Below are 241370 nucleotides of genomic sequence, written 5' to 3' on the forward strand. Positions count from 1 at the left end.
AGATGAGGAGAAATTTCTTCACCCAAGAGTAGTGAGCCTGTAGAATTCTCTGTTACAGAAAGCAGTTGAAGCCAAAGCATTGAATGTTTACAAGAAGGAATTAGAAATAGTGCCTGGAGCTAAAGAGATTAAAAATTATGGGGAGAAAGCAAGAATAGGGTACTGAGTTGGATGATCAGCCATGGTCCTTTGAACAGCAGAGTAGATGTGAAGGATCAAATGGTGTATTCCTGTTATTTTCTATGTTTCTGTACCCATTAGAGTTTAGAGAAATGAAAAGTAAACTTATTGAAACATGTAAGATTTAATAAGGTGGAAACCAAGGGACATTTCTGCTTGTTGTGGAGACTGGAACTAGAAGATGCAATTTAAGAATAACATATTTCTCTTTTAAGATGGAAATGAGAATGAGAACTTTCCTCTTCAAAGTTTCTGGCTATTTGGAATTCTCTTCCCCAGAAAGCAGTGTCACTGAGTTTATTCAAAGTTGAGTTTGACACATCTTTGAAAGACACCAAGTGGAGGGTCCTAAGGACAGACAGGAAAGTGGAATTATGATTTCAATCAAATTGGCCATGATCTTGAATGATGAAGCAAACTCAAAGGGATAAATGGAACACAATCCCACAGTTAATTAAGAGGCGTATGTGCCATCAATTGGCTAATCTATGCTTTTACATTACTGTTTGTACTATTTAAAGATGCATTGAGTTACATTGGAAAGCAATCAGTAATGCCTCATTTTCCACACAATGATATGCATAAGCAATGTAATACATTAACTTACATTATCACATTGACACATTGTATGCTTACTACCCACATTTGCAGTGGCAACATTTAAAATAATTGATTGTGAGGAGTTGTATAGTATGATTTGAATTAAAGAAGGTAATGCGGTTTGCATAGATCAGGTTATATCAATGATGATAATTACTCTAATGATTTTTTTCCATAGTAAAACTGCACTATGATGTTGTCATTACCCATGCCTCTTTCAATTTACATCATCTGCCAACATAGGTGAATGTATTTATAAGATGTCATAAAATCAACTCTTCCCAGCAGGGAGAAAGGATTAAATTACAACCCCGCAGACACAGAAATGTGTGGTAAGGTCCTTATCTTTTCAGGATTCCTGCTGTAAAGATTGAGACACCAGGCAGGGATTGTACTGAAATGGAACTGAATTAACTATTTTAAGCAGCTTCCAGGCAGGATATTCATTTACACATTGTTTGTTACAAAAACTGCATGACATGATCTGCTGGTATAGTCTATTATTCTATTACTAAATGTGTTGCTGTTAAATGAGCAATGATTTTTCATCCATTTTCTTTTTAGTGACATGAAACTGTTTGAATGACTTTTTCTTAAAGAAATTTGTATCATCCCATCTATCAGCAATATTTTGGGTTAATCAGAATGGTCAAGACATCCCATAAGTTTATGATACTGATCAACACTTTGTACTTATACACTGCTTTTAATGTCTGAAAACATTCCAAGGTTTTTCACAAGCGATTACCAAACAAAATTTGACACTATTAAGGAGACTTGCTAAATTGTAAATTTTTTAACCTTTATTATTATTAGTACAGGAATTAACTAAGAGTATTCAAACTCAAGCTGAGTAGGCTGTTTTTAATATCACATTTATGATTTACAATATATTAGGAAAAAATCAAGACAACCTAATCTGGGAAATAGCGGACAACAAATCCCAAACATACTTCAGTGAGGCTAAGTTCATAATTTTGATGTCAAAATCATCTATCTTTGTAAAAATTAGAGCCTACTACACTCTGCAACACATCCATCTTTCAGTCAGAAAAGACACTAGTTTGCCTGAGTCTATTAATGCTGTGCAGATAAATAAAATCCAAATTTGTTCCACTTTTTGGAGGAGAGTAAGAATTTGATTGGTTAGTTGGAGAATAAATGGGCAGAATAACCCCTAAGTTTTGTTTTGATATTACAACTTATTAAGAATAGATTTGCTTAATTTGTTGCAAGAGTTGAACGCCCTTGAGGTTTTTCTCAAGAGTCTTGGGATCTGAGGCCCGCAAGCTGTTTTCTGGCAGAGAGCTAAATTACAGAACACAATCATCAACCCTGTCACTTTGTATTTGGGCCCATGGATTGCTTGAGTCTACAAGACTGTTCTGTCTGTCAGAAATCTGATAAAATATTTTTGAAAAGAAAACTGTTTGACTGGTTGAAATTTGTTACCTCAAGTGTGCTATTTTCACTAAAATGTGCACTGCAAATCAAGTGAACATCAGTGACATTGTAGACACCTTCAGATTTCTCCTTAAATCTGTCAAATCAGTGAAACTTTTATAAACTGTTGCATTGGAACTCATAGTTTAGGAAACTTGAAATGCAAGCAATTGCTTTCCAATACATTTGAGAGATTACTTTTTTGAAAAGAATCTGCCACTTATTGCTGCAGAATAATCAAAATTTGCAAAACACATTTATTTACAGAATATTATGTGAAAACAGCAGGGAGAAGGGACAAGTTGGATTACACTTACTTAGAGATGGAATAAGGATGGGCCAAATGGCGCTCTCCTGTGCTATAACATTCACCTGTGATTCTGGTTGTACTTGTGTATCAGATTGACAGCTTATATTGCTCCTTCGTATTGTATCTTGGTATAGTGTATGTGTTAACAAGGCTGAATGGCATTTTCATTATGAGAACTGGAACAAAGTTTGGTTGCAATGTAGTGCAAGACTTCTTGTGGCCGCATTTATAATGGGAAATCCTTAATGTCAATATTTTGTCGCACTAATTGTAGACTTCTCCACTAAATACTGTTATAAATGTTTTATTTAGCATAAATTTGCCCATTACTTTATATATTTTCTTAGTCAATCGTCAGTTACTTTTATCTAGGTTTTCTGTTTTTGGTATATATGTTTGTTTAGTTCAAATGGCTGGATAGCTGGCTTATAATGCAGAATAATGCCAGAAGTGTGGGTTCAGTTTCTATATGGGCTTTGTCAATCTCTCCCCTCATCTTAGGCATGGTGAACCTCAGGATATATTACCACCAGTCATCTTTAACGACAGAGTAGTCATATGATTTGGTAAGACTATGGTGACTTTACCATCTCTTTATGTCATTATAGTCCTTCAAGTATGTATTTGTCTATTGCGTTTAAATGTTGTACTTTGTTTAAGCAAAATATATGAAAAACAAATACATTTGCTTGAAATAGAGAAACTCGAGCACATATCACCAGAGGCAGCAGGGAAATGCAAAACAAACACAAGAGAATGCTGGAAAAAAACTTCACTCCACAGATGCTGCTAAAATGAAGAACAGTTATTGCTTCAGAGTTAATATATTAACAGTTATAGTCCTGTATAGCTCTTGTTCAGAACTTTATATAAGCATAAAAATGTATTACTGTTACTTGCTGGTCCTTTTGTGACCTCTTCTACACTAACTACTGCTGCTTTCCATTCTGCTCCCCACCCCCACCCCCCCCCCCCCCACCCCACCCCCCAACTGCCACCTGCTGAATAATTCTGAATGTGCGAGGAATTCTGCTAACAACCAAGTTAGGACTGTCAATTGTGCTCAGTGTGGCACACTTGCTTATACTGGACATATATAATGAGCTATTCTTTGCAGTCATAAAGAACATATGCATGTTCTAACTCAACAAAATGGGTCACAGATATTCACTGGTTCATTTCTCACAATAATGCCCTGACCAAACAGTCAAGCTGGCTGGTTTAAAATCTAACAAACTCTGGCTGTTAACAGCCAATCAGCATTAATGGGTACATGCTCCATGGCAACAACTCTAGCAATCTGAGTCCAACCAATCAGCACCTTCCTCTTGTGTAATACAAATGTTGATTTCCCCTTGAATCTGTATTCTTGCAAAATGTCCTGAAGAATGCAAGGTGAAAATCTTCAACAAAATGTGTCAATTTTTTCAGTAACTTTAAAGAATAATGAATTATTTCTCACTTTTCTCATGTTGTGTAAAACACATTACTTTCCACTTCAGTCAAATTCTAGGCTAGCAGCTTGTAGTTTTAGGGGAATCAGTTGGGTATAACATTAAGAATTCTTCAGTCTTAGTATGGTAACATCTTAATTTTAATGTTCAGGAAATCTGCTGAAGATTTAGGGTTGATAACCCTGCCATGACCTGAAGTTTCCAAGTATGAAAGATTACTCACTAAGACATTACTGCAAGTTGGATAAAAACAAGTAATAGGGACATTACAAATAAGTGTTTTATGTTGAAGATTTTCATTTATTACAATATTGTTGGAGATTGAACTAAGAGGTGGTTTGACAACAGCTGAATTATCCAGTTCATACTGAAGAATTTGTTTGCTTTCTAACTGACATCCTCTCCTGTCAATCAGCAAGAGTGGAAATTTTAGGGTCTTAACTCAGAAGTACATCTAAGCAGAGTTTGCATTCCTGTTGCAGACTGGTGTGATTATGTTAAGCTGATCATTATTGGTTGTTGCAGTGCAGTGTGTTCTTCTTAGAATACTCAATCATTTTTGGCAGTTACGGTTAGCAGAATGAAATGGTAGCCTGGTTAGACCTGCAATGTCAGTGAGCATTTCAGTGACCTGATGCATTGATTTGTCACTTTTTTAGTGGTGAATCATGAGGATGTTTAAAAAGGTTATCTTTATGCTTGAACTAATGCAGAGAAGTGAAACTTTTGTGTGAGAGCTATAGATGGCTTAATGCCATGCCAGTTAGGTAGAAATTGAAGGTGCTGAGTCTCTTTTAGAGAAGAGCTATGAATAAAGGAGTTCTTAACACCACTTTTATGTTCACTCCGCTAAGTAACAATGCTTGTTCTGCAAGTAAATATGTCTAATCCTAACCACTCTCTGTAACTGCATTTACATCTGGCATCCATGCTCAGTGATTACATAATCAGGGGTGCCAGAAGACATGCATTTACAAGAATTGGCAAAAGAACAAGGGGAAGATCATTTTGTGCTGTACTTGAATGCATTTACTGAAAAATGTCTTGGAAACAGATCCAATAGTAATGCTGGAAGGGGGACTGTACACATTTTATAATCGTAAAGGAAACAGTCACAGGTCTATGGGGAAAGGGCAGATGTTGGGATTCATTCAACAGCTGTTTGGAAGAGCCATAAAAACTCAAATGAACTAATAGGCCTCCTGAAGAACTATGCTGGAGAACAATGACATATTGGACAATATCTAGAGACGACAACAACTCATTTAAACTCTGACCATATTATATGTGAAAAAGTAGTGACAAACATTGGCTTGAAGGGAAAATTGCCCATGGTACAGTCAACTCACAGCGGAATTATAATTCTCAAATAGGAAACCTGGAAATGGGGGGGGGGGGTGGAATATGATTATGGGTCAAATAAGGAGTTTGTAATGGATTATAGATTTGCCAAATGATTGGTTAAGAAAGGGGCTGATGGGGAATAAATGTGATCTAGTTGAATTATGCAGTAGGCTCAAGGGTCAGTATGGATACGCTTTTTTTCTTATGTGCTTATGCAATTTTGTTTGTTTGGATACACAGTCCAAGGTGACTTAGTGGCTCATGAGAACTGCAACATGTGTTGAGTTCCTGATTTCAAATTACTAAAATGAAGAAATATTAAGTAAAGCCCAAGTACTTCCCCTAGACGAAAATTTTTTTTTTAAAAATTGCAAGACCAGTCACTCTGGGTTGTCTCCTCACATTCCCAATGGCTAGCTATAAAACAATATTGGCTGCTAAATATAACTCCAAACTATCTTTAGTGAATGTTGCTATGTTCTGGATGTGAGTTTGCTCGCTGAGCTGGAATGTTAGTTTTCAGACGTTTCGTCACCATTCTAGGTAACATCATCAGTGAGCCTCCGATGAAGCGCTGGTGTTATATCCCGCTTTCTATTTATCTGTTTAGGTTTCCTTGGGTTGGTGATGTCATTTCCTGTTCTTTTTCTCAGAGGATGGTAGATTGATTTGGAGCCAATGTGTTTGTTGATGGAGTTCCGGTTGGAATGCCATGCCTCTAGGAAATCTCGTGCGTGTCTCTGTTTGGCTTGTCCTAGGATGGATGTGTTGTCCCAATCAAAGTGGTGTCCTTCCTCATCTGTATGTAAGGATACTAGTGATAGTGGGTCATTTCTTTTTGTGGCTAGTTGATGTTCATGTATCCTGGTGGCTAGCTTTCTGCCTGTTTGTCCAACGTGGTGTTTGTCACAGTTCTTGCAAGGTATTTTGTACATGACGTTCGTTTTGCTTGTTGTCTGTATAGGGTCTTTTAAGTTCATTAGCTGCTATTTTCGTGTGTTGGTGGGTTTGTGGGCTCCCCTGATGCCAAGAGGTCCGAGTAGTCTGGCAGTCATTTCTGAAATGTCTTTGATGTAGGGGAGAGTGGTTATGGTTTCTGGGCCCGTTTTGTCTGTTTGTTTGGGTTTGTTGCTGAGAAATCAGCAGACTGTGCTCATTATAATAAATAGAAAGCAGGACGTAACACCAGCACTTCATCAGAGGCTCACTGATGATGTTACCTAGAATGGTGACGAAATGTCTGAAAACTAATGAACACAGTCTGCTGATTTCTCAGCAACAAACCCAAACAAACAGACAAAACGGGCCCAGAAACCATAACCACTCTCCCCTACATCAAAGACATTTCAGAAATGACTGCCAGACTACTCGGACCTCTTGGCATCAGGGTAGCCCACAAACCCACCAACACACGAAAATAGCAGCTAATGAACTTAAAAGACCCAATACAGACAACAAGCAAAACGAACGTCATCTACAAAATACCTTGCAAGAACTGTGACAAACACCACGTTGGACAAACAGGCAGAAAGCTAGCCACCAGGATACATGAACATCAACTAGCCACAAAAAGACATGACCCACTATCACTAGTATCCTTACATACAGATGAGGAAGGACAACACATCCATCCTAGGACAAGCCAAACAGAGACATGCATGAGATTTCCTAGAGGCATGGCATTCCAACCGGAACTCCATCAACAAACACATTGGCTCCAAATCAATCTACCATCCTCTGAGAAAAAGAACAGGAAATGACATCACCAACCCAAGGAAACCTAAACATATAAATAGAAAGTGGGACATAACACCAGCGCTTCGTCGGAGGCTCACTGATGTTACCTAGAATGGTGACGAAACGTCTGAAAACTAACCTTCCAGCTCAGTGAGCAAACTCACGTTCAGAACCTCAACCTGAGCTACAAATCTTCTCAAAACTTGCTATGTTGGTATGTGATATGAATGCAAGGAGACAATAACTTTTTTTAACGGTGTAATACATTACCAGATGCATTTCCTCTGTATGCTAAAGCTATGTCAACTTATTTTCAACTGCCCTTCATTCCTGTGTTCCACAAAAATTGGTGATCATTGACAAATCAGCATTTCCAAAGCACAAAATTTTGACCTTTTTTAATGTGGATATCTGGGACGATAAGGCCATTTAATGAACAATGAAAATTGAATCATATTCTGTAAAGTGCACATGAGCAAACGCACCCTCAATAAATAGGGTTAACTTAATCATATTAGGAATATCCCCAGTGTGCCAGACATGATAAGTAAGAGTTGTGATCCTTTTTTTTCATGCACTGCTTGTGACTAGCACGTGTGAAGAGGGCAAAAGGCTGACCAGAGTTCCTGTGGCAGATCTGAACAAAATGATCCATGGTAGGTCAAGGACCAGGTTGTAACAGGCTGCGGTAGGTGTACAGCAGCACAAAGGTGGTACTCCTGTCTCTGAGCCAGAAGGTCCAGATTCAACTCCTATCTGTGTTTCCTCACATATCTGAACAGGTCGAGTAAAATAATTAGATTATCATTCTATCAGCATTCAATAAAGGTGGAACGTCACATAAGTACACAAGTACCTTTTACAGAAATGTAAAGATCAACATTTAGTGACTAGAATACTAGGTATAGATACTAAATCAAGAAAAATATAGATTTTTGTTTTGCGATGGAATGTGCGGTTCTGACACAGTTACAGCTATCACAAGCAAATTTTACACAGTTAAAATTCTTTTGTGAAATGGCATCATTCAGTACATGACCCAGTGTTAGTTTTTTTTTCCAACTGACTGAGGCACAGATTTCATATTGGACAGCATTGGAGGCATTCTAATGAGCGTCTTGACTCATTCAATACATCAACAATGCTTCATCACTTTGTTGCTTTCGGGAGCTTGCTGCGCACATATTGACTCTGCATTTCCTAAGTTAGTACAGTGCCTGTGCTTCTAAACTACTTTATTGGCTCTAAGTGCTTTGGGAGAACAGAGATGATTGCAATATCAATACAATTTTTTTTAACTTTGTTAGCAAGCTTCACTTTGAACATACAGGAACTAATATGAATTGAGTGAATGACTATATCACACAGTATGTTATAGACAGCAGCACAGCTTTGCAATATTAAATTAATTAAATATAAATTAGCTCACCTAGAAATTATTTGGGAGCAAATTGAACGTACAGGAATTGTCAGCTTTACATGAGAATAATGACAGTCTTCAATCTTTTTAGCCTGCCCTGGCTCTCCAGAACTTCTTTTTCTTTTCTTTCTGTTCCTAATGTTACTGATTCCCAGGCCAATTTAGATTAAGTGTACCTATCATCAAATGCATCTGACATCGTTCAAATTGATATCTCAGCTTGGGTGTGGCAACATTCAATTCCCACAAACCCGCTGCACATTCTGGTTACCAGTGTGTTTGGCCAACTGGGCCACGCAGAGCATCTTTCACTGCATGCCTACTGTGCTAAGGGAGAAGAGAATATTGACAAGGAAAGACAATATAATCTATTTGAAAGACAAATGCTATCTCACTGTTGGGGTAAGCAGAACAGGCTATTTTGTTAGATCCAATCTTGCTTTTTCAATGTACCTTTAAATCAGCAGTTGAACCAGCCATCATAGCATTCATTATGTTCAGCATATTCTATGAATCAGACCTACTTTATAAAAAGTTCAATAATCTGTCACATGTAAAATTAGCAGGGCTAATAATATTTTAAGCTTTTCATTGTCGTAAATTTCCAACATGCAGTCATGTATAATCTACATGTAATCTCATCAGTAACTGTTAAGAGTGGGGTACTCAGCTCCACATCAACAATTGCGAAATATAAAATTGAATTTAATTTTCACTTGGCATTGCCACTGTCTTTCATTTTATGTTTCCTATTGGAAGATTCCCTTCAATAACTGTTTGAAAACCCTGCCTTTACTGAGCATGAAAATCACTTCAGCCTCCCCAGTCTGGTGTGTTAATTTGACATTGAATTGACAATGTTGAGTCCAGTTGTAGCAGGCAGGAGCCCCAAAGGCAAACCAGCTGTAATACAAAATCTGTACATTCTGTTTGCCGCTCCTGCTGGGTGTCATCTGTCTCCACCATCTCACAGTGGATAATTCCTGTTCTCTGACATCATTTGCTTGAACAGCTTCTGCCTGAGGCCTTGTCTGTCCAAGTTTGCCATCGAACGTTGGAGCCCCATACTTAACTCGACTCGGCACGCCTCCAAATGCTGCTGCCTCGGGTCGTCTTTCTACCAGAATCAAGATCGGACCCCACCATTGCATAACCGTCATGACTGCGGCCTTGGCTTTCCATGGTAAATACTGCCCATGGACTTACTTTGCTCAAGCAAAGTATGCCCATGTTCTAAAGCTGTCATTCGCATTACGTATATCATTGATGAAGTCTGCCTCAACAGGTTTGGATTTCCCTGCCTGTTGCAAGCAGCTGACCTGGACACAGCCATTTGGATGACAAAATCCTGCCGCAGATGATCATCATTACATCGCCTGTGGGTAAACATGACAAGACTCCGCAAATGAGTATAGAGAGATTTCTAAATAAAATGTCCTGCACACTAATCCTAAATGACACCATGGCTTCTGGAGGACAAGACGGTATATGTTGGAAGGAGGAGAAAAGTGACAGAGTTTGCTGTGGATATCTTTTGTTCTTTAAAAAATGATGATGACCACATATGCTGATATGCACGCTCTAAGCAATTGAGATTACCATAATTCTTTATGCTGGGATGACTGCTTAATACCATTTGACCAGTAGGGCTCCAAGAACATTTTGTTTTGAATTTATCTGGTTTGTTTTATTGGGTTTGTTGAAAATAACCTGCAATACTGTAAGATTTACACAGTTATTTTCTCATTAACTTTTGACTATTGCAATAGCATTTGATTTACAGCATTAAGTATGTGATTCAATTTGGAACTAGCATCCTTTCCTTCTTGGCATAAAAATTGATCACCTGCAAGTCAAATCCCATAATTATTGCAACCAAGTGCAAAGATGCAGACCAGTGTTATCAGAAGTGTACGTGCAATCTGTTTACATTCACTTACAAAAGATAACTCTGCTATTCTGTAAACAGCAGTGAAGATAATGCAGGGTACCAACTGCAGATAATGTCACCACAGCACTAAAATTGGACCACAAGCTTGTGTAAACATTTTATTAGAGTATTGGGGAAATCTACTGTCATTTCTCGCCAGTAAATTGTAATTTTAGTTCCTTGCCCAGTTGTTGAAGAAGACAAAAGATGAAATAGCAGGGGCACCTACAAAAATGTTCAAATCCTCTCTAACCACAGAACAGGTGCCAGATGACCAGAGGCCTGCTGATTATAGTACCATTATTCAAGAAGGGAGCAAAGGGAAACCAGGAAAAATACATGCCAATTCATCTCATCTTGATGGTAGGGAAACAGTTGGAAGTAATTCTGAAAGACAGAATTAATCTGAATTTGGAGAGGCAGGGATTAATCAAGAACAGTCATAATAGTTTTGTTAAGGGAGATCATGTCCGATCAATTTGAATTCTTTGAAAAGATGACCAGGGGAGATGAGGGCAATGCTTTTCATGTGTTCTACTTGAATTTCAGCAAGGCTTTTGATAAGGTCCAGTATGGGAAACTGTTAACAAAGGTAAGATCCCATTGGACCAAAGTAATTTGGCAAATTGGATCCAGCATTGGCTGAATGACTGGAAGCAGAGAGTGGTGTTTGAAGGATTTTTTTTCGACTGAAAATCTGTGACCATTGGGATCTCTCAAGGATCAGAACTGGGGCCCTTGCTGTTTGTAGTTTATTTAAATGATTTAGAATTGAATGTAGGAGAGTTGGATCAGTAAGTTTGCAGATGGTATAAAAATTGTTGGGGTGGTAAATCGTGAGAGGGATAGTCTTAGATTACAGAAAGATATAGACAGGCTGGGCAGGTGGACTGATCAATGGAAAATGGAATTCAATCTGAATAAATGTGATGTGACGCACTTGGGCAGGACACACAAGGCTAGGGAATGCTTGATGAATGATACAACCCTGAGAAACACCAACGACCAGAGGGATATGGTGTGCATGTACGCTGGTTGCGTAACGTTTGGGGTCAGGTGGGTAAAGTTTTTAAGCAGGTATACTTGCCTTTATTAGCTGAGGCATTGAGTTTAAGAACAGAGAGGTTATGCTTGAACTACAGTAGATATTTATCAGGCCACAGGTAGAGTGTTGTGTGCAGTTCTTGAATCCACATTATGGGAGAAATATGATTACACTGGATGTCGCCTGGGATGGACAGTTTTAGTTATGATGAGAAATTGGAAAGACGGGGATTGTCTCCTTTAGAGCAGTGGAGATTGAGATGGGATATTATTGAGATGTATAAAATGATGGGGGACATGATAAGGTAGACAGGAAGAAACATTTTCCTTTGGTGGATGGAACAATGACTAGAGGCATAGATTTATGGTTGGCTGCACAAGGTTTAGAGGGGATGTGAGGAAAAACATTTTCACCCACAGCATGTTAAGAATCTGGAACTCACCAAGCAGAAACTCTTATAACATTTAGGAAGTATTTAGATGTGAACTTGGTAATGCCAAGTGATGGGCTGAAGTGCCATATTTCTGTGCTGTAGATCTATATATCTCTATAATGTCTCCTGAAAATAGCCCCACCGGTTTCTGCAAACAGTTATGTTTACATTCCCATTAGTTAACGGCCAATGCTTTACAACTCAAAACTGGAGTGCCATTGATTTATTCAAGTGCTGTGAGACATTTCACAAGAGTTTGGTCAGGCATGGCGCCATGCAGATATCATGGCAGAAACTAAAGATCTGGTCATTAAGACCATAAGAACTAGGAGCAGGAATAGGTCATTCAGCCCCTCGAGCCTGCTCTGCCGTTTGATACAATCATGGCTGACCACATCTTGGCCTAGCCTCCACTTTCCTGCCCATTTTCAAAACTGTTCAACCCACTATTAATTAAAAATCTGTGTATCTCTTCCTTGGAGATAAGCAGGGTTTTTAGGACTGTCTTATTGGAGGAGAGAAAAGGCAGAAATTCCAAAGGTGCAGCGACTTAAAAATAAGGGACGTTGCAGAGATCAGAGGGGGAGTACCTCTGGGGATGGTGAGGCTGTGTTTGGATCCTGAAATAGAAAGAAAAGCTGAAGCTGTAATGGCACTTTTAAAACATTGCTCAGATTGAGGGAGAGTGTGGCAGCGTGATTCAGGATATGGGCAGTGGAGTGCTGGAGAGGCTGAAGCTTAAAGGGGGTCATACATGAGAGGCCAACCAAGAACACACAGCAGTAGACAAGGAACAAGAGCATGGACAAAGTGATTGCTGAACCAGTCTTTAAGAAAGTTTGCTCTGGACTCCAACCCTTAAATTTGCGCAAGAGCTTGTCCACACTGAGAACCTATACCAGAAACCTTTGCAGATTAAAGGTACAACTTCGGTTCCGGTTTTGTATGAGAAGTGGCTGGTTCAGTTACCACTAGCTGTAGTAAAAGGCTCGAGCCCTAGCTTATTGGGCTGAAGTTGGTTGAGAAAGATTCACCTTGATTGGCTCAACATTTTTCAATTGGAAAATGGCTGTGCAAGTGAAGTTCCAGTTAAATACCCAAATGTTTTTTCAGGAAGGTCTAGGGACTATCAAAGAAGCCAAAGCTACCTTGCATGTTGACTAGGAAGCAACTCCACAATTCTGCAAGGTCCACCCAGTGCCATTTGCCTTACATGCAAAAGTAGAGGCAGAAATCAGGAGGCTAGAAAGCACAGGAATCATCAAACCAGTGCAGTTTGTGGAATGAACAGTACCAGTCGTGCTGCTTATGAAGCCCAATGGGTGGGTTCACCTTTATGGGGATTATATACAAACAGTAAACTGCTTCGCGCAGCTGGATAAATAACACCCAATCTCTTGCATGGAGGACTTATACACACCATAGGCAAGGTCTGTGCTTCACAAAACTGGACCTGAGTCAAGCATACCCGCAACTGTGGTTAGATGTGAGGATTCCCAGAAGTACACTACAATTAGTACCCATTAAGGTTCATAGCAATATACAAGGCTGCCATTTGAGGTATTGTCAGCCTGTGCCATGTTTCAGTGGATAATGGAGAACATTTTACAAATCTATCCCAGGTGCCATTTATCTAGATGACATGGTAATAACAAGGAAAGCCAATAAAGAGCTCCTGGAGAACTTGGACATAGATTTTAGACATTTCCCAAAGATGGGTGTTATGCCTTAGAGGGGAAACATGTTCCAGGCACTCCAAGTGGGCCACAGAGTCAAAACGACTTGAGTTACTGAAAGATAAAGTGAGGGCGATCAAAGATGTTCTGGCCCCAACTTATGCCTCGGAGATTAGGTCTTTTCTTGGATTGGTGAATTTAATACAAATAATTGATGATCCAACCAAGGTTTGGTGCTTATATGTGATACATCCCCATATGGTATTGGGACAGTGTTGACTCACATGGTCCAATGGAGATGAACACCCTATAGCATATGCTTCCCGGACTTTGGCTGATGTAGAGTGCAAATACGCCCAGACAGAGAAGGAAGGTTTGGAGGTCATATTTGGCATAAGAAAGTTCCATCAATACCTTAACAGACATAAATTTGTAATAGTAACAAAACACAAACCCCTGCTGGAGCTACTAAAAGAGGACATGGCCATGCTGCAGGTTGAATTCAATGGTGGACTCTCATTTTAAGTACATACAATCACAAGTTGGAACACCATCTGGGAGGCCAAATAGCAAACGTGGGTGCCTTGAGCCACCTCCTGCTGGTAGATATACCACCGGTGGTGCCACTTCTGGAAGAATCTGTTCTGGTTTTAAACTTTCTAGTCACTCTTCCAGTCACTGATGACAATATCAGACTGTGGATGCAAAAAGATCTGGTCCTGGCAAAGCTAAAACATTTGGTATTAATGGGGGAAACAAAAGAGCCATCACAACCAGAACTGAAACCTTTCTGGACCAAGCGAGAGCAGATCACCACACAGGACAGTGTATTATTATGGGGAGCAAGAGTGACTGTATCAAGTAAAGTTTACAGGCGGATACTGGTTGGACTCCACCAGAGTCATCTGGGGTGTCCAAAATGAAGATGTTGGTGAGAATGTATATCTGGTGGCCAGGGCTGGATGCAGATATAGCCACATGGTAGGGCCCGGAGTGCCAACAAGGACAAAAATTATCACTAGCAGCTCCCCCACATTCATGGGTTTGGCCAAGTGAACCCTGGACTTGGTTACAAGTCAATCATGCCGGCCCTTTGATGGGCTCAAGGTTCTTAGTCATTGTGAACACTCACTCAAAGTGATTCGACGTGCATAGAGTTAATCCGTTAAACAAGTGGACGAAACAGAAACAGCTGCATCTTTTGCAATGTGTGGAAATACTAGTCACAGATAATGGGCTACCAATTTACCAGCAGGGAGTAGGTGTATTTCTTAAAGTTGACTGGCATTTGGTATATAAACACAGGTCCATGCCACCTGTCGTCTAGTGTTCTGGTGGGAGGAGCAGTCCAAACTTTGAAGAAAAGCTTAAAGGAACAGCCTACAGCTTCACTCGATTTTAAGCTGTCCCAGTTTCGATTTGACTGTCAGTTCACCTCTCTTGCAACTACAGGGATAGCTCCAGCAGTTGTTAATGGGAAGAAGACTCTGCAGCAGATTAAATCTGATCTTCCCAGACTTAGCCAGGTACAGGGTGGTGAAACGGTATCAGGAATTCCAGTGCTGGACACAAGAGTACTCAAAGTGACAGATACAGACTACATCAGGGGACAAAGTTTGGTGATGAAACCACAGAAATGGCCTTGTATGGCTCAGAGGCGTGGTCAATGCGAGCTCAGGTCCTGTCACAATGTGGCTAGGCGAGGCAGTCCTGAGCAAACGCATGGACCACATGAAAGCTGCAACCTCGCAAACAGGGCAGGAGCAAACCCTGTCTGGTCCCTCAGAATAGCCAAAAAGGCTAAAGAAAAAGCACAGCGCTTCTCTCCCTCTGCCTAGCATCAAAGAAAACGGAGTCGGAAATGAATGCAGCAGATGTCACAGCATCAACACCCTACTACCTGAAGCAGAGGAAGCATCCATTCCCTCCAGCATTGACACTCAGTAACAGCTATATGTACTATCTACAAGGTGCACTGCAGAAATTCACCAGAGATTCTCAACCAGCACCTTCCAAACACATGACCACTTCCATCTGAAAGGACAAGAGTAGCAGACATATAAGAACACCATCACCTTCAAGTTCCCCGTTAAGACACTCACCATCCTGATGTGGAAATATATGACCATTCCTTCACTGCTGCTGGGTCAAAATCCTGGAACTCCCTCTCTAATGGTATTATGGGGTCAACCCACAGTAGGTAGACTGCTGCAATTCAAGAAGGCAGCTCACCACCACCTTCTCCAGGGCAACTAGGAATGGGCTAGGAATGCTGGCCAGCCAGCAATGCCCGCATCCCACAAATGAATAGAAAAACATTTCTTCTAAGATGGTCCGGGCACAAGAGACAGGCTACATTCCAATACATACTGTCCATATCTGAGGGTGAGTTGGAGGAACTGGACCCAGTGCGAAAATGTTCTAGGGGAGGCTACAAGAAAAACAACTGGTCTGTGTCTCCAGTCTTAGATGGGGAGGGGTGTAGTGATTGTAATGAAATCAACCAGATGGACCTCATAGAATATGAGTTCCCTGATTTGGGCTGTTAACCTGGCATTTACCAAAGTGGAAATAAAGGGTGAATTGTTGATGGAATACCAGCTTCTGTGAAGTTACTTCAATGTCCATGTGCCAGAAAAAAATCATTTGACTGCCAGTTCTAAACTGTTAGTGCCTGAGTGTTGAATTGCCACCTCTGATTGCATACATTCCTGTTGATTTCACTAAATGATAACTCACCCTGTCTGCTGGATGAACACAGCAAGCCAAGCAGCTTCAGATCAGCAGGAAAGTTTGATGTTTCGGGTCGAAACCCTTCTTCATTTTTCTGAAGAAGGGTCTGGGCCCGAAACGTCAAACTTTCCTGCTCCTCTGATGCTGCTTAGCCTGCTGTGTTCGTCCAGCTTCACACTGTGTTATCTCAGATTCTCCAGCACCGGCAGTTCCTACTAACCCTCACCCTGTCCGCCTGTATTTCCACACAGGCAGGGTTTTTTGCAATTAATTAGTGGAAGAATTCAAGGAAAATTTTGATAGGCATGGTTTTTGACATGACAGCCATGTCCTGGAATTGAATCGTGAAATTCTGCAAACTTTAGGTGAAACCTAGACAATCAGTGCCTGTAATCAGGGCAGTGATCACATCTAAGGATAAATTGTCGTAGCTGTTGTGGGGAGAGGCAGGAATTTATTACTCAACATGAGCAGCCGTGGCTGAGTTGGTTGCGCTGGGCCAATTCTGAGGATGATTGAGCCACAAACCCGGTTACATGGGCCAGTCTGGTTGAGGATGCCAGATTTCCTTCCTTGAAGGACATTATGACCAGCTTTGTGGCACTTTATCTAATTCCAGTTGTTTATATCTAACTTTCAAATCCTCAAACATGCTGTGATCCGAACTCAGATCCACAGGTTTACCGGACTGGGCCTGTGCCTTTGAAAGAAAGACAGAAGAATAGTCACTTCAAGTTCCGACGTGCCACAGTGAAAAACCGTAACGAGCTCCTCAGAAGACAGGCATGAGACATGACTGTTAGCGTAACTTTTGTCATCCAAGACTTCCCCAGAGCAGAGAAACTATGCCACATTCTTTGCAGTCTTCAACATGTCATCAATGACGATGAACATCTTGCCAGGGCCATCACTATGCCTCCAGTTCTTGCCTTCAAACCACCAAACCTCAAACAGACCATCACTCGCAGCAAACTACCCAGCCTTCAAGAGAACAGTGACCACAAGACCATACAACACTGGCACATCAACCTCTGCAAGATATGCCAGATCATTGACATGGATTCTACTATCATATGCAGGATCACCTTCCACCACATATATGGTAGGTACTCATGTGACTCAGCCAATGTCGTCTACCACATATGCTGCAGGAAAGAATGCCCAAAGGCATGGCATATTGGCTAGTCCATGCAGATGCTATAGTAATGAATGAATACCACACAACAATTGCTAGACAAGAATATTCCCTTCCAGCTGGGGAACACTTCAGCAGTCAAGGACATTCAGCCTCCAATCTTCAAGTAAGCGTCCTCCGAGGCAGCCCGCAGGATACATAACAATGCATAACTGCCCAGCAGAAACTGACAACTAAGTTGCATACCCTCGAAGAAGCCTCCACCATGATCTTGGGTAACAAAGTGTGGAGCTGGATGAGCACAGCAGGCCAAGCAGCATCTTAGGAGCACAAAAGCTGACGTTTCGGGCTTAGACCCTCCATCAGAGAGGGGGATGGGGAGAGGATTCTGAAATAAACAGGGAGAGAGGGGCAAGCAGATAGAAGATGGATAGAGGAGAAGATAGGTGGAGAGGAGAGTATAGGTGGGGAGGTGATAGGTCAGTCCGGGGAGGATGGACAGGTCAAGGGGGCGGGATGAGGTTAGTGGGTAGGAAATGGAGGTGCGGCTTGAGGTGGGAGGAGGGGAAAGGTGAGAGGCAGAACAGGTAAGGGAGGCAGGGAGGAGCTGAGCTGGTTTTGGGATGGAGTACGGGGAGGGGAGATTTTGAAGCTTGTGAAACCCACATTGATACCATTGGGCTGCAGGGTTCCCAAGCGGAATATGAGTTGCTGTTCCTGCAACCTTCGGGTGGCATCATTGTGGCACTGTAGGAGGCCCAGGATGGATATGTCATCTAAGGAATGGGAGGAGGAGTTGAAATGGTTCGCGACTGGGAGGTGCAGTTGTTTATTGCGAATCAAGCGTAGATGTTCTGCAATGTGGTCCCCAAGGCTTCACTTGGTTTCCCCCAATGTGGAGGAGGCCACAACAGGTACTGCGGATGCAGTATTTCAGATTGGCAAATGTGCATTTGCAGAACAACTATGCTCCTAAGATGCTGCTTGGCCTGCTGTGTTCATCGCTCCACGCTTTGTTATCTCAGATTCTCCAGCATCTGCAGTTCCCGTTGTCTCTGATACAATTTTAACCGTGATCTTGGGTTCATGTCATGTTACTTGTGATCCCACCACACTGTTATGTCTTTGTAAAATCTTCCTTACTGTTCTGTTTTGACAAAAATGCCCTGATAAATTGTTATGGCCTCTCTTCTTTAATTAGTTTGTACAGTTTTGGATTACTTATTACTTTTGGTATGAAGCTTGTCATGTGACTCTGACAGCTATCATGTTATTCCAGCCATTTGGTTTGTCTCCAGCACGACCTTGTTTTTTTCATTTTTTGTAATAGTCTATCTGTGTTAATTAAGCGGATTGTAGGTCATCCCTTCACTTGCTATTCAGCTACTGACACTTTACTGGCACCATTTGACACTTCTGATCACCTGCAAGAACTTTCTGTGAAGCTGCTCACAGCATTTGTACAATTGTTTGACACCCTTAATTACCTCGAAATTTCTTGCAATGGTCTCTCTGCCTATAAACACACTTCTGTCCACTTCACATGGCAAAGGAGCAGTGCCTTGAGAGCTTGTGACTTCAAACAAACCTGTCGGACTGTAACCTGGTGTCTGATGGTTTCTGACCTTGTCCAATACAACACCAGCACCGCCACATCATCGCCCCCTGTCGGCAGCTCCCAGTTACTGCAGGACGGGCATCTACCATCTGCCAATCACAAAGCTCCTATTTGCAACTGGCGAGCTACCAATCGACAATCGTCTTCTGACCACGTTCTCCACCAGTCAACATTGGAGGAAACTATTGCTGCACGTGTCCGGAGGGGGGCGGTGGGAATTGATGTGTAGTGGACCGTTTGAAATGTTTCAGTGAACGGGAGCTCGGTTCACTTGTTCTGATTTTTGAGCCTGTTTTTGTTTTGCTTTGTTTCACTTGTACTCAAGAGTGTATTAGCGTTGAGCGAGGTTCCGCCGGTGACGGCGTTGAACGCTCTCCCGCGGCTGTGCTGGTGGTTCCGGCCAGAGGAGCAGCGGGGCCGGAGGAGGCGGCCATGGAACGCGCGAGGAGAGGTCAGAGTTCAGTTGGGGGTTAAGGGGCTAAATCGGCGAGAAGGGGGGGCACATAAGGGAGGGGGGTAAATCGGTGAAGGGGGGGACACTGGGGAGGGGGGTAAATCGGTGAGGAGGGGAGACACTGGGGAGGGGGTTAAATCGGTGAGGAGGGGGAGACAGTGGGGAGGGGGGTAAATCGGTGAGGAGGGGGAGACAGTGGGGAGGGGGGTAAATCGGTGAGGAGGGGGGTAAATCGGTGAGGAGGGGGAGACAGTGGGGAGGGGTGTAAATCGGTGGGGAGGGGGGTAAATCGGTGAGGAGGGGGGTAAATCGGTGAGGAGGGGGGACACTGGGGAGGGGGGTAAATCGGTGAGGAGGGGAGACAATGGGGAGGGGGTAAATCGGTGAGGAGGGGAGACGATGGGGAGGGGGTAAATCGGTGAGGAGGGGGGACAATGGGGAGGGGGTAAATCGGTGAGGAGGGGGGGACACTGGGGAGGGGGGTAAATCGGTGAGGAGGGGGGTAAATTGGTGAGGAGGGGAGACGGTGGGGAGGGGGGTAAATCGGTGAGGATTCATGGAGGGACGAAGGGTGGAGTGGAAGTTGTCTGTCCCAACAGCAGAGGACAAGTGCCGTTCGTGAAGGTCCAGGGGAGTATGAGATAATGCGTCTGTGAGGAAATGGAGTGGAGGGATGGCCTGAGGGAAGTGATGCTCAATAAGTGCCCAGAGAGAGGAGGATCCATAAGGGACTGGGGACATAGGGGATAGGTCGTTGATGGTCTAGTGAGAATGTCTTTGTTATTGAGTGTATCAGGTGCAGGATTTAGGGAAGTTAGTTCTGAGCCATCTGACACAACAACATCAATCATGTCTTCGGAGAATCTGAGATGACAAGGTGTAAAGCTGGATGAACACAGCAGGCCAAGCAGCATCAGAGGAGCAGGAAAGCTGACATTTCAGGCTTTGACCCATGTCTTTGACTATTTTCCACTTTCTTTTTCCCACCTATTGCTTTTCTTCTGTCTCTCACCCTCACTTCTTCCCTCATCTTGTTTCGTTATGAGTGACTAGTCTAAATTTACACAAATTTTCATTGCTCTTGCAGATTTGAGTGAGATTCACTCCAGGCTATTTGATCATAGACCCATCATCCAGGCAGACATTCGCTATTTCATCAAAGAGTTTGAGGTCAGTATACCCATTGAATATTAAGTGAACAATGTGCACAAACTAGAATGAACTTCTCTGGCACTATTTCCTCACCCTACAGGTAATTTTTCTTTTGCTGTGTTTATGCTCTTCTGTCTTTGTTACTTCTAAAAAAAATTCACTTGATGTTAACCTGCAGACAGTACGTAAAAGAAAAATGCTGTTGTTGAAGTTAAAGAAAGTAAAATGTTGGAAAAACTCAGTAGAGCTGGAGGGAGAAACAGTCACTGTTTCATGGCAAATAAGACTGTCTGGTTTGGAACTGGAGAGGTGGCAATACGTTGCATGCTATGCTGTCGAAACAAGGTTTGAGAGGCAAGTGGAAGGAAAATTGAAGATCAAAGGTGCTATAGAACAAAAGGCAAAGCATGTGGCATTTGACATGCATTCAAATACTACTGTTGCCCCAATGAGGTATTCTGGTTTGGGTGGTTCACCTCCACCATCCTCCTTTTCAGTGCTGAGTCTCTGCTGTATCACTGCTGAGAGGTCCTATGGCATGGTGCCTGTCTTCTGATTAATTTGGAATCCCTTAACATAGGCAGTGAGTTTTGGAATTTGCTCTTAGATACTGCTGTCCCTTATGGAAAGCATCTTTGGTTTTAAGGATGTTATCTATTTCTGGAGTAATGCATTGCAGGGTAAGCCACTTGGGTTCATAATTGTTTAGAGAAGTGAATTTCTGTAGCATTTTAACCTTTGCGTAATGGCGCAAAATTGATTCGAGCTGGTTCTCTCTTGCGTTTTGTATTATTTGGGGCATGAATGTAGAAGGGTTAATTAAGGAATTTTTGCACTAAGGCAGCTTTTTGTTTTCTTTATTCTGTCATGTGATGAGGGCATGCTGGAAGGGCTAACACTTGTTGTCCATCCCTAATTATCCTTGAACCAAGTAGCTCCCAAGACAATTTCAGATGACAAATCATCCACATTACAGAGAGTCTAGAATTGTATTTTTGCCAAACCAGGTAAGGGCAGCAGATATCCTCTCTAAAAGCCATTAGTGAAATAGATGAGTTTTTCCAATAATTGAGATTCTTACAGTCTCCAAGACTGAATTTGCTTTATATTTCTTAATTGATATTACATTCTACCAGCTGGGATTTCAACCCATGCCCCAAAAGTATTAGGCTGATGCCTCTGGATGACTAATCATGTGTAAAAACAGTTTGAACACCGTGATCAGCATAAAACAGGGAGCACTGTCTTGGTTCCTTATAATTAGTAACCACTTAAATTTAAAGAGTTGGGACTGTATCACAGAAACTTCTCTGCTCCAATCCACTACCCATTGTATTATTTAATGTACTCAACCCTACAGACTGCATGTACCAGGTTCCAATTCAGGGCCTGTGGTGATTTCAAATGGATAGTTGGAAGGATATCAACCCTGCTGAGATAGGGAAGTGCAAAGGCAGTTGTGGTTTGTGTTCCCAAATTATTCTCATGCTTTCCTTTGGGAATTGTGTCAACGATGATATCTTTTGGATAGTTTGTCATATTTGCAATGCTGTCAGTGGTGGAACAGCCTTCCAGCAGTGGCCATTTGCACATATTCCTCCATTTCAAAAAAAAACAACTTTGACATGGTACCAGTGAGTTATTTGGTGACCATGGTAGGAATGTTTTTTGGAAGCAATGGCATGGTATTTGGAGGAAAAGGAACAATAACAAAAATTTTTTTTTGTCATCTTAATACAAAATTAATTTTGTATTTATCATGGGTAAGAGCCTAAAACTGAGAGCGCTTAATCCTGGAATAGATTTGTTTTTCTAAATGAAAGCATGGGAACAAATATTAAACATAGAATTGCAAAGCATACTGGGAGGCCATAAAATACTTATACCAGCCTTTTGAAACAGTTAATTAATTAATTAAACTTACACCCCCCCCCCCCACCTTTTCAGAATTCCTGTGTAATTTTTTTGCTTTCAAGTATTTATCAAATGCTCTTACATGTACTACTATTGAATTGATATCACTGCCCATTCAGCATGTGTAGTATAAATTCCTATCTGCATTTTTAAGAAGGATCAATTCCATTATGTTACTTCAGACTCAAGCCAGCCAACTTCTATCTGTGTTCTCAGGTTGCCCACCCTTCTGTCACTGGAATAACATTCACTGTTATTCGAGAAGAATGGCCACAATCTGTTTGATCATTTGTAAATGTGACATTGCTGTACCTTTCTTTTCATTTGTGAAACCTCTTTTTTTTAAACCTAATGGTTTTACTCGATATTCCTTTCTGATAGTGCTGTGAATTCCAATATCGTTGTAGCTTATCTATATAATATTAACATCATGCAGAATATTGCTTGCTGTTTAGAACTGATAAAAATATGAAATGTCAATGGCTGACATCTTTTTTTTTATTTACCTTGAAAGGAGAAGCGTGGATTTCGAGAACAAAGAGGATTGGCAGGTGTGAACAATCTGATCATCGAGCTCAATGACCGGGTCCTTCCTCAAACTTGTGAATCAATGAACAGCAATCTTCCAAGTGTTCTTGCTAAATGTGAGTTTACTATGTATTTTATAACTTCAACATTGTTTCTAGAAAAACTAAGAACAGTTTCCAGAGACATAAGAGCAAATGTTTGACTTAATTGGGCAAAGAACTGTAGGTGGATGGAGGTATGCTTGCTGATGAAGGGAATTTTTTTTCTAATGCAGTAAGTTTTAATAGCCTGGAATGCTTTACGTGGTGGTGTGGTGGAAGCAGATGGTACAATTAGCTTCACAAGGCAACTGGATACGTTCTTATAAAAGAATTTTAAGGACTATGGAGAAAGAACACAAGGCATGGGATTATGAGGGGAAAGTATTTACTATGGGACTGATTTGACAGCTTTTAGAGAGCCGGTGTGAGCTCACTGTGCTGATTTGGTTTTTCTTTTCTAGTTTATGAATTACAGCTTCAGCAGTGTTTTCGTAGGGGGAGGAAGGGTCACCGGACCCAAAACATTAACTCTGTATTTTCCTTTACAGATGCTGCCAGACCTGCTGGGCTTTTCCAGCAACTTTGTTTTTGTTCCTGATTTACAGCATCCACAGTTCTTTCTGTTTTTGTGTTTGTAGGGGGAGTGAATGTAATGGAGAAATTGTTGAACTTTGTGTTAGCTTCAATAATGAAAGTGTAATTCTAACATGGAAATTTCAGTGTTGATGTCATGCCAGGTACATAGGCAGTGCATCCCAATGATGGCAGATCATGACAAACAGCATGTTCCCTTAGCTTTTTGGAGTACTGACCATACTCAACTGTCGTGTGCCTGCAAAACTCGGAATGTAATGGCAATTATTAGATGTTACTCTGCAATTAGATACTTGCTGAATAATCTTTAATGTGGCTCACTTGCACTTGCTCAAAGCTACATATGGTCATATTCAGGCACCTGTACTCTGTAGGCAAAAAGAACATGTCCAGGCATTATGCTTTTCTAAAAATTTTCTTAAATGCTCAGAAAGAATATACATTTTCCAAGAAACAACTCAACCAATCACCAGTTTTTCCTGAGCAGTAAATTGGTGCTCCCTTTAAAATTTGACATTGTTGTGTCAGTCAATATAAGTGCAAGATGAAAAGCTTCAACTGCTTGTTTCATCTTGTTTCAATCGTGACTTTTTTCCTTTTCTTTGTGGCTGATATTTAGCGTGAATTCTTTGCAAAACTTCAGGTCTAGGCGAGAGTCTGGAACACATTCTTCTTAGCAACAATGTGCATTTAGACACTGTTTCATAGTTCCCATCTGTGCTAGCGTTTTTCAAACAGCCTACAACTTAAAAAAAAATCCTCCTTTACTGGCAAAGGCTAGTAGCCTCTGAATACGTGGACATGCAGTGATCCAGAACAAACCATAGTGTAGCAAATGTTACTGTTAATATGTGTGGCTACTTTACAATCTTAAAGGGAACATTTGTTTTTCTTTGTTGAGAATTACATGAGAACATTGCTCAGAAATATGCAGAATGTTACCGGAGAATTTGTTTCGTGGACATTTTTCGAGTACTTCCATTCTACTGACAGACTGCAGTAAATTGGATCTGCAAATTTACACTTTTAGCTGTGCTGAATGGCTGCACAGAATCGAATAGCTCCACCGAATCTCCCTTGTGTTCGATAAGAATTGCCCCCTTCTTTCCTTATCCCCTCATCTCTACTTGAACATCTCTGTTGATGATGTGAATTGAAGAGAAGTATATTCCACATTGGCTGACTGTTTGGAATGGGCGACTCAGTGCTGTTATTGCAGTCTCCAATCTGTAATTGGTTAATAGGTTATGCCACCTGTCAAGGTGGAGTCTCTGAGTTTGGGTGTTTTCCTAGGAGCAATCTGGACAGGGATGGGGATGTGTTGGTATGGATAGCTTGATACTGCCAAAGAAGTAAAAATGGAGAGCAGATTTGATGGAGGTGGTCAGTCAAAGTGCGAAAAATAAATATTCTCAGCAATCTTCAATCAGAAGTGCTGTGTGGGTGATCCATCTTGGTCTCTTCACCATTTTCAGTGATCCCCGGCATCACGGAAACCAGTATTTAGCCAATTTGAGTCACTTCCCATGATATTAAGAAACTCTTGGAGGCACCGATGGTGCAAAGGCTATGGCCCTGACAACATGCCAGCTATTAGTACTGAAGACTTCTGTTCCCCTAGGCCAAGCTGTAGTTACAACACTGGCATCTACCTGACAATGTGGAAAATTGCCTAGCTATGTCCTGTGTACAAAAAGCAGGACAGATTCAACATGGCCAATTACTGCCCCATTTGTTTGCTCTGATTCATCAGTAAAGTGATGGAAGTGGTCGTCAACAGCGCTATCAAGCAGCGCCTGCTCGGTGTTGTCCAGTTTGGATTCCAGCAAGGCCACCCAGCTGCTGCCCTCATTACAGCCTTGGTCTAAACATGGACAAAAGAGCTGAATTCTGGAGGTGAGGTGAGAGTGACAGCCCTTGACATCAAGGCCACATTTGATTTGAATGCGATGTTAAGAAGCCTTAACAAAACTGGAATCATCGGATATCAGGGGCCACACCATTTAGTTGGAGTCATACCCGATGTAGAGAGATGGTTCTGGTTGTTGGAGGTGAGTCATCTCAGCTCCAGGATATCTCTGCAGGAGTTCCTCCAGCAGTTGAGTTCTTAGGCTTGACCATCTTCAGCTGCTTCATCAGTGACTTTCCCTCCAATAAAAATGTCAGAAGCGGGATGTTTGCTGATGATTGATCAATATTCAGCACCATTTGTGAACCCTCAGATACAGAATCAATCCATGTTCAAATTCAAAAAGATCTGGGTGATAACCAGGCTAGAGCTGACAAGTGGCAAGTAACAGTCACTCCACACAAATGCCGGACAATGACTATCTCCAATTAGTGACCATCAAAACATTGCCCCTTGATATTCAATGGTGTTACCATCACTGAATCCCTCCCTATCAATATCCTGGGGGTTACTATTGACCAGAAACTCAACTGGATTTGTCACGTGAACAGAGTGACTACGCAAGTAGTTCAGAGCTTAAGAATAATGTGGCGAGTAACTCATCTCCTGAATCCCCAAAGCCTGTCCATCATCTACAAAGCACAAGTCAGCAGTGTGATGGAATACTCCACACTTGCCTGGATATGTGCAGTTCCAACAATACTCAAGAATTGATTATCAAAGATTATCAAGAATACACCATCCAGGACAAAGCAGCCTGCTTGATTGGCACTACATCCACTCTCTCCACTACTGATGCTCAGTAGCAGCAGTGTGTATTATCTACAAGATGCACTGCAGAAATTGACCAAAGATCCTTAGTCAATACCTTCCAAACCCACATTTCCATTTAGAAGGACGAGAGCAGCAGATACATGGGAACACCATCACCTGCAATTTTCTCTCCAAACCACTCAGCATCCTGATTTAGAAATTGACCATCGTTCCTTCATTGTCACTGGGTCAGCCTCCTAGAACTCCCTCCCTAATAGCACTGTGGGTCAACCTATAGCGCAGGGATGTTTCATGAAGGCAGCTCAGCACGACTTTCACAAGGGCATCTAGGGGCAGGCAATAAATGCTAGCCAGCCAGCATTGAGGAATCTAAATAGAGTCGATGGGAACAGTTTCTTCCCAATGATGGAAGGTCAGGAGCAAGAAGACATAGGTTTAAGATGAGCAGCAATAAAAATATATAGTAATATGCATAGTGTATGATTAAGGTCTGGAATGTACTGCCTGAGAGTGTGGTGAAGACAGGTTTGATCAGGGCTTTTGGAAGGGAATTAAATAAACTGACGAGAAATGGTTTGCAGGCCTGCTGAACAAAGGTGGAGGAATCAGACCAGTTGGATTACTTTATGATGAGGCATGAGCTGATATGCTACTGTCTGTTATGAATGGATCACAACTGATACAACTTTTCTTTCCATTTCAAGACTGGAGGGAGGGCAAATGCAATAGACATTTGTATTCACGTGTTTGTAGCCCAGGGCTCCATTTCTAAACAATGTGTAAATGTCAGAAGAATGGGCTGTGATTAAGTGGCATATAAATATTTCAATCTTTTTTATAAATTATACTTTATTCATAAAATTTGTAAATGTGAATTGTATGACAGCTCACGTTTTACATAATTTACCATACTGATCCATTTATTTCAATGGTATGTGCCACCTTTCAGTGCCTCCTGCATGTATGATTGCAAGTTATATTTACAATATACATTCACATTTATTGGGAATGGGCAATAAATGCTGATCCTGCCAACAATATCTGCATTCCATAAACAAAGTTTTAAGAATTAGTCGATTTGAACCTTAAAAACCAAAAGAACTATAGATGCTGTAAATCAGAAACAAAAACTGAAGTTGCTGGGAAAGGTCAGCACGTCTGGCAGCATGTGAAAAGGAATCAGTTAACATTTCTGGTCCAGTGAGGGAGGGCCACCTGTCCCGAAATGTTAACATTCATAGATGCTGCTTGACCTGCCCTATCTGGTACATGCAATCTAAGGAATTTCGTATTGCAGGCCCTTAAGTTTGAGGGCAGTGAGACAGAGAAACTGCACTTGCTAGAATCCAAGGTAGACAAACAGGAGACTGGAAGAACACAGCAGGCCATGCAGCATCAGTCAACATTTCGGGTATTACCCTTCTTCAGGACTGGATGTGGGGATCAGAAGAGCTGCCAGTAACGTGAAGCCGGTGGGGAAGGGGTGGAAGTGGCTTGGTGATAGATGGACACTGAGTGGTGGTGATTAGCGGATGTTGGTAGTAGGTAGGACCTGGTTGGCCGATAGCAGGGATGAATTCAGTTGGTGGCTGGAAAAGAGGGTCAGAAGGTGGAAGGGAAGGGAGGAGATAGGGCTGGGAAGGGACCAAGGGAATGGGTGAGAAAGTTATTTGAAATTGGAGAACTCAAATGTTGAGTTCTCCAGGCTATAGGGTGCACAGGTGGAAAATAAGGTGTCGTTCAGATTTGTGTTCTGCATTGTTGTGAAACTGGAGGAGGCTAAGGATGGACGTGTTGGAGGGGGAGGGGATGGGGAGTGGGTGGTGACCTGGAGGTTAGGTTGGCCATTACAAGCCAGGCGGAAATGTTTGGTTTTGTAGCAACTGCTGCAAGCTTTATTGCATCCCTCAGGACATAGTCCTGGACTTTGGAATGTGTCACTCTGTCATGGAAAGCTCTTTACAGTGAATGAGCAAAGAGTTTTCTGCCAGACAAATACCCTGATTTTAGAAAAGGGCAGCTTTCACTCCTGAACAATTGCAGCAACTGTTATAGAGCATGTATTGATGCACATCAGTGTACAAAATAATCACAATTATTACAATGCAGAAAAAGGCCCATTCAGCCTATAATGCCTGCATTAGCTCTTTAATCTAGTGCCAATTTCTTGCCTTTTCCCCATATCCCTGCATATCATTACTGTCGAAACGAAAAACCCCATGTCCTCTTGACTGCTGCAATAAAACCTGCATCACCGCATTCCCAAGAGTGTATTCTAACAAACAACTTGCTCTGTGAAAAAATTTTTTCTCACCTAATTCTTGCTATGTTTGCGCATCACTTTAAATCTATGCCCTCTCACTCTTTTCTATTATAAGCAGAAACAGCTTCATCCTATCTGCCCAGCCTAGCCTGCTCATGATTTGAAATCCTCATTAAGACCTTCTCTCTCCAGGGAGAACAGTCTCAATTTATTAAATCAGTCCTTGTAGCTGAAGTTTTTCATACCTAGAATTATTCTAGTAAAATGGCTCTGCACACACTCTTCAACAGATTCCCATCTTTCCTATAATGTGGTGTCCACAATTGTATGCAGTATTCCAGCAGAAATGTAACAGGTGTCTTGTACAAGTTAAGCTGTGTGCTTATGAGTAAAGCTGAGTACACTGATTTATTTACTGCTGTCTCCACCTGTCCTGCCAAGTTCCATGATCTGTTCACACAATCTTAAATTGTGTAGTTTTCAGTGACTGATTTAGTTTTCTAATACAGATCTCACTCCTATTATTATCTTGAGTGCTCACTGTTCACAGTTTGGGATTTCTTTCCAGTGGAAGCGGCAAAGCAAATTACCAACAGGATCCAGCAGAGGGAGCAGGAAGCAGATCAGGTTAGTTGTATTGTTTATGTATTCAAAAGTAAATCCTTTCCACATCCAAATGTTTTTTCAGAATTAGGATGTTGAACTCCATATATAGTTCGCAAGATGGCTGTGCTTAATTTTCACAGTTATGTACTCTTCTTTTCCTGACTTATCGTAATTATATCTGCATTCTGAATAAAGCCCAGTGATTGTCTTCGTGATGGTGACCTGCCTGAATGTAGGTCTTAGGCTAATTTCTCCAGGGTTGCAGCCTGTGCTTTTCTATTTGGTTACTTGTAAGAGTTTCCCATTTTCAATTTCAGGAAGCAGTATGACAATGAATACAAAAAATGTTGAGCTTCTTACGACCAGCTGATGAAGTAAGATACCCAAAGTCAATGTTTAGTCTGTTTTTGACTTATACACACAAAGTAAGAATTACAAATAACCCTTTAACCCATGACCACCGTCAATAAGAGACTGGTAATACTCTTTTGAAAGTACAATTATTTACTAGACAAATAAAATAAAGAACAATCACTTAAAAAAATACTGTAATACAAATACAAATACTAGGGCGACACAGTGGCTCAGTGGTTACCTCATGGCATCAGGGACTGAGGTTCAATTCCAGCCTCAGGCATTGTCTGTGTGGAGTTTGCACGTTCTCCCCATGTCTGCATGGGTTTCCTCCCGCAGGTTAGGTGAATTGGCCACGCTGAATTGCCCATTGGGATGTGTAGATTAGGTGGGTTGACGGGGGATGAGCCTGGGTGGGATGCTTTGAGGTTCGACATGGGCTTGTTGGGCCGAAGGGCCCGTTTCCACACTGTAGGGATTTTATGATGATGTAACAAAAGCTTTAATGGAGCATAGCCAATTAAATTTAATGGAGTACGTGTTCCCAGTGGCTGCCTTGATCCATGTGCAGTTGCACCTATGACATCACATCAGTAAGACTTTTTTTTTAAGCAGTTCCTACGTCTGCGGAACAGACACTATGACCAGCTGAGAACTACAGCTCAGCCCTTGAGGATGCATTGGATTAGACACTGTACTGACAACAAATTCCCTACTGCAGCACTACGTTTTGCACATGCGCACTCAGTGCTCCATCTAACCAGTGATGTTGGCATTAAATGCAGCTTACATTATAAAATCATTTCCAGATTAAGGTTGAGCTACAGACCATGTAGCACCCAACAGTTGTGGAAGTCCCTGAATGTACTGGCGGACAAGGCATTGACTGGAATGTAGCTGCAAAAGAAAGTCAGGCAGTCTGACTCTTCAATACTATTTTGAAAACCTACAAAAAAATTCATTTGAAATAACTCATGAGCAACTCTTTTTAAAAGGAATACTTTACAAACCTACAGTGGAAGCTTTTCAAATTAATATGGCATGTTGATGGTAGATGATACATTACCTCCAGTTATTCTAGATGGGCAAGGTATCTCATGTTCTAAAAAGAGCCATTTAGGACTTGAAACAGTAACTGCTTCTCTCTCCACTGATGCTGCCAGACGTACTGAGCTTTCGAGCGTTTTCTATTTTTGTTTAAAGTATCTCAGAAGTTTGAATACCAAGTGAAGCTATTTCGCTACTTCGCAGTAACAGCACAAATGAAACTCAACACGAGCAAAAAGACATCCTGCCTGTCCCTCAAACTACTGATGTGGTATATGAATTTCGGTGTTAGTGTGATGCCAGGTTACTGATGATCAAATCAAACAACATTTCCTTTCTGCCATTTGCAATAATCAAGACATTGCCTGTACCCAACCAGTGTGGCTTGGACACTGTGCTGAAGTTTTATCAACATTGGACGTAATTCTCCAGTTGGGCTGTATAATCTGATTGTGTGAGGACTTACAGTATCAACCAACTTAAGATTCTCCATTGGGCTCACGTGTGCAGTTGCATCTACTGAATGCTGTATATACTTGTACACACGGCATAACAAAACCTGGCAGCCAACTGTCAGTCAGCTTAGTCAATTAAACAAACTAATGCCGTTAAAGGCAGATAAATTCCCTCGTCCTGACGTCTTGCATCCTAGGATCCTAAAAAAAAAATAGCTGCAGAGGTAGTGGATGCATTTCTAAAAATCTCAGGATTCTGGAGAAGTATCCGAGGATTGGAAAATTGCTAATGTGACCTTCTGATGCAAAAATGGAAGGAGGCAAAAATCAGGCAACTACAGACCAATTAGCATGACATCTATTATTGAAAAAGTATTGGAATCAATTATTAAAGAATTGATAACAGAATATTTGGAAAATCATAATCTAATCAAGCAGCATCAGCATGACCTCATGATTGGGAAATCACACCTGACTAATTTATTATTTTGAGGAAGTCTCAACCAGAGTGGTTAGAGGGGTACCAGTAGATGTGTTGAATTTGTATTTCCAGAAGGCATTCAATAAGGTGCCACTGAAAAGGTTAAATCATAGGCTAGGAGCCTGTAGGTTGGAGGTAGCATATTAGTGTGGGTAGAGAATTGGCTAATGGACAGAAAACAGCAACTTGGAGTTAAATGGTTCTTTTTTAGCATGGCGACTGCAACCAGTAAGGGGTTCCACAGAAATCAGTGCTGGGACCGCAGTGGTTTAGAATTTACATTAAAGATTTGGAGGAGGGAAGTTCATGTACTGTAGCCAAATTTGCAGAGATGTCATTGAAATGGGTAGAAAGGCAGGCTGTGAGAGGGATTCACGAGTTAAGAGATGGTGATATGTTAAATAAGTAGGAGATAAGTTGGCAAATGGAGTATGATGTGAGAAAATGTGAAATTGTACATTTTGGAAGTAAGGACAAAAGAATAGAGTATTATTTAAATTCAGAAAAACTGCAGAAAGCCACGGCTCAAAACAATTTGGTGCTGCATGTGCATTAAACACAAAGTTGGCACACAGGTGCAGCATGTAGTCAGGAGAGCTAATGAAATGTTAATCCTTATTTCAGTAGGGTTGAAGGATAAGAGTAGGGAATTCTTGCAGCAACTACAAGGTGCTGGTGAGACCACATCTGGAGTACCATGAGCAGTTTTGGTCCCCTTATTTAAGGAAATATATCACTTCATTGGGGAAAGTTCAGAAAGGATGATTCCCAGCATGGAGAGATTGTCTTATAAGCAAAGGCTAAACCATTTGGAATTGTACTCACTAGAATTTAGAAGAATGCAACCTGATTTTATTGAAACATGTAGGATTCTTAAGGGGCTTTACAGGGTTAATGGTGTGAGGATGATTTCCTTCATGGAAGTGTCTAGGACCAGAAGGTCGGGTCTCAGAATAAAGGAGTGCCAATTTAAGAGGTGAGGAGGAATTTCTTCTCTAAGTTGAATCTTTTGTGCCCCGAAACTCATGTCTCACAAACTTGATTGAATTTTTTGAGGAAGTTACCAAAAGGATTGGTGGTAGAGCAGTAGACTTCGTTTATTTGGATTTTAGTGAAGCCTTTGACAAGGTTCTGCAAAGTAGACTAATTAGTAAAGTTGGGTCACGTGGAATTCAGAGTGACAACCGGATACATAATTGGCTTAACAGCAGCAGACGGAGAGATGGCAAAGTGTTCTTTTTGGACAGAAGGCATGTGACCAGCTGTGTTCCAAAGGGATCAGTTCTGGGACCTCTTTTGTTTGTTATTTATACAAATGATTTTGATGAGAATATAGAAGGCATGATTAATAAGTTTGTGAATGACATCAAAATTGGTACTGTAGTAGAACGTGAAGAATGTTTTCTAAAATTACAGTGGGATCTTGATCAAATGGGTCAATGGGTTGAAAAATGGCAGATGGAGTTCAATTTGGATAAATGCAAGAAATACAATTAATATACAGGGCTCATACAGTTAAGGGTAGGGCCTGGGTGGTATTGTAGAACAAAGGGACCTGGGATGCTGGTACATAATTCTTCGACATTTGTGTCACCTACAGATTGGGTGGTTAAAAAAAGAGTTTGGTATGCTTACCTTCATTGCTCAGTCCTTTTGAGTATAGGCATTGGGAAGTCATGATGAGGTTGTACAGGACATGGGTGAGTCCTGTTCTAAAATATTGTGTCCAGTTCTGGTTGCCCAGTTATAGTTATAGGAAGGATATTATCAAGCTGGAGAGTGTTCATATGGTATGGAAGGTTTCAGTTAGAACAAAGGCTGGATAGGCTGGGACTTTTTCCTACTGGAGTGTGGGAGGTTGAGAGGCAATCTGATGGAAAGTTATAAAATAATGAGAGGTATAGATAGAGTTAATGGTAGGTGTCTTTTCCTTGGGGTGGAGGATTTCAAGACTGGATGCACATTTTTAAGGTGAGAAAATAGATAAAAAAGACATGAGGCAAATTTTTAACATAGGGTGGTTCACGTGTGGAGTGAACTTCCGGACGAAATAGTGGATGCATGTACAATTACAATGTTTAAAAGACATTTGGATAAGTACATGATTGGGAGAGGTGTGCGAGGAGCAGGTGGGAATAATTTAGTTTGGAATTATGTTCGGCATGGACTGGTCGGACCGAAGGGTCTGTTTCCATGTTGTATGACTTTGATCTCTATAACTGCTTGCCGATCAAGCAGTACTCTCGGCTCAGATAGTATGGTTTTCTGTTTTCTTGCGAATTATCCTAATCGGTGAAAACTGAGAAGCTTTGAGCAAATGTCTTTATTTTTACAGCAGGAAAGTCAATGTATACAATTAACATGAGGCGGATTCCCCATTGCCATCCACGTGTACTTTTTAAAAAGTCATGAGTCCCCTTCCTAATGGATTCTCAACCTGTAAATAGCCGTTATCTCTTGAGGCTCTAATTCTTCTGCTCTTGCCACCAAAATCTCTCATTTCACCTTTGGCCATGGCTCACGGATCTGACCACAGCACATTTTTCAGGGCCTCTGGTGACTTACGAGCAGGAGCCATTCTTGGCTGAAGTCTTGACTGAAGCTGAGATAACAAGATGTGGAGCTGGATGAACACAGCAGACCAAGCAGCATCTTAGGAGCAGGAAAGCTGACGTTTCGGCCTAGACCCAAAACGTCAGCTTTCCTGCTCCTAAGATGCTGCTTGGCCTGCTGTGTTCATCCAGCTCCCCACCTTGTTATCTCTGATTCTCCAGCATCTGCAGTTCCTATTATCTCTTCACTGAAGCCAGCAGGTTTTCTGTATACTGGAATAGATTCTAGAACAGTTATTGAATGCAGTGTTAGTATTTCTGGGAGTGAATCTCCCCTGCTGCTCCAGAAAGGCCCCTGTAGGCTCACAGTGGACAAAGTGAATTACTGGGCAGCTGAGCACTCAGCCGAGTGATAAAAATTGCAAGCTTGCTCTAAAGACCACATTTCCCATTTTCTATTGGTTATATGGAAGAAACCTGGAAGGAATGAACCAGTACTGAGGTCTCCTGAGCCGCCACCATCTTTTTATTATCCAGTTTGAACAGCATTAGTGCGGTACAAATGGAGCATCATCCTCTGAAGAAATTGTTCACACACCAAGAATCACATTGCTATAATGGAATTTTGATATATGGGCAAACCAGTTTCCATTCCAAGAAGACTTGGTTTGTTTACTCATGTGGAACAATCTCACAGCAAGAATGATTTTAAGCACTCAGCTTGACTGAGGCAAATCAAAATTTATCATTCCTCCTGCTCCAAAGAGCATATACTGGGAATCCAATCAATCTGAAGGAATAGCCAAGGAAAGTCCACATTCCATTAAAAAATCAAACAAATTACTGAGAATGTCACTAACACTTTGTATTGTCAGTATCACTAGCTTGATTTTGTTCAATGCCCTCTCTAATTAGGCCAAATCCTTTTCCCTAATGGACATGTGGTGAAAAGATTAATGAACTGGGTATCTCATGCACACCATTAGCAAGTGATTTTCAAACTTGAGCATTTGCTGATTATTTTTAAAAGTAAATCAGTGTTTGCTAAGTTTGAAGTTTTATTTTGTATGTAAAACTTATGCACTTGCTTTGAAAGTGGTTTAAATATATCATGGAGAAAGGTTTCAGGTGGGGAGAGGCTTTTGAGGAAGAGAGGTCTTTAAGTTGAAAGCAGTTCACAGCATGTGCAAGATATTCAGAATACAAGACAGTACAATGGATCAGGAGATATTTGTATTTTGATTTGGCACATTGCTGGTAGTGCCAGTGTCCAATTTTATTTGTATTCTGCTCTGCTATATATACTGCCTAACACAACCTTTTTTATGTATATTACTAAATGCACTTGAGGGACAAAGGCATTGTTGCCTGGTCTAGCATTTATTGCCCGTCCCTACTTGCCATTGAAAAGGTAATGGTGATCTGCCTTCTTGAACTGCTACAGCCAAGTCCTGTAGGTAAACCCACAATGTCATTAGGGAGGGAATACCAGGATTTTGACCCAAATGGTATCAAAATACAGGTAGGGCACTAACTTTGTCTTCCATTTATATGGAGAAGACATAGACCCATAAGTATGATTAAAACATTACAGTTTATTAGTGAAATATTTAGAGTAACAGTAAACTTGGTAAAAATTTTTTTGATGTCTGCAATAATCATATCATGAAGGAATAAACTCATTGCTCATCAAAGAGCAGAGAGGATTTAGGGGGAAACAGGTTTTGACACAGTAAATATGGGAAAACTGTTCCTTGCCAGTTTTCACCAGTTTTTCTCTGTTTTTGTAACATTTTGAGTGGATTTCCTAAGTTCTGGCCTATGGCTTGTGAAAAGAGTTTCTTGTTGGTGGGCTTTGTTATGCAAATGAGAGACGCAAGTACCTTAGTATTGTTAGTTTTATGCACAAGTCCAGTTAAATTTTCAACTTTTTTAGAATCCTGATCTTTGCTGTTGAAGATTTTAGTTATGATACATTATTTATAGAGGTTTTTCCCAATTTTACATGATTGGCAACTTGCATTAAGTACACAGATCTCACTTTCACCAAACACTTAGCATTAGCAGCAAGTTTGGGTGACCCTGCTATTTTGCCTTGACTCTTGATTCATTGGAGCCTGAGTGACTGCCCGTGTTTAACTTGATTGCATTGGCTTCTGGAAAATTGCATTGACAGATGGCAAATAAAAAAAGAACTGCAGAAGCCAAAAATTTGAAACGAAAACAGAACACTTAAACCAGTCAGCTTCTGTGGAGAATACAAGAGTTAATATTTCAACACGGTAATTACTAGAAATCAGAAATTGCTGAAAATGACATAGCAAGTCTATCAGCTTCTACAAGAAGTAAAGATATGTTACAATTTAGATATACTCAGTAACCAGGCCAGCCATATCTTTTGGATGCAAATGGTGAGTGGCCTATGCAATCACACAAATTTCTGTTTTTGTACAGTCAATAGTCCACTCCTGAGATGGCAGAAACTGACCTAAATGAATGTGGTTTACTGTGGAAACTTGAAACTAATAATTCACCATTAGAATGCCTTATTGTGAGGAAGGAAGACGTTCCTTGTACATTTTCTCCACTGTGCCTGAGGGGTGTGCATCAACTTTTCCAGGCATATTGTGTCCTTATTTTAGTTGAAGAAAATTGATTGACTCATCTACCACTGAAATCAAAGATAACATTAAGTCCAGTTCATAATGGGCATAGCTTTATCTGACAAAATGTGCCTCAAAGTATGCCTCGCTTTGCATAACCTATCTAGAAAATAAACTTTCTCAGTCTGGCTTGGTCCATTTAGCTATGCAAGTACCATGTATGATTTTTGTCTTATATATAAAATTTCCATTCTTATTTTCAAGTCCCTCAGGCTGGCTGTGTTTTCAGTTGCCTGGACTCTGAACTCTGGAATTGCCTCCCTAAACCTCTCAGCCTTACTAGTTTGCTTTCCTCTTTAAGATATCACTTACCCTTTTGACCAAGTTTTTGGTCATCTAACCTAATACTTGTGTGTCTCAGTGTCATATTTTGTTTCATTTCTTCCATGCAGCGTCTTGAAATGTTCCTTTCCTTTCAAGATGTTTTATAAATGTAAGTTGTTTTGTTGGTTTTGAATGAGTTACTAATCACGTACACCACATCACAGTGGAATTTTAACCCTCAGTGCTTCTGACAAACAGTTGTGCAGCAGATGGAAACTAGAACATTTACAGAGAATTAGTACAGAAAAATAAGCACAGTGAGAAATAGAAAAGACAAGTATAGGAAAGAGGAAAACTGAATTACAGAGGCAATCCTTACAGATCAGTTAAAACAGGGTCTTTGTGAAAAGTAGCATTAACAATTCAGGTTATGTTTCACTGTTCCTGTAGATTTTAAGTTGAACTTACTTAACCTTTTGAAGCAACGTTGCTTTTAACAGCTGTGTTTCTGAATTGACAGGAAGGCAGACAGAAGGAAAGAGTTGCATATACTTACATGCCTTTTACATCCTGAGGATGTCCCTAAGCATTTCACAGCCAATGAATTAGTTTGAAGTGTTATGACTGTTGTCAAAATAGCACACTTAACTGCATTTTCAGAAAATTAATATGACGGTGTATTTTACAGAGTTTTCTTGATCCAATACTGTAATTTCCCACAAAGTTACAGCAGTACAAGAAACTGCTAGAAAATTGACTTTAATTTTCTGTGGTTCTGTCATTGACATTTGTTAACTTCTGAGCTAAAATCATGGGTACTTGTTGAGTTGCAGAGAATGAACTAAGTTGCAGAGGCCAGTTTAAAATCTGACCTGTCACTATTTTTGCAAAGTGCAGATAAAATAATTGTTTTCAATGAGATTAGATTTCATTGAGCTCTCAGGCTTTTTGAGTGAGATTTATTTCGTAGAAGACTCTTAAACTGACTGCTGTGTTAATGATTGCTACAAAGTAGGTTTTACATAAACAATTCAAGGGCCAATATTAAGGGGCTAATTTTGTTCCCTGAATGAAGAATGGTAAAAAGAATGTGTTTGTAAAAGTTGCTGGCCTGTATCTTTAGAAGGGCTGAGATGTTTACATCTGGTCAAAAACACATTTTCTTCTTGCTGTTTACAGAAAGATCGGCTGCAAGCCATCAGAGAAAGGCGCAAGGCTGAATGGGAAGCCTTTGTAATTGAACAGCGCCGCAAAAGTGCAGAGGTGGAGGAGGAACATGTGAAAACGGTGGAATGGGTGAAAGAACAATATGTGAGAATGGAAGAGGACTTGGCAAAATTCAGGACTTTCTGACTTCACTACACAGTTACTGACCTGTGCACTATGCTGACCAAGGCTGTTGAGTGTGATCATGGCAGTCAATATCTTTTAAACCTACCTGTATATCAGGGTGTGTAAAGAAATATAACGCTTAAAATAATGTCGTCCTCCAGATAGTCTGGATTTTGTCTGCATTGCTGATTCAAAAATGTTCTTTGATTCTGCCAACAGAAGAGATTATATATAATTTTCCATCAAGATACATCTGATTTCAAATATTTACAAATTATCTGAGTCAGAACTGATAGCATTTCTGTAAAATCCTTATCACCAACATCCTGAAGGGCTTTGTAATTATTTTTAAAATGCAGTCACTGTTAACGTGTACATAGCTTGGGATTAAAATTTAACTTCTAATTGCAATAAGATTTTTCAATACTTTAGAGTCTGTTGAATGTCTAAATGTTCTGTTGAATTAAAAATTGAAACTTTACATGATCCTTATTTCCAAGGCATGAGAATGTAAGTGAAATAAAGTGCTTACAAAAGGAATTGCCTGTGTGAATTTATGGTTTATTGTCAAGCCGCATTCTTGGCAGCGTGATGAAATTGTGATTAAAGTGTCGGAGCAGATGGAATAAATATTTTAGATTAGTTTTGATAGCACTGAGCCAAAGCCAAGTTTTTCATCTACCACAGTGTTTTGACAGCCTCATCAATCACCTGCTGGTACCCAGAATAAAAACACTACCAGCACACAGTCACTTGGAGTGTTAGAAGCCCACTGTTATGTAACTTGAGATAAAAGCAAAAGGTTTGGGGTTATTTCACTTTATTGTAGTGCCAGTGTGGGGTGGAGGGAAATGAGAATCCTTATTCTCTCGTTGAGCTTAAAGAGCTCCGCTAGAAATTTTAACATCAAGTTTCACTTTCCTATCTATGTCAAAGTACATGACTAAGATAATTAGGTCATGTTTTCACATGAAAGTTTTAAAAAAAAATCTGAATACAGCAAGGCTGAAATGCTGAAACCCTGACAGTAGGCAAGTTCTACGTAATTTCTTTCAGACTTTCTTTTCAACTTACTCCGTACTTCTAAAATATTATGAAAAATATCTAGTGGTAGCCCTTTTGAGTGTAATTCTTTCAGTCACACACCCATCGAACTGGTTGGGAAGATTCCTGGGGTGATATTTCTTCATTGCTGCAGAGGGTTTCAACAAAAGAGAGTTAATATTGTGTTACTTATTTCCCAAGTGTGGAAATTGAGCTACTGTAACCTAGATTTGGAGATGGCCTTGAATAATCAACAACTCTGACCCAGATGTGATATTTGTATCTGATGGGACCAAGTCCAGGATTTTGTGTCCAATCAAAAAGATGCCAACATTGAATCTATAAGCTTAGGTGATTTCCAGACATTCCTCACTCAATTGGTTTGTGTCTCTGTTTGTAAAAACTAAGATCCTTTGAAATAACTTTTAAAGGATGTGCTTGAAATCTAAACACAACTAGAACTGTTACTTTGACATTTTTTCACTTGTGATGAAGTATCACATGCTCGGAGCAAATCAATGTGTGTTAATCAACTATTAGAATAAACTGCTTAATTTGTGTTTTGAGTTCTGGAGCTTGTAAATAAAATATAAAGTATATAGACATTCACAATGTAATATTCTACTCCTGTCAGTGTTTTGTGAAACCTTGAAGCATTTATACGTGTTCAATCATTTTCTCTTTCCACAAGGCTTATGCCATTAGCCCATTTTGCACCAGAGTTTTTCTGTTTTTTTTTTGCTTAAACTAGTATTTCCATTACATGAAAATTAGTGCTGATATTGCCTGGGTTTGTAATCTTTCAAATTGCAGCATCACACGTATCAAAATACTCTGCTTGTTTCAAAAACCTGTCTAAGTTGACATGTGATGCAATTGTGTTGGATTGATTGGCAGAACTACTTTCTTGATGTTAAGCTACTTTCCTAATAAGATCTAGTTCCGTAGTACTAAGTGCAAATTCCTACAGTAGCGTTAAGTTTGATTTATTTTTCCAGAATAGAACTCTACATTGGTATTATAACATTTACAATAGTTTTCACTTTCAGCTATCAATTAATATTTAACACTTTACCAACAAAGAAGTTGTATCAGAGTTCTTATTGTATAAATTAATGTAATCTAGTTAATAGCAGCCCACATTGATTTATTTTAATTGGAAATTAAGGGCTGCAAGACTTGACTGCTGCCCTTTGGTGAAGGAAAATTCTTTTAATCTCACTCGACCATAATTATTCTCTCTTGTTAGAGAAAGAGAGACATGACCGTCACCGCACCTCAAGCAAGGGAAAAGATTGAGGAGAGTCCCCTTCATGGAAACCCCAGCCAGTGCTGGAGTTGAACCCATACCATTAGTACCACTCTGCTGTCTAGCTAACAAAGCCCTATTTTATTTTTGTAATGTCCCTGCTGCAAACTGTGTTTCTTTTCTGTGAGACTGGGTTTTATTCAGGGTGGGGTGACCACATCCTACATGTTATTTCAGGTCCATGCATTTTTGAATGCAGTGGAAGATAAAGGAAAGGGACCTGAGTGGAGAGCAACTGCAATTTAGGATAGTGAAACATAGAAGTTGATTTGTCTCCAGTTACTGAAGCCGAGGATATCCAGCAGCTTAGATTGTGAACCAAATAAATTATGCAGCTTTCCATGTAGTGACAGCAGTCTTATAAACCAGTTGTGGATTACATGGGCTTATTTTCGAGCTTTACATATGCCTTGTGTTTTCTCTGGCAGTGTTGTCGGTCACAATTAGTGGTCTGATTAGCAAACTAGACACTATTTGTAACATTACAGCACAGCAGAATTGTTACACTGCAGATATCCCATCACCAAGTCACCCCTTATTTACACATTCATGTTACATGATGCAGAGCCAGCTCTGGAATAAACAGAACCTCTGACACTCCTGTTTATATCGGTCAGCCTGGATTCCTTGATTGGACCGGGTTAACAGCCCCAAACAGGGAGCTCATATCCTATGGACCCACCTTAGCTGACCTTATTCTAATCATTACAGAGTCCACTCAGCTTATTGTGTCAGCAGCAACAGTCTGAATGAGTATCTCACCTAATGACATCCCTACACCTTCCCTGGGCTCATTACTGCACTCCCCATCTCCACCACCCAACAACCTGACAAATAACAGTCCGTAATTCCATTTCGAATACTCTGAGGCAGTGTGCTCCGTCCCTTAACCATTCGTTGTGTGAATGTATTGCTTTTGTATGAGAGGATATGAAAGTGCGAAAAGTGTGAATAAACATTAGGTAGTTTTTAAAGCAAATGAAGCTGTGAGCAATCCCGAATCTTGAAACGTTTGTCCGAATTGGGAAGTATGGGGCAATTGGGTTACATTCCCATCAGGATTTAGCTGTGAGAAAGGCCAGGAAAGATGGAGAAAATCAAAGCAGGTTATCCAGCTGGTCATTGGGATCTGGACATAACTGCATCAGTTGGAGATAGCTGTGCAAGTCTGGCACCTATGCTTGGTAGGTGATGTGACCTAAATGATGGGATAAGTCATCATTTAGGAAAAAGATAAAAGATTAGAAAGGAGTATAAATTGCCAATAACAGCAACTTTGTACATTCAGTGGAAACTGAAAGAACAACAAATGAGACAAGGAAGTCATGCGTAATTGACAAAAACTGACAGAGGAAAGAAAGATGCCTAACTTTGATAATAGAATTGTAACAGTAAAAGGGACATTAGCATTCCTGATGATATGTTAATTAACCCTCCCAGTTTTCCTCTTCTTGGCGTTTTGGCATATGCATAAATGTTAATCAGATAGCTCAATATTGTTCAACTGGAAGTATGGTGGGGTAGGGAATGGCCTAATGGAATTATTGCTGGGTTGTTAATCCAGAAACCCAGGTAATATTCTGGGAAAATAAAATGTGAGGCTGGATGAACACAGCAGGCCAAGCTGCTGTGTTCATCCAGCCTCACATTTTATTATCTTGGAATCTCCAGCATCTGCAGTTCCCATTATCTCTGATAATATTCTGGGAACCCAGGTTTGAAGCCTACCATAGTAGATGGTGGAATTTGAACTCAATAAATGTCTGGAATTAAGAGTCTACTGATAACCATGAATCCATTGCTGATTTTTGGGGAAAAAACTATCTGTTTCATAAATGTCTTTTAGGCGAGAAAACTGTCACCCTTACCTGGTCTGGCCGACGCAAGATTCTAGACTTTCAGCAATGTGGTTGAGTCTTAGCTGCCCTCTGGGCAATTAGGGATGGGCAAAAAACATTGTCCGAACCAGAGACACACACGTCCCATTAATAAACAAAGAAAAATGATTGAAGTTTTGCTTGTCATTGTTGGACCACAGAAAGATCGGAAGATGTTTTATTATAATTGCAATGTGCCTTTATTCGGAACTGTTAACTGAGTAAAATCGGGCTTCATAAGGGTGTTAGGCAAACAAACTCTTACACTGAGCCACCTGAGGAAATGTCAGGACAGGTTACCAAAAACCTGGTCAAAGAAATAGGTAGAGGATTTATCTTGATGAATGAAAGAAGGAGAAAACTCCAGAATCTATTCAGGAGTTAAAATGGGGATATGAAAGAGCAGAAATGTCGATAAAACAGAAACCATGGAGAGTGGTAGGGCTATGGTAGTTTCCAGAAACAGTCAGGACTAAGCCCGTTGAATGATTTAAAAGCAAGGATGAAATGTTTAAATTATGGTGCCGACAGACTAAGGGCTTACAAACATAGAAAATAAGAGCAGGAGTAGGCCATTCAACCCTTTGATTGCCTGCTCCACCATTCATTATGATTGTAACTGCTCATTGGTCTGCGAGTTAATGGTTAAACAGAACTTGGCGAGGTTTAGGGAATGAGCAGCAGAATATTGAATGAGCTGAAAGTTTATATTGAGTGAAAGATGGAAAATTAACCAAGAGAACCATGGAAGAGCTGAACCTGGAAGTACCAACAACATGAACATTTCAGCAGCAGATATGCTGATGCGATCACTTGTTGATGAATGTATACATTAATATTGGCAATTGTAATTGGACTTGGGTCAATGTCAAGTCTAGGGTGCATTTTTTAAGATGACAGGAGATGGATTTTAAAAGGACAAGGGGGTAAATTTTCTACACAGAGTGGTTCACGCGAAGTGAAGTTTCTAAGGAATTGATGGATGTGGACATAGTTACAACACATAAAAGACATTTGGATGAGTACATGAACAGGAATGGTTTGGACAGATATGTGCCGGGAGCAGGCAGCTGGGATTATGTTTTGACTGTTTGGACTGAAGGGTCTGTTTCCATGCTGTGTGACTCTTTATTACTGGATCCAGTAAACTGGACTAATGGCTACTGACACAAGTGCATATCCCACCGTGGCAGCTTAATTCAATTAATTGAATAAAAAAATTGTATCAATACCTCTAATCCTGAACTTACTGAGTTCTCATAAAAACCAATAAGGTTCGGCAGTGCCTTGAAAGAAGGGATATAAAGTGTCCCTAACTGTGCTGCACTACATGTGACTCTGGGCCCAAAACAATGGAATCCCCAACCCCCACCACACACCCACCCTCCACCAACCCACCCCAACACACACACACACACAGACACAGACACACACACACTCTCTCTCTCACACACACACACACACACACACACACACACACACACAGACACACACACTCTCACACACACACACAGACACACACACACTCTCACACACACAGACACAAACATACCAAGCAGCATGGCAAGCCACTCAGTTGTAACCAAGAAAGTGGATATCCGTCATTTTCTCAAGGTGAATGAGGGATAGGCAATAAATTTTGGTGCACTAGTGATCCCCCAAAAAAATCAATTAACACTATATGAAGGTTCAACAAGGTATTATTAGCTGCAAACTCCCACCAGTGCACTACTTGCTCCCTCATAATCTATTGTGTTAATTCACCCAGTTCTCTCTCTCTGTGAATTCATCCACTTGCTCTCTCCTTTCTATCTAGCTTCCTTCACCATTTAACTTCTTTGCCCTGCAGTTGCCCTTAGTATAATGGGACTTTGATCAGATGGGCAAATGGGCCAAGGAGTGGCAGATGGGGTTTAATTTAGATAAATGTGAGGCGATGCATTTTGGAAAGGCAAATCAGGACTTATACACTTAATGCAAAGTCCTGGGGAGTGTTGCTGAACAAAGAGACTTTGGGATGCAGGTTCATAGCTCCTTGAAAGTGCAGTTACAGGTAGCCTTGGTGGTGAAGAAGTCTTCAGTATGCTTGCATGGTGCGGTCGTTGCGTTGAGTATAGGAGCTAGGAGATCATGTGGCACCTTTGCAGGACATTGGTTAGGCCACTTTTGGAATACTGCAGGTCTCCCTGTTATAGGAAAGATGTTGTGAAACTTGAAAGGGTGCAGAAAAGATTTTCAAGGATGTTACCAGGATTGAAGGGTTTGAGCTATAGGGAGAAGCTGAATAGGCTGGGGCTATTTTCCCTGGAGCATCAGAGGATGGGGAGTGACCTTATACAAGTTGAAAAATCATGAGAGACAGGGATAGCGTGATTAGCCAAGGGTAGGGGAGTCCAAAACTAAAGGGCATAGGTTTGAAGTGAAAGGGAAAAGATTTAAAATGGAACTGAGGAGCAATTGTTTTCACGTAGGATGGTGCATATATGGAATGAGCTGCTTGAGGAGATGGTGGTGGCTGGTAAAATTGCAACATTGAAAAGACATTTGGATGGGTACATGAATAGGAAATGTTCAGAGGGATACGGGCCAAATGCTGGCAACTGGGGATAGATTCATTTAGGATATTGGGTTGGACCAAAGGGTCTGTTTCCGTGCTATACATCTCTATAATTCTACGACTCTTTGAGCTGTGACTCCGTCACTATATTCCCAAGACCATTCTTCCATCCTGCCCAATGTCTGACTGATGTCCCATTAAATGCCTCAGTCAGTGGGGAGCACATTTCTGGTCACCCTCTCAAGCTATGCTAGCACATTAAAGGCAGGGCCATCAATCAGAACCCTTGCCGTCTCAATTTACAGCTCAGGTGGATCATCAGAGATACCAAAAACACAATAAGCTGAAATTTATTTCATTAAGCTCTTTATGTGACAAATACTCTGCAAGGAGAATTTATGAGGCAATAGCATCTGGTTGCTGGTAAATGACTTAGCACTGATCGCAATGCAGATGTTTTTGTCTCATGAACCACCCTCAGAGTAGTTTTCTTCCCAATTAATTAAAGCAGCACCAGACAGAGCAGTTTATTCAATGACCCTTTAATAACTTAGTGTGGGCTGAGATAGGAGTTATTAAAGTTTCTATGGGACTGTATTAATTTTTTTAAAAATGCTGTCTGACAATATCATTGTTGCCACACATAACCTACTAACTGCAGTCTGGTGTAATGCCCTGCTAATACGAGGCAGGTTAAAACTCTGCATTTTCTAGGCAGGCTTATTGTTTTGTTTCTCCGTCTTTGCTGTTGGAACCATAGCAAAGTAACAACAAAGTGCAAGGGGCCTGATAATAATTCTTTCTCAGTTCTGTGATTTAGTTTTGGTATTTATTTAAGAATTATGCTCCTAATTTTATGTTTCACCCCTTAAAGTACACCTAATTCTATGAATATTTGATCTCTGTGCAGATTAAATAATTTTGGGGACAAAACGTGGCCTCATCATATTCATCTCTTCACCTGAGGCATGTCCGAATGACCCTCTTCTAGCCTAATGTTTCTTATTCGATCCCAAAGTGAGCTCAGGGTAAGTCACATCTTTGTTATCAATATCAAACGTCAGTGGCAACATGCCATTAAATTCTGGTAAAAACACTATGAAACTTATTTTCAAAGGCTATGAAGCCTTGGTAAATATTGTTGTTGACTGAAATGTTACTGATCAAGAATTATTGATCATCAGATTTTCAGTTCCACATCCCTGTAAATTCTTGGTGGGCACTGTTCACATTGTCACAAGGAACAGAAGATATCCACATAATATTTCCTTTATAAGAGATAATGGCAGAAAAAGTTACTGAACGTGAAGCCTGTAGACTTTGTAAGTCAGTATGTCTTCATTTGTTTCGATCCACCCTTCGTGAGCGAGAGGCAGTGTAATATTATTCTCCAAAGCAATGCTAGAAGCATCATGATTCCATTCTTAAGAAGAGTCATTTGATTCAAAATATTAACTTTGTTTCCCTCCCCACAGGCACTGGAAAACCTGCAGAGTTTTTCCAGCACTTTCTGTTTACATTTATTCATTCCAGCATCTGCAGGGTTTTGCTTTCCTGGTTTTATTGAAGATTAAGTGGTGCCTTTACTCCAGACACTAACCACGTGATGTGGGCAATACAAGCGTCTTTATTAACTAAAGGTTAAATTGCACAATAAGTTTTAAAAGGCTCAGTTTTCTCTGGGTTGTCTCTAATATCTTAAAGAGTGAATTGCATTTGCACCTTTCACAATATCAGAATATCCGAAAGTCAATTTTTGCAGCCTATTGAATGTTGTAATGTGTGAAATGTGGCAGCCCAATCTGTAAACAGCAAGCTCCTACGAATACCAATGTGATAATGAGTGGATAATTGGAATTTTGGAATGTTGTTTGGGGCATGAATATTGATAAGGATATTGGGGAGAGGTCACCTGCTTTTCATCAAAAAGCATGCCATGAGATCGTTTAGCTCCACTGGCAGAACTTCAGTTTAATATCTAATCCAAAAGAAAGCAATTCCAGCACCGCTATACTTCCTCAATAGTGGACTGAAGTCACAATTTATAATTTATGCTTAAATCTCTGGAGTGGGATAGTGAGCCCACAACCTTCTTTTGATTCAAAGGCTTGTGTCCAACCAAGTGACACATGGCTAAAGGAGAATGTTCCATAGAAGTGAATGCATCCAAACCTCATGATACAGTCCATATGTGCTGTCCTTGCTGGATTACACCGAGTTTTTTTTAAAGTTATGATGAATTTTGGATGCATTTGGAATATCATCCTTAACAGCCACCTCACATCAATATTTTTATTGACTGGTCAATAACAAAAATGCATTTATTGTTTAATTTTTACCAAATCTGTTGGGATCCGAAGAAGAAACAAGAGCAGAAACCATCTTCTGATGTTCGCCAGCTCAGATTGCAGTAGTAGGATTGAGTGACTGCCTGTATAATGTGCGAATAATGCACAGTATAGATCATTACCAGAGGTAATGGAAATAATCATATAATCTTGTTCTCTTGTTGTCTTATGGCAAGATGAAACCCCAGTAGGATGTTTCTTAAATAAGAAATATTTTCCTTACTGCTGCAGATTCTGTAAACATTCTTTAGCCACACAGCGAAACCAGGAATACAACAAAGGCCACTGCAACAACCCCCTTGCCTGGCAGAACTGTGAGCTACAGCTCCACACAGGCTAAGGATTAAATCCTGGGATGTAGCTGAACTGCATGGGAAGAGTAATTGATGCTAAGTGTGAGGAAGCCCTGATCAGGCGGTACCATGCTCTGGAGAGAACAGAGCTTGAGTGCTGCGTTCAAGTCAGGTTGTGTGAGATAGACGCTTGGGCACTGGAAACAATGCAAACCGAAAACGTCAGCTTTCCTGCTCCTCTAATGCTGCATGGCCTGCTGTGTTCATCCAGCTCTACACCTTGTTATCTCAGATTCTCCAGCCTCGGCAGTTCCCGCTATCTATGAAAAAGATTTGCTTTTCATCTCGGGAGTCGGGGAGAAATATGTGCCCTTATAATTAATGGAATGAAAAAGGAAAAGCTAGGCATCTAAAAAATGTTCAGGAATCCGGGGTGGTCAGTAATGTTGTAATGATAATAATATGTCTTTCTTAATCCATAAGTACCTTGTCATGAATGTGCAGATTAGTGATGTTAGTCGCCATCACCCCTTTTCAATCAATACAAAGCTCAGCAGATTACAAGATGCTTTTTCCACCCTCTACTTCATTGAAATAGGAGCAGAAAATGTCCATTATTGCTCCACCATTAACCAACAGAGTTCCACTGTTCACAAAGTCCTTGAGAGAATAACGCAGCTCCCTAAGTTGCAGTGTGAGGGCATTGCCACTAGAGGTCAGACTTATACAAATAGAGACAATGTCACTGCAAGAGGCAATAATATACAAATTCAGCAAAAGCTGTTATAATCATACCATACAAATCGTTGTAAGTTATATTTTTAAGCGAATTCAACATTCTGAAAGCACAGTAGTTTTTTTTATTTAATAACATCAGAAAATATTTCATTTAAATACTTTTTCACCACTGAATGAGCAATAGGTTTGACCATAAGCAGGATAAGCCGATACTCCCAGTGTTAAAAAAACAGAAGCTTTATGCCGACTGAAGAAATATGATGGTTACAATGATGGATGGGGTGAATTATTGAATTGAATCATGTGCTAGAGTGCAGCTGACCATTTACAAAAGTTTGAATAGTTCTGAGTAAAGACTTCTTGTAAAACATTGATTCCTTCAGATACACGATTCCAGTGATAGTAAGAACTGCAGATACTGGAGTCAAAGATAACACAGTGTGGAGCTGGAGAAACGCAGCAGGCCAGGCAGCATCAGAGGAGCAGGAAAGTTGACATTTCGGGTCAGGACTCTTCTTCAGAAATGGGGTGGGGGGATTCTGAAGAAGGGTCCGGACCTGAAGCCAAGATGATTGATCTGAAGGGTACCTCAAATGAGGCTCATCTTGTCTGACAAACGTAGGTGCAAGCATTTTCCAACACTCTTTCAGTGCTTCAAAATGCGACTGGGATGGTATGCGGGAAATGTAACATTTGGTATTTAGGCCTCATTCCTACCTAGTTCCTGTTGAAAACCTGAGTGACAGAGAGGCTGTAGTCAGGGAACAGTGTTTCTGTGTACTTTTCAGTGCCTAATTTGGGAAAACCCAGCAGCAACATGCAGCACGATCTTTACATTTGGAACCTCCTCACCATTTGTTAAACATCTCTGGCTTATAGGACTGAGAGGAGAAAAAATTGCTTCACTTAAAGGGTCGTGACTCTTTGAGATTCTCTGCCGTTGCAGATTCTCCATTGTTGAATATATTTAAGAGCTAGGATAGATGGCTGTTTTTTCGGTCTCAGGGAATCAATGGAGCAGACAGGAAAGTGGAGATGAAGCCCTATATATGAACATATCAAACAGTAGAGCAGGCTTAATGGGCTGAATGGACCACTCCAGCTCCAACCTCTTGTTCTCTTGCGAACAGAGCAACAAACTTCATCCCAACTGACAAATTTTTTCTAGTACGGTAATATGTATAACACAAGTAACAAACCTCATCCAGTGGTAACAGCAAGAAAAAGCAACAATTTTGAGTGATATATGATAGAAAAACACTTGGCCAAACTTCTAGTTTGAGGAGATCAAACAGGATCCAGCAGTCAAATTGTGTGCTTCAATATTGTCACTATTAAAAACTTCTCATCAATGACAATTTGTCTCCATTTGTAACTACCCTGAAATTAAGAGCCTTAAGACTTGAGGCCGTGGTTTTTAATTATTTTAAGATAGATTTGCTATTAGATGACTCTTGTGTGTAAAGTAATTGTCTGAATAGCATTAATTTGTGGTCCATATTGAGGCTGTTGATCTCAAAGGTCAAGGCACTAGGCACCAATAATTGGGCCAGGTCCTCCAATCCTATCATGGGCCCTTCCTCATTTACTGATACTGTGTGTTTTTTTGCTTTGTTTGAATTATGGGTAGATTGTGATAATAACTGGGAGATTCAAGCAAGAAAGGCAGAATGGGGCTCTCCAACATGCAATAGCAACTTCTAGACGTTTGATGTAACTGTTGATGTATCTCACCGATTCTTCTTCTGTGGCTGATCATCGGTGGTATGCATTTCAATTCTCAAAAGCAGAGCTTGGAAACCTGAGCTGAATCTGCACCTCCATCTCCAGGGCGATTAAAACCAGCAGAACTTAAAAGCTGAGAGCTGATTAAATCATCAGGATTCTTCCAAAGTATCTGGAAGTTACCGGCAATGACTGCACCGGGGTGACTCGACACTGCTCCTTTAAGAGTTACATCGTCCCTTTTAATACAAGAGGCACCCAACAGAACATCCCACCTCGGAACTGGTCTGTGTACTTATCCATTACACTACTGCATGCACACTACATTACACTACTAATGGACAAAAACTTGGGGAAGTTGGCAGATGGCAGTCCAGTCATGTGATCAGTCGACCAGGATTGCAATGGCCAGTACAATCCTGTTCGGCCCAGAGAGGGTGTGGGAGGCAGATGTGAACTGAAATCTGTCCCCACATCTGTACTCCCCATTCCATGTTGAAAGCTCAAGGAGACTATATTTGATAGTAATGTGTGATTATCCCTTGCCCAGTTAATACGATATTGGCAGCGTGTAAACTTTGTGCTGTCTACTTATTATCAGCAATTAGCAGGGGACCCAGTCATTAGCCTTAGTTAAAGCTGGAATTCACCTCTCAAAGGACACAAGTGCACTGTCAGGGGTTCTGGAATCATTCAGAATGATTTTACCTGTTACTTTAATACACCACCATATTCCCTGGCCAACATCTCTGTCTCTGCTTTCTGCAGTGCTCCAGCAAGCCTTAGCAATAAACTAGAAGAACAGCAACTCATTTTCACTTGGGAAACTTACAGCCTTCAGGATTCAATATAGAGTTCAACAATTTTAGGACTGGAGCATCTTCTCCCATGTCCTGACCCCAACCCTCACACACCAGGCCTTGTCATCACATGGGTTGCTATCACAAAAAACCCATTGTCAGCCACGAATAGTCCCCACTAGCAGCGATCGATTCTCCCAGGCTGACCTTTATCCATTCTTTTGTCTGACCAATTGTTTTTCTCTCTGTCTCTGGGCTCCATCTCCACTTATCATTTACTGTCTCCCTTCCTCCCACATCCCATCTTTAACATATATACTAACATTTTCCCAGCTGCAATCCATTCTGAGGAAGGGTCACTGGACCTAAAATGTTGATTCTGCTTTCTCTCCACAGCTACTGTCAGACATGCTAAGTTTTCCCAACAATTCTGTTTTTGTTACTTTGTTTATTTTTATTCAGAATAGTGCTATGCAACAAAGAATAATAGCTGACCATATACACCAAGGCTTTCCATGCTCCTCACAAGATCTTGGTTGAGAAGATGAAATGAAGGAGAGATATCCTACATTTGCAAGAGACAGAAGTACCCCCTGACAAATGTTCACACAGTAGTGGGAACGGAAGGCTACAGAGACCAATACCAGTTAGTGAACGGGGAAATTGAGTTGCATTTTCTATTGTCACAATGAGTTGTTCATGGTCAGCCTGATCAGAAGAGGACAGTCTAAGTTGCTTCAATTCCTCCTCTTTCCTCTGTTTCTCAGCTGCTCACCATGTAACCAATGGCAAGGGTATACAGGATGCACAGACCATTCCCGACATGAAAAGGTGCGTTGTTGAATACTGCACAGCTCCTCCAGTGCAGTCCTGGCAGCAAAAAATTGTTTAAGCACCCAGAACTTTGCTGTATCAGAATCCTTGTGTACCACGGCTTTTGCTAGATATATAATGCGTATTTGTACGTGTGTGTGTGTATGTGTGTGTGTGTCTGTGTGTCTGTGTGTGTGTGGATACACACTGCGTTCAGTATTGATGCCCTCAGCCAATAGGTCCTGTCACCGAGTAGCCATCTGTTGGTTTGTCGTGGTAGCTGAAATGCATCAGCTGGCATGGCAGACTGCTACAGAATGAATCTTCCAGGATACTGGGTGTAATCCATCATGATATATCGGCCTCTGACAGCAGGGTATCAATATGGTGGAATTCAGTACATGGCAAAGTTAATATTATGAAGCCCATGAAGCACTCTTTATCCAATCAATGACTTCCTGCGCTATGGGGACATCTTTCTCTTTCTGCCTTCAGCAAGAAAGAAAGAAATGAAGTTCTCTCACTCTTAAAGCACACACCTCTTAAATGACTTTTCCTATCCCACAGTGCTTTGCAAACCATGACATTTGCAAATATTTTCACATTTGTCTATTAATTTAATCTGTTTTGGTTTGTTCCATTCATGAATTTTGTTTGGTTCACTCTGTAATCACTAGACTGTTATCTTTAATTCCAGTGTCCCACCAAGATTGGTAACGACTGAAAATTTGATTTATTTGCATTGAATTTCTCAATTCTAGCTATTTATTAAAAACAGCAGTGACCTATCAGTCACCCAGCTAGTAAACCCTCACCTCGTCCCATTATTATTATTTGAACCCATTATTAGAACATGTGACTTGTTTCATTCTTGCGGCTAATTTTACATTGACGCCCATACATTTGAACTTTAATTGTAGCCTTCTGGCTTGAACTTTAGGGAATGCCTGTGCACAATATTGTAGGGTTTACCATCACTTCAAAGAAAACAAGGTGGTTGCTCAAGTGAGATCTATCCCTTCTAAAGCCAGTTGACTCCTGACCATAAGTTTTTATCCAGTTAACTCCAGACAAGATGTAAAGATAATTGACTTTGTTACATTACACTGGATGGAAATAAGACTTTGTAGATCCTCTAAAACACAAAAACCAAACAGGCAAAGTGAATCAACTATGGACAAAGCTGGAGTCAAGGGTTGTATTAGATTAAAGGGGGAGGTTTATAGATTTGCCAAAAACATAGATTGTCAAAGGATTGGGAGCATTTTCGAATTCAGCAAAGGCAGTGCAACAAACAAAGAATATAATTTTAAGTTAGCGAGAAACGTAGTTTCTATAAGTATACACAAAGGAAATGACTAGCAAAAACATGTGTCAGTCCATTACCGGCAAAGATCAGACAATTTTTAATAAGAAATAGGGAAATGTCAGAAAAGCCAAACAATGACTTTGTTTTGGTCTTCACAGTGGAATGTTCAAGAAATCACTGAGAAATAAAAGGTATCCAAGAGTCTGGTGGGAATGAGGTACTGAAGAAAATGAATATTAATTATGAGACTGAAAGTTAACAAATCTTCAATACCCAATGTTCCATATCCCAGAGTGCTGAAAGAGGTCTCTACAGAGATAATGGATGCATTGGTGGTCATCTTTCAAAATTCTATAGATTCGGCAATGATGTCTGCAGTTGAAACCCCACTATTTAAGAAATAAGCGATAGAGAAGGTGAGGCACAACAGATGTCACTGATAGGGAAGATACTTGAATCCATAATAAATGATATACTGCTTGGCATTTGGAAAGTAATGGTCTGATTGGGAATTGTCAGCATGGACTTATGAAAGATAAGTTATGTTTGACGCACCTATCTGAGCTTTTTTTATGAGTGTTATAAAGGGGAAACCAGTGGATGTGGTGCATTTAGAGTTTCAGAAGGCTTTCCCCAATGGCCCACGTAGGAGGTTAGTGAATAAACTTAGTGTAGTTGGGATAGAGGCTAATGTACTGGGCTAGGTTTGAGGATTGGTTAATGGAAAGAAGACAGTGTAAGAATAAACAGGTCATTCTCAGATTGGTAGTTTGTGACCAGCGGCATTATGGGAAAGATCAGTTCTTGGGATCCAGGTATAGACAATCCTTCAGAGACTTGGGTTGGGAGGCCAAATGTAATATTTCCAAATTTGCAGATGACACAAAACTAAGTGAGAAAGTGTGTCATGAAGATGATGCAAAGTGGCTTCAAAGAGATCTGACCAGACTGAGTAGTCAAGAACATGAGAAATGGAATATAGAACATAGAACATAGAACAATACAGCGCAGAACAGGCCCTTTGGCCCTTGATGTTGTGCCGACCTGTTAACTAATCTGAGCCCCTCCCCCTACACTATCCTGTCATCATCCATATGCTTGTCCAGTGTAGATAAGTGTAATGTTAGCCATTCTGGAAGTAGGAAAGGTAGTGAAGCATATTTCTTAAAACTTAAGAGATTCTGAGGTGTTGATGACCAAAACGACTTGGGTGTTTAGGCTCATAAGTCACAAAAAGTGAAAGCGATTGGGAAGGAAAGTGGAATGATGGCCTTTATTATTCTTTTTTCTGTGAACGATTAATTCAAGAAGAAGCTATTAGCTCTCAGCCAGGGTGTCAGAAAGACATTGGATTGGAATTTAATCCACCTCTGCTGTAATTTTCAAAAGATTGGTACTATTTTTAAAAGAACAATACCACCATGTACAGCAAGGACAAACTTTTGATCAGTCAGCCTCAGTACTATATAAGGCTGACCGGAAATAGATTGACAAATTGAAAGTGAAATGAAGAGAAGAATGATATCTACAAACATGGTTTCATGTTGAAACATGTTAACAGAGTCATCAGGGCCAAAAGAGATATTCAAAAGAAAAGTACAGCCGTGGAGAAAAAGCAGATCAGTGAAGAATTCTTTCAGCATGACAGTGGAAAGAGAGCAGACGGAGAAGAGGCAGGAATATTAATTGATGCATACAAGCTTGAAACAGTTGACAATAGCAAATATTCTGAATGAGTTCTTCCTCTCAATAATAGTTTTCCTGCTCCTCGGTTTTGGCATCTCCACAAAGACTCTCACCAACTGTTATAGATTCACCATAGAGAGCATTCAACCTGGCGGATGCATCACAGGACCACGCTCTGCCCAGGACCGTAAGAAATTACAGATATTTGTGAACACAGCCCAGGCCATGACGTAAGCCAACCTTCCATTCATTGACTCCATTTATACTTCTTGATGCCTCAGAAAGGTTGCCAACATTATCAAAAATCCCTCCCACCCTGGTTATATTCTCTTCCAACCTCTTCTGTTTTTTTCCCCTTTATTCATTCACATGATGAGGGCGTCACTGGCTAGGTAGCATTTATGGTCCATCCCTAATTGCCCAGAGGGCAGTTGAGAGTCAACCACATTGCTGTGGGTCTGGAGTCACATGTAGGCCTGACCAGGTAAGGATGGCAGTTTCCTTCCATAAAAGACATTAGTGAACCAGATGGGTTTTCCCTGACAATCGACAATGGATTCACGGTCATCATTAGATTCTTAATTCCAGATATTTTACTGAATTCAAATTCCACCGTCTGCCAAAGTGGGATTCAAACCCGGGTCCCCAGAACATTATCTGGGCCTCTGGATTAACAGTCCAGCAATAATGCCACTAGGCCATCACCTCCCCTTCTGTCAGGCAGAAGATACAAAATCTCAAACACATATACCAACAGGTTCGAGAACAGCTTCTTCCCTGCTGTTATTAGGCTTCTAAATGGACCTCTCAAATTTCAAATCTGATGTTGATCTTGCTTTTTGTGCACCTTCTCTGCAGCCATAACATGTGTTCCTCACTTTGTTCAATCACCCTACAATCTTTGTATGTCATGACCTGCCTGTGCTGCACATAAAACTTTTCACTGTACTCGGTTACATGTGAGAATAATCGATCAAATCAAATCAATACCTCTAACCTACTCCTACACACTAGATCAGGGCTGATTATCTACCTCAATGCCATTTTTCTACACTGTCTCCATATTTCCATGATGTCAGTCATGTCTAGAAACTTATTGATCTCTGACATGAACACATTCAACGACTGAGCTTCCCACAGGACAAAAGCCATGAGATTCCTCAGCCTTGCCAGTATGGATGTTCAGTGCGAGTCAGAGGAATGTCATTCAGGCCCCATTTCTGTATTGTCTCTTACACACTTGAGGACCTGATTTGAAATACCAGTCAGGGAGGTGTTGGGGAGATCTCGGGATTTCAGAGGCCTTGGAGGGGAGGGGATTTTGCAGCGTGGTAGCATACTCTTTATGAGCACCCTTTCTGAAAGAGACAAGACTGTCCGGACAACATTAGGCAAACAACCAGTCCCATCTCAATTACACAACATGGTGTTGTGTTTGCATTGTTTGGACATACACCTAGGGGTGGGGCACTGTGTCAAGTTTTCTCAAATGTACAGGATTTCTATTTCTTACAGAACTGCACTACTGCTAAAGGGACATTTTCACATCCCATGAGCTGTAATTCAGTTGGCACATCTGCCTCAGAGATTCTGGTCAAGATAGATGGTTGCCAAACTATGTGAGTTAACAGCTATTCATTGGAGAGCTTCCCTGGGAAATTCTGAGAGTGTTTGGCTGACAGTAAAGGCTTTCTGTGAGTTTTGAGATTCTGCTCAGATAGGTTGAACTGAATAGGAATGACTGTTTACAATGAAGCGAGCAGAATATTGCTGACAAAGTTCAGGTGAGTGAAATCCGAATCCAAGATTGTTTACATGAATGCCAGATAGCTTTCCAGGATCATGCTTTCAGTAAATTGATGTGAACTGAACTGTTGGATGTACACATTTCTACACTTTATCAGCTTACAAGTTACTTAATATAAAAAATATGAAGAGATGTGTTAATGACCCAACTTTGTGGCAGGTACAATGAACAAATTTGAGACCACAGGTCTGGTGGGAGGAATTTTGGTCAACTGACCATTTTGATTGGCAAGGTATCTAAATAAAACTGGAAAATATTAACATCAAGGCTAAAGACAAAAATAAATATAATGGTATGATTATTGATTTGCATTATGTTCAATGCCTTTGAAGGCTCAATCTTGATTTCCACGGAAAAGCGTGTTGTAGTTCTAACTTCTTAAAAAAATTTCCCTTTTGTCCTATTATTGCCTCTTTCATGATCTTTTTTACACACTTCAGCCTCAATCAATTGTCATCAGTTCCTGTCTCAATCAATCTCTCTCCTGTTTTCTTGCTGTCTGGCTTTTATCTTCACAACCTTTAACCAGATTACAAACACAATGGTAGTGCTTGGTCGATCCAGTTGGCATTTCCTCACATTGACGTACAGGGGTCAAATGGGCCTTCCTTCTAAGCTCATAAATGCGGCAGAGATGGGTATCTGTTGATATATTCAACATGATGGTCCAACATATTTTCAACAGTAAAATCCCAGTTACCCCGGAAGTAAGATCCTTGGAAATAAATATGTACAATTATTTCCTGTCACCAAAAAAGGCCTCCATGTTCAGATAGTAAAACATTCCCTTGCTCTCAGTGTCTGCTGTGAATGAAGAATGCCAATTTTTTCAGACGCCAGTTTGTGAACAATGCAGTATTAATCATTTTTTTCCACAAACACTCAAGGTGGATTGTAGCCAAGAAACTAACTGAAATGTTAGTTCCCCAAATTCTTTGGAAATTTGTCAACTTCCTAAACAGCCCAGATAAAATGGCTACAGTATGAATGAACTTATGACACCATGATGTCCTTGGCTTATTATAAGCTAATGTATAATAAACTTTATGAGGACTTGCCTTTAGACTTTAGGTCTTACTTTTACCTAGAAGGTGCCTAGCAGTTGGGATTAACTTAATTTGTGTTGTTATGTTCAACAATCTTTCTCTTCTTCTGTAAATGACTTTTACACAATATGGGATTGATCTCTTTATTATGACCAACTGAATGCCCTTAATCTGTAAGGCTAACTGGGAACATTGACTGAGATAACAGGGTGTAGAGGTGGAAGAACACAGCAGGTCAAGCAGCATCAGAGAAGCAGGAAAGCTGACGTTTTGGGCCTAGACCCTTCTTCAGAAATCTTTGAGGAAGGGTCTAGGCCCGAAGCATCAGCTTTCCTGCTCCTCTGATGCTGCTTGGCCTGCTGTGTTTATCCAGATCTACATCTTGCTATCTCAGATTCTCCAGCATCTGCAGCTCCTACTATCTGTGGGAGTATTGACTGGTGGTCCAGACTTAGGAGAAATTTCAGATGTGGGAAGATTCACAGATGCGTTTGACCCTATCAAAGCCTGTCCTTAGGAGGTACTGGATGGAAAGGAGCTTCAGCATCCCCAAGATATTCCTACATTCTTCTCTGAGGACACATTTCCAAATAAAGCAGTGAGTAATATATATAAAATGATTGAACGCCCACATGCTAATTTATAGCATTGCCGCAAAATTTAGCGATCCCTCATTGTGTCCAGTTACTTTGTGACTAGTATTACTAAGATCAATTAGGTCAGCATGTACTGTTAATTAAATTTGAAAAATTTTATTTGATATTTTCATAGTATGTGGACAATGCTGCTTAAGCTAGCATTTATTGTCCATCTCTAATTGCCCTCCAAAAGGTGGTGGCAGGCTGCCTTGTCGAATTCCTGCAGCCCATGTGGTGCCGGTACTGTTAAGAAGAGAGTTCCAGGATTTTGTCTCTGTGAAGAAAGAATAATTTAGATAGAGGGCAAGACGGTGTTTGGCTCGAAGGAGGTCTTGCAGAATGGTGGTGCTCCCATGCAACTACTGCACTTATCCTTCTAGCTGACAAACATGGGTTTTGAAGGGCACAAGAGTCTTGGTGAGTTGGTGTTTTATGTTTTACAGGTAGTATACACTGCTAATAGTGTAGGCTGTTACTGGAGGGAGTAAATATTTAGTGTGGTGAATGGGAACAAATGATAATATTTTGAAGGAGAGCAAGAGAGTGTACTAACCAACATTTACCCTTTTACCACTGAGACAGACTATGTGGTCATTCATCTAATTGCTACATGTGGAACCTCACAATGTGCTGCCAACCTTACAAGGGTAACAATATTTCAAAATTACTTAGTTAGTTGTAGATTGCTTTGGGGCCTTCTGGAGTTGTGAAAAATGCCAGATAAAGGCAAGTCTTTCTTTCTACACTATACTGGAAATTTTCTTTTATACATATATGAAAAAAATCAAGGTCCACTTCTGCATGGAGTTTTAACCATCTGGTTTTTTGATCAGCACAATTTGGGAATGCTTTGATCCATTTGATGGGAGGATTGGCATAGAGAATATGGGGGTTCCTTTGGATATAAAATGCTCTGTATGTTCTTAATGCTATGATCCTTGAAGATCCAGCAGTTGTGTCAGACTCAGCCCCAGATCTAAGTCTGCAGTTCTACCACATCTAAGTAGAGCATAGTGGTGCTCAATTAAGCAACACACTTGTGGAGTAGAATGCTCCACAAATATCCTCATCTTCAATGATGGGGGAGCCCAGCATATTAGTGCTAAAAGATAAACTGAAACATTTATAATAATCTACAATCAGAGATACCTCTGTCAGGAATCCTCAGGATCAATCTTCTGCCAAACTTCAGCCAATTTGATTCACTAAACATCATATCAAGAAACAGTTGGACAGTCCAAAGACAATGGGCCCTGACAACAGCCTGGCAACAGTGCTGAAGACTTGTGCTCCAGAACCTAGCTATTCCAATACTGCTACAACACTGGCATCTACCATATGATGTATAAAATTGCCCCAGGTTTGTTATGTGCACAAAAAAAAATCCAACCTAGCCAATTACCAGCATATCAATCTACTTTTATTCATCACATGGAAGGTGTGATCAGCATGGCTCTCAGTCAGCACTTGCCTAGCAATAAGCTGCACACTGATACTGAGTTTGGATTCCACTGGGTCACTCAGCTCCTAACCTCATTACAGGCTTGGCTCAAGCATGGACAAGAGAGCTAAATTGCAGTGGGGAAGTGAGAGTGACAGAGCTTGACATCAAGGCTGCATTTGACCAAGCTTGACCTCAAAGAGCTAGACAAAATTAAGGATTTGGGGGGAATCCCTCCACTGGTTGGAGTCATACCAAGCACAGAAGCAAATGGTTGTGGTTCTAGGGAGTCAGTCATCTGAGCTCCAGCCATCTCTGCAGGAGCTCATCAAAGTTTGTGTACTAGACCCAAGCATCTTCAGCTGTTTCACAAATGACCTTCATTCCATCATAAGGTCAGAAGTAGGGCTATTCGTGGACAATCGGACAATGTTCAGCACCATTCCTGATTCCTCAAACACTAATGTAGTTCATGTTCAAATGTAGCAAGACCAGAACAATATCCAGACTTGGTCTGACAAGTGGCAAGTAAGATTGGCAGCTTTTTCCAAAAGTGGGGGATTCAGTTGCTTGTTCCCAGAGTGGGGGACTCAGTTGCTTTTTCCCAGAGTGGGGGACTCAGTTGCTTGTTCCCAGTGTGGGGGACTCAGTTGCTTTTTCCCAGAGTGGGGGACTCAGTTGCTTTTTCCCAGAGTGGGGGACTCAGTTACTAGGGGCCATGAGTTCAAAGTGAGAGGAGGAAAGTTTAAGGGAGATATGCGTGGAAAGTTCTTTACACAGAGGGTGGTGGGCACCTGGAACGCATTGCCAGCAGAGGTGGTAGACGCAGACACGTTAGTGTCTTTTAAGATATATTTGGACAGGTACATGGATGGGCAGGGAGCAAATGGACACAGACCGTTAGAAAATAGATGACAGGTTAGACAGAGGATCTTGATCGGTGCAGGCTTGGAGGGCCGAAGGGCCTGTTCCTGTGCTGTAGGTTTCTTTGTTTCTTTGTTTCAGACAAGTGCCAGGCAATGATCATTTCCAAACAAGAGAGAATCTGACTTGGGTAGGTTTCCACACATGGACAATACCAAAAATAGAAACCATAACTTCATTATTAAAAAGTGACTAATCAATCCAATGGGGAAATCAGGAGACACTTTTTTTGCTGAAGTGGAGTGACAATGTGGAGCTGGCGGTCAAAAGCAGTAGTTGAGATGAATATTAGAGATGCATCTAAAGGAAAGCTGGGTAAATACATGGAGGAGAAAGGAATGGATCAGTAGCCTGTTATGATGTGATGAAGAGGGATAGGAGATGGTTTGTGTGGCGTATAAACAGTGGGGTAAGTCCACCAGGGCTGAATAACCTGTTTCTGATCTGAATTGTACTTTTCATATATTTCGAAGAAATGGAAACAAGCTTGTTAGTCAATGAACCGCCTCTCACTTAAATTCATTCCTTCTTTTCCACAGTACATTCTATTTTCCTATGTGCAGTTCTCAAACTGCAGGCCTCTAGCCTCACAGTCTCTTGAGCATTGAACGCCCACAAAAAGATGGAGCTTGCTTTCTCCAAAACACATTGGTTGAAAAATCTCATCTTCTTTCCTGATGATCCACCTGAAATCAGGTATGGAGACTCAGGCACAGAGGAAATCACACACCTGCCTCCTCTAAGCACAACAATGCAGTCTTCAATTCCCTACAACGCAATGGCAATTTTCCTGCATTGAGCCTGACATTTCCTGAAACACACCAGTAATTTCCTCCAATGTACTTGTGACTTAATGTTTTGTACCTGCCATTTCCCACAACACTTCTGTAACTTCCTGCATTGCATCTGTTGTTTACTGCTTTACACCAGACCCTTCTATAACTTCTGATTACCTTTGCTCAAGCCACAGGGAACGCTAATGCAAACCAAGGCTGAAATTTGATGTTTCTCAGGCTGCTGATCTGCCAGATTCCAACAACCTCAGCTGCTGAAGATGTGATGGGTTTACTTTTAGCACAGAATGTACCTCCAGCTGGTTGCTGCAGCTCATGCCTCACTCAACAATCTGTTGCCAACCTTCTTAAGCTGTGAAAACTCAGTCCAGGAATGTACAATTATATTTCATACTATCCAAAAATCACTTCTGCACACTCTTCTACATGTCAAAGTCCTCCAATCTGCTCTGTACTTTTCTATCTGCTGGCCTTTCTTTTGAATAATTAGTTTGTGACCTTTTTTTCGAGAGATGTGAGGATGCTTGTATTAAAGAACCTGTATAATACAGCTGAGGAGGTAGCTAGCTCTAAAACAAATTGACTGAAAAGTAAATTGGATGTAGACTGTCTGTAATTAAAATAATTCTATTTTATTAAGTAGAGCTCACGCACCATTGAGACATTCGTGATACAATAGGATTGGAATATAACTGTTTGGATAGGGTAGAGGAATCAGGGTATTGATACACAAAACACTAAAAGTAAAAAGCACATTAATAAGTCCACAAAATGCAGACTGACCAATGGGTTTATTTCTTGAGGAAGAAAATCTGAGAAGTTATTGTTATGTTTGCCATAGTTAGATTACATATGAAACACTGTAAACATTCTGATCTCACATTATAAAACGATTATAGTGATACTGGATAAGTTGTAAAATAAAGATTTACTAGGATGACACCAGAATTGAAAGGTTATAGCTATCAGAAAAGATTGAACAGGCTTGGGTTCTTTTCTCAAGAAAAGTGAAGACTATCAGTAGACTTAATACTAGTCCTTATGTTTATGAAAGGGTTTAATTGCATAAATGTGGAGAAAAATATTTCCACTTTGGGGGAATCCAAAACCAGTGAACATAAGATAGACATACATGAATTCAAAAGGGATGTTCATGAATACCTCTTTCAAGAGAATGTGTAATAATTGAGATGAATATTAAAGGGAAAACTAGATGAACACATGAAGGAGATTGGAAGAGTAGGATATGTTGATGAGGATGCTTGTGTGAAGTATAGACACCAGAATATACCTGTGGGGCATAATGGCTTACTTCTGTGTGATAAATATTTTGTCAAAATGATATTTTTGCATAATTAGTAAGCATTTTGAATCTGCAGGCTTCTTTGCCAATGCTGCTGTGAGGCACATTCAGGTACCAAATGATGCTGGCTTACTTCTAGGTCTTAGATTTTTGTTTTCTTTGTATCAATTTGCATGTGTTTTCCTGGACTGGCCTCCTGTTTTAATAAGAGGAACCTTGCTAATTAGTAGGCAGCTCTGTGTCTTCCTGTCAGAAGGCCAAAGGTTCTACAGTCTGAATGGTGCAAGAGAGACTCTTGTGTGAGTACAGTGACTGTCCCACCTTCTCTCACTCTTCAATTTATCTGCTTTTTATTGCTTTATTGCAGCTGAGAAGTGATATTGTATTAGGTCTGTTGGCATTCTCCCCAGGGAAACAACATGAGCACAGTAGGATGTTGCTTCTCCACACTGCCCTGTACTAACTTCTTGTCTTCATGTTGTTTAAAAAATGCAAATTGCTTATAAAATGTCTGAAAGTGAGAAAGAGTGAACGATACAGAACAGGAGACCATTTAACCCATTTTCTTGGAAATAGCTTTTCCGGTAGTCTCACCCCTCTTCCCTTTCCTGACATTGATGCAAAATGTTCTCCTAAAAATTATTTATCCAGTTCTCTTTTTCAAGTCACTCTTGATCTGGCTTCCAACAACCTTTCAGACAGCACATTATAGATTACAACAAGTCAGCCAATAAACCAACATTTCAACATTGCATTTCTTAGATTCCCCTTTTATTGAAGATAGAAGGTGTCAGCTTTCTTTTCATTCTCTACTTTTATTATTTTAACATCAGTATCTTTTCCCTGAATTTTAAGAGTGGGTAGAACTTATTCTTGATTTGCAGAGTGAGTTATTACGAAGAGTTCCATGTCAGAGCAATCCAACTTCATTCACTCCCTTATTATCCATACCTTTCTGCTATAAGCTCGAACTTCCAATCAGTTCATTTCTGTAATAGCTTGGTTCTGATCTAAGGCAAGAATAGTTGTTCCTAGAGTTGACATTCCATTTGCAATCCTGCAAGGTGTCACAGAACTGATAACACTAAGCTGTTTGGAAAACCTTATCCACAATCTACTTTTGTTTTATTCCTTTACGGATGTGGGCATCACTGGAAAGACCAATATTTATTGTCCATCCCTAGTTGCTGTTGAGAAGCTGATGGCGAGCTGCCTTTTTGAAAGTCTGCAGTCCATGAGTCATATGTGGACCCACAATGCCATTAGGGAGGAAGATCCAGGATTTTGACTCACCAACGCAGAAGGAACAGTGACATATTTCCAAGTCAGGATGGTGATTGGTTTGGACAGAAACTTCCATATCCTGTGTATCTGGTGCCTTTCTGCTGCAGTAGTCATGGGTTTGGAAGGTGCTGTCTAAAGACTCATGCTCAATTTCTACAGTGCATCTTGCAGATGGTACACCGTATTGCTACTGAATGTTAGTGATGCAGGGAGTGGATGTTTGTGGATGTGGTGCGAATCAAATGTATGCTTTGTCCCTGTTTTGGCTGTTGTTGGAGCTGCACTCATTCAGCCAAAGAGGAGTATTCCATCACATTCCCCGCTTGTGCCTTATGGATGGTGGACAGGCTTTGGAGAGTCAGGAGATGAGTTACTCATAGCAGGATTCCTAGCCTCTGATCTGCTTTTGTAGCCATAATAGTTATATGGCTAGTGCAGTTTCTGGTCAATGGTAACTCTCAAGATGCTGACAGGAGGTAAATTAATTGGTAGGTATCCTACAGGATAGAAATGCCAATATTTCTACACTGCCTTCTGCAGACTCGTGATATTGCAAAGTATTTCAGAGGCAATTAAGCATTTTTGAAGTTTAGTTACTTTGGTGGAGTTTGTTGTCTGAACAAGTTAGTGTTGGGTAGGTTTGAGAGACCAGTGATAGTAAGAACTGCCGACTCTGGAATCAGAGATAACACAGTGTGGAGCTGGAGAAAGGTAGCAGGCCAGGCAGCATCAGAGGAACAGGAAAGCTTATGTTTCAGGGATGACCCCATTTCTGAAGAAGGATTCCGAGCCTTTATAACCAAGGATATTCACGGTGAAAAGACAAGGGATCAAGTGTTAATGAGACAATGACCTTTCCATTTCCCTTTTCTGTAATATAGGTTTTTCTCAGTTTTTTGAATGGAATATAACACATAAGTTTCAATTGGGTACTTTACATCCCCAATGCATTGAGGCTTGTTCAAAGCTGTACATAAAACATTTTAGCCCAAACTACGTAACAGACCAATTCTACATCAGGGCACTTGAATAATTACTGCATGGGTCGTGGAGATTAAAATGTTTTTACTGCGACAATGTAATAATCCTGAGATTAACATTCCTACAGTCAGTGTAAAGGTGGGGTTTCCTTCTTTGAGGGTTTTTACATTTTCTAACTTATCTTAGTCACAAGGAACCAGTGTTTTCTCGGCACTGTCACACTCTTCCAGGATGATGCACCCATGTGGGAAAGGTTATATAGATAGTCCAGCATTAAACTAAATGGATGTGTCTGCCAACATTAAACTTTATAGCTATGCCTTTTCTCCAAACTCACTCATGGATTCGCGTGCTCTGGAATCGGTTGCAGGTATGACCCAGCAGAGGGGGCTAGATAATGGGGAGCCCAGCAAACTCACAAAGAAGGTCACGTGGACAATGCCCTGCCATTCAGAAAACTTAATGCCATGGAGTCAAAGGCAGAAAGGAGCTCTACACAGGCAACCGACCTGTTGGCTAATGAGATTAATTATTGAGCAAGTGAAAATGCCATTATTCCTGAGCCCATTGTGACTTGGTACTGGGTCAGCGATTCTTGTGAGCTCACACGCATCTCTTGTGCAACCTGAAAACTGCACAGCAAATTCTGACTGAGTATTCCCAGCACTTTCTGGTTTCTATTTCAGATTTCCAGCATGGTGACATTTTGCTTTTGGGTGTTTGGTAAGCAGCATCAGGCTTTGCTATCTGCCTGCTTTCTATAAATTGGGAAGAATTCACATGCATAGGGGATATTTACGAATAGGACATGATACATTCCTGAATTCATCACTAATATTTATAAGCAATTTATTTATTAGCAATAGTGATGGAGGAAACTGGTGTCAAAAGGAGGTGCCTGTTGAAAGCCATCCAGCTGTTCTTTTGCAGCTGAACAATACCAGCAGCACCAGCCCCCACCCCCTCCAACCCCAGTCTAAGTACTGACCTCCCCACCATAAACACCCCACCACTCATCAGTCTTCAGTGATCTAGCCTGGTTGAAAGCCTCAGAGCATTACTGACAGCAGACTGCGCTTTCTAACGGTGACTGCCAGTCTCTGATGGACTGGCAGCTCTGACCAAGTCTGATTTCCAACCCACAGAGGGGATTAATTTCGTAAGAGGCCTGATATTCCCCACCTAAGTTCCTGTTTGCCACCTCAGTAGCACTGGATATCCTTTGGAAAGATGACCTAGCGTTCCCAGAAGTCTCATCAGTGTGATGAGAGTTACATCCCTAAATTTTGACTACAGTTAGTTCTGCTAATAACACGTGTTTCGTTAACGTGAATTGGCAGTAACGCAATGGATGAACAGTGGACACTTCAGATAATGCAAACTTTCTGCTGTACAGGTATTGTGATTTTCTATAGCGATTTCCGTATAACATGATTTTCTATGGCAATTTTCTATAATGTGAGTTCACACAACAATGTAACTATCATGTTACAGGAGAACTACCTGTAAGTTTCCTGGAATGTATGAATTATATATATTTCGAATATCATAACTATTGGCGAGTGGATTTTCTGTGTTTGAAAGGCTTTAATGATTAACTTGTTACTATTTCTGTACCTGAGTTGATTTATTTCAAGTCATAGTATTTGAGATAGATTTCCAGGAGTAAAGGAGCTTATTAGAGTTTATGAGTATCCAAGTTAACACAGTAATGTATAAGATTTCAGATCAAATATTCTGGAATTATTTCTTTGGACTTAAGGAAACATCCGTGGCTTGGAAGAAAGTTTGTTTTTTAATTTCAGTTTGGGCAGTTTGTTGAAGTCTTGTCTGAAACTGAATGTGTAAACCAGTTGTTCCTGAGAAAGGGAGGTCATTTAGTAATGTTTTGATAGAGGTTACAGCAGTATAAAGAGTTTACTTTAAAAGTCCCAGGCCAAAAGTGTTTGATTAAAAACCTCAATGGGTTATTTGAAGCTGAGAAAGTCTAAGCGCAGTTGTGTGAAAATTCCAGGAAGATAATAACAGATTGTCAAGATGGGAAATTGAAGTAATAGGTAAACTACGCCCAGTAAATATGAAAGAGAATGAAATTCTTTCTGGTTTGAGTACTTTACAGGAGTGTTGTTCTGACTAATAGGATTGCATTTTACCATATGTTCCGAAATCTTTAAAGTTATGATTTTTGGAAATTTCTTTTGCATAATAAACTTTTGTTTTATTGTCAAAGTCAAATCTGCAGCGTTAGATTTTTGTGATTCAGTAAGATATCGTCACATTAACACCAAAATAAACATGATCTATCAAGCCAGATTTCAGTCTGCATTCTGATTTTTCTGATAATAACATTAGCCGGATCATAACACTACTTAATGATAAACACTTGCTCTCTCTCTCACTGTTGTTTCCTTAACACTGCTGTCTGCTGTCCCTTGTTTTCACTGCCATCTACAACTCTCACCAACAAACTCATCGGGACGCTCAGGCAACAGGCCAACAACGGAAGCAGTAGGTGAGACATCAAGGACTCTTGCTTATGGATCAATGGTAAATTTCACAGACACCTCTTGCATGAATACAGTGCAGTAATTTTATGAACACCCATCACTGACCAGTCAATTCTGTCATATCATAGTATATTGATCTCAGAGAGCTGATGCTCAGGGATTTGACTGAAATGTTGTGTTTTTCCAAATGTACAGCCACAGTGCTATCTGATAAAAGCAGCTGATTATGAATTGAAGATAAGGGTCCAAATGATGCTATTACAAGGCTAATGTTTTGATAGATACAGACTAGTAACATCAACATCCAGATTTGCTGAATATGCATTCAACTGGTGTCAATGATCAGTTGTTCTCTCAGAAACTGATCCCAAAATGAAAATTACGCAGGTTTTTGGAATGGATATTTGATTAATAGTTTTATTTTCAAACCTGTCCCTATGGTCTTCTGGAAAGTGTAATTTTGTTTTGCAATTCTTAGAGGAAGTTCATCATTCTTATTTTATTTGCATTGAAGCTGTTTGTTTTTCACCATGAGATCAGTTTACATCTCTGCCAACCACAGATTGACAGGAAAGCCCCGACAATAACAATGGTCTTCCTCAGTTCATCAATGTAGAACAATTGAGCATAACCTACACAGGGAATGACTTATCATTGCTGATCACCACAGTCGCAATGAAAGAAGTAAAGCCTCCAGAAGTACAGGCTTGTTTTTGTCTTCACCCCAGAGTCCGTCTGAGTTCTGTGCCAATATATTTCAATGCTGTACATGCAATATACAATAGCCTCTGGCCTGGGTAGGCTGCATTAACAAACATACACTTTGTATAGAGCCAGGCCCAAGGTCAGACGATGTAAGCTGAGAAAGAAATTGATACAGTGGCTTTTGACTATAAATCTGTTCAAAGTAAGACACTCTGTTTGCAAACAGTTCAGAAGCAGACAATACTCTGAATGGAACTAAGACACCGTGGATGACATTATTCTGGCTCCTTGCTTGGTTAAGCACAAGTGGGTGTCTCTTTTGAGTTCCTATATACACAACACGCACTCACACACACAAACTAAAAGATAACCCTCATGTGTACATAACATCTAATTGGAGAATTGCATCCTGTTTGCATGCCTGTTGTACCCACTTGGCACAGACAAGTGAATACTGACTCACAAATAAAATCAGAAATTACTGGAGAAGTTCAGTTTCAGAAGTGATCTTCTGATTTCTGAAGAAGGGCCACTGGACCCGAAACATTACACTGCTTTCTCTCTAGAGATGATGCCAGGCCTGTTGGGTTTTTCCAGCAATTTTTGATTTTGTTTCTGATTTCCAGTATCCACAGTTATAGAGTCATAGAGTCACACAGCATGGAAACCGATCCTTCGGACCAACCAGTCCTTCCTGAACATAATCCCAAACTAACCTAGTCCAACCTACTTTCTCCTGGCCCATGTCCCTCCAAACCTTTCCTATTCATGTACTTGTATAAGTATCTTTTCAATGTCATAACTGCGTCTGCATCCATCACTTCCTCACAAAGTTTATTCCACAAGCAAACCATTGTCAAAAAATTTGCCCCTGATTTCTGTTTTAAATCTTCCTCCTCTCACCTTAAAAATGTGCCCCCTAGTCTTGAAATCCCCTATCCTAGGGAAAAGACACTTACCATTAACCCTATCTATACTTCTCATTATTTTATAAACCTCTATAAGGTCACCTCGCAACCTCCAGTGTAAACAGTCCCAGTCTATCCAGCCTTTCTTTGTAACTCAAACTTTCTACACCTGGCAACACCCTGGTAAATCTCTTCCGAACCCTCTGTAGCTTAATAACATTCTTTCTATAATAAAGTGACCAGAACTGGACACAATACTCCAGAAGAGGTCTCACAAAGTCCGGTACAACCTCAGCATGACTTCCCAACTCCTGTATTCAAAGGACTAAGCAATGAAGGCAAGTGTACGAAATGCCTTTGTAACCACCCTATTCATATGTGATGCAAACTTCAAAGAATTATGTACTTGAACCCTAGGTCCCTCTGTTCTAAAACACGACCCAAGGCCTTTTCACTAACTGTATACATCCTGGCCCTGTTTGTTGCACCAAAATGCAATGAGTCACATTTATCCAAACTGAACTCCACCTGCCATTTTTCAGGCCATTGACTCATTTGATCAAGATCCTTCTTCACTGTCTATTGTTCCACCAATTCTGGTGACATCTGCAAAATTTCTAACCTTGCTCTCATCCAAAACATTCATATAAATGACAAACAAAAGAGGATTCAGAACCGATCCCAGTGGAACACCTTTGGTGACAGGCCTCCAGTCCAAAATGTAGCCTTCTACCACGACTCTCTGTCTCCTATCACTAAACCAATTATGTAGTTTTTTTTGTTTGGTGAGTACTGGCTCCTCAATCATCCACCCAGTCTGCCCTGGTTTCAAATATTTTTATGATAGATGCACAAAAAAGTACAAAGCCTCAGGACCCATATTATACACAGCAATGAGCTGCAAAAATATGTGATTGGGGTATGGGGCAGAATTAGTTATAATTCATATTCAGGCCCAATGGGAGACACAATGAAGATCAAAAATTCATTCTTCACCCTCTAGTATTTTCTGTTGTCTGTCCAGTACCCAAACACAGCTTTGATATGACTTGGTTTATTATTGTTACATGTACCTAGGTACAACGAACAGTCTTGTTTTGCAGGCAGTACAGGGAGATCACATCATACAAAGTGCATTAGATTAATAAAACAGAGCGAGGAATATAATGTTACAGCTGCAGTGAAGGTGCACCAAGAGCGAGGTCAACATTAAATCTGAAACCTGAGCGGTCCATTCAGAAATCTAATAACCGTAAGAAAGGAGCTATTCTTGAATCCGTTGGTACCTGTGTTTAAGCTTTTGTATCTTCTGTCCAATAGAAGGGGTTGGAAAGGTGGGGTAGGTCTTTGATTATGCCGGCTGCTTTTCCAATGTAGCAGGAAATATAGATGGAATCAATGGATGGAAGGTTAGTTTGCATGATCACTGCTTTTAACATTCAGTTTAAAAAAATTTGTCTGCCTTAGGCCTCTGGAAGGGGGACGGCATTCTCTGGAAATGAGGGATAGTGGAATTCCAAGCTTCCCTGTAATAGTTTCTGAACTCTGCTTGTCAGAATCTAGTCTGTGCTGACTATTAGAGGAGCTGGTAAAGAATTCTAAATAGAGGCTTCTAAGTTCATGCTCCATCCATCCACCCATATATGTCAACAACCAAATTTGAAAATTGGCTTTGCAAGGAGCCTAATATGTTTTCTAGGTAAAAACTGCGCATGATAAATGGTCCAAATCCCTGGGCATATACATTTACAGGGATGCCTAACCATGCTGTTAATTTATCGGTGTTACACTCATTTTGCCCCAAAAAATTCAATGGAAAATGCAATACTTTCTAACTCTGTATATTGGCCAAGAGTTAGTTACAAGATAAATATTAGTATGGCACAGCATAAAGCACTGTTATTTTTAGAACAGTTTTATGGAATCACCCACATTTGCCTGAGCAGGTAAATGAGACCTTGGTCCATTGTTTCATTGGAAAGACAATACCTTCAACAAGACACAATTCCCTCCGTCCTTGTGGATAAAGAGGCTAATTAAAAAGGATACGGAACATTGATATGTACTGCAATTATGTTGTTAGATAATGGTAATTATTTGGCTTCCACAGTCCATACACTTTCCTCTGATGTGCTCCATAGATTCTAGGATGCTCAGTTTTTGCTGCCAAGGGGGAAACTGATTCATCAGTTACACATACCAGGCAATTTTAGGAATACTGGTTTTCCATGTATTATTACAAATACATTCATATTTGTTTATTGAGAAACATAGGACAGAATTTGATGCCCGCCTCCAAGGTGGGTTTAGTGGCAGGGGGACATTGAATCAGACCAAAGACTAGCAGATGGGAACTGCACCACGTTCTCACTGACTAAGTCCATGGTGGGACGGTCCACAGACATACTTCCTGCTGCACCGCGCATTGTGGTATTTAAAAGTACATCTTTTTTGTTCTATGTGCCTGATCCAGTGATGATCCTGACCTCAGTGATGATGGGAATTGCAGATGCTGGAGAATCCAAGATAACAAAGTGTGGAGCTGGATGAACACAGCCGGCCAAGCAGCATCTCAGGAGCACAAAAGCTGACGTTTCGGGCCTAGACCCTTCATCAGAGAGGGGGATGGGGAGAGGGAACATCCTGCCTCCTTGGCCTGTCCGTCTTCCCTGGACTGACCTATCCCCTCCCTACCTCCTCACCTATACTCTCCTCTCTACCTATCTTCTTTTCTCTCCATCTTCGGTCTGCCTCCCCCTCTCTCCCTATTTATTCCCGTTCCCTCTCCCCATCCCCCTCTCTGATGAAGGTTCTAGGCCCGAAACGTCAGCTTTTGTGCTCCTGAGATGCTGCTTGGCCTGCTGTGTTCACCCAGCTCCACACTTTGTTATCATGATCCTGACCTCAGGTGGGTGTCATACTGGCAGCAGTCGTCAAGGTGGCGTGGCTGAGCAATGTCATGCTCCCACCCTCCTACTGAATGACAGAAAATGGGACTTCAGATCCTGTGGCCTTTGACCCCACTGCTGTCTGGTTAAATGCCTGATTCGGGGGATCTGTTGAGGGGGAGGGCATCCGCTGTAAACGAGGCAATGTAGGATTTTTATCAGCTTCTCTGGCAGCAGGCAAAACCTCCAACACCGCGGTTAAATTAATACTACTCCAGCCAATAGAGTTTCAAGCAAACATAAACTGAATTGATGCAATATCATCTCGAGAGCTATCTTGTGAATTACGACCTAAATTGATTACATACACCATGTCTGATTCAATTACATTCCAGATTTCCATCATGAAATATTTAGAAATGTTTATCCTAGCCTTTCCTTTTCATTTCATAAATAGAGACATATGAAACAGACAAGTTATGCGGTGCCTTTATCAATCTCCGGTCAGGCTAACAAATAGTAATGTTCTGTTCTAGTCACCACACTTTAACAATGCCAGGTCACTGAAAGGGCACAGAGGAGATTTACTGAAATAGTTGCAGACAAGGAGGATACTGTCTCCCTGAACAGGCTAAAGCATCTGGGATTGTTCTTCTTGGACCAAAGGAGATTGAGGGGAGGCAGCATCTGTGCAGATAAAACAGAGTTAATTTTTCAAGTCAAGTGATCCTTCTTCGAAATGTTCAGCCGGGTCCACTGAATTTTTCCAGCAAATTTTGTTTCAGACCTCCAGCATCCATGGCTTTTTGATATTTCTTTTTTCATGACATTGAGTGGAGATTTGATTGAGGTGTTACAACAGTAAGGCATGTTTAGGAAAGATAGACCAAGAAACATCTATCTCATGATGTGATTGTGGAAAAGGCAAGAAGACACAGATTTAAATTTTGGGCATGGGATGCAGGGGAATGTGATGATGAACTTTTATCTTTTACACAGCGAGTGGTAATGAGCTGGAACTCATTCTTCATGCAAATGACGGAATCAGGGACCAATGATTTCACAAGAAAATTGCTTAGGCATGTCAAAGAAAGAGATGTTCAGGGTGACTGGGAATGAGCAGAGGACAGTTGACATGAACTCAAGGGGCCAACTGGCCTCCTCCTATACTGTCATGATGCTATGACAATGAATGGTTCAATTTTTCAGTTAACTATTACAGTGCTAGAACCATCACTCTGAAGGTTCTAGATACACATCTAGCAATACTAATACAATCCACTGAAATCAGATAAATAGTGAAGAAAGCAGCAAAGAAAACAGGTTAGATCCCTTAGGAAATAGAAAACAAATGGCTTGTTGCCTAGAAAGGTGACTGTTAACTGGATGCCTGATCAGTTACTGGTAACGGAAAATGAAAATCAGATGACAAGATTAGACTCCACGGGGTTGCTTTTCAAATGACTGCAGTGCACCTGAGTTTTTAATGATCATTTTCTGAACTGATTTGTTAAAGCAATCATGCATCTGCAGTTTTCTTCTGTATCAGATTTGCCCCACTCCTTCAAATTTCAACCCCTCTCCACCCACTTCTGTGGTTTCAGAGACTCAGCTGGAATATGGATCCACAACATAAGACATCCTCTGCCAGCTCATCCAAATATTGGTAATCACTTTGTTACTGGAGAGACAATGGTATTGTGATAATGTGAATGGACTGGTAATTCAGAGGGCCAGGCAAATGCTCTGGGGAACTGGGGTTCGAGTCCTCCTGCAGCAGCAAGTAGAATTCGCCCAGCAAAATTTAGAATTCAAAGATAAAATGTAGCACTGGTTGGCAATGAAAACCCATCTGATTCACAAATTAAATCTGCCATCCTTACCATCCTGGCTGAAATGTCACTGTGGACCCGGAACAATGTTGTTGACTCTAGGCTGCCCTCTGAAATGTTGTGACACCTATTGGTGCCTATCTGTGATGGACGGGATCTTCCCCTCTTTGGTCTAGCTTGTAGCGACCTGGAGTCAGCTAAAGTTAACAATAAGCTGTTAGCTGCACTACTGCACAATACACAGATTTCATTCCATCTGGTATCTTCTGTCCACATTACCATATGACATGGTTGCAGAGGGTGGGGCTTATCATACTTTCCAGACATTAACCCCATCAGACTCAGACACTGTAAAGTGGTCTGGTAGTCATTCAGTTCAAGTGACAATTAGTGATGGACAACAAAGACAAACCTTACTGGTGTTGTGCACATCCCATGAAAGAACAAATAAGAAAATAAACAAGCTGTCCATCCCCTCATCTGATGCCGGGGGTGGAGAATAGAACGACATGAAACCAACCAGAGTGCAAAGGGGGCAATAGCAAATCATTTGCTGCTATAACCCTGCTTAAGTTAATTTCCACTTAGATCCCAGATAAGGAGTTTTACCTCCATTTTTTCCAGGAATGGTTCCAGGGTTAGCAAACTTTAGTTGCAGTACGCAATTCGTATGGAAAACTTGGCCTTGTTCTCTTTGGAGCAACGGAGATTAACAGGAGATTTGCTAGATGAGAAGATCAGGATAGCTTTGGATAAGGTAAATAACTGATGTTACAAGGGGACACAGATTTAAAGTCTTGGATGAGACTGCAGAAGAATTGTGAGGCAGAATTGTTTTATTCATCAGTTGTCACGATGTGGTATGGTCTGTTATCTCTCTCTAATAAGAAAACAGTCCTATGGTCTGGTAAGACTATGGCAACTTTTATAGAAACAATGTATTGATATGCATCCTTATGCAAGTTTATTGGAAAATATGTTTCTAGTTTAAATGGAATAGGTGGTAATTTGTGTAATGGCATAGATTTTGAACCAGACAAGTCTACCTTTAAGGCAGGTACATGACATCATGACATGTGATGTTCTGGTATAAAAGTACCCACATTACCTTCAGTCATGCTATTGATGTAAAGGAGTCAATCTAACGATTTTAGTTAGTCAGCTATCCACACACAATATACAGTAAACATGAGTAAGTGAGGAATTCAGACTATATGTATAAGCCTATGATGTTGTAACCATTCAAATAGTTAGTGTTGCAAATATCTTCAAAACATGACTTTCCAAACGCCCAAGTCTCTGGAGCAGCTGTTAAGTGGATGAACATACAGAAAATTAAAATACTGTTTCCAGTGGCTGCCACTGATGCCACCCATATTGATATGCCAAATGAAGATCTTATCAATTTTACCAGAAAGGAAATGTTTGAAATCCGCAGCAGATTGATTTAACATCTATAAAGAGGAAAAGGTGGATGAATGACTTGAATGTGACATTTAGAACTGAATTTGAAAGCTTTGTTTTGACAATATTGAGTTACTCTTCTATTTTTTAAAATTAGGTTACATCAGCATATATTCAGTTTCTCTAGGCTGCCATAGGATCTGGAACACAGATGGTTACAATAATGAGCCATTTTTGTCCTGTGAATACAGAATATGCAGCCAGTTGGGATTAAATAATAGCGTGTTCTAATGGGTTTCAGTTTGTAAGTCAATATTAATGACATTTATCTGAGGTAAGATGTCCAATAAATACAACAGTACCCAGCAATAAAGCATTGAGATCCTTGAACAGCTACAGCGACTTGGCTTATTCTCCCAAGAGTTTAGAGAGGGCTGATCTAATCAAGATAAAAAGAATTTGCTACACAGGGAACCTATTTCCTCTGGTATGAGGAATCCAAAGCAAAAGGTCATAATCTTAAAATTAGAGCTAGGCCAATTAGAAATTAAATTAGAAACCACTTCTGCAAAGGGCAGTGGGAAAGACAGAAGGTGCCGCCGAGCCAACTCAAATCTTTAAGACTGAGTTTTTTTGTTAGACAAAAGCAGGTAAGTGAACTGAAGGTCCAAATAAGTTACAATCTGGAGAATCAAGTTCAAGGCTCTAATTGATTATATCCTAACCCCAGAATACACAACAATTAAAAATGATGAAAAGGGCCTATTCAGTTTAAATCTAAAAATTACAGATACCTATGCATTGAGATTGCCGGAACCACAGTTACTCACAATTACTATTGATGATTTAGATTTTAGAATCAAACCTTGAACTTTATTTAGATAGCACCACTGTGACCCATGTGGTGAACTTCAATGATAACATTGAAGAAATCCCAGTCTGGAAGTGCTGCCGGGTCCAATTAATTGGTATAAATCTATGCAAGACTATATGCAAACAAAATTCTCCTCCAAAATTTCTAAATTTGCAGACGGTACCAAATTGAGAACTGTAACAAAAGACGGTATTAGTAAACGTGCATACAATTGATATATGAAGTTTAATACAGAGAAATGAAGTAAGAAAAACAAGGAAGTAATATATCATTTGTAACATCATGTAATGGGGTAGAGGAGCAAAGGAATCTGGGTGTACAAGTACACAACTTGGTAAAGGTAGTGATGCAGATTAATAAGACTATCAGAAACTATTTAAACCAACCCACGCAGGTTATTCCCGAAAGACTAGAACTGAACAATAGGGGAATCTTGCTAAGTCTGTGCCAAACCTTTGGTTAGGACATGTTTGTAGTACTGAATGCAGATCTGTTTATGATATTACTAAATGGATACAGAGTTACAAGAATGACACCAGAACTGATAAAACCTATGTCTGTCAGAAAAACAGGCATATGGTATTCTTGGATAATATGGTGTAGAGCTGGATGAACACAGCAGGCCAAGCAGCATCGGAGGAGCAGGAAAGCTGATGTTTCAGGCCTAGACCCTTTGTCAGAAAAAAGTATTCTTCTCTCTCGAAAGAGAAGGTGAATGATGACCTGGTAGAGGTCTTTAACATAGTAAAAGATTTTGATAAAGTAGAGAGAATGTTTCTATTTGTGAGTAGGAGATAACCTGTGGGCCATTAATGTGAGATTGAGGAAATCAAATTGAAAATTCAGAAGAAAATACTTTTCCCAGAGTTGTGAGAATTTGAAATCCATTATCTCTGGGAGTGGTTGAGGTTAATATTACAGAAATATTTAAAGCAAAGCTAATTAAAGCACGAGGGAGAAGGGTATGGAAGATAATGCAGACTGAGGTAAAGAGTGATTAGAGGATATTTGTGTGGAACATACACATCTGCATAGACTGGTTGGACCAAATACCTAAATTGTGAACTGTCTGTAAGGAGTGGAATGATGTGCTCTTTTTTGCTGGTGCCCTTATTTGCAAAGCGTCATTGTGTCTATTGACTGCATTTCACAATATGACGCTGCAATGACAATGCATCCACTGCCATGATGCTCAACCACACATACAGCGCTCACTTTTACCCTTTTAAAGTGTGCGTGTGTCTTGCATTTTTATTGGTTGGATGCACTTTGTGATTGTTCAGCATGCCTCTTGAGTCTGTTATAACATCCTTGAAAGTGGTGTTGCATGCAAACAGAGTGGTACAGAAGACATTTGGCACACTTGCCTTCATCGGTCAGAGTACTGAGCAAAAGAATTGGGGTCAGAGATAATGGGAACTGCAGATCCTGGAGAATCCGAGGTAACAAAGTGTGGAGCTCGATGAACACAGCAGGCCAAGCAGCATCTTAGGAGCACAAAAGCTGTCGTTTTGGGCCTAGACCCTTCATCAGAAAAGCTTTTCTGATAAAGGGTCTAGGCCCGAAACGTCAGCTTTTGTGCTCCTAAGATGCTGCTTGGCCTGCTATGTTCATTCAGTTCCACACTTTGTAAAAAGAATTGGGGTGTCATGTTACAGCTGTATAAGACTCTGGTAAGGCTACTTTTAGAGTACTCATATAATTCTGGTTGCCATGCTATAGGAAGGATGTTATTAAAGTGGAAAGGGTGCAAAAATGATTTACAAAAATTATACTGAGACTAGATTTTGAGTTGTAAGGAGAGGCTGGATAGGCTGGGAGCTTTTTCCCTTGGGCTTAAGGGGCTGAGGGGTGATCTTATAGTGGTTCATAAAATCATGAGGGGCATAGATAAGGTGAATAGCCAAGGTCTTTTCCACAGGGTAGAGTCCAAAATAGAGGGCATAGGTTTAAGGTGAGAGGGGAAAGATTTAAAAGGGACCTGAGAGGCAGCTTTTTCACTCAGATATGGTGCAGATATGGAATGCCATGCCAGATGAAGTGGGAGAAGCAGGTACAATTACAACATGTAAAAGACATTTGCACAGGACATGGAAACAAAAGGTTTAGAGGGATTTGAGCTAAAAACAGGCAAATGGAACTAGTTCAATTTAGGAAACCTGGTTGGCATGGACTTGTTGGGCTGAAGGGCCTGTTTCCATGCTGTATGACTGTGTGACTCCATGACTAAATCATTTGGAATTGTTCACATGTGTCTACTTTTTGCCAGTGCTCAATTCTTGGGATTGTCCACTTATACTGATTTCACTATAGCTGTGAAGTATCAATTTGTTGGAAAGAAAGTAATTAAATCTAGCACTGTCATAATGCGCCAAATGGCCTCACCTGTGCTATAAATTCGGTGTACAACTAATAAAGCATAGAATCAGGTGACCTGTTCTTAGGTGTCTAATTGGGGAGTGAAAATTTATTTACATATTTACAATGCCCGTAAGCATTGCACCAAAAATTATCTTTCACTTAAAAGACAAAATTAGAGCAGGGTCCAAAATGCTGGAAAATGGACAATGCTGAGTGTCAACAATCAAACTGTTCTGGGAGGAATTGTGCTGACAATGTTTTTATCAGTAATTTTGGAATCCAAACTGAGTACTTGTCTATTTTAGTTATTTTGTTTCTCAAGACAGTAAAAATGTTGGAAACATTTGTTCCATAAATCAGAGCAAGCATGTGTCCCACTGCATTTCACTCCAATGTCTCAGATCTTGAGCTGTCAGCTTTTATGAGTTTGAGACTTGCTTGCTCAGCCAGCAGATATGACATGTGATGATACAGGTACCAAACGAACCACACAAGGATGACTTACTGACTAATTCAACAACTTGGTGACTGAGAACTGCAAAATATCTTTACTGAAGGCCTGTCTCATTCATCCTTATGTGGGATTCTCTATTTATTTTTCCAGATCAAAACATATCATAACTCACCCTCGCAATGACCACTGAATCACAGTTTGTGATATTTGAAGATATCAGGCTCTTGTTCTATAAGCTATTTTCAGGGACACTGTTTTCACAGGCATAACCACAGTGAACTCACTGTGACCCACAGAAAATGCTTCAGTGGCATGGACACATTCAGGCAGCAAAGAACGGGGTTGTATCATCTGTAAAGCGATTCATATGAAAAACCATCTGCCAAATGATATTGCCCAAATGTGCTTTGTCCATGGGATGGCTTTACTGGAGGTTGGTTAGCTCAGTTGGCTCAATGGCTTGAGTATGATGAAGAATGATGTTAATTGTGTGGATTCAATCACTGAGTGGGCTCATGGTGGCCTGTCTTCCTGCGTTGCCCATGCTTGTGAAGTGATCCCCCTTGTGCTATATACAGCCAACTGTTCCCTCCCAAGAGAAAGAGTCAAACTTTCCAGACCACAGCTAATTATTTATTCAATAAGAATGTCACTTAACATGCACTGTTCAAATATGATTTAGGATGTATTTTGTGCCAGAGCAACCATTGGTGATCGAGTCGAGTAGTCAGCTCAGTTTTAGCACCAAACTGAACTTTGCTGCTGGATGACTTGCAGCTCTTCTGCTCAACTAACTAGGTTCCCATATTGAAACCAACATGCTCCTCTTCTTTAAAGCAACATTTGAACTCCATGCTCTAACATATTCTATCAATGGTAAGGACCTCTCACAGGCACTTCATCTGATAAACCTGCTTACTGTCTCTGTTGAAAGATTAATTTGCTTGCTGACTTTGCGGGAAGTGATTTTGCTTCTAAGTTAGTATCTTGTGGAGGCTTTTTTTTGAGAGTGTTATTAAAGCTGACTCTTCAAAGCAGCATTGAGGGTGCACTGCAGTGTCAGAAGTGCCAACTTTCAGGTAAGATGTTAAACACAGAGTGAGCAAATCTTACAGCACTGTTTCAAAGAGAATTTTTCAGCCAGTGTCCAATGTTGGTGTTTATTCTTCAACATCATCACTAAAACAAATTATCTGGTCATTTAATTCCTAGTCGTGCAAGCATACAGTGCATCTAGGCCATCATACTTATTACACTCCAACAATTATTAGACTTCAGAAGCACTTTGTAGTCTGAAAGGTACCCTGGGATGTCACAAAAGGCGCTACATAAGTACAAGTGCTTCTTTTTCACTCCAAATTATATTAAGCTTATAAACCTGATAATTGTGATACCATACATTTCTCGTATCATTTTTGTAAGCCTTCTCCGCGCCCTCTCCAGTACCTCTGCATCATTTTATAACATGGCCACCAAAACTGATGTAAAATAATAAGAGTGGTCTAATCAAACCAGAAAATTAACCTGCGATGAGTGTCTGATGGTGGTCAATGACAACCATGTATAGATTGAGGTCAAGCTATCTTGTCTTTGCTGTTAGCTGCCAGTTCTCTAAGAATTAAATAGATGAAGTATGGCCTGCCACCTAAAGAACGCTTATCTTATTGGGGAAGTGTCACCTCTGTCCACTGCAACCTAAAGGGTTTGTTCGTCAGCTGGATAATGAACCGTGACACCTTAACTTATCAGTCTTAAGTATTACACTTGCAGTTTTCTGAAGGAACACCGGCCTCAGATATTGCTTTGAGAAAGATGATTACAGTCACATAATGGCTCTGGTTGCTCAAAAGCGGCACAGGAATTTTTCTGACAGCACCTTGATGGTTTACTGACGAAAAACACTGGGCTGTAACATAGAAACTAAGTGCAGGAGTAGACCATTCAGCACTTTAGACCTTCTCTGAGAATCTGTATAACCATGGCTAATCTTGTACCTCAATGTCATTTACCACTTTCTCCCCATTATCCCTTGATGCCTTTAAAATCATCAGCCAGTTTAAGACCAGCTCTAAAAGAAAAAGGTTTTTTTTTGCTACAGAACAATGTTAATGTATTTCCGGCACTAATGAGGAAAATCCAGGCCAGGAACAGAGGAAGGATTATGAAATGGATTCAACAAATTGAGCCCATTCAACCTGCACTTGGTGCTATGTTAATTTTGGCTTAAAGTTAAGTGTGTTTTTCCTTGCAGATTAGACGTGACGACAAAACAGTCCTTCTCTTGGTTTTCATAAAGTGGAAATGGGCCGCCCTTGCTGAATAACCTTGGATGCCCTCCCAGTGCCTGAGCAAGTAGATTTGATTATGAAGCTTAAGGAACCTAAATGATCTGCCGTCTTATTCTGCTCTGCAGGGACATGCCCTTCAAGCTCTCCCATTCTAAGAGGCTGCCAAGCTGCAGTCTCAGTTGAGTGGTGTACTTACTCATGTGAAATCGAGGCTAAAGGCTCTTTGTTAAATTCTTGGGCAGTGGTACATCATGATATGCACCCTAAATCCATAAATAACACAGAGATTTAAAATAACACTTCGTATTGCTGGCTCAATGAAACAACAATAGTTGCTGAAGCTGCAATTAGTCAAGGGTGTTTCCAGTGATAATCTTGTGCTCAGAATCAAATAGCAAATATTTATGAATGTTCAAACATCTTTAAAGGAGGGTTCAAAGATTAACCACAGTAACAAGATCCCATATAATTTTAAAATTCTCATCTTTGTTTTGAAATACCTCCATGGCCTCACCCCATCCTACTTCATCAACATCCTCCAGATTTATCGGTCCTGAGTGCTATTTTTCGTGGAATGGAATTGAAAAGTAATGCTAAACCTGCATCAAATTTTGATTAGATTAGTTTTAGAATTGTGCATCAATTTTGGTGTCCATGTTATAAAAAGGATATCGAGTTCCTTGAGAGATAGTGTGGAGGTGACTTAACAAAAATGATATCAGAAATGTATGGTATTACATTTATCAGGTTTATAAACTTATTATAATTTGGGAATGTAGCTATAATTGTAGGTTAAATTAAGGTGTTATGTTAGCTGTTTTGAATTTTGCCTGAGTTGTTTGATTGATAATGGTTAAAGGGAAGCTCAGATGGTTTTACTGGGAGGAATGAGCAAGGTATTTACACTTGGTGTCAACAGCAGCAGTCTTTGACTTGACATGAGTACTACTTTGCATCTCCCAGTGGCCGATAAAGGTGTTGAAGTTACCAGGTTATAAATAATTATGCCATAACTGTCCATTGAAAACTTTAAAAATGAAAGTGTTGGGATTAAGAAGAGCTGATGAGCCTTTCTACCTGGACCCAAAGTTAACATGTTTTATGTTGCCACAGCGAAAGAAGGTAGAGGGTGACGTTTTTGAAATCAGGTAGCCATCTTCTGTACAAGTTATTGACCAAAACAGTGAGACAGACGAGTTTCTGTGTGGTTAGCAGAGAGAAGAGGCTGCCTGGTTTTTTGTGCACTACCACTGGGATGGAGATGGTCTCTCGATGAAGAAAAGCATCTTGTTGTCATCTATAGATTCTGGGAGATCTGTCTTGGCATGGCCAGGGGAAGAAGAACTGTCAGAATAGGAATTATTGCTTGTAGTGGATGCAAGAAGTTCTCTGAAGACTGAGGAAAATGCCCAGAGATGGTTCATTAAAGTTACCGCTTGGCAAAAGGGGGTCACAGGAACCAACCAGAAGCTGGGTGAACCTGAGGGCTGTTTCTTCAGAGGTCTGTCATTGTGGGGAGAATGTGATGGATGACAACTGTTGAATGGGAATATTCCCTCCGAATTTAAAATATAATCAACAGTGCTTTTAGACATGTATTACATTAAAAAAATTTAAAAATGTGAAATCTTGCTGCGTCATTCTTTAAGCTAGTAACTGGAATTCAAATCTATTTATAAAAGTTATCGGTCTCTGAGGAATTGGAAACAGTGAGTATATATAAATCAAGAAAGGACTGACAGGCCGGATTTCTTTTCTCTCAGCAAAGGGAAGGCTGAGTTAAGCTAATTGAGGCCAGTAAAATTCTGAACTGTTTTAATAGAGAGTTAGCTCATTTGGCTATACAGCTGGTTTGTGATGCAGAGTGATGCCAGCATAGTGGGCTCAATCCTGCACTGGCTGAGGTTGCTCGGACTGTCCTTCTCAGCCTTACTTATGCCTAAGGTATGGTGACCCTCAGGTTAAACCATCCCCAGTTTCTCTCTCTAATGGAAGAGTAGCCCTATGATTTGGCAAGACTAAGGCAACTTTTTGTTTTATAGAGGAGAATGCTTCTGTTTGAGGAATAACGCATAACTAGAGATCATTAGTTGATTATAGTCACCAAGAAATTCAATAGGAATTTCAGAAGAAACATCTCCAATCAATGAACAGGTCTGAACTAGCCAGTGCAAAGACTGGTTGACGCAAATAGTCAAATCCTTAAGGGAAAACTGAGCAGACATATTAAAGAGAAGGGAATACAGGTCACAGTATAGATTTAGACGATGAAAGATGAGAGGGCACTCAAGTGGAACTCGAACACCAATATGGACAGGTTATAACAAATGTCCTATTTCTGCAATAGACATTGTATATAATCCTATGTCCTTGATTTCTGTGTTCCTCCAACTCTGGCCTTTTGCACATTCTCAAATATCACCATTCTACCATTGGCAACAATGCTTTCAGCTGCTAAGCCCTAAACACTGGAATTGCCTCATTAAACTTTCCCACATCTCTAACTCCCTTGATGTAATTTAGGAATCTGATACCACTTGAATACAAGAAGTCCAGCTCATTGCTCGAACGCACAGTAAAACCTTGTGATCTCAGTCTCTTAAAACCTGATTGAAAGAGCTCTGATTGCAAAGCTGATTGGATCCTAATAACCTCAAAGGCATTCCAAAATTCAGCGCAGCTTTAAATCAGCTCTTCCTTTTTTACCTCTCTACTTATGTTCAATAAGCTTCTTTTTCTTTATTTTTGCTAAAAATTAGTTTGGATTCATGAACTGTTGGAGGACAAGGAGCAGACGTAGGGACTATTATAGAAATAGTTTGTTTTAATACATTCTTGTAGACATCAACCAATGGTAGCATAGGGATAATGTTACCGGAATAATAATCCAAAGATCTGATGAATGGTCTGGCCTGCAAATTCCAACATTGTGGTTGTGAGATATTAATCAATCTGTATTTATAACGCTAGTCTCATTAGTAATAATCATAAAATTACCGGATTGTTTTAAAATCATCTGGTTCATTAAGGTACACCAAGGGAGAAAGCCTGCCTTGCTTACCTATCCTAGCTTCAATGCAACTCCAGATGCACAACAATGTGGTTGACTCTTAGCTTCCCTCAGAAACCACTAGTAAATCATTAATGTGTAACAAACCCCTGCAGAAAAAAAAATTGGAGGTACCTTCACCACATGGACTGTGGCATTTCATAACTGCAGTTCACCACCTTCTTCTCAAAGGTGATTAGGAATGGGCAATAAATACCATTTTTCCACTGATGACGGCATCCCAAGAATGAATTTAAAAAGATGGGATATTGGTGAGCCACTGAAAAACATGTGGTTCTAGAAAAGACATTCCCAGAGTTTTGACCTAGTGACAGTGAAGGTATGGTGATGCAGTTCCAAGTCAGGATGCTGTATGACTATGACGAGAACTTCAGATGGTGGAGTTTTAATGTATCTGCTGTCCTTGTTCTCCTTGCTGATGCAAGTCATGAGCATGTAAGTTCCAAAAAAAACCTTGGTAAGTTTCTGCAGTGCATTTTGTAGATGCTTCTCTCTGTAGCCATTTGCACTGGCAATGGGGGATAGTTAATTTTTAAGCTAGTGTTTGGGGTCCCAGTCAGATAGGTTGCTGTTTCATGGATGGAGTCAAGCTTCTTGAGTGCTGTTGGAGCTACTCTCATGCAGATAAGTGGAAATTTTCCATCACACTCCTGAAAAGTGCCTTGCAGATGATGGACAGGATTCGGAGATTCAGGAGGTGAGTTGCTCACCTCGAATTTCCCAACCTCTGAGTTACACTTGTAGTCACAGAATTTGTGCTAATCTAGTTAAGCTTCGAGCTAATGCTAACCCCCATAATGTTTATGTTGGGGTTTCTGCAATGAACATGCCATTAAATGTTTTGGGAAGATGGTTAGCCTCTCACTTTTTGGAGGTGGGTATTGCCTGGCACTTGTAGGGTACATAAATGACTTGCTGGTAATTTGCCCACATCCAAATGTTTCCCAGGTCTGGGTGCAAAGAAACATGGGCTGTTTCATCATCCGAAGAGGTTTGAAATAAATACTGTGCAATTGTTGCTAACATCTTCTAAAGATGCTGGATGACGAGATTGATGGTGGTCAGGCTGAGGGCACTACCCTGAGGAATTTCAGTGTAAAGCCCTGTGTTAGAGATGCTTGACTTTCAACATCCACAACATCAAGGACAATCACTTTTATCGCATCTTTGGAATCCACCTCAAGGTTAAAATGATATCTGGAAATGAGTGACCACTTCAGACGCCAAAATGAACATTAGTAGACAGCTTGTTGCTGAGTAACTTCTGCTTAGTTTTGCTGTTGGTAATACTTCCAAATGCTTTGCTGATGATTGGGAGTAGCTTAATGGAAGGGTAATAAGCCAAATTAGATTTGGCCTGCTTTTTGTGCCGAATTTTCTACATATTCAGGTAAATGCAAATGTTGCAGCTATCCAGAACAGCTTGGGTACAGGCACAGATAATTCTGTAGCACAAGTCTTCAGAATTATACTTGAGGAGAAATTGGGACCTTTAGCTTTGCCCTATCTGATGTTTCAACTGTTCCTTAATGCTACTTGGAATAAATGAAATTGGCTTTTCATGGTTTCTGTGGTGGCCAAGATGGCTCATTGAATTCAGCACTTCTGGCTAATGATGATGGTAAATAATTCAGTCTTGTTCTTTGCAATGATGTATTGAACTACCCTATAGTTGAGAATTGGGATTTTTCTGAAATGGGTTCTTTGTTTAATTGATGAGTCATCAATTAGGTCTGATCTGAATCGCCTATCTCTGCATGCAGTGTACTTCTTCTGCAGTTTTGCATGTATATTCACCCATATAGCAGTTTAGACCATGTTTGCACCTCATTCCTGGGGGTGTACAGTGCTGCTCCAGTTACACTTCTCGTTAAAAGAAGAGCGGCTCCCAGGCTTGATGGTAATAGTAAAGTGAGTGATATGCCAGGCCATAAGGTTACATATTGTGATTAAATACAATTCTGCAGCCAATGAAGGAGCCCTAGAAATGCTGGAATCAATGGGGATCAGAGCATAAAACCTCTGCTGGTTAGAGTCATACCTAGCACATAGGAAAATAGTATTGGTTGTTGGAGGTCAGTCATCTCAGCTCCAGGATATCTCTGCAGGAGTTCCTCAGGGTAGTGTCCTACACTCAAACATCTTCAGCTGCTTCATCAATGACCATGCCTCCATCATAAGTTCAGAGGCGAGGTTGCTCGCTGATGATTGCACAATGTTTAGCAGCACTTGCAGCTCCTCAGATACTGAAGCAGTCCGTGTTCACACGCAAAACATTCTGGAGAATATCCAGGCTTGGGCTGACAAGTGACATTTACTGTACGCAAATGCCAGGCAATGACCATCTCAATAAGAGATAATCTAATCACTGCCCCTTGACATTCAACAGTGTTACCATCACCGAATCCCGCACTATCAACATCCTTGGGGTTACCACTGATCAGAAACTCATCACTTACACACAGTGGCTACAAGACCTGATCACAGGCTAGGAATACTGAAGTGAGTAACTCACTTCTGAGTCCCCAGAGCTGGTTCACTATCTACAAGGTACAAATCGGGAGTGTGATGGAATACTCCCCACTTGCTTGGATGAGTGCAGCTCCAATAACTCTCGAGGCTTGATGCTAGGCCCGAAACATCAGCTTTTGTGCTCCTAAGATGCTGCTTGGCCTGCTGTGTTCATCCAGCTTCACACTTTGTTAGCCCGCTTGATTGGCACTACTTCCACAAGTATCCACGCTGTCCGCCACTGACACTCAGAAGCAGAAGTGTGTACTACCTAAAAGATGCACTGCAGAAAGTCATCAAAGATCCTTAAACAGCACCTTCTGAACCTACAATCTCTTCTATCTATAAGGACAAGAGCAGCAGATACATTAGAACACCACCATCTTTAATTTACACAAGTACAGTACATGGACTCACTCTGAACCAGACCCTAGAATAAGGAGATTCTCTGAGACTCCTGTTTATAGCCGTCAGCCAGGGGTCCCTGATTGGCCGGGTTAACAACTCCAATCAGGGATCTCACACTCAACAAGATCCATTTGGCTATCCTCATTCCAATCACTACACATCTTTTTAAAACTGGTTTTAAATTAGTAAGCTCATGTTAGGCCTCTGGCTAACTGGTCCAATAACTTTAAAACCATTGCGTCACCATGCCTCATGAATTCTATGCTGCAGAATCTGCTGGAGGGGAACGCATGATGGTGGGAAGAGGGCCTGTACAAATGCAGTGCAATACGAAGACTCATACTCACCCTTCCTGTTTTTGATCTAAACCTATCTTTATCATCTTTCACTCCTGTATCTCTCTTACTTTCCTCTAGATTCCCCTTGAACAGATGTCAGCTCTGGTGCAGTTGGTAGCACTCTTACCTCTGAGTCAGCAGGTTGCAGATTTGAGTTCCACTTGAGAAACTTGAAAACAGGAATCCAAGCTGTCAATCTGGTTCATTACTGAGAAACAGTATTCACAGTGCTGTTTTTTGGATGAGATGTTGCACTGAAACATTTTCGAAATACAAGAGTTCTCACGCAGAGCCCTGACTAGTAGTTACCGTCGAACATACATCACAAAAGATTATGTGGTCATTATTACAGTGCATTTGTAGGACCTGCCTGTGTGCAAACCGGCTGCCACATTTCCCACTTTACAACAGTTTGAGGAATACTTAGTTAACATAAACCTTCATAAGATCTTATTCAATTAATTGAATAATTCAATAATTTGTAATAATAGAGATTATTACAAGCTTTTTAGAAGTGTAATTTATGAAACTCATGTCAAGTCTTCTTGAGTTCTATGGTTTCATCACATTCTGGATAGGCAGTTTCCCCAGTATTCTTTAGTAATGACTATCTTATAGCTATGACCATCATGACTTCAGCAGGAGTGGAAATGCCTCATACACTCCTCTGCCTATTGATAAAATCACAGAATTGGTAAGGCGCAGAAAGATGCCATCCTGCCTTACCAGCTCCTCAAATGAGCATCATTACCTGGTGCCAAGCTTCTACTTTTTACTCCTTGCACACTATTTCTATCCAAATAATCGTCCAATGCCTCCTTGAATGCTTCAACTGAACCTGCTTCCACACACTTCCAGACAGTACATAGTGTAACCCAACTGAAGGGTAAAATCAGCACAGTCCTACTCTCTCATTAGAGAGACAACTGGCGATGGTTTAACCTGAGGGTCACCACCACCCTTCAGGTGAGGGGAGAAGTTGAGAACAACAGTCCTTTGTGGTAATCTCAGCCAGTGATAGAATTGAATCCAAGCTGTTGGTATCACGCTGTATTGCAACCGATCTGTCCATCTAACTGAGCTTAAATCCACAGGGTTTCTCATTCCTTGAACTATTCTTGTAAATTGTTTCTGTGCTCACTCCTATGCGGTCATATCTTCCCTATAACGTTGTGCCCACAACTGTACATAATATTCCAGCTAAGGTCCGTCAATAACTTGACTGAGATCTTTTAAGAGTGACAAAAAAGTTTAATAAAGGTAGAGCAGTGCATGTTGCTTATGTGGACTTCAGCAAGGTGTTTGACAGGATTCCACATGGTAGACTGATGAGCAAGATTAGATCACATGGAATCTAGGGAAAGCTAGCCATTTGGATACAAAATTGGCGTGAGGGCAGGAGATGGAGGGTGGTGGTGGATTTTTTTACACTGGAGGCCTGTGACCAGTGGTGTACTACAAGGATCGGTGCTGGGTCCACTGCTTTTTGCAATTTATATATATGATTTGAATGTGAATATAGGAGGAATGGTTAATAAGTTTGACAATGACACAAAAATTGATGCTGTCATGGACAGTAAGAAGGTTATCTCAGAGTACAATGGAACCTTGATCAGATGGACCAATGGGCCGAGGAGTGGCAGATGGAGTTTAATTTAGATAAATGTGAGGTGCTGCACTTTGGTAAGGCAAATCAGGGCAGGATATTACACTTAATGGTAGGGTTCTAGGGAGTGTTGCTGAACAAAGAGACTTTGGGATACAGATTCATATTTCTTTGAAAGTGGAGCTGTAAGTAGATAGGGTAATGAAGAAAGCCGAAAGAACTGTTGATGCTGTAAATCAGAAACAAAAACAGGCATTTCTGGAAAAGCTCAGCAGGTCTGGTAGCATCTATGGAGAGAAATCAGAGTTAACATTTTGGGTCAACTGACCATTCCTCAGTTCTGAGGAGAGGTCACTCGTCCTGAAACATTAACTCTAATTTCTCACTAAAGATACTACTGGACCTGCTGAGCTTTCCCAGCAATTTCTGTTTGCGTCACGAAGAAGGCATTTGGTATGCTTGCCTTTAATGGTGTCCATGCATTGAGTATACAAGTTGGGATGTCATGTTGCAGCAGAACATTGGTTAGGCCACTTTTGGAGTACAGTGTTCAGTGCTTTATGAATGATGCTGTTAAGCTAGAAAGGGTTCAGAAATGATTTGCAAGGATGTTACTAGGGTTGGATTGTTTGCAGTACTGGGAAATATAGAATAGGCTGGGGCTATTTTCCCCAGAGCGTTGGTGGCTGAGGGGTGGCTTTATAGAAGTTTATAAAATCATGAGGAGGCTTAGGTAGGGTGAATAGCCAAAGTCTTTTCCCCAGGGTCGCAGAGTCCAAAACTGTAGGGAATAGGTTTAAGGTTAGAAGGAAAAGATTTAAAAGGGACCAAAGACAACTGTTTCACACAGAGGGTGGTGTGTGTATGGAATGATCTGCCAGAGGAAGTGACAGAGAATGATATGATTACATTTTAAAGGCATCTTGGTGGGTACTTGAATAGGAAGGGTTTAGAGGGAAATGGGCCAAATGCTGGAAAATGGGGAAATATAAATTTAGGATATTTGGTCAACATGGACCAGTTGGACGGAAGGGTCTGTTTCCATGCTGCACGGCTCCAAGACTGTATTCTTGTTTCCTTCTCCAAAGTGTTTTTTCACTTTCCTTTAAACCTTTTGCATTCTCTTTGTTCCTCAATTGTATTTTCTGCCTTTCACCTCTCGTAAACACAAATTTTCTTTCTAATGTTAGTTTCTACCTACTTTGTAATCCAGGCAACTCTGGATTAATTTCTCTCATCCTTCCCATTTGCAGGAACATGGAAGTGCCCAAATAACTTTCTCTTTGAAGGTAGTTCTGTATTCATTTCCGGCTTTTCTGCCAGTCAATTCTGATCTTGTCCCATTGAAGTCAGCTCTCCCACAGTTGATTTGTCTTGCTGTGGATCGTTGCACGTCATTTTCCACTATCATCCTGAACTTTATAACACAAACATCATTCTCTCCTCACATGTCCTGTACATATAGTCGTCCAGGGTTCCAATGTGTCCATGGCTTCCTACATGTTACAGATCACATTTTCCACTCGAAGCGAGCTGTCAAGTCTACGTATATAAAGACATAAAGATCCGGCCCGAGACGGGAGGGGAGAAACTGTTCCCTTGGTGGAAGGATCAAGAACCACACGGATTCAGACCTTTGACAAAAGAAGGATCAGAAACATGGGGAAAAACTTATTTGCACATAGTGAAGGCTCGGATATGGAATGCATGGTCTGAAATGTGGTGGAGACAGACCCAATCTTGGCTTTCAAAACACATTTGGATCATTATTCTATGAGCAAATAAATTACACAGCTACGTGTGGAAAGGCGGGGGAGTGAGACTAGTTGAGTTACTGTTGCAGAGAATCAGCAGAGACACGACGGGCTGAACGAGCTCCTTCTGTTCTGTGACCACGTACACATTCATCCACATTGCATTCAAAGTTTGATTCAGCCGCATCCTGAGTACTGCAGCGTAACCTTCCCGCAAGCTCTCCTCACTGTAACTTGCCAGCCGTGAAATGCTGACGAAGAGACACCACGCTAGCTGCATAATATCGTGTGACCCTCCCACTGGAAACGAGGAGGCTTTGATTGACAGTTCAGGCGGAGCAAATAAATGTGTGTGTTTGAACGCTGCCTTACCCTGTGAACTGGCGTGAAGCTGTGGTAAAGCAGGCAGCCTTTCTCCATTGAGCCTGCCTGCATTTGGTTCAGTTTGCGGCTGCTGTAGTGCAGTGACACCACGTAGACTTTCCCGGACAGAGAAGCAGAGGCGCTGACTTCTGATTTCCCAGCTTTTGGATTTTGTTGCTGTTTGTTTGTGTATGTGTGTGTGCGCGCATTTGGTTGAATGAGTGATGGCCTTCTCCAGTTACCTGTCCATCTTACCCCTGCTGGTCTCTCTGCTCCTGGGCAGCCTGCGCTTCTCTTTACAGGAGCAGGAGGACGATCACAGCAAACACCTTTACACCGCCGAGCTCTTTAGCCACGCCGTGCAGACCGCTCCTCACTTCATCATGTTCTTTGCACCTTGGTAAAGTTTGCCATCTCTTTTTTTTGATCATTATTGATTGCATTCAGATGCCTTTAGGGGAGGATTGACTGATTTTTTTGTTATTGCATATACTCGGATTTTTGCAGTTTTGCTTTGTTTTGGAAATTGCGGAAACAAAACTTTGTAGGCGAAAGAGAAGTTAGAGACTTTCCATTGGGTGGAATAGTGAAAGTTGAGTGGGAGTTTAAAATTATCAGCCGCAGTTCCTCCAGAAAAGTTGTGGGGGGGGGGAGGCGTGGGAAGTGGACAAGAGGGTAGTTTGAGATCATATACGTGTTACTGTTTACAGTATTCACTTCAGTCAGTATTTGCCCCTGTGTTCCATTGTAATTCCCAACGTGTTGTTATGGGAGCTGTGTACGTGGCAGCAAAGGATGGGAGATCACATTACGTAACAATCTTTTACAAAAGCGGTTTGCTCTTTGGGGCGAGGTGCTTTTGTTAACAAATGCAAAAGGAAGTCGTGGTATCTTAAACGTTTACATTGCAAACCTCCAGCGTTTGCTTAGTTGCAAACATGAATGGGATTTGCAACTACGTGACCGCGCCTCCCCACCCCGGCTCCTCATTGTACTTTGACATTCTCTGTACTTCCTTTCCCTGTACTTCCTTGTTGAATGTATGTCTGGTGAGGGCATCCCCTCACACTGAGACAGGTGCCTCATGACCTCAACTTATTCCTTCACCAACGTTTGATGGTTAATCTGTCAGCAGGCCCTGTGTTACATTGGTTGCTGACTCTGATGCGGTGCAGAATCAATTTTTGATTAATAGCTTAAATATATGTCTTTCAGGCACCATTTCTTTTGAGTTGCCATCCATGTCAGATGCATATTTAGGCATGACTGAGTTTACAAAAATGTGTTTTTCTAAGTGGATTTTTTCATACAGTGCTGTGCGATCTGCTTTTAAAATCCTGAAATATTTGTTATAGTACTTCAGTTTGCCTTCCATTTGATTCTGTTTGAAAAGAGTGGATTATCTGTCAACTCTTTCTAAAAGGCAATTAATGTTTGACCAAGTGTTAGTTTAAAAACTGTAATTGATAGGTGTCTGTTAATCAAATATTAAGGGAAGCCGGGCAAAGACAAGTATATAGAGTTAGTTAGGTAGAGAACAACTTGGAGGGTTGCATGATATCCTGTTCCAATATTCCTGTGTCCACCTTCCCATAACACACTTTTTAGTGGATTTCTAGCTGACTACTTCTAATAACTGCAAGATTTAAATTCAAATGCACTCGACTTTCTGAAGTAGATTTATACCATGGATGGACTGCCCCATAGGATGAACACACATTACTTAAGAACAACATGCAGTTGATATCGGATCAGTGAATATAGTAGGCATGGGGACCTTGTATCCAGGACTGTTGATCTATTTGAATTTAAGTCTGTAACTGATACCGAGATTGTTGAGAACATGTTGGTAACTTCAGAGATATCGTACGTGTTCATTTTTCCAGGCACACAAACAATATGCAACATGTCTACATGTATTGTATGGAAATGTTCAACCATGTGTACAAAGATCATTTGTCTTGAAAGATTAATGTCAGATATGTAACTCTCAACTGTTAACTTATAGGTTAAGATGTTTATCATGCAGCATATGATCCCCAGTGATTGTGGAACATTCAAGTTTTAAGTTGGACTATTAATTGGATTATTAATTTCCTTTTGAATTGGAAAATGCACATCCAACATTGAGTGGAGAGCCAGCTGAATCCGGCTGGATAGGGACGGGTGAATGGAGAAAGCATACTGAGGTGCATACTTTATTTGATGTCTATCACAAAGAGTACCTCAATAGTACCACTTCTGACTGAACTAACTTAGACTAGGATGGCAGGTGAAGACAGAACCAGCATGAGTGGAAAAGCTTAGTTGACCTTGCAGTTAACAATCTGCCTCTCATAGATGAAAATGACACATGGTATTGGTGGGGGTGATCACTACACAATGTATGCCGAGACTATCTTCCTTATTCACACTGACAATGACTCTTGATGAGTTGTGTGACATTACTGCCACGTTAAGTGGGATAGATTAGAGCAGATCTAACATCTCAAATTACGGCATTTATGATATGGGTAGTCAGCAAAGAATTGCATTCAGCCACAACCTGTAAACTCAGGTCAGCACATCCCTCACTCTACTACTATTGACCAGCCAAGCATCAAGCTGATTCGATAAAGAGAACATGCCAAAAGCAGCACATAAAATTAGTTGTCACCCTGCTAATGCTATTGCACAGAACTACGTACAGCTAAACAGTGGAAGTAACATTTTGAAGTGACCCAGTAACCAATAGGTTAAATGGAAGCTCTTCATTCTTCCACAACCAGTAACAAATGATGGTAGACAATTAAGCAACCAGTTTGAGGAGGACGCTGTGTGAATGGCCTCATTCTCAACATGCATCTTTGTAGTTAGTGCTCACTGGTGCTACTGAGCATTCAGGGATTGAATGTTTGTGGACGTGATGCCAATCAAGCAAGCTGCTTTGTTCTAGATGGTGCAAAGCTTCTTGATTTGTTACTGGAGCTGCACTCATCCAGGCAAATGTGAGTATTCCATCACACTACTGACTTGTGCCTTTTAGATGGTGGACAGACTGTAGGGAGTTCGGAGGTGAGTTACTCACTCCAGGATTCCGAGCCTCTGACCTGCTGTTGTAGTCACAGTATTTATATGGTTAATCCCAAGAAAAAACACTTAGCTCGCGTGTGTAAATGACTCAACTGCATTCACAGCCAGATTTGTTGAGTCAGTGATCTATCGCTGTCATCTCCTGAGGTTCCTTTCATCGTAGATATTGGTCCTCAGGAAATTTGATGTCCCCTTGTGTCTCTGGGACTAGGTACAGTCATGCTGAACCATTAAGAAATTCGATTAAATTCTGTTTTTCTTTCATCAGCACAGTGCATGAGGAAAAATCTATCATAATTTAGAGATGCTTCTGTACAGGTAGTACAAGCTTTGGATTCTAATCAGTTTTCATGCCATTCATTCTACACTTCTACTAAATATATGCTATCTATTCTTAACAGGTGTGGGCATTGTCAGAGACTTCAGTCCACATGGAATGAACTAGGGGACAAATACAACAGCATGGAAAACACTCCAGCAAATGTGGCTAAAGTTGACTGCACCAAAGATACACAGACCTGTTCAGATCAAGGAGTCCGTGGATATCCTACGTAAGTGGTGTGCTTTGAAAAGGTGATGTTTCACTGAAAGTGTTTTTAAACATCATGCAGGCCTGGAAAGGATGAGTCACCCTTAAGTGATTGCCAGTCATCTGTACTGTCTGAAGATGTAAGCAGTTTGAGATTTCTTCATTTTGGGCGCTTGATTTTGATTTAAAGGGGTGATGGAATAATCTTGTTTGATATTCTGGAGATTTTAGTTTAATTTGATTCAGTGAGCAGCGGATAATATGAAGTTCATTATTACACAACTTTATTTCTGCATTTCGTTCCCAACAACACTTGTAAAAATAATAAAACCAAATGATCAAACCAGTAAAATGTGATCTCAAGTACATTAATGCAGTGTTCTCTACAAGTAACAATTGATTGCAATCGTCAGTAGGTTTGGGAAGATGGCATTCAGTGTAATTTGGAAATGTATTTTAGTAATTATGTTTCCATGACGGGGGTGGGTGGCAGTGGTAATGTCACTGGACTAGAAGTCTAGAGCCCCAGGCTACTGATCAGGGGCATGCATTCAAATCCCTTCATGGCAGATGGTGAAACTTGAATGCACTAAGATGTTTGCATTGAATTGCTAGTCCAATGCTGACCATGTAACCGCTGTCAATTGTTGTAAAAAATGATATGATTTAATGTACTTTAGGGAAGGAAGTGTGCCATGCTTACCTGGTCTGGTCCCAATGGGTCTCCAGTGCCACAGCAACATGGCTGCCTCTTACCTACCCTCTGGGCCTTACACTCATCCTCTAACTAAGTACAATAAGAGACACATCTTTGTTATAATAGTGAGTTCCAACTAATCAACTGTATTTAAAGCATAACTTTATTCATGCCTATGTCTCACTCACTTCGACCAATGCTTTCAAAAACAATGATCACTTGGTCACTGTAAATCATGTTTTTTGGCCTTCTAATCTTGCAAGATGCTTTCAGCAGAAAACGTTCAATTTGTTTTTAATTAAACAGCATTTTGAATCTAATGTTATATCTGTAATGCATTTTCTGTGTGGGCTAATTGTCTCACTTTTGGATTTTCCTTTTAGACTGAAGTTGTTCAGACCCGACCAGGAAGCAGTGAAATATCAGGGACCCCGTGACCTGCAGTCACTGGAAACGTGGATGCTTCAGACCCTGAATGCTGAACCTGCTGTAAGTCTTCAGAAAGTCATTGTAATCTCAAACTTGGGAATGTTTTAGAACCAAGACTGTTGCTGAGAAATCTACATAGCAATTTCTGTTTCTGTTTCATTTTTGTTACTTGCCATTTGTAACCAAATGGTTACATAGCTTTTGTTTTTATGCAAAACTTGCAAACTGACAAACTTCCAGCTGTATTCACAACGTACTTTCACCAAGCAAGCTGCTTTTTGCACCATAAGTAACAACTTCTTCAGGTGGTTCTGCAGAGAAATGCGTACAAGTTATAAATGAAACTCATAGCAGGTTTGTATTGATGTGCAAAAACAACTCAACCTGGCATTTTCATTCATTTTCCATTCATACTGCATAGAGAGAGTATTTTGCATTGCTTATCCTGAGAAATTTAAGGAAAAACACTCATGGACTCTACTGTGGTGAAGACCAATTTGTAGTTTAAACCTGATGGGCCGAGAGGCCTCCTGTATGTATCTCTAGGAATGTACAAAGTAGAACTGGTAGCTTTTGAATACTCCAAAGAGATTTTCAATTATAAATAAAAACAAAGTTATCATGGCCACACAGTATGTATAGTGAGAGAGAGAGAGATTTAACATTATTGCTATATGACCTTCCATCAGAATTGAGGAAAGTTAGAGATTTGATGGGCTCTGAATAAGTGAAGAAGGGGAGGGGAAAGATCAAAAAGGAAGCTCTGAGTTGGTGTGGAGGACAGAGTACCTTCAACGAAACGTTGCATGTCAAAAGAAGCCAGAGAATGATAATGAGACAAGATTATACACAAAAGATGTGCCTAAGTGAATGAAAGGATAACAGCCACCTGAATGTGAAGTGAGGGGATTAAGAAGGAAACAAGAGAAACAAAACTGGCAGAAAGACATGAAACAAAATGGCGTAAAGGTTATGGTCTAAAATATTATGTTCAGTGTTTTGAAGTTGAACGTTGAGGCACAGCTCCGTGAGCTTGTGTGAACCTTCAGTGGAGCAATGCGGCAGGCCAAGGCTGGGGGTAAAGTAGAGGTTTGAAGTGACAGCTGAAACTCAGGGTTACACTTGCAGTTTGAACAGAGGCATTCAGTAAAACAGTCACTCTGCTTATTTGGTCTTGCCAATTTAGGGAATTTGGCTGGTCATAGGACACTGTTTTTCTGTCTGTCATTATATTTTTAGTTTTACTTTTGACTCTACCACAGAATAGCCTACAGGTTTATAGTATTGTAACCTCTGCAAACTATTTAACCAAAGTGCACATTTTAAAATGTAGAAAATATTTAATGGTTTAATATAAGTATTGCATTATGGGTTCGAACAAATTCCCGTCCAGGCTAAAGGTTGTGTGAAATGCCATTTTCTTTAAATATTAACTAGCTTTTCCCCATACTAATAGACTGTACAAATACCAGTCTCCTGAAATAGTTGTTTATATTAATCATTTAGACAGAGATTGGTTATGAGTTGAGTTCAGCTCAATAACATTTCCAAAAAATTAAAAGCAGGAAGAAAATAAAACTGTCGCTTCCTTGATTTCTCCTTTTCTGCCTTCCACAATCTTATTTGAATGGTCTCACTGACTAATTTATGCCCTGTATTGACTTCTGTTTAGCCTTTCTACTTAAAAAAAATCCTCTAAACATTTCACGAAGAATGGAATGCCAGTGGATTACAAATCCGAAATCATGTGTGTTTTCAAAATGGCAGTCATAATGTTTGTAAAATAGAAAATGCTTGTGCTGTCGGAGTCCTTTTGGGAATTTGTTTTGTTTAATAAAGTATGTAAAAAGGAAATTCATAATTATAGTGACTCAGAGGATCAAAAATAGAGCTATTGCTTTTCGCATCTAAGAAAACGAACAAATATGAATTATCTCCAGCTAGTCGTTTCCTATTCTTCTTGTTTTCCAGCAGCTTAAAATAATGGTGAGCCCTGTGACTCTTCCATTATGCAATTTTAGAAATAAATTGTTGACTATTGATGCCATCTGAATAGATCGTAAGAATTTACAATCAAAAGAGAAGTGTTAGGTTTCCATTCACAAATTACACTTTTTTGTTCAGGTCTAATTTCTGTGGCCTAGACTCTGAAGTCCAAATTACGTTATTCAGCGTTTATTATTCAAACCCTCTGCCGACATGGGATACTTTTGTGCAAATTAATCTTCCCATCCATCCAGACCTGCTCAATAAAATGCACTTTCTCAGCCATGTGATCTTTCCTAAAAAACAACAAGGAAAAGAGTAAACCTCAAAAGTTTGCATTTGGAAAATACCATTGTAAATTATTTAAAATTTCCTCAGTGTGTACTGATATGAATTTATGTATTTGACCGAATTTGATATTGGATGTTGCCTGGGTACATAGAAGTTTGACTGTATAGTAATGTTGTAATGATTTGATACCATAGCTGGTCAAGTCTCGATTATCGGTTCCTTATTTTCAGAAGGTGCAAAAGAGCAGTAGATAAGAAGGGACTATTGTCCTGATAGTCATTTGCATGGTTATGGGAGAAAAATGCAAATGTGTCAATTACCCTTTTAAGATCAGTAATCAGTGAACACAGGAATTACAGTGAAGGTATTTGAATGACGAAATCTTAGTTTTGCATTGACTCTTGTTGTCGTGTCCAACTTTGGTTTATTGCTGTATTAAAGTAGCCTTGAGAAATTATAGAATAGAAAGGATCGAAACATTTTGCATGGACAGGCATTTGTTTGTCAGTGATGTCTCCAGTGTTGAATTACTCACTGATATCCCCTGTGTAAACACTTGTTACAAGTAGCTACTTAGGTTAGATACTGTTTGGGATATAGGAACAAAAGAGATTTTCCCAAATCTACAATTCAACTCCATTGACTCTGCATAACCCCCGACTTTTTTTTTAATGAATAAAAATCTGTTGTCTCAGTTTTGAAATATTTAATCATTCTTTCATCCACAAAGTTTGGTGTGACCAAGTTCCAGGTTTTAACTGCATTTGAATGTAAGTTCTGCCTGATTTTTTTTTCTGCTAAATGGTCTAACTCTAAATTTATGATATTGCCTTTTTGTCCTGGATTTCCTATCCAATTCCTTCATCTGTCAGATACCCACTCTACCTTCTGGTCTCTGGAGAATGCAAGCCAATTCTATCATCATAACTTTAGTTTGATATCTGTTCGGAATTGCACCCCAGCAAGTATTGCCATCTTCAATATAAGAAAGGCCAAAATTGGCCTTGTTATTTGCATTGGCCATACATGAAGCAAGTATTAGTTTTTAAAAATCTAATCTGTTGCAATTGGAAGTCTCCTGTTTTGTCATTTTACATGCTGTGCAGATTAGTTCTCACTGTGCCACGCAGTGTTTTAAGAGGTGCTTTTGGAACTGTCAAATTTTCAATTCTATGGGAATTCCAGACTCTGGTTTTCTGCCCAATTGTTTTAAAGGCTATAAAATTATAGGATGGAACAGAAGAACATGTTCTGAACCAGATGCTACTAGTTCAGTTTATGTGGTATGTGACATGGAGAATGACAAGTGATGTCCTTTGATCTGTCATGTCTACACATTGTCTTTAGATGGTTCAGCTTGACTCCATGCCCCAAATCAGAAGAGTAATATTAAATAATTTTGGAGATTGGTCACTTTTTTGTACAGTTGGAAATATGACAACCATTTGTGCATAGCAAGCTCCAATAAACAAGTGTCAAAATAACCAGCTAAATGACTTCTTCCAGTTGTACACAACAAAGAGCTGCAGATGTTGAAGCTGTTAAAAGAAAAGTCAAAAATTGCTGGAGAAAATGATTTGTTGGAAAGAAAGCAGTTAACATTTTGAGTCCAGTGACCCTTCTTCAGACTGACCCAATTACGTTGGTCGATGAATTTTAAAAAAAATTGGACACTTCATCAGTAGAGCCCTGGCATCTTTTCTGCACCTTGAGGGGGCACAAACGGTGATGATTTGATGTCTCAATAATCTCAGACGGTGCCGTGCTCTGCCTGCTGAAAAATATGTCAGCTGAGATGATCGCAGTCCCTTTTTCTGAAGCTGTACTTGAGCCCACATCCATCTGCCTTTAGATGCGTGAGTTTTACTGCAGGGCTAAGGTTAATATTGTGAAATGTTTGATTTGGTGCCTGAAATTATAACCTTGATATTATTTTAAAATGCCTTCTGCCGGTTGCCCAAACTTGTTCGCAGTGTAGCAGAGATGGAGCAATAGCTGTCTTGGGCTGTGGTCGCTTTGAAGGCAGCACTGACTTATTTCCTGCTGAATATTTGCATGGGTTCTATTTTTACAAAAGGGGTAACTGCCTCAGGATTTGCTGCTGAAGTAATTGACTTTGGACTTGTAACCGCTAGCATAAAGAAGCCCTGAAGAGGAACACCTGTAGAGTCTCAAGGCTATAGTGTTCTCACTGGGATGTTATCAAAGGGAGGTCTTGGGTGTGTAGGAATGCTTAATGTCACACATGAACTGTTTTTAAAAAAAGGGTGGTATCACAATGATAGATTTTTACCCATTTAAGCTCTCATTGCTTGTGGAGAGAACATTTTTTTTGAATTATGTAGCAGTAGTGTGTGAGACATTTACCCAAGACTTAATTGCCACACTTTGAGGAAAAGAATTTAGCCTCACATAAACTCTATTAAAGCACATAAGTTTATATTCAGTTTGCCAAACACTACCAGTTCTACTAATCACTGAAATGAACTTATTGAAGCTTTAAACGTAAACATAAGAAAAGTCACTTTTTCACTGTGGTCACGTTTCTGAATCTAATGTATCCATTTTTCTCTTTCTTTCCAGCACTGAGTAATTGGTGTGTTCCCCTTGTCAATGTGTCAGTGTGTAGCATATGCATTTATATCAGTTGCTTTTTGTGAGGTTTTGTAAATTGGCCAAGCTTGAGGTGCAGCGTTGGGCTTCAGCCTTGACAACGAGCTGTTGCTGTTGTGAGTCAGATTGGTTCCTTTTGTTGTGTAAATTCTTCATTTTTTTGCCTGTTGCCTACTCAATCTCCTGGTGAGCTACTCATCACAAACAGGATATATGATGCTACCTCCTGTAGCTGGATTAATTAAGTACGGTATATGAAAATGAATGGAGAGGGCTGCCCATCAGTCTGCTTGCTGAAAGGAAAGAAGTGTTTTGATCAGACACCACATTAGGGAGATGATGTTGATGAGGCCAGTTTTCATAAAAATGTGTGTCCAATGTGGAAAAGGAGAGTTTCCTTTTAGGAAGAATCCTTATTGCTAAATATGTACTTGGAATACAATTTTTCTCTCTAAATCCGAGAAATTAAGTGTCGAATTTAAAAAAAACTTGTTATTTTCTTTTGTTAGGTACCAGAATCTGAACAGGAACCTCCCATGGTCCCAGAAGCCAAGCAGGGCTTGTATGAACTCTCAGCTAATAACTTCAAGCTTCACACTGCGCAAGGTATGCTGACCACAGGTTCAATATTTGTTTGGTTGTTTGGTGTTTTTAGATCGATATGCACTGGAACTTTAATTATGGTCTTTTAACTCTTACTCTTTACTCTTTAATTCTGTAGAATAGCTCAGACTTATGGACAGAAGCAAAATATTGTGCTTGCTTGAAGTTTGAAATAAAAGCAGTACTGAAAATGCTCAGATAATAAAATGTGAGGCTGGATGAACACAGCAGGCCAAGCAGCATCTCAGGAGCACAAAAGCTGACGTTTCGGGCCTAGACCCTTCATCAGAGAGGATCTCTGATGAAGGGTCTAGGCCCGAAACGTCAGCTTTTGTGCTCCTGAGATGCTGCTTGGCCTGCTGTGTTCAACCAGCCTCACATTTTATTATCTTAGAATTCTCCAGCATCTGCAGTTCCCATTATCACTGAAAATGCTCAATAGGTTTGGAGTGAGAAAAACAGAATTAACATTTCAAGTCAAATATGACTCCTCATTAGAACTATTCTGTCCTGAAGAAGTCATACTTGACCCTGTTTCTGTCCTTGAGGGAAATTTTAAATTCAATTAATTAATATTTTCACTATTGACTATGACCTTGAAACTACTGTATTGTTTTAAAAAATATATATTAGCTTTGATAATGTACTTTAGGAAGAGAAATCGGCAATCCTTTCCTGATCTGACATGAGTCAACACCCACAGTAGTGTGGCTGGCTCATGACTCCCCACTGAAATGACCCAGCAAGCCATTCAGTAGTATCAATACTGTCACAGAAAAGCTGAAAAAGATGGTAGCTCACTACCAACTTTTTGAGGGCATTATGGCACAGTAGCTCAGTGGTTAGCACTGCTGCCTCAGTGTCAGGAACCCCCGTTCAGTTCCACCCTCAGGGGACTGTCTGTGCAGAGTTTGCACATTCTCCCCGTGTCTGCGTGAGTTTCCTCCGGGTGCTCAGGTTTTCTCCCACAGTCCAAAGATGTGCAGGTTAGGTGGATTGGCCATGCAACATTTTTCGTAGTGTTCAGGGATGTTTAGATTAGATGGGTTATAGGGTGATGAGTTATGGACAGGTAACAAATGCAATGCTTGCTGGCAATTTCTCATTCCAATAATGAAAAGAAAAATACTGTGTAATAAATGAATACTGCATGAGAGTTACAAATGTAAAGGTTGGTGCTTCACTTCTCTTTTTTAAAGGAAGTGGCTTTTTTTTGTTTGCACCTGCAGTGATCATTTAAAAATGTGGCTTTCCTTTTTAACAGTAAGAAGGCCATCACCAGAATGGTCTAGGCCCGAAACGTCAGCTTTCGTGCTCCTAAGATGCTGCTTGGCCTGCTGTGTTCATCCAGCTCCACACTTTATCTTGGATTCTGCAGCATCTGTAGCTCCCATTATCTCTGATCAGAATTGGTTATTAGCTTCATTAAGTCAGTGGTAATATCAAACTGCTTGTTAAATTTATAACCTTTTGTAAAGCTAAAGAGTACACGTGATAAGTTATTTATTGGCAAACTTGATAAAATCATCACTGATTGAATCGTGCTGATAGTTGAAGAATTGTGTCAATACATAGTTCGTCCTGTGAAATTTGTCTGTCTAATACAAGAGAATCTGGTGAAAGCCAGGCTTTTCCCCTTGTGTGTGTGCTTTGTGGAATTACATGAAAGTATTTGGATCAAGGAGCCTGTGACCTGTCAATTAGTACAGAATGTCTGATGGTAGACAGCCATCAGCTCAGGCACAATCTGCCAAAGGAACTGGTGAAAATAAAGAGAAAACTAATGACTGATGTTGATCATAAGTGAGAGATTTTGTATTTCTTGGGAAATAAAACATTTGACCTTGCCATCTGGTTGACTTGCTACTTCCAAATGGCTACTGTGCAATTTGCAAAAGAATGATCTTGTGCAACTTCTTTACGTACCTGGCTTCCTTTGTGGGAAGTGGCTTGCTTTGCCTGCTGGGCTACATTTAAGAACCTGGGCACAAAGGAACTGAGTAACCCTGCGCAATTTTCACCTTGTGGCTGTAATGTGGAGTATCTCCGGATTCCTGCAGCAACCCCACCTCACCCCTAGGGGGAGAAAAAACCTTCAGCACTCAGGATGGCTGTTCACCATCCCATTCAGGTACCCCTCCAAGGCATATGTAATACTCTTGCTGGGTCAGAATCTCGGAACTGCTTACCTGATAGCATTTTGGAGAACCTTTTCAAGGAGATTCTAGCCACTCAGAGTAGGTCCCACCTTTTCCGGGGCAACAAGGGAAGCTGGTGTTAGTATCAGAGATAATGGGAACTGCAGATGCTGGAGATTCCAAGATAATAAAATGTGAGGCTGGATGAACACAGCAGGCCAAGCAGCGGCTCCTGAGATGCTGCTTGGCCTGCTGTGTTCATCCAGCCTCACATTTTATTAAGCTGGTGTTAGTGCCCAGTGCCACAATTAATGAAGATGCCCTGTATGATTTACCTCAAATGGTATCACTCATCTGCTGCGAGTGAGGTTTCTCTTCCCAGTCATCCTTTCCTGAATTTTCAGGAATGATATGCAGACTTTTCTGTGCGGTTTTGTTTTAAAAGAAAGTTTCTATAAACTGATTGTTTTTTTTTTCAATATCTTTCCAGGTTTTCATTTTATCAAGTTCTTTGCTCCATGGTGTGGCCACTGCAAGGCTCTGGCTCCAACATGGGAACAACTGGCAACAATGTTTGAGCATTCCGACAATGTGAAAATTGCCAAGGTAAGAGCATCAAAAGTAACAGGAAATATTCTATCTGAAAGTGGTTCAGAAACTGTGCTAAACTAGTGGTGTGAGTGGTTGTGTATGCTGTAGAGCTCCAGGATTTGACTTAGCTGCTTGGCTTTTGATAAGGGTGTGTTACAGGGACACTTTTTCCGCCACTTTGAATACTAGTGCATCGCTTAACGTAATTATTGAGATCTAGGAATAGGTGTGGTGGGGGAGAGGAATAGTCGTGATGATCTGCTATATTCAGTCAAGGTTTCAAACTTTACCTTGAGTAGTAGAAGAAACCGCTGACTTGCATCAACACTTGAGGGGTGCTTTCTTTTAATTCTCACCACTAATTTATGGAATATTTAATTAGAGTTTTGTTATACCATTTGTGGCTGACAAAATCCTGTAATGCTGAAAAGGTGCTGCAATTCATTACTTAATCTTAATTGCACTCAGCACAATGTCTGCCTGTTCTAGAAGCCCAATTCCACAATAGTTTCAGAGCAGAACTCTGATTTATTTATTGAGGATGTCCAGAGTGTTAGAGCAGTGTTAACCATATACAGCAAACTCTGTTTTAACCATCACCTTTATGAACTGGTATTCATGATAAACCAGCAAAAATAGCATTCCTCAAATACTGTGAAGTTTACTGACCTTATACTGTCCACTTATTATAGCTTTTTAATTTATTTACTTCTGTGTAAATGTACTTTGTTGTTCAGTTGAATAGCCATGCAAAATATTAACAGTTGACTCAATTTCAAGTCAGTTTCTCCTCCAGTGTTGTCATCTTCTACAATGTCCAAGCAGTCATCTTAAGGGTGCAAGTGAGAAGGCTCGCTGATGATAAGTTTTATTTGAGGCACAGTTGGAGTAAAGTGATTTATGCTGTAAATAAAGTATAATAGTGATGTGCAAACCCTAGCATTACGTTTCTATTACTTAACATGTGCTTTCACATTGATTATGTGGACCTCTTCCAGGGGTTGTCACTAGACCATGGTGGTCTATACAGTCAAGGATTGCAGCCTTCTGGCATGATTAATAGCAATGAGAGGCAAGCACTCTCTCAGGAAATGCTTCGGATTTAAGGTAGAGTGGGACACTCTTTACAATCCATGGCACATCAACTGGCTCTGACATTGAGCAGTATAACTGGGTGGGAGGAATTGCAATACATGCTTTAAAGAATATTGGAACCAAAAACCTACAGACTGCCTGACCTTTTATGAAAATACTGATATGACTGGTGTATCAAAATTTCAAGGAATTAAGAAGAGGCAGTTTGCTGACTAATTTGTGTGCATGAAGTAATCTTAGTTAGCTTTAAGATGTCAGATTGTCTGAAAGTTCTTTTCACTTTCTGACTGTAGCCTTTCCTCTAATACTAATTGTCTTTCAATCTAATTCTAGGTTGATTGCACTGCCCACCAGCAGTTGTGCTCTCAGATCCAAGTGCGTGGATACCCAACCCTCCTCTGGTTCAAGGATGGGGAAAAGGCTAGTATTGTTTTTACTTTAAATCACATTTGCTGAATTTGTCTTCCCCCTTCCTCCTCCAGGATTGAATCAGTACTGTGCTCACTTTCACGTACTTTGAGTGAATTTGGAGCTATAGAAACGTCTGAATTTCTAATGGCTTTTGTGGATTTAGTCATTGGCACTTCATGTCAGGCTCAGTGCGCAGAATTGATAACCAAGCCCATTCAACTTGAGCAAACCCGTCTGCGGTTCCACTAGCAGATTTCAGTCTTCTAGACAGAATCTGTTCCTTGTTCCAGCAAGAATTGTGGAGCACCATCCATGTCAAAATGTGTGTGCGCACAGCTAAGTATAATGATGGAAGGACTGTCTTGTAGCAATGGTAGTGCCCCATCTCTGGACCAGAAGATCCACGTTTAAGTCCCACCTGCCTATAACACATCCAATCAACTTGCTTAAAATAACTATACGGGAATGGCCAGGGAACGGGAAGGGAATTCCATGGGGAAAAGTGTGGCTCCCTTTTTGACCGTGACAGTCTTTTTTAGATATTCTACTCCTTTGTATTGCACTGTTGTGAAATGTGGGATATGTAGCATTGAACTGTAACATTTCTCTTTAAATGTTCAAATGAATTCCATATTGCCCCTTCATCAGGTTGATCAGTACAAGGGTAAGAGAGATCTGGACTCTTTGAAGGAATATGTGGATTCCCAGTTAAAGGCAGCTGAACCTGCTGAAGAAGATCAGGAAATTGATGAAGATTCTGAGGAAGAGGATCATTCAGAGGAGGAGAAGGAACCGGTATTTAAGATACTTAAAATGGTTTCAGATGGTATGGCAATGTAGTTTTAATTTGTTTTTGCTCTGACGTTTGGGAATTTGAGTTCTTCAGTACTGACGTATTCAGTCACTTAACACTGTTTCATCAGCATAAGATGCTTACTTCCAAGCTTTATAAGTGTTTGTATCTCTAGACTTGGAAAAAACTTGATGCATGTCTTTCTTTTAGTTAATCCATTTGGGTTAATTTTTTGGTTGGAGAAAGTTTGCAGATTTACACTGACTGGTGTTCGTAATAATTATTGAAATCAATATATTTTCATATTAGGCCAGGATAGAAAATTACGTCTGTTTAGAATGTTATTAAGCACAATGAGAATGTTCGTGCAACAATAGTTTTTCAAAGGAAAAACTTTGAACTTGGTTCTGTGTTATCTCTGGCAAAAATCTCTTGCCCAGTCTATATCTGTAATTAACAGATTTGCATTTCTGCTATTGCTTCTATTTCTGGTCTGTCTTGTGAAAACAGTAAATAAACTGCATTAGAGCATTAAGGGGCAAGAAGCTTGGGTGAAACAATCTAGAATACTAGATATCAAGAAGTGCTTTTTAAAGATTTCTTATGTAAATATTTTATTCCTTTGGGGTTTCTTTTTTCCTGTGCAAAAGATTTAACAGACTTAGTGTAAAAATGAGCCACCTCACTTTATAGTCGGAGGGGAAACTACAGGCTAACTTTGTGGATGAAAATGATAAATTGTGAAGGTTTTTCAGCTTGCCATCTGGTAGAGCCTCAGATATGCCACTGGCAACCTTAAATGTGAAGGGACTGAAGAGACTGAGAGATTTTTTTTTCAGTTTAGTGTCGTGCTGTGTATGCTTTACATTCACAGTAACTGATTCTTTTTTAATTCCCCCACTTACTGTAGTATAGCGTGCTCATCTTGACTGAAAGTGATTTTGAGCAGACCATTGCCACAGGGGTGACGTTTGTGAAGTTTTATGCACCCTGGTAAGTAATGTGTTCATCTTGCAGTTATTAACGAAGGAACCGTAGGCTGGGTTGAAAGGATCAAGCAGGTTGAGTTTATTCAGAGCTCTAATGAGAGCGTGGGCGAGGACCCACTCTTGCTGTGATTCATAACTCAACAGCTGTAGGGAATACCTTTCGCTGTGGGAGATGAAAAGGAGTCAGAATTAGATACTGTTGATGCTGTCTGACTGAAGAGAAGTCTCTAGTTAGAACATGGTGTAGTGTGGTGTTATGGAAATGCTCTGTGAATTGTGAGAGGCACACTAAGCTGTCAGTGGCTTCTCCCATAGGAACTGTCTCAAATTTGTGAAGGATTGTTCTCCCAAAAATTAGATTGTAACCAAGCTGAGGAGATGCACTCACCAATGCCAGGGTTTCTAGTTGCTGCTTATTTTCTTGCTGTGGCAGGGAAAGGTTAACAGGAAGATACCAAGCAGACAACTGACAATAATGGAAACCAAACACCAAAGATTGAGCAAGGTAATGATGTATGTTTTGACTGAAGAGGCTGACACAATTTGGTCAATACTACTCAATGTCTGCAATCTACCCTTTCTTGGTACATTCTAATATATGGCACTAAATTTGTTCAGCCTGGAAGGATAAGGAGTGAGAGAAACTTGTTGGAATTCCTAACTAGAGACCCTCAGCCTTCAAACATACAACTTGGGAGCAGAAGTAACTTTCCCTGCCCCGCAAGCTTGTTCTACTGTTTAAGTTGATGGGTGATTTGATGACCCCATTCCAGCCTATCTCGGATAACCTTTTAACCCCATCCTTATCAAGAATCTAATTATCTCTTTCTTAAAAAATCTGTTTCTTAAAAAAAGTGACTCTGCTTTCATCAGCCTTTGAGGAGGAACATTGCAAAGATACTCAATCTTCTGGAGGGGAAAAGAAAATCCTAATCTGTCTTAAAAGGACAATGCCTTATTTTTAAACAGGGATGCTTATTCTAGATTTCCCTACATGAGGAAACATTCTACATCCACTTTTCCAAGCTTATTTTTGTATGTAAAAGACTAGCCAGCCTGATGTTTTCCATTCTAAGTATTAGTCTAGTGAATCTTTTCTGAACTACTGCCAATGCATTTACATCCTTCCTTAAAGGAGGCCAATATTGCAGACAATGATCCAGATGTGGTTTGACCAAAGCTGTGTAAAACTGGAGCATTGCTCCCTAATTTTGTATTAAATTCACTTCACAGTAAACAATGACATTCTACAAGATTTCCTAATTATTTGCTGTACTTACTTACTACATTGTGATTCATGTGCTGTGACCCCAAGATCACTCTGCATTTCAGAGATATGCAATCCTTACAAATAATTTAAATGCTCCTTTGTTAGTCTTCTGGCCACAATGGACCATTTCACATTTTCCCACATTATACTTCATTTGCCCAATCTTTGCCCACTTATTTAACCTATCTAATCTGTCCTTATATCCTTTTAACTAACTTTCATGCCTACCTTTGTGTTATCAGCACACTTAGTAATCAAATCTTCATAAGAATGTATAAAACCAAGTTAGAGGTAAACCTTTTGGCATCTCAAGCTTGCTCTGGCAGTCACGAACATCATGAATGATCTGTTTGCGTTTCAAATTTCACATTTCTGTCTACCCCAATTAACCTTGGATTCTGGTTAGGCAGGGAATTAATAGCTTGTCAACTTAAAGATATTCAGTGATCTTGCTTCTGCCACCTTCTGAGGCAGACAGTTCTGAAGTCGCTTAAAGTTCTCTTGGAAAACAAAAGAATCTCATCTGTGTCCTAAAAGGTCAACTTTCAATTTTAAAACAGTCCCCCTAGTACTGGACTTAACCACAAAAGGAGACATCCCTTCCACATCTACCTTATGAAGACCGCTTCTACACTTCACTCCTGCTTCTAAACTTCACCTCCGCCTGTCCAGCCTATCCTTGTAAGACGGCCCATTCATTTGAGTTATCGATCTGCAGGATTTGATAAACTTTCTGACTCAATGATACAGCCCAGGAATTTCTGTGAGGAATCCCTGCATAGTGTTACAGCGTCCAGTAGTGATTACAAATATGGTGCTTATGGGAAAGCAAGAGATATGGGTGATGGAGATTGCAACGCCACCTGCTGCTAATCTCAAATGCATTGGCACCAGTCCTCTGAACAGCTTGTGTATTTCATAAAGGTGATGTTGACATTGCATTGAGTGAGATGTTTAGCTGTTGAATAAGTATAGACCTAATGATAACACTATGTCTCTAAATAAAGGGTTTTTCAGCAGAAGCTGGACAATTAAATTTTCTCCAGAGCAGAATGCAGTATCTCAGCCAGTGAGATAAATAACTGGAACTTTGAACATCAGAGTACCTCTAGATCTTCTGTCATTTAGCCAGTGTAGGTTTTCACAAGGGCTCCCTGGTAAGATAATTTTTCTCAGATATGAGAATTCAAGACGATCCTTAAGGCGATGTTTTTGCATTTTGTTACTGTTTCTATTCCACTGTGGGTTAACTCTCTTTCAGAAAAAGATGAGGCAGATCCTTGAAGAGGTGTCACTATTGACAGAGCCCTCTGAACCTGTTCACAGTAACAGCTAAGCACCTGGCAGAGGGTTCATAGTTCAACACTAAGTACCTCGGCCCATAACCCCTACACACTATCTTTATCAACAGGTGTGGTCATTGCAAGAGTTTAGCACCGACCTGGGAGGAACTTGCCAAGCGGGAGTTTCTGGGGTTAAGTGATATCAAAATCGCAGAAGTGGACTGTACTCAACAGCGCTCCCTCTGTAATCAGTTTTCGGTGAGTAAGAAACTGTTACCCAGAGATGTTGAAAACTAGTAATTGGTAGATTTTCCTTTCACCTTTTGACATTTTTCCATGTAGTTCAAAGCAGCAACATTAAAACCAATGTTTTGGAAAATAATACAGGCTTTATTTGATTTTGTGATATGGTTGCAAAGGCTGTAAAATACAAAACTAGTCATGGCTAACTTATTCACTCGAGTTGGGAATACTGTTCAGTGCCATGAAGAATCTCCATCAGTAAGACCTGCTCACTGATAGACTGTTGCATGTAAAACATCAGGTCTAGTACAAGCTAAGTAGAGAACGAATAAATGTTTTTTGGTTTGAAACTATATAGACAATATTTTAAGTTGACAGACCTCTTCCCTGTCACTTACTTCCTTGCTGAGGTTATTGTTCCAGGCATGAGGAACTTCAGTTCTGAAGTTAGATTGTTTTCCTTTGAGTCTTGACACACACTCCAAATCACGAGGGACGTGGACAGGATAGGTATTCACTGTTCCCATTCATTAAAGGATTAAGAATGAGGGGACACATCTTTAAAGAAAGAGGCAAAAGCACCATAAGGAAATGACTTTCATGCAGTGTGTGGATAAGTTCTGGAATGTACTGGCCAAGAGTCTTGGAAGCAAGTACAATTGATGCACTCAGAAGGGAATTAGACTTGCCTTTAAAAAGGAAGAATGTGAGGTGTGAAGATGGAAAGGCAGGAGAATGTTAGTAAGTAAATTGCTCATTTGGAGAGTTGGTGCAGATGCAGTGGGTTTCCTGTGCAGTAACATTTCCATGGTTTTTTTTTTCGGTCTAAAAACAATTGGAACATCCATGAAGATCCCAAAACATCCCTGAAAAATCACAGAGTTTTGCAAGCTGTCTTCATGTTTAATGAGTTAGATTGTGCTTTGTCTTTGTCCTGGCAGGGACAGGGTGTGGGGTCTTGTTCTATGTGCTTGGCTAACAGACACACACTTCAGCTCCACTTGTGCCAACTTGTTAGTGCTGTACTGCTGGTCATTGTGTTCCAGCTGGAAACTGCTTAAGTGGACTGGAGAAAATTTTGGTGAAAGGGCAGTTCTGGTTAACACTGGATATCAGGCATTGGGATATCAGTTAATTCTCCAGGGTATCACACTTTTCTTTTAAAAACTGAGTAGTGTAAGTTCACTAAGGCTCTGTTTAATTATAAATCCTATGAGAACATCTTAATTAAATAATCTTGAATATTATTGTCTGTTAGAAATGAGAAAGGGTACTAGTTAAAGAAATAATCAAGAGGACAGTACTGTTTTCGCTTTCTCTGCAAAGGATCAACCTGCTGGGCTATAGTTTTAGCAGCATTGACTGGAGTATGAGAAATGTGTCAAGTGACAAATGGATGTTGACAGGTTATCTGATCACAAGGGGTGTCTCAGCAAAGTCCGTTTCCAGCATGAGTTGCTGGATTGAGGTTGTAAGCAGGGAATCCTTTGCTTGTGACCAGAGCTACGAAGAGATTATCCATGTGATGCACTGAGTTGAGACAGATGCCACATTCTTGGCAGCAGATGCCATTTATGTCCATGTCAGTTTATGCAACTTTTATGATTGATCTAAGACCACTGTAGGCACATGAGCTGTTTGGCCAATGTCAAACACCATTTACCTGCCCTTTTTTTTCCCCTGTATCACGTAATACCTTGGTTTTATCAACTTAGAAATTGATTTGGATTCAAGCAATTGATCTTGAATCAATTGCTTTTTGAGAAAGAGGGTCCCAGTTTTCTGCACTATGTTCCATGAAGATTTATTTCTTAATTTTATTTCTGAAAGATTGGGTTTTAATAGATCTGGCTTTAGTAAGCCATTCATTGCCCTGAGCCATAAGATAATGAATAATCTAATTAAAGCCTTGACACCACGTACCTCTTCCCCACCAATTATTCTCAACTTGAGTGTTAAGGTCCTCTATTCAGTTGAATTAAATACTTTGTGGGTCAAAAGTCTACCTCAACACTAAAATATGTTCAGTGACAGCTTTCGTTGAAATTCTGTTCCATAGACAGCAGGGATTAACTAGCTTGTTAAATAGTTATGGTTAAACACAAGTGATATACTTAAGCATGGAATGAGAAATATCCTAATCTAAATTCATTAGGATTTGATAATCACAGATTAAGTAGTGAAAGTCTTAATATTCCAAATCTGGATCCCACAATGATGTTATCTATGTAGTGGGGAAAGGATTAAAAACTAAAAATGGAAAAAAAATTCTTAATGGAGTGGAGGGAGGAAAAAACGTCAGATTGATTAAAGCAATTGCGACTGTGCGATTTGGCTATAAACAAATTGGTGAAACATCTCACCAGGTTACAAGTGCTGAGATGTAGCTTTTAATTCCAGATACACTCATCTCTCAGATTAGATCATGCCAGGGATACGTGGTTATAGTTCTGCTGAGAAATTAGGAAAGAGGATGGTTATATTCCATACAACTAAATTCAATAGAAGAAAAAGGTTAAAGGGGAAAATCAAATAAGCATTCAAGTCAGCATAATAGTGGCTGATTCTAGAAACAGGTAGTAAGGCAATATAAATGTAGGATCAGAAAAAGATGAGAAGCAAACATCGAATACATCACCATAACTTACAGTGGAAATAATTCAAGCATGCCACTTGTAGAGAAATTAGACAGCTAGAAAATAACCTGTGAGTAATGTATAAGCAATAGGTATCAGTGGATTCTTGTTGTTTTAAGGTACAGGGTGGAATTTAATAATCTATGGTTTATACACCCGCTTTTGTTTTAGATTAGATTTCCTACAGTGTGGAAACAGGCCCTTTGGCCCAACAAGTCCACACCACCTCTTGGAGCATCCCGCCCAGACCCATCCCCCTATAACGCACACACCCCTGAACACTATGGGCAAGTTAGCATGGCCGATCCACCTAGCCTGCACATCTTTGGACTGTGGGAGGAAACCGGAGCACCCGGAGAAAACCGGCGCAGACACTGGGAGAATGTGCAAACTCTGCACAGACAGTTGCCCGAGGCTGGAATCGAACCTGGGTCCCTGGCACTGTGAGGCTGCAGTGCTAACCACTGAGTCACCGTGCTTTGCTTCCACTGAAGACATTCAGCCCATTATGTCATTTAGAGATTGTGAAATTAAATCAGACACACAGCCTTGGTTTCTCATCACTTGTTGCTTCAACTAAACAAAAATCAGTGTTTGCAAATTTTTAATTGACTGAATGAGTCACCAGGATACATTTTAGTATGGGGGTAGTAACATTACAGATTGCAAATAGTGTATGTTCACACAAAAGGGTATTTGTAGAGGATGAGGCTGGGTAGTTTACCATGACTTATTTTCTACTACCTCTAGTTGTCCTCCTCCAGGCCAGCCCTGTGATCACCTGACTGAGCAAACAGTTGCGGAGAAGGCAAAATTGATGGAAGATACCCCTGGTATTGTCTCAGACCAGAAGCCAATCTAATGGAATGAGTTACTTTACTGGGCACTTTTTGGAATTTTAATCAGGGCACTTTAGTAAATGTAAGATGTCAATCTTTCAGGGTTACCTTCCCCAGAAAATAGGGAGACTGGAAGGTTTTATTTTGTTCCCTTATTTATGTTTGTGACCTTAAAAGGATTGAGTTAAAAGTTTACATGGGCAGAAAGAGCTGACCTGACATTAGGGATATAACTGTGCAGATAGTTCCCAGTGTCATGTTTGTATTGGGAACTGACGCTCTTATTGAGAAAAATTAAACTAAGCGTGTGCTTTTGATTTAAGGTCCGTGGTTATCCAACATTGCTGTTGTTCCGTGGTGGTCAGCAGTTAAATGAATACAATGGAGCGCGAGATTTGGAAGCTCTTCACAACTATGTCCTACAGCAAGCCAGGGATGAACTATAAAACATGTTATTTTTTGGTCCAACCACCACTTTATGTCACTGTTTACAAGATTGTGTGTTTTTTTTAATGTAAACTTTTTTCATGGTCATCAACGTATATCCATAAAGGTTGTTGCCAACTTACCAGCCTTCTGGAAGAATAAGTTGGCTTCAACTTTCACCATATAGTGGTGCCTTCGAAGTATGTGGTACTGAATGGTGAGATCTTGCTTGTTTATCACCCCTATCTGCCATCTTTTAACACTTCAATGGATGTGGTTCATGTGTTGTTATCAGACAATCATGGGATATCAAATGTACCTGATTAGTAATTATAATACTGTGGGAAGAAAACGAAACAAGAATACCTCAGCACATCTTCAAGCCACGTTCACCTGCACAAGTTAATAAAAAGGAAGCCAAGCCAGTTTATAACAAGTGATTAATAATAGTGTAGAGTGTAAAGACTTTAACAACACAATGATATCAAAGACAGTATGGACAGTATCCATATAGGGATTGTAATCACATTTCCCCAAAAAGCAAGAGCACTTAAAAATCCCTTGCGTGAACAAAACTGGGTAATTTAGCAGTTACCACATCATATGGTAACATGTTATTTCACCCACGAGTTACAACTTATGTTGTATATAGCTCCAGAGACACTGCTCTTAATTGAATTTATTTTAAAGAACTGGACACTAAAGCAGTGGCTAAAGAGCTAACTTTTTTCATTTTGTAAGTTTTAAGTTGAAGGATTTCAAATTTAATGAATACATCAAACATGCTAGTCAGTTATTCAAGCTGGTTGCCATTGACAAGGTAATTCTTGAGAGAAGTGTTTCAGAGTGTAGCCCCAAGATGCCATGTACATTGTGTGAACAAACTGCACAAAATAAAAAAAGCCACTTGACTTTAACATCATTTATTGTTAGCATGTGTGTATGGAGAATGAATTGTTCTTCGAGAGACAGGGGAGCAGTAAGTGTGTGTGGTTGGCACTTAGATTTTTGTATAAAAAGAAACATTAAACGAATGTGGGACTGTCAATAGTTTACACTACTTGGCAATTTCTAATAAAAATTTCTTAAGAAAAATGATTGTCCAGAGCTTGTTTCATAAAGTAATGTGCACAATGTGCCTGAACCAGGGGCTGTGATGAAGTGGCCTTGCAGCTTTTCATAAAGCTCAAATTTGAAGCTGTAAAATCATATGCGGTTTCTCCTGAATCTCTTGCACTGTCTTCCACCCTCTTAAAACCCAGTGGCTGCTATCATTACAGCCCCTAGTTTAAAAAAAAGTTACCATAAAAACCCCAAAACAAATAAATTACATTTGTATGAAAACTATGTACAAAATATATTACAAAAGCCTTTTTAAGTAGAAACTTTTCTTTTAAAAAAAATTGTAAACAATATTTACAGAGGTATTGCTCCAGGATGTATATTGCTATGCACTGAGGATATAGTTACTCTCCAGTAGTTTCAGATTAAGATGAATTTTCTTGTCCTTTTAATGACAGCCACATGCCCTGACCACCATGTTCCTGTATTTTTTCAATATAACGTTTGAGCTGTCATCGAAGAAGAGGACCGAAATTGCATTCAGCTTAGTGGGGGCACAGCAGGGCTTTGGAATGTAATCTGGGTTCATAAGGTGGACCTATAGTCAAAGAAATTCAAAACGTTCAGGTAGATGCATATGATCACATACATCCTGTAATGCATTTTTATCTGCTTCTGTCAAACTCTAGCAGCTGCTACAAGGTTTGAATGCCCATGTTGTAGCAAATTCTGCATCTGGGCTGCTAAAGTTAAATAAAAAGATGCTCTTAAAATATACTAAATATTGAAAGATGGCAAGATTCCTGCCAAAAGTCAGTCCACAAATGTTAGGAATTTTAACTACTGGTTGCAGATGTATGTTCAAGTGACTAGTTCTTTGCTGTGCAGTTTTGAGAACTACAAGGCGCAACATATAGTGCTAATACCCAGCGATGGTACTAACTTGGCAAGCAAATGACATTGCATGGCATAGGGTGGCAGAGCTACTTCCTGAGAAATTTAGCACTATTTTCTTTGGAATGTTGGAGGTTGAGGGTGAACCTAGAGGTTTAGAAAATCATGAGTACGGATAGGATGAATAGCCAACATCTTTTTCCAGGGAGTCCAAAACTAGATGGCATAGGTTTACGGTGGGGAGTGGGGGGGTGGGGGGGGGGGGGGGGTAGGGGGAGAAGATTTCAAAGGGACCTAAGGGACAATTTTTCCCACAGAGTGGTGGGTACATGGCATGAGTTGCCAGAGGAAATGGAGGAGGCAGATACAATTACAAATTTAAGAAGGCAACTAGTTGGATATATGAATAGGAAGGGTTTAGACGGATATGGGCCAATTGTTGTCAAAAGGGACTAGATTAATTTAGGATAACGGTCAGCGGGGACAGATTGGACTGAAGGATCTGTTTCTGTGCTGTACAAGTCTATGACTGGAAGAAAATCTAGAATTGCAGCTAATCTGTTTAGAGGGGTTAGGGATTGTCTCTCAGTAGGAAATTATAACTTTGATAACTCCAACCCATGTTTATGGCCATGGATTTGAAGAACTATTAGGATGATTGGGGGAACTCAGAATTTAATTAGTAAGGTCACTGTGTTTGACAACCCATTCATGGAAATGACATGTATTCTCTCAAGAGGGAAAACCTCTTTATTGTTGAATTAACAGCCAATTTTTGAACAAAACAATTACTTTGGAGTTGATATGCCTGGTTTCTCTCCACAAAAAAGTTGGTCTTTGTTGAAAAGTAATTATTAGATTTTTTTAAACAACATATTAACTAATCACAAAAGCATTCAAACTGTAGCGCCCTCTTGATTCATCTATTGTTTATTTTTACCTCCAATACTTGCCTCTCACAATCAGCTGTTCGGCTTCTGAAATCCTCATGCGTGCCTGAAACACCTCTAAACCTGATTGCTCAACATTTTGCTCCCTACCTCCTGCATTCTACACTTGATAAATCTTAGGTAATCTAAAACTCTGCAGCCCCTTTCCGATATAATAATCTCTTTTGCTATCTCTTCAGCCCCTTTCCTATCTTGTTTCAAGCCCTCTTCACCCTGATGTTGATTTACACTTGTTTCCAATTTACTTACACTGTTAGGATTGTCTTCCTTGTTTTCAAGTTCCTCGATGGTCTCACCCCCTCATTTCTGATCTCCTCCAATCTAGAACTTTTGGAGATATCTGCACTTATGCAAGTCTTTTAGCAACCAATTATGGCTACAATTTCAGCTGCTTGGGCCCTAAGTTTAGCGCTCTGTCTCGCTTTTCTCACAAGAAACTTATTAAAAGAAACCCTGTTTGACCAAGCTTTTGACCGCATATCTTCTCTGGTATCATGTCATTGCAGACTATGAAGGACATATGGGACATTTCATTACATGAAGGCTGCTATAGAAATGCAAGTTTCAGCTGCCTTTTTTGACACTTCTATTTTACTCGGATACAGTAGCTTAAGATTCTAAGGTCAATTTGCCTTTCATTTTAAACATATAGCCAATAAAACATCAACACACTTTTTTCTACAAATATATTAAAGAAATTCATCCAGGCCCTTTTCACTGCACTTTCAAGTTATCCTCCGCACCACAGACCAATCTGACCTTGGAACATGTCGTTCCTTCAGTTGTTGCTGGGTGAAAGTCCTACAATGTCCTCCAAAACAGCATCGTGGGTGTGCCCACACCACATGGACCGCTGTCATTCAAGGCAGCAGCTCACTACCTCCAACTACAGGACAATTGGGATGGCCAATAAATGCTGGCTCAACCAGCAAAACCCACATCCCGTCAACAAATTAAAAAAAAAACTACTCCTCAGATTCACAACCATGTAAAATCACAGGCAATCAACTCCAATGGCGAGAAAGTAGCAAAATGAGAATGTCAAACATTTGCAAAGGGAAGACCAATGATCTACTCAATTTTCCTCTTGCATTTGATTGAATTCTGTCAACTTGCATTTCAATCATACAACCCCAATTGGGCAAAATTTGCATGCATCTGTCGTGCCTTCAATAACCTCCCCAGGGAAGCTGGGTGACCTGTTCCCTTGTCTCACTTTGGGAGCCCTTTGTACTTCTACGAGACTGGGTCTCAGGATAGTGGCTTGATTCTGGATTAAAAAAAAGTCCTGAGCAAACACAGCAAGGAGCAGAGCTCCTATCAGGAGAATTTAGAACCATACGTGCTGGGTCCAAAAATTGTTAAGTGGAAATCTAAGGTGTAGAGGGGCCGTCTGTTAAAGTAGCAGATCACAGATCCGAATCTCTAAGGTTGGTGCAGCATGGGGAAAATATCCCACCTTGGTTTGTCTTCATTTTAAAGTATGTGAGGCGGGAGAGCACTGGCTGGACTGTGACATCTCAAGCCTCAGTTGACACTAATGAAGGAACTTGTGTGGGAGTGGAGGAAGACAATTACCAACTTTAACACAAAATCCTTCACATATAGTGTCAGCTCCTTCACAGCCATAATGTGACACGGACTTTCTGCCCTGTCAGCAACTCCTCTCTCTCTCCCACCCACCCCCCCCCCAGGTAATCCAGTGGCAGGTGCTGCAACAACAGAACTAAATGCTCGCCAGAGCTTTACTCACCAGTGTCTGTACGATCGCATGGTTTGTCGCATTCATATGTGCATTAAGAGGAAATGAGCACTCTCCATCACAGTAATATGCTGCATATCCTTCAGGGGCTATTATCCAGTCCTTTGAAAACATGAATGGAATTGTAATTAACAGGCTACTATTTTAATGTAAATTACTTCCCCTCGGTTGACTATAACAATGTATATTTCCTTCTCCACTGGTTAAGTCCTGTATCACCTTCTGTCATCTCTAGTTGGCTATTTTCTGCTGCTGCCATCTTAAATCGTCCGCTACAAACAACTTCTAAGAACAATTCAGCAGCATTGATATTGAGTATTCACCAGAGCTCCAGGAATCTAAATCAAACCTAATTCATGGTCTTTCATTTAAAATAATGCTTGCCATACAATTCATCAGAAACATTAGGAGACCATCTTTCAATTAATTGCTTCCTCCATGGGTGAGCATTTAGTCACAATGGCATTTGTTTGCACAACTTAGGTAGAGAATATGGCTATGATGATGCTTTCAAATAAACCAGTTGAATAATCCAAGGACTAGAGCAGGGTTGCCTGGGCTGCAAACTGTTTTTTGAGGTGAAAAAGAATACAACAGGAAAAGTCACAGACACATTAAAAGGGAAGGGGGTTGTTACATCGATTCAGAAGGAAAAAGTGAAAGAGAGGTGAGACAAGCCTAAACTTCATAAATTCAGCGCTTACGAGTTAATCCAAATTGGGGATGAGGAGAGAGGAAGTTGCGGGGGGGGGGGGGGGGGGGGGCATGATCTAAGCATTCTTACCAGCATTGCATTCAGGAGTACTGTAGACTGTTCAGGTGCCATCCAAATGGGAAAACCGCCAGAGGTCAGGAGCCCTTTGCTAATGCCACTGTCAAAGTTGCTTTTGTTTTAAACCTGCATATGCCAAAATCCACAAATACCAGTGCCCGAGAAGATGCAATTTCATTTTATAAAACTGGCGTCACTTTTAATTAAAAGGATTTTGTTTTAAAATAAGTTATTGAATGAAGAGTTCTCTCACACTGCCAGGGTGCGAGCCTGGTGCTGGGAAATAGCTGAAAACATTTTTTTTGTAAAAAAACACAGCAAGTTATGCTGATCTGGAATGCACTTTCTGAAGGGGTGGTGGAAACAGATCCCAAAATAATTCTCTAAAGCAAAATGGATAAATATTTAAGGGAATGAGCAATGCAAAACTAGAGCAATGGCAGGAGACTGAGATAGGACTAACTGGGTAGCTCTTCTAAAGAGTGACACAAGCAACAGACTGAATGGTTGCAATATGCTCTGATTCTGTGAACATACATAATACCTTGGAATTACCACCTCTGAAATCACTATTCATGGGTAACCCTCCCATATTCACCGCTCCTCCCCCACTATCTGATCTGACAGTGCAAGTAAAAATTGAACTGACAAGAAAAAAGTCTCCATTGGACCCCAGAGATTTTTGTTTTGGAGATTAGTTCATTGGCTGCATCTTCATGATTAAAAACCACACTGAGCAGTGGAATAAATAATTAAGGAAAGCAAATCAAGTCACAACGTAACTGTTGAAAAACAGGAATGTTTAGGAATTAAATATCTGGGGAGTAGGCTGTGATTTAACTCAGGAAAGTGCAAGGTTTTAAAGGATAGTCTAATATTCAATCACGAAACACTGGACACACGTCAACAACCTTGAAGTTTAGCCAAGGAGTTACGAGCAAAACGATTTAAATTGGACAGCAACTCTAGTTTTGATACGCTGGGAATAAATAGAGTGCCTAACTTCTGTAAAAGCATTTCACCTTTTGAAATGTGGACTGCAAATGGACACAGCAGCCTTTATTATCCAAGTGAAAGATCTAAAAAGCATTTTAAAAAAAGGGCAGAATGTGGGCCAGTAAAACAGGAATGCTTAATTTGATTTATTATTGTCTCATGTACCTAGGTACAGTGAAACATTTTGCATGTGGTATAGTCAAATCATACGGTGGTAGAACAGAGGTGAAGAGTACCAAGTTATGATTGCAAAGAAGGCACATAAAAAGGAAGATGACCATTAGATTTGAAATTTCAGGGATTGCTTGCTGCACTCTGTGTAGTACAACCTGATTGCTAATGATCACAAACACTTCCAGACATTAAAAGGCTCTCAGTTTAAACAGTGCAGTCACAGAGGAAATCATTTTGGACACTTTTTCAATCCTGAGCAGACTGCTTCTTCCTGGAAACCAAAGCTGAACCATGAATAGAGATAGTAGGAACTGCAGATGCTGGAGAATCTGAGATAACAAGGTGTAGAGCTGGATGGACACAGCAGGCCAAGCAGCATCAGAGGAGCAGGAAAGCTGACGTTTCGGGCCTAGACCCTTCTTCAAAAAATGGGGGAGGGGAATAGGTTTCTGAAATAAATAGGGAGTGAGGGGGAGGTGGATAGAAGATGGATAAAAGGATAAGATAGGTAGAGAGGAGTTGCAGTGGGAGACAGATCCACTGAGGTCTTTCTGGAGGGAGGAGGGTAACTTCGTCAGGGTAGATATCCTTAGAAGAGGCTTCGCAGTGGGGTTAAAATTGTTTCAGAGATAGTAGGAACTGCAGATGCTGGAGAATCTAAGATAACAAGGTGACAAGCTGGATGAACACAGCAGGCCAAGCAGCAGAGGAGCAAGAAAGCTGACATTTCGGGCCTAGAGCCTTCTTTAGAAATGGGGGAGGCTGTACCAACACACAGGAATCATTAGATAGCATGCAGACACAAGAATAACCTGTCTTCTTCTATACCGTCCTCCTTTCCTAATTTATTTCCATTACTCTCCTCTTTGAGATCTCTTAACTCAATGTGGGTCTAGACTGGATCATGGAATATTCAGTGCCACATAGCTCAGGAACAAACAGTGCTGTGGCACCCATGTAGTAACCTAGAGAACTCTGGGCAATGTTATTTGGCTGCAGAGGAGATGGAGGCAGTTAAGGAACAACTAGAATTCATACAGAGCCATCAGCAAAATGACAAGTGCCAAACAAGATACTGACCATTGGATACGGCAGCATCAGCAAAAACTAGTCATCTGAAATTATCTCACTGTGAAGTCTGATGAGCTATTTCTGGAATAAAGTCTTAAGCACTACTTACCACATCGCATTGAAGTGCACTGTCATGCAGACAGAGATAGCCTTCTGTTGCACAGTGCCTTTATTACAACTATAACAAAATAACTGATGGGCCAGTTTGGAATATGTCATGGTGTTTGAAGAAGAATAAAGCCCAGGGCAGCAGGTAATTCTGAGCAACTGCTGACATATTTAGGTTCTAGTGTAAAGCAACAAGGAAGCGGGTCAATGTCACCCTTCAGCCTATGAAGCTTTGGCACTTGGAAATAATATCCCTCTTTCTGTCATTCACTAACAAAAAGACATTGTAGAGGTGTAAAAACCACCTGACTAATGAGTGATGATGACTAGTTGGAAACAAGTTACCACATACATTCTGAGAAGAACATTCAGCTCAAAGGGATAACCTTCACCATCTAAGAGCACTCAACATAAATAGTGTCCTAAGCTCAACCTTCTTCAGCTGCTTCAATCACCACTTGGTGAGACCATGTTTGGAGTACTGCATACAATTCTGGTCACTGTTCTACAGGAAAGAAGGCATTAAGCTTGAGTGTGCAGATTTATAAGGGTGTTCTGGGATTGGAGGGTTTGAGCTATAGGGAGAGGCTAAAATAGGTTGGGGCTTTCAAAGGCCGAGGGGTGACCTTATAGAAGTTTATAAAATCCCAAGGGGCATGGATAGGGTGAATAGCCAAGGTCTTTTTCCTTGGGTGGGGAAGTCCAAAACTAGAAAGCATAGATGTAAGGTGAGAGGAGAAAGATTTAAAAAAAGGAGTTCAGGGGTAACTTTTTCATGCAGAGGGTGGTAAGTATATGGAATGAGCTGACAGAGGAAGCAGTGAAGGAAGTACAATGAGAATATTTAAAAACAAATTTAAAAAGGTTTCTGGATGGATATATGAATAGGAAGGGTCTACAGGGATATGGGCCAAATGAGACTAGGTCAGATGGGGATATCTGGTCAGCGTGGATGAGTTGGAGCGAAGGGTCTGTTTCTGTGTTGTATAACTTTATGATGGAGGAAAAGTAGTCATTAAGACAGAAGTTGGGATGTTTGTCAAATGATTGCACAATTGTGACTTCTCAGATACTGAAGCAGTCATTGGACAAAGGCAACATGACCTGGACAATATCCAGACTGGAGATGAAAAGTGACAAGGAACATTTGCACCACACAAAACCAAGCAATGACCATCTCCAAGAAGAGACAACCTAACCACCACCCCTTGACATTACTATCACTAAACGCCCCACTATCAACATCCTGGGGAGGGGGGGGTTAAGATTGTTTCACCACATAAACGCAGGCTACAAGAGCTGGTCAGAGGCTAGGAATGCAGCAGCGAGTAACCTCCTGACTCCACAAAATCTGCCCGCCATCTACAAGGCACAAGTCAGGAGTGTGATGGAATGCTCCTCACTTCCCTAGGTGGGTGTCACTCAACAACACGAGAAGCTTGACACCATCCAGGACAAAGTATCCAAGGCTCGGTTGGCACTCGATCTATAAACATCCATACCTTCCACTGCTGATGCTCAGTCACAGCGGTGTGTACATCTACAAGATGTAATGCAGAAGCTTGTCAAAAGATCTTCAGAAAGCACCTTTCAAACCTCTGATGACTTCCATTTAGAAGGACAAGAGCTACAGCTACATGGGAACACCCCACCTGTAAATTCCCCTCCATGCCATACACCATCCTGGTGTGGAAATATATTGCCGTTTCTTCGTTGTCACTGGGTCAAAATCCTGTAATTCCTTATTAAGAGCTTTGCAGACTACAGCAGTTCAGGAGGCAACTCACCATCACCTTTTCACAAGGGCAACTAGGGACAGTCAATAAACATTGGCCTGTTGGTGGTGCCCATGTCCCATGAGTGAATCAAAAAAAAATTTGGGGAGTAGATCAGGTGACCAGCAGAATTGCTCCCGTTTTTCTGCTCGTGTAGACCTGCATGCTCATGCACAGATCCATCTCATTTTGTCACTGATATTCAGTGTTGTCTAGCTGTGGTCAATACCAAATCTCCTATAATTCTCGATTCCCTTTTATCGTGCCTGTCATATATTCTCCCCCAAACACTGGGGGGTGATTTAAATCCACCTGCTGGAAAACTGTCGGAGGCTTGCGAATATGTTCAGGACACCCAAGACTGGTTTTGCAAATCCGTACCTCACCAGCAATGGGGACTAGTTTACATAGGAGGTCCCAAACAGGGTGGAAATACCCTGTGAATGCCAGAGGCTGGTAGCATTTCAGTCTGTGCAGTCGCTGTACTGGAAAAGACTGAAGTCAACTGCAAATAATACTATTGCTTTCCCATGCCATCTCTTCCTGATGTTGGGTACCTTGCTTAGTGATTAAGGGGTTCAGCCATCCTCTGGGTGGGAAGGCCATCATGCACCCTTCCCTTCCAGAACTTGACTGGAGGTATAATGGGGAGGGGGGGGGGGGGGGGGGTTTGCGGAGAAGGTCATAGTTCATCCCACACCTTTGCACTCCATTCATGCAGTCTTTCCCATCTCCAAACTCACCTTTAATACAGGGGCATTAAAATCTGTTCATTGTACACTTATCACACTCATTTGAACTAATTATCATATCTTCCCCATTTTCAGATTTAATTTAAATTGTTTTGAAACTCCCTAGTTATTGCTTTCCCCTATTCAACCTCATTGCAATGGTTGTCAGAGGTCAGTCACCTCAGCTCCAAGACATCTCCATCGGAGCTCCTCAGGATAGTGTCCTAGGCCCAACCATCTTCCATTATGCTGTGAAGCAGACTTGCTGGTTGGTTATCGATGGAATTGGCAGCAGCAGGATGACGACAGTTCGTACGGGGCTTCTTTCCCACATCCACCAGCATCATCCGGTTTGGCACTTCAGTCTAATTCGCCAACAGCTGAATGTGACTGCTGCAGCTCCTTGAGTAAATTTTAATCCAAGATGGCAGCAGAGTAGCTCAGAGCCGAGCGCAGGACTCGTGCTCCCATCTGCATTCTTCTCCTTTACCATCTCCACTTTCTAATTGTTAAGCTTTGCTCTTTTTCTTTCCCCACCACCCCCTTTCACTTTACTTTCTTTCCTGTAAACCCTGGAGTGTAGCAGGTTAAGGGACAGGCCTCCAATGGCAGCAACACTAGGACAAGCTGGACATTGCTGTACCCCAGCCAGGGTCTCCCTGCGAATGAGCACCAGGTCTCAGGCTGACAACCCCGGCCTGGACTCGAAAGCCAAGCCAAGATTCCAGGTCCGCAGCTAGGCCCAGCAGCCTGAGAAAGAGTAGAAGCAGTGGTACAAGTGATGGAATGCAGGCTAGTGGCAGCTTCTAGAAGAAAGTCAGATGGGGAAAAGGAGGTGGGGAACCTGCAGATCCCCAGGCCCGTGGGTCGATTTGGAGGCAGCAGTCAGGGAAATGGTGATGGTCAAGACCTGTAATCAAGACCCCAGAGCCCATTTCAGAGACTCTGATCGATGTCAATCAGCAATTGGCGGAGCAGTGGAGGAGGAACTAAAGGAGAGAAAGATGAATTTTACTGCAGTAAAATCCTGCATTATATTTGGTGTTTCAAGATGGTTCCGGAGTGTGGCGACTCTTTGCACATAACCCGTGTAAAAACACTTTTCTCTGTATTTTTACGTACATGGGACAATAAATCTAAGTCTTCAGCTGCTTCAGTGAACTTTTCTCCATCACAAAAAGGTCAGAAGTGGGGATGTTCACTGACAACTGTGAAATGTTCTGCACCACTCAGACCTCCTCAGATACTGAAGCAGTCCATATCCAAACGCAGCAAGCTCTGGACAATACCAGACTTGGGGTTACAAATGGCAAATAATATTTGCACTGTGTAGGTGCTGGGGAATGATCATCATCCCTTGACATTCAACAACATTACAATCACTGAATCCTCCACTATCAACATCCTAGGGGTTACCAATGATAAAAAACTGAACTGGACTGGCCATATAAATACTGCAATAAGGTCAGGTAAGATGCAAGGGATTCTGCAGCAAATAATTCCCCAAAGCCGTTGCACCATCAACAAGTCAGGAGTGTGACGAATACTCCCCACTTGCCTGATAGCTGCAGCTCCAATATTCAAGAAACCCATCACCATCTAGGATAAAGCAGTCCACATGATGGGCACACCATCCATCACGTTCCCAATTTCACTCCCTACCCCCCAAATGCCATACAGTGGCAGACATTTTAGATGTCTGCATGATGCGCCACATTAACTTGCCAGAGCTTCTTCAACAGCACTTTGGAACCAAGATATCTAAAGAATCAAGACTGTAGATACATGAGTACATCCAAATTCCCTCCAAACTACACATTATCCTAACTTGGAACTGTATTGTTCTTCCTTTATTGTGGCTGGGTCTAAATACTAGAACCTGCTTCCTATCAGCGCTGTTAAGTCCCTGTGCCCTTAGTACTGCAGAGGTTCAAAGCAGCAGCTCATCATTGTCTACTCCTGGCCAATTAGGGACGTACAACAAATACTATCCAACCAGTGACATCCTATTATCCCTCAGCGGCTTCCACTGGCTTCCTGAATCATTGATGTCATTAAGTAGTAGGATAGGCTGAGAAGAACTGGGTCTATGTTACTTAAGAGAAATGTAGGGACAGGTTGAAGTTTTCAAGATTAAGAGACTAAATTGTCACACTTGATGTTGTTCAAAATAGACAGACATGGTGAGAAAGAAACTATATATATCGTTTTCCAGGCTTTGAAGTACCATCACTGTTGAAATGTATGAAACAGCAGCTCCCAAAAAAATCCCAGAAAATGCAATAATGAGTAGATAATCTGCTTGAATTTGGTTAATGACCAAATATCAGCCATGATGTCAGTAAACTCCACTCCTCTTCCAAAACTGTGCCTTGGAATCAAATACATCCACCTGAGCAAGCAGGTGGGGCCCCTGTTTAATGTCTCCTCCAAAAGAGGGAATCTCCAACAGTGCAGCACTCCCTCTGTACTGTAGATGCAGCCTGGATTTCTCAAGCCCTGACATTAGATATGAACCTGGAACCTTGTGACTTAGAGGCACGAGTCCAGCCAACTGCCATGGCTGACACTTTGGGGAAAAGGTTAGAGATAGCCGAGTCGTCCTTTTGTAAGAAATTACCAGTGTGTGCAGTAAGCACAGAATTCCTGTCGTTGAGACAGAAGGGCAGTTTGAGCTCATTGGTGTGAAATACACCAACCCATTGTTTGTGCCTACTGTGAAACAACCAGATTTGAGAATGGCGAGGTTCTTTGGAAAGACTAACGTTATTTAACCTAAAACACTAACATTTGCATGATTTCAGTAAGCAATTATACAACTGTTCTCCCTAGAAATGTCAGCTGATGGGATCCTGACATCAAAAACACAAACTGACTACAAGCCCTAGACCTTAGAGTCTAATGACATACATTCTGACCTGATCCCCGAACAGTTTTCTGCTCTTAACCATCTGTCTTCTGCAACTGTCACATTCTTGCAGCAACGAGCTCAACTTATTCCTAAACAAAACCTTACAACTTCAATTAGTACGCTGCAAGGTCAATGTAACTATAAATTAATAACTGACTGAGACAAAATTGGTCGATCCTCCTACCCTGTTTAATTGGCATTTGGAGAACTTTGAGGTAACCACAGCAAATATTGGGTATTTACACATGAGAGGAAAGTGGAACATCTGTTGGTGAGCAGTAAAATTCAGGGCAGCAGAACAAGAGGGAAAGAAAGGAACCAACAGCCCTTTAGCAGCAGCTCAAGTACAGGATTCGAGAATACCACCAAGATGTTAGTCGTCAACAAAGATGGCAAAAGTTGAAGAACCATGATCTCACAAGATGCCCAAAGATTAAATTGTTCACATGTGCATGGCAACCACTTGTTTCAGAAATGCTGCTAAATGCCCCAAAGCAGCCTCTTGCTGGTTTAGCTAAATTGACATCTTGAAACTTTTATATCTTTCTGCTTGATTCAGTTACACTTATTGGCTTGTCCTCTTACTTTGTTGCAGCTTTTGGCTCTTTGAAAATCAAACTTAATAGGAAAGGAATTTGATCTTGGGTCTGTGCTCAAGTAGATTGGCTGATATTAGAGCTAGTTTGGGGTTTAAATAGTCAGTTTATATCTGGAGACTTCACTTCAACAGCATTTTGCTGCATTTCCACAGGTTGAGGGATCGCAGGAGCTGGGACAATCATTGCAGTGTCTTCCTCACCCATTGGCAATAATCGCTAAGACTGAAACTAATGATTGTAGACATTTTGTACACAAATCTTGTTGGCAAGCCTTTCACAAGTTCACCAACTTTCTCAGAAGAATTTTCCAAATCTTTGAAGTGAGGACCAATGTGATGACTTATCCTCTTTAGACCATTGCATAATCAAGCAATGTGCTCACTTGAACAATTGAGATATTCAAATTTCATTCGCAGGATATGGCCTTCGCTGGCTAGGCCAGCATTCATTGTCCATTCCTAATTTCCCAGAGGCCAGTGAAGAACCAACCACACTGTTGTGGGTGTGAAGTCACATGTAGGCCAGACCAGGCAAGGATTGCAGTTTCCTTCCCCAAAAGGATATTTGTGAACCAAATGGATTTTTCCAACAATTGTCAATGGTTTCATGGTTATCATTAGACTCTTAATTCCAGACTCTTTTAAAAAAAAATTGAATTCAAAATCAAATTCAACCATCTGCCACGGATTTGGGCCCAGGGGCCCTAGAGTATTACTAGGTCTCTGGTCAGCAGTCTAGCGATAATACCACTAGGTATGCACAGGTGGTAAGGTTACTGATGTGCTTCACTTAACGTGAAGGACTGGCGTCAAACATCAACATCAAGAGATTCCTTGCACTATCAAGTTGGCAGCTACATGCTGCAAGCCTCAAGCATCCACGAAGATACAATCATCTCCCAACATATACAGTTGTGCAAGCTTTGGCCTTAGCAAAGTCTTTCTTTTAAAAAAAAGTCAGGCGTAAACAGCACCCTGAAAAACTGAAGGCTCGTTGATCCCAATTTCACAGTCAATCACTGATTTTACCTTTATATTTAACGGTGCAAAAGGTCCCGGATAAAAAGGAACTTGTTTTAGATATACCAATCGCCACTTGTACTTTGCTATTCCCTGACCTGACCCCTCTAGTTATAGGGACCAGATAATTATCAAATAAAAATACATTTAATATGATTATCTTGACTGGCACGAAATAACTTGGGCTATAATTTACCATGAAAATATGCATCCATCCTTTTGTTTTTAAAAGTCATAATGGGGTAAGAGAGAGCAGAGGATTCCTGTAATTTTTGGCTATTTAGAACAAGTGAAAAACAATAGCCTCTGGACTGAAATAATGGATTTTTGAACAGAACATTGCATTGTCTCTCCCCACTATTAATTTTCTGCCCTAATGAAGGCATCAACTCCTGCGAGGAATTGCTCCATACAAGTCAGTCTGTTCTCTACATCATTCATGTATGAGCTTAAGGCACTGTCAATTGGCTATTGGCCAAAAGTGCCTCACAGCCAAGTTCCGAATCTCATCCAGTGACCACACTTACACACTTTCCAGTGGAGGTCACTGAACAGCATTCAGTAGCAGGAAGCCGAGTAGATTCTGAAATCCCCATCCTTAGTACAGGACTTAAGAGACCAACTCTCACTCTCCAATTACAATATTAGCTAACTCAGCAAGGAGCAGGGACCAAACTGGCTGCCATCAGGCCCACATATTCAGTTATATGAGGGAACTGAGTGGTTCAGATTAACAAAGGTCACTTGTAGAACTTTAATAAACTAGCCCTATGACTATCAATACAATATTAACTGAACCATCTCAAAAATGTCCTCAATTTTTCATTGATGGTAGAATAGGATCCTGTACTGCTTTCTGGAAAGTGGAAGAGATAATATGAACTAGGTAAAAACTTTTGGTACGGATTAGGATTCAAATTAAATGTTCTGAATATTCAAATGAAAAGTACTTTACGTTATACATCATACTTTTAAATTTTAAAAAAAGCATAGGTTGTAGAAGGTACTACACTTTGCATGCTGGTGTATTAATAAATGTGTGGCCAACACAGTGTGAAGCTGGATGAACTTAACAAGTCAAGCAGCATCGGAGGAACAGGAAAGTCAATGTTCCGGGTCAGGGCTCTTCTTCAGGTCTTGAATAAGGGTCCCGGCCTGAAACATTGACTTTCCTATTCCTCTGTTGCTGCCTAACCTACTGTGTTCCTCCAGCTCCACACTGTGTTGACTCAGACTCCAGCAACTGCAGTTCTTGTAATCTCTGAATGTATATCCCACGTCAGGTTTCACTTCATCAAAATGTTGGCGCTTGGCTGAGATCCGATTCCATTCATGCAAACTATCCTCAGCTACAAATGACAACTGGTCACAAATCAATGCAGGCAGGCATTCTCCTTGACAGTGACATATCAGGATCTTGGAATGTGCTCACAGAGGTGCCTTTCAACAGCAATTAGAGTATAGAATCACAATGACACAGAAGGGCGCCATTCAGCTCAAGTCCATGCCTGTGTTCTGCAGAGCAATCCAGTCACTCAGTACATGCCTACTTCCTCCCAGTTCAGTTCCCTTTAGCAAGCATTCAATTTAAAAAAAAACTTTGAGACATTTACATAAGCAGTGAGTCCCAAATCATTACCAGTCGCTGCATTGAAGAGTTCTTCCTCCCCTACCTCCTAGCCCAAAACCTTAAACTGGAGTGTCCCCCAGATCTTGTACGATGTGCAAATGTAAGCTGTTTTGTTTTGTCTACTTTGTCTGAGCCCATCATACTCTTAAACATCTCTATCAAATTGATGAATCACAATTGGAAGCAAGAACCTTTGTCAATTTCTCCTTTCCCAATAGTGCAGCATTACCGGCCACACCCAGCAACCTAAGTAATAGACATGTAAGCATTGCGATTGGTTAAATGACACTGGCAATCTTTCTTTAACTAAGGTGGGGGGAAATAGAGTGATCAACAATTTGACAAAAGACTAAGAGGAGGATAATACAGCAACGGCACAGAAAGACTCATAATAAATGGCCTGACAAAAATCCTCAAAGCAAAATAAAACCAAAAATTGAACGCTTGACACTAAGAAAATGGACTAGATTCTCAAAATTCTGCATTGCCCCTTCACCCAGTAAGTGAAGCTACACACATTTTTATAGCTCTGCTCAAAGAGCCCCCAGAATTTTGGCATTTGAGACACCTTGAGGAAAATCTGAGGCTGAGGCTATGTTTTACAGCTAATAATTGCAAATGGAACAATTCAATATGATCCAAGTTTGTACTCAGCAGAAAAACCTCAAAGAAGGTTAATTACATTGGAAACAAGGTCCAGCTGGAATTTAGTGGGAGTTGTCCCACTGTCCTGACTAATAGTCATCCCATAACCAACATTTGCTAAAACACATTAACTGATTATTATCACAGCACTGTTTGGAGCTTGCTGTACATAAACTCTTTCCTGTATCCTACATTACAGTGATTTCATTGCTAAAGTACTTCACTGGCTGTGAAGAACTTTGGGACAATCTGAGTTCATGAAAGGTGCTACACAGATGCATGATCAATCTTTCAATTGTGATTTCTTAAAGACAGGAACTATATTTCCTACAATGTTTAAAAAAACAAAAGACACAATCTCATTGAAACAAAGTTCTAAAGGCATTTGACAGAGCACATGATCAGAACTTGTTTCATCTGACTGGAGAATTTAGGACCAGGGTAGGGAATCTCCGAATAAGAGGTCAATAAATTAGAACAGAGGAGAGTGGAAATTTCTTCATTCAAGTGCCATGCACTTCTATCAGGGCTGTGTGTACTCTGTAGTGGAGTCCATTTGAGATAATATCTAAAAATTATTGATATTTAAGGGAATTAAGCAAGATCAGGAAAGCAGCACAAAGGTGGACTTGAGCTAAAAGGGTCAGCCATGATTGCACTCAATGATCTACCAGGCTCAATGGGTCACAGTTATCTCTTGAATGCTTTACTTCTGATTCTATTATGTCGCAACGCATACAAGTAAACTTTATAATGAGTGTTTCTTCAAATCAATGATCATTTAAGCTTTTGTTTTACATGCATTTTTGCTCTAGTATTTGCTATGAGCAAGAGGTTTAATAATGCAAATGAATAGATATTAAATATAGAATAATACATTAAAACAAACAATTCAACTTCCTGACTGCACATTGACTGTAGCAGCTAATTAGACATTGGGATTTCCAGCTCAAATGACAAAATCATAAATCACATACAAAGGAAGAACAAAAGTGTTTTTTTTTACCTGCCATCCTAAGTCCCGAAAACTCACATACAGTTCATGCTTTTTGCAAGCTTGTCGTTGGTCACTGGTGTTGTATTCTGTCAGAAGACATAAAATTAAGTACTTTACTTAAATTAATAGTCAAAGTGAAGTGCAGATGAAGGATGCTTTACAAGCTATTTTGTTTCTAAGGGGAAAACCATCCTCTCAGCAGCCAACTGTCCTTCAACTGACCCAAGCTTTGACCTCGGAAATTCTCTGGCTAGTAGCTATGGTGTTACATGTCTTGGCAGTTGGGATTTACAGCTTCCCATTTGATTCAATGTTTCACCTGCCTCCATTAAGATCACTTCTCACTTGTTTACTTTCAAAGCTGGATTCAGAATTTCTCTCCCTGTCCCCCACAACCTAGTCTCCAGACATTGTGGTGCATTACTAAGGCCCCATTCAGCACCATTTCCAAAAATTAACACATCTGTGTAACTGCATTAGAGACGTATCCTCCATAAAAAAAAACTTAGCTCCATGAAACTGGCCTTGAAAAAAAACTAAACAAATATGCCAAATCTCTCCTCTGTGAACAGTTCCTCTGAAGTCTGAATGGTGTCAGCGTCAGGTCTAATTTGACTCAGATTTGTCTGGCCAAGACCATTCATTATACCTGCTGCAGCATTTAGACCACCTCCCTCTCCAGAATGATCCCCACTGAATTTCATCGTTGTTCTGTCCACTTCTGGAATTTGTCGCAAATTTTTCCTTAACTGCTCAGTTCTTTCATTCGCAACACTCCACCCGTTGAGTACAGCATCATTTGTGAATCAGACAAACATCCAGTTCAGGTTCAAAAATCAGTTACATACGTCAGAAATAGCAAGCCATGTTTCCTGGTTTATGGCATTCTCCGCTCTACCTCAAATCAGTAGCTTCGGAAGGTTTTGCCTGGACTGTAACTAACAAAGGTTTCCATACCTCCTTTAAGGTGCTACCTCATCAACGGTTTAAGTACACTCTTAGCACTAGCTTGTCAAATGCCCTTTTATGGTATCACTTCCTCAAAAACACAATCTGCTGTTCCCTTTCACATTAAGCTGGGCTTCGCAGATTCATAGAGATATACAGCACAGAAATAGACCCATCCATCCAACTTGCCTGTGCCGACCAGATATCCTATTTAAATCTCGTCCACTTTAAACAGCATTTAGCCCATATCCTTCTAAACCCTTCCTATTCATATACCCACCAGGTGCCTTTCAAATGTTGTAATTTACCTCCACCACTTTCGCTGGCAGCTCATTCCATACATTTACCACCCTCTGTGTGAAGACGTTACCCCTTGGGCCTCTTTCAAATCTTTTCCTCTCACCACAAACCTATGCCCTCTAGTTTTGCCCACTTGCCTAGGAAAAAGATCTTGGCTATGCCTCTCAGAATTTTACAGATCTCTAGGGTCTCTCCTCAGCCTCTGACACTCACTTTAGTTATTATTATAAAAAGAAACAAACTCAATTTTGTACCTATTGAATATTTCCACTGATCGAAGGACAGTCCCGGTAATAGATCAGCTTTACAACAATTCAGAGGGACTTCATGAGCACCATGAGTAGTTGTAGATTTCATTGCTAGTTTCACTTAACACTGTTCTAAAGCATCTAAAAGTCACTGAGTTTAAGTTTAGGACCTCCCACAAAGAGTGATATGCTTCAGGAATCTTCTCTCATGAAATTTTAAGGACACATGCTAAGTTCAGCTTCGAGCCCATGATTTCTTTCAAGGGATAGGAGCTATGGCAAAACCAATATTTGATGCTTGTCCCGAACTGCCCAGTGATGACCCTCAAAGATCCAAGATGGAGAAATGAACTCTCACTGTGATATCTCATTGTGAAATCAATAACTGGAAATTTCTAATTCCCCTTTGCGTTTGCAGTGGGAGTGGTTTCTTCCTGCCCAAAACCCTCAGGACTTTCAAAACTTCTATCAAAACTCCTCTCCAAACAGTCTCAACCTCTCCGAGCTTTCCTCATAACTGCAGTGTCCCACCCATGAGCCCATCTTTTTAACAAGCGTGGTTCAGCTCATAACCTCAACTACTGGCCTGGGTTTTGAACAGCTTTAATTATACAGCGTTGACACCTTTAATCAACCTGCTGATAATACCAGCAGAAAGCACAGGATAAGCAGCACTGTGCTTGGCCAGCACCTATCTTGAATCTTTATCAGTTTCCAAAAGTCCATGTTTTGGAGTCGTAAATTAACCCTAACCCTAACCTACAAACATATCCAATTCCCAGTTTAACAACTGCATCTAAGCTCCTGTGAAAGGGATGTCAGCGCACAGTCAACTGAAAGACCCCCACCTCACACTTATGGGTCTGCATGTGTAGGGTTCTGTGTGCGGCGTGGAAAATCCACTCCTCTAGGATTTGAATGCATTAACGCATCCTGCTGTTTTCATCCTGAGGGATTTACTGTGGGTCATTTTGAAAGTGGGCTTGAAGCATGGGTTTTAGGGATGCATGGCCTTCACTTTTGAAAGGGAGAAGAAAAAACAACTGGTGAAATTAAAAACCACCTGGGTTACAGGCAGAATAGAAAAACATTCAATTCACTGGTCTCTTTGTGACAGGGCTAACAGAGTGTTATGCAGAGCCTAATGTTACTTTTCCACAAATAAGAGTGAAGTTCCAGACTCTTCCCCCGCTTGATGTACAGTACAGATCAAACCTGCATTGGAGGGTGCAGGGCACACTTTCAACTCATGGACGATTTTGCCACCGGCGTACAAAAGTTCAGTTTTGTAAAAGCACTTGCACCATTTTGCTTAATTATAATGCCCAACCAATGGAAAAAGTGCACTGTTCTGCAGCATTCAAAATAATTTGGATCCCTGGGATTAAGTGGAAAGAGACAGAAGATGCAAAAATACCCACATTTCTGAAAAGTAAAGCAATCGAGGGGTAACACTTGTAGCCAGTCGGCAGTGTCACAGCCTGGAGAGAAACGGCTGCTGACAGGAGTGACATAAAAAATATTCTAGCAATTGCAAACCACAAAAGGAATTTGGGATTTGTAGAGTTAAGAAGAATTTCAAAAATTTCACTGATGGAAATAGTGCGTCGGACATGCCCGTGTGTCAATGTGCTTCCTTGTCCCTTGGTGCTGGCCTCCATTGTGTGGCTGGAAAACCCTTTATGCTCTGAATTTTAAGACAGCTGGAACTTTGTTAAGTGCAGCTGTGAGGAAGGGCTAGGAGGAACTCTCCACACTGGTGTGCTTGTTGAGGCTCCCTTTCCTGCTGAGCCTGCTAAGGTTATCTTGCATTTCCTATTCATCCACATGAGCTGAAGTGCTCTTGGAGAACAGACAAACATTTACAGAGGTTAATACTCTGTGGAATTGTTTGACATGACCAGAACTGCCAAATTATTGAATGCTTCAACATAATTAACTGCCACAAAAGTCACTAAATTGAAGTAGCTCAGAGTTCATTTTTTTTTAAAAGACCCTCCCTGTTTATTTAAGTGATCTTATTATATAAACGAGTGACTAAATTGATGAAACATTTTATGCAATGATCTTCAGCACAGATTCTGGGTGGGCAGCGGAAAAGGCAATGGCTAAGTACACAAAGTCTATTGACATAAAACCAAAGAGGGAAAACTTAGAGATCTGTTTTGAAAGCAGAAAGGTTTTCCTCATGTTTGTGCAGGAGCAGCTCTCTTTGACAAGAGATGAAATGAAACTTGAGGAGATGAGAGGGTGGAGACCAGTCTGAGTTGATGCAGCAAGGGTACATCAACGTCGAAGAGGGAGAGAGGATTTGAAACATTTTCCAGGAGTTTTCCCTGTGACTGGAGGAGCAGTTCAGAGCCATTGCCAGCCACATAGTGCGGCGAATAAATTTGACTGGCACCCCACAGTGTTTTCAGCTCTCACTTACACCTCTATACAGCAGGTAATGCACACCATAGTACCTATCTCTGCTGAGGAGTTTAACTACGGGCATCACTGTCTTTGGCTGGTGTTGATGGTAGACATCACCCCTATGGATTCAATGAAGTCTGAAAGGGTGAAAGAGACTGACGGTCCGAGCAAACCAACAATGGTTCAGATAGTGGACGCCAACCTGCCTGCCACACTGGGACTTTCTCCTGATGAAGCAGAATTATGGACGATTGCCTCAGAAACAATTGCGACCTCGCTGCGCATCTGTAGTGAGCAGTCAAACCTAATCACCAAAAGATGTGCAGGATAGGTGGATTGCCTATGCTAAATTGCTCAGCGTCCAAGGATGTACAAGCTAGGTGGATTTGCCATGGGAAATGTGGGTTACAGGGATAGGGTAGGGGGCTGGGGCGGGGCTCGGGCTGGGCAGGATGCTCAAGGGTGGGTGTGGATTCAATGGACCAAACGGCCTGCTTCCATACTGTAGGAATTCTAAGATTTGAACAAAACTGCCCAGAGCAGAAGCAGCTGGCACAACACCATCTAGCCCTTGGCAAGAGGCAGGGAGCTGAAGATGAGACAACAGGCTGGTGAAAACCAACCGTGAAAGTGGGAAGTAATGTAACTAATACTAAGTGAAACATTCAGCGGTTGTGCATTTCCAGGAAGCGTTGAAAGAGGAAAATGTAGTCCACCTGGCCTGTGCACACAACCATGATAATAGCATCAGAATGAGGAGAGGTAAGCGTTGGCAATGATGCAGTCGGCACATTTCCTTCAGGATTGAGTATACATTGGTGGTCTCACTCCAAGATAATTTAGGCAATTAAATTGGAGCAAAGTGAAACACATAGAAAAAACACCTGGACACTGGATCAAGTCAGGTGGCTAGATCTGGTTTCTTTAAAACAATGGCTTTATACAAGAACAATGATATATTTTTGAAGCAGGAAGAAATCTCTGAATCATATTTGTGACTTTTCATTTGTTACCAGGAAGCCCTTGGCATTAGTGGTTACGTTTCAAGCAAAGAGCCCCCAGGTTGTCTTTTACATTAACTCGCAGAGAAGGCCTCGGTTTTCTTCAAAAGTGATGGCTAAGCAAATAGATGAAAACTGATGCAGGAAATTAAAGCAGTCTTCACTTGCACAGGATCAGAGACAAATCCGAAGTTTGTAAAAATTATAATCTCCTGTGTACAGCTTCATCACTTTTATCGTGTCAGGTGAGGAACGGGAGGTAGGACTCACATTAGCGATGGAGGGCCGTATGTCAGAAATTCTGGGATAACTCTGAGGAAAAGCTGCACTGTCGCAGATCTGCATTTCAGACAAGGCATTGAAACCAACATCTTGCTTGGTCTTTCAGGTGGGTCAAAAAGAACCCAAAGCACTGCTATGAACAGCAGCTGAGATGCACTTCCCAGTGTCCTGGGGACCAAGAATTTCCTTCAAGCAACATTACTGAAACTCATTATCTGGTCATTATTTCTTTCCTGGCTACAGGAGTTCACTGCTCAGATATTGGCTATTGCCCACATTGAAGTAATGACTGTACTTCAAGAATAGATCATTTGACTCTAAAGTGTTTTTGTATCTCTTGGAGTGAAACCTTTATGCAAGTTAAAACGCTTTCCCGAGTCACATACAATCTACAAATGCTTGACGAGTGAGCAACGTATAGGGATCCAGGTCTTGATTGGGAAGAGTGGCTGTATAGCGGCGGAGGGGGCGGGGGGCAGAGAGAGGCAGGCTGTTGAAGAATGAAACAAAAATGTGTGCATGGAGGGAACATAGCTTCAAATATTTGCTGATGACTTCTATGATCAGAGCACAAAAAACCCAAACTTCAAAACTGCCTTCAAACCAGAGTTGGTAATTAATCGCTACTTGCCTATAACAGCTGGTAATGGGTGCTTCTTTTAAAGCAAACCAAACATTGTATAGTGGGATCAACTTGAAAGATGCTATGGTAAACTTGCATTGAACATGGTCAAACTGCATTTATAATCTGGTGACTGGAACAGCACCCAGGACTCCAAGAAGGATTTGAGACACTAAAGAAGCTGCAAAGATTTACAAGGCCAAAACCAGAAACACATGGGTGTACATGTCAACAAGAATTCCAGGCTGGGTCTTTCTTGCAAAAAAAGACTACGGGTTGATGTAATAGAGAAATAATGCAAGGCTTTGATAGTGGTAGAAAGGCCACTTGTTTTTTTTTTGACTGTGGACTTAAAAATGGGAAAATACACTTTTTTTTAAAACCAAGGGAAGATGATGTTGCAGCTTTAATCAAAAGTTACCTGAACTCTGTTGTATCATCAATGTTGCCTTATTCAAGCAATGCAGGGGGATGCTTGACACCTTTGCTCCATGGGTGCGTTCATGGCAGTTTTACCCAGTGACAGATGTTTAATTGTTACCCCAAACCCAAATTAGAAGTGTGTGCATGAGCGTATACATGCATGTTCAGGAGCACTCAGCATAGTAACATTGGCTCCTGTGCAAGACAGTGCAGTTTTGTACAGCAGAAACATTCAGCCTGCCAAAGGGAAAAAGCTTCTCCCTCCTTTCTCCAAGTGGAGAAGTAAACTCCGAGCAGCTGGCCACTATCTCAGTCTCTGAAAATTCCCTCTTGAAAGAAAGGGAAAACTACTTTCAGAAACACTGACAGGGTAAACCCCTCAACCAACATCCTCAAAATCAACAAGGCAAAAGGGAACGGAGGGAAAATAATTCATCGAAGCCTGTAATACGGACTGATGCCTGAGCTGTGCTATACTGACATTTTTTAAAAACTCATTCCCCATCTGTAATAACCTGTTTGTATATGTATGGAATTTGTCTTTAGAAGGGGTAGAGGTTAAGCTATAGGGTGTTTAATTACTAATCTGTGCTTCTGCTTCCAGTTAAAACAAGTCTGCTTGTAATATGCAGCTATTTTCTTGTTAAGCACTGGAACCTCGTGAGTGTTTTCTTTTAACCTGGGTTTGTCAGCCAGGTAAATTTGAGACTTTGGATAGTTTGATTGAATGGTTTCCTATTTGTGATAACTGCAGTAATAGCAGGCTCAGATTCCTGCACACTACCCCAGTCAGCCCACGAGAGTGAATACAGAGAGTATCACAGAATCCCAACAGTGTGGAAGCAGGCCATTTAGCCCATCGAGTCCACACAGACCTGCCAAAGAGCATCCCATCCAGACCCACACCTGACCCTATCCCTGCACTTCCCACCCTCGACACAACGGGCAATTTAGCATGGCCAATCCATGTAGCCTGCACATTTTTGAACTGTGGGAGGAAACCGGAGCACCCGGAGGAAACCCACACAGACACGGAGAGAATACACAAACTCCACACAGACAGTTGCCGGAGGCTGGAATCAAACCAGTGTCCCTGGTGCTGTGAAGCAGCAGTGCTAACCTCCGAGTCATGGTGTAGCCTTTAGTGGGAAAAGCATATCTTGATGCTATCAACATAAATGTTCACCAAGAAATCCAACGGGAAATGCAGGAGAATCCGCTTTTCCCAAGAAGTGGTGAAAACGTGGAATTCACAACCACAAAGAGTGGTTAAGGCAACTAATATAGGCGCATTTCAGTGAAAGTGAGACAAACATTTGACAGAAAACGGAATACAGGAGTACAATGGTAGACTTACATGTGGAAAAACTTAACAGAACTCAATTGGACCAAGTATGGACTGGTTGGCCAAACGGCCTGTTTTGGTGTTACATACACTTTGTAATCCTGTACAAGTCAAGAAGTTACAACTGCATCAATGTAGTCTTTTACAGGTTAGCACCTCCACTGGAGAGTCAAGCTGAACAAAAGATCCTTCTTGCATTGACCCTCATATTTATTGTACGTGGGATGGTAAAATCCAAGGATAATCATGCTCTGCTATTTGAAACTATTCGAAAACAAACACTTTACACCTGTACCTAATTTAACAAGCAGTACACCAGAACAAATTTCCTCAGTAGTATTCTTCTGAAACAAATAAAGGGGGCACAGTGATCCAACTTATACCATATACTCTGAATGCCACCTGCTATCTTGTCTGAAGGCATTTCGACAAATGGGCTCACTGTTCATGAAGTGATCCTTTTATACAAGCCCAAGCATGTATTCAAATGTTCGACAATAGTTATTTAAATTTGGACAACCAAATGCAAGAATTTTGGTGCCAGCAGGGATATTTCCATTAAGGCTTTTGTACATACTACTAACGATTATACTCTTTGTAACAGATTGTTTTGGCTTTTTCACATATAGTAATGATACTTTAAATTAGGATCGCTTACAGACTCACCAACGTATCATTAATCGATTATATATTACTCAGTCTTGCATTTCGCCACACGCCACTGGATGTCTCATTAAGCTAAAGAAGCTGTCTGCTTTAAGATTTCATTGACAGTAAATGTTACTTCCTGCTCATAAAATTTTACGCCACATGTTAAAAGGCCGGATCGGCTTCTAACAAACAAGCTGATGAATGAACCTTCCTCAAACAATTACAACAAATCTTGAGTTATTTTAAAAAAAAATGTTAAATGACAGCGTATCAACATACAAAGGCATTAACCCTTTCACCAAGTTGTTTGCATCATGCTAGCAACCTTGTTAAAACTAAAATATGGCTCTGTTACAATTAGGTAATAATGGATAGGGAGGAGAGATTTTAACATGGGGTTCAAACTCATCAGGGTTTTGGGTATCAGATTAAGGTGGCAGCAACTTCTTTTTTGACAGCGCATTTACTTCAGCCCAATATTCAGACCGAAGTCTTTTTGCAACAGGCCTTCAGACATACAATGTCCACATTTTCTGCTTTGCCGGTTGAGAAAAGAATAGGGCAGACCACAGAGTGCAACCATGGGTTGAGCCTTGTGATTAATGACTTTCCCCTGCTTGCATGTTTTTTGCTAAAAAAAAATGTTTTCACCTTTTGGGGTTGGCTGAATTCCTCAAAGTGGATATGGTCAGTGATGTTATTCACTTGCCTGATTCCTTAAGACAACTAACAGGCAGCAAGAATTTGGATTGAATGCAGCCATGGCAGGTTGCTTTATGATTCAGGCAGCTGTCAGATAGGTCCCACGCGTTTTACTCCATTTAAATATCAAGTGGAATTTCCAACCTGCTAATGCAGGCAGTCTTCAGCCATGAGATTTTACAGCCGATGGCCAAGTGCACAAATAACAAAATGGCCAAAATTAGTCAAGGAATGCCATTCTCTTTATTTTGACTGCGTGCTAACGAGATGTATCTTCCAATTTTAAATGTCAAGAGGGGCCACCGACGGTACCACTTTTAACACAATCACTACACTTCAGTTAAATGAGCAACTCGAGAGTTTACTTTCCTCCCAGAAATCAGGTTTACAAGAATGGCCCCAGCACAAAGACTTACTACAACAAGAAGTTATAATTAGATAGCAACTTTAATATAATGAAACCTTCAAGCCAGTTCACAGGAGTTTTATGGAACAACAATGTATTACACAGAACACCATAAAAAGTAAGGTTTCAAAGAGCATCTTGCAGGCGCAAAGCAAGGGGGAACAGATGGAAAATGTTTAGAGGGGGAATTTTGGTTTATTAATGGTCACATGTATTTTTCTATAATATACAGTGAAAATTATCACCAATCTCCAGCGCCATCTCAAAAGGCAAAAATAAACCCAAACATAGAACATAAAGGCAGAAAGTTTTTTAAAAGGTGTTCAATATTACAATCCTTGTTGATAGGTGCTCTGCCGTGGGCCAGGTGGTAGACATGAGTCCCCTTCGCCGCATTGCTGCCAGAACAAAAGTCCTCACTCTTCAGCACCATTTTGCCTTCACCGGCACCCTCGCCACTGAGCCCTCACTGGACCTCGCCAAAGCAGATGCCACCGATATGACCAGGTACCACACTGGTCCAAACTCTACCCTGCTGTTGGCACATGTCCGCTTCAAGCCCACCTTGGCGATGCAGCCACTGCCACCAGGTCTTGTACTGGGCCCAAACTTGCCCCTGCTGCTGCCGCCTCCATGAAACCATGCAGCCTAGTGTCTGGACAACTGAAGGGATGACCACCAAAGGTGCAGCAATTGAAACTGGCACTACATCAGAAGCCAGAAGTGGAGGAGCACAAATTTCTGACGGACTTGAGGCTCAAACAGATTACAGAAGGAACGACAAGGCCATAAAAACAACGATGATTTTCTGCTTGACCAGGATCCAATATAAGTCAGCAAGCACAAGACCGAGAGGTTAATGAGACTTGCCGTTAGTTAAGAAATGAGCAGAGTTTTGATCAACCCTCAGAGGTTTACGGAGTTTAGAATGTGGGAGATGAGCCAGAGGTGCACTGGGATAGTCCTACAGTTGTTTATATGTTTTAATATTAAAACAGCCTAAATGGAAATAAATTTAATAGATTATCTCTTGGATTAGCAAAGTAAGATTTTCTCTCAGCCTCAACAACACGTGCATAATTTCAGCTAAAATGTAAAAGAAACAAGGATTTGAATGTCATGTTGGGAATGATGGACTAAACTGCTTCTTCACAGTTGGGTTTACTCAATGGATGAATTTGTCTAAAGACAAACTCTATATTTTTCTGCTTACAGGAATTTGCAGCATTTATTTCTGCATTGCCTCGAGTTTATTCCCCATTTTCAAATACAGACAAGGTAGACCACTGACGGCTAATCCACCTTTGTAATATATACAAACTGTATTTTAAACATTGTGTTATAATGTGCCAAATTTTGAAATTTATGAATGAATGTATGTGTTAAGACATGATTCACATAAAATAATGAGAATTACAAGGGTTTCACTCTGCTGCTTGACTGAGCCAGTTGAAATAAGCAAAGACGTGCCACATTCCTTATGGTAACATATTTTACAGAGATAGGGTCTTCATCAAATGGAACATCTGGATTTACTCAAACCTTTAGTTCTACAGTTTGTCTGCAAGGTAGATATCTGTTCACAAGGTCTTTAGTAGACTTTAGAAAAAGTGGTGGCAGAAATCATTTTTGCATAAAAGTAATCTCAAAAATAAAGTTAATTTGAACACATTTTGGGAAAGTGCAAGATTAATCCAAGCTACCTGCCCAACATGTCTTGGTATAACGTGTTGAAACTGAATATTACCCCCTACCTACGATAACAAATCATCAATACATCACAAGTTCAATGGCAGCATACAAAGATCAATGGCAAAAGTGACTGAAACCAGACCATGACAATAAAGAATGTGAAGAGCCTAATTTTCCTCACACTTTGGCATGGTTCTGCAGATTTCTCAGTTACTGTGAATGAATAGCTACATTAGCAGAATGATAAATCACCTGGGGAGCCCCTGCAACCCATAGTGTCCATGCTGCCTATTGTGTAGAGCTAGCCACTTAATCCTTGTATTAGCATTATTTTCCTCTCTGTAAGCCTATAAATTGTTCCCCTTCAACATTTTATCCAGTCTTCTTTTCATAAGATGTCACCAATGCAGTTGTCCACCACCCTTTCAGGCACTATATTGCAGAAAAACAAAAATTCTATTCATAGAGTAGTTTTCTGAGGTCACTGCAAATTTTTTTGCCAATTTCCTTAAACATGTGTCATCTGGTTACTGACCTGTCACTGGAAACAGACCCTCCTCAATTACTCTACTGCCTCTCCTCATTCTTCAGATCAAAACATTCCTGTCATTCCATTGCTCTTTCTGCTAACCTGTGTTCGTCTAATTTCAGCTTCTCATGCATTCACAATTACGTAGGCAGGCCAAAGCAGGAGAGGGTAGCCAAAAGGTTTCTGAGCCTCAGTGACATCGAGATTTGCAAACCCCAGCCATGTGAAAACTAATCCCAGGGCACTGAGAAGACAAGACTAATTTAAGGCCCGGTGATCTTAAAGGCAGATCAGCACTGCACTGTAGAATGTCCAAAGCTCAACAAGACACAACACAACCTGACATAACAAGATGTAGCACTGGATGAATACAGCAAGCCAGGCAGCATCACAGGAGCAGGAAAGCTGACGTTTCAGGTCTGGACCCTTCTTTCCTGCTCCTCTGGTGCTGTTGCTACTATCTCACAACACAACCTGGACATCCAGATCTATATCCAGTTGTCTAAATTTGGCTTGCCTCTGGGCTCAGATAGGCAACAATGGGAGAGTGATGCTGACAACAATTGTCCTTCACCACAATTGAATCAATGCATAAGTCACATTTGATCATTTGCTGAAGATCAGGACTGGCAAACAGTTAATGTTATGCCTATATTTAAGAAGGAAGATAGAACATAACCAGGGAATTGTGGACAAATCAGCCTGACATTGCTAGCAGGAACATTACAGATATTTTTTGAAGGAGAAAATAGAAGAATATCTAGAAACCAAAATGAGATAACAAATAATAATTTCAATAGGGAAAGTATAGCCAACCTCAAGGAATTTTTTGACTATATAACAGAGGGAGTAGTCAAGGATAATGCAATGGATGTGAAGACCTTGGTAAGTCCAACACCAAACGCGAATGAATAAAGATAGGAGAGTATGGAGTTATAGGAAGAAGGGCCGAATGGAGATGTCTTCAAGACCAAAAGCAGAATGGGAGTTCAGGGTAGTTATTCAACAAGGCAAAACGGAAGTGTGGCATTTCATGGATTACATTAAAAACTTAAGCTTTGGAACCAAAAATACAATTTCTAAATTTGAAAATGACACATTGTGGCAGACAGTCAATACTGAGGATGAGATGAAACTTAAAAAATGAGAAAATAATTGGGAAATGAAGTTCACAGATAAATGCAATTTTTCTCACAACTATTAGGAAGTCACATATTACTTGGGAAATACAAATCCAAATAAAATAGGGTTACAAAGGGTTCTGGGAACACAAATATACAAATCACAGAAAGTTGAGATGGAGGTCAATAAGACCACAACAGGGGAGACAATGGCTTAGGGGTACTTTCACTGGACTGACAATCCAGAGATCCAGGTAATCCAGGTTTGCAACCACCATGGTAGATGATGGAATTTGAATTCAAATAAAAACGTCTGGAATTTTGATTCTAATGACGACCAGGTATCCATTGTCAATTGTCAAGAAAAACCCATTTGATTCACTAATAACCTTTACAGAAGCAAAGTGCAATTCTTATCTGGCTTGCATGTAATTCCAGACCCACAACAATGTTGACTCTTAACTGGCCTCTGGGCAATCAGGGATGGGCAATAAATAAAGCCTTCATCCCATGAATGAACAAAAAAAACTGAAGGCAAGGCAAGTGTTTGGGTTTATTTCTCGAGGGAAAATACTGAAAAGCAGAAAAACTATTTAGACCTGCACTGGGTCTTGGTTCAACCACAATTTGAATAGTCTGGGTAGTTCTAGTTGGATGTTGGGACATTTGAGTAAATTTGAGGAGATAGGCAGATATCTAATTAGTAACAAACAGGTTAAAGGGCGATGAGGATCAGGTAAAAGCTGGTGATGAGCACGAGTTGAGATCAACCACAATTGTTTTGAATGGCAGAGCAGGTTTAGGGACTGAATCGCCTGTTCCGAGCTTTTATGTCCCTATGTAATTTAACAACCTTCAATTTTGTAAGCAAGCCTTTTACATGGTAATAACACATTTCTTTGAAAGTTCACACACATATCTACCGCTGTCTTTGCCATCATTTCATCAACACTTGATAAAGTTTGTCAAATGTGATCGGCAAATCTGTTGACTCGCCCATGGTTTCCTAAATGCCAATTGAATAGCGAGTTTTGAGAAGATTTGTAGCTCAGGTTGATGTTCTGGAATGTGAGTTTGCTCGCTGAGCTGGAAGGTTCGTTTTCAGACGTTTTGTCACCATTCTGGATAACATCATCAGTGAGCCTCCGGTGAAGCGCTGGTGTTATGTCCCGCTTTCTATTTATCTGTTTAGGCTTCCTTGGGTTGGTGATGTCATTTCCTGCGTTGGTGATGTCATTTCCTGTTCTTTTTCTCAGGGGATGGTAGATTGGCTCCAAATCAATGTGTTTGTTGATGGAGTTCCGGTTGGAATGCCATGCTTCTAGGAATTCTCGTGCGTGTCTCTGTTTGGCTTGTCCTGGGATGGATGTTTTGTCCCAGTCAAAGTGGTGTCCTTCCTCATCTGTATGTAAGGATACGAGTGATAGTGGGTCATGTCTTTTTGTGGCTAGTTGATGTTCATGTATCCTGGGCTAGCTTTCTGCCTGTTTGTCCAATGTAGTGTTTGTCACAGTTCTTGCAAGGTATTTTGTAGATGACGTTTGTTTTGCTTGTTGTCTGTATAGGGTCTTTTAAGTTCATTAGCTGATGTTTTAGTGTGTTGGTGGGTTTGTGGGCTACCATGATGGTACCAACACACTAAAATAGCAGCTAATGAACTTAAAAGACCCTATACAGACAACAAGCAAAATGAACATCATTTACAAAATACCTTGCAAGATCTGTGACAAACACTACATTGGACAAACAGGCAGAAAGCTAGCCACCAGGATACATGAACATCAACTAGCCACAAAAAGACATGACCCACTATCACTAGTATCCTTACATACAGATGAGGAATGACACCACTTTGATTGGGACAACACATCCATCCTAGGATAAGCCAAACAGAGACACGCACGAGAATTCCTAGAAGCATGGCATTCCAACCGGAACTCCATCAACAAACACATTGATTAGGAGCCCATCTACCATCCCCTGAGAAAAAAGAACAGGAAATGACATCACCAATGCAGGAAGTGACATCACCAACCCAAGGAAGCCTAAACAGATAAATAGAAAGCGGGACATAACACCAGCGCTTCACTGGAGGCTCACTGATGATGTTACCTAGAATGGTGACAAAACGTCTGAAAACGAACCTTCCAGCTCAGCGAGCAAACTTACATGCCAATTGAATCTCTGCCCCCATCCCCATTCCTGATTTACCTTCTCAACATTTCCTCATCAGTAATATCAGGCTAACAAATTTATGCCACTATCCATTGTTTATCAATGGCATATAGCTTCCTTTTAAATGTTAGCAGGTCTCTATTTCAACTTTTAAGATTTGTCTGTACCTCTTGTATTCAAGAGTGACTCTCTGCTACATGCTCTCTAATGAATGCTATGATTGTGCTAAGCTGCCTTTTCTGTCTCATTTTTAACAATTATGCCTTTATTATCCCAGGATCTGTTGCTTTGGCTGCCACTCCTTTCCGTCTCACAGGAATGTCATTAACCTGTTCCTGAACTACTACCTCTGACATTCTTCTGCTGTTCAAGTCGACAGTGACTCAATGAGTCAATATATAGATTCAGCCTAAAATGAATCTGATCTACTTGGTGTTCTGCATTTTTAAACTTCAAGATGACTTGGAGACTGAGTCGACGAAAACAGTGAAGGCAAGGGACTTCATGAACCAGACAGCTTTTTATGGCAACTGATGGTAGTTTCATCATCACACACCAAGGCTAGCTTTCAATTCCAGATTTAAGAGAATTTACACCGTGATTCAAACCCATGTCTCCAGAGTATTGGCCTGGAATTCTGAATTACTCACCCAATAGCATCACCACTCTGCCACCATCTCCCTTTTAGTACTTGGGATTTGAATGGCTATTTGTTACAAATAAATAGTTTCTCAATGTCAAGTGTCCATTGCTGGACTACAATATGTCAAGAACGTATGTCCAACAAGAGCAAACTGTAAACCATATCTTTAAAGAATACTAAAACCAGCCATTAGGAAATAACAGGAACCCTGATCTGTGGAGGAGATAATATATGCACCAAGGCATAGCATCAAAGGTCAGCTGGAACTTCTTCAGTATAAGAAATCTTTTTGCCTTCTTACTGGTCTCTGCTTTGAGGCATCACCTTCTTTAAAAACCTATGGAAGTTAGCTAAGTTATTTCCTCTCATCAGCTGTTGAAAGTTGTGACATTTAATGAACAAGTCAGAGATCATAATAAACTTGAACCAGTCACACTGTGCCTCCTGCAAACAAGCGTAAGTATGTGGAGAAGAAAGTTCAAGAAATAATGTTAGATTAAACAAAAGAGAAAATCACTTCAATAAATCCGGTAGACAGGGACACAGACTGGAAAAACAGTCCATTCGTTCTGCCCAGAACACCCATGTATTTTTTTTTGTCTTTCTGTCCATGTGTAGAGGGAAGTGGTTAGAATTTTAAATAGTGAAAATGACACGCTGACCGTTCATTATTGCTTATCTGTAGTTGCAACCTATTTCGGGTTTAGTTGGCTCAGTTGGCTGGATGGCCAGTTCGCGACGTGGAATAATGCAGTTTGCGTTCAATTTCTGCATTGACCAAAGTTACCATGAAGGACCCTCTTTCTCAAATCCTCCCCTTGCCTGAGATGCGCTGACCCACAGGTTAAATCACCACCAATAATCTCCCTATAATGAGACAGCGGCCTGATGTTTTGTATGAATGTGATCATTTGACCTTTAGAACCCAGCTTTTTGCAACAAATAGCAATTCAAATCCGAAGTGCAAAAATTTGATCAGTGCTTCAATCAACCAGAGTTTAAATGTCAGGTAAATGGGGGCATTTTGTGCACTTGTAAAAATTTTTTAACTTTTCTGATAGCAGGATTAATGGAGCTTGATTCCCAGTGTTCTACCCTGGTAAGGCATAAAACTTGATAGTGCATCCAGTTATACAAAATAGAACGTTACAGCACAGTACAGGCCCTTCGGCCCTCGATGTTGTGCCGACCTGTCATACCGATCTCAAGCCCATCTAACCTACACTATTCCATGTACGTCCATATGCTTATCCAATGACGACTTAAATGTACCTAAAGTTGGCGAATCTACTACCGTTGCAGGCAAAGCGTTCCATTCCCTTACTACTCTCTGAGTAAAGAAACTACCTCTGACATCTGTCCTATATCTTTCACCCCTCAATTTAAAGCTATGCCCCCTCATGCTCGCCGTCACCATCCTAGGAAAAAGGCTCTCCCTAGCCACCCTATCTAACCCTCTGATTATTTTATATGTTTCAATTAAGTCACCTCTCAACCTCCTTCTCTCTAATGAAAACAGCCTCAAGTCCCTCAGCCTTTCCTCGTAAGGCCTTCCCTCCATACCAGGCAACATCCTGGTAAATCTCCTCTGCACCCTTTCCAAAGCTTCCACATCTTTCTTATAATGCGGTGACCAGAACTGTACACAATACTCCAAGTGTGGCCGCACCAGAGTTTTGTACAGCTGCACCATAACCTCTTGGTTCCGGAACTCGATCCCTCTATTAATAAAAGCTAAAGCACTGTATGCCTTCTTAACAGCCCTGTCAACCTGGGTGGCAACTTTCAAGGATCTGTGTACATGGACACCGAGATCTCTCTGCTCATCTACACTACCAAGAATCTGACCATTAGCCCTGTACTTTGCATTCCGGTTACTCATATCAAAGTGCATCACCTCACACTTGTCCGCATTAAACTCCATTTTCCACCTCTCAGCCCAGCTCTCAGCTTATCTATGTCTCTCTGCAACCTACAGCATCCTTCGTCACTATCCACAACCCCACCGACCTTAGTGTCGTCTGCAAATTTACTAACCCATCCTTCTACGCCCTCATCCAGGTCATTTATAAAAATGACAAACAGCAGTGGACCCAACACCAACCCTTGCGGTACACCACTAGTAACTGGTCTCCAGGATGAACATTTCCCATCAACTACCACCCTCTGTCTTCTTTCAGCAAGCCAATTTCTGATCCAAACTGCCATATCTCCCACAATCCCATTCCTCCACATTTTGTACAATAGCCTACTGTGGGGAACCTTATTGAACGCCTTGCTGAAATCCATATACACCACATCAACCGGTTTACTCTCATCTACCTGTTTGGTCACCTTCTCAAAGAACTCAATAAGGTTTGTGAGGCACGACCTTCCCTTCACAAAACCGTGCTGACTATCCCTAATCAATTTATTCTTTTCTAGATGATTGTAAATCCTATCCCTTATAACCTTTTCCAACACTTTACCAACAACTGAGGTAAGGCTCACTGGTCTATAATTACCAGGGCTGTGTCTACTCCCGTTCTTGAACAGGGGAACCACATTTGCTATCCTCCAGTCATCTGGCACTATTCCTGTAGACAATGACGAGTTAAAGATCAATGCCAAAGGCTCGGCAATCTCCTCCCTGGCTTCCCAGAGGATCCTAGGATAAATCCCATCCGGCCCAGTGGACTTACCTATCTTCACCCTCTGTAGGATTTCTAATACCTCTTCCTTGTGAACCTCAATCCCACCTAGTCTAGTGGCCTGTATCTCAGTATTCTCCTCAACAACATTGTCGTTTTCTAGAGTGAATACTGTTTAAAAACAGTACAAAAAATAACAGTATACAAATTTGGATAAAATTTTGATTGCTGTCACAGATTATGATTGGGGTTTGCAGCTTACTTATAATTAAAAGGAATGATTGATACAAGTTAGGTTATTTATGCAGCTCATCTATCTGCCATTTTAAGTTCATCCACGTTTGCACTGTTCATCAACTTGAATTGGACAACTGAACTCTTTCCACACTTCCTTTTTTTTTGCACTAAGTCAAATTATCCTTTTGTGCGCAAAAGCGAATTGGCTTTACATTTTCAATTGGTTTGGATACTAACTGGTGTTGAGGACCATATATTTCTTGGACTGTTAACTGGAACATGGAAGTTAATGCATTGCTGTAAGTACTGGTAAGTTTTTATACAATTTGAAAATCAAGTGGGGCTTCGTGGCTGACACTTCACCGATGTAAGTTTATTACTTTTCAGAGCAGTGATGGGGATACTTTGAGTGTGGCACTGGAACTCTGAACCCAAGAAAAAACTGTTACTACAGCCTTTCGGATTTGCTTTATAAAGAACAGTTGCACAGGCTTGCGAGGCAGAGCACACAGACACCCAGTGTACCGCCCCTCTCTCTCTTCCGAGTGAAAACCTGATGAAGAAACCTAGAGGCTCAACAGAAAGGATTCCAATACAAGACCTAGGTCCATGCAGCAGCTACTGAATCATAGATCAATCTTTACTGTATGGACAATTTTGTATCACAGAAGAACTCAAATAAAAATTCATCCCCTACCCCCTTGTGGTAGCAAGTTTGATTTACAGAGTTGATTTTTCCTTCACTATATTCTCCCCAAACCATCTGTTTTATCTGTCTTATTCATGAATGAATGAATGCAATTGTGTTTGAGTTTTGAGGAGGTATGGGTTGTTACATAACAGTAAATCTGTATTTTGTTGCCATTTGTTAAAGAAGCAACTTGTTTACAATAGTGTTATTTTCCTGTTAATGGCGCAAAACTGGCATGAATTTACTTCCGTCCTGAATAACAGTCAGTCAGTCGAGAAAATTAATCATCTCGGTGGTTTAATATTTGTGACAGCGTGTGCAATAGCTGGTCTATGTGCACACAATTCCCAACGGAATCATGACACTGATTCATTTTGAGTGGGCTTTCAAATAAAATCCATTCATTTTTACAGAAGGACAAGGTGGTTTAGCGATAGACTTAGCTGAGAGAAGTGGAAGCTCTCTTCTTGTGGCAAAGGCGAGTGGGGTGAGATGTGGTAGAAATGCACAAAGATTGTGCAGGTAGGCAAAGGAAAGCTGCTTTTATTAGCTGATGGCACAAGGGTTAAAACACAGATTTAAAGTTTTCGGGTGAGAGATACAAGGTAATGAGAGTAACAGCTTTTTGCTCAGTGACTGCTGATGACATGAAACTTGATGCCTGTAAGCAGAGATGAAAAATATCTTTCAAAAGAAGGCTCGACAGTCACTTGAGGGAAATAAACTTGCAGATATGTAAAGGAAAAGGTGAGCAAATGGGACAGACCAGGTGTTCTGAAGATATCTGGACTGAATGGCCTCCTGTGTCACAATAACTACAACTCAGCTCCACAAGCAAGTGCAATATGGGTGTTTTGCACATTCCCTTGGTCCCTTCACCGCAAGTGCCAGTGAAAACTTAAGCTCTGTATGGAAATTGTGGGCACTACCTCAGCACAAAGTTGAGTGCATTTGCTATTTTTAATGTGATTGTTCCAATTAACAATGGCAACAAAGTACAAATCTCTTCACAGTTCTCTCCAGCAAGGACAGACGTATAAAGAACAAAAGTATTTTCTTTATGAATAAAATCTGAAGAAAGGTATTGTTCCACAACCAATGTACTGTAAAAACAAAAGAACATGTTGAAATGTGTATAATGATTTTATTGCTGTTGGGTGGGGGCGGAAAATGAGAACATTTAGAAATATGACACACATTATTCAGATGGAGAAAGTGGATCATGGACAGTTGGAAAGATATCCTAAATAACTACATCTGCACTAACTTCACCTTATTTTCATCTGAATCATTTACCAATTCCTGTTCTCTTTTGTTCCCATTTATAAACACATGATTTCTGGCACACAAAACCTGCTTACACAGACTATATAAATTAATACAGAATCCAAAATCAATTTGGATGATGAAATGAAATACATGAACAGAACGGTGTTTGAGGGAGTTGTGGCGCAGGTTTTAAACAGAAGGGATAAACCACATTTAAACACACTTAATGGAAATTATTGGGAATGTTTATATTAAGTAGCATTTGCTGAGAGGATCTTATACAAGTGAAAGTGAATTATGTTGTACACCTCACTTTATTTTCCTCCAACCCAGCTGAAGGACTCTTTTTGTACTCTCTGAATTCAATTCCCAACAGCCAGAAGCCTACAGCACAAAATGTCCTTTGATTCAGAAATAAATGGTAGAAATTCATCAACTTCTTTTAGAAGGTCAGACTGTACACTAACAGAAGTTATATTCACTTAGAGCTGGAAACAAAAAAGTTGTCATTAGAGCAAAACCAGCAATTTCTGGAAAAGCTCAGCAGGTCTGTCAATATCTGTGGAGAGAAGTCACAGTTAGCATTTCGGGTTCAGCGATTCTTCCTTAGAACAGTTCTGAGGAAGGGTCACTGGACCCAAAATGTTAACTGATTTCTCTCGACAGATACTGAGCTTTTCCAGTAATTTCTGTTTCTCTGAGTTCAGCACTCATGGTTCTTTCGGTTTTTATTTGTCGTAAGAGCACTTCTTTTTACCCTGAACAGGAAGATAATCAACGATCGGAAACTTTACTGCTGGCTGCTCTTATCTTACCAGATAAGCTTGCTGTTCTGGGTGACTCTTGAGCCGACGCAGCTTTGGTGCGGCTTTGGTGCTTGCGTTTACTCGTAGTCGATCGTGTCGTTCGGATGTGCACCTCACTGACCTTGAAGAAAGCCACCATAAAAGGCTGCTTATCATGAGGCCCATGTTGGCCAATCAGTCCTGCCATTTTGGGGTTGATACCTTGACCTGCAAGAACATGGAATTCGGTGTTTAAAAACAAATGCATTTAGTGAAAACATTTCCACAATCTGCACAGGCATTCTTAAGGACATATGTTCCAACTTTTATACTCCAAATCACAACGAAAACATTCCAAAGACAATGTAGCTAGGTGATGAGTGAAAGTCCACTCTAAACAAATAAACAGTTCCACTACTTGCTCGCTATAACCCACAGTTACTTCACATAGTCCCCACTGACCTTCCAGGAGCCTGCTGAGCAAACATCAGTGAGTGAACCTCATTTGTTTACATTCAGTGCCATTTTAGAAACAGTGTTGCCTTCTGTTATAAAGTTCAGTACTTGCCCTGTTCTAAATTCCTATAAAATGTTTCAAGCGCTAGACTTCCACTTGTCAGGTACCTGTCCCCATAAACGTTCTTAATGATGTGAGAAACTATCGAGCATTAATCGCTTGCAAGCTGTTTTGTAATTAAACAGTCAGTGGCCACTATCACATTTAATTCAGAAATGTAAGTCTCCCAAAAGTCTTAGTTATTACACCTGACCAAATGTAGTTGTACTTATTGTTATCATGCAATAATCCTTCTTGTTAGCTCAGGACAGCACCTCCTTCGTGGCACTTGGCCAAGAAAAAGGCCTAAGAGAAAAAGCCAGCTATACTTAAAAAATTCAGAGGCCTAGTGTAGGAAGCCCTGTAAGGGGCAACTGAACTTTCCAGAAGGTAATGCTAGACCCGAAAATGGTAAGGAAAAATCAATGTGAAACACGTAAAGACTGGAGGGGTGAGGCAAGGGACCGTAAAAGTAAGTTTGCACCTCTCACAAACAGTATTGCTGTTGGATCAGAGATTCCACAAGGCATAGCTGCAAGGAAGGCTGAAAGGGCCTGGAAAAAAAATTGAGGCCTTACCAATCTTGTAACCAAAGCCTAGACTGGAGGGGGTAGCCACCTGATGGCTTTTTTTAAAAAACACAAAACATCCAGCAAGTACAGGGAGTAATGCTTGAAAAGCCTGAAAGCAGTAAAATCAGCCAATAATGTAAAACCTTGAATTCAATGCAGTATTACAATAAAAGTTTAAAAGTTTGGCAAATGAAGGATAAACTGCAATATCGCTGTGGATCAGTCCAGCAAGCTCTACAATCAAGTTGAAATACTGTGGCCGACTCGAGAGTATAAAGTTTAAGAACTTAAAATAATATTACACAAGTTCTGTACCACTTTATTTTTCTGCTTTTAAACAATGATGTCTGAAGTGAGAAAGAACTACTTCAAAAAGAACAGCGTTTGGAACAGTGGCTGCAGTTTTGAAAGCAGGTAACCTGACAGCAGTGGCAGTCAAGACAACTGTTTGAACAAGCAGAATTGAAGCTCAGATCGTAGCCAGGGGTGTGTACTGATGTAGCTCTTGTGGACAACACACAAAGTTGATTTGGTCTGTGGACTAGTGACGATAATTAATGACTTGGTTAGTACAGAAACCTGGTCTGTGCTCTCAGCCATGATCTGAAACAAGTCAGGTAAATGGGGGTACTGTGCATATGAAAAATGATAACATTTGACATGACTCCAGGAATAGCAGGGTTTCATTTACAGCATGACACCCCAAGGGTATCCAGACCAATCAACAATTTGAGAGCAATACGCAGCAGATGACTCCATGGAAGTGGAATCAGTCTGGGGAAGGGTCACTTGACCTAAAACATTAACTCTGATTTCCCTCCACAGATGCTGCCAGACCTGCTGAGCTTTTCCAGCAATTTTGGTTTCTCTTTGTGTAGAAGCTGAAGCTTTTTGCCCTTGCAGTCAGATCTAGGATGTAAGAAAAGGACATCATTTCTGAAATGAAATTAAGATCACTAGCCTGGCTCGAAGTGTAATGCAGTTGAACAAGCTCGAAGTTACATGCTGTTCAGGACGCTGTTTTATGTGGGTAAAAAGGAATTGTACAGACATTGCATCCTTTCCATTAAAAAAAGGAGACACTCAAATTCTGCTGCATTCCCATGATAACACACTGGCCAAATCAGAACCTGCCTGCCTGTTCAGAGAATTAAAACTGACAGATGACTGCTCTTGGTGCATCTACATGATGATGCAATAATCAGCCCCTTTGCTCATGTTTTTAAAGAAGTGTCCATTTTGTGAAATCTTTTTCTTGTGACTTAACTTTGATAATGCAAGATTAAAAGCTTCAACTTCCTGTCTTGTTTAAGCAATGCTTAAGAGTGTGTTCCAAGAAGAGTGTGGAGCATCTAAACTGCGTGCATTTGTGAAGTCAGAGACTTTGAGAGCTGGGATAATGGTAAATGTAATATTGTTGTCAACATTATTGCATAATGGGTTAACAATAGGGAAAAAGCTTGGAGAGAGGATATGTGTTGTCTAATACAAAGGTTATGAAGGGGATAATGGTCATGTGGCATTGTCTGGACCAATTCTATTGATGTCACAGTCTGTGGGTGGAGACAAGGATTCTACTCTACATTTGAGGGAGCAGATGTATCTACACCAACTCCTTAAGGTCCTAGCAATTGTCAGACTAAATGTAATTTTATTTATTGCTATCTTACATTTAAGAACAGTGCCTCTTCTGAAGTACTTTACAGCAAGCATTTCTGCTACAGTTACTCAATTAGGCCGAAGACAAAACAAAGACAAAGCGAGAACTGGTGGCAGTAAACTACCTCAAAATAACCCTGACCCAGTGTCACACAACTGGCAAATAGCACAAGGTACCAGCTGAGCTGTGATCTGGGAAAATAACCACAGTAGACAGGGCCTACTGATACGTTGTTTCACTGAAATGCTGAAAAGTTTCAGCAAGGAAGAAACTGACAAAATGTTTCCTTGGCTGGGAAATTTAGAACCAGGCTCACCGACTCAGGAGAAGGGCGCTAGGCCATTTAGCATGGAGATGAACAGAAACTTCCTCACTCAAAGGGTTGTCGAGCACATTCAAGAGTCAAACAGATCGATTTGTGAATGCTAACTGTAGTTTGGAGATATTCCAAGGAGGACGTGAATGAGAGGGGCAGCCTACAGGCCAGATGATCTACAACTTCTCCTTGACTTTCATGTATTCCTATGTTGCTGAATGTCAGAGTTTTTGATAATGTTTCTGGGAAACATGTTAGAATGTTTCCTCTGCTGCAGGAAAAATGCAAGTTACTGTTTTACATGGATCTTCGGAACTTTGTTGTAAATAATGCAATACAGGAAAGGCATTGCAATCTCAGGGAGGCGAGCAGAGTAGGTTACACACGTAACCCGTGAATGAGATGAGCATTTTGGGTGATGATGCCCTTCAGATTCAGCCCTTTAATCTGTAATGCACCCAACTGGAGACTTCAAATTATGGGATAACGTTCAGCATGGTTGGACGGAAGGGTCTGTTTCCGTGCTATATGACTCTGACTATTGGGCAGCAACGGTCATGTAGCAAAAGAAAAACATTAATAGTTTGCTTTAGTGACATGTTTCCGATCATGAAATCCTGCTGTACGATGCAACACTGCTCCACACAATGGAATTATAGAATAAATCTAGATAAGTCTGACAGAAGTCAAACAAAAGTCACTGTTATTCAATCTTTTTCCATCAAGCCAAAATTCAAAAATAAATTCATCAGATCCACTTTTCAGGGCAGGGCATGGGAAGGGCCCACAGTTGGATATAAATTGGATGATCGAATAACTATTTATGGAAAGCTCCCTTCTATCCAGGGGCCTGGCTGACATGGGTTTTCCAAGATTTGCTCTGTTTCCTTATTTGGCCCAGAAGAATAAAATTAGGTATTTAACTCCAAAGCAAAACAATTATACTTTTGGAATTCTGGAGTTCCACGAGAAATAGTGACAGGTTAATTCCAATAAAGTTTTTTTTGTACAATAAAGGAACTGTGTCTAGACATAGATGATGTGGCAAAAAAATAACAAGGAAAACATTTAACTCCCTTTAAATAAATCTGACTAACTCATTACACGTTGAAGCATGGATTAATTCACATCTTTGCTTTTACTCCAATGTGTGATCTCAGAGACGTGAGAAATCTCCTTCTACAAAATGTAATTTTTACATTAAAATACATCGGTCCTTTTAAAACACCTAGAAGAATTATTGCACACTGCCTCTGATTGGTCAGTTTGCAGAATCAGAATTACCTCTTCAACCAATTAGGTCCCAGGGTCAGATTTGAAATGCAAGGCATGAGACTTGCATACTTTTTAATTATCATTTATTTTAGAGATTGGATATTGAACAAGAGTCATGAGAGATTTAATAATTAATTCATAAATATTCCTGGAGTCGTAGTCATTTATCAGCACCTGTGGGGGAAAAAAGTTAATGTTTTGAGTCCAGTGAAGGAGAGTCACTGGGCACAGGTATCGCCAGACCTGCTAAATATCTCCAGCAATTCTGTTTTTGTTACTATAAAGGAGCGTTGTTGGGGTTAATGAAGTTGTATTTTACCGTATTCAGAAAACGTTAAATTGAGTTACCGCTTGGTTCTTTCATTTTTTTTCTTCAATTCTTTTGCATAATAAACTTCCACTTCATTGTGAAAGCCAAATCTATGACAATAACAGTTTGTGTATCAGCGAAAGAACACTTTGTTAAAACCAAAACAAAAATCAAGCCAGGTTTCAGTCTGGGATCTGACTCATCCAGTATAAACAGCACCTGGGGTCATAACAGACTACAAAAGTGCCTCAAATTTGGTGGTTCAGTGGTTAGCACTGCTGCCTCAAAGCATCTGGGACCTCTGTTCGATTTCACTCTTGGGTGACTGTCTGGGTGGAGTTTGCACATTCTCCCCATGTCTGCGTGGTTTTCCTCCAGGTGCTCTGGTTTCCTCCCATAGTCCAAAGATGTGCAGATTGGGTGGACTGGCCATGGGCAATGAAGAGTTACAGGGTTAGGGTAGGGAGTTTGGACTAGGTGGGGTGCTCAGAGTGTCAGTGTGACTTGATGGGCTGAATGGCCTGCTTCCACACTGTAGGCATTTTGTCAGTCAGTTATTCAATCCATTATGCTGTTTAATGACCACGTGTTTTCTACTGAGAAAAAAAAGAAAATCTCAAACATATCCAAAAGCCTGTTTTGACAAACACCAATCTTCAGTAAAGAGTAATGTTTCCCTCATCTGGTCAACTGATATCCTGATGGTGAAAGCCCAGAAAAAGAGGGACCATTAGACATGAAAATGGAAGAGAGATGAATCAAGAGTAAAGAGAGAGTGAAACAAACATTTACAATTAGATCATGTTACATGTTGACATGGGAATTTAGTGAAGTCTTTTCTAAAATAACCTCATCAGAAAATACTTTCAGTAGCCAAGGTTACCCTGCAAAGTTTCTAGTCTGAGACATCTGTACAGTTCAAATCACACTCAAATCTGGTCACTTTGGGGCCACTCGCAGTCTGAGGAAGCCTATGAAAACACGGTTGCCTTTTTCTCCCCCCTCAAGTGGACATCAAATTTCTCACAGCATTATTTGTAAAGAACGGGGAGCTATAACAGCATGCCAACTAGCCCAGCAACATCACTGAAGTCATTCTGCCACAATAAGTTACATTCAGGGACTTTACTACAAAAGCACTTAATTGGCTGCAAAGCTTTTGAAACATCATGAAAGATGTTTGCTCATTGTTTCTCAGAACTACAAATTCTGGGTAGAATTATGCCCGTGACCCAATTACAGCTGTTAACAGCATCAACTTGCAGTTTCATACACCAGCATTTTCCACCTGATGGTACCCAAAGATTGCGAGTAATGGAAAATTTAAAAAAATTAAGTAATTCAAAAAAACGTCAAGCATTTTCAATGAATCCCAAAGAAAACAAACTGATGCATTTTCTAATACTATACATTTCTTTGAGGAATAATTTGGACACCAAAAAGATCAACCTCACAATTTGCTTACATCAGTGCTAGATGTCTAGGCAGCTATGAGGTGGAATTAAGCATGCTTCAAGGGTATAGGCCTGAAACGTCAGCTTTCCTGCTCAGCCTGCTGTGTTCATCCAGATCTACACCTTGTTATCTCAGATTCTTCAGCATCTGCAGTTCCTACTATCTCTCACAACTGAATACCTCTGTATCTGGGACAATGACAATGTCAGGCTGTTACTTACCAATTGCCAATTTTGGCACTGGCCCTGAGATTTTAGTTCAGAGCACTTTTCAGTGTCGATCAAATTGAGTTTACCTTTGTTGCTTCCAGTGCCGAAAAGTTGATGCCAGGAAGTTCATTCGGTTTCATTCCTTTGCTTTGAGATGATCAAACAGTTGATGCAACTGATTGGTTTGGTAGGCCACTTCAGAGGCCAGTTAAATGTCAACGTCAGAAATTGCTCGCGACACTCAGCAGGTCTGGCAGCATCCGTGGGGAAAACTGAGTTCACATCTCAAGTCTGGTTTTGAGAGTTCTGATGAAGCGTCACCAGGCTCGAAAGGTTAACTCTTCATTCTCTCCATAGATGCTGACAGGCTTGAAGGTGACCACTGCACAATCCTTGTGCTGCCAGTTTCACCAGTAATTTCTCCATTTCAGATCTCCAGTATCCGCAGCTCTTTGTTTTATTTATAAGTCAATGTTGCTGTGGGTTTGGAGTCACAATAGGCCACATCAGGTAGGATGGCCGTTTCCCTTCCATAAAGCCCACCAGCTAATTGTGATTTTATGACAATTGACAATGGTGGTTAGATTTCAATGAATTTGAATTCCATCTGCTATGGTGGGATTTGAACCCAGGTCTCCCAGTCTGTGGATTACCAGCCCAGCACAATACCATCATGCCAATTGCACCCTAATAGACAAATTAAAATTGCATGCTGGCTTAATAAATGTTGTTCACCCAACTTCAAGGGATCACATTTCTTGCACGTAAGAGGCAGCACTGTTCAAAGTTGGACAAAAAAAATGCAAAGAGAACACAGTATTTACGACAATGGGCACTGAAGAAATTTATAAGCAATATCAAATATGCACGTACTTGCCTAGAATTTGGAGCACACAGACAGGCTATTCTCAACAAATATTTTCCCTACGATCCTCTTCCAATATATCAAACCTAACTAACAAAAGCTTCTGCCCCCTTCTCCCCGATTTAGTTTCCCATTAACTACTCCCTACAGTAGTGAGTCCCACATTCCACTCTCCAGACTTTCATACCAGTGACTAATAGATATTTAGAAGCTCCATCTCTAGTCTCCCCAACAAGTATAAACAGTCTCCTTACATATACTCTTATCAAAACCTTTCCTTCTAATTTCCTCTCCTACAGAGTCCTCCATTAGGATGCCCCTCAAGCTTCCCTTCTCCAATGAGTTGCAGACTGCTTAGTCTTTCCCAATAGATATGATTCTCATTTTATCAATGGAAAACTAAACAACAAAACAAGGACTGAAGTTTGGAATCAAATGTCTCACCAACATTTCCATGTATTAGCATTACACTACAAAATATTACATTAGCAAGAGCAGCGCCTTCATTTTGGCAGAAAGGTTACTTTTATGGACGGGTGCTGAAAAGCTCAACTTTTTGGTATTCCCAACAAGATTTTATGTCCAAAATCTTTCATAAAAAAATATTATTTTAGGAAATGAAACAAGCCTCTGGTCAATGCAGCACTGAAACTTTTTGATATGCTCAAGGGCAGTTCCTGTGGAAAATTTTCACACAGAGAATATCCTCCACTACACTGTGTGGCACTACCACCATACTGAATGGGATAGGAATCAAATAGATCTGGCAACTTAAAACCAGTCACCCACAAGGCACTGGGGGCCATCAGCATTCAACCACAACCTAGTCATCACCCAGCATTTGTGAGAACTTTACTTGCCACTGTCAGCCCAAATCTGAACATTGTCCAAGTCTTGTTGCACTTGCATATAAGCTGCTCCGGTATTCGAAAAACTGCAAACAGTGTTGAACATTGTGCATGATCAGCGAACATCCCCACCTCTGATTTTTTGATGGAAGCAAGGTCATTGGTGAAGTACTGAAGATGGCTGGGACAAGAACACTCCTGAGAAATGCCTGCAGGGATGTCCTGGAGCTCAGATGACTGACCTACAACAATCACAATCATCTTCCCATGTGCCAGGTATGACTCCAAACAGAGGAGATTTCCTCCTCCCAGGATTCCTGTTGTTCTAGTCGCTCCTGGATATCTTTTACTTTGTTAGTGTCATAAACACACCACAGAACAGCCCTCTCAAGAATTCTACTCTTCGTAGATTACGGTACGCAAACTATTCACCAGGTGTACTTGCTTGGATGTGCAGCGCCAACAATCAAAACACGAAGCTCGACACCACTCAGGACAATTTATTGGCACTCCATTGACCTCCTCAATGTTCACTTGCCCCAACAGCGACACACAGTGGCAGCAGCAGCATGCATCATCTATAAGCTGCACTGCACTGACTCACCCAGGATGCTTCAACAGCACCTTGGAGGCCAACATCCTCTTTCACCTATAGGGACAAGTAGTGCAGGTACAGACAGTTCTCCAAAAGCCACATGCCATCCTGATTTCAGACTATATCCCCATTCCTTCAATGTCACTAGGTCAAAATTAGTAACTCTACCCATAACAGCATTGTGGGCAAATCTTCCTCCATGGGCTACAGTGGTTTAAGAAGACAGCTAGTCATTAATGTCAGGGGCAATTATGGATGGGAATTAAATGCTGGCCTAGCCAGCAACATTCACAACCCATGAATAAATATTTTTAGAAATTATTGTAGCCCTGTAGTTGTTAAGGGAAGCATATGAATATTAAATCAATAAAGTTTCAGTGGTCATAATGGATACACTCTTTTTTAATAAATGGTTTTCATTACTGTGCTACACGTTGAGTTAATTTTACTATCTCTGCTGTAGACAATTGCTGCTTGAATTGATCCGTTGAGAAACACAAGTCATCCTCGCTTAAGCTTAACTAGATGGAATTCAACATTGATTCTGAAATAGATACATATATTCAGCAAATTCATTTGCTAATTTTGAGAGATTAGCTTCCTTAAGTTGTGAGAGAAGGTAGTGCAGTAATGTTGCTATAACAGGAATGTTGTTCCAATTGCAATATATAGATTAACATGTTCATTTTTGTTTTGTTTCTAAGTGCATTTAAATTGCCACAGAAGGCATCCTTGAGCCCAAGGTGATTGAACATGGAGCGTGGAGCATGAAGGAGAAGCAACTGTGGAAAATTTGAGTTTCATTAATTTAACCATATGCTTCAAACAGATTTTTCACTTGCCGGTCGCACCTTATGAAAGTTGCTTGTGCAAAAAGCAACATATGATAGGACTAGAGCAGCAGACGACTAAAGGAAACATGAAAGAGTCTAGCAAGGCTATCCAAAGAGAATGTCCAACTTACTGAGTCTTCTAGTCCTTCCTCTTAGGTGAGGGCCAGCAGTTCTACGCTTGGCATGCAGCCAGCTACAGTAGACTGATGTTTCAGGAAACAGCCACAGTGGCACAGGTTCCATACAATGTCAAAGTGGCGATTGAGCTACTTACCCTGAAACAGGCGAGAGAACATCCATGTCACTCTCCAGACCTCACGCCCTCTAACTTAAAGCAAAAAAAAAGCACTGGAGGCCAAGTAGTAAAATGTTAATTGAGATTTCAGCTTCCTGGATGTTCTCACATTAATCATTCCAATCTCCACATGTCAAAGCATATTTTATATACATAGAGTTTTAAACATAATGGGTGAAAAGACATCAGCAGACATTCTGTGGCAAAGTGCCCGGACAGAACTATTTTCCAAATACCAAGTTGTTAACCACAGAATGTAGAAAGTATTCTCAGAACTGCTGATAAGATAAATTCTGTTTCCACGCTTTTTGCTTTTGAATTATATAATCTTGTTTTTTAATCCCCCCTTAGTTTCTGCTCCAATGTCTTCACATTTGCTTCTTCCATACACCCACCCCCCATTTTCACTGGCTTAAAAATAGTTATATTTATACTTTCAGATCTAATGTAAAAGTCATTGACTTTAAATGTTAACTACATTTCTCTCCATAGACATTGCCTCACCGACTGAATGCGTCCAACATTTTTGATTCTTATTTCTGTTTGTACTGCACTGCATTTTAACTGATATTTTGGCAGTTGAATTCCACAACTGCCAAATTTCCATATTAGTGATCATATACAAATAGCTTCAATTAGCTGTATTAGTGTCTGATGAAGCTGATTAAGTAATTTTCGGCATAAACCAGAAACAATACTTGACCTTAGAGCTCTATAACAAAGTGGACAACAGACAAACACCAAATAGGACAAATACCATCCCCAGATAAAATATTTGTAAATGCCTTCTGAAGAAAATCAAAGACCTGAATTCTCAAAGAGAACTCACACATTGATTTTAAATGTGAGAACTGACAATGGCTTCAGGAGAAGCCACTGTCAAACACGCTCTATGATCACATAGACTGTATGATCAACGATAGTGCCATGGACCCTGACTGTTGTCAAACGTCATTGTTCTGAAAAAGCTAATGCAAAGAAGTTGCATGTAGCATCACCCAATCTAATGTCTCTGTCTTAGACAGAGAATCAGTCAGCCTAGCATGAGGTTCCATCCAACAGAGACAGAGACATTTCATCTGACTCTTAATAATAAGTAATCATGTCTAACTTGTCAATGTAACATTTACCTATTGTCATCATGCAAATAAGTTGCTTTTTTTTCCATGCACGGCAAGTGCCTCTTCTTGTAACAACTAACCAGTGGTCTGTTCTCCACCTTTTGGATTTGGATGTGCTCTTCGATTCAGCACTGAAAGGACTGGGAGTAGTACTATGCCCCAAACACCAGCTGTCAGTGGTTGGTAACCCAACGCATGTCAAATACAACACTGAACAGTCAAGGTTGGCTCACTCAAGTGTCCCCATGGCTACCAAAAAAAAATGTCAAGAAGAGATAACACACTCGTTTGGATAAGTTCCAATAGAATCTCTCGAGAACACCCCTAAACATAGAAAAGATTCAGAGGGATCACATTATAGATTGCTGAGAACTTACTGGAAATAGAAGAAGAATCACTAGTTAAATTAGAAGCACGGGTCAACAAAATTAGAATCATCGGCAATAACTCACTCACTCCCCCAAACAGATGGAGATAGGAAGAATGTTTCAAGTGAATGTTTTGTCACTTCAACGAGAATTGCAGCATTACTTAACGTAGTTCTAGGCAATGTGCTAACTAAGTAATTTAAAAGCTAAGAGGCATATGGAACTGCAGTAGAAATTCTGTAGCATCACTATAATGCCACACTATTCTGATCATAATACAACTCTAACCTGGTACATTTGGAGCATTGATCCTTGCTCTTGTATGCTTTACCTCACACTGCAGGCCCAACGATTCTGTTTTCCTTTTTAAAGGCATTCACTCCATCATCGTCGAGGCAGATAAATACATGATCAAACTTAAGCTCTGGAATGTCAGTCCTACACCTGTCCATCCCTCTAATTCATTTGCCTCTTTTAGGAATCTTATAAACTCTGACCACGCTTCTGGTCAAATATCTGATCAATATCTGATCTGATCAAATATCAGATGTGGTTCTATCACACCTTGTGTTATAATGCGCCTGCATAACATCCCATCATGATTTATTACATTAAGGTGATACACAAATATAAATTGCTGTTGGAACATATCTGTACTGTCATCTTTCCTGAATACATCCACACAGCTTCTCCTTTCCACTTAATCTTCTCTAGAATATAAAATTCTGTCCTGATCACTACTGTTGAAGCTGAAGCCATCATCACTTTTTCAAGATGACGTTAAATCAGTGGTTCCCAAACTGTGCGTCACAACCCTGGATGGAGTCAGAGGTCACACATGTGGGGTCATGAGCTCTCCCTCCTTCAAGGCGGCCAACAGAAGAGGCTGCTCTGCTTAGGTCAGAAGTGGTGGGATAGCCCCTGGTCCACTGGAGTATTTTGGCCAAACAGCAAGGCATGGAGGCGGCATGGTGGCTCGGTGGTTAGCACTGCTACTGCTCAGCGCCAGGGACCCAGGTTCGATTCCACCCTCAGGTGACTGTGTGTTGAGTTTGCATGTTCTCCCCGTGTCTGCGTGGGTTTCCTCTGGATGCTCCGGTTTCCTCCACAGTCCAAAGATGTGCAAATTCGGTGGATTGGCCATGAAAAATTTCCCATAGTGTTGGGCAATGTGTAGTTTAGGTGGGTTATAGAGGGATGGGTCGGGGGGTGGGGTGCTCTGAGAGTCAGTGTGGATTGTTGGGGCAAACGGCCTGCTTCCACACTGTAGGTATTCTATGATGCTGAGATCAAAGTGATCTTTAACAACAGAAAACATTTTCAGTGGCACATTTTAGCTGGCACAGGGTGTTAGCTAATAAGACCGCAATGATATTTATGTTGACACCAGAGGTTAAAGACGGGTCAGCGGCCCCTAGTAAATGTCTTTCTTGTCAGAATATTAACTGAAGTTGCACATCACAAAACTCTTAATACAATGAATACTAGCTCCCCCATATTGGAACACACCCAATTTGTACTCATTTATCTTAATTGACAGGTAACACCATCCATTCACAAGCACAATTTGGCCTTGGGATCTTTGCCAGACAGGACAAGATGATAAAAGATGTTCATGTGCAGACTGGGTGTGTGAAGAGATTGAATAAGTACAGCCCAGGGCTGTAGGAGAAACAGAGGTCACATGACTGAACTGGGAATACATGAAAACGTACACGAGTGGAGATGGCAGAGGTAATGGAAGAGGAGAGAGAAGGGGTTGAGGGCTAATGGGTCGCAAGGTGTGTGTGTCTGTGGGAGTTTGTGATGTGTGTATGCGCATGTGTGTAGAAAGGGGCTTCACTGAATTTTCCATCAGCACAGATTGTGGAGAGATTGAACCAAGCCTGTGTGAGCACAGCTGAAAACCTTTCTATAGGTTATATCAAAAATAGATTTTCATAGTTATAGGCTGCCCAAGTTGATCAACAATGTTCAAATTTTAGTTACAATATACAGTTGTTACTGGTTAGTTTTGTTTTTGCTCATTTTTGCTGGCATGTTAATTTACAATGGGGTTACATTAGAAGCTACATTGTTAGAGATAGGGAGAGGGAAATAAGAAAAACTATGGCGTGTCAGTAAGATAGTGAGAAGGAATAAGTGGCTCAGGCTGGAGGAGGTGGAGGAAAGAGACTGCCAGAGACCAAGTTAGCCACACAATCAATTCTGTGCTTTAACTTGCTATCGCATATCAAGATGTTTTCCTCTCTAGCTTTCCTCTTGTGTGCCAACGAATCTAGCGTCTGACAATAGTATGATTGTAAATCTGACCTCTACGTTTGAAACCACCAAAAAGGATTGTGCTATAATGAAAAGGATCGAGCATCTCTTTTAACCCCAATTGACAGTGTCAGTGTGGGTCAATTGGCAGCATTTGCATCTCTTAGCTGGAAGGATGGGAATGGAACCCTTGTACCAGGACAGAGGGAGTGTTGTATTAAAAAGGCAAAACTTCTTCATTTGCAATTAAAACACAGCTCCTATCAAATATTCAGATGGGTATTAGATCCCCCACACTGTTTCAAGAACAGAGAAATCCCTTAGTAGCTGGGCCAATATTTCTCTTCAGCCGAAACAAACAAATTATACATATTAGCTTTATTTTAAAATGTAGTTATTTGTGTAAAGCCATTGCATTTCAACTGTTGCTGCACATGTGTAGACAAGTTAGTCATTGTAAATCAAATAAATTTGTTTTACAAAGTGAAGTTTGGCTGTGAAAAATTTCAGGAAGCACATTTCAATTGCCTGGTGCCAATAATTTAGTTGGTGGCCGGGGTGGTGGGGGGGGGGGGGGGGTGTGTGTGTGGAAACTAACACATCCAGCAGGTAATTAAATACAAAATCTGAGTGTCCCATCCCAGTTACAACAATTTCCCTGTAAAAATGGACAGAACATACTCCATTAAAAGGCAACAAGGAAGTTTAACCAGAGATAATGGGAACTGCAGATGCTGGAGAATTCCAAGATAATAGGATGTGAGGCTGGATGAACACAGCAGGCCAAGCAGCATCTCAGGAGCACAAAAGCTGACGTTTCGGGCCTAGACCCTTCATCAGAGAGGGGGATGGGGTGAGGGTTTTGGAATAAATAGAGAGAGAGGGGGTGGCGGACCGAAGATGGAGAGTAAAGAAGATAGGTGGAGAGAGTATAAGTGGGGAGGTAGGGAGGGGATAGGTCAGTCCAGGGAAGACGGACAGGTCAAGGAGGTGGGATGAGGTTAGTAGCTAGCTGGGGGTGCGGCTTGGGGTGGGAGGAAGGGATGGGTGAGAGGAAGAACAGGTTAGGGAGGCAGAGACAGGTTGGACTGGTTTTGGGATGCAGTGGGTGGGGGGGAAGAGCTGGGCTGGTTGTGTGGTGCAGTGGGGGGAGGGGATGAACTGGGCTGGTTTTGGGATGCGGTGGGGGAAGGGGAGATTTTGAAGCTGGTGAAGTCCACACCCCCAACTGCATCCCTAAACCAACCCAGTTCGCCCCCTCCCCCCACTGCACCACACAACCAGCCCAGCTCTTCCCCTCCACCCACTGCATCCCAAAACCAGTCCAACCTGGCTCTGCCTCCCTAACCGGTTCTTCCTCTCACCCATCCCTTCCTCCCACCCCAAGCCGCACCCCCATCTACCTACTAACCTCATCCCACCTCCTTGACCTGTCCGTCTTCCCTGGACTGACCTATCCCCTCCCTACCTCCCCACCTATACTCTCCTATCCAGCTATCTTCTTTTCTCTCCATCTTCAATCCACCTCCCCCTCTCTCCCTATTTATTCCAGTTCCCTCTCCCCATCCCCCTCTCTGAAGAAGGGTCTAGGCCCGAAACGTCAGCTTTTGTGCTCCTGAGATGCTGCTGGGCCTGCTGTGTTCATCCAGCCTCACACTTTATTATCAAGGAAGTTTAGATGTTGGTGATCTAACATACAATGCCCTTACAGAGGGAAATCAAGAATTTTAATCCAGTGACAGTGGAGGAAAGGCGATATATTTCCAAGTCACAATGGTGAGTGGCTTGGAGGTGAACTTGAAGTGGTTTTGGAAGGATCTTTTTTCAGGGCAGCTTTTAGATTGTTCCCACTGCCGAGGCTGTGTGTGGTGGAGGGAGTGGTTGCGGTGTCAATCAAGTGTCTTGAATGGTGTCAAGCTTCTTAAGTGTTGTCAGAGTTGCACCCATCCAGACAAGTGGGCAGTATTCAATCATACTCTTGATTCATGCCATACAGATAATGGACAGGCGCTAGGGAGTCTGGAGGCGATGTTACTTGCCACAGTATCCCTAGCCTCTGACCTGCTCTTGTAGCAACTGTTTCTGGTCAATGGTAACCCTCAGGATGTTGGAAGTGGGGGATTCAGTGATGGTACCGCCATTGAATGTCAATCTGCGATGGTTAGATTGTCTCTTATTGGTGATGGTCATTGCCTGGCATTTATGTGGCACAAACGTTACTCACCACTTGTCTGCCCAAGCCTGGATATTTTCCAGATCTTGTTACATTTGAACAAAAACTGCTTCAGTATCTGAGGAGTCGCAAATGTTGCTGAATATGGGCATGTTCGCTGATAATTGCACAACTTCTGACCTTATGAGGGAGGAAAGGTCATTGATGATGCAGTTGAAGATGGTTGGGCCTCGGACACTACCTGGAGGAACTCCTGCTGAAATGATTGACCTCCAAAAACAACCATTTTTCTGTCCTCTTATGAGGAACAGATAGTTGGCCTTTGAGAAGTAATTCTGCCTTTGCTTTTCTTTTAAAGCAAACATATTTTTTGGGACCAGCTAGCCCGATCAATGAGATTTTCCCAAACTCCACAAGCAGCGCACAGTTCGTAATCAAATTCACGCAAGGCCTTCCCTGAAAATGGCCCCAATTGGAGTATGTAAGGGCAAACATTATTCATCTGTTTACAAGGTGTGGCTCATAATATTGGGTGAGGTTGGAGAGATCAGTTCAACTGTGGCAAGCACCAAACCACTTTGGTCTGGCATGGAGTCATGACCTAACCACCATTCCATCGGTGAAGACTCAGACACATGTTTACTCGTACTGGTCCTGCTGATTGAAGAACTGAACTGTTGTGCCAATAGCTTTCGCCAACTTGAAAAGCTTTGTGCCATACATCTGAGAAACTTGGCTGCAAGGTTTCAATCTGTCCACACATGTGGCAGTTGCATGTGGACATGTGGTAAGCATTCTTCCTTGTAGGGAGACCAACTCCAAAACAGATTGGAATCGGGATCCCAGGAAGAGGGTTTCCGGAGGCTGGAGGGGTGTCATCGGAGACATTTCCATAACGATACTACACACCCCAGTCATCCAAATGAGGAGGAATTGGCTGAACAAGCAAACGTTGGCCTTTGCTGAATGTATGCTGCTTTGGGCCAGTCTTCTGTGGGCAGGTTACTAACACATTCCTGAAATACAGTTACCATTTATACCCCAAAATATTTTAAGGATTGAACCAGTACACTTTGGTAGCCAGCTGCCTGGACCAAAAAAAAAATGGTTTCTCTTCCTAACAGCTGGGTGGAAACAAGCTATGTTTTAGTTCCATGGATCTCTACTAAGCAGGGAGATTAGAAACTAAATCGGTAACATCTTAAAAATGACAATTTTAGGATCAGATCTTGCATTCTGTTAAGTTTTCTGACAATGTCTTCTTACCTCAGGAATGTACTGCTTCTAAGTACACTTAAGAAAGAAAGAAGGAAGTTCTGAAAAAGGGTCACTGGACCTGAACCATTAACTCCTGATTTTTCTCTGCCAGACCCAAGATTTTCCTGCAATTTCTGGTTGTGTTTTAAGAAGAAAATGGGGCATGTTCACAACTGAGCGTCCACACTCAGAGTTCCAATTACAAATAGTAGTCTGTGCATTGTTGATCTCAGGGTGGTATGGTCAGTTGAGACAACAGTGGGTGGTAATCGTTGAATGTTCACTCATCTCCCCCATTTGTGGGATGTGGGCATTGCTGGCTAGCCTGCATAACCTCATCCCTAGCTGCCCTGGAGAAGGTGGTGGTGAGCTGCCTTATTCAGCCGCTACAATCCCCCTGCTGTCGGTTGACCCACAATGCCATTAGGGAGGAGATTCCAGGATTTTGGCCCAGCGACAGTGAAGGATTGATGATGCATTTCCAAGCCAGAACGGTGAGTGGCTTGGAGGGGAACTTGACGGTAGTGCTGATCCTGTAAATCTGCTGCCCTTGTCCTTCTAGATGGAAATGGTCGTGGGTTTGGATGGCGCTGTCTGAGGATCTTCAGTGAATTTCTGCAGTGCATTTTGTAGATAGTACACACTGCTGCTACCGAGCGGAAGAGGTGGAGGGAGTGAATGCTTTCGGGTATAGTGCCAATCAAGTGGGCTGCTTTATCCTGAATGGTGTCAAGCTTCGAGTGTTGTTGGGGCTGCACTCATCCAAGCAACTGGGGAGTATTCCATCACAGTCCTGACTTGTGCCTCGTAGATGGTGGACAGGCTTTGGGGAGTCAGGGGGTGAGTTACTCAACCCATTCTTCCTAGCCTCTGACCCACTCATCGAACAACTGCAATTATGTGATGAGTCCAGTTGAATTTCTGGTCAATGATAACCCCCAGGATGTTGACAGTGGGGGATTCAGTGATGGTAACACCATTGAATGTCAAGCCATGACCAGTGGCAGAACCATGACGCACTGAAATTGAAAGGCTACTATAGGTAGCTGAATGGTGAGGGACAAAACTGCAAGGAGTAGAGAAATGAACAATCAATAGCCTATAGTCAGATCATTATTTCTAAATTATTTAATCCTGACCTGGATTGTTGAGAGCATGGGTTCTGGTTCACTACAATTGGTCTAATTAATATAGTTCATCAAACAGAAGCATTTTACCTGAACCACTGCAAGTTGATCAGAATCTGAAAGTGTATTCCCTCACCTCCGCCCCCAACTTATCATTGGCCATTACGAAAGATAAAAGCAGATTCCTTTCCCACTCTGGACCAGGACCATAAACTTGATCTGACAACACTTGCGGCACAGCGGCAGAGTTCTCACTACTAAACCAGGAGGCCCAGGTTCAAGTGCCATCTGCTCCAGGTGTAATAACATCCCTGAGTAGGTTCATTAGAAAATGTTTAAAATTGGTCCAGGACCAGGCAGAAGATTACTTCAATCCTTCATTTTTTGTTTTTTGCAATCATCTTGATTAAACTTGCAATGTGTAAAGTTATAAAGTAAACTAAAAGTAGAATTTGACTTGCTAGAAACACTATACCATCAAGAGAAAATATTTCTTCTGCAGCACTATGCATACAGATGGGGGTGGGAGAAAGAAAGTGAAAGCCGTAATGGAAGTCAATTCAGTTCTTCTTTCAAAAGGTACATGCATCCTTCCAATTCCTTGCCTATGCACAGATGTGAGCACATTTTACTGTTTGCTAAACAACTTTGACAGGCTAAGGTGAGTGTCTTCAAATATGACCCCACAACCATCCAAAAAGAAATCAAACAGAAAACAAAGTACTTTATAAATGGAAATTAAAACACTGTAGAAAATTGCTTGATGAGGCTCAAAATGGGTAAGATTTGATGCAAATTAATTCAAAAGGAATACGTTTCCCAGCTTTGCATTCACATGAAGACTTAGCAATTGACGTAGTAAAGAAAAGCTGGGCAAGATACTTCATTCACACAATAACTAACAACTTCAATAAATATTTTTTGAATATTGCTGAAAAGAGAGACGAAATGTCAAAACTTTTCATCATACTCGTCAGGACAAATGCAAGAATGTCACATTTCAAGCAATCCCAACAACATATACTCCAGTAGGAACTGTTTATTGGTTCACAGTTGACTTTGATTGACTGAGACGTTTCCATGGAGAAAGCAACAGGGAACTATATCGGGTCTTTTTGAATTACAGCAAAGTCTACAATGCCTTGCTGCTTTCTCCATGGCAACACTCCAGTTGATCAAAACAGATTTTACAATCAGTACCATTTTCTTCCATGATATAAATTATCGTGATCTTAAATTTGACATTAAGTTGCAAACTGTCAGCAACATCCCTCGCTTTTCAGTAATCTTCAAGTTCTCTACTAACAAGAAAATTTGTTATTTTATGCAATGATTGAACATTTCATTGTCACGTTTAAATTTGAAACAAGAAATCAGGCAACACGTGGAAGTCGACTGTAACTTCCAAAGTACCAGAACTGCTCATGTCTACCCACCATCAATGGTCTGCACGTGAAGCTGGAGCCCAAGGTTGTGCAGTGGGCTCATCACCCACAGATTGCTCGTCGTGGTGATGTCAAAAACCTGCCAGCCTTCTTCCGAGGCCCAAACCGTCCGACTTTCCAACAGGAGCAGATCCGTATCGCTGCAAAGAGACAGAGTAAATTTTTGAATTTCAAAAAAAATCCTGAAACAGCTGTTACACTTAATTACAGTCAAGTAAAATGAAAACATGCATTACCAAAAAAAAAGTTCATTGATGGTCTCAAGCCATAATTAACCACATGTAAGCTATGGCATAATGTCAATTGAGTTATGCATGTGAGCCAAATCATTTTTTCCTAGTTTATCCTAGGTAACAGATTTACGTACCTAGTACAAAATAAATGGCAGGCACTCCAACCCAGGCAAGTTCACAAATTTCTCCCAAGGGCTTGCTGGGTGTTCAAGCACGAGCTGACACAGTTTATAGTAGGGTGGAAGGGATGTCATGAAGGAACTAGTTGGTACCTCTTTCCCATCAGTGACCCCAGTTACTCCCTCACTGACCTTCCCATCCAGGGTACTGATGGTGGTTAATCCTTCACTGTTGCAATGACCACTGCCCCTGCCCATGCCACTCACCGCCCTTCCATCAACCCCATACCAATTGAACTGCCACTGTAGGGTCCACCAGCAGTTCAAATTTATTCCTGCATCCCTGTCCAGATTTTCCTGCATTTGTGAAAAAGGACTTGGCCAACCACAAATTTTTAGGTGGGCAAACATTTGGGGGTCACGATCAAAAGATACAAGCCTTATACCTTGCACTGCACACCATCCCTGGAATAGGAGCATACCTATTCTGGTACTAAACTAGTGATCCAGAGACCTGAAATAATGATGTAGCAACAGGAGTTTGAATCTTATCAATTCTGCTAGCGAATTTAAATTCATTTAATAAGGAGGCTAGAATCTTAAATGCCAACCGTGGAGCTACTGGATTTGTAGAAAAAAAATCCCATGTTTCAGGGATTGACGTGGCTTCTTACCCACGTTGACCTGTACCTAATACCAGACACATGATCAACTCTTGATTACTCTCTGAAATGACACAGGATGCTACATGGTTACAAACTCAAAGTGACCTCCACCACAGTGGTTAGAAAAGGCAACTGACTATCACCCGCTCTCAGTACAGAGCAATTAGGGTGGTAATCAACAAATGCTGGTCTTGCCAGTGACACTTTTCTTTTTTAAAAAAAGCGTCAGGATCCGAGCTGGATTCGGAGGCCACTTGCTGGAGGTACAGAGTGAAATCAGTAGATTATTTTCCAAATGCGCAATGAAAAAAAAAGTCATGCTGTCTTTGGGAATTCCACCAAAAGGGCCCCACACCCAGTAGACATTACTGCAGCTTTTTTAAAATCTGCTTTCAAAGACAGAAGAGAGGTGGAGATTTAATCATTCAAAAGGAAATAGTTGTTCTTAGGGGAGCTTACTGACTGCAGGAAGTAATTAAACCTAGGTGTGGCTGGATCAAGCAGTTAGCACAAATTGTGGCAACTCCATGTGTTCAGGTCAGGGATTCAAGGTGAGGTAGTATGTGCACAAATTGGAAAGGATGCACAAGATAATATCAATATTGATTATTACTCAAGTCTGATGGAATCTGTTAACTCTAAAATAATATTGTTGTGAAAGGAACAATATAAATGCAAGTTTTTTGTTTTATTTTCAGCACATCAGGATGAATCCCAGAGAATCGATCTACTAGATTCAATCCTTGGAAATGAGATTCCATTGTAAAATCAGGGGGGCAGACAATGTGGGCGGACACCAGGGAAGGTATTGTTAATTCGTGCCACGATTTCACAGAAGGGACGGAGTTGATTAAGGAATGTTGATAGATGAACTTTGAAACGTTACTGAAGTGAAGAGGGCATTTAAGTCGGGCAGAGAATGATATACTGAAGGTGGAGGTATCACTTGGAAATGCAGAAACAAATTTAGATTAGATTGCAAGACTTTCTCAGAGAATCACCAACTTCTACAACAGCTAACTGAAATCTGTGATAAGCAGGTACGCACTGGAATGCAAACAAATGACAACTGGGTGAGTTCCTGAAAGCCCAGGAACATCAAGGTACAGGAAATAGCTGAAGGGCAGCAATAATCATTGACAGCAATTACTTACTTGTTGAGATCTTGCTGGATTGTCTTTTGGTTTTTGGAAAGGAAAATGCTATTCTTTTTCCTCCAGGTTGGTTTAAGTTTCTTTCTCTTCTCTAAGAGATGACTAAATTGCAGATTCTAGGCTCAAGCTCTAGAAGGCATTCCTGACACCTTTCTGTCTCTGTACCTCACTTTCTTTATTTAAGGCTTACTTGAATAAGTGCATGGTCATGTGACCTAATGTCTCACATGGTTCTGTGAAACATTTTAGTATGTTACAGGCACTGTTTAAAAAAGTTGTTGTTGACATGATAAGATTGGAAAGATACAAACCAGAAAACAGACAAATAAAATGAAAATGACAGAAGGGGCAGTGGTCTTAGTTTGGCATCATACTGGCTTTAGTCATTCAGTAGCCACAGGACTGGCACTGGATAGTCTGGAAAACCCTGGTAGAACTCAGCAGCCAGTTACGAAACATGCAGTGTCCTCACCTGCACCATAGCTACAGAGGCCTCTTTTTTTTTATAAATGAGTTGCAAGGTGTGGTCATTTACCAAACAACTGACCACCCAACCGTAAACAGTCAAAGTGGCACCAAAGATGATGTGTCAGTTGACAGCCAGACAGACGGTCTCTCATTGGGCTGGGTGTTGAAGGAATTGGAGAAAGGAGCAGGCCATCCCCATTCTCTTCGCTTATGCCGTGGAAAAAAATTAACCCAGTCAAATTTGGTTTCCTGTTAACAATTCCACAGATAGGACCCTCATGTGTATCTTTGAAAATTGAGAGCAATGATATCTCTTGGATTTTCTCCAGAAGGTTCATGATTCACTGTGATGTCTGACATTAGTAGGTCAGATGAGAGACAAATATCATTTAGTACTTGCTGGCCTTTTAGGCCCTGTTAATATTCTCAGCTTTTAAATTACACAACAACCAATTTTATGTTGTTAGAATTTAACTGTAGATGTGAAATATTCGCCAGTGAAGCAGAGTCAGCATTAAGCTATGCAATGTCTGTGTACTAACTTCCCAAGTTCAGCCTACTGTCAATGACCATATCACAGAGTGGTCCTTTAACATGCAAATTTATATCATTTTTAACTTGTTGCAGTCCAACTTCAAAATATGTGGCAGCAAAGCATCAGTCCTAAACAAGATAAAGGTTGGCTTATTGCAAAACCCCTGCTCTAAGTTAGTGAAACTAGTTGAGTTATTCGTTAAAAATACTTTCAATCTTTGTATTTATAAGAATGGATAAGACTTGTTTTGAATACGTTCAGACCTGGCTTGCTTGAAGATTAGAGACACAGGCACAGGGAGAGACCAAAATATTTCAGTCTCCCTCTGTGATCCTAATGCTCAGATACCCAGCAACCTGTCAAGCATTCTTGACCTCCAGCGGATAAACAAAATTGCTCTGTAAAGTCTCATGATCATGTTAAAAAGACAAAGTAACTTACATCACAAAATACATAAAATAATTACATGGTCATGATACAATCAGGTCATTTCACCTGAGGTGTTCCAGGTAGGGAAGTGCACAATCTACAGTTACTCCTAAATGTGCAGGAGTTGGATCACCAGAAAATATTGCAGTGATGCAATCATATTGCATGACTAAGATAAAACCAATGACGATACTGTCTTCATCTCACTCCAATACAGCCTCCAGTTTGTGCAACAGCCAGTGAAAACTGAAATGGTTTGAATCAATGGAGTACACGACTATTATGTTCACATTTAGTCTAGGGCACCCCTTTCAGAAATGAAAGCCGTAAGCAACCAATGACATCTGATTAATAGTTTCTGCTTATAGCTGTATTGGGGAAGTTTATTTGCAAGGTAACAAACTGACGACAAAGGAGAAATTCTCTGCTATACTGACTTTCAGAAAACCAAATGGGCACTGCACAGAGACACTCTATTTGGTCCATCGCGTACATTCAAACATGTTGCATGTGTGACCAACATAGACCCGCACTTCTGCCTGTTCCCTGTAGTCCTGCAAATAATCATTTTTGTTCAGATATCTATCTAATTTTCTTGTCGAAGGCATAGATCGATATACTTCTGCCACACTCAGGCAGTGCATGGCAGATCCTAACCACTCACAGCTTCAAATGTTTTCTTCACATTAATTCTTTCACACACTTAAAATCAGCAACCTCTTGGTCCTCAATCCTTCCACCAACAGGTTGTTCTTAATTACTCATCATTCTGAGCATATTTCAAATCTTCCACTTGATTCTTAATTTCTCCAGAGAGAATAACTGCATACTGTCTGCTCTATCCCCAACCTCTAAAACCATTCACTACTCTTTTCTGCACTGTTTAGTGCCTTGACACAAGAAGTGGAGAGCTATACAACTAGGTGTGGTATCCTTTGATCTCCAAAAAGCAGTCACAAAATTGTGCACAAGTAGAAGTTGTGAAACAGAATTCAGCTAAGACTCAGGAGTAGATAAAACTGGATCAGAACCAGTGGTTGCTTATTGAAGAAGTTACGATGAAAGGTAGGGATGTCACATTAGATGGTTGCCTCAGGGCAATCAGCCATAACTTAACAGCACTGGAGGCCACCTTTCAGCCTTTGATTTCGGTGCTGCACTTTGAAACAGCAAATGTGTTCAGTCCCAAATCCTGTTTTGACTTACTCCCTCAGTCCTTCACGCTAAGCACCCCAACCCTATTTACAGAATTAGCTTCCAAAGTAGAGGACTGACAATGCAATGAAAACATTTTGCCTCATCTCTCAAAGATCTTGCATCAATGAATTTTAAATTGACAGCTTCTTGGTGCTGACCTACTCTCCAGAGGCAATGGCTTTCTCTATCTACTTTGGCAACATCTTTATATTCTCAAATTAGGCTGCCTTGTCTCTAGTGCAAGGACGACAGGCCAATGTCTCCCCAAGTGTGGTGCCTAGAATTGTCCACTTATGATACCAAGGCATACAAGGCTGTGGACCAAGTGCTGGAAAATGGAGTTGGAACAGTTAGGTGGCATTGTTCTGTGCTTTGGACCTCTATGATTCCAGCTCAGGTCTAACCAAAGATTTATCAAGTTCTAGCCACGTCATTCTTAATAATGAAAACTGTTGACTGTCTGGGCCATTATTTATTGCCCATCCCCAATTGCCCTGCAGACTATGGTGATAGGCGGCCATTCGGCCTATCAAGTCTGCTCCACCACGGGCAGGATGTGTATCAGTGCATGCATGCATAGTACGATTACTCAAAGAATTTGTAGTTTCTGACCTGCTGCTGAAGCCAGAAATTTCAATTGGCTTGTCCAATTCAATTTCCAATTCATGGTAATTCCCCCCACACCAGGATATTGCTTATGGGCAATTCATCAATGATGCTGCAATTGGATGTCACGGGGAGATGGTTAGGTTCTTTCATATCTGTGGTAGTCATTGCCTGCCAATTATGTGGTGTGAATGCTATTTGCTACTAGTCATCCCAACGTTGTATATTGTGCAGGTGTTGCTGCATTTGGACATAGATTGCTTTTGTACCTGAAGATTCACAAATGGTGCTGAACATTGTGCAGTCATCTTTAACATTCCCACTCTAACTTTACAGTGGAGAGAAGTTCATTAACAAGCAGCTGATATGATATGACTGTTGAGTGTAAGACAATGCCTGGTTGTTACATTGGTCACTAAATGATAGTAAGGATAGCTTTGCAGAGCCTTTGTCACTTCCACTGCCTTGGTCGAAACAGGGTGGTCTGCATGGGACATGACAAGGTCACTCCAGGATCCTGAAGCCCTTACACAATGGACAGGTTTAGGCGATCAAATTCCAAACATTAAGATTTAAACACTTGAAGCAGAGCCAAAGGTGGAGTAACAACAGTAATGATGGACAGAGGGCCATAATTGGAGAAATTCAGGGATCCTGGAAGATGCTGGGGCAAATTCACCACGAAACAACATTGAATTGAGTTTCAATGAGCCTGCTGTTGCCTTGGGGTAGATCAGCTGACTTGGCACAGAGGAAGCACCAAAACTGGGATCTTTCTGAACTGCCCTGACCGATACAACAGCCAAAATTACAAACTTGCACACACAGCCCAAACAGCCACAGTCTTAATGGCTCAGAGTTGGGTCAATTGGCCAACAAGCCCATGTTAAAATTTATTAAGTATATTCAACAAGTCAACCCACCAAGGCTAAAACTTCTGATGCTGAAGTTAACAGGCATTTTAAAATTACCAACAGTTTTGACACCCTGAATCAGAAGATACTAATCAGAATCAGAAGCACTTTGGGGAGTCAATGATAAAGGAACCATCAAAATAATTAACACAAGAGAGAAAGACAGTTAAAATAAGTTTCTTTATTCAGTGGCTTATATGAGTATTAAACTTTGACACAGACATTGCAATTTCAAAGAAGAAATTTGGTAAATACTCAAAGCAGACTAAAAATCAAAAGCTAAGAGAAGGAGAACCGGGTAGTAAAGTTAGACTTGGAACGTTCTAGCACAACAGCTAACATGGATATAACCAGCTGAATGGCCTCTTTTCACCCTAAATCAATTGAGATTATTAGCATGTTTACTGTGCAGAGACAATAAACTTGACATGTCCATGCCCAGGAGTACTAACGAAACCACAGGGTACAAACGTATTCGCATGGTGACATGAAAGACTGATCTGATTGACCATTTTTCTCAAGACCTACAGAGTGCCTTTTAAACCTATAATTAACTAGGCGTATAACAGGCTGGTCAGATGCATGTGATGCAACACCTCGCCCTTTGATTTGGCTACTTTGCAGCTCTCTCATTTCAGTTTGTCGCTTGTGGATTTGATTTTTAAAAGCACCTCCAGCACGTACTTGATATACATTGAGTTTAAAATACAATGATTTTTCAGGATTCTTTCCAGAATACATTTTGATTATCCTAACATTCCAGCCACCAGATTTGGGAGGGGGAGTAGAAATGAAACTAAACCATCTGAACATAGCGATCCAACATAACTCTTAAGAGGATCTAACAAGGTATTTTTTTTTGGAAATCGCCTCCCCTTCATGATTTTCTCATCGAGACACCAGTGCTCCTGCATTTCACTGGAGGGAGACTGAGTTTTACTGGTGGAAGACAAAAAGAACACATGATTTAATGCTCAGACAATGCCACCCATTGTGTGTGTTTGGCAACCTACAGGATGTCTATTTGTTTCTCTCCAACTAAGCACGAAATTAGATTATTCATAACCTTTGAAAATATCTTCAGCATGTATGCATTATATCCATGCCTATTGGATACACGTGTTAATAGAATACCCAGCAGCAATCTGAGTGACTAAGCTGCCATGCAGAGAACTGTACAGCAAAACCATGCTTCAAACTCTTACAGTGGTCAGCTGGAAAACCTCCGAAGCCACCCAATCTGTAGCTATGCATGCAATCATTTTACTTATTTAGACTACCCCTTTAAAAAGGAACACTCTGATTGCTGTGATTTCCGAACAATCAAATACTGATTACCTCACAATTACAGTTTACTGAAAAAGGTCAAGGTTAGATTTGCCTTTGAGTAACCTGAAGATAAAAAACAAAACAAGCTGAAAGTGATTGTACTGCTGTACTTTTTCAACCATTCAGAAGTCTAATCTAGATAAAAACACAATAAAACATATTATTTTACAAAAGCGTAACTGGAGTGTGGTGCATTACACATTGAATTATAACAAATCACAGCATATTTTAGCACACAGAACTGAACTTAACTGATAGAGATTTATGCTTGAATCAGATTTAAATTTTATTGATTACACTTAAGGAGCAATTGCTCATTTTAAGGTCTTGTATAGCACAATCAGGTCCACCAAGCTTTGTCACAGCAGTAAACTCGTCTCAAAAGAGAAATATAATCTTGCAAAAATGTGTTACTATTATCTTCTAAGTTACTTTTGTTTCCATTTCTATGCACATTGTTGAATCAAATGGCAGAGGGACCATTTCCATAGCTTCTTTCTCAAGAATTGCAGGAGAATCTCTCAGAAATGCACCAGCTCAAACTTATCCTTCACTCGCCTCCCCCCAGTCACCACTCAACTCCATCCCCTCACGTATCTTCTTTGGAATTTCAGCTTTCACTGAGACTTTCCCTTGACAGAACTGCAAGGTCAGAAAAATTGTCTGGACAACCATACAATGTAAGAGTTTTTTTTAAATTGCTGTAACGTTTTAACAAAGAACTTACTGAAAAGGAAACTATTCATGCACGCAGTCCAAGCTATTGGGTAAGCCAGAGCCTCATTTAAAAACAACAAACAAACAATCATAAATTATTCATTGTTAAAAACTGCAATCATGTCTATGAATTGTTTTTAAGTTTGTGTGAAGCCTTATTTAGGATTAAGACTTTTAGTTACTGCAAGGAGAAGCAAAGAGAAACACGTGACAATTCTTCCAGCATGTGAGGCAGATGCACAGGTTACTCTCAGTCATACAGCATGGAAATAGGACCTTTTGGTCCAACTAGTCCACAATGATCATGTCTCCCAACTAAACCTCTCCCACTTGACTGCATTTGGCCCTTATCTCTCCAAACCTTCCCTATTCATGTGCATTTCCAAATGGCTTTTGGAATGTTGTTACCGGAGCTGCATCCACCACTTCCCTCTGGAAATTTGTTCCATACACGAACCAGTGTGTAACAAAACTTGCCAGTCATGTCCTTTTCAATCTTTCTTCTCTCACCTTAAAGAAATGCCCCCAAGTTTTATACTCCCCTACACTAGGGAAAAGATCCTTGCTATTCACCTTACACAGTAATAAAGGTTTCCGTCTTCCCTTTTCCGACATCACACACTTGCAGACATTTGTTTTCCTATCCATGATTTGTTTTGGGATAGCCTGATGAAAGTTTTGCAAAATTGCCTGTGCTTTGCAACTCTTCGCCAACACTGGCAACAATGACTTTTTGTGCACTCACCTGTCTGAAAAACACAGTGTCTTTTTATATAATATTGTAAGATCCAATATATCCACAAGCCATTCTAAACTGCACTTTTTCATCAGAATGAAGCAAAACTACAATTTTGCAAAAACAAAACCTTTTCTGGCACAACATTTCCAAAGTTCTGCAATGTCAAAAAAAAACTAAATTACATTAAGCCAGACCTTGCATGCTCACAAAGTATAACCCTGTTTCTCAAAAGTTATCCTTTTGGATTAACTTACTTGAAATTTAAAAACTGCTCGCCCAAAGGATGAAGTCAGCCTTTAAAATGAGCTATTAGTAAAATTACAAAACCTTAATTTCATGATGCGAGTGGTAGTAGAAGGAAAATATTCTGCCTAGAAGTCAGTGGTGAGTGGTGTTCCACAGGGCTCTTTCCTTGGGCCTCTACTGTTTGTAATTTTTATTAATGACTTGGATGAGGGGATTGAAGGATGGGTCAGCAAGTTTGCAGACGACACAAAGGTTGGAGGTGTCGTTGACAGTATAGAGGGCTGTTGTAGGCTGCAGCGGGACATTGACAGGATGCAGAGATGGGCTGAGAGGTGGCAGATGGAGTTCAACCTGGATAAATGCAAGGTGATGCATTTTGGAAGGTCGAATTTGAAAGCTGAGTACAGGATTAAGGATAGGATTCTTGGCAATGTGGAGGAACAGACGGATCTTGGTGTGCAGATACAGAGATCCCTTAAAACGGCCACCCAAGTGGACAGGGTTGTTAAGAAAGCATATGGTGTTTTGGCTTTCATTAACAGGGGGAATGAGTTTAAGAGTTGTGAGATCCTGTTGCAGCTCTATAAAAGAGATAATGGGAACTGCAGATGCTGGAGAATTCCAAGATAATAAAATGTGAGGCTGGATGAACACAGCAGGCTAAGCAGCATCTCAGGAGCACAAAAGCTGACGTTTCGGGCCTAGACCCTTCATCAGAGAGGGGGATGGGGAGAGGGAACTGGAATAAATAGGGAGAGAGGGGGAGGCGGACCGAAAATGGAGAGAAAAGAAGATAGGTGGTGAGGAGAGTATAGGTGGGGAGGTAGGGAGGGGATAGGTCAGTCCAGGGAAGACGGACAGGTCAAGGAGGTGGGATGAGGTTAGTAGGTAGATGAGGGTGCGGCTTGGGGTGGGAGGAAGGGATGGGTGAGAGGAAGAACCGGTTAGGGAGGCAGAGCCAGGTTGGACTGGTTTTGGGATGCAGTGGGTGGGGGGGGGGGGGGGGGAAAGAGCTGGGCTGGTTGTGTGGAGCAGTGGGGGGAGGGGACGAACTGGGCTGGTTTAGGGATGCGGTGGGGGAAGGGGAGATTTTGAAACTGGTGAAGTCCACATTGATACCATTAGGCTGCAGGGTTCCCAGGCGGAATATGAGTTGCTGTTCCTGCTACCTTCGGGTGGCATCATTGTGGCACTGCAGGAGGCCCATGACGGACATGTCATCAAGAGAATGGGAGGGGGAGTGGAAATGGTTTGCGACTGGGAGGTGCAGTTGTTTGTTGCGAACTGAGCGGAGGTGTTCTGCAAAGCGGTTCCCAAGCCTCCGCTTGGTTTCCCCAATGTAGACAAAGCCACACCGGGTACAGTGGATGCAGTATACCACATTGGCAGATGTGCAGGTGAACCTCTGCTTAATGTGGAATGTCATCTTGGGGCCTGGGATAGGGGTGAGGGAGGAGGTGTGGGGGCAAGTGTAGCATTTCCTGCGGTTGCAGGGGAAGGTGCCGGGTGTGGTGGGGTTGGAGGGCAGTGTGGAGCGAACAAGGGAGTCACGGAGAGAGTGGTCTCTCCGGAAAGCAGACAGAGGTGGGGATGGAAAAATGTCTTGGGTGGTGGGGTCGGATTGTAAATGGCGGAAGTGTCGGAGGATGATGCGTTGTATCCGGACATCTCCTCCAGGACTTCCAATTCCCTGGCCCCCAATACCTCATCTTCACCATGGACATCCAGTCCCTATACACCTGCATTCCGCATGCAGATGGCCTCAAGGCCCTCCGCTTCTTCCTGTCCCGCAGGCCCGACCAGTCCCCCTCCACCGACACCCTCATCCGCCTAGCTGAACTCGTCCTCACCCTCAACAACTTCTCTTTTGACTCCTCCCACTTCCTACAGGCTAAGGGGGTGGCCATGGGCACCCGCATGGGCCCCAGCTATGCCTGCCTCTTTGTAGGTTACGTGGAACAGTCCCTCTTCCGCACCTACACAGGCCCCAAACCCCACCTTTTCCTCCGGTACACTGATGACTGTATTGGCGCTGCCTCTTGCTCCCCAGAGGAGCTCGAACAGTTCATCCACTTCACCAACACCTTCCACCCCAACCTTCAGTTCACTTGGGCAATCTCCAGCACATCCCTCAACTTCCTGGACCTCTCAGTCTCCATCTCAGGCAACCAGCTAGTAACTGATGTCCATTTCAAGCCCACCAACTCCCACAGCTACCTAGAATACACCTCCTCCCACCCACCCTCCTGCAAAAATTCCATCCCCTATTCCCAATTCCTCCACCTCCGCCGCATCTGCTCCCACGATAAGACATTCCACTCCCGCACATCCCAGATGTCCAAGTTCTTCAAGGACCGCAACTTCCCCCCCCCAAGTGATCGAGAACGCCCTTGACCGCGTCTCCCGTATTTCCAGCAACACATCCCTCACACCCCGCTCCCGCCACAACCGCCCTAAGAGGATCCCCCTCGTTCTCACACACCACCCTACCAACCTCCGGATACAACGCATCATCCTCCGACACTTCCGCCATTTACAATCCGACCCCACCACCCAAGACATTTTTCCATCCCCACCCCTGTCTGCTTTCCGGAGAGACCACTCTCTCCGTGACTCCCTTGTTCGCTCCACACTGCCCTCCAACCCCACCACACCCGGCACCTTCCCCTGCAACCGCAGGAAATGCTACACTTGCCCCCACACCTCCTCCCTCACCCCTATCCCAGGCCCCAAGATGACATTCCACATTAAGCAGAGGTTCACCTGCACATCTGCCAATGTGGTATACTGCATCCACTGTACCCGGTGTGGCTTCGTCTACATTGGGGAAACCAAGCGGAGGCTTGGAGACCGCTTTGCAGAACACCTCCGCTCAGTTCGCAACAAACAACTGCACCTCCCAGTCGCAAATCATTTCCACTTCCCCTCCCATTCTTTAGATGACATGTCCGTCATGGGCCTCCTGCAGTGCCACAATGATGCCACCCGAAGGTTGCAGGAACAGCAACTCATATTCCGCCTGGGAACCCTGCAGCCTAATGGTATCAATGTGGACTTCACCAGTTTCAAAATCTCCCCTTCCCCTACTGCATCCCTAAACCAGCCCAGTTCATCCCCTCCCCCCACTGCACCACACAACCAGCCCAGCTCTTCCCCTCCACCCACTGCATCCCAAAACCAGTCCAACCTGGCTCTGCCTCCCTAACCGGTTCTTCCTCTCACCCATCCCTTCCTCCCACCCCAAGCTGCACCCCCATCTACCTACTAACCTCATCCCACCTCCTTGACCTGTCCGTCTTCCCTGGACTGACCTATCCCCTCCCTACCTCCCTACCTATACTCTCCTCACCACCTATCTTCTTTTCTCTCCATTTTCGGTCCGCCTCCCCCTCTCTCCCTATTTATTCCAGTTCCCTCTCCCCATCCCCCTCTCTGATGAAGGGTCTAGGCCCGAAACGTCAGGTTTTGTGCTCCTGAGATGCTGCTTGGCCTGCTGTGTTCATCCAGCCTCACATTTTATTATCTTATGAAGAGAGGTTGACTGAGCTCGGACTTTTTTCATTGGAGAAAAGGAGGAGGAGAGGGGACCTAATTGAGGTATACAAGATAATGAGAGGCATAGATAGAGTTGATAGCCAGAGACTGTTTCCCAGGGCAGAAATGGCTAGCACGAGGGGACATAGTTTTAAGCTGGTTGGAGGAAAGTATAGAGGGGATGTCAGAGGCGGGTTCTTTACACAGAGAGTTGTGAGAGCATGGAATGCGTTGCCAGCAGCAGTTGTGGAAGCAAGGTCATTGGGGTCATTTAAAAGACTGCTGGACATGCATATGGTCACAGAAATTTGAGGGTGCATACATGAGGATCAATGGTCGGCACAACATTGTGGGCTGAAGGGCCTGTTCTGTGCTGTACTATTCTATGTTCTACGTTCTATGTTCTATGAGCAATTAAGAACTGCTTTGTTCGGCTAGAATATACAGGCCCGGCTGTCAAGTGGAATTATTACTTGTTTGAGTACACTGAAGCATATTCCTGGAAGATCCTGCTCACTTTCGAACTGCATGCACCCAATTCTAGGCCCCCTGGCAAAACCACATTAAGAGTTTAGACTCTGTAAACACCCATCATTGCTTGGGATAGAACAATATCTGACAAACAATGCAAAACTTAACTGATTATTGGAATAGTATACACTCACCTGGAATCTATTGTACAAGACAATTGATAATGTAACGCAAAACAAATACTTGAACAAACATGACATATGGTTTCAAAAGTAAGTGGAATTGTTCAAACAGGTTTTACTTTCGGACAGTAATTACTTTCCAAGTAGACTTTCTGATAGCAGAGCAACATAGCACATTGGAGGACCTAAGCCCTGCATCACTTAACTTCATGCCTTTATAATCGAGCTAAGCTCAAACTCAATAAGCAGCTCTGTCACCATTCTCCTGGGGACATTAAAAGCAATGACAGAAAACTGTGGGATAACACAGTGTGGAGCTAGAGAAACACAGCAGGCCAAGCAGCAGCAGAGGAGCAGGAAAGTTAATGTTTCGGGTCAGGACCCTTCTTCGGAAATGGAGGAGAGGGAAGGGAGCTCAAATAAATAGAGAAGAGGGATGGAACTGGAGAAGGTAGATGAGATGGTGGTAGGTGAATGCAGGTGGGGAGTGGTCAGTGGGATGGGTAGGGCAGATAGATGGGAGAGAAGATGAGATAATGGGAACTGCAGATGCTGGAGATTCCAAGATAATAAAATGTGAGGCTGGATGAACACAGCAGGCCAAGCAGCATCTCAGGAGCACAAAAGCATTGGATGAAGGGTCTAGGCCCGAAACGTCAGCTTTTGTGCTCCTGAGATGCTGCTTGGCCTGCTGTGTTCATCCAGCCTCACATTTTATTATCTTGGGAGAGAAGATGGACAGGTTGTGTCAGGTCACGGAGACAGGGATGAAGAGGGAGAGAGGGACAGGGAGGGAGGGAGGGAGAGAGGGAGAGGGAGGGAGGGAGAGAGACTCATAGTCCACCTCAGGGGCCTACAGCCCAATGGCCTAAACAAAGATTTTACCAGTTTAAAATCGCCCCACCCCGGTCTCATCTCAAGTCGAAGACTCCTTCCCATTGGACTGTAGTCTCCTGATGCTGCCAGGCCTGCTGAGATCCTCCAGCTCCACACTGTCATCTAACTCCAGCATCTGCAGTTCTTGCTATCTCATAGAAAACTATGGTCCTAGTTGGACCAAGCCCACACACATTTGGGTAAGTTGCAGATATTAGAACATGCTCGAGGGGGAGGGCGTGGGAAAGAGGAGATGGGGGAGGGGTGGAGAGAAGGGGCAGATCGAGGGAATGTTATTGTCCAAGTCTGCTCTCACCTATTGACATTCCCATGAAGCACCTGGTAGATGCTGATCTGAAATGTTTCATTTTCGAAATGCCTTCTCACCCATTCCTTGTAAATCCGAAACTCTGCTGCAGTGACAGCCTCTCCCTCTGGAATTTGGGACAGGTTAAATTTGTACTCTTGATGATGTGGTTGGTAGAGTGCAAAGCCCTTTTCGTGGTCAACTGCAGAAAGAAGGAAGGGGGGAGAAAAAAGTCAACCTTGAGAAGTTGCAAATTCAAAATGTAAGCATTTCACAGTAGTGTTATTGCACACAAAAAGCTCCCAAGAAAGGCCAATCAATACCAAACAGGCATTTTTGTTTATTCAACTAAATTCATGACGGTTGACTTCGAGTGTGGTTGGGATAAACCCTGATAACTTTGCTGCACTGGCACAGAAAACTCATTTAGCATTCGCATAGCAGCAGCTGCATCAGTTAGTGGATGGCAGATACACAGCCTTCATTACGTCACTGAGCACAGCAACAAGGAAGAAACTTCTCACGCTCAGAATTAACTTCTCCCCGTCCTTGCCCTTTTGTTACTTTACCAGAATCATCATCGGGTCTTTGTTACAAAACTGTTCCGTCAGATTGTTGTTGCCTTGGTGGCTCGAAAGTCAAAATGTGCATTCGCGAACAAAAAGCAGAGAAAGACCCACAGAAGACTGGGTCTGTGCACAGTGCATAAATCTATACAAAATACTAGTTTTTCTTGATATGCCTCTAGTTTCACGTTATTAGGCTGGCTTTAAAGAAAAAAGTGCTAAACTTGCAACAGAAATTCCAATAACTTGCATTTATATCACACCTTCAACCTAAATAATATCTCAGGACATTTTAGAAGGGAATGGAAACAATGGCGTTAAATTAAATGGACGGCTAAAAGTATGGCTGTAAAGATGATTTGAGACTGCCTCCTCAAAACTAATCTTGACGACCTAACTAATGGGTTTTCATTTACTTCTCACTTTAAGAGGAGGAACCTGACAGTAACAAATACGCTTCCTCGCCGCCGCCCCCCCCCCCCCAGCCCCACAACAATGTGAGAAAAGGACAGAATATTTCTGGTTCTCCCATAAGATAGTAAATACCTTAATCGATAAAAAATTACAGAAATGTGGAAATCCAGTTTCAAGAAGAATATTTTCCAGATTTAAATTTGGTGGGCTCTCTTGTAATTTGCATTTCCAATCTCAACACCTCTGGGGCTCGTTCACTCCAAACATGACATACCTACCCTCCATTTCAGTCAGATCCACACACGAAGTAAACCGTGAGCTTACTTGTAAAGAATCAAAGAAACATTATATTTGTCCTTTCTCTCAGGGAAAGGCCAAAAACATTGCGTGATTTGAGCAAATGACAAATGGATGCTCTCACAAGGGAGTAATATTCAGTGATGGACAAACAGCATCTTAGAAGGCAAAAATCCCATCCTTACACTGAGGACATGCTCTCCACCCTTACACTGAGGACACTCTCTCCATGTTGTGTGGCACTGCCTGCGCTAAATGAGCTACATGCAGAACAGGTCCAGCTGCTCAAAAATCAGGCAGCCACAAAATGCTCTGGGCAATCAACAGCAGTAAACTAGTTAAAACAAAAGGTAACCTCATGACCCAGCAATACTTCCTCACTCTACTATTACCAAGATGCCAGGGGACCAAACTTTGTTATCAATCCTGACATCTAGAAACTGCTGAAGGCACTGAATGCAGTAAAAAGGTCATGGGGTCCAACAACATTCCAGTTGTACAAATGATGGAACAAGTAATTCCAACTATACTGGGCCCCTAGTCAAGCTGTTGCAGCAGTTTAAAAACTGGAACCTACTTGACAATGTGGAACATTGTCCAGATGCATGCTATCAACAAGTAGAACAAACTCTATTCTTGTTCAATTCTCAGCCTACCAGACTAAATTCAACCAAACTGATGGATATTGTCAACAGCCATGACACAAGCTGCACTTGCACATTAACAATGTGCTTGATGCTCAGTTTGACTTTCTCCAGAACCCCATTGGTTTCTCACCTCAACATATAGTCTGCCCAAAGTAGGCAAAAAGTACTGAATTGAACCCACGCGTTGAGAGGAATGTCATTGATGTTATCGTGGCATTTGATGGAGTATGGTATTAAGGAGGCTTAATAAAACTGGAGTCAGTGGGAATCAAGGGAAATCTCTCTGCTGGTTGAAGCCATACTCTACACAAACATAGAAGGTTGTTGTTGCTGGAAGCTAATTGTCTCAAGCCAAGGTCTTCACTGCAGGAGTTCCTCATAGTTGGACCTGGGATGCTACCATCTTTAGCTGCTTCACTGACCTTTTCTCCACTAGAAATTGGGACTATATGTCACTGATTGGTGTATAATATTGAGTACCATCTGCAACTCCTCAAATACTAAAGCAATTCTCGTTTGCAGCAAGATCTGAACAATGTTGGCAGCACAGAAGTTCAAGGCAATGATCATCTCCAATAAGAGATAAAATCTAACAATTGTCTCTTGACATTTAACGGCATTGCTATCACTGAAACACTACAGTTAATGTGGTGGGGTGGGGGGGGGGGGGGGGGGGTGGTTCTTGGTGGTAGCGACTCACCGGAAATGGCACTTGAATACTGTGACTACAACAAAGTCAGAGGTCTTGAATTCTGTTGAGTAACTCAGCTTTTGGCTCCCCAGAGCCTGTCCATGAGCCAGAAGGCACAAAGCAGGAGTGTGATGGAATACTTCCCACTTGACTGGATGAATGCAGCTCCAACACTCAAACAGCTTGACACCAACCAAGTCAGAGCATTTTTCAAAAAACATCAATACGACATCTTGGTTAAACATTTATTAACCCCATTAGTGATAAACATTGGCAGTAGTGTGTACAATCTACATGTGCACTCCAGCAATCGACTAGGTTGCTTCAAAACCAGAGGCATCCGCCATCTAGAAGGACGAGAACAGCCAATACAAGGAAATGCCACCAATTGGGAGGTTCCCCTCCATATCCTGACTCAGGGCAGTGCTTTTCCTTTTCTCCCATTTAGCATCAGGAGTACACTTGTGTTATACAAACTGCAGCCATTCAAGCCTGTGGCTCACCAATGTCCCAATGGCAATTCGGGACAGGCAGCAAATGCTAGCGTTATCATCGATGCTCACACCCGAAGAATGAATGTTGAAAAGCTGCATTACTTTGCCTTAACTCAACTGTTGAGCTTATACGAGACATTAGCAAGTCCTCTTCTGCAGTTCAATATGCAGTTCTGGTCACCCTGCTATAGGAAGGATAAGAGGGTTCAAATTGTAACTTTGAGAAAAGAAAAGACCAACTGCCCATTGAAGTCCTAGTGCTCTTACAGGGGGTGTTGATGGGGGGAATCATGTGACAACTCGTTTTTTTTAAACAATCAACAAAGAATTTAATAGGTTCTTGAAAGACCACTTATCAACTGGACTACTGATCAAGAGCTGGAAAATGAGATCAGGTTGTCTACGGGTTAGCATGGACACTGTGGGCCAAATGATAACTTTTCTGTGCCCCAAGGATTTTTGTTCCTGTTGGTAAATGGGAAACGGAGGAGAGGCAGTAAATATGCATTTTTAGAAGATATTTTATAGGATACTTTAAAAGAGGTTTGTTCTGAAAATTCAGATGCATGAAATGAAAAAGAACTATTGCAAATGGACAACAAATTGGTTGATGAATAAGAAGTTTACACTCCAGACAAATTCTGTCAGGATGTCAGGTCATTTAAAGACAGAAGTCATACAGATTTTTAAAATTTCCAATACAATCTGAAGTTCATTTAATCGCCAATACATTTACTTAAAATAAATACCACACTATTAACTTGCTTCACTTTCTTATCTGAACTCTAGTCTGATAAAGTGTGCCTTTTGATTCTCATCATTTAAAAGGAATTACATTACAATATTATCACTGATAATCAGGTGTACTGGATAAGATATTCTTATCAATTGGTACACCTTCCCAGTCTTCAGCCAGAAAGCCCACCAGTAATCAGTGCTTCAGGAATTTTAAGTGTGTGTTTTTTGGGAATGCGTGCAACCTAAAATTGGGAGCCAGAATCCAAGCTAGCACCCAGGCAAAGGGGATTTCCCAGGAAAGGCAGAGTCTCAGTGCCTTCATATTTTGTAACCAACTTGCTCAGAGATGTTATTACACACCTTTGAAGCAGGTGGGGCTTGAACCTGGATCTCCAGGTTTAGAGGTATGGACACCACCACTTCACCTCAACAACCCCAAGTCTCAATGCCTTCCTCCTCCTCCACAAGTGGTGCCAGCTAGAGCTCAATTGGTGCCAATATCTTGGAAGTTAAAAAGTTTGCAAGTTTAAGTCTCATTCCAGAGATTTAGTGCAAAATCTTATCTGATATTCCTGTATCACAAAAACTGTCCGAGGTGCCATTTACCAAAAAATGTCGTGTAAGCAGAGGCCCTGGCTTCCTGCTAAAGTGGATGTCAACAGTCCCACAGTGCCATATGGAAGAATAATAATGGGCTTCTTCCCAGTGTTTTGACCAACACTGGGGGAGGTGACGGCCTAGTGGTATTATCGCTGGACTTTTAATCCAGAGACCCAGACAACATTCTGGGGATGTGGGTTCAAAACCCGCCTCAGCAGATGATGGAATTTGAATTCAACTGATTGCAATTTTAAAAATATGTGGAATTAAGAATTAAGAATCTAATGACCATGAATCCAGTGTCAATTGTCAGGAAAATCCCATCTGGTTCACTAATGGCCTTTACGGACGGAAACTACCATCCTTGATGAGAAAGTGTGAAGCTGGATGAACACAGCAGGCCAAGCAGCATCTCAGGAGCTCAAAAGCTGGCAATTCGAGCCTAGACCCTTCATCAGAGTCTAGGCCCAAAATGTCAGCTTTTGGGCTCCTGAGATGCTGCTTGGCCTGCTGTGTTCATCCACCTTCACACTTTGTTATCTTGGATTCTCCAGCATCTGCAGTTCCCATTATCTCTGATCACAAACTGCCATCCTTACCTGGTCTGGCCTACACATGGCTCCAGGCCCACAACAGTGTGGTTGACTCTTAACTGCACTTGGGCAATTAAGGATGGGCAATAAATGCTGCCTGGCCAGCGACGCCCTCGTCCCATTAACAAATAAAGAAAAAAAAATTACCACTAAAACAATACCAAAAAGCAGATTATTTTGTTATTATCTCATTAGTGCAAATAGCAAGGTCCTATGAACAAATTAGTTCTTATGTGCCCTCAATTACAAGTGACAATACCTCAAAATATGGTCACAAAGCTATATGGATCATCCCGAGATCAGAAAATATGTTGGTGTAAAACCAAAATTGCTGTAAATCAGTCAATGCTCAGCATGAGTGCAGCATAGAAGATAACTCATCAAAAGCCTTGCAATAAAAACTTGGATTTTGTCTGTTAGAACATGGATCCAACTAATGCTACGTCTAAAAGCAAACAGTGTGAATGTGGTAAATTTTAAATGAAATAGAAGATGCTAGAAATATTCAGGTCAGGCAGCATGTACAGAGAGCAAACAGAGTTAACATAGCACAATGATCTTTCCACAATATGAACTTTACATCATAAACAATAACAAAATCTGATGCAATGCCGCTGACCAAGTTAATTAGATTTCTGCACAGATGCTGAGTGTCCTTTGTATTTCCAGACTTCTTCATTAATTTTTCAGCATTCATAGTATTCTTCTTTCATATGTAACTTCTACAAGTTACAATTGCAGTGGGTGCACAAACTTTAAATTATTGTTGTTCACTTTGTTGCATGAAAAACAGTTATAAAATTTTAAAAAACCCATTATGTAAATCTCTGCAACTAGCACATAGCCAAGTTCTAATTAGAAGAAGTCTAAAACCATTTTAATTGCTAGATAAATGAAAATACAGAAAAGATATCAGGCTAAAAACAAAACCCAACTCAAAGCACCGAACAACACGTAAAACTTGAAAAGCACAACGAAAGATGATTTAGTCAAAAAATTATAGGCCAGACAATGGAGTAGTTCCAACTCAATTTCTTAATTCATGTGATTATGTTGCTCAGTTCTGTTTATTTGTCAGGTAATCCAAAAAAGGTCAAGAAATTGTCAATTTGAAAGCCCAGTCCAGGCAGCATATGGGCTAATTCCATACTGGAACACGTCTGTCTCAGCTGGAATGTATTTGAAGCCCAGAGTGTTAGGGAGCAGCCTACCTTTTACAGCCTAGTTTCAACCTAACAGAGAGGTTTGTAAGGGATGAGAATAGTAATTTTTTTTGAGACTAGTATTACGTTGGGCTTTTAACACCAGCTCACTAAAAGGTTTTGCAAGCACATGAAACTTTGAAGTGACTTTATGAATATCACAAGAACAAAGTGTTAGGCTGCTGGAAGCAAATTCATGGAGGCTTTAGAAATGGGGAGGGGGGGGTCACTTTCTTATTAAGCTAGTGGTTGCTAAACAGTAAGACAAAAAAACATACATTGTGTGCTGTCTTCTGGCTAATTTTACCATCAAGTGCACCCTTCAAAAGCTCCAAGATAAGGCAGAATGCAAATTAAGAGCTTTCTGGAAAATGCCTCCAGGAGAACAGGAGGAGGGGCTCATCCAAACTATTGGTTACAGTATGTCTCTCCCAAGCAGGAGATAAAATTGCCTATGGGCTAAGGGGAGTAGGGAAGATATAATCAATTTCAGAGTGTTTATGCCAAGAGGATTTTGTTTTAAAAAGTTCAATTTGAAGCACAGTGCACCTTTACAATTTTGCAAAATGTGGTGCAACTTTAACCATTGAAAATGCAATTCAAATAAAATAGAGATTTTTCTCTCATTTGTAAGATTGTGATGTGTCCTGGCTTCTGGCATTGATCAGTGGCCAGAGGTTTAGCAAAAAAATTGCTTTTGGGTCAAGTTTGTGTGTGGTGACGGTGGTAGCAGCAAGGATTAAGAAATAAATTTGTTTTTAAGAGCAAGTGCAGATGACAGAAATCAAAAATAAAAACATCACGCTGGAGATACATTCCGATCACTTAATCTGAACTATCGACATCTTTTCTACCCCAGCACTCTACACCCCACAGCGCCCCCGTCCCAACTACAGCATAAATGCTGCCCCCCCCCAACACTTCACTTCAGCTCTGATGAAGAGTCATCTAGACTCCAAACGCTAGCTTGCTGTCTCTCCATGGATGTTGCCTGACCCGCTGGAATCTCCAGAATGTAGTTTTCAATGCTAGAGATACCTAGCAGGTCTAACAGCATCCATGGAGAGAGAAACAGTTCATGGTTACAGTCTGATATGACTTCCTTTGAAATGTTCCAAAGCAGTGTCTTGGAGAGTTGGAGATAAATTACTCGCTGCAGGATTCCTAGCTCCTGACCCGCCCTTGTAGCCACACTATTTATGTAGGCAATTCAGTTCAATTTTTGGTCAATGGTGACCCCCAGGTTGATCATAGTGGGAGATTCAGTAATGGTAATGTCACTGAATGTTAAATGGTGAGAGATAGAATCTCTCTTTGAAGATGGTCTTTACCTGGCACTTATGTGGCATGAACATTAATCACCACTTATTAGCCAAGCATAGATGTTGCTCTGGTCTTTCTGCAGAATGCTTCAGTACGGGGAGTTGAGAATGGTGCTGAACATTGTGCAATCATCAGTCAAGATCCCTAGTTCTGGCCTTGTAATGGATGGACAGTCATTAATAGAGCAGTGAAGATGGTTGGGCCTAGGACAGTTTACTGAGGAACTCCTACACAGAAAGATCTGGAGTTGAGACAATTGAGCTCCACAACGATCTTCTTGGACTCCAACCAGTGGAGAGAATATGCACCCAGCCACACCTCCATTTCCACTGACGCTAATTTTGTTAGAGCTCCTGGGTGCTACACTTGCTCAAACACAGCCTTGACGTCAACAGTGCGCCATCTCTCTAACAAAGGGTAATACAGACCTGTGAACATTTGTTGTAGGTTAGGTATGACAGGATAATAAATGGGCTTGGGGGGAAATAGGGAAATGAGGGAAGAGGGGGAGGCTGGAATTACAGAGAGCATCATTGGTTCTTCACCTCTGCCATTTATCAGGAACAAACTCCAGTCTAACTGAATGGAACCACGACCTCCCTGGCCACACTATGAAACAGAAAGCATTAATTTTAACCACTACAGTTCCACATCAACCTGCTCATTCAGAGAAAGGGAGTATACACAGACTGGGCTAAAATTTTTGCTGCCAATTGTATTTCCCCCTATTTAGCTGTTACAGTGTGCAGAAAAAGGACAGGATCTACTTGTTGCTAGAAGGAGCTTGAGGGGATGAATGGCCTCCTATTTGTGAGAACAGGTTTGTTTTTATAATGTAGCTGGAAAACAAAACTGTCAGTAATCCAGTACGACCATCTGCTGCAGTGACAATTGTTTATTTATTAAAATTTGCTAACAGCAGGATGATCGACTACATTTCTGATGGCATTTCACTCCCAGACAGAAAGCCTAAAATACACTTACAGATGACTGGTAATACATTCAGTGACACACACTTCACAAATGTACTAAGGTTCATCTAGAGACATTATGCTAATTATTCACACAAACTGTCACGGATGTAAGTGTTAACTATGAGACTTTACAGATTGGTGTATGGAAAATAGATGCTCAACTGGGAATGGAGACATCTGAGGAGGTGGAGCTCACGGCTCAGTTAGAGTAATGGATTTTGGGGAGCATCCTAAAAGAGAGATAAAGAAAGTCATTCAAGGAAGGAATTTTGGATAGCAGTTTGTGACGAAAGTACTTGGTGACTGAAGGACTTGGCGCCAGTCGAGAGACTAAGGGCTGGAAGAAGTGGGAGGATGAAGGAAATTGGATTTATATAGTACCATTCAAAAGCTCAATCTCTTAACAACACTGAGGCAATGTGGCAACCCACTGAAACATGCAAGGTCACTAATGAACACTTGTGAAATGACCAGATTAAGATGGATTGAAAGCTGGATAAACGCATGCTCCGCGCTTTTCTTTGAGCTGCACATCCACTTGACAGGGCAGGATAGCACCTCCCAATTTTGTGATGGTTGCTCAGCATTGGACTGAAGGGCTAGCTTAAGTTACATTCTCTAATCGGTGGTATTAGATTGGAGTAACAGAGCCAAAATCTGGCAAAAAGCTAGTCAAAAGAAGTGAGCACGTAGATGATGGGAGCAAGACAAGAAGTACCTCGTCGACTACCACAGGACAGATTGCGACGTCATGGATGGAACTGTAGGCAAGAACAAGGACTTTAAACTTGAGCCATTGATGGCCAGAGTCAAGTGGCTAGCAAGCGAATTGGAGCACTTGATTTAAAATGGATTCCAGCTCTTAATATTGAAGAAGTACAATCCCACCATGAAACATGGCTTGAGAGAGTCTAACCACATTTTCTTTTTAAACCACGGAGGTCAGTTACTGAACTTATTTACAACTGTGCCAGCATACTTTCAATACAGAAAAGAAATGTTAATTAAGCAAGAAAACAAACTCAGTGTACCGATTACATTGGACAAAAAAAATTTGGAAGGATTTCAGTACAAATCACCAGCAGAAAGGATTCAAACTCCATTTTCCTTTTACCCAGAAATCTCCCTTGACACCGAATGCCAGTGAAGATTTATCACTGTCTCCTCACTGAAGCTTCTTGCAGACCTGGCATAGCCTCTCTGATGAAGGGTCTAGGCCCGAAACGTCAGCTTTTGTGCTCCTGAGATGCTGCTTGGCCTGCTGTGTTCATCCAGCCTCACATTTTATTATCTATACCCACGACTGGTTTCTTTCGGAAAAATTTCTGCACATTCACTACAAGTTTATCCTTCAGCTGGTATCTTTCCCCGCAACATCTAAAATAAAATGCAAACTAAACTCACCATTGCTTGAACTTCAAATCAAAACATCCAAGGTCCCCAAATTAAATTTCCTCCTGAATTTCTTTCTCTTTCACTGATTGACTGATGTCTGTTTTTGTCTTTCTCTGAATCCCCTCTTGCAAGGCAACAATACAGTTTGTTCTCTACCTCTTTTAAAAAACACACACACACACACACACAAAATCACTAACTCACCCCCATCCCATAACTTCACAGTTGGGAGTACCTTATTATAAATGCATGCACACTCTCAAAAAAAAACACATCTCCCATGAACACAAAAGGTTATGACAACTTAAAACTAAACATTATTTCTAACATACAGAAACAGTGAAGAAACTCAAGGAATAACACGGGTGCTGGAAGAGGCAGATGCAGATGAGAAATAGGGCATTGTTGTGATTGAGTGGATGTTAGATTTGAAGCTCAGTCTGAAGTTGAACAAGATATCCAAGTTGCAAAAAGACCCAGTTCAGCTTGAGAAACTAAATAGGAAAATGTAAACATCTACATTTAAGTGTTTTCCATTTTAGGCAAGTCAGTAGCTCAGTTGGAAGCACCCTCTCCTCTGAAATGCAAGGTTCTTTGTCAAGTCTTAATCCATGACTTAAATGTAAAATGAAGGTTGACACTCCAGTTCTGCGCTGAAGGAAAATTGTACTGTCAGATGTGCCACATTAAACTGAGAGCCCCATCTGCCTGCTCAGGGAAGGGATGGGAATATTTTGAAGAAAAGCAAGGGAGTTCACTCTGATGTCAGGCCAATATTTACTCCTCAATCAACACCACAAAAACAGATTATCAGTATTGTAAAGACCAATTTTTAAAAAATATTGCTGCATTTCTTTTTATCATGGAATAGGAAAAGGATGGTTTTAGGAATGAAGGATTGCTGCACTTAAAATCAAGTAACTTGATACTCATTCTAGGTATAGTTTATGTAGCTCTTTGTTCAAGCAGTAGAAGAATCCTAGTTTTCAGATGAGCTGGAACCAAGGGATATGCATGAATGCAAATTTGGCTGGCAGCATAGCTGATAGATTACTGATCATTAGTCCACGTACCAATGACAAAGACCTTCAATCTGCTAACAAATGTGCGACTGGCGCCCAGGTAACTGAACAGGTTGGGGCCTTGAATGCTTTCCCCAAAACTGCTGGACCTTTAAGTTTCGAAGGTTTGTAGCTCAGGTTGTGGGCGAGGTTGTTGATTTGCTCGCCGAGTTGGCTGGCTATCGTACAGACGTTTCGTCACCATTGTTAAGTGCAGCCTCCGATGAAGCGATATTGTTCTACTCTGTTTAGTATTTATGAGACCCGGTCTGTTGAGGTGTTTTGCGTCATTTCCGGTTTTTTTTTCAAGGGTTTGTATATGGTGTCTAATTTCAACACATTTATTGATTGCATTATGGGTAGAGAACCAGGCCTCTAGAAATTCCTGCGTTTATCTATGGCTGGCATGAGTGAGAATGGTCACATCATCCCAATTAAACTGACGGCCTTCATTGTTTGGGTGTACTGAATGAGCGAAAGTTCATTGTTTCGTTTTGCTGCTAGCTGGTGTTCGTGTCTACTGATGGCTAGTTTCCTTCTGGTCTGGCCAATGGAATGTTTTTGGCAGTCCTTGCACAGTACGTTGAGCACTACATTGGTTCTACATGTCGTGTTGATAAGCATGGGGAATTAGACCCCATATACAAGGGCAGCAGATATATGGGGCCATTCACTATCCTTACTTGTAAATATATCATCATTCCTTCACTGTCGCTGGGGCAGATATCTGGTATTCTCTCCCTGATGACACTGTGGGTTGACCCACACCACGTGGACGGCAGTGGTTCAAGGCGGCAGCTCACCACCACCTTCTCAAGGGCAACAAATTCTGGCCAGCCAGTGATGCCCACATCCCACAAATGAGTAAATGAAAAGCGTGAGGGCACAGGAGACAGGTAGAAAGGCAAACGGGGAAGGTTTTACCACAGTTGGACAGAGTCTTGGTGAGACTACATGTGGAGTGTGTCACAGCTTGGCTTCCTTACTCAAAGCAAAATGCACAAGCCAAAGAGGTGAAAGGTTTACCAAATCAATTCCTGAAATGGAAGGCTTGTTGTACGTGGTGAGATTGGATTATATGGGCCTGTACATATTAGAGTTTAGAAGGAGAGGGGACCGCATTGAAGTATAAAATTCAGACAGGGCTGGACCGACTGGGCAGAAGGGGGATGCTTCCAGCCAGTGAGTGCAGAACAAGAGTTTGGGCTCTCAGGATACAGGGTAAGCCATGAAAATGGGGATGAGTCTCTTTTCTCAGGCAGCAGTGAACCTGTGGAATTTTCTCCTACAAAATGTCTGTGGAGGATAGGTCACTGGATACATTTCAGAATGGAAAAAATAGATTTCTAGAGATTTAAGGTGTGGCGGAACATGGGGAGCAAGCAGGCTTATGGTGCCGGGGTAGATGATCATATTGAAGGGCTCAGCAAACTCAAATGGCCTTCTCCTGCTCCTTATTTCTCGGTTTCTTAAACAATGGAAACTATACTTCAAAAAGTACTTTGTCATCTGATAATAAAATGTGAGGCTGGATGAACACAGCAGGCCAAGCAGCATCTCAGGAGCACAAAAGCTGACGTTTCGGGCCTAGACCCTTCATCTGATGGGTCAGCTTTTGTGCTCCTGAGATGCTGCTTGGCCTGCTGTGTTCATCCAGCCTCACATTTTATTATCTTGGAATTCTCCAGCATCTGCAGTTCCCATTATCTCTTGTCATCTGATAAGTTGTTTTAAGGTATCTGAGGGATGCTAGAAGTGTTATATAAATACAAGTCGTTACTATTTTTCTAGTTTTTTTTGAAATTACACTCAACCAATTCGGGAAAACAAGAGTGGGAAGAAAAGGTTACTTCAGAGTACAATGGGATCTTGATTGGATGGGCAGATGGTGTTTAATTTAGATAAACGAGAGGCTCTGCATTTTGGGAAGGCAAATCAGGCAGGACTTCTATGTTTAATGGCATGGTCCGGAGGAGTGTTGCTGAACAAAGAGAACGTAGAGTAGAGGTTCATAGCTCCTTGAAAGTGGGAGTTGCAGGTAGATAGGATAGTGAAGGGAACATTTGGTATGCTTGCCTTTATTGGTTAATGCCTTGAGTATAAGAGATGGAAGGTCATGTTGCAGATGTACAGGCCATTGGTTAGACTACTTTTGGAATACTGCATTCAGTTCTGGCTTCCCTACTATAGGGAGGAGCTTGTGAAACTTGAAAGCATTCAGAAAAGATTTACAAGGACGTAGCCAGGGTTGGAGGGTTTAAGCTGTAGGGTGAAGCTGAATAGGCTGGGGCTATTTTCCCTACAGTCGCAGAGGCTGAGGGATGACCTTATGAAGTTTATAAAATCATGAGGGGCGTGGATAGGGCAAATAGCCAAGACCTTTGCCCCAGGGTAGCAGAGTCCAAAACCTTTCCAAAACAAAGGTTCAAGGTGAGAGGGGAACTATTCAGAAGGGACCTAAGGGACATCTTTTTCACACAGGAGGATGTCGTGTTTATGGAATGAGGTGCTAGAGGAAGTGGTGGAGGCAGGTACAATTGCAACATTTAAAAGGATTCTGGATGGATATTAAATAGGAAGGGGTTAGAGGGATATGGGCCAAATGTTGACAAATGGGGCTAGGATTTGTCTAGGACATCTTGTCAGCGTGGACAAGTTGGATTTAAGCATCAGTTTCCACGCTGTACAGCTCCAGGACTATAACTCTATAACAGTTTTACTGTGTTTAAACCCATGGGGAAACTAAGTTTGTGATATGGTCACTTCAAACAAAAAGCGAGATAGGATTTTTAAAAATCCTGAGGGAAGTCTCAAGGATAAAAATAGACTGGAAAGCCTCTCCTCCATAGCAACAATTAGTAATAGTAAAACAAAATTAGGGAATGCATCATAAACTGGCTAGTGTGCTTTGTTTATGTAGGATGAATATTTAAGCTGCACTTTGTAAAGACTGAACTTCAACAAAACACTCCTAAGGGTACGTGCCTTTAGCTTTGCCAGTCATTAAGGCTCCTCACAAAGCTCAATAGACTTGACTGTGCATCAACACCTGAACACCACCCAGAATCAGCTCCTTCACCGCCCTTTAGTTCTTGCTTTAGCTCCTGCTGGGAAAGCAATGCACTAAGCTGTTAATGTGGCAAATGATATAAAGTTTAAATAGTCTTTTACACACCACTTTAAAGTCACTACTCACACAATAGCAAGTAGCACACCTGTGAAAAGGACTTCAACAGGCTTAAATGGGAGCGAAACTGAAGTTTTAAAAAGTAGCAAGCAAACATTTAACTGAGCTGAAAGAGAAAATGCACGAGAGAAGAGCTGACTGAGAGTTAAGTGATTAACAAACTTCAAGATAGGATAACAAACAAATGGAAAATTGTGTTTACAAAAGAGTCTTTATCTCTATCACTGAACCCATGATTACTGCTGATCTTAAAAGATTTTAAGACATCTAACTATGGTAAATCACTGGCCTCTCCTCAAGGTCTGTTCGCTTCCAAATTTTTACTTGGGTAGAATGGAGATTGACAAATATTTGGAATAGCAAAATATTTCAGTGGTGCCACAACACTGCCCAACCCCCCTCCTTGTACCTGGGGTGACCTAGCACCCTGCTAGAGGTAATGAACTTCTCTATCACTTCAATCTACTTCAGAACAACTCTCTCTACAAGTTTGCCACTGGGGATTCTCACAAATAAAACTCCCGGTATCACACTTTCCCACAACCACCCTTTTTGTTTCACTCTGTGAGCTTTAATTACAATGCCTTGACAAGAAATTTTTTCTAATAAAAGATTTTAAATGCTTAATTGTTTAGCTAGATTACCACGAACTGCAGTAACTCTCACTAATTAATTATTATGTAATATCATTACAGCACATTTCAGCAATTTACACAGCTCACAAGAAGCTAAACAAAAAATGATTCTGAAGACCCCCATGTTTGGAACCCAGTGCTGAACAATTTCAAAATGAGCAGATGCAGGTGTATACAACACAAAAGAATGAAAACATAAATCAACTCTCCATCTGTGAGTTGAAGGTAAGAGGCCACATTACACTTGTACACAAATCTATCTGGTCAACTGAACGTCAACACAGAGAGCTTCTCCCCATCCCCCTCAACAATACCGATCTATTTATTTTGTGACTTTAAATAATGATCTCACTAAAAAAATGTATTTTCAATAACAGCAGCTGTTATTCATTCCTGTGAAGCCTGAAAAATCAAACATCATCACCATTGCCAAAACTTTAATGCTGGATGGATCTGCACAAAATCCGCCAGATTTCTGTCACTTCTGCATTTCGTCATGCATTGTGCTGGTGACTTTTGATTAGATTAGATTCCCTACAGTGTGGAAACAGGCCCTTTGGCCCAACAAGTCCACACCACCCCTTGAAGCATCCCACCCAGACCCATCCCCCTATCACCCACACACCCCTGAACACTACGGGCAATTTAGCATGGCCAGTCCACCTAGCCTGCACATCTTTGGACTGTGGGAGGAAACCAGAGCACCCGGAAGAAACCCACACAGACACGGGGAGAATGTGCAAAGTTCGCACAGACAGTCGCCAGAGGCTGAAATCGAACCCGGGTCCCTGGTGAGGCTGCAGTGCTAACAACTGAGCCACTGTGCAGCCCACTAATAAAAACTTGGACATTAACACAGGAACTGATGCTCATCCAGGCAATGTCTCCAAGTCACAGCTTCCTTACTTCACTGTCACTCTACGTTAATGGAAAAGAAACAGCTTCTAAAAGTACATAAAAATGCAAGACATGTTAATGTAGAAGACATTTTGAATTATTTCTCAACATTTTGCATTTGGAGAAGTGTTGGACTACAATTATACTGGAATCCTGACTGGCTGGAAGTGTCAATCCACCTACCCTTTAAATGTGCTACATACTTTATGCAGAATTCAAATTATGGTCTGCAATAATTTTTCCACCTTCATGTTAGGGCACCATGGCCTGACTACCTTCAGCAACCATAACTAATGTGTAACGAGACTTCCCACTTCAACAACACTTTTATATTGATGGAGGCGTTACTACTCATTTGTCACTCCTTTAAATGGTCCAGACACTGGAACCATCACTAATTGAAAACAGGCAAACACAGTCAACACGGGCATCTGCCTGGCTACCCGCCAATTTACCAGTGAACGCGAGTTTCAGGTGAGAAGAGCTTTTCATTCAGCCAACAGGTCTGTTAGGCCACAGGCTCAACATGTCAAAGGAAGACTTAGTGGGTACTTGCATTACTCAGGATGGTGATGAACCACATTGGCCCTCAAGGAGCTCCACACAGTTGGCTAACCTCATCGGAATGCTAGGCCTGAAGGTAGATGGGATCATTACCCAAGAGCAGAATTAAGCAGACGTAACTAGTTTAAACAGAGTGATAACACTGGAGATTCAGACAAGCGTCACTGCTGGAGGAAGTGCACAGTGGGGTATCAGACAATAAAATGGCAGCAATCTGGCACAATGCTGGCCCAGTTGAATAAGCTAATACAATCCAGAAACACAGACAAAGAACTACCACTCGTACCAGCCAGCCCATGCCATTTGTCGATTTCTAGTCGAGCATTAAACACGCCACGATTTGAAGAGGAGGATCAATAACATCAAGTGGTGTGAAACAACTGACTCAATGTCGTTGAAGGCAGCCCATAAGCTATGAGCTTTGAGGACCTCTAATTTGGAAGATGGTAAAAAGCTTCCTCCAGCCACAACAATGATCCAACAAAATAGTCAAGATTGAATTGTATTCTCACTTCCCCTTTTTGTGGATTAACTTGGGAACGAAAGAAAAATGAAATTGCACATATCAAATGCATGTTATGTCCAAGGACCTCAAACTGCTGCACAGGTAACATGGTCACAGTCACTATGACACACTAAGCAAGTACAATAGTTATATAGTCAGTGAAGAAGTGAGTGATCAGGTGGCAAACCTTATAAAAGTATGAACACACAATCAGGCCAGTGATCATGTTCCACACAAACCTCCATGCTCCCATCATCTAAGTTCACCAGCATATTCCTTTTCCTACTGAGCTTACCTGGAGTTCCCTTAAATATGTTGCTGCTACTCACCTCAACTATTTCCCACGGTTGTGGGTTTCACATTCTCCCCATACTCGGTGATTTTATAAATAAACTCTTCCGACCTCCTTACTGATCTTAAGGAAGTGATAAATGGAGGCCACACTAAGATAGGCAGGCAATGGGCGTTGCTGAACATTTTGATATTGAACATGCTTTCCAGAGTTCAAGGTCTCCCTGCACCAACTGGCTGCGCAAATGATAACTAACTGGCAAACAACAGACAGAACACGTGAGAGGCTAGCAGGCTGTACTCACAGGAGGCCCCACCACCGTATACATCTCAACTGGAGTAAAAACAGGGTATGTTTGGCCTAGTCTTGGAGAGACAGTGTGGGACAAGAGAAATAGCAGCTTCCCCTTGTGTGGCATTTCAGAACACTCCTGTTGCTTCTTCCTCAGGAGGAAGGTTTTCCTTGTAGTTGGTTGGCTAGCCGAGTGGGTTCGTTGCTTCGCAGATGTTTCGTTACCACGCTGAGTAACATCAGCGCAGCCCTCGATGAAGCACCGTTGTTTTCTCCCACCTGTTATTTAAACTCAGGAGTCCATTGAACTGGATTACCTCATTTCCGGTTTTCCTTCACAGTGGAGTATATATGGAGTCAAGCTCTGTGTGTTTATTGCTGGCTTTCTTCGTGGAGTACGAATGCTTTTAGGAACTCCCACGCCTGTCTCTGCTTTCCTTGTCCCAGGATCTTGGTGTTGTCCCACTCGAATTGGTGGTTCTCCTTATCCACTTGGATAGAGATGAGTGAGTTTTGGTCGTGTCTTTTTGTAGCCAATTGATGTTTGTGTACCTTGTTGTTACTTTCCTTCCTGTTTGTCCGATGTAGTGTTTGTCACAGTCTCTGCAGGGAATCTTGTAAATGACATTGGTCCTGTCCATAGTTGGTAGTGGGTCTTTGGTTCGGGTGAGCAGTTGTCATAGGGTTGATGGGGGTTTGTGTGCCACTCCGATGCCCAGTGGTCGTAGTAGTCTTGTGGTCAGTTCAGATGTATTCCTGATGTAAGGTAGCATGCTGAGTGTGTTGGGGTGTGTAGTATCTTTCTGGTGTTGTCCATGTAGTAGGCATCTCCTGACCCAGTTTTTCGGGTATCCATTGTCTCTGAATACCTGCAGGAGGTATCTTCTTTTTGGCGTAGCTCTGTGCTGTTGCAGTGTTGTTGTAATCCATTTAAATAAGGCTCTCATGCAACTTTGTTTGTGTTCATTAGCGTGGTTGCTGTTGAAATTCAGCGCTTGGTCAGCGTGTGGGGCTTTCCTGCCTACCTTAGTTAGGAATTCTCCTTTTGTCATGCGCTCTACCATGACGTCCAGGAACAGGAGCTGTTTGTCCTTCTCCTATTCTCTGGTGAATCTGATTCCGATGAGATTGTTGTTAAGTAGGCTCCTCCAGTTTGGCCTGTTTAATAATGACGAAGGCGTCTTCCATGTAGTGTGTCCACAGCTTTGGTTGGATTAGCAGAAGGGCCGTAATTTCTAGTCTCCACATCACCGCTTCAGCTATTAGTCTGATTTCCGGACCCCAGAGATTAAATAACAGGCAGGAAAACACAACGGCGCCTCATCGGAGGCTGCACTGCTGATGTTACCCAGCAATGAACGATGAATCAGCTTGGAAAGCCAACCACCTACAATGTCCACAACCCAAACTACAAATCTACTCTTAAAAACCTTAAGGAAGGTTTTCCATTTCCCATTTTGCTCGTGTTGTGTAATGTAATGTTTCTGAGAGAGTTCATCTTGAAATCGTATTAGGTTTTAGGTGTAGACAAGGATTCCCACCTAGCCTTCACGAGAAACATTCTCTACAGCTCCTACAAAGCCCTTCGTAAATGTGCCTGACTGACAATGCAAGCTGTACTCTTTGCAACCACGCAATAAACTCATTTTGGTACAGATGAGGAGTTTTGTTTTCGGTTTAAACTTTCGGATTATCCTCAGCGATCTCAATTTGACAGGCCCTGGATACAGCATAGACAGAGAAGGCAGAGTGGCAGCAAACTACCCCAAATAACCATCCCACGTTCTACCAGCTGGTAGGGACAACTTATCCCATAAGCTGCCAACAGCAGCGGCAACTTCAATCAGGGCAAATACTACAGGTTGGGGGACTGAAAATCTCCTTTCAATCCAGTAGGAGATCCAGTACTCCAGAGACATCACAGCATTGATGCAGATACAGTAGGGATGAGCAGAAGTGATTTTTTAAAAATACCGTAATTTCAAGATCAAGCGGAGCCAACATTATTTTCTCAAAGGAAAATAATGTTTAACTGATTCTTGGAAGAAAGGAGTTCTTGGAAGAAAGGACCTTCTCCCCCTGGTGCGTCAGAGGCTGTACGGTGATCTTACAGAGGTTTATGAGATCATGAGGGGCATTGATAAGGTGAATGCCAAGGTCGTTTTCCTAAGATCAGGGAGTCCAAAACTAGAGGGTGCGAGGTTTATGGAGACAAGGGAAAGATTTTAAGACAAGACCTGTTGGGCAACCTTTTCATGGAGGGTGTTGCACGTATGGAACAAGCTGCCACAGGAAGTCATAGAGGAAGGTATAGTCACAACACTCGAAAGACATTTGGATAGGTACATGTTTAGGAAGGTTTTAGAGGAGTATGTGCCAAATGCAAACAGATGGGACTAGTTCAGTTTAGTAAACTTAGTTGGCATGGTCTAGTTGGGCCGAAGGGCCTGTTTCCATGCATTTCTATGTTATGTGCTGCGGATGAAGGGGAGCCACAGGATGTGTTGTACTTCAGATTTCCAAATGGCATTGGATAAGGTGCCACATCAAAAGTCATTGTGAGTTGTGCACATATCCACCCAGAAGGTCTCGAAACGTCAGCTCTCCTGCCATTTCTGAAGAAGTGACTTGACCTGAAACGTCAGCTTTCCTGCTCCTCTGATGCTGCTTGGCCTGCTGTGTTCATCCAGCTTCACACCGTGTTATCTCAGATTCTCCAGCATCGGCAGTTCCAACTATCTCCCCTAGCAGTAGTCTGGATGCGGGGTCACAGAATTAACCAGGAGCTCAAAATGGCACTATTACAGTACTCATGGGGACTTCAATATGCAGGTGGAGTGGGAAAATCAGGTTGGTAGCATATCCCAAGAAAAGGAATTTGTCAGATCTCCACAAGGTGGTTTTTTGCAGCAGGTTATGGTACAGCCCACCAGGGAACAGGCAATTCTAGATTTACTGATGAGTAATGGGGCAGACTAGAGTCATGAGCTTAAGATGAAGGAACCCCAAGGGGAAAGTGACCACAATTTGATAGAATTCACCCTGCATTGGACAGGAAGAAGCCGGAATCATATAACAGTATTACAATTGACTGAAGATACTGCAAAGACATGAGGGAGCACCTGACCCTGAGTTAATTGGAAGGGGAAGATGGTGGACCAACAATGGCAAGCGTTTCTGGGGCTAATTCAGGAGGCACAGCAGAAATTCACCCCAAAGAAGAAGAAACCTAGTAAGAGGTAGATGAGGCAATCGTGGCTAGAAAGGGAGTATGGGACAGCACAAAAGCCAGAGCTAAAGCATATAATCTGGAGAAAAATTAATGGAAGGCTAGAAGATTAGAAAGCCTTAATGCATAAAAAGGACAACTAGAGAAAGTATTAGGGGAGAGAAGAGGAGATAAGGAGGATAAGTTAGTTAGCGACATAAAAGAAAATTACAAGATTTTATTTTAAGATATACAGAAGTGTATGAGAGGGGCAGAAGTGGGCATTGGACCACAGGGAAATAAGGCTGAAGTAACAGTAATGGCAAACAAAATAAAAAAATGACAGAGGAACCAAAGAGGCATTTTGCATTAGTTTTCATGGGGAAAGACACCAGTAGTGTACCAGAACTTAGAGAGTTAGAGGGCAGTAGAGTGTGTAGTGGCCCTCATGAAGGAACGGTGCTGAAAACTCTAAAGGCAGATAAATCACCTGTGCCTGTACTTGATGGAATTTAGGAGGATGTCGGGTGGGGGGGGTGAGAAATCTGAACGAATCTTGCTGAACACAGTGGTCTGGAGGGTAGACAATGTTGTGCCTTTATTTACGAGAAGCTGCAAGGAGAAGCCTGGGAACTACAGAACTGTGAGCCTGACATAGGTGGTGGGTAAGTTGTTAGAGGTGATTCTGAAAGGTAGGATTTGCATACATTTTGAGATGCAAGGAATGATTATGGATAGTCAACATGGTTTTGTGTGACAGACATCATATCTCTCAAACGTGTTTGAGTTTTGAGGAAGTAACCAAAAAGCCAATGAGGGTAAAGCGATAGACATTGTTTACATAGACTTCAGTAAAGTCTTTGCAAGGTTCTGCACGGTAGACAAATCAGTCAGGTTCGATCACATGGGATTCAGGATGAACTTGCCAATTAGATACAAAATTGTCTTGACTGTAGGAAACAGAAGGTGATGGAAGGTTGGAGGCCTGTGACCAGCTGTATTCCACAGGGATCGGTACTGGGTCCACTTTTGTTTGTCATTTATCAAAAACAATTTGGATGAGAATATAGAAGGCATAGTTATTGAGTGCATGCAGTTGACACTAAAATGTGTCATAGTGGGCAGTAAAGAAGGTTATCTAAGATTACAAAGAGATCTTGACCAATTGAATAAACGTGAGGTACTGTATTTTGGTAAAACAAACAAGGGGAAGACTTGTAATTAATGGAAGGGCCCTGGGTAGTATTGTAGAACAGAGATACCTAGGGGTACAGGTACATAGTTCTTTGAAATTTGCGTCACATATAGGTGGTGTGGTTAAGGCGGCATTTAGCACGCTTGCATTCATTGCACAGAGTATACGAGTTAGGACACCATGTTGAGGTTTTTCAGGATGTTGGTGAGTCGTCTTCTGGAGTACCGTGTCCAGTTCTGTCGCCCTGCTAAAGGAAAGATATTATAAAATTGTAGAGGGCTCAGAAAAGATTTATCAGGCTGTTGCTGGGAATGGAGGGGTTGAATTATAAAAATAGGCTGGGACTTTTTTCACTGGTGTGTAGGAACTTGAGGGGTGACTTTATAGAAGGCAGTAAATTCATGAGGGCATAAAAAGGTGACTAGCAAGGGTCTTTTCCCTATGGTGGGTTAGTTCAAAACTAAGGGGCATATTTTTAAGGTGAGAGGAGAAAATTTTAAAAAAAGAGCCAACTTTCTTTTTTAGAAACAGAGTGGTTCATGCATGGAATGAACTGTCCGAGGAAGTGGTGGACGCAGATACAGTTGTAACATGTAAAAGACCTTTGGATAAGTGCATGAATAGGAAATCTGGAGGGCCAAATGCAGGTAACTAGGACTAATTTAGTTTGCGAACATGATCAATATGGACTAGTTGGACCAAAGGGTCTGTTTCCACAATGTATGACTAAGACTCCATTATCAAATGGCAGAGCAGGTTCAATGGGCCGAATGGCCAAAGTTTGCTCCTGTATCTTATGCACTTATATACAGCATCCTGGGTTTTATATAGAGACAGTAGAAAGGAAATTAGGATGAATCTTTATGAGTTACAGACTTTGTTCAACTGAAGTACTCTCTGTAACACTGGGCACCACATCTCTGCGTCGGTTTCCTCCGGGTGCTCCGGTTTCGTCCCACAGTCCAAAGGTGTGCAGGTTAGGTGGATTGGCCATACTAAAGTTGCCCGAAGTGTTCAGGGCAGTGTGGGTTACAGTGGGATGGGTCTGGGTGGGATGCTTCAAGGGGTGGTGTGGACTTGTTGGGCTGAAGGGCCTATTTCCACACTGTAGGGAATCTAATCTAATGTAATCTAATCACTGGGAAATCAAGGCTTCAAGGTCCAAAAAGGATTTTTGAGAATGGTTCCAGGGTTGGGGGACTTTCATGATGTGCACAAAATTACATCGCTATCGGGTTTCCTCCATGTCGAATCCACTGTCAACTACCTTCAGCTACTTCTCAGGCCTCCCTTCATTGTAAGTCAGAAGTGGGATGTTCACTGTTGGCTCCATAACGTTTTGTACCATTCTCAACTCCTAAGGTACTGAGGTAATCCATACCCAAATGTAGCAAGGCCTGGACAACATCCATCTTTGGGATAACAAGCGATAAATAACATTCACACCACACAAGTGCTGGGCAACACCCATCTCCCAATAAGGGAGCATTTAATCATCACTTCTTGGTATTCAATAGTATTACCATTGCTGAATACACAACTCACAACATCCTCGGGGGTTATCATCAATCAGAAACCAAACTGGACTAGCTACATTAAAAACTGTGGTCGAGGGAAGATCAAAGGTTTGGAATATTGTAGTGAGTAACTCACCTTTTGCCTCCTCAAAGCTGGTGCATCATTGATGTGGCACAAGTCAGGAATATGATGCAATACTCCTCACTTGTCTTGAAAGATGCAGCTCCAACAACACTGAAGCCTGACACCATCCAGGACCAAGCACCCACTTGATTGACGCCACATCCACAAACTTTCACTTCTCCCATCACGAACACATCTACCAGATGCACTGCAAAAATCATTTACCCAAGGCTCCTTAGACATGACCTTCCAAACCCATGACCATCTAGAATGATAGTTAAAGCAGTTATATAGGTACACTACTAGCTGTGACTTCCCTTCTAAGCCACATGAAGCGTATTGCTATCCTTCAATGTTGCGGGGTCAAAATACTGGAACCAGTATTCACTACCAACATTATAGCTAGATCTACAGCACAAGGACTGCAGCAGTTTCAGGAGGCCGCTCACTACCACCTTCCCAAGGACAACTAGGAATGACCATTAAATGATGGCCCAGCCAGAGATGCCCATATTCCATGAATTAACTGTTAGAAATTGGGGTGGCTGTGGATGTTTTTCCTTAGACACAAGAACATGAAGGAGATTTGGTCGAGATGTGCAAAATCATTTGGGGTGTGGACAGAGTAGATATAGAGAGACCATGTACTTATGGTGCAAGAGACAGAAACCATACAACACCAATTCAGTGAGTGTGGCAAGAGAACAGTGACTGGTAGAAAAATACTTTCGTACAGTGAATTTTTAGAAATTCAAAACGGACTGCCAGAGACTGCAAGAGGAGGCAGATTCAACTGTGGATTTCAAAAAGTTAAAATAGAATCCCTATCCTGCGTAAACAGGCCATTTGGCCCACAAAGTCTGTAGCAACCCTTCAATGGGCATCCCAGCCAGAACACCCACCACTCCCCAATGTTATTCCCTGTAATTGTGCATATTGAATGACTAACCCAACTAACCGACACATCCTTGAGTACTATGGGCAATTTAGCATGGCCAATCCAGCTAACCTACACATCCTTGGACTGCAGGAGAAAACCGGAGCATCCAGGGGAATCCCACACAAACACAGAGAACGTGCAAAATCCACGCAGATGGTCACCCAAGGCTGGAATCGAACCTGGGTTCCTGGCACTGAGGCAGCAGTACTAACCACTGGGACACTGTGCCACATCGGCGAAGTAACAAGAGAAAAAAATTGCAAGGGTGTGGGGAAAAAGGTGGGGCTCAGAACTAGCAAAGTTGGTTTTGTGGAGAACCAGCACAGACATTATGAAACAAAATGGCTTCCTGTGTATTCCAAGATAATAAAATGTGAGGCTGGATGAACACAGCAGGCCAAGCAGCATCTCAGGAGCACAAAAGCTGACGTTTCGGGCCTAGACCCTTCATCAGAGAGGGGGATGGGGTGAGGGGTCTGGAATAAATAGGGAGAGAGGGGGAGGCGGACCGAAGATGGAGAGTAAAGAAGATAGGTGGAGAGAGTATAGGTGGGGAGGTAGGGAGGGGATAGGTCAGTCCAGGGAAGACGGACAGGTCAAGGAGGTGGAATGAGGTTAGTAGGTAGATGGGGGTGCGGCTTGGGGTGGGAGGAAGGGATGGGTGAGAGGAAGAACAGGTTAGGGAGGCAGAGACAGGTTGGACTGGTTTTGGGATGCAGTGGGTGGAGGGGAAGAGCTGGGCTGGTTGTGTGGTGCAGTGGGGGGAGGGGACGAACTGGGCTGGTTTAGGGATGCGGTGGGGGAAGGGGAGATTTTGAAACTGGTGAAGTCCACATTGATACCATTAGGCTGCAGGGTTCCCAGGCGGAATACGAGTTGCTGTTCCTGCAACCTTCAGGTGGCACCATTGTGGCAGTGCAGGAGGCCCATGATGGACATGTCATCTAAAGAATGGGAGGGGGAGTGGAAATGGTGGACCTGTCTCTGCCTCCCTAACCTGTTCTTCCTCTCACCCATCCCTTCCTCCCACCCCAAGCCGCACCCCCATCTACCTACTAACCTCATTCCACGTCCTTGACCTGTCCGTCTTCCCTGGACTGACCTATCCCCTCCCTACCTCCCCACCTATACTCTCTCCACCTATCTTCTTTTCTCTCCATCTTCGGTCCGCCTCCCCCTCTCTCCCCATTTATTCCAGAACCCTCACCCCATCCCCCTCTCTGAAGAGGGGTCTAGGCCTGAAACGTCAGCTTTTGTGCTCTGGAGATGCTGCTTGGCCTGCTGTGTTCATCCAGCCTCACATTTTATTATCTTGGATTCTCCAGCATCTGCAGTTCCCATTATCTCAGGCAGTGTCTTGGACCTCATAGATGTTTCCTCAACATTGGGAGATCTTACAGACAAACCACATTTGAAAAAACCACAAGGGATGCAACTAGGGAAGAGAGTAAAAACACAGCTCACAAGCAATAGACATAGAATGACTTGCGTTATGCACGGGTCAAAAACAGGAGACAAATGGCAGGGATGGTATGAGAAAAATAAACTGTGTATAAGAGGCACAAAGTATTTTATTAGCCGATGAGTATTCCGACTAGGTTGCTCCCTAAAGAGGCAGCATGGACTTAACACAATGAATGGACTCTCCTTTGTTGTAAATGGCTATGACTCCAATCAAAGGCAAATTTAGAAAAAGTAATGCGAAGTCAACCGTACTGAAAGGCATCATGCAGGTGAACACTATGGTCATGTGGTACTCACTGGGAGTGCTCTGATGGGAAAGACCCTCACCTCAAGTACAAAGCTGCACAGTCCCCACATTTCTGGAAACATCACTAAACCCATGCCACATTAACAGTAGATACTGGTAAAGAAAACACTGGAGTTAAGGTTTCAAAGTGGTCGAAAGCCCACATTTCAACCAAGGAGCTGTCCAGAAGGAAGACAAGGCATTGCTAACCGAGTTCACATTGAGCCTCACTGCAGCAATTTCATGTAATGACGATATTGTCTATTTGGCAGCACTGTGTCTGGTCAAATTTAAACACTGACCAGCAGTTGGCATCATAGGAATCAGCCTGACTGGTCTGATTCTCTTCAGCAGACAAGACAATGACCGTTCAATAGGTGGGTGGTAGAGATGAGTGTGCCTCTTTCATTTGATCATCTTACATTCAACAAACATTCACAAATCATTACATTTCCTCTCGTACGTGATTTGTCTTTTTTGCTTTATCATTCTTCTCCTGTAAAGCATTCCTTTTAAAAAAGGTAAATATCGCTCATCTTAATACATTCTAATTCCCAAGCTGTGGTCTGAAGCCTCTAATGACCTTCTGTTTTCTCCACAGGCACTTCCCAGTGGCTAAGTATTTCCAGCTTCTTCTGTTTTTCAGATTTCCAGCATTGACAATATTTGCGTGTGTTCTCTGGTAAATATGGATATCTATTTAGAGATTGGTTCCTGGTGCCTCTTACCTCTGCAGCGAGACAAGGGTTCCAAACAATCAAAAAATAGCTAAATTTGACATTACTAAGAGGCTCATGTACCAATTGGCTCTTTGCCAATAAAAAAGATGTATTCATGTATCATCTTTAACCTAGCCAAACATCCTAGGACTATTCACCAAAGCTTCAGATTGTCAGCATAAAGTAGCTAAAAAGTTGGAAGTTTTGAATGAGAATGCGACTGAAAACTAATAAGAGTTTGCTTTGCATCAATTCCTGTAGGACATGTCTTCTCAGAATGGCTCCATATAGCTTGCCAGAATTTAATCTGGTTGACATCAATGTAATGTTAAAACTACTTTGCACCAGATTTAATTGTGCAATATAACTGGCCTCTTTCAGCCTGTCAGAAAGTATGACAGGATCATATTCAGTAAACAAACCTCAGTGTTTGAGGCTTCCCCCTTCCTGTGGATGTTAACACGTTGTAAATGTTTATATTAAAAAAAGTAACAAAAATATGGAAAATATATTTAAAAAAAGGGGTTATTTGGCAGCTTGAGCCAATTCATTTTAGGTCTTTCTGGCCTGAACTGCTTTCCAAATATGCACACACTATTCAGAATTACCCAACTCTCTATATCCAAGGCTTTAAAGTCATTATAAGCCTGACGTATTTCACGTGAAAACCAGTCACAAATCCCATCACATTGCTTCCTTTCAAAGTACAAACTCCCAAAAGACTAGGCAACAATGTTCTACTGTAAATGGAAAACTATCAAACAGCAAACCAAAGAAGAGAGCTGGAAAGAATTTGTGAATGGAAGCCCAATCATGAATAAGAAACAGAAGGGACGGATATAAATGGGTACAGCTGCCTAATACTTTCAACACTGGATGAGCAATGGAGAGATTGTGATTTCAAATTCCATCACGGAAGTTGTGAACTGAATTGAATAAACTAAATTAAAAATTACTTCAATATATCACTTCAGAGAAGACACTATTTATCAAGACCAGTGTACACAGTGAATTCAGTCTGATACCATGTGGTTCTCCTAATGTGGAAAATTAAATGTTGAATGGATCTACAGGCAACAGCCCCAGCAGCAGGCGAGATTCAGTACATCCCAGCCCAACCATGGTGGCTCAGTGGTTAGCCCTGCTGCCTTAGAGCGCCAGGAAAATGGGTTTGATTCCAGCCTCGGGCAACTGTGCAAAATCCACACAGACGTTCTCCCCTTGTCAACACGGGTTTCCTCCCACAGTCCAAAGATATGTGGATTAGGTGGATTGGCCATGTTAAATTACCCGTTGTCCAGGGACATTGGATGCCTTCAAGGCAGAGATCGACAAATTCTTGATCTCAGAAGGAATCAAGGGCTACGGGGAGAGTGCAGGGAAGTGGAGTTGAAATGCCCATCAGCCATGATTTAAATGGCGGAGTGGACTTGATGGGCCAAATGGCCTTACTTTCACTCCTATGTCTTATGGTCTTATGTGCAAGTTAGGTGGATTAGAAGTTGGGATGCTGGAAGAGGGTTGGTAATGGGTTTGATGGGGTGAATGGCCTGCTTCCACACCGTAGGGATTCTATGATTCTAGGGGGAAGTCGTACTGTAGCAATTGTCCCATTGAACAGCCAAATCTACCAGCTAACAGGTTCTCTATTGCCTTCCACAAATAGATCTTGGGCCAGTGGAGCTGACAATATAATGGCTATACGATCAGCTGGCCTTAGCCCTAGGATCTGTTGCGTAAGGAAATTGTTCTGAAAGGGTTGATGTTGAAAGACTGCTATGAGCCTTACATGATTTTATATTGTCAAAAGGGACTTGGCAGAGGAGATCAGAACGCCTTAGGACATAGAAGGTGATATCCCAGATCTTCTAATCTTCTTAGCAACAATGCCCATTGAATGTAACTTGTACCTAACTGCCATCGTGCAATAAACTGAATTTTGTTTAAGACAAACAGCTTCCTTCGCATCATATTACTGGAATGTTTTATCGACACAATTTTAGACATAGTTGGCCCTGCAGACCCAGTCAGGATAACAGGATGGTGGCAGCTATCTAACCAACCATGTGTTGGCAGTGATTTGCATCACAGGCTCATATGGCAGGATCCACAATGTCTTATTGTTTCTTCCATCAGTCTTACCTGGTGAATTCAGGGAGCTCCACAGTGAGCACAAGATAGACAGAGCAAAAGGAAATTAGAACATAGAACATTAAACATTACAACACAGTACAGGCCCTTCGGCTCTCGATGTTGCACTGACCTGTGAATCCAATCTGAAACCCATCTAACCTACACTATTCTATTTAAATGCCCTTAAAGTTGGTGAGTCTACTACTGTTGCAGGCAGGGTATTCCACACCCTTACTACTGAGTAAAGAACTTACCTCTGACATCTGTCCTATATCTATCACCCCTCAATTTAAAGCTATGCCCCCTTGTGCTAGCCATCACCATCTGAGGACAAAGGATCTCATTGTCCACCCTATCTAATCTTGTGATCATCTTGTATGTTTCTATTAAGTCACCTCTTAACCTTCTTCTCTCTAATGAAAGCAGCCTCAAGTCCCTCAGCTTTTCTTCATAAGGCCTTCCTCCATACCAGACAACATCCTGGTAAATCTGCTCTGCACCCTTTCCAATCCTTCCACGTCCTTCCTATAATGCGCCGACCAGAACTGTATGCAATACTCCAAGTGCGGCTGCACCAGAGTTTTGTACAGCTGCAACATGATCTTATGGCTCCGAAACTTAATCCCTCTTCCAATAAAACCTAACACACCATACGCCTTCTTAACAACCCTATCAACCTGGGTGGCAACTTTCAGGGGTCTATGCATATGGACACCGAGATCGCTCTGCTCATCCACACTCCAAAGAATCTTACCATTAGCCCAGTACTCTGTGAGGTGATTCACTTTGGAAGGAATAACAGGAATACACTTTTCTGCATTAAATTCCATTTGCCATCTCTCAGCCCAGCTCTGCAGCTTATCTATATCCCTCTGTAACCTGCAACCTCCTTCGCTCACTACCCACAACTCAGCCTACTCTAGTGTCATCCACAAATTTACTAACCCATCCTTCTACGCCATCATCTGGGTCATTTATAAAAATGACAAACAGAGGCCCCAAACCAGGTCCTTGTGGTACACCACTAGTAACTGAACTCCAGGGTGAACATTTCCCATCAACCACCGGCCTCTGTCTTCTTACACTAGTCAATTTCTGATCCAAACTCTAAATCACCCTCAATCCCATGACTGCGTATTTTCTACAATAGGCTACTGTGGGGAACATTATCAAACGCTTTACCGAAATCCACATACACATCAACCGCTTTACCCTCATTGTTTTTGGTAGACATGAATGTCTTCCAACCAGTGAGAATTATAGAAAGTCTTGGATTTAATTAGACATTTTCATATTCCGCAGATAGCGCAAAGCAGTTCACAGCCATCGATATTCTTTTGAAGCAAAAATACGCCGAAAATTCAAAAGAAAACAGAAAACGCTAGAAATATCATCAATTTGTGAGGAAGTATGTGTGGAAAGACAAAGAAAATTAATGCTTCTGATGGGTCATCTAACTGAATCCTGGACATTAGACCTCAGGGGTCACTGATCTGAAGTGTTTATCTCCACAGGTTCTGCTTGATCAGCTGAACATTGAGCATTTCCAGCATTTGTTTCTATTTTGTATACTTCTGAAATGCAATCACTGTTGTAATGTAGGAAATTCAGTACCTAACTTCAGTACCTAACAGCCAACTTCCACAAACAGCAAAGTGATAACAGGGCTTTTTGTGCATTAACCCACACACCCCTGAACACTACGGGCAATTTAGCATGGCCGATCCACCTAGCCTGCACATCTTTGGACTGTGGGAGGAAACTGGAGCACCCGGAGGAAACCCATGCAGACACGGGGAGAATGTGCAAACTCCACACAGACAGTCGCCCAAGGTTGGAATCGAACCTGGGTCCCTGGCGCTGTGAGGCTGCAGTGTTAACCACTGAGCCACCGTGCCGCAACAAACAATAAATGTTCTGTTCTACTTTTCAATCGTGCCATGGCATCTTTTGTATTGGGCCAAGTAGGCCTTAGATTCACATCTGATCTGAAAGACTATCTTCATTACCATAGTGCTCCCTCAGCACTACACTGAGGTGTCAGCCTTGATTTTTCTGCTCAAATCAGAGAGTAGGACTCAAACACAATCTTCTGACTCAGGTTGCATTGTTACCACAGCTGCCTGCAATAACCCTAAATAGTCAGAACTGCATATTGATAATTGTTTTTCCATCAACAGATCTTTTTAATCAGTATTTCTTAATGAAAAGCAAAACCAATTTATCTGATTGCAACTACCATTTTGTGCCCACCCGTGCCATTTTGCAATGGTTTAAGTAGCTGTAGTGATTATGCACGACTTTAACATGGCCAACCCATTATTCCTGAGGGAGCAATACGTTGATTATTATTTGTGCAAAGCGTTGACAAGTGTCTTTGTTATGCAGCAGGAAAGTCCCATCAAATTATATACACGATGGTGTAAGTTACACACCTCATAATTTCCTGGGGTTTGTGCACCTTACTTACAGGTGTAGGCTGAGAACATGAAAAGTTGCAACACACAAGAAATTCTTACACCTCTTTCCACAGATGGGCGATGTTAGACTTTTAGATACATCTTAAACCACAGAAATCAGAAAAATCCAGTTCTTCCCAACTTGGCAAGAAGAGAGCCCTGATTTCAGATAGATTCGCACTTCATTCCAATTTTGTCCGGGGTAGTGAACAATTGGGAGGGGCTTAAATTTTTATTGCCCATCTCTGGTTCAGTTCACAAATACTCATGTTTGAAGTAGTTTGATGGTTGGCTTTTATCCTGGGTAAGTGTCAGTCAGGCAAGTTGGGTTTTTGGTAGGTTCACTGGGACTATTATACATTTGGTAATGGTTTGTAGAACAGTGAGGCAAGATTATTGGCACGCTGTTCCTAATTACACCCTTACAACATTTACATCCACACGATCAGTTTAATGTTTCACCTCCAACTCTGCACTTTCCTTTAGCCGTGCAGTGGATATGCCAGTCGGGACTTCTGTGCTCAAAGCTCGAAGTCAGACTTAAACCTGGAACTTTGAGACTCGGGGAAGTCACAACTGAACCTTCAAAAAAGCAGAACAAAGAAAAAGAAATTGCTGGAGAAAAACAGGACATTGTAAAGAGAGAACAGTTAACATTTTGAGTCCAATGACCCTTCAAAAAGGTTCTGTTTGTGGAACCTTGCAGTGCTCAAGGTGGTTGTCACATTGGCCATACTTTTGAAAAGTGACTCATGGTGTGTAAAGAGTCTGAAACATCCTGTTGTTATGAAACATGCAAGTATTTCTTTCCAAAACAATTGGAGTTGGAGTGACTAAAAATGGTTTTATATATATATATATATATATATATATATATATTCAATAGCTTGACGCTTCGTTTCCCAGCCAGCTGCCTTGAACAACAGGATCTGTGGTTAGGAAGGAAACACTTGCAGCAAGTACTCACATCTGGGCACAACCCCAGCAGTCCACAAAGGGTGTTGAGTAAAGGCCTGGTGAACACTGGCCTCACTGAATGGCAGTGCAAATTCAATGGGTTGAATGGATTACTTCTGCTCCGATGTCTTTTCGCCTTTATGCTAAAGAGAATATCAATGGAGACAAAGGGGCACGATCAGTGTTGAGCCCCTTAGCTCCTGTGCCCCGCAAGGCATGTCACAATAGTCGTGAACCTTCGGGAAACCTGCAGCTCCTGTCTGCTTCACAGAGGATTTCTGATTCCCAAACAGTGACATTTAGTGTTACAAATCAGTCACCCATTTGAACCGAAGCTCAATTCAAATACATCAATTAGCATCTCTCAACCCAGCAAGAGACTCCGAGGAAGCTGGAAATAGATAAAACCAGGCCAATTTTGATCCCTTCCACTGCTGCCGCTACTCAACCACATTACACCTGGCAGGAACAAAACACCAGTTCGTCGCCTCCAACTATTGCCCCCAACATAACCTTTTTTGGCAGTTTGGGTTGTGATCATGAACATCTACATGCCCGTCTAGACCTCCTTAAGAACAACTGTTTTGGTTTATCCTTCCACTGAAGGAGCTTGGAAGATCAAAAAACAGACCTCTAGGCACTCATTCCTGTTCACTGGGTCAATGAGAATTATTACCGCAAAAGGATCATTGGGACCATTGCATCTAAACTAGCTCTCCAAGTGACCAATGCATTTGAGGTCATCCCCTCTATAGTCCCACATATTCTTCCTTTCCAGATAATAATCCAAATCCCTTGAGTCCCTTGACTGAGCCTGTCCCTATCCGTACTGTCAGCAATGGAATTCAGACCTTCATCACTCAGTGAATAAACTTCATGTCTCTTGTCCCTTTTGCCAATTACCATAATTTGGTGTCTTCTTGTCCTTGATCTTTCCACAATTGGGAGCATTTTCTCCCCTATCTAGTCTGCCCAGATGCCTCAATTACAAGTTTAACTGTCTATTCAAACACATCCAGGTCAGAGTGGCATCGCACCACAAACAGTTTCACTCTGTCCATTGCTGAGGCCTCCATGTTCTCTTTCAAACCTATTCCCAAAATAACAGTTCATCAACTACTCCCATATCTCCTTCAATAGCTCAATATCAAATTTTCTTCAGTAATTATTAGCATGCAGCACTTTTAACTTTTTTTTAAAAGAAGAACACCTTTAGAGACATTATGCAAGTTGCCGCTGATTATGCCTCCAGTGATAAAAAGCACAGATTTATCAGAGGGTCAGGAAGTAAACATGACTAATGGTCCGAAGGACAGTATTCGTTGGTAAAATGATTACTGCTGCAATTTTCTGACCACAGTTACTGTTCCACCTTGTAATTTTAAGAATTAATCCTTAATATTTGTGTTCTTTATCTATTGGACATTGAGATAAACAAATATAATGGACTCAAAAACCATGCTTGCTCAGCCATTCAGGCAACTAATTACAAGTTAACTATTACAAAGAAACCAAGCAATACTCTAAAAATAAATACACACTTTTTAATTAAAAAGTCATCTGTTAGGGTCAAACTAACTTATTTTAGTTACCACACTCAAAGAATCATCATCTAACAAAAACTTTCAGTGAAAGGCTTGCCGGACAATGTCAAGAGTTGCATGTATAGAGTCAGAGTTATACTGCATGGAAACAGACCCTTCAGTCTAACTTGTCCACACTGATGATAGATTCTAAACTGATCTAGTCCCATCTTCCAGCACTTGGCTCATATCCCTCTACATCCTTCCTATTCATATACCCATCCAGATGCCTTTTAAATGTTGAAATTGTAGCCATCTTCGTCACCACCTCTGGCAGCTTGTTCCATTCAAGCATCACCCTTTGTGTGAAAAAGTTGCCCCTCAGATCTTTTTTTTAAATCTTTTCCCTCTGACCTTAAACCTTTGTCCTTTAAGCTTGGGCTCTCCTACCTTGGGAAAAAGACCAAAGCCATTCACCCTCATGATTTTAGATGCCTCAATAAGGTCACACCACAGCCTCCAATAAAAAGCATCATGTGATTTTAGAGATTAAAGAATTATTAAATTGATCATACGAGTGGAAAATGAACCAAATCATCCAGAGCAAGCTGGCAAAGGGCAGGCAAGCCAATTTCTCCTGATACAAGCATCACTTGAATAATGACTGGCCTACACTTCAGCAAGCATTGGTCACATAACTCTGGGTCATTCATGTTCAACACACACCTGGAAAGTAACGTAGCCTGCTATCATTCTTATTTTTCTCCCACCATTGACAAAACAGATCACCTGTATAATGCAAACCGAATCAGTTGTTTGTTGTAAAATAAATCTGGGGTCTACAATGCGGCATTCACATCATGCCAGCTGCTGCCACTTCTCAGACCATACAAAGGAAACTCTATACCAAAGAATACATGCAATTCACAATGCAATTGGACTTCATAACTGAAATGAGAACTACATGTGCTCAGAGAGATAAAAAGAAACTGAATACACTAGCTTGCCAGCAGCTGCAAGTATTTAGAAGATACAGGAAAATATGTTGTATAGGGGCCGTTACTGAGGATTTTGAAATTTTATTTTGTCTACATTGCTCATAACCAAACAGAACATACTGTGCATAAGACAAAAGGTGATTAAAAAGGTGTTGGAAATGGACTAATTTTCCCTGGTTACAAAGTTAGAATAATGGGAGCATTTCTTTAAAAATAGGAATAAGCTAGTAAAGAGCAAACCTAGGTTAGTACGGTCTGGTATTGGTAGGAGCTTGGAATTCTTGTATTCCAAAAAGGATCCAGGATACTTCAGAATTGGATGAAGGGTTAAATAAGGGAGTACAGAACAAGATGCTGTATTCTTGCAGTGTTGCAATAAGCCAATCGTTAAATGGCAGCAATACTTCAACGAAACTAATACCAAAAAAGAAGCAGCTTAACTAATAATTCTTGATGTGTCTAATCGTCAGTATGCCTTTAACGAGCAGGTTGATATTATCACTAACATAGCAAGTGACCTCAGGTATGCTAATACCTGAGATGGGTGGGTTGTCATATAAGGAAAGTTTGGACAGGTTAGGCTTATTTTCACTGGAGTTTAGAAGATTAAGAGGTGAATTGATTGAGACAGAAGATCCTGAGGGGTCTTGACAGGGCAGAATGGAAAAGATGTTGTCTCTTACCATGCTGTTGGTGTCACATGGCAGTCCAAACCAGCTGTCCAGCCAATGGAACTACCTGCTTCCATCCCAAAATCCACTGTATGCCACCAAGGGACTTGAGAGATTTCCTGGATATGCATACCCAAAGGCCAAGCCAGACCCAACCCCAGATTGTAACAAAGGTTACCAACAAAACAGTGCAATTCCACAACATTGGCAGAGATGATGTTAACAAGGTGCACAAGCACAAATGAAGTTCAGCGTTACCAAGCAAAAGGCAAATTTCAGAAGAGGACCAAGCTTTCCATATTGTTTTCCGTATGGAAAGTTTCATGCACCATGTTAACGATATAAAGTGACCAAGAGCTTTAATAAGGTTGACATTTCATGTCTTGAAAATGCAGGAAAGCAAATAACGAAGCTAACACCAACATGTCACACATCTTAAAGACATGTACCTCAGGTACTTGTGCTCCATGGTCTAGCCTGCAATTGTCTAATGATTACCAATTCTCTGCATTGGCAATAACTGCAGTGCCAAGAAGAAAGATCATTTTGGTGTCCCAAAATCTGCTCCCTGGTAGGTACAAAAGTTCCAACAGTGACAGAAATAATTGTATGCACAGATCATGGTAAGGTCACAGTTCATGAGATTCAAACCACACCCATGTGGCAGCATAGACCCACGCATGACAATTAAAATCAACACTAAAGTCTGCACCCAGATGGATTTGGCATGATTTGTAATTTTAAGGGTGGTGCAGTATTGCATCTTAAGAACAGTTCAATATTCATTCCTTTATTGATCACCCTAGGAAGTGCCATATGCACATTCCTACTCAGCTTCTCCTGAATGGGAGAGAGGGAACTGAGCTGTATAATTTGTGGATTTGACCAGCGCACCAGCCAATTTAGCTCCACCATCTGCATTTTAGATGAAGACAGTACCATAGTGTATTAGTTGATCAAAAAAGTATACTATAAAAGGGTCCAGCACATCAATGTGAGCAACATTCAGTTTTAGCTTAATAAGTAATAAATAACATTCACACTGTAGGCGCCAAGCACCTACAGATAGCTGAAGCAAGAGAATATCAATCAACAATCAGCCTGATGCAGTTAAGCAGCGAGTTATATTCCATAGCATTACCAGCACTGATGCTTCCAGTATTAACATCCTGGTGGCTACCACTGACCAGAAACTGAAACAGACTAATTACATAAATACTTGGTGGCTACAAGAGTCCAAGGATAGGAATCCTGCATCAAACAACTCATGCCCTAACTTCCCAAAACCACCATCTACAAGGTACAAGTCAGGAATGCTCTCCGCTTGCCTGGATAAGTGGGCTCCAACAACACAAGAAGTTTGACACCATCCAGGATGGGGGCAGCTTGACTGATCAACACCCCAAGCATCACCTTAAATATGGACAGCAGCAGTTCAAGAAGATGGCCCTTCTTCTCAAGAGCAAATGGGGGATAGACAATAAATACTGGACTTCTCAGTGATGCCTTGCACAAATCAAGGCCCTCAGCTGTCACTTTTCCAGAGATTGCTTTAATCCATTGTTTAAATAAAAGCACTGACCAACTTACGGAGCTGCAGTTTATTTGCGACAAAATTCCAATATTTGATTGTCTGGGTCAGACAGTTAAGATTTCCTCTTTCAGGCCTTTGATTGTTCTTGTGTACGTATGGCTGCAAACAAGTGTCAGGACCTAATCCAAACTAAACAAGACGCACTTATTTACCAGACACACAGTTCAAAGAATGGGTTCCTTTTATTTGAAAAAAAAGGTCAAATTATTTATTCAACTTTTCCTGTTGGAAATGAAACTGTTTTAGATTGCAAAGATGCAGCCGAGATTTGCTAGCACAGTTTATATAAAAGTGAGGTACTAATGGGGAAGATTCCAATGTTATCCCCTCAAAATTTTCATCCCTCTTTCCTGAAGGTATTGACTCATACTGGGGTTGCATTTTATACATTCCATGCCCAAATGAGAACCCAGATAGTAAGTGACAGCAGACGACCGGGACTAGAAAAGCCTGATCACTTACCAATCGCGCTCTAGCTAAAGGCTAAATTCTTATGGAACAAACAGGAGTAAAATCTGGGACAATAAAAGGTTCTTTTCACATGCTGGGTATTTTCCACAAGGCTATTTAAAAAAATGGTTCTGGGATCTCTCATTGAATTTAGCTTGTTTTTTTAAAAAGCAAAGTAGGCAGTTGGAACAGAAAGAATTTGCAACATGTCCACATTTGTATGAAGAATTATTCACAGATGAAAAAGGTTGCATTACTGTACCCCATTCGTGACTCCAGTCATATGTCAAAGCACAGAATATTTACAGCCTCAAAGAACTATATTTTACAATATTTCACCAACACCCACGCAAAGTAATACCAATCATTTTAGTTTCTCATAATAACCTAACTGAAATATCATATGCTTATTTAAAAGCCCTCTAGGGCAAAAGTGGAATTATTTAACTAAATGTTCTAGCCTTTTTGTCTACTGCAAACATGCTTACCCTGTAGATAAAAACATTATTAATTTGCAATATTAGGCCACATGGTTAGCAAAGTCTCCTTACTACAGAAACCAGTTAGGCAGCCAATAGAAAGCAGTTAAATTATGTGTCTTAAGGAAATACGATACTAGTTACACAATGGGAAGCATGAAAAGCAACACAAAATGACATGAGAGATAACGGCTAAACACCACAATCACTTGTGGATGGGTAAGATAAGGCCCAGGGGCAAGAATAATACAATATATAAAACACACATAATAGAGTGAAGTTGTGCAATGCTTGTAGAAACAAAATATTTAACACAACCCAATGACTCCAACCATTCAATGCAGCAAGTTTTCAAAGCTTGTCTAAGGGCTACTTATTGGCAGCACAAAAAGCGCACGCACACTCCTAACACACTCGCTTCCGATTGTCACCACAAAGAGGAGCTCATCTGAATTAATGGGAATTATCTGAGCTAATGGAAACTAAAAATACTGATGTTTTTCCAATTCTAAACATGATACGCTTAATAAAACAAAAGCAGGTAAACTTCCTGCATTGAAGTCATGGGAACAAAATGTAGCCATTCATGTTATAGAAGCATACCTTGCATTTTAACTTTTATTTGAAGTAACCTAATTTATAACATCACAACCTTCTGGTAAACTAATACATACTTTGCATCTGCATCATTCAAACAAAAAACAAACACAGTAGTAACATAAATAAATTCTTTGACTTTAAAATTACATCGTTTGAGCTCATCCTTCTAACTGACTTGGTCCACGCATTTGCAAGCCAGTACGGTTGCGTTGGCACCCTGTATAGAGTAAGGATGATGGTTTGGATCTGTTCTCTTGCATGACCTTGACTGTGTGTCACTGACTTGCATTTTGGTCCAACTCAATGTGGACTACATTTTGAGAACCACTGTATTAGAGAGTGTGGAACAAAGGTCAGAACTGGTCATGCACGACAATTGCGAAGCAAATTAACAATGTATCTAATTCCTCACCATTCTTCTCACTAAGATTTGGTCTGTTGACAGAATCTAAATGTCATTGTTTGCCTGCAGACTGGCCAAAGATGATACAATTTTCCTAACGTTTACTGGTGCATGGATTTTCCATAAGCAGGTCCACATCTCACGAAACAATAAATTAATTATATTAAATGGGAAGGGATGTTAAATTCTAGGAGAACCAATAGGCAATTTTTTTCCACTGGGTTACACATTAGTTTTATGGCTGCTCAACATTTGTTAGCTTCTCCAAAAGGGCACAAAAAGATTTGGCTAACATGATCATCTTTTATTGTCTTCACAACAGCATTACGGGGCCACTGGCATCAGCCTGCTTCTTCTTTACATTCCTTCGCGCTTCCATCAGTCCATTTGCGTATCGTCAACAAAAAATAATTTTTCTTCTGCCTCTTGTTTTTAACCATTACTTGTCTTTCATTTGTTGCCAAAGGGCTGCCTGGTTTTCAATTCCAACATATGTATTTGACTATCTATCCCTTTATAACATATAATTAAATTACTATATTTTTAATGCAGAGAAAGAAATGGTTACATTGCACGTAAATAATGATGCTAGCACACAGATGCACAAATTAATTCCGCAACAACTTTTGGTCAGGGGTGTGGGACAGTAGGATATTATTGAGGTAAAGTTACATCATGCCTTCAATTCCAGATTTGATTAATTGAATTTAAATGCCACTTACCGTCGTAGCTTAAGCAAAAAGTTTCATTCACTGATAGTAATGCTGGTTCCTGTTGGGATGAGATCTACCCCAATTTCTATGCACCAAACAACGAGTAAAACAAGTGACAGTGCTTGTGCACAACTCATATTGGTGCATTAATTCCATAGTTGTAACGACAACAATAATCCTACTATTCATGCAAGTACAGGCCAGCAATATGAATTGCTGACCCAGGAGTGCAGACCACCCACAGTCAGACCAGCGTTATTGATATACATGCTGGTTGTACCTGCAGTTTAGCTGTACTTTTTTGAGGAAATTTCACACTGCGCAATATCAAGAGTATCAAGTCACTTAGTATACGTGGCTAATCTGATAGAGCTCGTGCCTTTACAGCGTATTCAATAGGATAAAGGGAGTCAATCTTAAAAAGCACCATCCCAAATTCAAAAACAACTTTGATTTCTCACATCAACTATGATGAAACGATTACTTGAAGAGCCAATTCAGTAGTGTGCAGTATACTGCATCAAGGGAAGGGTGTTGGACCACACCACGCCACGTTGTGAGTTGCCCCAGGGTGAAAAACATATTTGAACCTAAAATACCTCAGTCTCCCGGAGTCTTTGAAAATTTAAAAAAAAAAGTGTTGTAATTGTAGCCCAGATTTCCATAATTCTTATTTAAAGAACAAGGGGTTCTTTCTTTGGTTTATTCCCTTCATATAATCCTCCTCTTTCTTTGGAGCTGTATCCTTGTTTTCAGTTATAGAATCCCAATGGTGTGGAAAGAGGCCATTTGGTGCATCGAGTTTTCACTGACCCTCTGAACAACCATTCCACCTAGCTCCCATCCTATCTCCTGATAAAATTCAATGTTCTGACGTGTTTCCGTTGTTCTCCTGAAGGGTAACAATTGTTTGAAGGGTTTTATGAAGCATCAATGGCAAACTGCAACAATAGTCTATGAAACTGCCAACCTGTGGCTCTTTCGAACCTGGAACCTTGGGGCACAGATACAAATCCCACTCAAGTGCTTGGATACTCTCCACTGTACAATACTGAGGGAGAGCAGCATTGTCGCTTTGGGTGAAATGTTAAACTATGCGGATAGATGTGAAAAATCCCAAATCATTGTTTCAAAGGAAGACAGGGTCATTAGCCTCAGTGTCCTAATCAATACATTGCCCTCAATCAACACTGCAAGTGGTGGCTACCTGGTCATCGTCAATGTTTCAGTTTTTTGGGACCTTGCTGTACACAACTTGACTGCCATATTTCCTAAAGGTGATTACAAATATTGAAATATCTTTCAGTACAAAGTGCTCAGAGACATCCAGCTGTCACAAAAAATGCTGCATGAACGATTCTCTCTTTTAAAGTGAGCAAAGCTGTGATGCATTCCAGCCCATCAGTTTTCCAGTAAATGGCTGCTTCCTATCACACTTGATGGAAGTTGACAGTCAAGGCTGTACTCCGTAGAGATCAAACCCTTTTGGGCAAACATGCTACAAAAAAAAAGGCCAGTGCTTTTCAAAGCACTCTACCGCAGCTTTTATTTTAAATTGCTTCCTCCTCTTCCTCTCCCTTTTACACCGACCCTCCCATTCTCCAAATCAACCCCCTCCTTACACACAATGCACCAACCAAGCATTTCTGCCACACAGATGGAATTCCAAAGGAACAAAACAAAACCCTACAGCAAAAGCAGTGATCAAGTGTTTAGTGCTGATAAACTCAATAGAAATTGCCTCTGGGGAGAAAAAGTCAACCAGTATTTCTCAAACTCAGGAATGTCCTGCAAAGCTAGGTTCAGTGCCACATTTATGAGAAACTGCTCAAAGACACTAAACACAAAACACACAACTCTACTTCTCAGCAAGTCCAAATTCTACCTTCATTTCTTCAGTCAAGTTGGTCACTTATATGTTTATCTGGGCTGTTTCAACGGCAGAAAGAGACATAGGATATTGCTCATTTGTTAAGCAGGGGCCAAAATGATCCTGGCAGGGTGTTGTGCTCTCGTGCTTCAAGGGGGTCAGGGATAAGGCTGCAAAACCTGAATTTCTGACCAATATTGACCTTTAATGCAGACTGAATCCCATTAGAAAAATGGACTTGTCGAAGCATTCCACAGTAGTCAACACTGAGTAAATTTAGCTGTACTAAAAGATCATCAACCTGAAACAGCAACAATGCTTACCCCCCACCACAGATACTGCCAGACATGCTGAGCATTTACAGCATTTGTTTTCGTTCTAGTCATCTGGAATATTTTGCTTTTTGTTTCAAAATACTAACTGCATGAATTTCTTCACTGTTTTGAGGACTCGAAAAACACTAAGTGCACTTTTGTTTTTAAATTTCCAACTTCAACACCCTTTTAAAACCTTCCCTTGAAAGTAGGTCGTGAATTTCACAAAAATAGTGATAATTGTTGGGCACCCTACAAACACTTTATAACTACAATCCTGTACATGAATGTTAAATTCAGATTCAATGTAAAATAGCCATGTTGCATAGCAACCAAGGCTGATTGGAGGTCACCGGTGCAACTTGCATCAGAGATTGGCATCTCTAAGGCTTAACCAGGCAACACCTACTTTTAAATGTACATAACTGGACTCCACATTTCTCAATTTCAAATACATTTAAAACTTAAAGCAGTAATCAATTGTAATCAGTTTATAATCGACCCTTCCTGTATCTCATCAGCCTTAAAACAGTGTTCCATTTCAGTGCATTGAAACACCTTGCCTTCCGTCACTCCAAAACTAAGTTTTCAAAATTTGCCAACTAACATTTTAGGGATAAGCGAAATAAACCAGTTAAACTTAAAACTAACTTCACTGTCATGTCAACTCCTGATAAGGCAGGTACTATTTTTAGGTAACACAAAGTAACTCAATAGCCATCTCTCTCGCTTATCTACTTTATTAAATACAATTCAAAATGCGTTAGGTTTTAAAGAAGATCTGAAGGGGGAGTACGGGGGTGGTGAGAGGGGGGCAAGTGGGGGTGCGGGGGGGCAACAGCGGAGGGGGGTGCAAGGGAGAGGGAAGGGGGCAGAGGGGAGGGGAAGGGGGGGAGAGAGATGGGAAATGGGATGTAGCTTAAATTCAACTACTAATGGCAAAGAGTGGACATAATAGACTAGATGATATTTAAAGATGGCGCTGCGTTCAGCGTAGGATCGAGAGATTGATATGTGTTACAAAGATAGGGAAGGCCAATGCCATAATAAAACTTAAAGTTTACATTTAAATGGTTGCGCCACTGGAAGGCAAATGTGAATCAACAGGGGTGGGGTGGATTAGCAAGAGGGAGTATTGCAGAGTTTTGGACAAGTTGAAGTTTACAAAGTGTAGAAGCCAACAGAGAAGGCAATGGATGAAATTAGGCAGGAGATGACAAAGGTATGCTTTATGGGCTGAAGATGGGGTAGAGCTACTTTAACAATGGAGGTGCAAATAGAAGTGTCTTTGGGCTGAATGATATGGAATCAAATGCTCAGTTTGTGCAGTTGAACCTTCATCTACCATCTAAACAGTACTGATGAGTGGGATTCAGATGACTGCAGCGAGCTTGTGGTAGGAACCACAGATGATGGTTTTTGTCCTTCCGATCTTTAAGTGAATGACATTATTGTTCACTCAAGACTGGACATCAGATAGATGGTCCAACATATACCAAGTCCCTCCCCCAGTTCTAAATTCTTCATTCTGATCATTCACCCAGAAAGCACTGGGAAGATCAATCATACAAACTCCATGGTTCATTTCAACAGTTTCGCTTCGTAGATTGGGGCCAGGTCCACAGGAAAGGTCAACAACCACAACTTCTACCTCACCAATGCTTTCTTAGATAATCTCAATGTTAATATTGGATGATATTAAATCACTTAAGATTTTACAACTGTAATTCAGTTCAGTGCTGTTTTCAAATCTCATTAAAAACTCTTAATGCTTTCTATGCCTCCCTTATTTACCCAAGTCACTTTTACAGGTTGAATACAGGATATGCAAACATTCTGTTCCAGTTAGGAGAGTGCTTGAAATGTCACATTTCATCCACTAAAACTGTTTAACCTCAGCTGCATCCAACCACAGCCCCAAAAGCCTGCTGCTAGATCATATGTTACATTCTCCCACTGCTGAAACCCTAACTAATGTGTACAACTGGTATTTCCTACACTGTTCTAGTTAGCTCTGCCAGCACTGTTCCTTCATGAAAATTCAAATCACTTAATTTTACCCTCCATGTCCGGTACTCAAACCCACTACTTGATAATCCCCTTTACCTCTATGATCTATACTGCCCTCCAGTGAAGGATCCTTTACAACCTCATTACACCTTACATGTGCAACCTTTCAACATTACAACAGGGATTGTACTGATTCTAAAGCACATTGGGACATGAAAAGTGTTCGTAAATGAAAGTCCTCTTTCTCTTCAAACCTTTCTTTCTGACACACTCTGAACCTCCTCCGAATCTCCCTCCCCAACTTGATTGCATTTCTGATAACTAGGCACTCTTATGATTTTCTGCATTAGCGTTACCTTAGTCACAATTTTACCCAGAGCTTGAGTAAAAAAGTCTCAGCTGGGGGTCCTCTTGTGGCACAGTGGTCATGTCTCTACCACGGGACCGCGAGTCCTGGGTTCAAATCCTACCTGCTCCAGTGGTGTGTTCCAACATCTCTGAACAATCCCTGATTAAAAAAAAGTGCGACTAAAAAAAACTCAGATGATATTTCTGTCAGATACTGAGGCAGTGCTGCCCCATGGATGAGATGTTAAATGAAGTTCCCATCTGCCTGCTCAAATACATGTGGAAGATTCCCGTGACATTGTTTTGGAAAACAGCAGACGGGTTATCTGGCCAAGATGTATCCCTTAAACTGTGGCACTAAAAGACAGAACATCCAATCATTATCGCTTTGCTGTTTGTGGGAACTTGCAGTGTGCAGATCCTTCACCACATCACTTCCATTACAACAACTAGCTAAATTTCAAAAGTACTTCTTTGGCTGTAAATCACTTTAAGACATCTGAGATGGCTGCGAGAAGTACAGCAAAATTGAAAATAATTTTTCTTCCTAACCCACAGACACACACACCCCTGACCATTATGGATACTGTACTCATCCAGGGAATATTTGTGGCGAACAAACTTCATTGGCACTCTTTACAAATAGTAGTAAAATTAGATTTCCCTTCAACAGCTAAATATAAAATACTAAATAATACGTTGTCAAGTTTTACTTAGTGTTCCCAGTCATTCATTAAATTGATTGCTAAAAACTGACAGTGCAAGATATTAACTTCGTTGCTTAAAATAATAAATTGCCTATTCTCTGAAATGCCAGAATTATACATAAGAAAATAATGAACACTAAAAATATAACGCTACCTGCTCCAACATAAACTGCTTGGTCATGCTTCTCACCCTTAATTTAGGAGCCCTGAAGTGTAATAATACTTTGTGACTGCCCCCAACATCTTATTCACTATATTTATTCTCCCAGGTGTTAATGTTTATTGTTGATTTATTGAAATAAAAAAAGGCACAATGAAGATGCCATTTGTACAACACATGGACCAAACTCAACAACCTAATTCCAACCAGCTGGAACAAAAAGCAAGGAGGATCTCTCTCTGCACAAGCAAGATAGATTAACACCCCTAGTCCACTGTTAATCTTACAGGATACTCCAACACTAGGCAAAGTCCATTATTTAGTGCTGGACTGAATGGAAAAATTATTTTGTACAATTCCTAGCTGTAACTTTTGATCTGTCTCCTTCAGGGATGGAGCATAGGCACACAATTTAAAAAAAACCCTGATATCTTTGAAATGAACAATTTGATACTGGTTTCTGCAGTCTTGCATCATACATCAGTTTCAGGGTAATTAAAGGCAGCAAGTACGAGTTATTAAATGTTGCACCATAACAGATGGGAGAACCACGAAATTCAGTGGCATCTATTAGGCATCCATCTATCGAACAAGACTTTAAAACTGACTTCCCATCCACTCTCTCAGGTATGTGAAAAGATCCCATATTTCAAGAGTCAGGGAATTCTCCCAAAAGACCTAGCTACCACTTATTCCACAATATAAGTTACCACGGTCATCACCAACCTGACTGCTACCTACAGTGAACAGTGATTACAGCTCCAAAATGGATTTAATTGACCGGTGGGTGCTTCAAAATGCAAAGATGATAAAAGGCTCTACGAAAATGCAAGACATTTTCTTAACGACGATGATGGGCAAACCCGATATTCTTCACAACTGGAAAACACAAAGCTTTTGAGATGCAAAGCTGTGAAAAAAATCAGTTACATATATGTATTCAAAGCATCTATTTGACTCAAGTTTCAGACTCTTGGGGGTCTGAGTGGGGTTAAAGGTCGAACAGAATAGTGTCCTTAACAATTAGCAACCAACCTTCCCTGTCCATTCAAATCAGGTTACTGGTATTCACTTCCAGTAGCTAAATATAAGGCTATTATTTTGGCTTCTGCAATTGATATGGCTTCTACCTTTTTTTAAAACCGCAAATACTTTAACTTTCTTGAGCAAGGGATGTTCTGACCGCAGATAAATACTACCAACCCCACAGGAACCTGTTTAAACACGCAGATTTCCAGCCACCATCATGAACAAGGCTCTTATGAAAAAAAGTTCCTTCCCTGCTCGGACTGGCTCGACTGCGGACTTACTTGTTAGCCAGAAATGTATGGCAAATCAAAATAGCCTGCTGTCAATATTTGGTCTCAAAAATCCTGACTAAATCACTTCCAGTCATGTGTGTTAAAAGAAAAGTATAAGTCAGAGGAAGTCTCATTTTAGAAAAGAAGGAAAAATGGACGGGGAATTAAAATATCCCTGGGCCGGACACTGAGTTTGCATGCTTATGGGTAATTACACAGTATCTTCAAAGACACGCACCAGCCCTTAAAATATCGCAGGTGCAGGTCTGCAACACCTTGGGGATTTAATGTTGTTCCATTTTGTGCCATGGGTTTACTTAAATCTAGTTTAAGAACGAAGTTCAACTCTCAGTTTAAAAAAGAGAGAATCGCACTTTTTTTGCCTGAAATCGACACAGGCGGCAGGTGCATAGCCAGTCATGCAAAGGGTAACAATGTTCTGAACTCCAAAAATTGGGTTAAGATTTTAATAGCTCCACCCGCCCACACTTTCAGCGTAACGCTTCTGATACTGAATAGGCACTTTTCCTGGCCACTAGTACAAGCTTAAACATTTTTTTAAAAAATCAACAAAATGGTACGCTTATATTGTATGTATACATATATAAACAAACAAAAATCACTTGATAATTTGTTGAATTAGGATTTAAAATTGCATTCACTTCATTCCCAAGACCGTTTAACAGGACGAGTGACTAAACTCCAAGACTGAACTAACTCTTGGAAACACCTCTGACTGTTGGACGCCGACGTTCGCGTATAATACAAATGCTGAATATTGAGTGTATTCATGGGGCACGTTTACTATATTGCTTCGGGTACATACACTCCCATCCAGAGGTTTAAGTGCCTGGCACTGGGACGCTCTTAGATGCTGGTGGGGGATGGGGAAGAAAAGAAGGGGAAATAAATCAATCTTGCTCCTGCACCCAGATCCATTGTGGGGGGGGGGGGGGGGAGGCAGAGAGAGAGAAAGAATACAGCCCTACACCCTTATCATCGTATTTACCACAAAAAAGGGCGATAAGGGAGGAAGGCAACTGCAAAATGACTTTTGATGCGAGTATGCAGGAACAGCGGAAGTTTCGCCTTACCCAAGTTCACAAAGCTCATGACCATGTCGGCCTGGTTGAGGAAGGTGCTGTCCTGCAAGCTGGCCAACGGCGGGCTCTGCGTGGTGAACACGGCTCTGTAGCGGTGCGAGAACCCCTCGCCATCCTCTTCCTCCTCTTCGCCGCCTCCGCCGCTGGACATGGCGTTGTACAGGTCAAGCATGAAGAGCGGCGCCGAGTCCTGTTTTCCGTGCGAGTGTGGCCGTGGTCGGTGGGGAAGCCCCAGGATGGAGAGGATCTCCCGCTGCATGTCTCTCTTCTCGTGCTGCTTGAGGCGCCGGTGCACGAAGCTCGAGTGCATATCGCCAGTGTCCAGCAGTAGGCTGCCCGCCGCTCCCGCCACCGCCAGCCACTCTAGCAGCAAGCAGCCACTCCACAGCAACCCGACTCCCTGCTCCATTGAAAGTGCTCCCATTGTCCAGCGCATTGTGAACCGACAGAATGCAAAACTTTGAGACGGAGACAGAAACAAACACAAAGCTTTTCTACTGAATATAAATATGATTTATGTGTGTGTGTATATATATATATATATATAATATCTATATAAATAAATAGACACGAGCCCTAAGGTTGTAGCTCTCTCCTGTGTATGGCGCGCTCTCTCACACAGCCCCTACTCCTCAAATCTTGTGAATGAACGATTGGAACCTCGCAGCAGGTAACACTCCAAAACCCTTTGTTACATCACCTGATTGACAACCCAGACGGCCGACACAACTTTCCATTTGCGCAAGCGGAGGCGGGGATTGTTTGCTGAGCTCTCCACTGGTCCCCATTCATTAGTCTGGCTGCTCTGTGTATTTGTGTGGGGGTGGGACATTTCCAAGGGAAAATAAATGCTTCGATTCGTTGTTTGTATCTTGCCTCCGCTTACCATTTGTGAAGGAGCTAAAAGAACTCTGCTGCAGCGCTGAAGTTTGTTTTCTCCCTTGAAGTTCATGAACCTATTTAAATTCTAAAACTTCGGATGCATGCGTTTCAGAAGCTATAGATCCGAAGTTATATTGTCTTTGGGAGTCACTACATCCGTTTCAAATCAAACATTCTAACCAGGGAGCAGCTTTCCGAGTTGGCCATTAACTCAGTGTTATTTTAGCGGTTATCTGCTGCATTCCTTGCTCCTTGATAATGGGACAGTGTTTAACCGGAAATGTTCAGTCTAGCAGTGTTTATTTCTGCAGGGGGCGGGGGTGAAATCTTGGGTTTCTCCCCCTCTCTCGAATACACTGGCCAGTGAATCGACTTTTGCAGAACAGGTAATAAGGGTATTTTTCCTGTCATCGTTCAGCTCTGACGTTGTTCGATGCTCTTGGATTTGCCACAAGGATACTAGAGATGTCCTATCAATTTACTCCACATCGAAAGACACATTACCAGCGTTTCACAGATTCAGTTTATTAAACGATTGAGTGCCTCTGCATATGTCGTCATATACTTCTGGATTAAACCAGCTTTGGTTAAATTAATACATATAACTGCTTATACTATATATTACAAAAATAGAAAGTGCTGGAAAACTCAGCAGATCTGTCTCTTTTCACAGATGCTGCCAGACCTGCCGAGTTTCTCCAGCATTTTCTGCTTCCAATTCATGGTCCAGCCACAGAAATTATTTGACTAAATCAAAAATCTGAAACAGAAATTGAACCGGCTACAGACTGAATTTAATATAACTCACTTTCAACAAACCGTTGTGCAAACTCAAAATGAAAACAGAAAATATGTGAAGAAAACTTTAGTTCAGTTTAATTCCAGAATTTCTGGAGAAGGGTCTTGACCCGAAACGCCAATTTTCGGTTCCTCTGATGCTGCTTGGCCTGTTGTGTTCATCCAGCTTCACATCGTGTTATCTCAAGATTCTCCAGCATCGGCAGTTCCTACTATCTTAGTTTAATTCTCTGTTTGCAGACTCCAAACACTTGCTGTTTTACTATGTAACTTGAGCTTTCCAGCACCGGCAGTATTTTTGTTTTCATGCTGGTGTTTTCCATTGACATGGCTGGAGCGTGTTATCAAAAGCTGCAAATACCATTTCTAAAATAGAAAACTGCATTTTCCTTTCAGTAAACTGGTCAAACAGCAGTAAATCCTGCGGATGCTGGCAATTTGAAATAAAAACAGAAAGTGCCGAGGAAACTCGACAGGTCTGGCAGCATCTATGGAAAGAAAAGCTGTTAACATTTCAAGTCCGAAATGTCTCTTCACTTTCTGTTTTATTAAATAAAGTCGATCGGTCACTCATTTCACACTTCTATTTTGTTCGGGCCGTGGTTTCGGATGGACATTCTCCCTCTGTGCATGCCACCTAGTGATTCAATCCGGAAAAGCAGAGTTTAGTGCCACTGAAACCAGTCAGATATAGCAAGGCAACGCAACGGTTTTATTTGTCACAGCCAAATTATCGCCTATTGTCACATTATCACTTGTGTCCTGTTTTAGCGTATTAAAAAAGTTTTAAAAATGCACCACCTTAGACTAAACTCATCAAGTTTGTCAGTTCTTTGGAAGGGTCACTCGACCCGAAAAGTTAACTGATTCATTTGCACAGGCGCTGAAATCTTCGAGCAATTTCTGTTTTTGTATCAAGTTTGTCATCTGCACAAAAGAAAAATCCGGTTCAATTAGCAGCCATCTAGCCTCTGAGTCTAAAAATCTAAGTTCAAAACTCACTGCATGACCTGGGCACAAAATATAGCAGGCTTGACCAAGAGCTGACGATAATAAGATGTAGAGGTGGATGAACACAGCAGGCCAGGCAGCATCAGAGGAGCAGAAAAGCTGACGTTTCGGGTCTTCAGAAATGGCCTACTATCTTTGACCAAGAGCTGAATGTCTGAGATTCCTTCTTTCAGTTGAGACATTGTGAATGGATCCTGCCATCTGTCCTCTCAGCCCGTTCAGTAAAAATTTATTTGAACATTTTATAATTTGAAAATATATTAATCTCGCTGTTAGCCCACATAGTCTAAAATTTACCAGACTATGCCTGGAATACACTACTGTTTTACAAGTGAAGTTTGGACAGAGTAAGCTTATATTCACTCCGGTTTGTGAGAGGCAATTTGATTGAAACATGTAGGACAATAAGATGGTAGAGCAGATAACAGCCATTCAGCAATCACGGCTGGTAATCCTCACATTATCTCAGATCCTCAGATAATCCTCAATTCTGTAGAAGGGTCACTGAACCAGAAATGTTAACTCCACTTGCTCTCCAAAGATAGTGCCAGACTTTCAGAGTTTTTCTGATGCTTTCTGCTTCTGTTTCCTCTTTCCTCCTTTTCCCCATGATACTTGGGGATTTTATTGATTAAAAATCTGTCCATCCCAGCCTTGGACAAACTGAGTGAGCCTTGATGGAATTCCACAATTCAGTACCTTCTGAGAGGTGAAATTCTGTCTTATCTCTGCCGTAAACGGGCTGCGGCCCCTTACTTTAAGATTATGGCCTCCGGTCCTAGACTATCTCATTTGGGGAAACAACCTTTCTCCATCAACTCATTCGAGTCCCATAAGAATCTTGTATGTTCCAATAAAGTTGCCTGTCATTCTTCAAAATTCCAATGAATCAAAATTCCAAACTACCCAACCTCATCTCATAAGACAACTCCTCCATTTCTAGTATCAGCCTACTGAACCTTATCTGGACTGCCTCCTATGCCACTATACCTCTCATTAGGTAAGTGGCCCAACACTGTTCACAGTATTCCAGCTATGGACAAACTAATGACTTCCCTGGGTGTCTTGAGAAGGTAGATGTGGAGGGGATGTTTCTTATTATAAGAGAGTATAGAACTAGGAGGTCTTATTTATAAATTGGAAGACGTCTTTTTAAAACAGAGATGAAACAACACTTTTCCTGAAAAGGTGATGAAAGCAGAGTCCTTGAATATTTTTAAGGCAGAAGTGGATAGATTCTTAGTAAACAAGGTGTAAAAGCTTAACGGGGTAGATACAAATGTAAATATGAGGTATGTGTCAATATTATTGCATTGAATGGTATAGCAAGTTCAAATCTTCTTTAGCCATGCCTCAAAATTGAAATCCTTTGAAAGCCACAGCCAAGAGGAATCGACATTAGGATCCACCATGCCACAGCCACTGCAACAGGCCCTCACAACCGCCTTCCTCCATCACAGCCGCAGAAAAGGTGAACTTTGATACAAAAGAGAAATGAAGAAAGAGATGGCTTGAACACAAGGAGCGAAGCATTATAGTGATTGATATTTTTCAGACTACCAAAGTGGTTCATGGCTGACCCAGCTATGTTGATGAGACTACTTTTGTTCCAATATCTGGAGTTAGATGGTATGGAGTAGATGGCAATGAGTACCTTCTGACTGACTACAGCATATGAACAAAGCATGATGACAGTGTTAGTTAACATTGGTATTTCCAAACCCCAAATTTATTTTCCCAGAGATAATGGGAACTGCAGATGCTGGAGATTCCAAGATAATAAAATGTGAGGCTGGATGAACACAGCAGGCCAAGCAGCATCTCAGGAGCACAAAAGCTGACGTTTCAGGCCTAGACCCTTCTTCAGAGAGGGGGATGGGGTGAGGGTTCTGGAATAAATGGGGAGAGAGCCTTGCCTTCATGCTCAGTCCTTTCAGCATAGGAGTTGGGAAGTCATGTTGAGGTTGTATAGGACTCTGACTCCGAAATAACTGCACAAAGGACGTTATCCCATTACTAAGTCCCCCTTTATTCCCATGTGCACTGTACATGGGCTCTGACCGGCCAGTTCCTAGAATGAGGAGACTCTCTTGACATGGCTTCCTGATTGGCCCAGGTTAACAACTCCAATCAAAGATCTCACAGTCCATGTAATCCACTTGACCCTCATTTTAATCACTTTAATCTCCTATCCCTAGACTGTCCAACTGACATTAATAATTTCCATAGATTTACATTGCCTGTTTCCGGCATTCACTGTTTTAAGTTCTTAAATTATATGTTTGTTCCACCCACATTCCATCAACAAGCTATATTTTGATATGTTTTCTTTCCCTATTTTGTAAAAGTAATGAAATTCAACATTTATTTCACTGAAAATAATAAAAACAATTACCAAAATAATTTGAAAAGATTTTCATCTAATTTCATCCTCTTTCGTCTTCAGACAACCTTTCACCTGCTGTGGTTTAGGATTTACCATCCTCAGTACAAATTACTATTTTTTTAAAACAAAATGCAGCATTTTTTTGCTGTTATTGTTAGTTGCTACCAGGATCTGGACCTGCATCAACTGCCAGGAGAAGGGTATATCTTAAGTGAGGAAGTTAGATCAAGAACTGAATCAGTAAAGGTAAAGTTGTCATAGTTTTAAAGCACCATAGAGCTGGTCTCTCATTGCAGAGAGAGAGAGATGATAGACGACTCGTAACTTGACAGTCATCACCCGTCAGGTCAGGGGCAAGGCAGAGAAGGTAAGACCTTCACTGTAACTGAAATAATTCCACAGAGGTCCATATCCCATCCCAAATGAACCTTTATTTGCACGTGGAGAATCCTTGACACTGATCCAGCTTCCTCAGAGCCAGCTTTCACAGTGAACAGAACCTTGAGCACTCCAATTTATATATGTCATCCAGGATTCCCTGATTGGGCCAGATTGTCCCAATCAGGAACTCATATTCAATGAGGTCAACCTGGCTGACCTCGTTACAAATACTGCAGTGAGCTTAGGTCATGTTGGAATTCAACCTGTACTTTTGGCATCTCTCTGTATTTCATACCCTTCATCCAGCCAACAACTGACCAGGACTCTAATCAACACTGAGTCCCCCTACCAACTCTCCCCCAATAAAACAGGATACTCACAGCAATTTGGATATCTTCATATCTTTCAGAAACTGTGAGAATTTTCCTGGTCATCCATTTCCTAAGACAAACTTGTTTGCACT

General features: G+C 41.3%; 3 protein-coding genes across 5 annotated transcripts; 2 read left to right on the top strand and 1 right to left on the bottom strand.

Annotated features, from left to right (window-relative positions):
- Positions 1-19218: 19218 nt before the first annotated feature.
- bloc1s5 (biogenesis of lysosomal organelles complex-1, subunit 5, muted) lies at positions 19219-38981 on the top strand. 3 transcript variants are annotated; one of them, XM_048530131.2, is made up of 5 exons: positions 19219-19509; positions 20600-20682; positions 23093-23222; positions 29238-29314; positions 38289-38981. In XM_048530131.2, exons 1-5 carry the CDS (start codon positions 19491-19493, stop codon positions 38460-38462), a joined length of 483 nt encoding a protein of 160 aa, XP_048386088.1. In that variant the 5' UTR covers positions 19219-19490; the 3' UTR covers positions 38463-38981. The 3 variants fall into 3 exon arrangements, with proteins under 3 accessions (XP_048386088.1, XP_048386090.1, XP_048386091.1); XM_048530133.1 differs by having other exon boundaries at positions 29256-29314; XM_048530134.2 differs by having other exon boundaries at positions 29197-29314; positions 38289-38469.
- Positions 38982-91428: 52447 nt separating this feature from the next.
- On the top strand, positions 91429-115458 carry txndc5 (thioredoxin domain containing 5). The gene is made up of 10 exons (XM_048528781.2): positions 91429-91829; positions 94903-95052; positions 96111-96216; positions 101556-101652; positions 104278-104393; positions 105807-105893; positions 106533-106679; positions 107588-107670; positions 110348-110477; positions 114261-115458. The coding sequence occupies exons 1-10, from the start codon at positions 91654-91656 to the stop codon at positions 114381-114383; spliced, it is 1215 nt and encodes a 404-aa protein (XP_048384738.1). The 5' UTR covers positions 91429-91653; the 3' UTR covers positions 114384-115458.
- bmp6 (bone morphogenetic protein 6) lies at positions 113366-236146 on the bottom strand. The gene is made up of 7 exons (XM_048528780.2): positions 235441-236146; positions 187847-188039; positions 173108-173256; positions 153605-153802; positions 132469-132545; positions 119023-119133; positions 113366-116023 (listed from the first exon to the last, which is right to left on the bottom strand). Exons 1-7 carry the CDS (start codon positions 235883-235885, stop codon positions 115874-115876), a joined length of 1323 nt encoding a protein of 440 aa, XP_048384737.1. The 5' UTR covers positions 235886-236146; the 3' UTR covers positions 113366-115873.
- Positions 236147-241370: the final 5224 nt, after the last annotated feature.

This window comes from Stegostoma tigrinum, chromosome 5 (genome assembly GCF_030684315.1).
Source record: "Stegostoma tigrinum isolate sSteTig4 chromosome 5, sSteTig4.hap1, whole genome shotgun sequence".
NCBI classification, from domain to species: Eukaryota; Metazoa; Chordata; class Chondrichthyes; order Orectolobiformes; family Stegostomatidae; genus Stegostoma; species Stegostoma tigrinum.

What these genes read in the sequence shown, in the direction of transcription:
- txndc5 (XM_048528781.2), top strand. Translation starts at nt 91,654, where the DNA reads ATGGCCTTCTCCAGTTACCTGTCCATCTTACCCCTGCTGGTCTCTCTG. An exon ending in CCCTGAATGCTGAACCTGCT is followed by an intron (nt 96,217 to 101,555) that starts GTAAGTCTTCAG and finishes TTCTTTTGTTAG; the next exon opens with GTACCAGAATCTGAACAGGA. An exon ending in GGTTCAAGGATGGGGAAAAG is followed by an intron (nt 105,894 to 106,532) that starts GCTAGTATTGTT and finishes CCCCTTCATCAG; the next exon opens with GTTGATCAGTACAAGGGTAA.
- bmp6 (XM_048528780.2), bottom strand. Translation starts at nt 235,885, where the DNA reads ATGCGCTGGACAATGGGAGCACTTTCAATGGAGCAGGGAGTCGGGTTG. An exon ending in TCACGTGCAGACCATTGATG is followed by an intron (nt 153,803 to 173,107) that starts GTGGGTAGACAT and finishes ATGTTCTTGCAG; the next exon opens with GTCAAGGTATCAACCCCAAA. An exon ending in TTCGGGACTTAGGATGGCAG is followed by an intron (nt 119,134 to 132,468) that starts GTAAAAAAAAAC and finishes ATGTTTTCAAAG; the next exon opens with GACTGGATAATAGCCCCTGA.
- bloc1s5 (XM_048530131.2), top strand. An exon ending in ATTTCATCAAAGAGTTTGAG is followed by an intron (nt 20,683 to 23,092) that starts GTCAGTATACCC and finishes TTACCTTGAAAG; the next exon opens with GAGAAGCGTGGATTTCGAGA. An exon ending in TCCAAGTGTTCTTGCTAAAT is followed by an intron (nt 23,223 to 29,237) that starts GTGAGTTTACTA and finishes CACTGTTCACAG; the next exon opens with TTTGGGATTTCTTTCCAGTG.